Source organism: Peromyscus leucopus, chromosome 3 (assembly GCF_004664715.2).
Source record: "Peromyscus leucopus breed LL Stock chromosome 3, UCI_PerLeu_2.1, whole genome shotgun sequence".
Taxonomy (NCBI): domain Eukaryota; kingdom Metazoa; phylum Chordata; class Mammalia; order Rodentia; family Cricetidae; genus Peromyscus; species Peromyscus leucopus.
In genome coordinates, this window is record NC_051065.1 from 65688447 (window position 1) to 65976804 (window position 288358).

General features: G+C 43.4%; 4 protein-coding genes across 11 annotated transcripts; 2 read left to right on the top strand and 2 right to left on the bottom strand.

Annotated features, from left to right (window-relative positions):
* The first annotated feature begins 12144 nt into the window (after nt 1–12144).
* Rnf32 (ring finger protein 32) lies at nt 12145–47415 on the top strand. 3 transcript variants are annotated; one of them, XM_028864193.2, is made up of 9 exons: nt 12145–13007; nt 14918–15005; nt 15549–15813; nt 19437–19579; nt 22133–22165; nt 22668–22792; nt 23192–23300; nt 46006–46173; nt 46763–47415. In XM_028864193.2, exons 2-9 carry the CDS (start codon nt 14991–14993, stop codon nt 47009–47011), a joined length of 1107 nt encoding a protein of 368 aa, XP_028720026.1. In that variant the 5' UTR covers nt 12145–13007; nt 14918–14990; the 3' UTR covers nt 47012–47415. The 3 variants fall into 3 exon arrangements, with proteins under 3 accessions (XP_028720026.1, XP_037059638.1, XP_037059637.1); XM_037203743.1 differs by having other exon boundaries at nt 14921–15005; XM_037203742.1 differs by lacking the exon at nt 12145–13007 and adding an exon at nt 13011–13085.
* Nucleotides 47416–49824: 2409 nt separating this feature from the next.
* Lmbr1 (limb development membrane protein 1) lies at nt 49825–181588 on the bottom strand. 6 transcript variants are annotated; one of them, XR_003733965.2, is made up of 18 exons: nt 181348–181587; nt 159363–159435; nt 157067–157106; nt 151104–151243; nt 137711–137814; nt 114246–114372; nt 113562–113630; nt 112747–112811; nt 104552–104624; nt 84723–84803; nt 79542–79618; nt 78934–79011; nt 75957–76030; nt 75651–75741; nt 74355–74421; nt 58650–58811; nt 53454–55100; nt 49825–51231 (listed from the first exon to the last, which is right to left on the bottom strand). XR_003733965.2 is itself a non-coding variant. In XM_028864192.2 (17 exons), the coding sequence occupies exons 1-17, from the start codon at nt 181411–181413 to the stop codon at nt 55015–55017; spliced, it is 1473 nt and encodes a 490-aa protein (XP_028720025.1). In that variant the 5' UTR covers nt 181414–181587; the 3' UTR covers nt 53397–55014. The 6 variants fall into 6 exon arrangements, 4 of the variants coding, with proteins under 4 accessions (XP_028720025.1, XP_037059634.1, XP_037059636.1 ...); XR_005091087.1 differs by lacking the exon at nt 49825–51231 and having other exon boundaries at nt 53397–53557; nt 54464–55100; XM_028864192.2 differs by lacking the exon at nt 49825–51231 and having other exon boundaries at nt 53397–55100.
* A 47705-nt stretch (nt 181589–229293) lies between these two features.
* Nucleotides 229294–247043, top strand: Nom1 (nucleolar protein with MIF4G domain 1). Its single transcript, XM_028864190.2, has 11 exons — nt 229294–230292; nt 230581–230708; nt 232033–232228; nt 234406–234729; nt 235895–236005; nt 236549–236716; nt 237571–237692; nt 240957–241089; nt 241529–241660; nt 244504–244613; nt 245915–247043. The coding sequence occupies exons 1-11, from the start codon at nt 229324–229326 to the stop codon at nt 246087–246089; spliced, it is 2568 nt and encodes an 855-aa protein (XP_028720023.1). The 5' UTR covers nt 229294–229323; the 3' UTR covers nt 246090–247043.
* Nucleotides 247044–273488: 26445 nt separating this feature from the next.
* On the bottom strand, nt 273489–278520 carry Mnx1 (motor neuron and pancreas homeobox 1). Its single transcript, XM_028864230.2, has 3 exons — nt 277505–278520; nt 274612–274772; nt 273489–274030 (listed from the first exon to the last, which is right to left on the bottom strand). The coding sequence occupies exons 1-3, from the start codon at nt 278193–278195 to the stop codon at nt 273668–273670; spliced, it is 1215 nt and encodes a 404-aa protein (XP_028720063.1). The 5' UTR covers nt 278196–278520; the 3' UTR covers nt 273489–273667.
* Nucleotides 278521–288358: the final 9838 nt, after the last annotated feature.

The window sequence follows — 288358 nt, forward strand, 5'->3', positions numbered from 1 at the left end:
TCTACTAAAAGTAGGTAAGAAAAGACTAAAGAGAAGCTATTTGTTGGGTCTAATGATGCAACACTGGAGAGGCAACACAGGAGACAACCTTCCAGTAATATCACAAAACGAGCTGACCTGCCCAAGAAGGTGTGTTTGCAAATAAAGTCCTGGGTTTGTACCAATCATGGCAATGTCTCTTTTGCATGGGGCACAGCAGCCCCTCTTCCAAGTCACTAAAGGAAGTGCTTCTCCTTTGGTCTAGGTCACTAGTTCTCAACCTGTGGGTCACGACCCCTTTGGGGGTCAAATGACCCTTTCACAGGATTCACCTAAAACCATCAGAAAACACAGATATTTACATTACAATTCACAACAGTAACAAAATTACAGTTAGACGCAATGAAAATAATTCTATGGTTGGGGGTCACCACAACATGAGGAACTGTATTAAAGGGTTGCTGCATTTAGTAAGGTTGAGAACCACTGCTCTAGGTGAAGGTCCTTGTAGGTTTATCTAGAGTCTACCAGGGCTGTGACAGCAAATGTCCAATACATACTGAAATAGTCCTAGCCTTCAGGAGTCAACACACCCAACTACCATCGCAGTTCAGTTTCCTCAAGACATCCACAGAGTGTTCAAAATCAAAATGACCATACAAGTAAACCATATAGTTTTTGACCAACAATTCTTTTGTTCAAGAGACTCAGGGCATGTGGCTAGAAATGATCCAAGACTTTCCAAATAGGTAGTAGAAGTATCCAATCCCACCTCCATCCCTGCTTTTTTTTTTTTTTTTACAGGAATAGGAACATCAGAAAGAATGCTTACATTAAGTACTTAAAGAACTCAATCAGTAGGGTTACTGAGATTGCTCAGTGGGTAAAGGCATGTACTGCCAAGCCTGAGGACCTGAATTTTATTTCCAGATCCCAGATCCCATGTGGTAGAAGGAGAGAACCAACTCCTGATACAGGGTGTCTATGCGGGGTGTCCTCTGCCTCCACAAGCACACTGTGACAAACACAAAGTAATAAATAGATGTAAAATAAATTTTTAAATAATTATCATTAATACAAATACTAAAGCAACATATTTTAACAGTGTTTCAACATTACCTAATACCTGCCCAGTGCCCCAAAGAGAGGTGGGTCCCTCTCATCTTCTCATTCCCAAATCAGTCTGTGAATTTAATTCAATTCAACAAAAATCCCTCAGGAACTTTTATGTATACATTCAAGCTGCTCCCAAACGGATAATGGAAAGACAAAGGCGCTAAGGCTGTCAAACAACTGTGGGTTGTTTGATATGAAAGAGTTGAGGACAGAACTGAGAAAGAGTTGGAGGACACCCACAACACAGAGTGGGTAATTGCTCTCTAGCTGCAGCAAACAATTATCAGCTAGATAGCAGCAGCAAAGGGGGTGGGAGAAACACCTGCCAGTGGAGCAGGGCAGATTCAAAACCAGACCCTCACAGGCATAGCCATTTGAGCAAAGACACGGGGCAGTCCAAGGGAGAGGCTGGTTTCAACCAATACTGCTACAACTGGATGCTCACAGAAACTAACTTCAATCAAAACTGAAACCTGATGGAAAAATGAACTGAAATGTATTGTAACTATAAATGCAAAACGCTACTCTGAAAAACTTTTAAAAGTCATAAGGAGAAATCCTGACACCAAAATCAATCCATGAAAATAAAAATTGATTCACTGGACTTCTGTAGTGGGTAGCTGTTCCAGCTTTGACCTGGAAGTACTACCCCCACTGAGACTTTGGTAACTGTCACACCTACAAGGCGGGGCCGAGACAGGAGCCCTTAAGACCCAAGATCCAGATGTGCCGGCTTGGTTCCTGGATTCTGGACTCTGGAGGTAGATTGAGCAGAGTTCTCCAGAGAACACGCTGGACTGTGCTACACCTTTCCCGGACCCTTTAACCTATCCCTTTACTTATAAGTTGCCCCACAAAATAAACCTACCTCCCTTTTAACTACATGGAGTTGCCTTAATACTATAACCAATAGACTTCCTCAAGCTTATGTTACTCAGCAAAAGACAGTAAAGAAAACAAAAACATATTACCATAGACTGGAATAAAATATCACATAATCTCTTTACTGCAAAGGACTTGTATCCAGAAAATAAAATGAACTACAATAACTTTATTTTTCAAAAAATGGGCACAAGAATTGAACAAATATATCACCAATGAGAGTGTGTGGCTGACAAAGAAGCCTCAGCACCATTCCACATCTTAGAAAAACAAACCTGGATCAGCCTGCACATTATACATTATTAGAAAGAGGAAGAAGAGAGGAAAAACTAACAGTACTACATCCTAAGGAGTATGTGAAGCACCTAGAACTCATCCATTGAGCTCCAGGAAAGTAGTAGTAACTTATAAACCTGGCAAACAAAAACACATAAGTATACAACTCATATACTCATATACTTATCCAGCATAAATACAAACACATGCTCACACAGAAACCAGTACAGGAATGTTCATAGTGAACTGCTTATAGTTCCCCAAAACTGGAAAGTACCAGTTGTCCATCAACCAGCAAAGAAATAAACAAAGTGAGATGCCGTCTGTGATGGAATAAATCTTAGTAACAAAAAGCTGTGCATGCATGTAGCAACATGCAAGGATCTCTAATACATTCTGCCAAGGGAGAAGAGCCAGATTTCAAAAGTTACATACAGTAAATCTTCCTGAATGTAACAATGTGGAATAGGCAAAGCTACAGGCACTTCAAACAGGAGAGTAGCTGCCAGTTGCCACAAAGGGGAGGAACCATTACAAGTAACCTTAAGAGAGCATCTCTGTGGGAGAGGTTATGTTGTAAAGTTTGAATATAGTGGTAGTCATTGGCTGCATTTGTCACAGAACTGGGAATGTAAAAGAAATATGTAGTTTCCCCTCAATATATTTGACTTTAAAAACATAGATACATCAATGAATGTTAATAGGACCTCTCTTACTGTAGAGCATGAAACACAAGGAATGGTAGTGAGTACTTAAGCAGATTATGCTGCAGGTACTGCCCACTATTCCTGGTAATGTCGCAATAAACAAGCTCAAGTTCCTGCTATCTCTACAAATGCAGATGAGCGCAAAAGCAGCATCTGAGGCTCGCCATACAGGAGTCAGACTCACATACATGTAAAGGTTTCCATCCCAGTCTCTAACGCTTTCTTTTCACCAATTATTTGTTTAGAACTAGAAAAAAAGACAGAAGTAGAAGAGCAGTGCTGAGAAACAATCTTGCAGAATAATCAACTCCACTCAAAAAAAAAGAATCTGAGACCCAATGTTCAGATTGAGATTATATATCTTTGTTTTTCATCCAGTTTTTACAGTGTTTAAACAAGGATTTTTTTTTTAAACCCTGACTTTTAAAAGGTCACATTGTGCAACATTTTTCTAAATCTTTGTCTGGTATCACAACAAGGTAAGTTTCCTTAATGCTGCTACAAACCAGGTAAAAGGCATGCCGAGGTGAAAGTTAAATAAAAAGCTATCTCAAATAGCATTTTTAAAAGGCAAACATCAACCTCGTAAGTATTAAAAGCACGTTCTAAAATCCACTCTGATGACAGTTTAAGAAAGCCGCTTTTATGTGCTGGGAGCCTGGCTCTGCAAGATCTTTTAAATGCCAGTGTTTACCTAAAAATGCAGGCAAGGACCAGAATCTGGCCTTGAAGAGGCGCCTTTTCACTGCACACAGTGAACCCAATCTTTAACCAATAAATTGTTCCACACCTTTGTCTCTGCCAAGAGAGGCAGAGGTCTGCTCTCACAAGAACACACAAGCCTCTTTAAAGTCAGGTAGCCTTTTACTCTGCACCTCTGTACTTGTTGGTTTAGAGTCTCTGAGTGACAATGCACATCACTGGTGTTATGGGGGGTTTTGTGCTGTCATCTGTGCTACTGATTGTACTTTGACTTAGATCAAAGTCAAAACCTTCTAGAAAGACACACAGACCACAAAGTGACAAATAGCATGCCATGTTTGACACAGCAAACAATAAATTACTTTCATCAACCTGATTAAGAATCCCATGTTTTCAATGCTAATTCTGATGTCTGAAATGATAGAACTTTCTACATTCTCAAACAAGAAGTTTCAAATACGAAGGAAAAGACATAAATAGAGCTCACATACCACAAGTTCTGAAATCCCTACTGTTCAAAGAACTGCGGTTTCAACCTGCTATTGTACAAAGCTCATTGTAAAGCTTAAGTTGAATGGTACACATTCAAATCAAACATGCTAACGCACCACTATTTTCTTGGTTGGAAATAATTTGTGGTATATCTCTCCCAGACCAGACTACATCACCAGCCTTGGCAATGTTTAACAATGCTGCTACAACCAGTGTCTTTCCCTGTGAGCCTCAACTACAGGTGTTTTCCACAAGGAACAGCATCAGACAGAGCTGGAATGGAAGTAACTTCACCTGGACTGTCATACTCTGTCAAGAATGCCACCATCAGCACATACTTATCTCTTGCTGAATGCATTCCACATGATCTCACTCACTCCATACAAAATTCTGCAAGATGGAAATTATTTCTTCATTTTCTAAGTGAAGAAATTGAAACATAAAGGATAAACAACTTCCCCAAGATATCACACATCAAGTAAGTGATCCAGTCTAGATTTGAACCCCCTCCCCATCTCTCTTTTTCTTCTTTGTGGTACTAAAGATGGACACTAGGACCTTGCACATGCTAGACAAACTCTTTACTACTGAGCTATACCACCACCCCTTGTCTTTTTTCTGTATATGACTCAAACTCTATTACATTATGACAGCACCTTATTCTAATATATGTATTAGCATATACATTTATAACCATAGACCCAAAACAGGCAGGCAAATAGCAAACTAGGGTACCAGAGTTATTGGCCCATCTTTTTTTTACTGTGCTCATGAGTGACAAAGGAGAAAAATATGTTAGAAGCCCTGTGCAAATGGGAACCATGGAAATGAAAAGAATGGTTCTGAGCTGTGCAAAAGCAAAAACATGGTAACCTGGCTTTGCATACTCATGTTACAATGGTAGATTTTAAAGGTTATGATTGAACTTCCTTTCTATTAGGAATCTTAAATCCTCCTCCCCCTTCAAATGATTTTAAAATGTATCATAATAGTGTGTGTGATATATGTGACATGCATGTGGAGTCAGAGGGCACTTTTCAGGAGTTGACTCTCCCCTCCCACCTTTACATAGGTTCTGGGGATTGAACTCAGATGGCCAGCCTTGCACAGCAAGCACTTTCTCCACTGACCCATCTTGCCAGTTCTGAGTATTGTTTTATATTGGAGCCAGTGAAGGAAGACTCTGGCCCAATATGGCAGAACACATTTCCTCCTTCTAACTTCAAATATTCCAATTCCCAGGCCTCACCCTGAAGGCCCTACATCCAATGGGATGGAAATACACTTAGAGTCCAGACACCTGGGACCAATTCACCTGCAGCCCACACACTTGCACGCACACAGTTGAGGCCCACATACCTTGAGGTCTACATATCTGTAATGTATACAGTAGGGTCCACATACTCCAAGGTCTACACAATTGGATTTCACATATTTGTAGGTTACATACCAAGAGTCTTCACACAAGGAGTCCACATACCTAGGTCCACATTCCAGGTCTATATACCCAGACCCTACATATCTAGAGCTTACACACCTGGGGTCCACATACCTGAAGTCCTTATACCTGAAGTCCACACTCCCGGTGTCCACATTTCTGGGGTCTGTATACCTAGAGTCTACACATCTGTAGTCCACACTGCTGAGACACAGACCCCTAGGGTCTGTAAGTCTGGAATCTTCATATCTGAGGTCCATACTGCAGGTACCCATAACCCTGTGGTCTATATACCTGGGGCCCATACATCTGTAGTCTTCACAAATCTCACACTCTTAGGATGGCCCCCAACTGCTCTTTGCAAGCACATATCTCCCTTTCTCCCTCCTGTTCAACTATGTCCTCTGAAATCTTAGGACTCAGCTTCTCCACCTATATGCCTTGTTACTATTTCCAGATGCTTCCCCATTCCCTTACTTTGCCATATCTTGATCTTTGTTGATTCTTACGGCCATTATTCCTCCAAATATTATGATTCTAAAGTCTGGTCTCCAAATCTAGACAAAGGATTTCAGATAAGAAAGCATTTCTGGGCAATAACAAGAAGACACTGCCACAACTGAGGTACTGGACCCAGCTGCATTTAAATACAGATGTTGTCCTTAAACCCATAACTGTTTTATTTGAGAATAAATACCATTTCTTCATGACTCATTTTAAAGATAATAAAGGGATAGTGATGACTATTGTAATAAGAATTAATATGTGTATAGCATGAATCTTAAAGAGTCTTATTAATAAAACCAAACCCAAGGCCAGTTATTGGGGTGAATGCTGGAAGATCAGAGAAGCAGAACAAGCTACAGCTTCCTCACCTCACCAATTCCTCAGCTGATCCTGTTTCCTCAGACTGGAAGCCTCTGAGTCCTCATTCAGAATGGATCTCAGCTGAACTGCTGCTCAAAAGCCTAAAAACTTAATCAGGCTATAGTTCCTCATCCTCACGCCTTAAATACCTTTCTGCCTCCTGCCATTACTTCCTGGGATTAAAGGCATGAGTCACCATGCCTGGCTGTTTCCAGTATGGCCTTGAACTCACAGAGATCCAGGCGGATCTCTGCCTCTGAAATGCTAGGATTAAAGGTGTGTGCTACCACTGCCTGACCTTTATGTTTAATATTGTGGCTGTTCTGTTCTCTGACCCCAGATAAGTTTATTAGAGTGCACAATATTTTGGGGAACACAATACCACCACATTTGTGTGGAAATATAACCTATCAGCAAGATAGGTTACTACTGCTAAGAAATTGTCCAGACAAAAGAAATGGATTTTTCTCTATGGAAAGTCCTTAAAGTAGTAGTGCAAACAAATATTGTATAAATTAAAGAGCCATTAACAAATTTAAATTTTTCACAAAAAAAAAAAAAACATTTACTTCCAAACTCTTCATTTCGGATGTGTAAACTACAGAATAGCAGTTTCGTGGTCTCATTTGTAATACTAATCTGTGAATTCATAAATACTGAGCTCATGAACTGATCTTACTTGAAAAGTTAAGTAATAATATGTTTCAAATGTGATGATGCTTGAACCATTTTCAATTAAGCTGTCTCTTTATGTACTTATGTGCAACAATTTTTACTTACCTGGGCAAAGCTAATCACATGGCCACACTAGAAATGGGGGAAGGCCTCTTTAAACCTGGCTCGTATCTCTCCTGCCTATGCACATGCACAGTACCAAGCAACTCTAGTTCTGAGCCCAGCCATGGTCCTACTTTGACTAGTAATATATCTGCAGAAGCGAAGAACTGAAAAGGCTCCCAGCATCCTGCATACCAGGTATAGCCCTCTTAGCTTCATGAAGAACTTGCCTGAGCCAGCACAAAAGCCTTACAGAGTGTGGCTAGATTGGCTCATCATCCCAGGCATGGCCAGTTTAGGTGACCCAACAGCCCACTGGTGCCATCTGAATATTACCTCTTTTTGTTTTTTGTTGTTGTTGTTTTTTTTTTTTTAATTACCTTTCATCCCAGATGAGGCCAATACAACCTCCTACTTAACCTGAATATAATCACCAACCTATAGAGTGACTCATCAGACAAGTAAGTCTTGCTGCTTGACATCCCTGGCTGGCAGTAATGAGGGTGACACAGTCTTAAAGTAACAGTGGAAACTGATGCAATGAATGGAAGAATTTCGAGACTCATATACAAATGGACAACAGTCAGGTCCTATACCATGGAAGGATACTGGCCCACAAAAAATAGCACCCAGTCCAAGCAACCATAGCTTAGGAACAATGGGCAGAAGGCCAGGTAATGTGTAGCGGTTTCCTCCATGATAAACCTTCATGTTGGAGGGAAGCTTTTTAAGACACAGGATGTCAAACATTCCACCCTAAAGGGAAGTTGGCTAAGCTAAGGAAGTAAACAACTCAAAAGCTTCAGCAAGTCCCTGAAACTGACCAGGCACACTAGGCCCTTCCCTCCCCCAGCATACAGAAGCAATAAGGACTACAGAGAGAAGACTCTTAGAACAGCCAAGCCACTGGAAATAAGTAGAGACCAGCCAAGTTACCTAGAAGACTCTCAGACAAGCTGAGCTGTCTAAAGAGGCTCAGACAAGCACCTAAGCTTCCTGAAACAGTCTCTAACCTGTTGAACTCCTGCAGGAAGTATAGTGAGCTTATCCATGAGCTGTCAACCACGCTAGGATGGGCTTGTGGTGATACAACTGTCTGATTCCTTACTGCTCTGTAAGCAATCCCAATAAAACTCATCAGTTCACAAGTTGGACTTTAGGAGTATTCTTTCTTTAGTTTGTTGTCAGTTCCCTATCTGAGGTGAATAGATGTGTGTTCATGTCTCTCCAGGAAAAGTGTCACACAACATCGTGATACAGTGAGTATGGTGAGCTCCTGTACATCTTGCCCTGCTTCCCAATTAGGACCAAACAGAGAAAAAGTCAACTGTCTATCTCTGTACTACAGCTGAGGCACCAAAGGACACAGAATTCATTAAAACGTCCCAAATAAAACCCAAAGACACTGTGTGGGGTGAGCATGGGGAGCTAAAATAAGACTAGAGGATACTGAATACCTTGATCTCCTTCCTGCTCCAACAGTCAACAACACTATCCTAAGAAGCCTCAGATCTCATACTAACAACCTACTGGCTTCAGATCATATAACTCAATGCATCTATCCAGCTTTCAACAGGAAGACAGTGTATGCAGGAAGGCCAAAAAAAAAAAATGCACTTTCTGAAGCAAGAAGGCAGCAACAGACAAAACCATGGCAGAGAGTCTGAAGGTAACAAAGAGGAGATTTCAACTGTGAGTGATGAGATAATGGCTACTATGGTTAGGATGCTATCTGTTCTCCATGGTTATATTAAAGGCTTGATCTTCGCTGTGGCAGTGACGACATAGGGAGAGGCCTCTGGGCCCTGGAGGACAGGTTTCGGATTGTGGTCAAAGTCAAAGGACCCAAAGTTAGCTCTTTTGTTACAAAAAGCCTAAGACAGGTTCTGACTCACTAAGGCTCTGGTCAAGGCATACAGCCTTTTCCTCCCTCAGACACTCCTTCCATTGCACAGCATTCAGTATGAGGCTCTCTCCAGAGTCAAGCTGATGCTCGCACCATGCCTATGAAACCTGAACACAAAGCTGAATAATTCTTTTTTTCTTTATAAAGTAACCTGCTCTGCTCTGGTGAAACAAGTAAGCCACCTGCAAGGGCAGATGGAAAATATGAGGACAGAGAAGGAAGCAAGACAGAATCAAAAGGAAATGCAAGTTGAGAACACCACAACAGAAATGAAAATTGCCTTGGATAGCCCATCAGAAGAATGAGAATGCCCTACCAGAACCTATGAGTCAAATATTTGTCAGCAAGGCACCTCCCACCAAAGGGCTAGTCATGAAGACACACCACATCACCAGTAACTAGGGAGATACAAAACCATAATTCCATCTCTTAACTAAAAGAATTTTTAAGTAGAAGCCAGACATGGTAGCTCATATCCAAATTCTACAACATAGGAGGCTGAAGCAGAAATATCATGAGTTCATGAAAGCCTGTCTCAATATCAAGACAAAAGTAGAAAACAACAAGTGTTAGGAGAGATGTGAAAGTATTAAAGCCTCAGACCTTGCTTGAGAGAACAAAATGTGCACCAACTGCTGTGAAAAGCAGTCTGGTAGTCACATATACTGACCAGAGATTTCACATACACAAAAGTGATAAGAACAGACATGCAAACATGAGTCTGTCCACATATGATCATATAATCAACTGTGATATAAATGTATAGCACTGGTATGTTCTATGTGACATCAAGGGACCTCAAAAATGCCAAATAAAAGAAGCCAGACACTGAAGGCTATGAATTGTGTAAGTCTAAGCCTATGGATACAAAATACAAATTGGTAGCTGTTAGGGGCTGGGATGGGCAGACACTGTTGCATGGATGTGGGTATTATCTCTATTGTGCAGTACAGGGATGTCTTAGAACTAGAGAAAGGCAGTTATACAGCACCGCGAACATATCAATGCCACTGAGTTATTCACTCTATGATGATCAATGTTGTTCTACATGGATTTTTCCTCCAAGAATTTCTTTTAAAAATTAATGCTGAATGTTGGGCATGATGGTACACACCTGAATTCCTTGCAATCAGGAAGGAGACAGGAGGACTGATGTCCATACAAGGCCAGCCTAGGCTACACAACAAGTTACAGGCCACCCAGGAATACATAGTGAGACCCTGTCTAAAAATGTTTTTTTAACAAATTAAAAGTTCAGGAAACTGTCACCAGAAGACCTGACTTTCAGGAACTGTTCACTGAAGCCCTGAAGAAAAAAGGAAATAATTTAGGACAGAAACTTAGAGCTAGTCTGTTTTTCCACTTTCCAGACCCATCCATTGGTTCAGTGAGGAGTGAGGACTGAATGCTCACAACAGTAAGGGGAAGGAGTGACAGGGTGTTAGAAGTCACACGATGTTATTAAGAGCTACATAAAGGGACTGGGAATCCTTTTTGCAGGGATCTGCACTGTCCAGAACATAGTACCATGTTACCAGACTCAAAGAAAATTTTTTTAATATTTTGAACTAAATGAAAATAAAGCCACCAGTCTTCAAAATTTGTGGGATGCAACAAAAGCAATGTTTAAATAAAAACATGAGTCAGACATAGTGGTCCATGCATGTAGTCCCAGATACACATGCCACTGAGGCAGGAGAATAGGTTAACCTATGTCTTAGGTCCTAAGAGATCAAAAATCACACTGGACAATATAAGAGACCCCTCCTATGGGGGATAGAGGAGAAAATCTATAGCAAAGTAATAATGACATGTTAATTCTTCCAAATTAGTCAAAAGACTAAAGAAAAATCTTTATGACTAACTGAACAATGGTCAGCCTCTTTTAGATAGCAAAACATCATGAAATTTTAATCATTTGGATAAGGTGAGGAATTTTAAAATGGGACTTTTTTTTAGAACTTTATAAAGTTGGAGAGAAATACCTCAAAACAAAATGATTAGTAGGCACTGTCCAAAGCAATTCACATACAGTATCATGTTTTAACTTCATCACAGCCCTAAGGTGGTAACAGAATCCCTATTTTCATTGAAATCCTTCCTGCTTCAAGTAACAGGAAACCAGACCCTCGATAGATGAAGCAGGTAAGAGAAAAGACCAAGAGCCTGGAGCCCTGCGCTCAAACTCCACCACCCATCTTGGACCGTGTCCAAATCCCAGTTCTGCCATTTCCTGTGTAATCCTCCTTCTAAGGTTCACCTGGTGGCCCCACACCTTTAGGCTCTCGCCCCACGGTGCTAATGGAACAGATGCAGCTGCACTTTCGTGTCTTTTCTTGTTCCTACATTCAGTAGGAAGAATTAAAGGAATTTTTCAATCGCCCCTCCCCCCAACCCACTTGAGTTCCCCCCCTTGATGATGTCACCATCATCAAGGTACCAGAGTTTCTAACTAGTTTAACTTGGCCACATGTTCACTCACAGAATAACGTCCAGGACTACTGTTGGGGATAACTCATAGATGTCCAACGACAGGATTCAGCAAGGCCTCCTTTGTAAATAAGAAACCCATAGTTTAGGAAAATAAAGCGACTTGCCAAAGAACAGACCTCTAGAAAATGAGTGTAGGTTTAAACTCAGATCTAGCTAAGCTTTACCCACTTAGGCTTCAATAAAGACTGTCTTAAGACTGCAAAAAGGTGGTCTTACTGCTTTCAAAATCCATCACTCACTGTAACATAGCTGAAATTATACGTTTTCCTCAAAAATTCCTCAACTACCATGTGAAAAACTCAGAACTTAAAACTAATTGTGAATTTGACTTTTAAAATAGTCTAATCTGCTTTTACAAGCTTCAAACAGTAAGAGCCAGTTCAGGAAGTTCATTGCCAAGAAAACGTTGTAACTTTTAAATGAAGCTTAAAATTATATTGTTCCAGAGATATATCATGTACACCAGATTTATATCGACTTTGGGAACTTTAGTGACAAAAGACCAATCTTCAGGCTCCGTAACTGCTGTAGACTTTACTTTGTGGAGAACCTTGCATTCTTGTGTTTTCCTTGCACTTCCAGGTGAACTGTATTCCAATTAATGTACAACAAAACTGTCATTTGCGGCAGGAGAGAAATCAACACAGACTTCTGCTTGGGACCAAGAAGAGCCTTTTAAAAGACCCCAGGGGTTCGAGCTTGGTTCCGTGGACAGCGCGGGAGTGCAGATTTATAGGGGTAGGAGATGTCACGGAGAGCTAAGGGGTTAGGTACCCCCGGAGGCCAGCGGCCGCAGGGATAGCTCCATGAGAGACCCTGGGGCTAGGAAGGAGTCACTAGAGGAGGGGACGAACGTGAAAAGGCCAGCGCCCGGCGATACACAACAGGCCGGGATTATCAGGTCAGTTACCGGGAGCCCAGGCTGGACAATGCAGCCACCGTGAGAGGAACACGAGGAGGCCGGGTGGCGACAGCAAACCCCCTGCGGGAGGCCGCACGGGTTAGCGCACTCTCCGGACGCCCCGAGCAGACAGACTACAGTGCGCCGGGACGCGAAACAAACACAAGAGCGCCTCGGAAGAGTAGGAGTGACGGCGCGCGCCTACCATACACGCCCACGGCGCGCGCCTCGCGATGACGTAACCGGACCACGCTGACGACACGCGAGGGGCGGGGCCGTGACGCAAGCGCCCGCACCTCAAGCCGCTGGCAGCGGGTGTGGCGAAGAGGGTGTCTGTCAGGCCCAGCCTACGGGTCAGCCGGACTTGGCAAACCAGCGAGCGTGCGCAGTGAGTGCCAGGCGCCGGCGAGCATGCGCACTCCCAAGTGCGGCGGCTGCTGGTTGCCATGGTAACGAGAAGCAGTTACGAGGGTGCGTATGTCGGGGCCCCAATGTCTGGGGCCTAGATGAGCGCGGGTGTTGAGGGAAGCAGCGAGGCCCGGAGGCCGGGTAGTGTTGGGGAGGGAAGCATGGGTGTCGCGGGAGGTCTGGATCGCTGTGAGTGGCCCGCGGGTCCTGCCTGCTCTGAGCGTGGGACCTCATGGGACATGTCCAACGACATCACTAGCCTCTGCAGGAGTATTTAAAACAAATATGCCGTGTTTCGTATGCTTTTTTTTTAATTGACGTATCAGTTGCCTCTGTTCACTTAGAGCAATTGGTGACTAAATGCCATATCACCACGTGCTGTGTTTTCCTACCTGGCACAACCTCTTAACATGTGCAAGCTGAGATTTACAAACAGGCAGTTTTCTGTTGTGGCTGTTAGTGCCTGGCAGAGGTTAAGTTTACCGCTTTCCTGTTGCCAGACTAACGGGTCACCTCTTCTCCATGTATATTTTCTCATACAATTGGACTAAATCTGGCACGTTTTGAGTATCTTTTAAAATTATACAATTTGCTGATACTGTGGGACTTTAAAGAGGCAGTTTTGTTTTGTTTTTTAACACTCTTACCTTGGTATTAATCACAACGGCATAATAAAAACTAGTGAAATTGTAGACTAAATGGCTACCTGTGGTTAACGATAGTATGAATCTTGTTGAAAATGAAAGTTTTTGGTGTGATGCATACTTAATGATGGTAGTGACCTTTCAGTATTTTACATGCCTTGCTCCAGCCAAGGCCATGACAAGGAGCACTGACTACAGACTTCTTTCTTAGAGCCCCCTGCCAGAACTGAAAAGGAACAAGGAGGAGGACACAGTGAAAATTGTAGGGGCTGCTGAAGGATCTGAGAGCTGCCGGTTCTTTCCTTAGTCTTAAATCAGGTGTCTCGCACATGAGTTCCTGTGGAACTCACTTTCCTGTACCCTTTTAAATGTTGTAGTGCTGGGTTTAGAACAGAGGGCCTCTTCAGTACGTCTGGGAGACAGCTGCTCTGCCGGCACCCTTCTAAGAGTGAGTCCCCCATGCTCTCCCCTAGGTGGCTTTTTAAAAGGTGCTCTGTTTCTCTCCATTGTAGAATATTGTGGACTCTTGCCTTCATAAAAATAACACCATTAAATAAATTTATTAAATAAAAATGTTGTATGAAATTCTCAAGGTATTGATAAAAAATATTGCAAAAAGAAACGATATAACACCATGGTCCCCAAACTAAAAGAGGCAACACCAAATACTTCCCCCAGCTTTTGAGGGAATTGGAACAACAGTAAACATTTACAGGCTATCTTATGCAGAGCAGTCCTTTGTAAGCCCTTAAGGTGTTTTCTTCTTTTCTTTAATATTCCTGCAATGTCAGTGTTTTTGTGGTTTTTATAGATGTAAAAACTGAGCCAGAGATGTAGATAGCTTACCCCAAGAAGCAGAAAGCAGGTTGGGACTCATATTCTGTCCACTTGTGTGTTGGCCATAAATGAAGGTAGCCAGCATGCTCCTTACACCCATTTCTTGATTGTTTCCTTTCTCCCTGAAAAACAAACACACCATGCTGGTTTCCTGAGCATCTTTGCTCTTGCTCATGTTATCTAACATGCTCATTTCTCTCTTCAAGACTTGGCCTAAATGTTGTCTTTAAGGGTTTTTCACTTACTTAGTGACTGATTTTGGTCTGAGACTTCGCTCTAAAACTCTTGTTTTTGATGCTAGATTGTTCTTGGTATTCACATTCTTTCCAGCACAGTGGTAAGCTATTAGAGTACAGGGGTGGACTGGGTCATGACTGTGTAAATGGGAAGGCGTAGCTCCATGCTGCCCTGTAGCTGGCATTCCTGTTATCATCATCTCCATTGCCCTAGTAGATCTGAATGTTTACAAATACTCTCGCTTTCTGTTCACAGCAGAAGAATGGAAGGAACTGTAATGTGATGCTAGACTTTGTTGAAGCCACGACACAGTGTTTCCTTATTGAGCATGCTAAAAAATAAGGTATTCCACCCTCCTCAAAACCAACCCATTGTTTTACTCATGGGATGTAGTCTAACTGAGCCTTCTTCGATTATAAAAATAGTTTAGAAACCTTGTGTCCGTGAGGAGCTGTGAACAAGAGTGGGAGGTGTGTGTGGTGTGGGTAATAGTAAGTCACTAAGTGCTGCCTGCAGGCCTCTCCTGGCTCGAGGACCTTGTCCTGCAGGAAATACTTTAAGTTTTCACCAAAGAGCAGAGTGTTTGCCTGGAGTCTAATTTAGTTGCAGCAAAACAGCAGGGGTTTATTTAGGCATACACAGGTTTGAACTTATTGGTTTATAATTAAGGCTCCAGTAATTAAATAAGAAGGTTTCCTTTGTGTCTAACATAGATATTGGGCCTGGGGTTTACTCTGACTTCGGTACAATGGCTCTGGCATTCCTTCCCATTGGTTTGGTAATGTGCCATCAGTGGAGCATCAAGCCTCAGTTTTCTTCTAAAAGATGTTACATATGTTACACACTGTTCCAGTAACTAAGAAAACACCCACCTTCTACTTTTTAGGATCGCTCATCTAAAAAAGCTAACTTAGCAGTCACCGCAGTTGCCTTACAGGACCACATTTTACATGATCTTCAACTTGGACATCTTTCAGTAGCAGATCCTCTTAAGACAAAAGTGCAAAAGAATGAGAGCAAGTCAAAATCTCTCAAAAGAGACGCAACAGCCATAGTAGATACTGGGCTTAGGAAGACTACAGAGGGCCCCAAAGTGGAAGATCCCGAAAAGGAGTATGTTCTAGACCCCACACCACCACCGCTAACTCTAGGTAAGCTAATCTAGTCATTGGTTGGCTTGGTGCTAATTAACCCCAGGTACCCTCCTCAAGCTGGATGGGGCCCTATTTACAGGGCTGAAGCAATGGTGTATAGGGGTACAAATACAACTTAACGTTTTCATTGTATCGGCAGATGCTGACAGCCAAGTGTGTTGTTAACAAGGCTTTACATGCCAACTCTTCGTCTGCCAAGGTTGTTTTTTCACTTCTGAGATGGAGTATTTGTGGAAGTTTTCCATTATAACAAGATGGCTGTCAGCAATTCTCTTAAGTTGCAGCAACAGGGAGGTGACTTGCTTTTGTGAGTGAATTCCTGGTTGTGTACATTGTGCCTGGCTTTATCATGTGCCCTGTGGGCACCCCACGTAATGCCAGAGTTGGTTTGTACTTCTGTATTTTAAGCCCTTCTGCCTTCCTTTGCATATTTTTGTTGGCTTTGGGAATCTCCTTGGATAGCCCAAGCTGGCCTTCAACTCTCAATCTCCCTGCTTCACCCTCCTGAGTGCTTGGCTTATAGGCATGAGTCTGCATCTTTGTGTTTTGTGAACATAGTCTCCCTCTGGCATCTTCTAAAAGAGCTTTGTTACAGGGAATTGAAGGCTAACTTCATGTGGTGTCCTTCCTCCTTAAGCAGCTTCCTCCACTCCAGGTGAGGCATCAGTGTCCCCATAGCCCCAGCAGTGATGCTTATACTCTTCAGCCCAAACCTTCCCTTCAATCTGTGTAGGGATCCCTCACTTGAATTAGGTGCTTTCTGGTGAAACACTCTAACATCAGTTTAAGTACCACCCACAAATTTAGTGCCTTTTCCATCTTAATTGGACCCCTGTCATACACTGAGGCCATAACTTTTATTCCTTTGAGAGAAAGTCTCACTGTGTAGTTCAAGCTGCCTTAAACTCAACCTTCCTGCCTCTGCTCTCACCATAGCCCTATATGACTATTACAGGAGTAAAAACTGTAAAATCCTCATGAATCTATGTTTTTTATATTTATAGTTTGGCAGATAGAAGATTTGATCTTACCTTGGCAACTTCAGCATATAATTGTTTCCCGTTTTACTTCCTCTCTTGGGCACACCTGAGTGGCCAGAATCTCTGCTGTGTTGCTTGGGAGCCTCAGCAAACCCTAAGGCTGTAGTACTGCCACAGTCTGTCTGACCACCAAGACAACTACAGAGGGACGAAGGGTACATCACATATACAGCCTGATACACAAGACAGGAATGGAGCACAGGAGTGTGAGATTTCATTGTGCTGCTTAGATTGACCAAAAAAAAAAAAAAACCTGAAAACTTAATGAATTATTTCTGGAATTTCCCATTGAATATTTTCAGATAGTAGTTGGCTATGAATCACCAAAAGCCCAGAAAGTGCAACCATGGATAAGGGAGCATGACTTCAGTGGATAATTAGCTCAGCATTATTTCCCTGGTTTCTATCACAATAGTAGCACGTTAAGGCCACAGAACTCTTTATACCACTCTTGTAGTCTTTTGTAAGTCTGAGATCATTTTATACTGGGAAGCTAGAAATAAAAGGTTTCTAAATGATTAGGAATGGAAAATAGGTTTGGATAGGGCTGTTGTTGTGTAAGTGACAAAAGCAGGAGGAAGTAGGAGGCCTTCCCAGCACAGAAAGGAAACTCCCTCCTCCGACAGTTCATCTGTTTTGTACCCCTTTTGTTCCTTTAGTTGCTGGGGTAAAGAGCAGAAAGTTTCCACGTTTGGTTACAAGCACAGAATAGCCAGCCAAGAGTGACAGGCACCTTGAGAGAAAGCCTTATCACTGGTGTTCTCCAAGAAAGCCTGTTCTCAGCTCTGCTACTTTGAGGTGTTATTACAGATACAGGTTTGTGCAGTTCAGAGTCTGGCCCTTGACAGTAGGAGTCACTTCACCTATAGTAAGTCACAGGCCCATCAGTAGTCTAAGAATAAAGGCTGAGCTCATTGCCCAGGATGGTAGGTACTAATTCAGGACAGGAGAGGCCCAGAACCTAATGGCTCTCGGCTCAACTCTGCTTTCTGTTTCTTCTCCTGATGGTTTTAGTGTTGGTATATTTTTACCAGAAGTAAATCTAGTGAAGTGAGTTAATCTCACCTATATTATCAGGTGAGTTTGGAAAATAGGTGCTCTTAACAGAATTTTTGTTTGTGTATTTTTTCACAGGTGTAGGCATGTACATGTGGAGACCTAAGGTTGGTATCAGTTATCTTCCTCAGTCACTCTCTACTTTTTTTTTTTAGACAGAGTCTCTCAGTAACCTAGAACTCACCAGCTCACCTAGACTGGCTGGCCAGCAAGCTCTGAGGCTCTCCTGTCTCTGCCTTGCCTGCAGGAGGGTTATAGCACATACTGCTGTAGACATCTTTTACACAGATGCTGGTGATGGAGACCGTGTGTATGTGAAGGGCACTTTGCTGGCTGAGCTATTTCCCCTGTTTTGGGCATGCATTTTATGATTATTTCCCTTTCTTGTTCTGTATTTTCTCTTTGTGTTTTTTATTTTATCTAGATCAATTTCATTAGAAATGTCTCTCTGGGGGAAAAGACATTTTGGATTTATACCTGCTGTTGGTTCTGGTTTAATTTTGGCTCCTGTTTCCTTGGAATTTCTGCTGTTGTCCTTTTTGTTTCCTTCACTTGGTTGTAGTTCCTTTTTCTAGCATCTTAGGTAAACATCTGTTTGCAGACTGCTTCCTGGCAACTTTGTGCAGACAGACACATCCTTGTGAACTGCTACTTGCCTCCCAGGTTGACACAAATGCTCTCATAGCTACTTAGCTCTTAGCACTCTATCTCCTCATTGTCTTTTTGGTTTTCTCTACATCCCAAATTGTTGAGCCCCATGGGTTGAACATCTATTCTGTGACTTTTTCTGGGAAGACATAGAAGTCTATGTACCTAGAAAATATATCTACTTCCTGTGAGATTAGCATGTTCATACTTCTACCATGAATTTTTCTAGGACTAAGAGTGCTTTTCTGATGGCCCTCTGTGCTAGGCTGACTTTTTAAAAACGTACCTTTACTGTTATTTGACAGTTTGCAGATAGTGGTTTACATTTACAGTCCTATAGAAGTCAGCCCTATGCCCAGGAATGTTGCAGGTACTTTTCAAAGTGAGTCTCCCCATGGGATATAAGCTCATGTGATGAGTACTTATAAACCTCTTACTTAAGGAATGTATTCTTAGGTAGCACATGATTGATGTGCACTTTGTAAAGATCATTGGTGAGGGCAGCAAGGCTAAGTGGAAGAAGTCAGTGCTACAGGCTGACAGTTAAATTAGGTGAAAAACAAGAAGAAAAATGGCAAAAAAAAAAATTAATGTTCTTCAACTTCTATACAACTAAACGTCAATCCTGCCTGCTTGAGAATCACTCAACATTCAGAATGATGACAAAGTCTGTATAATAAAAACATAAATCACTATTGTGAACTCAAGTGTTATCACTGCCTTCATACCTCCATAGAAAAGCACCTTGCTATGTGTTGTAAAAGGTTGCTATAATGCTTCTCTAGAATATCTGCATGCAGATTATCTATTAAATATTATATGTGTCTATATATGCTAAAATACATGAGTTTACCTTGTGTCTTATCTTTCCTGTAGCCCAGAAACTGGGCCTCTTGCCACCTCCTCCATTGCCACTGTCATCAGATGAATGGGAGAGAGTGAAGCAGAGATCACTCCTGCAAGGGGACTCCATGCAGCCATGCCCAATATGTAAAGAAGAATTTGAGCTCCGTCCCCAGGTACATTACAGACAGAACTTGATCAGATCAGCCCAGCACTGCTTCCCCAGTATTAGCCAGTGAGCCACCCAATTCCATGGTCCTTTGTAACTTCCAAATATTTAACATTTTGTCCACTACCCCTGAAGTGTGTGTGTATGGCTGAACACCATCACTTGACAGTGTCCACTTAGTGGTGTGACACTAAGTCCAAGTATGCCATTTGCATGAAAGGATGCTTTGAATATCTTCAAAGACTTCATGGGAGAATCCTGATATAAAGTAAAATCTTTGTTCATACATCTCTTAATATAAGATGGGTGGTCATCCTGGTGTATAGAAAGCTCATGACCTGCCACACAGACCCATCGCTGTGCCTGACTAACCTGCCAGCTCCAAGGAGCCAAGGTCACTCATGCTTTTAGAATCTGGGGAGAAATATGGTTTTCCCCAAGGCTTTTGCATGGTGTGTTGCCTTAGCTTCTACATGGTAGGCACTGAGACAGCAGTTGAGAAAACCCAGCATTTAGCCAGGCTTGGGTCCCAGCTGAGGATCCAAAGCTTCATGGGCTATCCTGACCTCTTAGACTTAAAAAAATGCTTGTTTCACTACCAGCAAGGACGTTCACAGTCATTACATTTTTGGTCTTCAGTAATGTGAAGATGCTTGAAGTACACTTTCCTTCTAGTTCTCGAGAGGACCGAATCTTATGCAGGATTTGGATACTGGAAAGACTTGTCAGCCCTTGAATCACAGCACTGTCATATGTAGGGAAGTTTATAATTTAGTGCCAGAGTAAGATCATTAAAGCTGCAGGGAATCATCCAGCCTCAGCAACCTCATTTATTGTGCTGTACAAGTTTAACCTGGTTGTATGAAGAATGAAAACTTAAACATCTCAGTGTGTTATGTAAGCATTTCACTAAAAACTTTGTCATTTTGTTTGATTAAAGATACTATTGTGTTAATCTTGCATTTATTATTTCCTTATTAGATTTCTTCTTAGTTAAAAACAGTTTTTTTGGGTTAGACAGATGGCTCAATGGCTAAAAGTACTTACTGGCTGCTCTTCCAGAAGACCCAGGTTTGATTCCCGGAACCCATATGGTGGCTCACAACTCTAGTTCTGGGAGATCCTATGCCCTCTTCTGACCTCCATGGGCACCAGGCATGCAAATCAGACATACATTCAGGCAAAACACCCACACAAAAATAAATAAATAAAAACAATTTTCCCACCATAGGATAAGTTCAAGATACTTTCAAGTAACCTCTTATTCTTATGACACCATCTAACAGTGAGAACAAAACTCAGGTAATTCACAACAGGCCAACTCAGAAATTATGACAAAATGTAAATGGAGTTTGGTCCTCACTTGTGTAACTATCACCATAAACTGTTTGCCTATAACGAATATATGGCTATCTCAAAGATAATGTTCTAATTAGAATTATATATTAGAATTATATAAGAATTACATAATTTAGAGCAGATTGGTATCTGTTGATAAAAGACTTTGAAAAATTATATTTAAAAAGAATAACTGAGTCCAAAGATGATTTTAATACAATAGTTAATTAAATTTAAGCGTACAGTTGGCAGGGTCCAGAAAAGGTTTTAGGGAACTAGAGACGTGGCTCACAAGTTAAGAGCATTGGCTGCTCATTCAGAGTACTGGGGTTCAATTCCTAGCATCCATATGGTGCTTAAAACCACCTCTAACTCCAGTTTCAGGGGATCTAAGGCAATCTTCTGGCCTTTATGGGTACCCTATGGATGTGGTACACAGACATACATGCAAGCAAAACACCTCTACTCCTAGAATAAAATAAATATTTTTTAAGAAAAGGTTTTAGACATTTATGAGCTCTGTTCTCAGATTTCTTCCCTTAATCCCACTTGAGAAAAGTACAGAGTGAGCAATGGCACAGGGATGGTCACTGAAAACAGTAGGACATGCATCTGCCCACTCACCTTCTCCACAGTACCTGCCTGTGGCTAATGGTCTAAAATCCTTTCTCCTTACTGGGTTTAAGTAGTTTTATTTTTTGTTTTTCCAGGTTAAAACATCACTGTTGGGTGGGGATTTTGAGTCAGAAGGGTGAAGTTTTCTTACAAACATACTTGCTCTCCATTTAAAAAGAAAAATATAATTTATCTCCATGATGTCTTGCTATTTAAATGTAAAACTCTCACAATTATATCAGAGTAAGCTGTGATTTTAAGTTTAGGAGTGTAATTTAGCTAAACAAAGCCATATAAAAGGTGCTTGTTTGTCGTGTCTCTGCTCCTTCTACCAAGTCCACACCACATGGATGGGTTCCTTCCTGCCCCACCCTACCTACCTAGCAGTGTCTACCTTGGCACTCCTTTTACTGGCTTACTATCAAGCATGATGTGTTGTTTTATGGTATCAGGCCATTGGCTTTGTTTAGATGATATGCTTATACTATATTAAACTTAAAGATATAAGTGTGAACTGCTCAGCTGTCTGAATGTTACATTCAAGTATTCAGATGCTCTTCCAGAGGATACATTACTAACCTAGAACTCTGCTCTCTCCTGTGGACAGGTGCTGCTTTCCTGCTCACATGTATTCCACAAGGCAAGTAATCCCACTCTGGGCCTGGCCTCCTTCCCTCACTCATCGAAAGAGCCATTTGTGATCCCTGAGCATCATTCGTAGTTGGAATCGTGGCTTTAGGGTAGATTGCAGCTCATCCTGTTGTGAACATCATGGATTTTGTGTGACAGAAAGAAGCACAGATGTTTGTGTAGCAGATTGTTAGTACCACACATTAAGGCTGCTGATAGCTTACTTCCTGCCGGCTGTTTGCATGGCAGTCTGACACATAGCATTTTACCTTTACACCACTTGATTTTCAGAGGTTTTTGAAGTCTCTGCATGCATGTTCTTGTGGAAATCATTTTTGAACAGGTTTCATGAGGAAGGTGTCAACATCTGATGAAACTACTTCACTTCATAATCTAAATTGGACTGAGTCTCAATTATGAGAGAAAGAACACTGTAATTATTACATTAGAAGTAAAAAATGTTGTTTATAAGTAATTACTTGTAAAGTTTTAAGTGAAATCCTTTTCTTCAGGCATGCCTTCAGGCTTTTGAAAAGTTCACAAATAAAAAAACCTGTCCCCTCTGTAGAAAGAACCAATATCAAACCAGAGTGATACACGATGGGGCCCGCCTGTTCAGAGTAAAGAGTGCCACCAGGTAAGAGTGTCCTCAGTGCCTTGCAGAGGGGAGACAAATGTTTGCAGCTCAGGCTGTGATTACTAACCCAGGAGGTCACCAGAGCAGTCCAAGCTGGGAAGAGTACTGAAGTACTTGTTAAAAATAAGGCCATTAGGGGCTAGAGAGATGGCTCAGTGGTCAAGAGAACTAACTGCTCTAGAAGACCCAGGTTCAATTCCCAGTACCCACATGGTGTGACTCACAACTGTCTGTAACTCTAGTTCCAGGAATCGTATGTCCTCTCTGACCTCCAAGAGTACCAGGCACACAAGTGATATAGATATTCATGCAAACAAAACATTCATATGCATAATAAAATAATTTTTAATTTAAAAATAAGGCTATTAGGTGGTCATCATTTCTACATCTCTGTTTTAGAATCCAAGCCTACTGGAGAGGGTACATCGTTAGAAAATGGTACAGAAACCTAAGGAAAACAATCCCTCCTATGGATGCCAAGTTAAGGAGAAAGTTCTTTGAGGAAAAGGTGGGTGTGTATCACTACCTATCCACACACACATGGTCTATGTGGGTGAATATTAGGGACTGGTAAAGCCAATAGGCAGTGCAACTACTGCTGACTTCACTTTTAGAGCTTTTTGCTCAACTTAGTGGCCTTCAACCTTATTGCATGAAAAAATGACATTCAGATCAGCTTTGGTTTGACCATTGTATGCTGTTTGTTGGTACCGTCTTCTGATAAAATAAGACAAACTTGAGTTTTTCAACTCTAAGAGGCCCCAGTTATGCCTACAACATGAGTGAAAATAGAGACCTCACTAACATCTCCCAGTAACTGGCTGAACCTTGTAGGGGTCACCACAATACAGAAATAGACAACTCCTGTCCATGCTTGCTTATGCTTACTTTCCATGTTTTATGTTACGTGGGGTGTCTTAGTTAGGGCTTCTATTACTGTAAAGAGACACCATGACCACAGCACCTCTTATGAAGGAAAATATTTAATTGGGGTGGCTTACATTTCAGAGGTTCAGTCTATTATCATCATGGTGGGACATGGCAGCATGCAGACAGACATGGTGCTGGAGAGGTAACTGAGAGTTCTACATCTTGTGCAGGCAACAGGAAGTAGTCTGAGACACTGGGTGTGGCTTGAGCATTATAAGACCTCAAAGTTCACCCCCACAGTGACATACTTCCTCTAACAAAGCTATACCTACTCCAACAAAGCCACGCCTCCTAATAGTGCCACTCCCTTTAGGGGCCATTTTCTTTCAAACCACCACATGAGAGGTGCTTTTTTTTTTTTTTTTTTTTTTTTTAACAGTTTTCCATGTCTCCACTTGAACAGAAAGGACTGGTAGGTATTAGAAGTAACCGGCCCTGAGTGGAGAACTTTTCTCATGTCTGCTCCAGCATAGCAGGTCTAGCCACCATTAGTAGGTGCTTTGGGGCTCTTTCCCTTACCTAGGATGTGAGTGTCACTGCTGACCTAAGAATCAATTATAAAGAAACACATAGTAGGCACTGAAATTTTATATTTGTTGAAAACATTAGTATCTTTCCAAGTTAATTTTCATGTACCTTGTTTTAGGTTTGCTAATATTCTGTGTTTGCTTATGGTAACACTAGTATCCCAACATGCCAGACTCAGATCACTGAGATAAACTCCTCAGCCAGACATAATGATCCATGTCTGTAGTCAACACCTGGGAAATTAAGATAGAAAGACTGCTTGAATCTGGAGTTTGAGGCCAGCCTAGGTACCACAGCAAGGCCTCATCTCAAAAAAGAAAAGGATTGGGCTGGAGAGATGGCTTAGCAGTTGAGAGCACTGAAGCTCTTCCAGAGGACCTGTGTTCAATTCCCAGCACCCACATGGCAGCTCACAACTGTCTGTAACTTGTGTTACAAGGGATCCAGTGCCCTCATACAGACATGCCTGCAGGCAAAGCACCAATGTACATCAAATAAAACAAATAATTTTTTTAAAAAAAGTGAAAAGAGAGCTGAGATGTTAGCTTGGGGGGGGGGAGAGAAAGCAAAGGGTCATTTTCTCATAGTCACACTGTGCTGCCATCATTCCCTATCCAAGTGTCATTGACACTTGAGCTTTTTGTTCTTCCATTTAGGATGGTGAATATAACAGACAACCTTTAATGAAAAACACAGTTCCTTATTTTCTAACTATTTTCCTAGTTATTGCTGCTTTAGGCACAAGACCGAGTGAGTGATCACAACCACATACTTCCTAGTCTCATAAGAGACTCATTTACCTCAGAGAAAGAAATGGGAGTGTCTGTGACTTTGTGTGTGGCTTTGCCCTTACCTAGGTGAGCCAGCCCATTTCAGCTGTGCTAGAACTACATTGATTATAAAGCAATATAATTTTTTTCTAGTATCTTTCTTAGGCACTAAAGGGATTGGTATCAGCACAAGACACCCCAAGACCAAATTCTCAGCACAAAGAAGATTTATTTGCCCCAGAAGGACAAAGGGCAGGGAATAAGAGACAAAGACAAGAGAGAGAAGAAAAGGGAGAAGGGGAAGGGAACAAGGGAGAGGGGAGAAGGGGTATTTGTCCTGGAAGGACAAAGGACTGCCTCTGGATAGATAGGAGACAGACATGGCCCATAGGCAAATGGTAGTTTATGAATGTAAAGGGGGAAGCACCCTCCCCACCCCGTGTTAGAATGAGATGTTTAATTTTAATTGGGCATGTTGATTAGGTGAAATAGAGGGGCTTCTTTTGATTGCTGGATTTCAATATTCAGTAGGTTGACCTTGGTAGTCAGCCTCAAGAGGAAGTGGCCAAATAATGGAACAGACCTTGGTGGCTAGCTGTGGAATGTAATCTAATGGTTTTCAGCAAGGCAGAGGGAGTGGGGGAAGGGGCAAGGCCTGCCAGAGCCATGTTTGCCATGTTCTGACTGCCTAGAGCCCCTTCAGGCACTGAAGTATTTGTTCCAAGCAACATTGTTATGAGAATATGTAAATCAGAACATTTGACATGTTGTGGTTGTCACTGTTCCTCATATTTAACTAAGAAAAACACTGAGTTTCCTTGAAGAGTAGGGTGGCATTAAATGTGATACGGATGCTAAGCTAATGGCTTTGCACACTGCATTGTCAAGTCAGAATGGAGCAGTGGGTGGTGGCTAGAAGATAACTGGGTACTGGTTGGCTTGGCCTGAAAAAAGCTCATGCCTTTGGCTGTCAGAGGCAGCAGGAGACCCAAAGGCAAAAGGCACAGGGACTGCCTACCAAGTTGAATTTGACCAAGAAGAAAACAAAAGATCTCAAAAACCTTGATCTGTCCTAGCTGAAGAGGGAACCCAGAACATCTGGGGTAGAGATGAATTTCTAAAAAGAATCCCTCATTCCTGCTGACTGTTGGGTGAAAAGCTTCCTGTTTTCCCACACTGCCAGATTCTTTCTCAAACACTGCCATGTGCAGAAGCAATCAAATTGAGTAAAGTCCTGATCGTTAACTGGATGAAAGAGTGTGTCTGTCCCCACTTCCCAGGATGAGTTGTTCCTCTTTCTGACATAAAAGGCAACATGCCAGCCTGCCTTCTAGGCCGCATCTCTATCTCTGCTCATTAGTCAACATGACCCTGAATCAAACCGGGATAGGCTCTTTGGGCCAGTTTATCATATTTCAGACGTCTCTCTTTAGAGCTAGCTCACTTTCAGCTTTCATTCAGACTGATGTCTTCTGCAGTTGTTCTCTTCTTTCTGTGCTCTCCTGTGCATTATAGTCCGTGGTTTGTTTGGTCAGTGTTGTTCTCTGAGTATTCTTAGTGATTATTTTTTGTTTTTGTTTTTGTTTTTTCTTGAGATAGTCTTACTATGTTGCCTAAGCTGGTCCTGAATTTGTAAGTTGAAGTGTAAGCAGTGACTACAAGCAAACACCTCTGAGCCAGAAGCCCTTTATAATTTCTAATGTGTAATAATATATGGCTTATAAGTCAAAGTCGTTGTTTGTTTTGCAAAACTATGACTTGATAACTATTTACCATCTGTATGTGGATAGTTTGTTCAAGTTTATATATAATGGCTTTGGAAAGCCTATACTTTGCTGTCACATAAAGCAGTCATGACAATCAGTTGATAGTCCTCACTACACTCATATTTATCTATGAGGTTGTGACACAGCAGATTAACTCATGTGGTCTGAGAACATGTGGAAGACCCAATGCTGGTGGTTGTCTTCAGAGTCCAGTGATGTTGTGGAAGTTCGTGAGGCTGTATTCTGAAGCAAAGGGAGCCCCGGTAGTGTCTGAGGCCCAGCCCTGATGGCTGTTCCATGACTCAAAATGTTTTTCAGACACTGAAAACATTTGTTGTATCTTTACTTGCTACAAATGAGCCCCACTATCATTTTACTTAGAGCTTTTTAAAGTTTCCAAATAATTCCTTCCATGTAAGAAAACACATTTTCAGTTTCTCATAAGAGTGACAAGGAAAATTAGGACCAGCCATCAAATGAAGACAGGTCTCTCTGCTCAGCACTACCCTCCATCCTGCAGGGAAGAGCTGGGAACCACTGCAGGCCTACAAGGCCCCTCTGGCTTTTATGACTCTATTGCAGCATCAACACCACTTCTCTGGAAAGGGAGCACTTTTGCATTGTGTCCACTGTAGTCTGAGGCTCTTCATTAGCAACCAAGAACAAACTATTTGTTGTTCACAGGGGAAAAAATGTTAAAAGTGAAAGGTGGGAATCCATATACTAAGGAGGCAGAAGCTGGGAACAAGCTATGCTGACAGCTGAGAAGGCAGTTTGAAGGGTTGGAGAGATGGGTTAGTTGATAAAATGCTGCACAAGCATGAAGACCTGATACTCAGCACCCAGACAAAAGTAGCATACACCTGTAATCCCAGGTGGGTACAGGAGAATCTTGGGAGCCCAGTGACTAGCCAGCCTAGTTAAATGAGAGACTCTGTCACAAAAAAATTAAGGTGAAGAACAATTGAGAAAGATACCAGACATCACCCTCTGGCATACCCTTGGACCGGCATGCACGCACATACCCACATATATATGCTAAACACATTCACAAGAGAAAAAAGAAGACTTCAGTCAGAAATTTGAAGCAATAAATAAGGTGATTACAATTTTATAAAGTAAAAAGTCCACCAAGAATGTTCAGTGAATGTAGTATATAAGCACTGGACATTGGTATACCCTGCTTTGTAAATCATACACTCCTGGATATTAAGGGCCACAAAGGTCCAGATATAATAGTATGGGAGATTATTACTCTCACTCTGAAAACAGTCCCATTCACAATAGCCTCAGAAAAATAAAACACCCAGGAATAAACCTAACCAAAGTGTTGAAAAACAGTGAAAATTTAAAACACTGAAGAAATTGATGGAGACATTAAAATATGGAAAGACTTCCCATACACATGGAGTTACAGAATATTGTGAAAACTAGCCATTTGAGCAAAAGCAATTTACAGATTCTGTGTAATCTCCATCAAATTTCTGATAACATTCTTTAAAGGATTGGAAAAAAGCCTAAAATTAATATAGAAGCACTAAATAGCCAAATGATCCTGAGCAGAAAGAACAATGCTAGAGGTATAATACCTGATCTCAAAGCATACTACAGTCATAATAACAAAGTCAACATGGTGCTGACACAAAAACAGACAAGTGGACCAATGGGGTAGAATAGAGGAGCCAGAAAGAAACCCACAACCTACAGCCACCTAATTATTGACAAAGATGTCAAAAGCACCTTGAAAACAAATCTCAGTCATTGTGCTAGGAAACTGGATTTCACAAGAAGAATGACGCTAGGTCCCTCTCATCCTGTGGGAAATTCTATTCCAAATGGAACGTGTATCTTATTGTAATACCTGAAACTACTAAAAGAAAAATAAGGGTACCACTTCAGGATACAGACATAGGGAGGACTCTAACAGCTCTGGAAATAATACTGAGCATTAATAAATGGTGTTGCATGAAATTTAAAGTTTCTACACAGCTAAAAAAATAACTGAGTGAAGAGACAGTCTACAAAATGGGAGAAAAGTACTTCCCAGCTATTCATCTGAGAGTGTCTAGGCTATATAACAAAAAATAAATAAACTATACAAACAGTTTCCAAAATAAATTCAAAAGACTAATAAACATGAAAAATCAGCCACTGTTCTTAGCCAAAATTAGGGAAATGCAAATCAAAATTATAGTGATAGTCCATCTCACCCTGTTCACAATAGCTAGTATTAAGACAACCACAACACACTCGTAAGGATATGGGGAAAGAGGAACTCTTACTGCTGCTGCTGGGAATATTTATTGGTATACCCACTATGAAAATCAGTATGGATATTTCTCAAAAAAAATCTAAAAATTGAATCATCATGCACTACAGCTGTGCCACTCTTGGGCACATAGCTAAGTATCCTAAATCATAAAACAGACAAAACTGCATAGCTGTGTAGACTGCACCACTGTTGACAACAGACAAAGAACTAGCCTGCTTGTCTGCCATCAGGTGCATGAAGAAGATAGGAAATATGGTTGTCATACACAATCTAATTTTATTCTCACAAAAAAATGAAATTATCTCATATGAGATAAACCCTATTACAAACAAATATGTTTTCTCTGATACACAAGATCTAGAGTTATAAATATGTGTATGATATAAAAGCATAGTGGGGACCACTTGGAAGGAAAGTAACTTTCAGAGAGTGGGAATAGAGGGTTTGGGGGACAAACAAGCAGAGTATTTTATATATATACAATGTCATATTGAATCCCATTAGTTGATATGCTAATGTGTTACAAACTAATAAAAAACTAAAATGTTTAAGAGAAAAGGAAAAGTATCAAGTATATTTAATATATGTTATGTCTGGCTTTTTATTTTGGGGCTTCTGAAGATGATCCTAGAAAACGTTAGTGTGCAGAAGAAAATGAGGACTACTGTTATGTAAAGCAGTGGTCTGAAAGACACAATTTTTCTCAGCCACAATAAGAAACACATTGTTTAGAGAGCCCCAGCTCATGTGTACACATGACAGAAACAAAGCCTTTGTTCTTCATGCACCTGAAGGTGGACATGCAGGCTGGTTCCTCACCTTGTCTGTTGTGAACAGTGGTGCAGTAAACATGGCTGTGCAGCTATATTTGTTCTGCAATTTAGGATACTTAGCTATGTGCCCAAGCATGGCACAGCTGTAGTGCATTATGGTTCAATTTTTAGATTTTTTTAAACTTCCATACTGACTTTCACAGGCTTTTTTCAAAAAGCCTTTCAAGAGAGTAAACCTGCTGTTGTCACATGCACACTGTGATCATTTACAAAGGGCAGCCATACTCCATAAGTACTGGGAGTCACGTGGGGATGTTATGTGTAACAGCTCTTTACATATAAATAGCTGAACATTAACACAAGCAGCCTTCTTTTCCTCCAAAGACAGTCTTGCTTCATTTGAGTATGATATATGGGCAGGGAGGTACACAGATATATCATTCAAATGACCATGAGGTTGTACTCAAAAGTCATGCTACAAACAAGCATGTGTCAGTGCCTCTGATTTGGGAGTTTGATTCTGGAATTCAGAAATTCCCAGCTCTGCTGGTGTTCTAAGCCATATCTTAAATCGTCTCTCTTTAGGCCTCATCACTGCCTCCTTTCCCACTAGACATTTGAAATCCATAACCTCAAGCCCACTTTAAGCAAATTAAGATTATGGTATGACATAGTGCATTGGCAGTAGATATGTACCCTTCTCACTGCCCTTGGTTGTCTAGGCTGTGTGACAGTAATCAAATGACTATCAACGTGATGGCTTCTCCCTGTCTTAACAACTTGGTAGAACTCTGAGCTACAGAAATACTCTAGGAAACATCAGTCTGCAATTTGTCGATGTTAGGATGTTGTGGACTCTGGAGACTGGTGAGGTGAGTTATTACTGAATTTCACATGACCAGGGTGTCACCGTGATGGCTCTAAGGGCTTCTCAGGCTATCAGGCTGACATCATCCCTGGGTGTGCTGTGGGGTGTTTCCAGGTGAGAGGGGCATTAAATTCATGAGCTCAGCAAAGTACAGCACCCTCCCCAGGGTGGCTGGGCAACATCCAGGCCATATAACCCCCTTGGGAGCCCCAATAGAACAATTAAAGAGAATATGAGAACAGAAAGCACCATAAGCTAATATTATAATCTGGGATGGGAGCCACCTTTCTGAGTGTGGCTCACCCACAGTAAGGAAATAACTGATAACTACACAAAATTGTCAAAATGTCTTTATAGATAGAAAAAAAATACAGAGACTAATGACAAATCATGAAATGTATTTGTGATTTAAGGGACATTTAAAGGACATTCTAGAAGCACATTTTCTTAATGCATTATCACAGGTATACTCCATATATTTAAAGCTAAAACAAGAACCTATTTGACCTATAATATTGGCAAGAATTAGAAAGACTGACAGCATTCTCCAGTGCTAATGAAGGGGGAAATGGACTACAGCCACTAGTGGACCTGGCACTGGCTGACTGCCACTAAAATTTTATCCTATAGTAAATGCACAGATACTGGGCTGTGCCCACAGCAATAGTTATTTTAAAAAGGAAAAAAATATAATCAGAGTAAACTGCACAGCAGTTACAAAGCCCAAGGTAGATAAGCTGGAAAATGTTTTCATGATATATAATTCAGCTAAAAACAAAGTATGAAATATTACAAACATAGAATACAAATGAGAAATGGGTGGATCTGGGTATGCAATTGTTTAAGACAATAGAAATCTTTGTACTTTGTAGAGAAAGATACAGGGCTAGTGGAGATGAAAGCAAAAAGAGAAATTTTGTTTGGTTAGTTTTGTTTTTATGAGACAGTTTCTTCTAACCCTTTATGCCCAGGTGAGCCTTCAACTCCTGATCCTCCTGCCTCAGCCTCTAGAGTGCTATGAATTAGAAGTATACATCACCATAGAGTTACTTTTTGTATAAGAATTTGTGTTCTATGATTTTTGTTAAACTATTGCTATTATCAATTCTTACCCCAAACTGGGTCCTTTTGTTCTGTTTAAATTGTGTCTCCAATAACACAGAACACCAAGGAAACTTACTAAATTGTGTCTCCAATAACACAGAACACCAAGGAAACTTACGCAGTCAAGGCAGGAGAAGTGGGAGTGATGTGTGTAAATCTGCTCGGCCTGCTAGAATTGGGAGGTTACAGATGCTGAGCAGAGGAAATGAACAAATGAGAAGGATGATTCTTTGGGAGGCAGAGGCTTTCTGGGAATCCAGGCACACTCTTTTATAGTTCTTTCCAGTCTTCTCATGGCAGTTGTCAACAGTCATAGACTGCTCAGTAGGAGGGTAAGGTCGTTTAGTATAAGATGGGACAATAATAAAGTTCAGGATTGTCTCATAGTCACTCTGACAGATCCTCCCAATTTTGCCAGCTCATCTGAAGATGGACTTCTAACCTACAGGCATCCTGTCTTCCAAGATTCAAGCAGCTAGAAATTCTGCTAGGTCAGCAGTAGTGCAAAATTACAGAGTCACACATGAATTGATTTTTATTTCACTAAAATTAGAAAGAAATTTCTTCTTCATTGACTTTTCTGCTTTTAATAAAATAATTTAAAAATATTCCTGTTAGGCTGAGGAGATGATTCTGTGGGTAAAAGAGCTTACTGTACAAGTGTGAGGACTTGAGTTCAAACCCCCAGAACCAGTGTAAAAGCCAGAGAACATAGCAGGGAGCATTTATAACTCCAGAGCTCCAATGAGGAGACAGGAAGTAAAGACTGGAGACTCTGGGCAAGCTCTAGGGCCAGCTAATTTGGAGCACAAGGGGGAAGAGGGTGGGCGTGGAGAAACCCTGACTCAAACAAGCTAGAAAGCAAGGACTGACACCCAAGGTTGTCCTCTGACTATCACATGGATGCCCACACACATAAACATTCCTACAGAAGTTAGGAAAAGGGAGAAGGCAGCAACAAGAGAGGATAATGACTAGAAAAGGTGATGAGGGATTAAAGCATAGCAAGACATCAAATATAATGGGTAAATTTACCTGTTATATAACAAACTCTTGGATTTCATTGATGCAGAACACTTAAAATGAAACAAAATGTTCAAAGTAAATTCATATTAAAAAACAAATGAGAGCAGGCATGGTGGCCTATACTGGGAGGCTAACATAAAAGAAGCTTGCATTCAAAGGCCAGCCCAAGCCTACATAATAGCAGCACCTTGTCTCAGAATAGATAAACAAGCAAAAAAGGAAAAGTGGGGCTGGGAGATTGTTCAGTAGGTAAGGTGTTTGATGCCAGGCCCGAGGACTCACATTCAGATCCTCAGCAGGCAGTCTTCCAGTCCTGTGATCCCAGCTCCAGGAGAAAGAAATTGGAGGATATGGAGTTTGAGACCAGAGCTCGTCTGACAGACAGACAGATAGGAGAGAAATAACAAACCTAGCTAATGAAACCAGCATCTGATATGAAAAGTAATTTAAAAGTGGACATTGGAAGATAAAGTATCACCAGACTCAAAACACTGAGGAGGAGGCATCCACATACATGGAAATCAGGTTAAAATTTAAGAGGCTCGTATATACAGCCTGCTGCCATTAAAGACCAAAATGTAATTGAAATTAGTTTCCACAAAACTAGCAAACATAGGAAGAAATTTAAAGTATAAAATAACAGAAACTCACATGAGTATTTCAACTTCACTAAAAAGATACTCAAGTATAACTAATCCTAAATGTATTCCTAATCCTGACCACCAGTACCAGAACTCTAGGATGGAGTTTATTACAATAAAGGCCACTTATTGGGGCTGGGGATGGAGCTCAGCATGCAGACATTCCTGAGTTCAATCTCCAACACTACATAAACCAGGTATAGCAATGCATGCCTGTAATCCCAGCACTTGAAGTAGGCAAGAAGATTCAATTTTTCAAGATCATCCTCAGCTACATCCTAGGCAAGGATGGCAAGCTGTATCCTGGGCTGTAGAGGCCAGCCTGGGATGCAAGAGACCCTGTCTGTTTAGTTTGTTTTGTTTTGTTACTTTTGAGACAGATTTCTCTGTGTAGCCCTGGCTGTCCTGGAACTCACTCTGCAGAGGAGGCTGGCATAGAACTCAGAGATCCACCTGCCTCTGCCTCCTGAGTGCTGAGATTAAAGGTGTGTGCCACCACCGCCCGGCTGAGACCCTGTCTTTTAAAAAACAAAACAAAACAAAAAACCATTACAAATCAAACCATGACAATGTAACCCTGGCTTGCTCAGCACTAGAGCACTCTGGCCAGTCTCTGCCTAGCAATAGTGCAAGGAGACAGAATACAGCAGATGTGTGGTGCAAATGCAAATATGTTTGATACTGTACATTGATAAAATGCACAAAAATCACATAAAATTACCCAAACTAGATTACTGAGTATCCATAGTCAAGGTATATATGTGGTAACTATTTATTGTAGAGCCACAATAATCAGATGTAAATGTGGGAAACTGCCCCTTCATAATAGTTCATATCCTAAGCTTAACAAGGAAGCTTCAAAACACAGAAGGGCTTCTTCTGATAAAGTCAAAATATTGAATAAAATGACTAATATATATGGTGTATTTAAATATAAAAATCCATTTTCCACAGATAGGTTTAATGTGACTTTTAACTCTTAGAAAAGACTTCCTAAGCTTGCCTATGCACCTCAAACTGCACAAGTCAACTCTAACACCTACCTAGCAGAGTAGGAAGAGCCATCTTATAATTTAAAAGACAACAAACCTTTTGATATATAAAACATAAATTTGGTAGCTAAATCCCCATTAAATAATTGACAACTAGTGAACAGAAGAAAGCTATATGTATCAGTATATGAAATCTAAATTGAGAATTTTAGTCCATTCACATGGAGAGGGCAAGAGAATATTATTTAATACCATAATCTGCCAAAACTGTATGAGTTTTCAATATCTAAACACTAAATGAAACTAGGGTCCAAGACAACTTCCTGGGCACCATACCTTGTCAGATGGCATAAACCAATGAGTAGGACAGAAGCCACTGTATCAGAGGTTGCCAGGATCTGAGGCCCAGCACCTTGGGGTGCCTCCCAAGACCAGCAGGAAGGAAACCTGACAGAACACTGGACAGCAACTTGTTCTGGGCACAGCAAAGCAGCCATCTTTATTTCTAATAAAACTATAAGAAATAAAGTTTAGTAAAAGAATATTAACACACACACATATATAAATGTCTAGGGGTTCCCACCATTTTCTTGTGCTTTTTTAAAATTTTCATCATGGTAGTAAAATTAATATTTCATAGTGGGAACAGGAAAGCTGAGTAACAAGTGCTGCAGAAGTTAGGAGCATGGCCCAGCAGTGGATGTGCAAGACTCGGTCAGCCTGAGGCACTGCACACTAACTACTGCCTTATTAAGTTCAATGTGGCTTTATAATAGTCAAAACAGATTTTTTTGTTTTTTTGAGATAGTTTTCTGTGTGTCTGTTCTGGAACTCACTCTGTAGACCAGGCTGGCCTCAAACTCACAAAGATCCTCTTGCCTCTGCCTCCCAAGAGCTGGGATTGAAGATGTGTGCCACCACTGCCTGGCCAGAACAAAACCATTACCTGGCCAGAACAGAATTTTATTTTTTTAACAAGAAAAATGGTTTTAATTTTAAAAAAAAGTTTGGTGTTTTCCATTTAGAATGGCTGTAAAGTGTATGTGTGCATATGTGCAGGTGTGTTTGTACAGGTATGCATATGTGTGTGTGCACATATGTGTTTGTACAAGTGTGTATACAAGTGTATTCAAGTATGCAGGAATTCAGGCACAGCTGTGTTTGTGCAGGTATGTGTACAAGTATGTGAACACAGGTGTTTGTACAGGATTGTGTGCATGCAGGTGTTTGTGCAAGTGGTGTGAATGTGTGTGCAGGTGTGTGTGTGTGCCGCTGTGTGCTCAGCTTCTACCTTCTTTCTTTGAGACAGAGTCTCTCACTATACCAGACACTTGCTGTTTCAGCTAGACTGAATGATCAGCAAGTTCCAGGAATCTACCTGTCTCTGTTGGGGTTCCGGGCATAGGCATCCATGTTCAGCTTTTTACTTTGGTGTTGGGGATTGAACTCAGGCCCTCATGTGAAACTAAGTGCTCTTTACCCACTGGGCCATCCCCCAGCCCCAAAATATTGTAACATAAGGTTGTATATAAAGATTCTTTAAGAGTTAGACATCTTAGATTAGTGTCTAAAATAAAAATGTAACTGCTGGCCCTGCCTGACTCCTCATTATGTGAGGAGTCACTTTTTTTTTTATATAACTTTTTTTTTCTATCTAAGGTAATTAGTCCAACAAAGGCTCTGATTCCCTGAAGCTCCATCCCTTTCAAGTCAATTAGCCAGTCACATCAGATTATGAAGTCTAGCTCCCACCAGTGGGATGAGAGGTAGTCACTTCCTGTATGACTATTTCTGTGTTCATGAAAGATGGAGCTTGGGCCAGATGTGTTTACTAGTATGGTTTGGGTTCCAGAGAATCCCCCCCCCCTTTTTTTCCCAAAACAAATTGCTTTTCTAAACTTATTTTCACTTTCTTGGTGTTAGCCCAAGCTTATTCTTTTCCCATAATTACATTCGACCTTACTTGATACTTCTACAAGTTTTTTTTAAGTGACTCTGCCTGCAGCTTGAACCTATGAAAGTCTTCAAAGACAAAAATGCTTACTAAAATTCAAGTACAGTTTGAGATGAACCAGTGTGTCTAGAGGTTTCCTAGTAGTAACTCCATTAAGAATAAATTCCAAAGCCACAATGAACAATGGCTCTAGCAAGGTTCCTTTGGGTGAGAGACTAGCTTTGTGATACAGTTAGCAGCATTCCAGAAATACCAAGTTATTCCTGGGAGACAGGAGGCCCTATGCTTTTTCACGTGCCTTCTGGCCAATCTTAACTGCACAAAACTTCAGATCAGTATTATCAGAGACTGAAGGTTTGAGTGTCAGAAATTGGAGATTTTACTAAACATGCTGTAGTGAATAACAATGTGGAGGTGGCAAATTCTTTATCTGTGGAAGGCAACAATTCTTTTAACCTGGAAAATACCCACATATTTAAGATATAGCTCCCTTTTCACTATGATCAAAGAGTAATGTAAATTCACTTTTATTTTCTAGTCCTAACAGAAATTGCAAGTTACTAGGAGGAATAAATCTACTGGCTCACTGCAGTGAGATGGGTAAACACTGCTTTGGGGAGGCAGTAAAGCAGAAGTGGCAGCTGGCCCCTTCCGAGTGAGCGAGCAGCCACTGTGATCTGTGCCTCAGTGGAGACCAGAATTAGAGACTTTAAAAACAAAACACCGTTTGTCTTGGTATCATGTAATGGCAGTTAAAAACAACAACAAACAAACCCCAAAGACTTGCAGCACCAGGAGGAGGAAGGTGAGCTGCCGCTTTGCTTCACAGAGCTGCCCTCATCTGTGCACTGCCGCCTTAGCTTGTGTGTGGGCAAAGCCTCTGCTCTGCTGGGAAGCACTGGCCTAGATCCAACCTCAAGTCCCCGCAGAGAAAAAGAAGTCTAATGAATTGAAAAGAAAGAGGTAATCGCCCATTTAGGAGCTGTAAGTGTGAACAACTGGAGGTGCTAGTGTCCTTGAATACTTCATGTACGGAGATGAATGTTTTCAGTACTCTGGATCAGGTCAGCGCAGGCTGTTCTGATTTATAATCTCTCTTGCTTATACACAAACTGTGGTTCTGCATTTCCCCCTTCTCTTCCTGGGAGAGTTAATGAAGTCCTTTTCTTTATTTTTATCCATCTAAATTCTACAAACAAAATGTTCCCATACACTAAGAAGCTCTCTTCTCAAGGTGGCCTGGCTTTAAAGTGGCATCGGCACGCTGCTAGCAAAACAGAAGCAGAGCAGAGTGGTGTAATGTGACAAGCAGGTTCTATTAAGCATACTGAACTTTTGTGGTAAGAACTGCAAAGGTCAGGTGTTGGGTTTTGTATTGGTGAGTGTCAGGATTAAAATTCAGGGAGGGAGTGTTGGACCTGTCTGGCTGATACAGTAGTCCTGGTACACTTACTTGCTTGAGAACTCAGATCAAAGGACCTGGGAAGGTCGGGAAAGCCGATGTGCTAATTCCCCAGCAGTGTGTACAGAAAGCCTAGTGTGGCCCAAAGTGCAGTGACCACTCCTTGGATGCCTTTGATCCTTATCTGGAAACTCTGCTAGCATCTGTCATATAATTGAGGTACAGTCTTTTATTGCTGCAATTAAAACTTTCCAAATGCACTATGTTATCTTTGCCCCAGCTAAAGTCCAGACCATTGTTTGAAAGGTGAGGCTAACAATCTGTCAGATGCTGGACATGAGGGCCCAACTCTCACACACCCCCAACCTGTGACTTCTCTAGCTTTTTCATTTCCATCTCACCAAACAGCATAATGGTCCTGAAGTTTGTTCATTCCTTTGACTTCCTTTATCACATAGAGATGGCAAACATTCTGTTGCTAACTTGAAGTGGCTCCAAGCTGCAAGCCTGGGAGGATATTAAACCAGTAAAAGCTTATCAACTGATGCATTGATATGCTGTAAATTCCAGGCTTTTCATTTTGCTTTTGAGAGTGGCCCTAAGTCAACACATTAGTAAGCAATTTGCTGACATGAGATGGATCACTTAAGACTCTCCTGAGCAGACAGAGTTCACCTAAATGCTTTTGTTAGTGGGTTTTTTTTTTTTCTTAATGTTTAGCCAGTAATTGCAAATGACCAGTAACTGCTTTACATATCAATGACCCAGACTCCTGGTTATTAAATTTATCAAATATCCAAAGTAGGAGACTTAAAAGGAAAAATATGTTAAGGAACACATTTTTCCTAAATTGAATTTTTTATATATTTGATGTTTATGTGAAATTCACAGTATTAAGCATTAATGTTTAAAAACTAGAACTAAGTTGACACGTTTTCTTGTCATGCTTGTCCTTTGAATTATGAAGGTTATCAACTCACATAAGAAGTGAGGAGATAAGAATTTCTGAAAACAGGAATGTGACATTTCAGAAATATTGAGTAGTTGCTCTGAATTGATTACAATGAGCAGTCAGGAAATGTGTGTTGACTTTTTCAGTATTAAGCTAGAGCCTCACACATGCTAGCATGCACTATCCTACTGGCCATAGCTCTAGCCCTGAAAAGATTGCTGTTGCTAAGCTGAACACTAAGACTCTAAGGAGCAAGAACAGTTCTATGTGCTCCTTTCAGAAGCACACCCTGGCAGGCCTTGTTGACAACCTCACATCAGTGTTGGGGTTCTCAGCTAAATATGGTGTTTTACTGAACTTTGCCAACAGAGGTCACTTTAAAGTCTAGATAAGCATTGTTCTTTACCTCTTCCCTCCTCCAAGAAGGAATTTGTATTGTGCTTCTTCTAAATATGTACATTTAGGGCATATATTTGTTCTCATCTCTAATCTTTTGCAAACCTAAAGTCAACTTTTTTCAGTGCTAAGGACCTTACATAGATGAATCAGGTGCTTCCCTAGATCTATGGTACTCATCTGAAGAGATAAGAAATGTACACAAAATAGATAACTGGCCCTCAAGAGCCAGAAGTCCACTGGGTGAGCAGAGAACAGATCACTTTCAGCCCATGTCACCACAACACAAAGTGCAGGAAGAGGAAAAAGCAGCAGTTATTCACAGAACTGAGCAAACACATGGGCCAGACCACACAATTCCTTCCAGACAGCTTTTGCTGAAGTTAGTGGTGACAAATGACACAGACGTGGGAAAAGCTGGTGCGGCTTCAGCTCTGACCACCTGAGTTCTAAAACACAGTACAGTTGTCCTCTCCTCACCTCCTAGGAGCTTGTAGGTTCCTGAGTCACCAGCACTGTCAGTGGTGTTCCTACTACCTTAGGACTCTTCGCTGAAGAACACTGTCTGTGGTCTTTGATTCTCAGGAAGTACACTGCCTGGTAAATACTAGCTCAGTTTCCAAGCTGTTTTAATAACCAGCCCCACAGAAACGGTGTAAGGACTTTTCTACTTCATCATGTAATGCCTGTAAGTGATAAAGTGAATTGTTTAGATTGAATAAAAATGCATTTCATAGCTCTTAACTATCATTACATATGAAAGAAATTATTTTTGTTTAAAAACAATTTCTTTAAAACTAATAAAGTTTATAAAATTAAAAAGTAAGGAAGTGTAAAGGTGATATTACTCTGATTGGCAGTGAATTCCTCTCTGGGTTCCAGGCCAGCCAGAGCTAAAAATTGAGATTCTGTCTCAACAAAAAACAAATTTCAAGGAACAGTAAGTGCTATGAGGGCAGACATGGAGAAAGGGAGGGAGCAGAGAAGGGGTTATTCTGAGTAAGGGATGTGGGCAGATGAATGTTAACAGATACAGCAGTGGACCCATTGCCTTGGACCACCTCCATGACGGCAGGGCCCAATATGTCTCTGGGTGGTAGGCAGCCTCGTAGTGGGGTGGACTGGGAGCTGGCCTAAGAGGCTTCTGGAGGTAACAGCCCTGATACATAGGCAGTGACAGACCACAGGATTGCTCATGAATCATTGTAGGATCTTGTGGGGGAAAGGCCTACAGGTGTGGTCTTGTGACTTGGGCTCACATCCAAACTTAGCTCTATTCAGAGTTGGGGAGGACACCTTGGGCTTGCTGCTTGGGGATCTCAAAGTGGGATCTCAAAGTGAAGTGCTTCCTGGCAGCAAATGAGCAGCCTGAACTCGGGAACAGGTGGGATTCAGTACAGCAGTAAGCTGCAGAGTGCATCAATGAAAGGCCGGGAGAAAGAGTGGGACTCGGCAGCCAGCCGTTGGATAGATGTGAGAGAACACCACATCTGGGACACCCACTTACTCATGCTCCCAGAAGGGAGTGACCCGGTGTGGGTGTGGGAGGCCTCTTGCTCCCCAGCATGGTCTTGTCGAGAGCACCTACTAGAGGAGAGGTCTGGAGCTATGAGTGGGAATGGCTGTGGCTGATGACAGTTATGTGAGGAACACAAATACTGTATTCCAGGTGATAAGACAAGCCATGAAATGAAAACACAGAAATATTTTTAAATACATTTTTTTCTCTTTTCTCTGGACTTTTAAATTGTTGTGATTTGATATTTGGAGTAATATTCTAATTATTAGCATTAACTAATCACTTAGCTTTAAACTGTATGGTTATCTGTTTAAGTACAAATGTGAGGACTGAATTCGCATGCGGAAGCCCGGAGTTACTGTTTCTCGCCTATACACATGCCCATCGCTTCTCAGCAGAGCAGCTGCACTATTAAAGGAGCTGCCTGCCTGGCCTGCGGTCACACTACAATTCCAATATTCTGTTGTTTGTACCTCTAGTCTTTCTCCTCACGGCACATTCTGTTGAGTGTTGTATGACATTGCTCAGGGAAGATGTGAACAAGTGTCTCCTCATCCCAGAAAGGGAACCAACAGAGCAAAGTCACAGTACCACCAGAGGCCAACTTGGTGAACCACTGAGTTTACTCAGGTTACTTACAAGAAGATGGATGACTCAAAGGCAGTACCACAGCATGGAGATGTCCTCTACACAACATGTAGGTAGTTGGACAAGTCAGAGTGTCCTCTCCACAGCAGTCCTTACTACTTACGTAACCTTTGGGGGAGGGGCCTTGTGAGTGCTCAATTTCAGGGACTTCCAGAGACACTGAGTTGTTTACTTCCTGAGTCTTTATGAGCTTCCCTCCGGGATGGCATTTCTACATGGCACTGAGGTCACTGGTGAGCACTTTCTCCCACGGGAAGGGCCCTAGCTGCCCTGGCTGCTTTTTCCTTCTCCTTTCAGTGGGAGTGTCTCAGAGAAATCACTAGTGGAGAGGGTGCAGTAGGCTCCATCTTGTTATTACGACTGAGAAAGAAAAGTGAATACAGAGATCAAAGAGAACAGCTTGAAGTAGCAATGGAAAAGGATTTTTCCAGATCTGAAGCTAATCCAAACCAAACTTAAGTGATCAAAGGACCCTTAATATGACTTAAAGGGGAGGGGGTCAGTATTCCACCTCATAATGCTGAGGAAGACCTCAGGAGCAAAGAAACCCAAAAGGGTGTTCAAAGGAACACACAGATGCCTCAGAGGTTCAGTATAAGCTAGAACACTGGGCACCATCGGGGGAAATTAAACAGCCTAGAATTCTAGGTGATCTAAGTGAAAACTATGTGTAAGAAGAGTCAGAGAGAGACATGAGTTCAGATAGACAATGCTGTTATTCTAAATGTCTTCTTGGGAGGAGCACTGAAGATTGCATTCCCTAAAGAAAGAAAATTGCCCTAGATGGGAAGTTTGTGGTATAAGTAGTAAATAAAGGGAGGAGGTCTATCTCAGAGGCATTGAATCTGCCAAACAAGAATAACTATGTCCCCAACAAGTTAAGTCAGAGAGCCCTAGTGTTTGCAAAACTGGACCAGAAGAGGATATTGAGAGTGAGAGCGTTAAGACCCTCATGTTGGATCAGAGGATGAAGATCTAGTTAACTCTGGACTGTGATAATTGAAGCATGCATCTCTAGGGTGGAAGCTAAAAGAATAGAGTTTTCACCTTTAAGGTGAGAGAGAAAAAAGCTAAAAATACAAACTTTTTAGTGGCGAACAGGGGTTTATTTGTTTTGTTTTTTAAGGTGGGGACAGTGAGATGGCTCATCAGATAAAGACACTTGCTGTGGAGTGGGATGATTACAGTTAAAAACCCAGGACTTACATGGTAGAAAATGAGAACTGATTCCCAGTAGCCAACCTTTGACCTCCACAGTCATGCCATGATGTACACACCCACATAGAAAACAATAAACAGCAATATTTAAAGTGGCAGAACAAAAAGAATACACAAGAGAATACAGGTTGGACACAGCTGGACAGGAGTCAGTAATTACACACTGATCAGTTGTAAGGACAGTGTGCACACACCTATGTGCAGTCGCGCTCCGGTCTTATTCACAGGTACAGTAGGTGCTCTGGCCTGCAAGCAGCCAGCCTGTGGCTCTCCGGGCTCACAGGTGAGTGGGAAAATAGTTTCTAGATGAGATAACCAGCTGCTGTGGGTAGCAGATGAGCATGTGATGGTCATCTGTCACTGTTGTATGCCTCTAACTCCAGTCTCCTATAGTCTAATAAATCTTTCGGCTCTTAAGATGGGAGTTCTGTGCCTCATTTATGCTAGCCCCTAGATTTTCAAAAAGAACTGTGGGTAGCCCTGAATGAGCTCCTTCTCCTGCCTCAAATGGCACTAGTGACTGCTCTTCTTGGTCTCATCTCCTAAATTGCTTGTCTTCCTGAGGCATCAGAGTCCACCCAACACAGATGACCACAAGCCACTTGGCTTTGAGTTCTGGGAAAAAGACAAGTCTGACCTGAGATGGGGAACAGCATGCAAAATACCCCATTAAGTCATTCAAATGGAAGTGGTGAAATGGTATTTTGGATTTTGGGGTGGGGAAAAAAAGTAAATGTATAAGCCTTTTCAACATGACTACTAGAAATCTGAGCATTGCACATGTAGCTCCAACTGCATTTCTGTCACACAATGGTGTAGTGTAACTAATTCCTGGATCTTTCAGATCCTCGGAGCACCTATATTATAGAAAAAGACTTGTAAAGGTACATCATGTGCTGCTATACAATGACTACATACACCCATTTTTTCCAGTCTTTTCTCATATGATTCCCTAACAGCAAATGTTTTTCCTTTTGCTCTGAGAAACCAAATCTTTATAGCCTCATTAAAATCCAGAGAATGATTCTTTCCCAGCCCATCTGAAAGAGACTGGCTTCTGAACTCTGCAAATGCTCTGTGACTGCACTATTACTACTCACTTGAGCATTTATGCCAGTATAATATATATATACATACATATATATGTATGTATGTATATATGCCAATATGTATACATATGTGTGTGTGTGTGTGTGTGTGTGTGTATCCCTAAAAACTCAAACTGGAACTAAAGCAGAGCACAGTGCTAGAAGCTGGTGATGCAAAGCCATGGTGTCCAGGATCTAGGGCCTCACACCTAAACTGGACACCCAGAGTGAAAACGTGATCTCCTCTCTATGGAACATCCTAGTGGGAATCCCTCATCTTAACCTGGGCAGCATATGAAGATTGGGTGTCACATGTGAGTGCCTGGTCTAAAGAACCTGGTCAGAGGTTCTCTTCCTATCTGGGAAGGATGGGCCAAGGAAGGCAACAATGCTTGAAAAGACATATATATTCCACTTGTTAAGAACAAATAGAGCTAGGCTATCTGATCTAGTAAATTATAAAAGTATCTGTGAAATAAACTCAGTATGTTCTTGTGCCTGTCATGCCCAGCTTTCATGAATACTGGTATAATAGTAAATACTGTGAAATTTCATTTTCTAAACTTAATAATTATAATGAAATGCTGTGTGAAGTGGTACCATCCTATTAGTCATTTATATACATTTGAACTTCTGTCTAGAAGGTAATTGTGAAGAATTTCCTACAATTATGTTTTAAGTAAATAAGACCAGAATTACAATGACATTTAAGCACAGGAACAATAATTTACATTTTTAATACATGTTCTAATTAAGAAAAACAAGTCATGAAAACCTACAGAAAAAAATGAGTTGGTGCAGACCACTATACAACTTTGTAAGCAAAACACTAACAACAAAAACAAAATCATTTTGAGACAGGGTCTCATGTAGCTCAGGCTAGCTTCAAGCTTTTGATCCCTCACCCCCAAGTCTTCTGAATGCTGGGATTATAGGTGTGCACCACCATGCCTCCTTACTATCTTAATACAAACTCCACTAAAGTTTAAGGCATATTTCCAGTAAGTAATACAGTACTCATAAGACTTTGCTCTTTTCAGATAGGGTGTGACAGCGTCTTTGGAAAGGGCAGGCACAGTGTCAAGCCTTTGTCACTGTGAAGGGTACAACTCCACAGAGGTTAAAGAATCATAGCAGACATATCCAGATGAGTCAGGAAGCAAGCAGACAGACTGAGGTCTATTTAATGGCAGTAGGTAAAGGTAGTGGGGAACTTGCCCAGGAATGCCCGACCTTCCTAAGTGTGTATACAGTAGTTCACTCTAGTGTGTGCTGGAATGTTGGAGTCCTGTGGATCCAGCAGCTCCTGTTCATGCCATTATGAGATAACTGCATGCCCTGCCACAGCCAGCCAGCTTCTTATGCCCAAGTCATTTGTCCTAAGACCAGTTGTTTTCCTAAACCCGTTTTTGTGTGTTTTTATAATTGTGTGTGTGTGTGTGTGTGTGTAAACTTTATAGAAGAACTGGGTTTAGAGGAACACTAGAGACTTATTTAAGGTTCAAATGCCATGCATATGCTGCCTCCGCACTGACACTACTAGTGTAGAATTTAACCTAAGTCCCAAGGGATCTGTTCTGTGGTGGGGCATCTTAGTTATCCATGAACTGATTATCTGTGCTTGGAGAAGATTTTTAAACTCATTAGGCAAGGAGTGTTTCAAATTGTGACCTTAGAGCTTAATGAAAAAAAAGTAAAAAGACAACCATCCTTTGCTTGGATTTCCTCTTTTCTGCCTTATACTAAGATCACCTATAATTTGGAGCCGCAGCTTCTCAGGCTGATGGGCAAGCAAAGAGCTAGCTCCAGTCCCCACAAGCCTGGCAGCAGTGCCAAGAAGTTATATACTGTGCTGTGTGAGTCCTCTGTAAGTTTCTAATTCCTCCCTCCTGTCAGCTTTGGTCCCAGATACATGCCTTGCTAATTGCTGTAGAGAAAAAAAAAAGTGTCTTTTCCTTTTTACACTTCCCTTAATCGTTGAGCTGGAATCCTGTGAATTAGACCAACAAGAGACAGATTAGCAAGAGAAAAGTGCAAACACGTATTTAATAAAGTCTCCTGTGACATGGGCACCTTCTTACAGAAATAAAGACCTGAGTCAGCAGCTAAGCAGCAGTGAACTGGGCTCTGATGGAGAATGGAAAGTCCCAAAAAGGAGACAGCTGAGGACAGTGAGACAGGCAGCCTGGCCTGGTCTGTTCTAGGTTTCTCTCAGATGAGGGCACTCTCTGAGATGAGGGCACTCCTGCTACATGACAGTAGGGCGTCATGACGGCTTCTGGAGAGAAGGGAACCCGCCGAGTTCCTCCTCCAGGAATGACTCTGCCCTGCCATTCAGATGCTCCAGCCTCGGCCTCTGTTCTCAGTTCACAGAAATCAGCCACCGAATCCTGTGCTCATACAACACCAACATAGACGAACTCTTCTCAGAAATCGACCTCTGCTTGGCTGTAAATCGCAGCATCCTCCAGCAGCTAGATGAAAGGTGTGGCCATGAGATCTCTGAGGAGGATTGGGAGAAAATCCAAGTGCAGGTAGGCTTCAGACCAGCTTCCTTGCTGCCTCTGCTGAATGGACTGCAATCACAGGTCTGTAAAGGGTGGGGGCCTTCGTGAGGTCTGCCTTGGGTGGGGACACCCAGGCCTTTGTCATGAGCTCAGTGACCATCAGGGTCCTTCATTTTGAAACGTTCAAGTTCTAGTTCAATGGTGGGTATTATGAACAATGAAAACTCAAAAGGGCAAGCCTATGCTTCCTGCCCTCCTCCTCCATCTGTAGTAGCCTAAGGGAGGTAAACAGGGTTCTGCAGTGACTCAAAGCCAAAGGGAGGGAAAACTTAAAACATAAAATTGAGAATGTTTTAAAATTTTAACAGTATCAGCCAAATATTTTTCCATTTTTAATTAAAAGGCACTATATATATATATTATTAATGCTCAGCATTTTTATTTTTGTTTTAAAATGCTTATTATAATCTCTACACCTCACATCTTCAACATTTAAGATTTTCAATATACTGTCCATTTTCAGAGGACCCATGTTTTGAGATATAGTTCTCACTGTAGGTCTGAGTAACTGTGGCAGTCACTCCTATGACAAATCCATATCTGCCTTGTGCTGCAGGCTGCCCACCAGGAGATCTATGAGTGTTCCATCTGCCTGACCCCACTCTCCCTCCATGGTGACTGCCAGCAAGCAGCTGTAGGAAGCAGCAGCCAGCGGCCCCGTGAGACAGTCCTCCTGTCCTGTGCACACCTGTTCCACCATGCCTGCCTCCTGGCCTTGGAGGAGTTTTCCTTGGGAGACAATGCCCCTTTCCATGCCTGTCCTCTCTGCCGATCCTGCTACCAAAAGAAAATCCTTGAATGCTGAGTTCATGTTCATGAAGTTAAGACTAGAACAAGAAGGGGGGTAAAAAGCCTACCTTGTTTATGAGTTGTGTGAATTTTGGGGTGAGTACTACACTGCTGTCTGTTCTTTGTGATTATATAGAGGAAATAAAAGAACCTATCTAACTAGTCTTTATTACATAAAAAGCAGTTTGTGCATTTGTGAGTTTAGTCACTTGAAATAAATGAGGAATAGTGTTACTTAAAATATTGCTAGTGTCTGACCAACATCCAGGAAACTGACACACTTATCCAATGCTTAAGAATCTTTCCTTTGTTTTTATGTAATAGGTTAGTACTACAGTGAAGTACTTCTAACATGTAAACTGAAAAAAAAAAATTGTGGTACTCAACATCTAAACAAAGTAAACCAAATGTTAATGACTGTGGTACAGAATCCTGTGGTCATATATAAGATGGACAACTGAAAATCCCTGGAGCCCACAGAACTGGTGCCAGTTGCTCCAATGCCAGACCCCACAAATGCTCTCCCTGATATGAAATGGTGCAGTACTCCCTTGTAATCAGCATACATCTCTCCACATACTCTGAAGTCACCCCTAAATTATAATGCCTAATAGTGTAAGTGCCCTGTGAACAGTTGCTGCACTGTTTTACTTAGGGACTAAGGACAGGAAAAAGAAAAAGAAAAAAAAAAACAATGTGTGTGGTGTCAGCACAGATATAGTGATTTTTTTAACACTTTAAACCCCAGGTTGGAGACAGAGAATGGTGCTAAGATTGGTGTAACATAGTAGTCAATGAGCAGCTCTGCTCAGGTGGCCTCTGGCCACTGGAACAGGAAAAGACCCACCCAACAGTACTAGCAGTGTGGTAATCAATGCTGGGGTGTCTATCCTACAGACCCTTCAAGCTCCTTGGCTCTTTCTATCTCAGGGATTTAAGTGTCTTTTGCCTCAGCCTCCACCAGGAAATCTGTTCTCTTTGGGGTAAGAACATGTTGATAACTGTGCTGGGAGGCAGTGTCCATGTGAGACAGTATCCAGTGAAAAGACCAGGACTGGCTCAAGACCCCAAGACCAAGTTCTCAGCACAAAGGAGATTTACCTACCCCAGAGGGACAGAGGGCAGGGGCTAAGAGACAAAGCCAGGGAATAGAGGATGGGGAGAAGGGGAAGGGAACAAGGAAGAGGGGATAGAGAGGAGACAGACATGGCCCATAAGCAAATGGCAGTTCATGAACATAAAAGGGGAACCCCATGTTAGGATGAGGTGTTTAATTTTAATTGGGCATGTCAATTAGATGAACCAAAGGGGAGTTTTGATTGCTGGACTTCAATACTTTGGTAGCTGGACCTTGGTAGTCAGCCTCAGGAGGAGGAAGTGGCCAAATAAAAGAATACACCTTGGTGGCCAGGTTTAGGAATTCAATCTAATGGTTTTTAGCAAGGCAGAGGGAATGGAGAAGGGCAAGGCCTGCCAGAGCCATGTTTGCCATGCTCAAGCTGGCTAGAGAGTCTTCACCAAGCCTGGATGGGAACGCAGCGGAGAAGCAGGTAGCAAGCCAAGGTACATGCCAGGGTTCAGAACTGTCCCCTATACAATGTGAGAAGTGTTTAAAATCCATATTTATATTTTTATCCTTTTTAAATGGTTCTTTTTGGTTTATAATATATAGATATATAATTTATAAATTAATATGTATATGTTAGGCTATGCTCAAAAGGTTCTTAATGATTAGACATACTATTACATTTGAAGACACATTTGGAGAACACTTTAAACAAGTGACAGAGAGAAGCTACATCTCAGAGATCCACTTTTCCATTCAGAAAACTCAGCTGCAGGTCTGACTGCTCTGTCCTTGGAGGGAGGCCATGCACAAGCTGAAATGGCACTGCTGTCACTGGAACCTGTGAATGTCCACAGTATGCTCCTCTGCTGAAGTGGCAGAGTCCATTTCTACTGACACAGGAACAGATGCCAACTGTTGGTAACAGGTCCTTGGGTTGAAGTAAACATCCGGCATTAACTTCATTGGGGTTCTGAAGGCAGTGAAAATTCTAGTGTTGAAGGTAAGGGCTTGGGCATCTTGCAATAGTCAGTGATAACTCAGGTAAATTTCTTATGTGCAAACTTTTACCATTCCATCATGTATTTAGTCGGCTGTCACATGGAAATTAGTGCACTGATTGGGACACCTCATGCCAGTAAGAAGGTTCAGATGCCACAGAATTCAATGTGCCTAACTCTCAATGTGACTTCTTCCTCAGAGTAGTCTTTATTGTAATGAACTGATCTCTCCCTTAGCTTAGCAGATGTCTCATTCTTGCAAAGCCTTCTTCTCACTGCCCCCTCCCATTTTTACTTTACTCATACTTAGGACACTGGTATGCTCCAGGCTGAAGGCAATTATAAAGTCTTCCTTTCTCCCCACATGATGGACAGTCATGAATTCTTCCACACTTACAAATTTGTATGGTTGCTGCTTCATAGGACCTAACTCATCCCTAGGCACTCTCCTCACTAACTCATGAACTGAATAAGACACTGCCAAAGAAGCACGTTCTCAGGCCATTTTGGTCCAGAAGTGTCCATATGAGCCAACAACAGGTTTTCTGAGGCTTTTGCCAGGACCTCACAGAGCAGTGAGAGCTCTAGAAACCTATAACAAGCTAGGGTGGAGTCCAAGACACATTTGGAGAACATTATTAAGCTTTGTAGAACTCCTTTTCCTTTCAAAGCACAGGAAACAGCCACATCATTATAAAACTGCAATGTAACATGGTCCTCTATTAGCTATCCTTACCACTCAGGAGAGAGGTGATGATTTGGAAATGGGTTATAGATTTTTTTTTTTTTTTAAGTACCTTCAGTTCTTACAAAGGCTCAGTGTCTGGCCCTGGGAACTCTAGGGCCAAGGCTGGTACCAACTTTTCAGGCTGTAGCTGCTGAGTTTCCTCCTCTGCAGTATATCCAAGACCTACTTCAGGCTTCCTGAGTCTTAAATAAAATTATAGGTTTGAGTGGAGAGAAAAAGTAAGCAAGTGCTTCAGGCAATGTGTGACAAGGGCAGCACTCTTATTGTTTTTTCCAAGCTCTAAGTTCTTACAAGTGACATCCATATCATCTTAGACATCTGCATATTGATCTGCATTAAGTGTTGGCTGCATGTAAAGATCAGAGAAGGAGGTTCACTATGTACAAGGTGCACAGGCAGGCAAGCTAGGGTGGCTGCTCACACTCTCAAGCCCCATCAAAACATAGAAAGAGTGATGCCTCCAAGATTTGTCTGCTGACTGAGAACTCTGAACAAGCCAATGGGAGTCACTGGAATCAGGCTGTCCCGGACTGACCTACTTCACTCACTCAAGAATGGGGCAACCCCAAGCACCTTTAGTTTTCTTGGCTGTGTTCCAAAGCCATGAACTAGAGGTGTGCATTTCCTATTTGACAGGGCTCAGAGACACCCATGTGTTGGGAAGGAACACCCACTTCCTGTCCTCATGCTCCTGCACACCAGTGCCACTTCACAGTCTCTGGTGTGAGTTCACAACAACAAATAACAACTATAAGACCAAGTGACCCACCCTATAGCCTGAGCCAATACAGGGCTGTAAGAAAGGAAAGGCCAGACTCTGCACAAGTAGAGGTCTCAACAAATGACCCATGTCCTTTCAATTTCTGGGTATACTGTTCAGTCCCTATATAATCACAGATGGCCCAACATACCCCCCCACACACACACACACATTGCTGTAGGAACTCAAGTCCTTGGTGCCAAGGTGTCATGTTTGCAGCACAACTTTTCACAACAGCTTTTGAGAGGAAAAAGACAGTATTCAGAAAACCTCAGTGCCAACAAATTTACCCAAATATTCAAGCCAACAGTAACAACAAAAAGTGTATTAGTTATTTCAAACAAGACTCTAGTTATGTTTTTCAAATGGAAATTTACCTCCCATTTCATACTAATAGGTTAGGAAATATCTTAGTTTGTGTCTGGTATTTTAAAAAAATTATAATAAACACTAGAAAATGCCAGCATGGATCATAAGAAAAAATATCACTGTTTTGTTAAATTTTTCTATGTGTTTTGGTGTGTATGTAAACTCAGTTACAGAGGACATTTATTTCTTAATGTGGACTGTAGTGTGAAGCCATTGGTATTCACAGGCTATACACACTGCCAGAAAAATGAGCACTTACATTCTGCAGAACTCTGGATGAAGTTCAGTTCCTCTATGGAAGAAATCAAAAACGCGTCTAATGAGCTTGAATCATTAAATAATGTAAAGTGATGTTTTCAACTATTAATGTTACTTTTGGGTTGCAAAGAAATTTACCATAAATCCACAAATGAAAACATCTATCTCTTCCTCTAATATCCACTGGGATACTCACTATGCTCCAACACTGAACCAGAAGCAGCCTGTCAATACTCTTGAGTATTCATCATGATGAAATTGAAGAAATAAACATAAACTAAACATTGTTTATGTGCGAACTTATAAGCCAAGTATAAAATAAATTTTTGCAGAACTTTAATTTCTAAGAAATTTTAAGTCACACTAAGAGTACCTAATAGAAATAAGACTAACGGAAAATTTGACAACAATCTGTAACAAAAATTTACCAGTGTGTCTAGACATTTGAAAAGTATCACATACCAGTTTGCTGAAGTTTAAAATCAGTGCTGTATTTATGTTCACGTATTTAAAGATCCTTTAACAATTCTGCCTATATGCATTAAATACTGTGCCAACCACAAGAAAACACATAGACTGAAACAAACAGGAATCTGTGCTGCTGCCTACAAGAATCACCTACTGCACCTGGCCAAGGCAGAGGTGGCAGCAGCTGCCGCTGTCACCATGAGGAGAGGCACATAGCCCCAGAGGCTATGAGAAGTAGACCCAACAGGTTTCATTCTGACTTACCAGCCAGCCCCACAGAGGTCTGACTGAAGGAGCTAACAGTGGGTGTATAGACAACTTCACCCAGGGTCTCATATGTATGTCGAACTTTATTTTACATAGGATATACAGATGATAGATAGATAGACAGATAGATAGATAGATAGATAGATAGATAGATAGATAGATAGATAGAGATAGAGAGATCGATAGAAAGAGATAAAGAGATAGGCAGGCAGACAGGTAGGTTTATTAAAGGTCTAAAATATGCTAGAAAATCAGTAAAAAGCAATGTTACAATCTATAAAATTTTTAACTATAATTGATTTAAATATCACAGAACCAATTAACTGTAAGAATCTATTATATTCCATCAACAAGATCTACACAGTGCCTATTATTGCCCTTTTTGTTTAAATTGTATTATTTTTATGTGTAGGAGTGTTTTTCCTACACCGCATGCCTGCACTGCCCATGGAAGCCTGAAAAGGGTGTTGGATCCCCTGGGACTAGAGTCACTGATGACTGAGCCACCACGTGGATGATGGGAAGGAACCACATCTGAGTCCTAAAAGAACAGCCAGTGCTCTTCATGGCTGAGCCATTTCTCCAGCCACTCTACCCTCAACCCTTGTGCTTTTTTGTTTTGTTCTGTTTGCTTTTTGTTTTTGAGACACATCTCATTATGTAGCCCTGGTTTCCCTGGAACTCACTATGTAAACTAGGCTGGTTCAAATTCATAGGGCTCCTCCTGCCTCTGCCTCTTGAGTATTAGGATGAAGGCATCGCCATCATGCCCAGCTTCCTTTTAAAGAGGAAGGTCAAGGTGAAAGAATAAAAGGACTACATAACAGAGTCACTGGTGCAGCCCCATCCAGTCAAAAATAAGAAGCACCATGACTAGTGTGAATAAGAGCACTTGTTTGCAGAGCTTTCTGCATTCTCTGTAAAACATAACTTGCAATGCAAGACTCCTAAGTGTACCTGTCTTCATGAACTTAGAACGTGAAGCCTCTGCATGCTGCTGTCCATTTGTGAAGTTCTATACCAGCCAGCCTCCAGCACATGCCCAATGCAGTGACTGCACCAGATGAATCTCATGTGAGTGACCATTGACCCTGAAAGGGCGGTGACCATGCAGCAGATCACCATAGAGGGTCTGAGAGTCAAGGTGAGACAACTTGAAGCCTTGAAGCCCACATTACATCTCATCAGCAAATGTCTCCAGTCAGTGTTTTAAAATTCATCATATATTTGACTAAGCTTGGTCACACAAGCCTGGCTTCCATCTTCAGATTAAGAACTTCCAAATGAACAAGGAGTTGAGACTGGCCAGTGAGAGGGCTCATCAGGTAAAGGTTCCTGAATTCAAACACAGGTATACACATGGTAAAAGCAAAGAACCTGACTCCTGAAAGTTGTCCTTAGATCTTCACTCATGAATGGACAGACATACAGACCACATACATACACACAGTAATATTAAGAAAATTCAAGTTGACACATACTGAAAAGTTTAATATTTTATGAAATTTTCAGACACCTTACCTTACAGATTAGCCAGGAGCTCTGTGTTTGGATGTATCAGCAAATGGTGTGCACTGAAAGGGATTTCAGTGGAAAACTGCTCTCGGATCTCTCCTTCACTTGGTCTGCCCAAAGGATGAATTTCAAGTAAAAAGCAGAGCCTGGCATTAACTAACATAGGCATAATGATCATGGGAATTTGAAAGCAGCTGACTTGCATTGTGTTAGTGCAGGACCTCACACTCAGGAATCTACCAGTACTCACTGAAGTCGTACACTGAGTCACTCAGAGCCACAGTACCAAGGCTCCTTTTCTTTAAAACTAACCTGAGGAATCAGGGAATGCCATGATGTAAGTAAAGAAGTGTACTCAATGGCTTGTAAAAGTACAGCTAAAATTTTCATATTTTTCTAAGTAAAAAAAAAAAAGTCAGATACAGTCTGTTTTTCATAAATTTCTCCAAAAGAAACTAAATTCAATAATTTGAGAAAAAATGTTTTACTTTTCTGAACACAAACCATGTTTTGTCATCCACACAGTGCATATGAGCACCACCATATTTCTGTGAATTGTGTGCTACCTAGGGACAGCAACAGCATGCACTCATGTTTTTTAATCAGTAGACTCAGGAGTTGAGAAGCCATCCCAACAATTACTTACAACTAAACAACTGAATAACTATGAGCTCATATGACTCTGCACCTGCCCTTCCAAGATCTTTAAGTTCTGGGTATCACACTGGTAACTTTCCTGAGGTGGACACTTGAAGTGGTGTATATGAAGGTCACCAAAGCCTAAGAGACATGAAGAAGAAGCAGTTGCCGTCTAGGGGTTTCACAGGCACAACAAGCACAGGAAGTGAAGCAGTTTTGAAAAAAGGTTTTAAAAAGTGAATGTACATATGGCCTATAAGGCAAGGTCTAAGTTACAAGTGTGTATAACACTGGCACTGTGCTGTGAGAAGTATTATCAGGTGTATACACACAAATGTCCAAATCTATGATCACATATGCTTCCTACTGCAGCTTACCACAAAAAGATAGTCCTGGGGCTGCCAACCAAGGCTCAGGTTTGAAAAGAATCTAGTAGTTTTCCATTGGCTCAAAGTCTAATGAAGATTCTGTAACATGAATCAGAAACTCTGCTTTTGGTTTTTTAAGGAAATAAAAAATGTAGTTTGCTACTAGTACAGAAGTTTCCAGGACTTTCTGAAGATGTTTTGGGGTACCAGGCAACTTTCAGGCAGGCTTTTGCCTGCAGACCCAAATGTCTCATGGCATAAAGCAAAGCATAAGAAAGTCCAAGTCTGCCTCCTTGCACATCTTCACCTCTCATCCAGATGGCTCCCTGCTGGAGACACACAACTTTTCCTCCGTCTCTAAGACTCAGGGTTTAACCAAAAGCTCTGAGGTTGATCAGAAAATTCAAATGAGGAACTGATCAGCAATGCCAAGTTCTCCGTGCTGATGAGAAGATGGCACTGACAGGCAGGCCCAGACCCCAACAGAAGCTGATCAGTGTCTGTGGGAATGTCAGGAGTCGTCAGGACTTGCTGCAGAATGCTACTGAAGCAGCCAGGTCTCACAGTGCTTTCTGATGGCCGTTTGCAGAAGGCTTTGCAGTTTCTGAATCCCTTGAGGTATCTGACAAGTGAAGTTTGTGAAGTCCTGCAGAAAAAATAGGATACGGGTGAGAAAGGACTGGGCAGCCAGACAAAACCTGCTTAACAGCAGGACAGCTTTCCTGTGTAGGTTGTGATATGTTACCTAAAGCCTTCTGAGAATGAAAGCTTTCTCCTCCCTGAAGGCAGCTCTGTGGAGGTCATGCCTCTTTTTCCAGGACTGCTACCTCCAATGACTGGGTAACAGGTGGATAAGGCTCTTCTCAACACAGTGGGGTCCTACTTTTTTTTAATTTTGAGTATGTGTACGCATGTGTGTTCATTTGTGTGTGACTACAGGTAGAAGCCAGAGAACAATTTGGGTGTCATCTCAAGTGCCACCCACCTTGTTTTATGAAACAGGGTCTCCCACTAAGCCTGGAACTCACCAAGTAGGTGAAGGCTGGCTAGCTACCAAGCCCAGGGAGCCACCTGTCTCCAGTGCTGGGATTATGTCTAGCTTTTTTACTATGGGTTCTGAGGATCAAACTGAGACCCTCATACTTGTGTAACAAGTAGGTCACTGACTGAGCCATCCCCCAGCCTCTCAGTGTGGCTCTGATGAGGACTCCAAAGTATAATACTCCATAGGACCACAAGGCTTCAAAATACACTTCATCTCTGCACTGCCTCTTCTTGCTCCCCTCAAAAGCCTCTTCCCAGCAAGCAAGCTTGTTTGGATCCCAAAGTGCACTGCCTAGGCAGCTAACTTGATACAGACACATGACCTTTTTTGTTTTAAAACACATAAAGTATGGGAAGAATACCCCCAAATATTAAGCATGTAATTGTTTTAAAGCAGTGTAAACAACTGTCAATAGTAAGAACAAAAAATTACAAAAGAATAAACTAAATACACAAACACTCCACAGTTCCAAGGTACTTTATAGGATAAACAACCATCATGACCTTTTCCAGGACATTAATTTCCATTTTCTCACACAGCAGTTTCTTACAGAATACAGCTGACATGTGGATCATAGTGCATGCACCCTCACAGAAAGAAAAGTCAGACTTTAGACCATACTAAAGCTTCAAGCACATCAGCAAAAGTGAAACCCATGACATGTGAGAGTCCACAAGCAGTGCATCCACAGGGAAGACTGTGGAATAGCACCTACACTGCTCAGATTTTTAAATGCCTCAAAAACTAAGTTGAGGGGTGAGGTGGGTATTCATTCTAAATTTCCAGATAGTAATTTTCTCATATAACTCCTAAGCCAATACACTCCTCCCCCCAAATTTAAAGTCTTTATTACTTACATAATTGAATGAAAGAAAATTTGAACTTGAGCCTATCACTGAATTAGAAGGAAAAAGAAATTATAAATATACTTTATATCATAAATTTATCATTATAAATAGTAATATAAATTATACTATAAATTATAATTTTAAATTATAAATATAAATATTATATACTTATCATTATAATAGTTTAATCCCAGAAATGGCCAAACCACTGAGTGATCAGAGAACCTCCAAAAATTAAGACAAGACATGCACTGAAGAAAACCTATCAGAAAAAGGGTAAGAGGAGGGGTGGGGCACCGAGGGGCATACTTGCCACACTAACCTGGAACCATACTGTCTCCGTGTGAGGAATGTGTGCAGTGCTGAAGATCAACCCGAGACCTTCTACATGGTAGGCAAGCATTCTACCACTGAGCCACATTCCTGGCCCTGGAACTCCTCTTTTAAGACAGAAGACTTAAGTAGGTTCACTTCTTTTTTTTAATTTTTTTAATTTTTGTTTTTTTGAGACAGGGTTTCGCTGTGTAACAGCCCTGGCTGTTCTGGAACTCACTCTGTAGACCAGGCTGAACTCAGACTCACAGAGATTCTCCTGCCTCTGCCTCCTAAGTGTTGGAATAAAAGGCGTGCGCCACCACTGCACAGCTAGTTTCACTTCTTAAACTCAGGTGTGACACAGGATGTGTCACATAAGTCAAAGATAACAATATTGCAGTTTTATCAGAATGGATATCCTGTGTCATGAGGGAGGCCTTGGATTTTCTAAGTGTACAAACAACCTATAATCTAATGAGTCAAAGTCTGTTGGTCACCACCACCAACCATGGCTACTGTGCAGCAGACGTTCTCTGAAAATACCTGTTAGGAATGGGTTAATGAAGTCAGACTTAACATCTTAGGCCATTAAAACCTATATTTACAGAAGAGCTTTTCTATATGAAGAAGTGCTCCTAGAGACCATACTCAAGGATAACAGAAAATGTTTGGAAAAGGAAACAAACCTATCTCTTGGGAGTTTTATACAGGTCTTGAAAAGGCCACTGTGTCTTATGGTCAGACTGCTGACATGACACAGAGGCCTCTGGCCTCTGGCAGATTGACCTCTTGTCTTAGCGGAAGCTCCATGGAAAGACACCAACACTGATGCACTGCAGCCACCTCAACTGTAGCCAAATGGGAACTGATCTGAGGTCCTAGCTAAAAATGAAGTTTCAACTAGACATGTGACTGCCAATTTCTTGATTCCTAGGCATCTGGCTGTTTTTAATGTGACCAGTACTGTGAAACTCAGGCACAAAATTCATAAATTATCTGGTGTTTCAGCAGAGATGAGATGTAGCTTTTTCATTTTAGGGAAATATTTCAATCAGCTGTCCCCTCACAGTGCGTGTTACAAATAAAATACACATGGAGGAGTAACCTGGTGTTTTTTTCTTTAAAGGTCATCCTTTCAAACATCAAGGGCATAAAGGTTGGTGCTATGAAAAGCTTTATTGCTGCTCCTATAGTTTAAGCTTTCTGAAATTGGGACTTAATGAATCTATAAATATGCTGACTCTTAAAATATCAAAAACCACAGCATATATGGAGCATAAGTTTCAAGTGGTTTCAGGCAAATGAGTTAATGCCAGGATTTCCTACAGGAAATCACCGCCTTTCTTTTCTGCTATAGAGATAGATGCTACAAGCCTGAGAAGCTTCCAGAGTGCTTCTCGTCCTAAAGCACAAGCCCTGGGCTTAAGTTCATCATGAGTGTAGAAGTATACACAGCAAACATACATCACTTAGAGCAGACTTTGATGTCATCACAATACACATGACAGAGTCCATGACAACAAACCTCCTGTCCTGTCAGTACCAAGAATGCTAACATTGTTTTCCAGAGTTATTCAGCTTATTGAAGAGAACTATAGGTTGTTTGTACACTTAGAAAATCCAAGGTCTCCCTCAAAAGAAAAAAGCTACAAGTAAACAATAGTAAAAGCATCATTACCAGAAAGCAAACCTTCAACACCAACTTTTCTCATCATTATCGTGATAAGAACAAATGGGCGGACTGCCATTGCCAAGTGCTTAGGGTGTCCTAGTCACTGTACTAAGACCCCACAAGAACCACCACAATTCCTACCCATATACCTTATAGATGAGGCCTACAGTAAAATGACATGATTCCAATCCAATCACAACCAACACATCAGTCAAGTATGCAAACTGACAGCCATGCGTATTTAGAAACTAAATAGAGACTCAAATGTCAAAGTCATGATTAGTAGAAAGAAATGTCCATAAACCTCAAGATTACCTAGGGCCTTGAAAAGTTCTTCTCGTACAGCTGATGTGAATTTTCTGACCAAACACAATGTTGTCACAATGGCAAAGAGTAAATTGTAGGATAATACGATATAGAAATTTCCCAGCCAATTAAATCTTCCAAAGTCTCCAAGTAGATCGAATCTAGTGATTCCTGTTAAAAAATAAATAAAAGAGTCCTTAATAAAATGAGGTGCATTCATACCTGTAAGAAAATACAGTTGAAACCAGGTCAGATTCCACAGACTTTCTCAGATGCTATGGGCAGGCTCTGCTATGAAACATATGACTGTTTCCTAGCAGGACAACCCAAGCCAGCCAACCTTCATGCCTGTGCCAGTCACTGCATGTGACACCCAGGAGAGTGGCATGAGTGCCTACCACCTATCTAGGGTTCATGCCCGCAGTAAAGAGGAAGCTCCAGTGCCATCCACTAGAGCCTGTTTTCCCCACTAGTTACATAGGAATGATGTCTATTACAGTCCTGCAACCCCAATTCCAGGGGCAACGCCTTACACATTCTTAATGCCCACCACATAAGTGAGTAACAGGATTTCCTTACACTACATCATTGGCAGAAGTTAATGTTACCTATTTATAAAGAGAGGAAAGCTGGGAATGTGTAAGGATTGCATCACACGTGGGTTTAAGTTACTTAAATTCAGCCACATACACATTAAGTCTTTTTAACTGAAAGAATAGTTAAATGAGTATGTGTCCCAGGTCCAAAACTTATCAGAAAGAGGGCATGAGTGGTAGTATTTTCTGACCATGGATAGGTAAATAAATCCTACTCATCAGGTGGGTAAGTAGAGTGAGAAAGAAGGCCATGGCAGTCTTAAGGAAGACACTAAGAAACTACATGGAACTATATGGATTTATAACAAAGAGTTACAAGAAGCAATAGATACTTCCTATAGGACTATACAAACACAGTTATGTACTGCATATGCTATAGGCCATTTAAGGATTTTATGGGTGATTTCAAAAATACCTTTGACTCAATCTCACATCATCAACTGACTTTTGAATTTGGCTTTCAGCCCTGATCTAACACACTTCCATCACACACTACTGCAAGCCTCACAGAGAAGCTTATGGACAGCAGAAAATCTTCCTATGCAAACAGTGCAGTCAGAACAGGGCATTTCAAAAATAGCTTCGTAGTCACTCCCACCTGGAACCAATACATGTAATTTTGAAAGACATTGCTAAAGTGTTTTTAAAATAGATGAAGATTAATGAAGACATTAGATAATACCTTACAAAAAGAAGTTTAAAAACAAGTCACCAGAAAGCCTTTGGTGCCTGTCCTGTGTTGCTTTAAGATGATGACAACTTTGGCTTCAATCTCTCGGTGCTAAGCCTAAAAGAAAGGACTTTGTTTAAAGGAATGGATGCCTAATCTGACACCTTACTTTTCAAACCAAGTTATGTAAACAACTATGGTTCTACCAACACAAGTCTTAGGGCTTCAGCAAGACCCCAGACTGGCAACTGAATTCATCCCAAGAGCAAAGATCTTCTGAAGTGTCCAGTAACAGCCATAGTCACCTCATAAGAAAAGCACACTCAAGCTTTTGCATCTATAAGGCTCCCAAAGGAGAAGCTGAGTATGCCCTGGATGATGTCTACTACTATGGGAAAGAGGAAAAAGAGAGGACTGATGTGGATTTAACACATATATCATGTGTTTAATGTGTGCATTTGACTATCCATTACTGTATGTACCACTGACACTCCCTATGGACAAGTCACCTTAACAGTCATAACAGTGATACAAATACAAGGTCTAATATTTTCTTATTAGTGAACCAGTGTGGGTATGCAGACACCACTTTGGACCCCTGCTGTCTACAGGGCTGTAGATAGCTTTGCACTGGCCATGAAGAGCAGAGTTAGGAGGTCTAATCAGTCCCACTGAGCACAGAAATCCTAGAACAATGAGAAGAGCAGTCACAGACTCTAGAAATAAACCCCACTTGGCACCTGGGAAGTTAGGGTCCAGACCTAACAGGATACCTAGGTAAAGGACAATCTCTTGCTCGAAGGCTTTGTTTCAGAGTGTTTCAGGCAGACATACACAGACACCCAAGAGAAACAAAAACACTAGTTTACAGGGTTGAGTCTGAAGACATTATTGCTCCAGATGCACTTTAGGAAAAAAACCTTGTTGACCAACCAAAAGATTATTCTGGGTAGTACAATAACTACTTAGAAGCAAAAAGCAATCATTTCTCTGAAATTCTGGCTAGGTAGCTTTTGTTCCAGCAACAATTAAATAATAAAAATGTCTTTTTCAAATTGAAAGCACCAACACTTAAGAAAAAGTAACAATGCAGAGATTTTATTTTTGTTTATTATATAAGTGTACAATACTTCCAAACTTATACTTCTGGACAGAGGTAACATGGTATTAAGACAGTGAATTCTAAAATATAATATTAAACTATCAAATACCTTTGGTCAAGTATCTGAAGGTCTTCACCTATCACATTACTATTAAAAGACAAGCAACACACACACACACACACACACACACACACACACGCACATAAAAGAAGTTTCATTAGACAGCAATGAGGCACAGGGTCATGTGACCTGGGTACAACACTTTATGATAAGCAATGCATTGCCTCCCCCACAAGGACTCAACTGAGAATGTTTCATGAGTAATTCCTTCAAAAACAACCTTTTTTTCTATTCACAGTTTTAAAAGAACTGGTGCACAAAATACAATGACTTTAAGAAGGAGCAAGTTGCCCCACCCACATCGTAAGTCAATAGAACGCATGTTCTTTCGCCCACCTGAGTCAACTTCTACTCTGAGCAAGCATGTTCATGTTGGCGAAACTGCACAAGGCCATTCAGAGCATTTGTAAAGTGTGGGACACAAAGAGCCTGAAAGTGATGTTATCAGTAAATTATACAAGCTGGCCTAGTACACAAACATCTGACCCAAATACCCATGATTTTAATGTAAAGGTACCAAAACAACACATGTTCTTATCAAATTTATCAACTAATTTGTATTAAAAATTAATCTCTAAACTCAAATAATGATTAGTTTCAACATCATCCTCACTATGTTTCCAGATTTCCTCCCCTAATTAGACTTTTGAAATAATTTAGCTAAGATAGTGTCTAAAATAAGCATAACCTAGAGACAGTCTAAACTCTGCAATTATTCTAAACACCCATGCTTTCAGGATTGGTATAGCAGGGACACTGTGCCAGCTGTCCTCCTTATTTAAAAAAGAAAAAAGTCACTAAAAAACTAAGTTTCTACTCTGGGGGTAGAATGGAAATTGAAAATTAAAAATCAAAAACTAACTTCCTATGTCTTTAAATTTTTTATTTCATTAAAATCTTTAAACATGTATTTATCTTATGTCATGTCAGTTTGTGAGCATGTTACATGTATGTGCCACAGCAAGTGTGTGGGAGTCAGAGGACAGCTTGTTGAAGTCGGTTCTCTCTTTCCACCATGTATGTGTTCCAAGGATTGAACTCAGGTTGTCAGATTGCACAGCAAGTTCCTCTACCCATTGAGCTATCTTGCCAGCCTCCACTCTAAAAAAATATTTGTTTGTTTGTGGGTTGCATATACCAGCGCACTCCTATGGAAGTTAGACTGGCCAGTTTTACTGTGAAAGTATGTGTTTTTTAAATAACAGCAATAAGAAACCTGACTGCAGGCTTCAGGTGCTAGCCAAAAGGGAACAAAAAGGACAAGATTTTCTCACCTACCTGAATAAACTTCAAAACTGGATGTAATACCCGAATAATGGTTTTGAGGCCCTGGTCATCAAGTAATAAAGGACGGTGACTTCTGAGAAATAAGCAAGGTGGGCCCATGAGTGGTGCTGCCTCCTACCTAGAGAGGCCTTCCAGGAACAAACAGGGCCAGCAAGTCCCCAAGGAAAAAGGATGCAGCATTCAGCATGAGGAGGGCTTAGTGAGCTGAGGGCTGCCTGGAGTGGAGTCCAGCAGAGAACTGAGCAGGAAACCAAGAAATGACTGTTACCAGTGGCCACACCTTTCCTATAGTTCAGAAGCTAGAGCCAAGATTGAACTTATTAAGTAAGTACACAAAAGATTTTAAAAGTGTGAGTTGACCTATAAAGGAAAAGCACAATGTAAACTAGAAAAGCATACTTGATAGAATTAAGAGCTGGCTAGATACTATGGAGACTAGCAGACTCAAAGACAGCAAAAGAACACAAAACAGAACAAGGAAACTAACAATGTCAATGAACTACACTGAATCCCAGTGGATGATGATTCCCTTCCTATCCAGAGTCCCTGGGGAGAAGTTGCAGAGATGTTTGGCCAGTGAAGTTCTTGCTATATAAGAATGAGGACTTGAGTTCAATTCCAAGAGAATATATGAAAGTATAAAGTCAGCCCCTAGGTGTTGTGAGCCAGCCAGCCTGACTAGTCAACTCAGGTGAGCTCAAAGCCTGTAAGAAACCCTGTCTGAAAAATCAATGTGTACAGAGCCTGAGGAATGACACCTGAGATTGACCTCTAGACTATACTTACATGCACATATGCATGAACACCTATATGAGTGCATACACATACCACACACAATTGCACACATACCCCCCCCCACGAATGTACACATAGGGCACACACACAAACGGTCTCTATGAGATTAAAAAAAAGGATAAATTCCTTGAAGAAATATTGGCTTAGGGATTGCCAGCTGGAAATATTCCAAATTTGATGACACATATGCATAATGAATTCAAAGAACAAAAAAATCCAAGGAGAATCCTGCTTTAGCACACAAAATTCAAACTATTAAACCTTCCACAAGAAAAATAGAATAGAAATAATGATGAGAGAAAATTTCTTGTCAAAGTAATGCAAAGGGGAAAACAATGCAAACTATTTTTAAAGTACGTGTGGTGGTTTGAAAAAAATGGCCCCCAAAGGAAGTGGCACTATTAGAAGGTGTGGCCTTGTTGGAGGAAGTGTGTCACTGTGGGGTTGGCTTTGAAGTCTATTTTTCTCAAGCTTCCCTCTGTGTGATAGTCAGTCAACTTCCTGTTGCCTGCAAGATGTAGCACTCTCAGCTCCAGTACCATGTCTGCCTGCACGCTGCCATGCTCCCCTTCAAGATCATAATGGACTGAACCTCTGAAACTGTAAGTGAGCCACCCTTAATTAAATGTTCTCTTTATAAGAGTTGCAGTGGTCATGGTGTCTCTTCACAGCAAAGTAAACTTGAACTAAGACAGTATGAAAGAAAATAATCTAAAATCTCATGTCCAAAAATATCTACAAAAATAAGGCAAAGCAAAGACATTTTGCATATCCACACAGCACAGAATTTGCTACCAGAAGACTTGCATTGCAAGAACTGTTACACAAAGTCTTAAATTATACCACAGACTATAGTAACAAAAACAGCATAGTACTGGCACAAGAACAAACACGTACACAATGAAGTAGAACAGAAGACACAGAAGTAAGCCACCACCATCTGGTTCTTGACAAAGGAACCAAAAGCAATGGAGAGAAATGGCCTCTTTAGCAAGTGGTACCAGGAAGGCTGAGTGTCTTTACTAAGAACCGGAATTAGATCCTGCCTCCCCGCACGAACATCAACTCCCAATAGATTGAAGATTGTGACCTAAAACTCTGAAACTACTAGACTAAAAGAAAGAATGTTGTAAGATGCAGGCACAGGTTTTCTAGGCAGAACCACAACAGCTCAGGAAACAAAAGCAAGAGGAGACAAATGGGACTGCATCAGACTAGAGATCTGCATGATGAAAGAAACAGAATGAAAAAGCCTACAGAAAAGGAGAAGAAAAGCTTTGACATCTATTCATCTAACAGGAAATTAATATATAGAATAGATTTTAAAAACTTAAAAAATTAAACATCAAAAGAGCAAATAATTCAATAAATGAACAACTGAACTGAACAAACAGTTCTCAAAAGAAATTTTTAAAATGACAAACACACACAAAAAAACTAATATCTTTACCCATCAAAATGCCACCAAGATTCCACCTCACCCCAGCCAGAACTGCTTTTATCAAACAAATAAACAAAAACCAAAAGCAATAAATGCTGGTGAAGATATATAGAAAGGAAACCTATTCACTGCTGGTTAGAGTGTAAATTATTCTAGCCACTATGAAAATCAGTATGGAGGTTTCTCAAAAAATTAAAAATTGAACTTCCATATGATCCAACAGTATTCCTTCTACATATGTACTCAAAGGAATCTAGGCAGCTCATTACTGGTATACTATGAACATCACTACCCTATTCACAAATTGTAATACTGTGTAAGCCTTGAAGTAACTGGTCAAATAACTTCTCAGTGTTAAGTCAATAGACCAACAAAGGAGAAGTTTATCTGTAAGAATGCAGATGAAGAAGAAAGGGGAACAAGGGAGAGATGGTATGGACAGAAACAGGCAACAGATGGGATCACACCAAGAATCAAATTTGATATCAATACTCTAGCTATCCAAATCCAGACAGGCTTATACAACTATTTAACATAAAGACACAAGTTTAAAGCGTAAGAATGAAAAAGAAAGAAAGGGAAAACAGCTATTTTTAACATGACTAAAAGAAAACTTCAGAGAAGAGGTACCAGTTAAGCAATGAGCACCACTATCATAATTACAAAGGGTCAGTTCACCAGAATGCCACATTTATGCATCTGATACCAGAGCTTTAAAGTATGCGAAGCAAACTGACAGAAGTACACGAGGGAGAGAGGTCCACAATCAGAGCCAGTGCTTTCATGGTCCTTCTTTCAACAGCAGTCGAAACAAGTGGACCCAAGGATCCAGAGGGCATGAGGGCACCTGACAGCCAGTAGACCTGACACTGAAAAACATAGCACCCAGATGATGTCCTTTCCCTTCTACTGTGCCTTGCTCACAGGCTGTAAAGCCTACTTAATAAATTAAAATGATGCCACACACACAAAGTGCATTCCTTCACACTGACATCAACAAAGAAACTAAACTAAAAATTACTAACAAGCAAATCTCTTAAACATCCCCAAATGTTTGGGACAAAATACCATACTTCAAAATATCCCATGAGTCAAAGAAGAAATAAAGAAGAATAAGTATTCCTAAAATGAAAATGTAGATGCTCTGAAGGAAGGTTTGGAGTATACAAACAAGGGTGATGTAGCTGTGATGGGGGGGGGGGGGACAGCAGCAGGGAGCTGCAGCAAGGGGTGGGGGTGGAAGGGTAAAACAGGAGGAGACACAACAGAGGAGGCAGCACAGGGAGACAGCAGCTGGAGCATGGGGTGCAGCCAGGGGGAATGCAGAAAGGCGGGGGTGGCTGCAATGGGAAAGGGGTTGCAGCCAGCAATTCTCAGATCAGAAAAGGAAAAAGACCTCAAAACTCAGTGACCTCAGCTCCAATTTCAAGAAAGAAAATATCCTTCAAAGGACTAAATCATTGAACTAGAAAGTAAAGATAGAAAAAAAAAATGAAGTCAACACTGCTTCTCTGAAAGGGTCAATAAATCAATACATGTGTGTGCACACTGCTCAGGAAAAGGTAGAAAACACAAAAAAATTTGTGTCAGTGCTGAGTCTCTACTTCTACTAGTAGCTGAGGGAGCTACCCACAGACCTGACACTGTTGCTGACATTAACAAGCTTGTTCAAGCTGAGTAGGGCTCTTTCCATAAAAGAAATGGAACTGTTACTAAACCTATTGCAAAAAGTAAATTCCAAGCCAGATGGTATTATCAGTAAGCAATGGAACACTGAAGGAGGAGAAACAAGTCTATGAAAACCACCCAGAGAAACTCAAGTGTTTCTGAACACATGTAATGAGGAAAGCATTACATACACATCAAAAGCAGAAAGAAGCTTCAAACAAAAAGGGAGAACCACAGAACAATGTCATCAAAAAACAGTGAAGAAAACGTCCTCAGCCTATTTTCATCATATTCAGCCCAAAAAAAAAAAACGATAACCAAGAAACAGCAGGCTAATTAACAGTTGAGAATTGATATAATTCAACATACTTCAAGACTTTTAAAAAGCAAGTTGTTGTCTCAACAGATGCATAAAAGGCATTTAACAAAATCCACCATCCATCTTGGTAGGAATTCCAGCAAAGCAGGGAAAGAAAGGGACATACTGAACACGGTAGACAACAACTACAATAAATAAACAGACGACGGCCAAACCCTTTGTGCCAATGGATGTAGTGCTTGTCAGAAGATTGCTAGATTGTAGCTCAGTCAGTAGACCACTTGCCTTGTATGAGTACAGCTCTTAGAGCCAATCCCCAGTACTGCCAAGAACAGTGGGCTAGAAAAGGGAGAGGAAGGGGAGATGAACAGAGAAGGGTGGAGCTGGTGCCCTAGGGTGGGCACTATCTATACCACCTTGGCCAGCCACAGTGTCCTCCTTACCTTCTCCCTCCAACCCTACTAGGGTCACCTTATTGGAAGGCACCTGAAACACTCAAAGGGGACTGCATGGCCAAACAGTGAAGCTTCCACATTCACGACAGTGCCATGGCAGGGGATAGGCACAATACTTTCTGTACATATTAAGCAATGTGTTTTCCTTTTAAATAACTGAGGTGAAAGTCACATCACATATAATTAACCACTTCAGACAAACAATTCAAAGGCATTAAATACCTTCTCCCCAGTTCTAACATAAGTGCACCTCTCCAAAGGGAAATCCCACTTCCACAAGGCAGTTCCCCTTGAGACTCTCTCTTCACCCCTGCCCCTGTAAGTGGAATCATACAGCATTTGGACATTTGTGGATACGCTGTATCACATGATGTTTCCAAGTTCCATCCACCTTGTGCCATATGTCACAGACTTTCTTTTCCTTTGTTTTTAATTGTGGTAAAAGACATATAACATAAAATATAACAATATAAACATTTTAGTGTGCACTTGGTACTATTAATAATAGTCACATTATTTATAACCATCACCACCAAAATCCTTTATCTCGCACATTTGAAACTATTCCCAAACCACTCTCCATCAGGGCGTCCTAGGCCTTTGGTAAGCACCACTTGTCTCTGTCTCTACAGACTAGACTACTGCAATTCCTCTTGGAATCGGAAGTCCACCATGTTTGTCTCTTTTGACTGGCTTCCATGGGTAAGCAACATTTCATTTGATGTGCTGCACACCACAGTTTGCTTGTCCTCTCATCTGACAACAGGCTGTTTCCATCCTTTGGCTACTGTTGTAAGGGTCTTTTGAAATAATACTTGGGGGCCGGGCAGCACTCGGGAGACAGAGCCAGGCGGATCTCTGTGAGTTTGAGGCCAGCCTGATCTACAATGTGAGTTCCAGGAAAGGCACAAAGCTACACAGAGAAACCCTGTCTCGAAAAACCAAAAAAAAAAGGAAAGGAAAGGAAAAAGAAATAATACTTGGTCAAACAATGTCATGGAAGACTGAGGCAAGGCACGTGGAAATGACTTCATCTACACTGAGAACAGCCATCCTCAACAAGAAGCTTCCCAGATGTCATACAAGCTTACAAACTAAGGCTCTGGAAGCCAAGAAGATGTGGGCAGCAGACTCTTGTCCTTTAAGGAATATAAAGTTTCTTAAGAACATCAATTCAAATACGCAAGAACCTGAGACATTTTACCTATAATGTAGGATTTTTATTTCACCTCAAAGAACTAGGAATCTTTGGATAGTAAAGAAAGGTCAAAGGCAGAAGGCTTTGGGAGCATGCAAACTGAAGCTTAGAGATGGGGAAATGTATCTGAAATGATCATTTTTCATGACTGTTTACTTGCTACAAACTCACTTTGTTCTAATTGAAGGCAATTTAATGAAGTAGCCAGGTGAACATAAGTATGTGAACTCAAATATAAACTAAAATCCAATGATGGAGAATAACAAGGAGAGTCCAAGAAAGAACCAGTTTTCAAAGATGGAAACATCTTGCCCTTTCCTGAAGGAATTCTTCAGAGGAGGCCCAGCAGTCTCTCAGAGACACTTTCTCTCTTTCGGTCTGGTTTCAAATCTTCTTACCCTGCTCTCCTTAAAATCAAAAAGAACAAGAAGGCCCAGAACCCACTTCTCACGTGTGGATTCCTCTCAGTGTTCAGGAGGGAAGCAAGGTGGATGGGAAGGGGATGGATGCAGGATGACAGAAACACTGCCCTAACTCTCACATGGGCTGGCCTCTTGGATGGAAGTGTCCCAAAGACTCGGGTGAGCTCTGCTTTTGCAATGACCTTGCAGCATAAATTCAGACCCCAGGGCAGCCCAGAGTTAGGCTGATCTTTGCTTAACAAGGGGGAACGGTGGGTCAGAGATGTGGATATCTGAACAAATGATGAGTGGTATTAGGGAAGCAAGGAAAGAGACAGTTAAGGAGTTGACAAAGGAGAAGGAGAAAAATGGGAAAGCGAGTGATAATAATGAAGAAGAAATATGGGTGTGAGACCGCAAATGCCAAATGCCACAGCATGGGAGAACCCAGGAGGAGTCAGCAGCAGCCTGCACAGACAGACCTAACTGTTTTAGTTTGAAATTCATTTTCAGACATCTGGGTGCTGACAGAGGAAATGAGTTTAAAACATTTCCTTCTTAATTCCCCCCTGGGCAGCATAGAGTTAAGACTCTTCAGAAGAACAACAAAGGCAACGGAAGAATTTGAAACAAAGTAATACCCAGGTGACAATTACCATTTCCTATAGAGTACATACAGCTCCAGAAAAAAAAAAATCTGAAAAGCTGTAAAACAAAGTGGCTTCTGGAACTGAAAAGAGCGGACTAGGGTTGAAAGCCTGATCAGACCACAAACTGCCACAGAACATGGAGAAATAAGTTGGCACTCGACAGGAAGCTTCCTCTCTACTGGCTGCTGGGGTGGGAAGGGTCATCAACAATCTTACCCAGCTGTGAACCCTGGAAACTACAATAACAACTGCGAGATAAGCACCATATGAGTGCAACAATGGCATGAAAGTTATGAATGTAGCCGACCACTTTCTGACTGGATTTAAGGTCTACTCCAGAGAAGGAAATGTATGCCTGATACTACAAATCTGACCAAGAACCCATGGTTGGAGAGTTTGACAGGCCCCAGGGGTGAACATACTGCTGTTATTTTCCTAAATGGACATACTATCAATCTGCCCCCGGAAATTCATTATCTCTATATTCATAGATTAGTGCAGCTATCAGACCTCATCAAAGAAGTTTCTTTGTGCAATGGACAGTAGTTAACATAAAAAGTCACAACTGGTCAAAAATCTAAAAAAATAAGTATCTGTGGAGTGCTCAACCACAAACGGAACAGCTATATCATAGCTCCCAACCAAGGCTCAGAGCTCATCAAGGAAGAGAGAGCAGAAAGATTATACGAGCCAGAGGTTAGGGAGGACTTGAGTCAGTGTTTTCTGAACATGACCTCACAGCAGTTGTGGTTGCCTAAACAAGACCTGCACAATATGGAGTCAAGCAACATTCCAGCATGGAGTGGGGAGGGGCTCAAGAGCCCCACCGACCTTGGTTGGGAAGCTACTGACAGCTGGTCACTTCTGGGGAGGGAGAGTCAGTTTTCTTTAAGGATTTGATCCCGGGTAGGTTGACCATTCTCCAGTGGATGGCCTCACACTAATGAGTATATGGGCAACACAAATTGGCATCAATGGGCTTTTTTTAAAGGCCACCAAGTTGAAAGGGAATACAGAGGGTCAGGTGTGGATCTGGGAGGAGTTAAGGAGAGGAGAGGAGGATGAATATGATCAAAATACTTTGTATGTATGTATACATGACAGTCTCAAAAAATTAATGAAAATACTGTTTTAAATTTAAAAAAAAAATCATGGTCAGAAGCCTCTTTAGACCAATCTAAACACTTAATGCTCTTCATAAATGTAATCTTTTCATGCATTTAGTTACATTTTTTTTTAATTTTTAAACAGCTAAGATGGCCTGTCTACTGTCTCAAAGTTGACTGCATGTGTTCCACTGTAGATACTCACTCAGCTAGGCTAAGGCTCTCTGTTCTTAGTATAAATGAGGCCCTCACTTTAACTGCTGAGCTCTGACAACATCTTCACTTCACATTTTAAAGTGGACCCTTAAGGCTCCTTCTCACCAGATGACTACAACTGGAGTTACTTCCACACACGCTAAAGCTTAGGAACTATATCGACAGGCAGCTACGTTTTGACTGCCATGCCCAGCATGGCCTGTTCTATGCACAGCACTGGAAAGCATGGCCAGGACAGGCAGACATGAGCTAAGGGCCATCTTGGCTCTGACATATAATGTAGAATAGTTCTAACAATTCCCTATTCTTAGAAATCCTAACCAGATCTACAAATTTAATGCTCAAATTTAAAGGGGACACTAATAGTCAGACATAAGTTAATAAGAACTGCTTATTTGTTATTATCTTTAATTCAACTGGATATGACATTATATATAATTTTTCCTGAGAAATTTTCAGCGTGGATTTTGAAACTACTTTTACAAAGATACCATAATTGAAATATATAAATTACACTTCTGTTTCACATTTGTCACTGATGGATATCTGTGAAAGCATCGTTTACTTCCATCTTACATTGAGAAACAGGAAACAGGTGAACCCCAGAGTGAACAGTAACAGTTTACCCAAATAAAAGACTCTTCAAGAAACAGTAATTTCCAACAAAGTCCCTGAATCAAGATGCAACAAAAAGAGAATAATCCACCTTATCTTCTGCTAGATGACAGATTGCTGGACTTAGATAAGGAATAGGTAGAGATACCTAAAATATGTACAAGCTGATCTAAAGGGTATTTTTGTTTCAGTATCACAAATACTTTTTATAAGTTAGCATTTGGACCTTGCATAACTTGTAAGTTATAAAGTATAGAAAAGGGTTCTACGAGAAAAATAAAATTAATTTTGAAACATAATTAGCAAATGTATTTCAATGACAGCTGTCTACACCTTAAGGAAAACTTCTCTGGGACTTGAGATGAAAAATAATGAAAAACAACCTTCTATTACTTTCTCCACAGAGCATGATAAAGAGCATGCTGGCAACTATATGAGTGAGCTATGTATGTTCCTCAAAACGGAGAAGGCTGGGCATCTACAAATATTGCTTCACTGTACTCCTTTTACCTTTTTGCACCATCTCCTCTAGTCTCACTCAGACTGTATTAAACAGTAATCTATTACTTAAGAGCACCCACTATACCAAAATAGGGACTCTTCACAACCAAAGTCTGGCCACACAACAGAACAATGCATCAGATCATAGGCGGCACAACAATGCTCTTACAGGTTTTAAAGGGCTGAATGCAAAAATCTTACATTTGCTACATATAATAAACCACATTCATTTCATTGACTTAAAATGCCTGCTCAAAATAACCCTCACAACTTCTTTGTAGCAAGTGATAAGCTTATTAAGTTATTTAGTGGACATTTTTCAATGAATACATTTTCCCCATTCAAATGTAGCAAGCTATCTGAGAGTAATGCTTCAATGAGCATGTTATGTCACATTGTGCACTCAGACCTTGAGCTGTAGACTGCAGTACCCATAATGCATCAACAATAGCAGCTGATGATTTTTTAAAAGAAGACAGTTACAAGAAAATTTCCTACTCTTCCCCCCCCCCCCCGCAACTGTATCATCAAGTTAACTATGGTACTCTGGATTCAGTGTACTTTCGATTCATAACTGAAATCATCCCCTTCACCAAACCATCATTGAAACAGAAAAGTTGTATGTTAGGTTCTATATTTTGTTCTGCTGTGTCCCATTTCTCCTAATGGCAGATGCTGTGGGCTGATCTCACAGGAGCAAAGGAGACCACGCTGAGGTCAGATCTCCTTGTGAGAGGCGAGGAGAGAGGGAAATTTTCACAGCTAGGAATGTGGTTAATGCATCCTCTATTCTGGTCTCAAGCTTTTCAGCTGGTGCATCACAATCCTACTCTTCAGCAGGGGTACACTCACCACCGCTCTCTGTATCTCACCTTCTTAAAATCAAAGACTCAATCCTAAAGCGTTAACAGAAGAATTACAAAGTAACTCTCTAGTTTGCATTTCCCATAATACTAAAATAAGGCTTTATCTCTAGTCTAGAACTTTGCTTTTTTAATACTGCAGAAAGCCTCTGTGAATCTGTTTAACGTATTTACTCTTTTCATCTATTCAGTGCCACTGGGCATAACACGTATTGCAGTGCGTGCCGCTGTCTTACACGGCGCCACATGACTCACTGTACCGCAGCGCACTCCACTAATCCTGTTTGGACAGCTGGGTCCAAGAGCTTCTCAGCTGCATTTTAATTGTTCCATCTTTCTTTTTCCTTTTTATTTATCTCTATGGCAAACTACTCAGGAATTTAATTTGTCAGGCTTCAAAAAGTAAATTTTGCCATTAATTTGTTTTCTTTGTATTAAGTCTAAACTAGGCATGTGATTTTTCTCCCACAAAATCGAAATACATTAATGATTATCAACTAGTCTTAAATAACAAAGTACAATAAATAAGATTTGCAAAGGTTTAAAATGGAAAGATGGCTGATCGCTACCATTATCTGCTGGACTGTCCTAACAGATGCAGCATTTAGCTTCAAATGGTGGCACTAATGTGCATGTTTCAAGATTAGCACACCATAAGCAGATATGTCCTACCAATCAAACATGAAAGAGACATACCCACTAAATACATGGCCTGTGGAGTAGAGGTCTCTTTTACAATTATACTTTGATTCTACTTTTTATTAAAACATGGAAGACTTTGTAAAAATTGTGATGAAAACTACAAAGCGCCCACTTTCTGACACAGCTGCCACACTGATGGCATGAGCCTTGAATCGATAATGGAGGCAGCATCTGAGCAGAGCAACCCCAGGCCCACAACTGCTATTGAAACCAGGGCCAGAGCCCACAGGTAAAATCTGTCTGGTCATTTTCTAATCACTAATTTCCAAAATTAAAACCTAAATCTAGAGAATTATATAGAACTGCCTAAAAGAAACTTCTGCCTGAAATAATATTTAGCCAAGAACACACAGCCTAGACCAATGCTTTCTAAAAAAGGGCCAAATGACTGCAGACTCAACTCTTTCAGTGACGAAGTAGAATTCTCTCTTACTTGTAAAAGATGGTAAGAGCCTGTCTGCGCACTGACACTGTAAGGAAATGCTATGATTGGCAGGCAAGCGGAGACCACAAGACTAAAGTGTCCTTCAGTTGGCATGTGCCCCCAGGGGCTGCACATCATGCTCAGCTCTATTATCATGGACACAAAGCAGCTTAAATGGGTTTACAAATTTCTACTTTTTAAAAGCACACATTAGGCTATACATTTGGGAAAATATTTCATGTATAAAAATGGTTTAATATTTTCTAGGTATTAAACTGTTTTTAACAAGTCACAGTTTCCTTACTAGAAGATTCAGAAGCCCAATTTGTTAATGTAGTGAGAAAAAAAAGTCTATTGTTTAGGAAAGGAATGTTTCAAGTGCTTAAAAAATAAATGGCCTTTGTTTAAGAAAAGCATTTGCTTTGGTATGACCATATACACAAATGAAATACAGAATAATTTAAGAAATATTATATTTTAAAGGTGATTTTAAAAAACCATTTACAAAGCAAAAGTTAAAAAGATTTAGGAAAGCTATCTATAAAGATATCGATTTTTAATAAACACATCTCAGTCAAATTTACCCAGTGTTCTTGACATCACAGGCAGAGCAGAGCTCAAGACTAAGATTGACACACAATTCCCAATGATCTGTGGAGAGAAAGAAAGGATGGTGAGCAGCCAAGCAGCAGGTGGCAAAGAGCCCACTCACAGCATTCTGGGAAGCCACAGTGCAGGGCAGCTACCCAGAGCACTTGGCAACTTCGGAGTGATACTAAACGTTAGAGTAGAACTGAAACCTAATAAGCCTTCCATTTAAAGTTATTCCTATGAATTCCACAAAATACATATGATATAGGTGCAACTATAAAGTCATAGAATACTTAAATCATACACATTTTATATTATTGATGTGGTTGTTAATTTGAAAACTTTGACTATGAAATAAAAAGAACACCTTTGGACTTCTGACTAAATGTTAAAGGCTCATTGTTACCAAGTTCTTTTATATAATATCGACTCTGACATGTTTAACTATTATAAGATTCAGTCTAAGATTTGAAAACACTAGAAACCAAAATATCTATACTCAAGTATTCCGTTTTCTTCTGTTTACTCTTTTTTTAAAGAGGCACTGAAAACACCAATTAGTATTTACAATCACCTCAACTAGATACTGGATACTTATTGACATTAAAGAACCCGTAGCCTTATACATCTGGGTGGATGGATAGATAGCTATCCCATATATGTAATATATTATAGAGGAGGTTCTTTGCCATACATACATACACACACTTTAAATAGGCTGTAAATATGGACTACATAATAAAAAGGGAAACAGGCCAGCAACTTTTAACCATTCTTCTTGGGCTGCCTGTGAGAATATTTTACAGAGACCCATTTATTACGTAAGATAACAGCCTTTATTGTTCTGCAGCCATTGACATATTGTATAAAGTCAAATTAGCCTCAGACCACACTGTTTCTGAATAGAGCTCTTCCTTCTCACTTTAATTATTCAGTACTGAAATACTTTGTCTCTACTACTTGTAGCAACTAAGTTCTTCAGATTTCAAAAAAGCTCCTCAAGTACAGTTAGCACAGTCCAAGTTACTCATTAGCACTAAGTTTTCTTTAAGAAGAAAAAGAGTCCTTTCAGGAGAATTCCACAGCTAGTTACTGAGTTCTGTAGTTCTATGCATTTACAAGTGAATGGACGCAGTCCAAATTACACATCCTTTCCCATTCACTCGGCATTCTGAAAATCTTCCTTTGTGTGTCTGCTGCTTACAAATACCTAACAGCCCTGATGAACCACTCAGGGTGATGACTCACTAAAGCCAAAGAAGGGCCACCAGCACCTGAGGCTCCCTTACCTTTGTCATAGTTGTGTCATCCTTCTTGGGTGTAAAGTTTCCAAAAAATCTGAGGCTATAGAAACCAACAACAGAAGACACCATGAGATAGCTATGAGAATGAAGGAAAAAAACGCTCCAGGAGAATGCACATTTCCCAAAGCCTGAAGCCCACGGGGAAAACACAACACAAGAAAAAGCCACGGAGGCTTGAGAAGGACTGACTTGCTTTCCCTTCTAGACAAGTGTCTTACTAAATTGCCATTGTCCCAAGAACTAGACAGAAACTTTGTTAACAGACATAACATTCAACTGAAGAAAGGATACAAAATCAGAATGATTTCAAGTGCAGCTCCCACAAAGCCAAAAGTGGAGAGAGAGGCGCTTCCTATCCCAGGCCCCTGCAGGGAAGACACTCCTCAGAACCAGCGACACCATTACACAAGACAGTTCCAACTGGGAACATTCAACACCTTAGAATAACATGAATCTTCCAAAAGCTAACTGACTTCATAAACTCAGCAGCATGTTAATAATTTCAGTAGGTTCAAAAAGAACCTGATTGACCTCAAATGTACTTTTAAGTGGCTTACCAAAACGATGCCATTATGATCACTGCTATAAAATAGAACCAACTGCTATTTGAGGAAAATGTCTTGAATGTTCTACGGAGGTTTTTTAATAGAATAATATATAATAGTTTAGAGTAGAATATAGAGCTAAACCAAGGCAGAAGCAACATATAAAAATTATGCCATAAAGCCTGCCCAATTTAAGATATACTTACAAATGTTTATCCAATTTCTTTTTCTCAAATTTTCCTCAATAATTCAGTTACAAAGGTGTGACTGCTAGCACTTTTTAAAAAATTTAAAGTAACTTTAACACAATAAAAAGCAGCGCATAAATTTTTATAAATGTTATCCTAGTCACAAAACCTACCTTTACTTAGACAAAACAGAATAAATAATGTTCAAATACTGGTAACTGACAGCAAACATCATTCCCCACTAAAACAGGAACAATATTTTCAAAGTTTACTGATAGAGATTAAAAGATAATATCTGAATGCACATCACCATTCCCCTGGTCATTTTAAACTACAATAGCAGAATAAAGCAAAATGCAGTCACATCAATAAAATATCAAGCAACAGATAATATCACACATTATATATACACTCTAATTTGGACATAAAGGAATAAGAATAACCACAGCAATTCCATACATGAATAAAGTGATGGCATAGGACTTACCATCTTCTGTCATTCAAGAGAACATGAACAATGCCAAGAGCAAGTGGTCAAATTTTGGACACACTACCCCAACTTGGTACCCTAGAAAGGTCCCTTGTTGTAAGGACTGTGTTCCCTAATCCAGAGAAGAGGAGCTTCCTCCTCCCTGAAAGCAGGACCCAGAAGTAGTAGAGCCTATGATTTAAGGAGCCGCTCACCACACCCTCATGGTCCAGCATGCCCACCACTGTCCACTCCTCAGCAAATGGAAGCTAAGCTTTCATAAATTTTTATTAAATAAATTCATCCACTTTCTTCTCATTATGCTTTTTACTACTAAGACCTCCACCATGAACCCTATGCTGGATAAGAAAAAGATCCTACTTTCTTCTCCTACAAAGGTATATTGGCCAAGATGGAAAAATGCTCTGGAATATTCACTCTCTCAAGACAGACTAAGGGAAAATTAAAAAGTGCCCATACATTTACACAAGCATGCAGGGAGCCCTGGAGATACAAGTCACTACACTGTGCAATAAGGAGAAGACACAAAATACACCCTGTTCTTCTGTACATTAAAGTGGGGTGAGAGTCACCAGAAGGTGCAAAGCCCAGCTGCAGAAAAAGGTGCGTCCTTGGCAGAAGGCACTCCAGTGAGGACTGCTGTTGAAACAAGGGTGAAAAAAGGTAGCAGCAGGACCCAGACACACTGATGGTTGGGAAAATCAAGAAAATGGCTAAAGAAATTAAAAGCAGGATATCTTCATCTCAGATAAAAAGAAAGGAATTAAGACAGGAACTGACTTTTTTTCCTATGGGAAAAAAAATGGCAACATCTGGCTTAAAGAGAAATTTGACATAGTAAGGTCAGCAGGGTTTTAAAGTCACCACTATGGGGACTAGAAAAGCTGCTGACCTAGGAAAACAAAATGAACTTCAAAATATAAATCCACTTTATATGTTCAAAAGCTACCAGGTCTGATGGCCCATATCTGAAATCCCAGTACACAGGAGGTAGGAATAGGAGGATCATTCAGCCATCTGTGGCTCCAGAGGGAGTTTGAGGCCAGGCTGGGCTACATGAGATCCTGTACCAAAACATAAAACACATACATGTGTGTTTACATGCACAAGCCATATGTACATACACAGGCATGTGAGCATGCATGCAGATATGCACACACACACATACACACACCACCACCACCAGCAGCAGCAGCAGCAGCAGAAGAGGGGAATTTCCAAACTTTATAGACACCTAGAAAAGTGTTGCAAGCTAAATATAGTGGCATGCATCTGTAACCTCAGCACTTAGGAGGCGGGGCAAGAGCACTGCAAAAGGATGGCAAGGTTGACAGTTTGTCAACTATAAATATTTAATGATATATACTTTCCTAATAGAACATATATTCAAATATATGCCAGAATCTAACAAAATCATCAACTTTTTTATTTGGGATTATTTTTGAGACAGGGTCTTAATGTGTAGCCCAGGCTAGCCTTGAACTCAAACTCAGAACATTCAGTCTCTTAGGTGCTGGGATTGCATGCATGTGCCACCATGATTGGTGGAATCATCAGTCTTTAAATTGGATAAAAGTTAACTCATGAAAAAAGTCCATCTGGACTCTCCTCCAATAACCCACATTTTAAGCAAGTTTCCTAAATTTTGTGATACTCCTGACACACAATTCCCTTCACTTTTCCCAACATATAACAAATTTGGTAAATCTAGATGATCTGCTCTTTATACATCACTATTTTTTGAACATGCATTTTCTTTAAAGAATTACAAATAAAAATTACAGTAAAAATCAACATCAAGTCTGACATTGAAGTCTATAACCTTAATACTTGAAAATAATGCCCTAGAAACCAAAGTGTGTGTGTGTGTGTGTGTGTGCCTGTGTGTGTGTGTGCCTGTGTGTATGTGTGTTTATTGTGAAAGCCCTTTATTCAGAGAAATTCATAGGGTTTGGAAAGTTTACATCCAGAAAGGTGTTTTCAGGAACTTATACAAAATATTCAGACACACATCTAGAAAGACTTCTGAATGCATTTAACTTTACCCTTGTTCCCTTTGGCATTGCAGTCTCATCAACCAGCAGACAAAGAATGTTACACGCCACCAAGAGGACCGAAATGGACTGCAACAGAGAGGGAGCCGTCAGGTCTGTTTCCAACACTGCTTTTGACAATACACATCACATGTGTCTTTCAGAATGGGGGACGGTACAGTATATATAAAACTCCAAGACCAATTCCAAACATTCTATAAATTATCATTTCAACAGAAGGTAACAATATGGATGAATTTACTATGTAGACTTCTCAGTGAGAGGCCCACAGCCCCACAGACTCTACTGGGGTAAGCTTTACCACAGCTCACCTTAGAAAGGAACCCCACTCCTGCAGCTTTTGGAGCAGCAGGCATGCTTTATGTTTTCTTAATTCTCCTCAAGCAAAACCTGCAGTTCCTGCTGCATGATGAAGTGCAACCTTAAGGATCTACCTGACTGTCATTCATTTCTACTTTTGCTCTGCTGAATTTTTACAATCGATACAGACAGATTTTGATTCTGTTGACAGAAACCCAGTTTACTGGGAACAGCTCAGCTAAGGGAAACACTAAACAAAAGACAATGCACTTTATTTAAGGCAGCAAGTAACTTCTTACTGTTTCAAAAAGAAGTAGAACCATAACAGCAGGATACACCAAATTTCTCTCCCACGCTGAAGCCTTTTTTCTCCTCTCTATTAGAAAGAAAAACAAAATAAAATAAAAATTTCAGCAATTTCAAAAAATTCTCTCCAGGACCTATTTTCACCACACCTCATTATATTGTAACCAGTATACATTATTTTTTGTTTTCAGAAAAACATAAATTTTCAGATACATTGTTTTTTATTTTCCTCTATAAACTATAAAAATCCATTTAAAATCAGCATACTACATTAAAAGTTCAATCCCATGAATCTTAAATTTCAGCTTGGTAAAGACACTTTTTCTTTTAAGGAACTATATATTGTTAGTAAATAGTTCACTTTTAAGATGAAGAATATGTGTACTTGATACACATGCATATACTGATATAGGCAGACATTTGAGTGAATAAAGGAGTGTGAATGACAATTCCCTCTCGTCTCAGGTCCCAAGGCTGAACATCTGTTTTCTAAAGACTATAAGGGAACTTTCCCTTCTGGTTGAAACAAACTACTTTATACCACAGCCATCCCATACACTGGGAAGAAGAACTGAACTTGAAAACCATCTCGAGATGTATTAGAGCAACAAGAAAAGGGGAAAAAAGAGGCTGATATTGTGTGATGTAGAGGTGAGCATCCATTCCCAGCAAGGCATTTTTCAATATGGAGTTGGCATGAGCCCAAGAATCTGAGAACTCAAGGGAAGTCAAGAGACAATGAATGGCCTGAGTGACTCAGCAGTTCAGAGCACCTGCTCCTCATCCAGAGTGCCTAGATTTGGTCACAGACTCACATTGTATGGCTACCTGTGATCTGTGTTGATGTCTGTGGCTCCTGTTATCACCCAAGGCCATGAGGATGCCTGGGGTCTTGGCTGCCATATTTGCCATGTTGGTGCCCGACGACCGTGCCATCACAGAGGCTACCCCAAGCTGAATGGCCTGCACTGCCACCTGGGAAAATGGAAGCATGAGGGCCTGAGCTGCAGCCCAGGGCCATGTCTGTGTCCATGGCCTTATTATAGCCAGAGTCTGTGTTGACATCCATGTCATCTGTTACAATCAAGGGCCATTCAGATGCCTAGGAACTGGCCTGGCACCTGGGGCCATGTTGATGTCCAAGGGCTACCCTGCAGCTGGAGCAATACTGATCTGAGTGGTCTGTGCTACCACCAAGGGCCATGGAAACATCCAGGCCCCGGGTGCTGCTAGGGACCATGTCTGGGTCCATAGTCCCTCCATAGTCAGGTCTCTGTACTGATGTCCATGGCCCATGTTGCCACCAAAAACAACAAGGATGCCAGAGGTCTGTGCTGCCACCTGGGGCCATGCTGGAGTCTGGGGACCATGGTACTGCTAGGCCCATTCCTATCTGAGAGGCCTATGCTGCCATACTGAGCCATGGTGACAACCAAGCCCAAGCTGTTGCTGATGGCCATATCTAGGTCTGTGGTCTTGATGCAGCTGGGGTCTGTGTTGATGTCTGTTGCCCGTGTTACCACAGGGGCCCATATGAACCATGTGTTGAAGTACAAGGACTGAGCTGGCCCCACCTCTCACTAGTCCAGGAAAAGCCGCCCCCTCCTACCCTCTACCACCTCTCCCACCCGCTACCACTGGAGAGCTGACCCTTCCCTCTCCTCGTCCCGCCCCTCATAGAAGGCCCCCCTGTGCACTTGGGAAAGCTGGCCCCACTCCTCATCAAGGGCATGGGAGAGCTGGCTCTGCCCCTCAACTGACGTGGGGTGTTCCCAGCAGCCCAGATTGACCAACTCAGCTACCACCCAGTTACACAGCCAGTGCTTTGAGTTGGCACTCCCCAACATCTACCCCATCTATGACCTGCCGGAGTGCATGAGGGACTGGCCCTGCTCCATAGCCACAGGATCTCCATAACTCAGGGCAACAGCAGGATATCTGAGAGGAGATTCAGTGAGGGTCCAGCATTGATGGTGTACCAGATGTCAGAGGCCTTGAACCAGACTAATAACTCACTACACAACGAACATTTGCAAGTAAAGCTGATTAGACAAAAGAGCATACTGCATAATAGACTGCAGCTCCCAATGCCACTAAGATGAATGAAGAGGCAATAGAGAGGCAGGAAAAATGGAGAAGGGAAGTGCTTTTGTTTGTTTGTATGTTTAATTAATATTCTTACTTGTATTCTTTATTTTATTATTAATTTTAAGTTTTCCTTGTGGGGAGGAACTACAAGGGTGAAGGGCAGATATAGAGGGACTGGGATGAGTGGAACTGGGGTTCATGATGTGGAATTCCAAAAGAATCAATAAAAATTATATTTAAAAAAATGATAAGATAATGACCAGCAATTTTTCAAATAATGAAATCATCAAGCCACAGCCACAGAAAAAAGAAGAGGGAGAAAGGCAGGCAAGCAGGCATATACACATGTGCACAAGCACACACACACACACACACAAAATGTTCAGGACCCTGAACTTCTGATTATGGGAAGTACATTGGCTTTGAGGGACAGTGAATAATACAAACCTAAATGACCTCGCTTGCCATCTTGAAAGTTTCTAGAACAAGATGTGAGGCAAAGGAACCAAAAAAAAGCTCAGCTCATCCCTGCCCTGGAAACATAAAATGTGAGTCTGAGAAGACCAACTACCTGAAGTCTTAAGAGACAAGACTGCAGGACAAAGTAAGAACACCAAAAGTCTGCAAAGGGTCACCTCAGACATGACTTTAGTCCATGGCCAAAGATAAACATGAGGGACTAGTGCTTGACAGTTGCATGGGTCACAAGGAGAGATGCCCCACAGTGGAGCAGGTGTCGTGGAGCAGTACTGCTCTGGCCCAGTCTAATGAGATTTCAAAGCCAGTAACTGAGTCAGTTATCTGCATTTTAAACCCAAGTTCCTTCCTCACAGGGCTGAAAAAAAAAGTGCCAGCATCCCCAAATGTCTATTTTCCCATCAAAAATTGCCAAGCATGCAAAGAAGCACAAAAATAAAAACAATGAAACAAAACCAAACATTTTTAACTTATCAAGAGCTAACAAAGATGTCACAATTCACAGGTAAAGAGACTGGAAGTGTAGGGTTTCCACTGTTGTGATATACAACACTATGATCAAAAGAAACCTGGGGAGAGGGGTTTACTTCAGCTTACAGTTGTAGTCCATCATCTAAGAGATTCAGGACAATAACTCAAGGTAGGAGTGTAGAAGCAGAACTGATGCAGAGGCCACAGAGGAATGCTGCTTACTAGCTTGCTACTCATGGCATGTTCAGCCTGCTTTCTTACACAACTCAGGACCACCTCCCCAAGGGTGGTACCATCCACAATGGGCTGAGCCCTACCACTTCAACCATTAATTTAAAAAAAAAAACAAAAATGCCCACAGGCCAATTTTAGTAGAGCATTTTCTCAGTTGAGGTTCTCCTTTTCCCAATGACTCGAGATTTAGCTCAGCAGTTCTCAACCTGTGGGTCTCAACCCATTTGAGGGGCGCTAAGACCATCAGAAAACACAGATATTTACATTCCAATTCATAACAGTAGCAAAATTGCAGTTATGAAGTAGAGACAAAAATAATTTTACAGTTGGGGATCCCCACAACATGAGGAACTGTATTAAAGGGTCCCAGCATTAGGAAGGTTGAAAACACTGCTCTAGATTGACAAAATAACAGACAACCATCACAGCTCTCAGAGAGGCTACCATGATGGCTGAGTTGGCAAAATATCTGCTGTGCAAGCAGGAAAACCTGAGTTTGATCACCAGAATCTACATGAGAAAGCCTAGTATAATGCACATGCTTGTAATCCCAGGGCTGGGGAGACAGAAACAGGAAGATTTCTGGGACTTCTGGCCAGGCAGTGTAGCCAAATCAGTGAGCTACAGATTCAATAAAAAATAGATTAATTATTAAAAATTTCAAGAAACAAAGTAGAAAGCAATCAAGGAAGAAATCTGGTATCAACTTCTGGCACACAAAGGCACCCACAGGTGAGCACACACTCGAGTACATACACACACACACACACACACACACACACACACACACACACACACACACACACATACTTAGAGTGCTCTCATAACTATATTCCTTTTTTTTTCCAGCAGAGTTAGAGGAAACAGCAATTAGCAGCATGAAGATAACAGGCCCAAGCAAAACTGAAAACCAGTGTCTGGGAACAAAATAAAGCAGTAGGAGTAAAAAACAGACCAGACCTGCAAAGAAATGTTGAGATGAGTAAAACAGCAACAGAAACTATCCAAAACCAAATACAGAGAGAGTCAGCCTTGAGCTACAGCCAATCTGCAAATAACTGAAGTCCCTGAAAAGGGTAACAACATAAAGAAGGAAAGAAAAATATTTTAAATTAATAGCCAAATTTTCTCTAAGTTATATGAAAAGTATAAATTCTCACATCCAAGAAACTTGATGAACCAAAGATCAAGAAAACCACATTAAGGTAGATCATACTCAAACTACCTTACATCAGTTGTAAAAAAGACATCTTAAAAGCACATTTTCTAAATCACATTGACAGAGAGGTTTTTACATATTATTTCTCAAAAATAATGCAAGTGGGGCTAACAAGATGACTCAGTGACTAAGGGTCCCGCCACCAGTCTGACAACTCAAGTTCAATCCCCGAAGCCCACATGATGGAAAGAAAGAGCCTCGTCCTGCAAGTTGTTTGCCAACCTCCACACTCACTCTGGCATGTGCAGCTACACACTGGAAAAATCAACTCAAGTGAAGAGACAAAATCCCAACATCTTTGAATATTAACATATTAGAAAAGTAACTTTAGGGGCTGGAGAGATGGTTCGGTGGCTTAGAGCATTTGTTGTTCTTGAAGAGGACCAGTTCATTCCCCAGCTCCCACAAGGTGGTTCACAGTCGCTGGTAACTCCAGTTCTAGGGGATACACAGATAGACATGCAGGCAAAACATTCATACATATAAAAATAAATAAGCCTAAAAAAGTAATTTCAGAGAATATATACGTACCCTCTCCCATAAGAAATACCAGTCAATGACTCTGAACACAGAAAGTTTTTAACACAAACTAAACTTTCATATATTTTCATATGTTTTAAGACTATTTTACAGTCTTTTAATAACTAACCAAGATCAACAAATAAATCCAAAAAAAGTACAATACCTAATTTTGTCTTAAGGGTCTTTACATTTTCAAGTTCTTGCTCTAATTCCATTATGTTGTATTCCACTGATGAAGACAGCCCTAAAAAAGCAAAAGGATTTGTAAGTGTAGCAGTGGAAGCCTTACACTGGACAGCAGGTAGACCACTAGTTCAAATACTAAACATTTGGTAATCACTGACAGCTGGGAAGAACAAATATAGCTGTGAGTCACATAAAAGCTCACTAGTTAGAGCATCGGTTCTCAACCTATGGGTTGCAACCCCTCTGGAGATCAAACAACCCTTTTACAGGGGTTGCCTAAGACCATCAGAAAACATGTATATTTACATTATGATTCATAACAGTAGAAAAATTACAGTTATGAGTAGCAGTGAAAATATTTTTTTGGGTGGGGGTCACCACAACATGAGGACCTATATTAAAGGTCCATGGCATTAGGAAGGTTGAGAACCACTGATTTAGAGCATTCAAGCTCTTGATGACTGAAAACCACGTTTCTTGGAACAATGTCTTTCCTTGCTTGATCTATTATAATAATTTTGTTTTCATGTGCTTACTAGAGCAAGAACAAGGAGTCAAGACCTTCCGCTCTCTAGTTTGCTTCCCTAAGACAACAATTATCACCAGTGTGGCTGGTGCTTCCACAACTTTCTTCACATTCATATTTAACTTCTGTCTTACATATGGGTTTTCTTATTCATCCAATTTCTTAGACAGATGTCAAACCAGGCACATGAGTTGACTGTTTGCTGTTGCCTGTCAATAAACATTCCCAGCAGCTGAGTATGCAGACCACAATCTGGATGTGCTGCAACTTCACTCAACATTACTTCATTTGTCAGGATCTGGTGAACATTCACATGTCTAGTTCATTTGCTTCTATTATCTTTGTGAGACAGATTTCCAAACTTCAGAATGGTGGGCCATTTACAGTTTTAAAAGCTTTTTCAAGTTTATAGCTCTCAAATGTTTTTATGTACTATAATAATTCAAATTATTTAGCTTTTGAAAATCCCTATTTTCAAAATGCCTATATCCTCACTAGCACTGGATGTTCCAACTGTTGAACTTTTGCACATCTTCCTAAACGCATCCGATTCCATCTCATGTTTCTCACGTGGATTTGCTCCACTCCTACATTCTACTTGTCTCTCCAATGGTCTATGCACAGTATCTTTCTGTTCCTTCTGCTTGCTCTCTTAAATACTGAAACAGATAAATTTCAAATGTGCCAGGTTAGGTTTCCTCTACTGTTAAGGGACTGTTTTCATCATGAATGTGCATTTAGTTGCTGAGGGTCTATCTCCCTTATTATATCTCTAAGACTGTTACATTTTTCTTATAAAACATATTTTATCATTTCATAGTGATCATTTTCTTAAATGTTCTGCAACCTAAATTCTTTTTTGAGAACTTTTTTATTGTTGTTGTTGTTTCGAGACAGGGTTTCTCTGTGTAGTTTTGGTGCCTGTCCTGGATCTTGCTCTGTAGACCAGGCTCACCTCGAACTCACAGAGATCTACCTGGCTCTGCCTCCCAAGTCCTGGGATTAAAGGTGTGCACCACCATTGCCCAGCCTTTTTTGAGAACTTTTAAGTTTACTTCTTTTTTTGAATTTTACTTGCCTCGCATTTGTGCGCGTGTGTGTGTGTGTGTGTTTCCCTGTAGTCATTATCTAGCTAAATCTTATTTGAAGTTTAATCTCTATCAGTTTAGAATTCATTAGTAGCTGGTAGGTGGTGGCACATACCTTTAATCCCAGCACTTGGGAGGCAGAAGCAGGCGGATCTCTGTGAGCTCCAGGACAGCCAGAGCTGTTACACAGAGAAACCCTGTCTGGTAAAAAAAAAAATTCATTTGTGATAAGCAAATGAACTTGACTCCCTACTTAAAATAGCAAAGCAGTTCACAGGATAGGCCAACAGGAAACTTTCCAGTAAAGGTTAGCCCTGGATAATACATATATAAGCAAAACTAAATGGACTCAGAAGGTTATATATGCATTTGTGCATAAGTGTATGTATTTACATGCAATAATAATAATAAAGAAGATATCATAAATTTGGGAGGATGGAGGAGTTGGAGGGGGAGATAGAAAGGACCAGTAATGTAGATGCAATGCTCATGTATGACATTCTCAAAAATAAATAAAACTATTAATTTAAAAAAAAGAGCATATACAAGCAAGCAGAGAAACCAAGCAACTGGAAGCCCTAGTGTCAGGAATCCTGTTACAGCATTATGAGGAAGAGAGAAAGCCCTGAATGAATGAAGTCTTGAGTGACTGTGTATTGTTGATATGGGTGGGTATAGCCATGTCAAGGACCACAAAGCCTCAGAGCCATGGGAAAATGAATGGCAAGGCCTTCCTTCCTGATCCAAGTGCAAATGTCCATTATGAATGCAGAAAAATGTCCACCATAGCTTCCCCCCCCCCCTCAGCAGCCTGAAGACTGCTATCCTACAGAGACATTCCTACTCAGATTAACTAAACCTGCCAACCGGGCGGTGGTGGCACAAGCCTTTAATCCCAGCACTCGGGAGGCAGAGGCAGGTGGATCTTTGTGAGTTTGAGGGCAGCCTGGGCTACCAAGTGAGTTCCAGGAAAGGTGCAAAGCTACACAGAGAAACCCTGTCTCGAAAAACCAAAAAAAAAAAAAAAAAAAAAAAAAAAACTAAACCTGCCTCCTTGTTCAGCTATACGCAATAACCCTGCCTCCCTATTCAACTCAATATAATAAACACACTGAGTTTTTTACTTGCTTTGGTTTCCCCATCAGAGAGACCAGTTCAACAGAATCCAATTTCTTTCTGTGTCTGTCTTTTCTTCATTGAAACTTAGAAATAAGAAAACAGGCCAGTGTCAACAATAAGTAAATTATAAGAGGTAAGAATGTCAGAGACCCCTTCAGCCAGATCTGTCTCTGGAACCTTGATGAACACAGCACAACCTAAATCAACCTATGAAAAGTCAACCTAATCAGTCACTAGACTCCAGAATGAAAGCTTAGGAGTGCTTCCTTCCTCAGCTAGGAAAGGTGAGAGGGAAAAGGAAAACTGCAAAGCTTTGGCTTTATTGGAGAGAAGGCAAGCAGGACCTGTTCTTCCATAGCCAATTCACCTATTCTATTCAGTAAAATACAGTACTTACATTCAGAATACTCAGTACATCAGCTTTCCACACAAGCAGGACCTGTTCTTCCATAGCCAATTCACTTATTCTACTCAGTAAAATACAGTACACCTGCATTCAGAATACTCAGTACATCAGCTTTCCACACATTTGTCTTCGTTTTCAGTGAATTTTAAACATTTTATCCTTATCAGAATGAAGTGTGCACAGAGCTCAGTGTCAAGCATTTACTTGGACTTGTTTCAATGCCTGCTTCTTCATAATGCCCCCTCACTAAGGGGTGTTTTGCTGATTCTTCATACCTCATGGTGGCCAGGAAGCAGAGAGAGAGGAAGGAACCACAGACAGAATAACCTTTCAAGGACATGCCTCCAGCTTCTTGAAGCTAAGAGCTACCTTCTAATGTGGTGTTTCTCAACCTGTGGGTCACGACCCTTTTACAGGGGTCACCTAAGTCCATCTGAAAACACAGATATTTACATTATGATTCATAACCATAGCAAAATTACAGTTATGAAGTAGCAAGAAAAAATAATTGTATGGTTGGGGGTCACCACAACACGAGGAACTGTATTAAAGGGTCACAGCATTAGGAGGTTGAGAACCCTGCTCTAATGTTTGCAGCATCCTGCAAACTAGCACCACCAGCTGGAGCCTTTAATCATGCATCTACAGCTTCAGCACAGGTTTTGGGAAGTCTGCAGCAGTTCTCAGTCTTACCCATGAATATCTCCTTGTCAATGACACTGTAAACTATGCAGGATCCTTGTTCCTAGTGTTCTTGCTGTGAATACATGTCTGTGCAGTGTTGGAAACATGGTGAGCATTTTCAATACCAAAATTCACATGTCAGATCAGAACAATTTCTTAATCCTGTCATAGATTTTGTATATTTTTTCTCTTAGCCCTATCTGGAAGAATGTCTTGTTAACTAGAGGCTGGCTCTACTGAAGAGGTCTCTAAAATTCTTACCTCTTACACTTTACTTATTTTTGTCATTCCAGCTTTTTTTTTTTTTCTAAGTTTCAAGAACACCTGTCGCAGGTGATAGAGCCTTGGCCTTTCTCATGAAAACGGCCTTCTTGTCCATCTCAGGGTAGGAGGAGTGGTTCCTTCTTCCTCCATGCACCCCATATCCACATGCCCACGCCTGCTTGTGTTCACATGAAAGGCTTTCCTCAGTCACCAGTCTTGGTTGTTTGTGTTTTAAGAATGAAACTATGAGAAATAAATGCTGGTTTGAACTTCAGAAAAGATGAGTTTTGCTCATAAGAATCCAGTGATTCCCTATTGCTAGAGCTGCAGAGCTTTCCTCCTGGGCAGGTTCCTGAGAAGAACCCTCCTGACCTCCTTGTCAAATACAATTCAGCTGTACAAGTAGAGAAGGATGGAGCCTATGTATTTTGTCTATAAGCATTCCCACCCTTCTGAGATGGACAAGAGGCACATGCCTGGTACCTTGGATGGAAGCAAAGAATGTGGAGATGAAGTCACTACATGGCAGTTTTTCAACAAGCTCTCCCTTTCTTAGTTCATACTTCCTCACCTGGTGGTGCCACTTTGTGACTTTGGGGGATTCTAAGGTATAAATCAAGCATAGGTGACTTAGGAATGGGCTTCTTTTGTTATGTTAAACTGGCTAATTCCAACATTTTCATGCCTGCTAAATTCCAAATTTTTATTGTGGTTTTTCTCCTTGGAATTTTCTGTCCTCTTAGGTTTATGATTCTCTGAAACTTACTGTTCTCATTTGTGGATTTGCATATACCTATCAGGATGCTTTCCACTAGGTCACAAAACTCAAAGCAGCTTAAAGTAAGGAAGCAGTTTCACATAATCAGAATGTAGGAGACAGCAAGTCTCCATGGGTTTTCCAGAAGCTCAACAGAGACGTCAAGGGACTAAACTAGGCCTCCCACAAGCTAGACTGGGGTGTGAGGAGTGGGGCTTTTCCCTGTCGGCAGGACAAACCAATGTGTGGACTATTTATCCACCTGGCCTTTATTTCTTCTTTTCCTTCCTTCCCCAGCTACAAGGACTTTTGTTGATTCTTTCCTCGGGTTCATGGGTACTTTAGTGCTTACCTTCTCTTTTGTAGTTCTCCTCCTAAGATAGATTTTTTTCATTATAATATCAGTATAAACAGCCTTAGCCTACAGTCTGCTTTTATGTATAGAGTACTGTGTCAAGGTAAAATCTCTCACCACCATGTTAGCTAATCATTTCCTTACTGCTTCTCACCCTTTCCTCCAAATACTCGTCTTGCTGACATTTTATTTCAAGACGAATGCTACATTATTCATGTAATATATTCTGGTAATAATTTCCACTGCCCCAGCTCCTCCCCACCTACTTCACCCTCCTATTTTTTCTTTCCTTTATTTTTCTCTCTCTTTAGAAAACAAACAGGCAAACAAAAAACAAATCAGAATTTTGTTGTTTATTCACGACAGGGTTTCTCTTTGTAGCCCTGACTGTCCTGGAACTCACTCTGTAGACCAGGCTGGCCTCAAACTCAGAGATCCATCTGCCTCTGCCTCTCAAATGCTGGGACTAAAGATGTGAATCACCACTGCCTGGCCAGAATATTTTTTAAAGAAAGAGAAAAACACAAGAAACATATACACACAAACAAAACCCATACAAACAAAAAAATAAGAAACCATTATATACAAGCAAATAAGCAGTAAGACAAAAAAAATATCCAAACAAAGCAATATGAGACAAAAGTCTACAAAAATACCATTGAGTTCATTTTTGGTTTGGTTTGGTTTGGTTTGGTTTGGTTTGGTTTGGTTTGGTTTGGTTTGGTTTGATGGCCATTTACTACTGGGCCTGGGGCCTTTATAGCCTTAAGTGTGGTTAATATACCCAATGAGACTCCGTTGGAGAATACCAATTTTTCTTTGTAAGTGGTTTGTCAATTGGAGATAGTTCTTGGTTAGGGATGGGAGTTCGTTCTACTTTCCCCTCTCAGTGCTGGGACCCTGGCTGGCTTGAACCTGTGCAGGCCCTGTGTATACTGCTACAGTCTCTGTGGGTTCATATGTGCATCAATCCTGTTGTGTCTGGAAGACACTGTTTCCTTGGAGTCAGCCACCACATCTGGCTCTTACAATCTTTCCACCTCCTCTTTTACAGTTTCCTGGGCCCTGAGGGGAGGAGGAGTTTGATGAAGACATCCCACTTAGAACTAAGTATTCCAAAATCCCTCACTCTGCACATTGTTCAGTTGTGGGTTACCGTGGTAGTACCCATTTAACTTTCAATGGTGGCTGAGCAAGACACTAATGTATGAGTATAGCAGAATGTACACATAGGAGTCTTTTTATTGCGATGTTCCTTGAGCAGGACAATAGTATTTGGGTTTCCCCTAAGCCCATGGCCTATCTAGTCTTGTGTTCTTGGCTACCTGAGCAGTGTCAGGCATTGGTTATAACTCCTGGAGTGGGCCTTAAATCCAACCAGAGTGGTTGGTTACTCCCACAATGTTTGTGCCACTACTGCACTAACACAGTGTGCAGGTAGGTCACTGTTGTAGACTGCAGAGTTCATAGCTGGATTGGTGGTTACCATTTTCCTCTAGTAGCATGGTAAGTACCTTCTAGTATCATATACACTAGGGTGAAGGCTCTAGTTAGGCACCAGCTCAACTTCTCTGTTGCACTCTCTTCTGTAAATAATTTTTCACATCATTTCTGGAAGTCAATTTCTTACAGGATAAATTATCTTTTAAATCCCCGTTCAGGGTCAGAAGCATAGAGCACTGACATGACAGGTATGGATGTCCAGGTGGCAGTCTCTCCTATGACCCTCTCTGGCTTTGAATCTGCATTCAAGTCTCAGCTTGATAAATTTTTCCTGCTATTTACCATCTTTTCCCACTTGTTATTTTCTCTCCATCTAGATATGTGCTTGCATTATACCTCACCTGTAGTCAATATTTATTATTTCATGAATGATTTCCTTCTCCTATATTCTGACCTGTGATTCACAAGAGCTTTTCCACTACACTTGTGCTTCCATTGTCTTTTCCATTCTTTGGCCATCCTCCTTTAGTTTTACACTGAGTCCACCAGGTACCCTGATGCCTGTATAATATCAAGACCAACACATTCACAAGTTCTAGGGATTAGGACTGGGCATCTTTGGGGTAAGCATTATTCCATCTATCTCAAGGGATATTTTTTATTGGCTTTTATTTTCTTTAAGCCCTGGGTAGTTTTGTTTTCTAATACATCTCCTTGGCCCATCTTGTTACTTTTGGAAGTTAGGAAGAAATTCTGTCTTGACTCTCCAATTAAGTATTAAGTAGGTCTCACTTGTCAGGTGATCCTCTTCTTCACTGGCCCTACACAAGTGCCCCTGCTTCTGTTTTCTGTCTTCACTGTGGCTTCCTTTACACCTAATTAAGTCAGGTGGTCCTTCATAAAGCTGGAAAGTCACCAGCTCTTGGTCTTGGGGATTAAAGGGCAAGTAGCCAGAAGAAGAAGGCTAACCTGAGTAGTAGGACAAACAGTGACCATTCTCAAGCAAAGGTCCAAAGGAGTGCTGGGCCACATAGGTATCACTGTGGAGATTGAAAGGCCCTCTTTTGTAAGCCCCTAGAAAAGTCACAGATCCTCAGTCCCCCAGCTGTCCCCCTCTCATTTCTGCCCATCTCTAGAGACAGAGATCCAGTACCACATGTTAGTCAAAAGTTCCATGTTGTTTCCAGAGTGCCTTGGCATCATTACTTTATTCATTAATATCCAACTTACATTTTTACAAGAGTAGGGCTAAATATAGCACAGAGATACTCAGGCATTGTGAACTAGAGCTACTACAGCTTGACTACAAATTTAGTTTTGAGGTTCTGGCAACTAAAGCAAAAAGGAAACACTTAAGTTACAAAGTTAGTGGGCATCTCCACAGGAAAGAGGGCTTGCAGAGGACAGTACAACACTCTAAGATTGTCAAGTATCTTTAAATCAAAGTGCAAAATATCTAACAGTGATATTTTACTTCCAGTAGTCAGTTTGAGGCTTGGAGAATAACCGATGAACATTCTGAACTTTGAAAGAGAATAGCTACCAGGACAATGTTCCTGGTGTCTATTTGAAATTAAGTGAAGAGACTAGTAGCATACTTTGTGGTATTGTCTGCAGAGCTCAATACAAACGTCTATAACACAGAATGCATGCTTCTTCAAGAAAAATAGCTGAAGTGATATTTTTTTAAATTCTATTCTGTGTGTATGGGTGTTTTCCCTGCATGTATGTCTGTGCACCATGTGCATGCAGTGCCCTCAGAGGCCAGAAGAGGGTGTCAGACTCCCTGTAACTGGAGTTATGGATGGTTGTAAGCTGTTGTGTGAGTGCTGGGATTTAAACCCAGATCCTCTGGTAGAGCAATCAGTGAGCCATCTCTCCAACCCCTGGAAGTCACATTTCTGATATGTGCTACTATTTTAGGTGGCCCAACTACAAACACATAAGAGGTAATTGGTAAGCACTATCTTTCACATAAAAATCAAGAAAACATTCCTACTATCCTTAGATAAGTCACCTGAAATAATAGTTTTCCAGAACATTTCCCTTCCTTCATTACATGGTAATATATTAATAGCCAAGGAAAAAGTAAGCTTTGTGGGACAGAGTCCTTCACTATAAATGGCAACACTGACTAGTATGAGGACTTATGACATATTGTAAACAAACACTCGACTATTGTGTAAATTTAAGTTGCATCAAAAATGAAAATATTCTAAAAACTATATTATCATTATTTTATTTCAAAACAAACCTAAAATGTTCAGTGTCAGCATTGTCTAGTCAATAAGTCAAATTGTAGACAAAAACCTGTTTGGACAAGTCCTGAAAAATAAAAAGGGATTCTCCAAGAAAACCACAAAGCAGCTCATTTAAGGTCAATTTCACGGTATTATTCTGTTTTTCTTCCAGTCCCGACATAAGATTTCACTACCTCAAAGGAAATTGTAAGAGTATCTATTTGCATTCCCCCCAGGTGATTGGCAGTTCAACACCAATTAGTTCAAAATTACACTGTTACTAGCATGCAATAAAAACAACACCTTTCATCTTCCTTACACAGGTAAGAATACCTTCAGAGCCAATAACTTTGATCAAATGAGTATTTTTGATCCTGCCCCACCCATGTCTTTGGATTCAGGAAAACTAATAGCTGAAGGCATTCTTCCCAGCTTTATTCTTAAGCTGAAGAACTGGTGTGGTACTGAAAATATTTTGCTCCCAAGATAACAGAATTTCCCAAACTTCAGCATTTCTTCAGTAACTGAGCTGCCCTTATACTTTTTCCAATGCATAAAATAGTCTCAATATATAAGATAACTTCAGATGTTCAAGGGCAGATATTATTTAATTTAAAATATACAGTGTGTTTTAAAATACACATTTCAACTTTGGCATGTACATAATTCAAATAGCTTGATGAAATAAAATTATTTCCACAAATAATTCTGTACCTTAAATAGTTCAGGGTACTAAACTTGGTCTTCTGTGAATATTATTTGGAAGTAGCAATCTCCAGCATAAACAGATTTTCTTCTTTATTTTTTAATTTAGCAAAAAAAGTGGTAGATTAGAAAATCTGATCCAAGTAACTACAAAATTTTAATTGCTTACAACTTTAAATTTGACCAGCAATCCCATCTCCAAGAATGGGAGATTTTTCAAGTTCTGGTATTATTTCAAGTAACTTGGGCAGAAAAGCAACTGTTCAAGCCCAAGGCTCCTAATGGTTCACAGAGCAAAAGGACCATCCCCAGAGGCACCACACTCCACAAACCCAATGAATGAGGCACCTGGAAGCTGAAGCCTCACGTCCAAGTCTCCAGTCCATCTGTTTTTGTGTACTAACACTGAGGCTGTCTATAGAGGAAACACAGGGACACACATACAAGCTCCATTTCTATGTCTACTCCATTTGCCACATTCATATTTATTAACATTATAATTTCTATTGGCTTCTGACATCACCTGGCTATAACTATGAACCTGGTATTCTAAGACTTCTGATAACCAATACAACTATGGACATGCAAACAAACAAACTTTCACTATTAGTAACTACAGTCAAAGGCAAAAATATTAAAACAACCAGTTTTAGGAATATTATAGAATGTCAGGTATAATCAAAATAATGGCTTGGTCCTTTTCTATTTCAGATACAAGCACTACAGATCTTGAACTAGACAAGATGTTAAGACCACCCTTTACCCTTCATATTTGATGCTACCATTAGTAACACCATCATTCACACAGACTGTGGTTGAAAGGGAGCTGACACATACTAAATCCACATTCCATGTTTTAAAATGTGAATTTTATAATACAACTTTTTTTTATAAATTACATAGACTATGACACATGGCCCACACTCTTCTGATTTGTTTTCCAAAGCTGTCCTCCTTACTAGCATTTTAGTTTATATTTCCCATAGTCACTCATTTCATCTTGTAGCAAATAATTTGTTTGGACTACATTGTATTGTCATGAAAGTGACTAACGGGCCCAAGAAGCCAAATAAATTATGGTACCTGTCACTGTTTCATCCCTATGTATACAAATGCTTTTTACAGATATAAAATCAGGTCTATGCTGTCTGACTGTGCCCAGACACTTTGCATAGAAACCCAGAGTTGAAGTCCAAGATATTCCCTATAGTGGCATATGTGTATATGTGTCTATGTATACGCAGAGGCAAACAGATACAGTAATCTATACACATAGTCTACTATAGTACTCTACATATGATGTATATATCCTGTTCAAAGAAGGTATTCTTTATTCAATGATTGTGTGTGTGTGCGCATGCGTGTGTGCGTGCATGCATGCGTGCGTGCGTGTGTGTGTGTGTGTGTGTGTGTGTGTGTGTGTGTGTTTGTGTATGTGTGTGTATTCTACATGAATCAAGTATTCTTAGTGTGTGGAATGGTTCTGATTGTTCACATTCTGTGGCCACAACACTTGGGAAATCACCTCACTCCCACCACACACAATTCTTCAAATGATGACTGCTAGAGCCTCAAAGAATTCCCTAGGACAAAGCCAAGAAAGCTTTTGTGTTTGCCATATGAATGATGTTAGATAAGCAGCAGCACAACTGCCTGCAGTCCTGCTAGGAACACAGGGAAAGCCTGACAGAAAGCTCCATGGAAAAGCAGCCGCAGGTACATCCCAACTCAGTATCTTCACAAAACCCTGAAACCCAGTTTCTAAATAGCAAGAATCAAATACTGACAATGACACAGAGACTGGCTGAGAGGTCACCAAGGTCCAGGAAGAGGCTACACAGGCATGTCTTATTATTTTCAGTCCCTTTATTTTTCCATGTCCAAAGGTATTAAAACCCAGAAAAAGCTGCTACCTCTTCTGTGCCCTAAGAATAAAGAGCTAATGCAAGTTTCAATGAGAAAGGCTTTTTAAAAAAGATTAGAATCAAGAGGCTGGAGACAACTCAGTGGTAGAGTGTTTGCCTAGCATGTACAAGGAAGGCCCAGTGTTCAATTTCCAGCACTGAAAAAAAAAAAAATAGAATCAAGCAAGCAAGAAACTGCTACCAAAAAAATTACATACAAATTTTTATCATGAAGATGAAAATAGTACCTAACAGAATTGAATTATAGTTCAAAGGCTATAATATTTTAAAATAAATTACCTTAAAAGAACTGTGAAGGTTTTGAACTCAAACAACAAAAATAATTTCTTTTCATTATGGAACTTCTAAAGTTACCCAGTACACCCATGGGCTATATACATACAAAAGCTAATTATTTCAATTAATGCTGCTGCATTACTTAAACATTTAAGTATGTTAATGATATATGTATCCTCTTAACACTGGGGAAAAATTATAAAAGATTTTCTACCTGATTAGTGTAATGGACTTTCTGTCAGGCTCCTCTGCAGGAGTCCTGGGAGCAAACAATTCTGGCTGCTCAGAGTTTGCAGATGCAACGGCAGGGAAACCACCTCCTTTCCACCTGCCCAAACTCAGCCGTTTGCTGTGGCCCAGTGTCACCCTTCCTAAACCTGTTCACTGGAATTGTTTTCTGTCCTCTCACTGCATTCCACTTCCCTGGCCTGCCTTCTTAAAGCTCTGCCTTGTTCTTTGGTTTGGTTTGGTTTTGATCTACCCAGTGATACAAGGAACACCCACGGGATATATATGTTCTATGCACAGCAGAGACAGACACTTACAAAGCTCCCTGCCCTGACAGGCTCTGTCCAATGTGGAGAGACAGGCATGGTAGAGAGTGAAAGGACTGTAAAGAAATAAAGAAGGTGAGAGGAAGCAGTATGCAGTGGAGGTGGACTTGAGGGTGTATGACTGATACTGGCTGCATTCAGGGAAAACATGGCAAGTCCTGTAAGAGGAGCTTTGAGATAAGACCTAGGACACAGAAGGAAAGTCACTTCTGTGTCACAGCTGCATGTCTTGTCAGACCAGTTGTTACTGTAGCGACCAGGGTTCACAGCTGGGTAAGATCGATGATGACTTTTCTTTTCAGTGGCTTGCATAGTACCTCCCTGTACTACGAACACTAGCCAGTAGAGATGAAACTTGCAGGTCTGAACCAGTTTGGTTTCTGGATGTCTGCACTATCTTCAGCAACGGGGCCTTACTGTGCCGTTCAGGAGGGTAACCGAGAGACTTGACCACAGACCGTCATGTTTAGGGGTCTACAGGACTTCACCAGCCAACAACTAACTCACAAAGAGATAACCCAACCTGGCACTGGGTCTTTTGTTAGCCTATAGTACTTAGTAGGAGAATTATTGCCCATTACAGGATAGCCCCATTTAAACTTTTTATATATGGGTATGTATCACATGTTTTCTCTTATTTGCGAATGTTAGCTTTGAATCTTTAACATCCATAAATGAGAGAAAATGTGATATTTGTCTGAGTCTGGGTTACCTCACTCAGAATGACTGTTTGCAGCTCCACCTATTTATCTGTGAATGTCATAATTTCATTTTTCTTAACAACTCAACAGCATTCCATTGTGTAAATGAATCACATTTTCATTAGCCATTCATCAGTTGATGGGTGTCTAGGTAGTTTCTATTTCCTGGTTACTGCCAATAGAGCAGCAGTGAACACTGATGAGTAAGTATCTCTATAGTAAGATAGAGTCCTTTGGATATGTGTTCAAGGGTGATATAGCTGGATCATGTGGCAGATCTACTTCCATCTTTTTGAGGAATGTCCACACTGATTTATATCGTGGCTGCACCAGTTTGTATTCCCCCAGTAGTGAATAAGTGTTTCTCTCTCCCTGCATCTTTGCCAGCACTTGTCCCCATTATCAACCGTGGTCTTTATATAGTACACTGACTAGTAATAGTCCTCTAAGACTTTGTACCTCTGAGCGTCATCTATTCTTTCTCCCACTCCTCCTTTTCTAGCCTCTGATAGCCCCACTGAAATGTCAGCATCCAGCCTACAAGCTGGGTCTTATGCTATGTCAGTCAGAGTGGAGGACCTATAGTTTCTAGGAGCACCAAAGGCCTGAGAGAGGGTAGTCTGTTAGGTCAATGGAGGCAAAACTCAAAGAGATATGATCTGTGTCCCAGGGCATTCACCATGCATAGTGTTCCCTTGGGGAGCCAGACACAGGACTGGGGAAGGGTTGGTATCATAGATCCAGATACACATGATCTTGGTCATTACTACAATGGGCTTTTCAGAGCTGGTCCTGTCCTCCTATACAACTTTTATATAGATAATGTAAAAACAAAAATTTTTTAAATGTAAAGTTGACTCCATGCAGATGGAAAAGAGCCACCTTGGAGGAGAAGACAAAATGGTAGCAGCTAAGTCTCTGGGTCAGTAAATAACGACAAGTGCTGGCATCTGAACAAGGTGTACCTGAGCCAGAACACAGCCAAGACAGCCACAGGGCCAAGAGAAGAGGCTGCACAGTGAGGGTATAGGCAGGGACAAGTTTGGAGGAAGGAAGCAGCAGGTAAAATTTCTCCACGTTTGCTTCTGGTTCCTCAAGAAACAGGAAACAAGGTCAGCAGCTGAGGTAGTGAGAAATATCTGAGAAAAGAAATGTTATCCAGCTATTGTGAATAGGATAGCAATGAACATGGCTGAGCAAGTATCTGTGGAGTAGGAGGTCAAGTCCTTTGGGCATATGTCAATAAGTGGAGGAGCTGGGTCATACGATGTAGTAGTCTGAACGTAATTGGCCCCCATAAACTCATAGGGAGTGGCACTATTAGGAGGTGTGGCTTTGTTGGAGTAGGTATGGCCTTGTTGGAGGAAGTGTGTCATGTGGAGGTGGGCTTTGAGGTCTCATATATACTTAAGCCATGCCCCATGTCTTGGTTCACTTCCTGCTGCCTTGGGATCAAGATGCAGAATTCTCCAGCACCATGTCTGCCTGCACACCACCATATTCCCAGGCATGCTCCCCGCCATGATAAGGGACTCAGAAACTACAAGCCACTACCTCAATTAAATGTTTTCCTTTTTAAGAGCTGCTATGTCATGATATCTCTTCACAGAAATAGAAACCCTAAGACATACAGTAAATGTATTTTTAGCTTTTGAGAATTCTCTACATTGATTTTCATAACAACTGCACCAGTCTGCAATCTCACCAACAGCAAATGAGGGCTCCCTTCCCACCACACTGCATCCAGCATCTTTTGTCAATTGTTTTGTTGATCTTTGCTATTCTGACTTGTGTAAGATAAAATCTCAGTTGTTTTGATTTGCATTTCCCTAATTGCTAGGGACTATTAATATTTTTTTGAGTATTTCTAAATCCATTTTTATTCTTTTGAGAACTCTCTGTTCACGTACCAGGCCCTTTTTTGAATGGGTAATTCATTCTTTGGGTTTGTTTTTTGAGTTTTTTATATATTCTGAATATTAATCCTTTGTCAGATGTATAGCTGGCAAAGTTTCTATCCAGCTCTATGGGCTTCCTCTTTCACCTGGATGATAGTTTCTTTAGGTATGCAGCAGCTTTTTAGTTTTATGAAGTCATACTTGTCAATTGTTAGCTTTAATTATTCAGCAACTGGAGTCCGATTCAGGAAGTCATTTCCTACACCTATATCATGTAGGGCACTGCTTATGTTTTCTTCTAGCAGTTTCAGTATTTCAGCTTTCACCTTTAGTCCTTCACTCCATTTGGAGTTAGGTTTTGTGCAAGGTGACAGATACAGGTCTTCTTGCAGGTAGACATCCAGTTTTCCTGGCACCATTTATGCTTTCTTTTTCTCCAGCTTATCTTTTTGACATCTTTGTCAAATATTAAATGGCTAAAGTTATGTGTACTCATGTTTGGGTCTTGGATTTTGTTGCATAGGTCAATTTCTATTTCGATGCCTGTTTGTATTACTATGGCTCTGTAATTGATCTTGAAATTCGGAATGGTGATCCTGTAAACACTGTCCTTTTTTCTCAGGATTGTTTTGACTATTCTGGGTCTTTCATGGTTCCATATGAATTTTAAGATAATTATTTCTATTTCTGTGAAAAATGAGATAGTGATATTTAATGGGATTGCATTAAGTCTGTAAATAGCTTTTGGTAAAAATAGTCATTTTTACAATATTAATTCTACCAATTCATGAGCATGAGATGTTATTCCATTTTCTAGTGACTTTATCTCTTCAGAGATTTAAATTTTTCAGTGTAGAGGTCCTTTACTTCCTTGGTTAGGTTTATTCATAGGTATTTTTATCTTCTTTGAAGCTACTGTGAATAGAAGTGTGGTGGTTTGAATAAGAATGGCCCCCCAGGGGCTTATATACTTGGATACTTAGTCACCAGGGAGTAGAACTGTTTGAAAGGATTAGAAGGATTAGGAAGTGTGGCCTTGTTGGAGAAAGTGTGTCACTGGGGGTGGGTTTAGAGGTTTCAAAAGTCCACATAGGCCCAGGCACCCATATGCACTTGTTCTTTCTCTTTTTTCTCTTCTTCTTCTCTTCTTCTCTTCTCTTTTCTTCTCCTCTCCTCCCCTCCCGTCCCCTCCCCCTCCCCCCTCTTCTCTCTCTCTCTCTCTCTCTCTCTCTCTCTCTCTCTCTCTCTCTCTTCCTCCCTCCCTCCCTCCCTCCCTCCCTCCCTCCCTCCCTCCCTCCCCAAGCCCCTCTCTGTCTCTGCCTATGGATGTAGCTCTCAGCTACTGCTCCAGCTACTGCTCCAGCACCTGCCTGCATGCCACCATGCTCCACACCATGATGACACATATCAAGTCTCTCAAACCATAAGCAAATCCCCAATTAAATGTTATAAGAGCTTATAAGAGCTACCTTGGTCTTGGTGTCTCTTCACAGCAACAGAACAATGACTAAGACAGAGAGCATGTCTCTGTATGTTTGCTGGTGGTATATAAAAAAGCTATTGACTTATGCAAGCTGATTCTGTATCTTGCCACATTGCTGAATTTGTTTATTGTTTCTAGAAGTTTTCTTATACAATTTTTGGGATCTCTAATGTGTAGTATCACGTCATCTGCAAACAGGTATAGTTTGACTTCTTTCCACATTTGTATCCCTTTATTTTCTTTCTCTTTCCTTATTGCTCCATAGGCCTCAACCCTACACAAAGAACTAAAGGCAACTAAGTAATGCTGAGAATGGGAGAAACAGTCTTGTCCAGGGAAGAGCACACCAAGTTATTAGCCAACACCAAATGGTTAGCCCTGAAAACATACATACAAGTAATATTATACAGACTAAGTAGGTTGCATTTATGAATATATGCATATATATATACATACATGTATGTAACAGAAATTAATGGAAAAAAATAGCCATGAATTTGAAAGAGAGCAAGGAAGGGGGTTGTGTGGGGAAAGAGAAGGGGAAAATGATATAATAATATAACAATCTCAAAAAATAAAAGAATTTAAAAGAAAAGTCATCCAAAGATTCTAAAGTAAACTTAAGAAATGGTCACATACTGGAAGGAAGAGCAGGCAGCATAATCAGGAGTAAGCACAAAAACTAGAAAGAGCAGGAGGTAACAAGGCTTGAGCTTCACCCAACAGAGCACAGCCCTGGAATACAGGCAAGAGCCTGATAAAGCACACAGGCAGGATCCACTTCTAACCTTGGCTAGGCATATAGCCTGGGCAAGGAAGCTTTGGGTATGGTAGAGATGGGATCAAGGCTACTGAGAGAACAGCATGCTGGGTCTCTATTGAAGGACTGTGGGAAATGGAGGTTGACAGGAAAAGAGCTAGAAGAAATAGAGGAGGGTGGGCTTGGAGTGGAGATGCCTAATATGAGATGTGCAGGCATTAGATCACTGTGGAGGGCAATGCCAAGGTGTTACAGGCAGATAAAGCACCTGAACAGAGGACCAAGAAGCTTCCCAAAAGACTAGGAAAGCCATAACAAGCATGAAAAATCACAGATCAGAAAGTGCCATCAGAAAAGAGAGTTCTGAGGAATAAGGAGCTACTAGAACAGGAGAAGCAGGAATGGCCTGGTAGCAGAGATGGCAGGACCACAAGAGATCAAAGTGTTGAAAAGGAGGAAAGAGCAGGATATCTAGCAAAGCCTAGAGGGAAAGGATAGCATGTGAGGAAGCACACAACAGAACTGCACAATGCACCACCCACCCCCAGAGTGAAGGCAAGCTGTAGGAAGACAGTCCCCACACAAGGGTGATGGGGACACAACAGTGCTGGAGAGAGCAGAAAAAGGAGGGATGAGGACATAGGAGTCACAAGTGGAGTAATCTTCAGATATAAGCATCACATACAAAAGTTACAGGAGCTAGGGAACATGGAAACTCAGTCAGAAATAAGACACTTAGAGATACAGGGTCAGGAGTTCAGACACTGTGGACTCATCTACTGTGACCTGTTACAGAGAGTGAGGGCTAAGTACACCCTTTGCTTTAAGTCTCCAGGCAGCATGCAAGGGAGACTATGTGAGGAATAGGATAGAGTTCTGTCAGGATCCCAGGGGATTCAGAGGCTGTACCTCTACTCCTGCCAACAAAGAGGGGGCATCAGACAATGACTGCCTTGACCACATATGTAGAACTCTGTGGATCCCTTCTACTCTATGTGTTTGGGCACTAAAGCCTTATTCATTTTAATTCGTTATTTATTTATTCTCCATCAGTCAACTAGTCTACCATCTTGAGACAGTCTTAATTCATCTACACATCTGATGCAAAACCAGGAAGAGAAAAGGACCAGGCTGAGGACAGGATGGCTTCCTCGGGACATTGACACTGTAAACAAGCACAGCTTTGCTATTTCATTAACATGGTTTGTGAAAAAGAACAAAACCATTCAACAGTTTATACAATAGCACTATCAAGTGTCAGAGAACACTGGAGAAGCCAGCCAGGCATTCCATGTTTCAGCTATACTACTACATTTAAAGGGGCATGGGAACTCCATGCCACTATAGAGTGATGGCCACAACATGTCATGCTACCTTCAAGGTAAAACAAGTGTTAGCCTTACAGCAAAGTCCTTTCTTACCACCAGCCAAGTGTAGAGTCTCTCCAGAGGACTATAAGAATGCACTGGAAAGAACACATATCCCAAAGCTGCCTGTTATAACACCCTACAGCCCACACACTAAGGCACCATTAGTAAAAGCCACCATCAGTTCCACAAATTAGCATCATGAGCACATTTTTAGAGACTGATACTCTTGCTGTTCTATAATTCTTCCCAGAGCAAAGGTAGAACATACTTTTGCTTTATAATTTAAAATATAAAGTAACTGCTACAACCAAATACATTTAACATTATACCATATTTAATGAAATCCATGAGGATGACTTACCTTACTAAGGGCCTACTTCTACTCTTTCCTAAAAGTAGCAAATCACTGGGGCTGGAGAGATAGTTCAGTGGTTAAGAGTGCTGCTTGCTCTCCCAGAGGACCCAGGTTTGATTCTCAGCACCCAAATGACAGCTTACACCATCTGTAACTCTAGTTCCAAGGGATCCAGTGCTGCCTTCTGTCATCCATGGGCACTGCATGCACATGGTACACAGACATACATGCAGGCAAAACATCCATATGTATAAAATAATTTTTTTAAGTTTAAAACAGCAAATCATGAAATGTTCTTTTCTTCTTGCTTTTTCTCCTCTGCAGATGTTAACCAATAAACCACAGAAGCTTACAATTCTTACTACAGTCAAATATCAACTTGGCCCTACAGTCATATAATAAATAATCCAGCCTATTAGTTTCCACCTGAAACAGCCCCCAGTAGCCAATCACAGCAACACACTATTACGGAGTTTCCCTAAAATCATTTTAAAGGCAGCTTGCCAGTTAGACAGTTTCAGTGGTACAGGAGTAACCCAAGGCTGGTATAAAAAACCACCCGAGCTAACAGTATTCCTTAATATCTCCTAAAAAAGGCTACTCTTTCTTCCCTTCAACTCTCAACAGAAGGGAAAAAGCAGGCCTGAGTCACTGAGGCAGGGTGCAGTCCTGCAGCACCTTTCAAGTGTAGATGTCCAAGGAGCTGTTGTGGCCACTGCCTCCAGGAGAGCCAGCCATGTGGCCCTGGCCCTTCCCTCCCAAATTCTCTCACACACCCTTTGTCAGCAAGCACCTTTGTCACTTGTAAGACTCTGAGAGAGGATATATTTCCACTCTTCAACTGTCTGTCTCTGGTGGATGAATTTTCTACCTGATCTAACTATGTAACATACATACCATGTAGTCTTCTCTGGAGTGCTTCTTCCTCTAGGGTAATAATATAAATTTGTTCATCCAAGTCTTCAAGAATCTAAATGAAAAGATAAACTACTCAATAATGGCTCTCCCATTAGTTATCTAGTTGACCTCATCATAGAACACTCCTGCTTAGGACCCCATGCTTTCTAGCATGTGCTGCTTCTTAGCCTTGGTAAGGTCTCTGGAGAGGTTTCCTTCTGCTTCCTCCTCTTGTGTGATGGTTATTCTGTGTCATTATCTATTATCTACTTTTTCTTTCTTTCTTTTTTTAAAACTTTTTTTATTTATTCTTTATGTCTTTCATACCTTGCATCTCAGTCCCATTCATTTCCTGTCCCTGTGTATCTGCCCTCTGACCTTGCAGCACTCCCCCCCCACTCACACTTGAGGTGACACACTCAAGTATATGACACCCCATGTTCTGCAGCTTATTGTTTTAAGACCAAGTGTTATATTGACTCAAATAACTAAGACCCCAAAATTAAATGCCCAAACTATTTAATTTGTGAAAATTTAAGCATATTTTACATATTTTATTTAATGCATTTATGTTTTTCTATTTTAATACTAACCAAACACTTCAAAACTTGTTATAACAAAATCTACATGCATCTAAATTGGATATTTTAAGGCTTAAAGGATTACACGTTGTAGTATTCTCAAGGGCTAACAAGGGCATGAATTTTAAACAGAGAGTGAGACACAGCAAATACATCTTTATGAGCAAGCTGTTATTTTAGAGCTAAAAGGAAGAGATCATCTAGTACAGTATTTGTCTCCCATGTGTTTTTTACCTACTCTCTAAATTAAAAATCTATAAGCTGGGGGCTGGAGAGATGGCTCAGTGGTTATGAGCACTGACTGCTCTTCCAGAGGGCCTAAGTTGGATTCCCACCAGCCACATGCCAGCTCACAACCATATATAGACTAGCTTCATCTACATAGCAAGTTCTAGGCTAGCTGGAATTACACAATGAGATGCTGTCTCAATATTAAAAAAAAAATAAAAATAAAAATAAAAATAAAAATAAAATAAAACAAAACAAAAACCCTTTAAACTTTATCGGAGACACATAGGACATCCCATTTTTTTAACTTGATATAGTACTTCCCTGAGTACTGGAAGCTGAGATCATAAAATCCATCCAAGACAAAGCCTTAGAGAAGTACTGTTTACATACACACACTCAACAGCATGCCATACAACACTGGGGGGCAGGGGCACTCAACAATCACCAACTGTATGGGATAGTGTCTTTACTGTCTTCAAAACTAAGAAAACCTAAAACTTCAATTCTGGCTTTGTTATCATGGCTCTCCTATGAGAAGGTTCTGTCTTCCTGGCTCTGGAGGAAGTGTGAAAGCAGCAGAGCTGGTGGCACTGCATTCTATCACTCAAGCCCAAGCTCTTGATTCCAGCAAAGCAATAAAAAGGGAAGAGTTGCTGGAGTAAAGTAAGGAGAGGGATAACTCTTTCTGTGCACCTGCCAACCTTAAAGTTGCTCTAAAATCATGTGGCCCCCATCTAAAAACATTCATAAAGCAACTCACTGCTTTACAGTCCTTTCACAAGTATCTATGGTCTCCTTCAGCCTGGGACTAAGCTATCGTTGAACAGATGTACCACCAGATGCACCACGGGAGCAATAAAACAATAAAAACAAAATAAGCAAGAAAAAGTAGATTTGGGTCTGTAGGACTGGTACTTTCATGTGCTCCAGCAGATCACATCTGGGGTGGATACTGGGGTAGGCCAACCCATAACCTTGGCTCTGGGCCTGGGTAGTTGCAGGGTTGGTCAGCTTGCTAGCTCTCTCTTGTCCTTACCAGGAGGATGAGCTCTCATGCATTGCCTTGACAAGTTCACCCTTTGCAGAGATGAACAAGGGGTGGGGCTAGACTCTTTGCAATGAACATTTGCAAGTAAAGATATATGGACGGACGGGGGGGGGGATTTACTGTGTGACTGACTATGTCACATTACAGCTTCCATGAGATTTCTTTCCTTTTCTTTTTCGTTCTCTTAAAATTTTATTGGGGGGGGGGAGTGCTGCAAGGTCAGAGGGCAGATACACAGGGACAGGAAATGAATGGGACTGAGATGCAAGGTATGAAAGACATAAAGAATAAATAAAAAGAAAGTTTTAAAAAAAGAAAGAAAGAAAAAGTAGATAATAGATAATGACACAGAATAACCATCACACAAGAGGAGGAAGCAGAAGGAAACCTCTCCAGAGACCTTACCAAGGCTAAGAAGCAGCACATGCTAGAAAGCATGGGGTCCTAAGCAGGAGTGTTCTATGATGAGGTCAACTAGATAACTAATGGGAGAGTAACCCAAGACTGAGAGGGCAGAGAGAAGAACTCTCTTCTCAATCATTGTTTCCCATCACTTTCAGCTGTCAGAATTTAAATTGATCACGTTGATCTGTCCTAAGTCCTAATACTTTGAGGGTTTACAATAGTATAAACTATTGGTAATTCAGAACACAGCTGAATGGCAGCAGCAGAAGCAGCAGAAATGTACATCATGTGCATGCCTCTGAGCATCCCAGAACCTTCACTACTTCATACTCTAAGAAGCAAAGATTTACAGGGAAACTCCGAGTGTCTTCAGGGCCTTGGCTCATCACTACTGTGAACTAACAGGAACTCAGACATGAGCACCCGCATGGAGACAGCAACCAAGATAAAAATTTCAAACAGTAACTTTGAGATTAAAACAAACGTCAAAACTAAGGCTTAAATAAAATGTTAGCAAAGGTCACAGGGAAAAAGTACTTACAGCTGAAGAGAGAAAGAGCACTCAACCAGTGTTTCTGATGGCCAGAACACCTAACCTGACTGACAGCCTAAACTCCAAGACATGAACAGGCACGTTCAGGTAGAGAAAGCCATGTGTAAACACAGAAGTAGAGGAGGCAAGTTCATGAGGAGGAAATCCCTAATCTTGAGCTCTTAGAGGACCCTGGGCTCTGGGTTCAAACTTGCCCTTACACAGCTCTGTGACTAACAACTACTCAGCCTGTTGGGATTCCTGGCCACTCCTCCATTTACATGATTGCACATGCACAGTTCAGTAGCCAAGCAAGGGGCCTTATATCCTACGTAATCCATGTGCTGCGTGATCGCGTAATTTGCACGCAGCATGATCACACAATCTGCGCATGAGTGGTGGCGTAGCTCCGTAAGCCCATATGCGCATGTGCAGGGGAATCCATAAAAAGCGGAACACAGACTCCCCCACACACACACTACTTTCCTTCTCCTCCCCACCTTCTCTCTGCACGTGTCTTCCACAGGCCTGGTCACACTCTCTTTGGTCCCTCTCTTCTGCTCTCTCCTCCCCCGCCCCATCTCTCCCTCCTCACGTGTCCTTTCAACAGGCCTGACCACATTCTGTCCTCTCCCCTCTCTCCTCCTAATAGAACTCTGATAGTGAGTTTTGTCGTGCCTTGTGGCTTTTCTCGCACAGTAACAGTGCCTGCCGCTTAATGAATAACATTGTGCCACAGCGTCACTGAATTAAAACCAACATTGATGCCATGGCGAAGCAGGCTCTCTCGGCACTCTGTGTCCAGGACCCTGTGCCGAGGTTTTGCTCCATCTACAACTGCTCTCTTTTTTCATTTGCCCAGCTGGGACCGCTCCATACAACACTGGTGAATTTTCCCTTTCCAGTTCCTTGCCATTTCCCACAACTGTGGCCTGAAATATATTTCTCTCTGTTGAACCCCCAGGGGGTTCTTGGACCACGTACACCATGACTCATTCACTCTTGATGAAGCACTAAATGCTGTCGGACCCCTGGGGAGTCCTCCGGGTATGCACGCCCCTGCCCAGCCCTTGCCCCTCTCTTGACGAAGGGTGGGGTAACTTGTGTCAGTAGCATGTGCCAGTCTACAGATCTTTCCCTACTCGGGGTCACCTGAGATGGGGGAAGTCTTGGATCCCATTTGTTATTTTAGTTGTTTATTTTTTTTCTCTCAGCTGCAGTCATGGAACATAAAGACTTCCTCCTCTTGGTCCCACTCCTCCTCTGAGAAATGCCTTAAATATCCCTAGATACCAGTAAATATGGCCTTGTAATAGTTGCTTGGACTTCAATATTTCTCGGGAATTATCTAACTTCTGCCAGCATACGGGTAAATGAAAAGAGTTACCTTATCCCCTCGCTTTTACCTAAGCTCTGAGCCCTCCCTTTCTGAGTCTTTCTCTCCTGCCCACTTGGATTCCTGAACCTGGGGAATCTCTGACTCCAAAGAACCTCTGCCTATCTGACCTCCACTCTGTCCTCTGGTATCGGGAGGGCCATTCCTGCCCAACTCTGGCTCCCACCTCCACTCTTACTGTCACCCGTTCTCAAGCTGCCCTGAGTAGCACGGAGAGGTATGGAAGCAGGATAGGATGCATGCAAATGAGTTTACATCAGGATCCACACTGGGATTATAATAATTCAGAAGGCTCTCTAGCCAGAGATCAGTTTACAACCTGCCTCCTAGAGGGCCTCCATAAGGCTGCCCTAAAACCATCAAACTATCAAAAGAAAAAAAATTTTAATTCAAGATACAGAATAAAATCTGTCTCATGTCTCCCAGAGCTTCTCAACATCAGGGCTAGCTAACTTAAGCATCTGGAGAGAGGGCCCCCTGAACCCACAGGGAGAAGTCTCAGCTGTGGCATTTAAGATACCATGGGAGAGATGAGAAAGCCCATGAACAGAATTGCCAAATGCTGGCACACTCTATCCAAGCAGCTGCATAAAGGCTTCCAGGTCCCTGTTTTAAATGTGTGGTAGAAAAGACCACAGGGGCTAATGTGTGCCCTGCCCCACTTGGGTCATCAATTAAGCCTTGTCCAAAGTGCCACCGAGAGGGGTACTGGTCAGCTGACTGCCCTCGTGTACCTCGTGGCATGGGGACATCAAACAAAGACCTCCAGCAGACCTCCTAGGCTTGGCCATGGGCTGGCAGGGAACCCAGGATGCAGCATGGGGTGATCCATTTCCTTCCTGTTGGTCGCCGAGCCACTTATTCAATCCTAAGGGAGTTTTGGGGTCCCACCTCTTCTTGTTTCCCTATTATCGGGGTAGGGGAAGAGCCTTACTCACCTCACCAGATCCCACTACTTAATGGTACTTTCAGGGGTACCTAATGGGAAGAGATTTTCCAGCTAAGGTAGGAGCTTTTGTTTCATTGCTCCCCCCATGTGCCTCACTCCAGACTGGTCAGCAGTGTCTCTTCTCCTCCCCATGCACAGTGACACAGACAGGGCCCTGCTCTCTCTCAAGTTCCAGAGGACATCAGGATCCACTGCCTTGTCACCGACTCCAGGAGAATGAGGTCTCACCCCACAAGCTTTTCTCTTCCTGGTTCCCTCTCCTAATTACTCAGCTAATTGTCACAGGATCACCATAGAGCTGGAGTCCAAGGACCATCAAGTACATACCCAGGCAGTAAGGAACAGTAACAGTCCAAAGGTATTTACACCCCCAGACCCCAAAGGGTGTGGGCTCTGCAAAAAACAGACTTTAATATAACAATCTATTACTGTTAGCCCTCAGCAATTGATCACCTGTGTCTCCTGGATGCTAAACTAATAAAGGAAACGGGTGCCTTAAGATCTGTGTCAGATAAGGCTTATCACAGATAAAAATTAAAAGCATGAATACAGTAGAGTACTAAAACATTGCAATATCATGGTCATCAGCCCAAGATTTTAAATTTCCCATGGCTGCTTCTTAATATGTTTAAAATTTTTTCTAAGCTCCAGAACCAGCTTAAATCCATCTGCACAGGTTGGCTCTGCTTCAGAAAAGTACAATCCAAACTTTCCTGGTCCCAAGACCCCTCCCTCACCCTGGGCCCCCCCCCCCAGAAAAAAATAAAAAAAATAATAATTCTTTTTTCTAAGCTTTTCTCTGTATCACCAGCACCCTCTGAGACACAGGTGGCCAGAGTCCCAGGCCAAGAGGGATGATGCACAGCTCCAAGGCAACAGACAACAGTCCACCATCCCAGGACACCTGGCTACCTCAGAAGCCCCCTTCCCTCCCCCACCTAAGAGTTAACTGACACTCACCAAGTCAGCTGGAAATAGTTTTGGGAGACACAGCACCCCTCTTCCTGTTCACCTGCCTTTTTTATAATAAGCAAAAAGTCTGGAATGTTGGGATTCCTGGCCACTCCTCTATTTACATGACCACACATGCACAGTTCAGTAGCCAAGAAAGGGGTCTTACGTCCTATGTAATCCATGCGCTTCGTGATCATGTAATTTGCACACAGTGTGATCACACAATCTGCGCATGCTTGGTGTAGTTCCATAAGGCCATATGGGCATGTGCAGGGGAATCCATAAGAAGCGGGACACAGACCCCTCCCCCCTCTTCTTCTTCTCCTTCTCTCTCTGCACATGTCTTCCACAGGCCTGGTCATGCTCTCTTCTAATAAAGCTCTGATAGTGGGTTTTGTCGTGCCTCGTGGCCTTTCTTGCACAGTAACAGAGCTGCTTAATGAATAACACAGCACCGCTGCATTAAAACCAACACAGTCTCCCTGGACTGAAACCAATTTACCTACAAAATGAGACCACCAAAACCCAAGTTATGGCCTGTCATCAAGATGACATCAAACTGTGTGTCACATCCAGTACTTAGTACCAGCACGGTGCAGTAAATAGCATGGTCACTGGATATTAGGAACAGGGAAGAAAATGAAAACAACCCAGGCTGTGACACAGGAAGAGGTGACACAGAAGAACTTCGGGTTTATAAACAAGGAGGGGAAGCTGGCAGCTCTGCACTAGTCAACAGTGCTTAGCAGACTACCAGCAGCTTCCTTGTCTTCTCATTAGCAGCTGCAGATAAGGTTCGAATGAACGAGAAGGTCCAAGTACAGGGTAAAATAGTAACAGAACTTTAGACCAAGAGTGGGAATTGAACATGTCTACAGAAAGTAGAAAAAAAAAAAAAAAAAAAAAAAAAAACAGAAGAGTAGAAGAAACTAAATGAATTCCATATCACAAAACTTCTTTTAGAGGGAACTGAATGAGAGAATGTGACTTTCAAAATCAAATAAGAGTTTACTGAACGATCATCTACCATAATATTGCCTCAGTGTGTTTCCTTAAAGAAATACCACAAGGGGAGGACAGACCCATGGCCAAAATGGCTCAGCAGATATTCCTGGTTAGATACAAGCCACAGACACCGGTAAATGTGGAGCAGGTGGTAAAGCAGTGACCACAGTGATGTCTGAACTTCTCTCCAGGAGACTGCTGGGGGCTGTGGCAGTGAGCAGCAGTGCAGAGACAGAGCAAGCCTGGAACCAACAGCACAGAGCCCTGTGGACCTCAGCAAGGCAGCTTCAAACTGCTATGAGAGTCTGTGGAGGAGCAGAAGAGAGGGTGCAACACAGGACACTGGGAAAACCCTACATGTGTAGATATCTGAGACTTAAGTTTGCAGGCAATGAGGATCCAGGGGAGGAGCTTAAATGACAGATTTTTCTAGGACTAGCTAAGAAGTTATTGTCTGTAAAAAATAGTTCAAAGATCAGAAAACTAGCAACAAATCATTAGATTGCTACCCACAAAAAGTCATTTTAAAATAAATATGTAACATTTCTAAGAGTAAAAGTATAATTCAAGATACAATGTGCATATTTTCAGAAACTGGTTTATAAATCAAATCATGGATACAGTGAATTTGCTTTTTGTTACTGTTTTGTGTTCGTTTGGGGGCTTTGGTTGATTTATTTGTTTTATCTGTAGACAGCTCTTACTCTTGGCCCAATTAGTCTTGAGCTCACAATCCCCAAGCCTTTCATATCCTAGAATCAGGGACATTAACACCATGGTCAGCTGTGTGATCAATTTTGAAACAGATAAAATTACTGTTGGATTCAGGGTAATGAACACAAAAAAATACTTACAGACACCTGCAAAGTTTGTCTTGAAATTTTCTATACAAACTTTTATTTAAATGCATATAGTTAGTATTTTGAAAAGCAGAAACAGATTTTTGTGTCCAAAGATTTAAAAAGTTATTTAAAAAATTAAAAACATGAATGATAAACCTAAAAAAATTGTCCCAAATTTTTTTAAATCTTTGTTACATAATCAAGCATATAAACACAAGTATTTAGCAAACCCAAATAAAATAAAATACTTACCGCTGGCTTCACTAGTAACTGACCCATCACTGTGAACATACGGGAAAGGCCAACTGGGGTGCACACTGCAGAAATGAAATCACTAGTGAGAAAACAGGAAATCGGGCTAAAGAGAATTTTAGGTATATCCTCATCTCCAACCAAGTATTTTGTCAGAAGGCCTTCGACTCCACCAATGAAGAACTAGGGCACTGTGAAGAGGCCATGCATATCACATGAAATATAGTCAAGATTATAAAGGATCAACACTTTTTCTTTAAAAAAAAAAATTAAATAGACCCAGGAAAAACACACAACATTTCACTGCTAGAACTGAGAGCCAGAAAAGAGTATCTAAGAGTGACAACTACAGTCACAAGTCCTTTGAATTATGTTTGACTACTTATACTACTCCTGAGATAGAGTATGTCTTCAGTAAAACCAAACAAATTCTGAAATAAAGACTATAGGGTCATCAGATAGAATTTTACTCTTTCAATTTAAAGTAACTCCAGTGTTATACCTGGGCTAGAAGTGGGTGCAAAGAATACATGGTAACATGCAAAGGGTACATGTTAGTGCTGTGATGCGTGCCTGCGTGCATACATGTGTGCATGTGTCCAACACAGTGGAAAAGGCTTTCCTTAGTGAACAAAACACCCATTTATTTCAAGGTTCTGCTTATTAAAATTTATCTGGAATAATAAAAAAAAGTTCGGGACAACTCAAAAAAACAGTGTCCATTGTTAAGGAATCTTGTCAGGAAAAGAGCCACAATTTTCCGGGGTACAAGACAATTTCACTCTCCTGTCAGTGTCCCAGTGAAGAGTACTTACAGAGAAGTAGCAGGCATCCCATCAGTGAAATGCAGGAATATAAATAGGGCAAGTAGAACTCCCAGAGATCTGTGAAAATATCGATGCATTTTAATAAGTGAAAGTGTGCCAATTAAAATAATCTATATCTTAATAAATAGTAATATGTGATAAACATTTTAACTGCCTATCTGAGTGTATAAACCATCCAATTTCTAAATTAAGAATAAAAAGACCTAAAGTAAGAGAATAAGAAATAATCCTTTTGAGCCAGTGGTGGTGACACACACCTTTAATTGAAGCACTCAGGAGGCAGAAGCAGGTGGATCTCTGTGAGTTCAAGGCCAGCCTGATCTACAAAGTGAGTTTCAGGACAGCCAGGGCTACACAGGGAAACCCTATCTTGAAAAGAAAGAGATAGACAGACAGAACTCTTTTGAAAAAAATCTGTTTCAAAGGGAGAAAACACTCCATGGAATTTTAAAAACAGAAACCAATTAATCAAAAATATGTGGAAAACTGCTTAGTCTTCTAAAACAATGAATATTCACTGCTTTGCTTAAATACCTCTAAAGACATCTAAATTCTGTAAATTAACAGAGTTAACCACACAAAAAAATTATTTAAAAGTTTTTAAATCCTATATAATTGTATCCAAAACTGAGATGTCCATCATAGGAACTAGCTAAGGCAGTAATCAGGTACCATATAAAGACTCCATGCTGGCAGCATCACTGTCAATCAGGGCAGAAGCCACCCACACCATCCCAAGAATCAGCAATGCAAGAAGCAGCAGCATGACCAGAGTTTCCAAAACTCGGGCTCGGATTCCCTGAAAACACAAAAGCAACAGCATTTCAATACTTTATATCACCTCATGAACAACTAGGCTTCTATTTGAAAGCATAAAACCGTCCTTTGAGGGGGTGGAAATGTATATTATATTTAATACATTTACATTACGTTTTTCATACAAATCTATATTTATTAGAAAGCACTAAGTGTTTAAGGTTTATATTTAGAGTGACTTTTAAAAATTATATTTTAAAAAATAATAAACTTAGAATAAAGCACAAAAAAAAAAAATCAATCATACCAGCAATTTTGTAGAAGCATTTTTAATTATTACTTTCCTACCACTTCCCAGCAGAAAGGACATTTGTGGATTTCCATGTGTGGTTCTAATCAAGAAATGCCAGCTTTGACACACTGGAGATACCAGGCTAGGACACCAACATCCCCAGTAGATCAGGAGGGGCCCCCGGCAGCACCTTGCAGGCTCTGGCGTCCTCTAGCGACCAGCTGGAGAACTGCTTGCTGGACAGCAACACCAAAAAATCCACAGATAGTAGTACACCAAATATATTCCATTCATTTTCATATCCAATGGGAGATATACGAGTTTATGAGGCTTGATTATAATAAGGAATCATCATGCACATTTTTAAAGTAAGACAAACAGATTCTGACCTCAAAAAGTCAGACTGAAAGACCAGACTTGTCAACTTGGAAAATGCTAGACAAAACTAAGTTGAAATTTACTTACTCCTAAAGTCACCAACTAATTGTTCCTGTAAATAAGTTCAAAGATTTACATCCCTGTTTTATGTTTCTAACTTCTAACAACAAACTTGTAAGTGTACCTGTTTTCTCAATAATCTCACATTCCTCCATTTCATGCTGAAAATGGTTTGAAGATGTAAGTTACAAAACTCAGACACATCTCAGTTTGGCTGATCTTTGTTAATTCTGGAACTGCAGGAACAGGAACAAAGAACACTGACATCACATCTCCACAGTCCTGAACAAAGGACATAGAGAAGAAATGTCCCAGCCCAGTGTGTTGATATCAGGGGTAAAGTGGCTTTTTCCTACCTATCCTTCAACAGTGTCATGGTCCTGTGCAGGCTTTAAATACTTGCTCAAATGTGTCAACTCACCTAAAGTGTGTACAGCAAGGAAGGCCACCAAACCAAAAGGAATCAGGCTCATATCTTATAGCTCTAGTGAGAAGGAGCTATTTCAAGAAAGGAGAAATCAAAGGACAAGGTGAGCATGTCTGCCCAAGTCTGCTATCCCAGTACTCAGAAGCCTGAAACAAGAGGATTCAGATTCCCTAAAAACATACTGCAAGGCCAGTCTGGGGTATGTGGTAAGTTCAAGACCAGCCTGGGTTACAAAGTAAGATTATGTATCAAGAAAACTGATTTTAACTTTGGCCCCACCCATAACCAAGAAACTACCTGCAATTGATACCCTCTGACAAAGGGAAATCAGTTTTCTCCAATGAAGTCTCAATGGAAATATCAACCACCCTTCAGGGAAGGCCCCATGCTTAGGAGTAGCTGCCTAACACAAAAGAGAATCAATAGCATTTTTATAGACTTTTAGTTTCATTTTGCTTTGTTTGGGCATTTTTTGTCTTATTTATCTTTTGCTTTTTTGTTTTGATTTTCATTTTTGTGTTTTTGTGGGGAGATTTTGTTTCTTGGTTTTTTGTTTTTTTGTTTTGTTTCTTGTGGGATTTTTGTTGTTCATTTTTTGTTTTGTTTTTTTCAAGTACAGAGAGAACAAACATAAAGTTGGGTAGGTATGGAGGTGGAAAGGATCTCGAAGGAACTGGTAAAAGGATGAAACATCAAAATATAGGGTGTAATTTTTTTCCATAAAAAAGAAATAAAATTGTTTTTAATTTTTAATTATTTAATTATTACAGTTCAACTAAAAGGTTGAACTGAGGGCCTCATGCTCAACTCAAGGCCTCACACATACTGGGCAATCACTCACCACTGAGCCAAGGTGGGTATTTTTAAACTTCCAAATAAACAGACATTCCATGCTAACTTTATTTCAAAAATAATAAAATATGAAGAACCTTATAAACAAATGTCTCAAATCCTAACAGATAACCTCAATTCCCTGTCCCTTCCAATCATTCCAGGATGCCATTCTTACCTAGACTCTGAGGAGCCCCAGTGTATCATATGGTAACCCTGTATCAGTATTATGTGATGCCCTTTGTCCTTGACTTCCACTAGACTGACTTAAATACTCCCCACTGATGGGTTAGCCTTGCCTGCTCATCCTAAAGATTACTATATACTTTGATGTTTATGTCAACACCCGGAATATCAGTGTCACAACCTTTCCTACAACTCCTCTAGCCTCAGTCCCACACCCCGGGCCTTGGCACCAGTCTTCTGTGGATACCATGTGACTACAAATCACACTGGCCCCTCCTCTTGCCCTCTCCGTGTCTCTACCCATCAGGAAAAATCCACACATGTCCAAGAGCATACCTTTTCTATTACAGATCTACAAATACATCAAGAAAAAAAAATATCTAAGTTATAGGGACACACAAGCAAGCATCAGGCCTGAGAACACAAGAATGTTACAGAACCTAAAGAGCCCAGACACTGAGGCATATCACACAGGTGGCACTGGGCCAATGCAATTCTTCACATAAACTGAAAAACCAACCTTAGAACTCATACAGAAGCACAAGATATCCTGGATCGCAAACACAATCTTGAACAAGAAAAGCGGTGCTGGCAGTAAGCCCCTCTCAAGTTATACTGCAGAGCCACCATAGTAAAAACTGCACGGTACTGCCACAAAAGAAGAAAAACAGACCAATGAAATAGAACTGAGAATCTTGATATAAGTCCATGTACCTACAGGCACCTGATTTTTGACAAAGATACTAAAAATAAACAGTGAAGAAAAGACTGCATCTTTTACAAATGATGTTGGGAAAACTATTATCTACACACAAAAAGAATGAAAAAAGATCCTTCTTTCTCATCCAGCACACAAATCAACTCCCAATGGATCAAATTTTAGATCTGAAGCTTCTACAAGAGTAGGGAGTACACATTAAGATACAGGTTCATATAAGGACTTTGTAAATAGTACTCCAGTCACCCAAGAAGTAAGAACAATTTAAAAAGGGATTTAGTGAAATTAAAAGCCTTCTGTACTGCAAAGGAAACTGAATTAGTTGAAGAGGTAGCCTATAAAATAAGAAAACCCTTTGCCATCTGGCAGAGGACTGCTGCCTAGAATGTATAGGAACTAAAATAAATAAATAAATAAATAAATAAATAAATAAATAAATAAATAAATAAATAAATAAATAAACAAACCATAAGCACCAAGAAAACAAGCAACTCAATTAAAAAGAGTGCTATTAAACTGAACAGAGAGTTTCAGAAGAAAAACATGGAGCTAAGAAATACTTTTAAAAGTATTCACCATCCTTACCCATTAGGGAAATACAAATTAAAACTACTTTGAAATTTTATCCCAGTCAGAATGGCTAAGATCAAGAAAATGAGTCAGTCAGGCAGTGGTGGTGCACGCCTTTAATCCCAGCACTCAGGAGGCAGAGCCAGACGTATCTCTATGAGTTCGTGACCAGCCTAGGCTACAGAGTGAGTTCCAGGACAGGTAACAAAACTACACAGTGAAACCCTGTCTTGAAAAAAACAAAAAAAAAAAAACAAAAAAAAAAAAGAAAGAAAGAAAGAAAATGAAAGTCTAACCTGGCAGGCACACGCCTTTAATCCCAGCACTTGGGAGGCAAAGGCAGGTGGATCTCTGTGAGTTTGAGGACAGCCTGGTCTATAAAGCGAGTTCCAGGACAGCCATGACTGTTACACAGAGAAACCCTGTCTCAAAATAAAAGAAAAGAAAAAAAAATGAAAGTCAAAAAATGCTGGAACAGGGAATCCTCAAGCACTGTTCTTGTGAGTGCAAATTGGTACAGCCACTATGAAAGTCACTGTGGAAGTTCCTAAAAAAAAACCTGGGAACAGATATACCATACAGTCCTATATATGTGGTACCTATACACAATGGAATTTTATTTGGCTACAAAGAAAAATGTAATTATGAAAATTTCAGGTAAATGGATGGAGCCAGAAAACATACTGAGTGAAGAAACTCAGATCCAGAAAGACAAATATCACATGCTCTCTCTCCTATGTAGATCTTAGGTTTAGAATCATTAAATTTTGTATTTAATCTGGAGTACATGTAGAATCCAGGAATCTAGAAAGGGACCATTGGTGGGAGTGAAAAAAAAGTTCTTAAAGGAGTGGGGGTTGTAGAACATATGTGATATGAGGGGGAAAGAAAAAATGATGAGGAAAAAGGTTGAAGTAAGGAAAAAGGATAGAAGGGTGTGGTGGTTTGAAAGAAACTGTGCCCCCAAAGGGGGTGGCACTATTGGGAGGTATGGCTTTGTTGGAGTAGGTGTGGCCTTGTTGGAGGAAGTGTATTACCATGGAGGTGGGCTTTGAGGTCTCTTTTGCTTAAGCTTCACTCAGTGTCACAGTCCACTTCCTGTTGTCTTATGACGACATGACGACATCATGGCATGATGATAAAGTACTGAACCTCTGAACTGTAAGCGTCACCTCAATTAAGTGTGTCCTTTCTAAGAGCTGCATGGTCATGTGCCTCTTCACAGCAATAGAAAACTAACTAAGACAAAGTGTATGGCAGAGAATGGGGTGAGGGAGGGATAATTAAGCATGTTAAAAGGCAATATGGAAACCTACCATTTTATAAGCTTCATATATATTTCTGAGTTTAACTGGAGTTATCCAACACAAGGGGTTATACTCCTCCCAGAAGCTATAGGTAGCCAAACAGAAAGTCCAGTACCAGGTGTGGGATATCTCCCTTCTAGTTGTTGGTCAGAGATCCTGGAGACCTCCAACACAATATAGGTTACTGTCATTGCTCTTGGTTATCCCCCCAAAACTTGATAAGCCCTATTACTGAAAGCACCACACACATTGGTTACATGATGGAGAAATCAAGTTGGTACTAACTAGAGCTTTCTCCCTGCTGGTTAGCTTTCATAGTCTTAGAAGGTGCTGTGATGGCTGCTAGGAGGCAAAAGTCAACAACAGTCTTATCTTGCTGTTACCCTGTGAACTATAATAAAGATTAGCATGGCAAGATATGCCCATTAGTAAAACAATGGCATGAAAGTTATAGGGGTAACCAACAGTTTACTGATTGGATTTAAATCCCCCTCCATAGGAGGAAACACATGTCTAATACTTCAGATATTACCAACAACCCATGGTTGGGGAGCTCACAGACCCCAGAAGTGAATCTACTATATTATTTTGATAAGTGGACAAAGTATCAAATTGCTGTCTAAATTCACAGCTCTATACTCACAGATTAGTGCAGCACTCAGACCTCATCAGATGTTTCTTTGTGCAGTGGACAGCAGTTAACACAGAAACTCATGACTGGTCAAAGTAAAGAAAATTAGTATCTGGAGAGTACTGAGCCACAAATAGGACATTTGTTAACACTGTCCTCCTCTTGACCACAAGGCTTAAGGACCATCACAGAAGAGGAGGCAGATTATAAGAGCCAGAGGTGGTAGAAGATCTGAGTGAAACAGTATCTTCTGGACATGACAGAACCACTGCACTTCAAGAACTCACAGTAGCTCAGGTTCCTGCACAAGATCAAGCAAGTAACATTTCAGCATAAAGAGAAGAAAGGTTCACAAGCCCCCACCCTAGCTGAAGGGCTAACTGACAACTGATCACTTCTGAGTGAGGAAAAGTCAGTTTTCTTTAAGGGTATGGCTCCTGGTGGGTTAACCATGCTCTAGTAGATGCCTCCATGCCCAGGAATATATGGGAAGGAGATCCACCCGTGGGATATTAAAAGAAAAAAAAGGACACAAAGTCAGGAGGGTGGGGGAGGTAGGGGTAGATCTCAGAGGAGTTAGGTAGAGGAATGGAGTAAATATGATCAGAATGTGTTCAGTGAAATTCTCAAGAATTAATACTTAAAAGGTAACTAAGAAGTTAACATGTAAATAGAAGTACTGAATTACAAAAGTTCAATATAATTCAAATGTGTGAGATGCATCTCAGTATACAACATCACATCAAGATACTTTATTGGTTACTCGGAAAGGCCCCTTTCTTCTATTCCTATGCTAATAATTCCTTAGTTATAAATTTCACATAGAAAAAAAAATGATTGGGATCCCCAAATTGCCAGGCCTAGTTCTAGTCACCCATCTCCCATGCTGGCTTTCCCTGGTGAGTTCCTGATGAACCAAACCTGCCTGCACTCTCTACATTCTTGGGCCTAGATCCAGATATGTGGCTCATGAAAAGGCCTTGCCTAATGGTTTTCTCTCAAACATCACATGCCTGCCCAATCTCCGCACTCCAAGGTCAAGCTCCAAATGTACTCTTCACAAGCCAGCCTGGTATATTCCTCCCAACCCTACCCTATCTGTGCTCTCCCAATACTTCCAACCCTAGCTCCAGTTGGGCAGTCATCATAGCAATAGTAACCCCACCTAGGACTTCTACACCAGTCTGGAATCTCACTTCAGACATACAACCAATGAAAGAAGTCCACAGACACAGGTCACATCACAAAAACACAAACAATATGAAAGCCCAAGCCAGTATGTCCCCATCAAACTTGCTAAGTCCTATAGAAATGTTCTCCAATGAGAATTATCTAGAGGAACCCCAAGATAGAATTTTAAAGAAAAATCATAAAGTAGGAGAACTTCCATTAATAGAGTACTAAGGACTAGACATCCTTATTAGGTCCTTATCTCACAGATCATCTCAAATGCTAAATAAAACATTAAGTCTCTCTATGATCTCCTCTTTGTCTACTAACTCTGAGTAACCAACTGGTACCGCTTAGTGTCAGTGTCCTAGTTAGGGTTACTATTGCTATGATAAAACACCATGAGCAAAAGCAAGTTGATTTTCCACACCATAGTCCATCACTGAGGAAGTCAGAACAGGAACTCAAACAGAGCCAGACCTGGAGGCAGGAACTGATGCAGAGACAATGGAGGGGTGCTGCTTGTTGACTTGATCAACATGGCTTGTTCAGCCTTTCTTAAAGAACCCTGGAGCACCAGCCCAGGGATGCCACCTTCATCAATCACTAATTAAGAAAATGCGCTATAGCCAGATCTTATGGAGGCATTTTCTCAATTGAGGTTCCCTCCTTATGGATAACTCTTAACACAGTGGTTCTCAACTTTCTTAATGCTGCGACCCATTAATACAGTTCCTAATGTTGTGGTTGACACCCAACCATAAAATTATTTTTGTTGCTACTTCGTAACGGTAATTTTGCTACTGTTATGAACTGTAATGTAAATATTTGTGTTTTCTGATGGTCTTAGGTGACCCCTATGAAAATTTGACCCCCCTCAAAGGGTCATGACCCACAGGTTGAGAACTGCTGTTTTAACATAGGTCAAGGTGACATAAAACTAGCCAGCACAGTCTGTTTCTCTCAGATGTTTATTTTTATTCATTTGTCTTCATATTTATGAATTCTTATCCTGCTTGTTTTCATTTTTCTTGGTGTATATTCATTGTATGTAGTTATGGATTTCACAAAGACATTTTCATTTAAAGATTCAAGTATCAGGCTGGGCGGTGGTGGCGCATGCCTTTAATCCCAGCACTCGGGAGGCAGAGGCAGGCGGATCTCTGTGAGTTCGAGGCCAGCCTGGTCTACCAAGTGAGTTCCAGGAAAGGCGCAAAGCTACACAGAGAAACCCTGTCTCGAAAAACCAAAAAAAAAAAAAGATTCAAGTATCATGTACCCCCATACCTTGCCCTTTCTCCCCCACCCCTTCCCACTAATCTTCCTGATCCCAGATAGAGAGCATCCAGAAAGCTCCTGTTTTCACATCATTCATAGATATAGATAGATAGAATGATAGATAGATAGACAGACAGACAGACAGATTGATTGAAAGAATGAATCTAGTGTGTTCATGAAAGAGGAAAATATGGTATTTGTCTTGAATCTGCCTGACCTCAATGTGATGATTCTCCAATTCCATCCATTTCATGTCAACACCATTTCATTCTTCTTTGTGACTGAATGAAACTGCACTGTGCGTGCGTGCATGTGTGCGTGTGTGCGTGTGTGCGCACGTGCGCGTGCGTGCGTGTATATGTGTCTGTGTGTGTTCAGTCATTCACTAACAGATACCTGGGCTGATTCCATGAGTCAACATTGTGAACATTGACATAATAAACACAGACCTGCAGGTATCTCTGTGATGTGCTGACTCTATGAGTTATTTTTTTATTGCTGTAACCAAATACCTGACAAGAAGCATCTTAAAGGAGAAAAGGTTTATTTTGGCTTACACTTCAAGATGATACAGCAATCACAGTGCAGAAGGTAAGGCAGTAGGAGCATGTAGAAGCTGTCACATTATGTCTCAAGTCAGGAAGCTAATAGAGATGAACATTGCTGCTCAGCTCATTTTCTCCATTTTTATTCAGCCCATGAGATGATGCCATCCACACTCAACGTAGGTCTTCCCTTTTCAGTTAAACCTTTCTGCAAACAACCTCAAAGGCACACACACCTAGAGGTGGGTCTCCATGGTGATTCAAAATCCAGTCAACTTTACAACTAAAATTAAATGTCATAGTAGCCTAAAGCCTTTGGGTTCCCAATTATAGTCTGATAGTTCCTTTTTAGTTGTTTTAGGAAATTCCATATTAATTTTCAGAGTGGCTAGCCTGACCACATTCTTACCAGTAGTGTATAAGTATTCCCCTTTCCTCTCATTCTCAATAGCATTTGTTATTTTTTCTCTTGATGATATCTGTTCTGCTGTGGAATAATCCTTCTGTACACTGTGAAGATTTGTCACTCTGACTGGTTTGATTAAAAAGCTGACTGGCTGGTAACCAGGCAGGAATTACAGGCAGGACAACCAAACTAGGAGAAAGAAGGGAAGAAGGACAGAGTCAGGAGAGATGGCAGACAGCCACATGTACATGTAGAGTAGGACATGTAGAAAATGAGGTAACAAGCCATGAGCCACATAGCAAAGCACAGATATGAAATATGGGTTAATTAAAATATAAGAGTTAGGTAGTAACAAGCCTGAGCTACTAGTTGATCATTTATAATTTATATTAAGTCTCTGAGTCGGTTATTAGGGAAGCGGCTGCTGTTCATTTGGGAACAGGTGTTCGGGATTGGAAAACTCCACCTACAGTGTTTTGATCAGGGTAAGATAAAATCTCAATGAAGTTCTGATTTTCAAGTTTACTCTTTTTATTATCTCCTATCTCTGGTGGTGGTGGATTTGGTGAGCAGCATTTGGTTCTCTGTACAGGCTATCTTGCCATATTCTCACAAGAGTAGGGCCTATATCCCCTCCTGTATCCCTTGGTGGGTGTTACTGGTCAACACCCCCACCCCCACTTACCATTCCAGTCCTCATATCCTTCAGCCACATAGCCATTTGAGTTTAATTTTCACTAAAACAAGGTCAAAGGAAAATTTGAAGCAGTTACACACAGACATTCATCAGAAATCTACAGACAATGTGCTAACAGATAGAAACTGGGGGCGGGGGGGGGGGGGACCCAGAGGACAACAAAATGAAATGTTTAGGATTGTGCATCATACAGGGAAGCCATGTGCATTATTCTCAGTTAACTCTTCTCACCCATGTCCTTGTTCAATTTCACTTGCTCATTTCCAAGTCTTGAGCAATTTTTCATCTGGCACCAGAAAATTTGTGTATACAAAATAAATTATTAAAGTGGGTATCTCAGTCACTGTTCTATTACTGTGAAGAGACACCATGGCCAAGGCAACTCTTGCAAAAGAAAGCATTTAATACAGTTTTAGAGGTTTAATCCATTATCATCATGGCAGAGAGCATGGCAGCATACAAGTACACATGGTGCTGGAGAAATCGCTTGAGAGTTCTATATATGGAAACTCAGGCAGTAAGAAAAGAAGGACACCAGACCTGACTTGGGCTTTTGAAACCTCAAAGCCCATACCCAGTGACATACTTCCTCCAACAAGGCCACACCTCCTAGTCCTTCTCAAGTAGTGCCACTCCTTGATGACTAAGCATTCAAATATATGATCCTATGGGGACCATTCTTATTCAAACTACCATAGTGGGGAAGATTAATAATATAGTCTCACACTAATTACCAATGTACAGTAACACAAATGCAATGAATGACATGAAACACAGTTTAGAGTTATCTGGCTTTCAATAAAACATTTAAATTAAATATTGTCAGGTGCAGTGGCTCAAGCCTGTAATTCTAGCACTTGGAAGGCTGAAGCAGGAGAATTGTAAATTTGAGAAAGGCCAAGCCTATAGCAAGATTCTGTCAAAAAAAAAAAAAAAGAAATACTAATGAAAACAGACAGTTGTCAATACGCACAGGATAATTAGCCAAAACCATCTGCCTTGTGAGAGTGTCCAAGCAAGCCAAACACAGGGAAAGTAAAGAAGCCCGAGTATACTCAGGAAGGACTTGTACTATAGTGCCAGTCCCTCGAGTGGATTTAAAATTACCTTTCTTAGAGAGAGTAGTAAGGTCATGAGAGGTCAAAGCAGTAAAAAAGGTAAAGAGAAGGAAAAGCCCTGTGCCCATCTTTGGAGAAGAAATCTGAGCAGTTTCAAACAGGGGACATGAATCTTTTCTGAGCCAGAAACAAGGACAGAACACAAAAGTTAGCAAGGAATTATATGACTGCCTTGTCCTAGATAAAGGCCAATAGCATTCCAAGCAAGAACTAAAAAAGAATCAGATGCAGGTTCGGGATGACAAGACACACACACACACACTGAAAGGGAAGAAACACATAACATATAACCAATCAGTCTGCCTTTCTCAGCTCTGACCACAGCATCTGTGTGAGCAGTCAGAAGTATGAACTGCATCTCACTATGTCTGGAAACAAATGCCTGCTACCAACAGCCTGGAGAGCCCCTAAAAGACAAAGAGTAGATGGAAACAAATTTGTGGAGAAATGCTAGGAAACCACAGACTAAAATTAAAAAAAGAAAATAAGAGTTAGTGATGATTCCTGATGCTCTAAGTTCATGATCCAAAAATCCCAAAATATGTCTAACCATGAACAAGAGTTTAACATTAAGAAATAACAGGTAGGAGTGATACTGTTGTGTAAATTTTTCTAGGATAACTACATAGCAATATAGATAAAAATTTTAACTTTCTTTTTAATCACTCTACAAAATTATCTAAAATAAGTATAAACATTAGATCCTTACAAAAACTCACGGAAAAAGTGAGTAAATGAAGTAGAATACACACCTGCTTTGAAAGAATGATAGCACTTTAAGAGCTAAATCAACTATCAAATTACCAAGAAAGAAGCTGAAAATAAAGACAGAGAAAGTATCCTGTCTAGGCTGAGTACAGGCTGCTTATTGTCAAGTCCTGAGTTTTCTCACGCAGTTAATTTAAGGGACAGCAGACAGCACATGTCATTAAGCAGGACCAAGTTAAATGTGTTGTGTAGTATGAATTTTAAATTATATTAAGTAAACTTTCTAAAACCTGCCTTAAAACACGTATTATATAAACCACTGCTGACCAACACACACTTGTGCTGTGTCTGTTTCAGTTAGTATTATACATTAGATTAAATGATAACGTAATATTTAATACTTTTCAGTAACTTTTATTCTAGTTTCTTGATTTAGGGTTTTCTAATAACACAGATATAATACTGAACCCCAAATTCTTGGGAGATCAAAGTGGATGGATAAACTCCCAGGAGAGAGAACCTTCTTTCAGTGGTGAGGCATACACCAATCAGTTTGCCCTGTGGCTGAGAGCTTTTCACAAGGAGGCATTCTGCCCCTTCCTCCTTGCACAGTGGACGCCATCAGAGCTGACAGCCCCCATCATCTCCCTCCCCTGACCAGGAGGCAGTGGGATCACATGCTCATTTACTCTCTAGGTTTTGTTCTTCCTTTTTTTTTTCCTCCAACAAAAGAGTTCATTTTTTGTTTATTTGTTTTGGTTTTCTTTGTTTTGGTTTTTTGCTTTCTTGAGAACTATGCACTTAATAATACTCAATACTTGTTACAGAATTAAATTGTTTTACTTAGTCATATTTTATTATGGCATCAGCTAGTTAACCTTTTTAGTTAACCCTCCTTTAAACCAACCATGAAAGACACTCCACACATAGGGATGTATGGAGCACTCCTGGGTCTTCTCACAAATCCAGGGGACAAGACAGTACTCGGCTTTCATGCCCAATTTTCCTGCACGAGAACTCTGTCCACAGTGCCCCAAGTACTTGTGTCAAAAGCATATCAACAAACAACCACAATATTACCCTCCTGTGGGAGAACCTAATAGTTACAAGTACAGAAAGCCACTGCAGAACATTAGGAAAACCTAAAAGAATCAGTCAAAAACAGGATGTTGGAAGGTAAGGCAGAAAGGGACAATTTACAGACAAAGGCAACAACATGGTAAGGCAGAGAGGGACAACTTATAGACAGAGGCAACAACATAGACTTAGACTTACAATACACTTGGACTACAAGCTGGAAAAGGGAGCAGAGAGAAGGTTCCTGGCAGGGGCAAGTTCAACAAGAACAGCACAGGATGAGCAGGTATGCCTAATGGAAACAGTGGCTTAAAACACAGATGAAGGACTGGAAAGATGACTCAGCAGTTAAAAACACTTGCTGCCCTTGCTGAGGACCTAGGTTTGGTTCCTAGTTTCCATATAGAAGCTCACAATCTCTTGTAACTCTAGTTCAAAAGGATCCAATACCCTCTTCTGCTCTGTGTGGGTATCAAGCCCACACACATATATATAAAATAAAATATAAATAAATCTAATAAAAATTTTAAAAAATAGAGTCAAGCTTTCAGAGTACTCTGTGCATAATGCATGCAATGTAAGTTTCGACAAGTTTGTTAGCTATTAGAGGCCCTCAAAAATTTTATGTAAATTAGTTAGATAAGCAACTGTATCTTTAAGGAAACAAAACTGGAAGGCATTTTGTATGGGAAGGGAGACTAGATCCAGAAAAAGACAGATGGTAGTTGGACTCTCCAAGAGAGCAATCAGGAAGGTGAACCAACACAGCAGCAGAAGGAAAATTCCTCTCTGGAATCAAGGTATCATAAGTCATCTAATGCAAGACATTCTTACCACAACATAATAGTCTTTCATTAAACTTTTTCCTAAAAATAAATAAATAAATAAATTTATGTCAGGTATGGTGATATATGCCATTAATCCCAGCACTCGGGAGGTAGTGGCAGGCAGATCTCTGTGAGTTTGAGGCCAGTTTGGACTACAAAGCAAGTTCTAGAATAGCCAGGACTACATAGAGAGGCCCTATGTCCCCACCCCACCCCATCCCACCCCCCCAAAAAAATCTTATACAAGAAATATGACACAAATTACATGTGTTTTAAAAATAATAAAAAATTATTCAGGCAATAATTCTGATACCTCAAAAAAGTTTTTTAAATGTAAGCCTTAGGATCTGGAGAGATGGCTCAACTGTTAGGAGCAACTGCAGCTCTTCCAGGGGACCCTAATTTGGTTCCCAGCACATATATGGTTGCTCACAACCACCCATAACATCATTTTCAGGGAATCTGACACCCTCTTCTGGCTTCCTTGGGCACTGGGCACACATGTGGTAGAATAAATCTTTTTTAAATGTAAGCCTTTCATAAATCTATGATAAAATCAACTGCTTACAGAATTTAAGACTCATTATTATATAATGAAAACATCAGTAGATGATCCCAGTTAGAATAAAAAAGTATAAATATTTAAACCTACTGTTACAAAATAATTTGAAATTTCTTCTTTCACTGTATTCCAAGAAAAAAATGGGAACTGTTTCCAGAAAAGTGATCATTTTAATATATTTATTTTAATGTGTTGGTTATAAATGTACCCATCCTTTTTTCAGTCTTTTTCCTGTTGATATCATTTTTACCCACTAAAAGATACATTTACATGTGTAGTTTAACATGTCTGTTGTTTAAAATTCATCTCCCCTGTATTTATCTAAGACTAGAATTTTCTTTTCTTTAATTGAAGATGTGCACAGCAGTCTGTCTGAAGTAGTGTCCCTGTCAGTGACTAAAGTAGTTGCCCACAACTTGAAAACACCATTTCAACTAAGTGGTCAAACAAGTCTCTCTCTCACTTTTATTCCTAGTATACAAACTACATACACAGGCTGTCAGTTAATACACTCCACCACATTTCAGCCATACAGTTTCAGCTGTGTAGATTCAGAGAGACATTGCCAAACATTTCGTAGACATTGCAAATTGTTACCAGAGCAACATGCTGAAAAATTATTTTATAGGCAAGTAAATATGAGTTTAAATGCCAAACAGACACAGATCTACAACTTTAGCTGCACGATGCATGGTGAGCACTATCTGGTAGGCCTGGGATCCTATAACTAAGAAGTCTCCAGCAGCATTAAATCTGACATCTAATTTCACTATCAAATAAAATGCATTTTAACCCAAAAGTAGAGTTTTCAACGCCCACCCCCAATTGGGGAGAAAGTTTCTAATTAGCAATGATTATTCCTATAAAATTGTTTTCTGAATGTAAGGATTGGGACCGTGGTAATTAAAAACATATTACTTTCAAATGTGAAGCTGGTAGCTTTTTATTTCTTCCCTAACAAAGCTCTTCTCCTCATTTAATAGAGGGCTGAACTATGAGACATTCTGAGACATTGTTAATTTAATCATCCTATAAAATAAAGTGTGAGGTTTGGTTCCCTATGAAAGCAGCAGAGCCCATCTTTTACAGCCTGCACTTTTCTAAGTAAAACACATCTTATAACTCAAGAGATAGATAAACAAAAGTGCCCCAGGACAATACAATATAAGTTTTTTTAAACCTGGCCTCATATCCTATATGCCAAGCTAGCCCAGTACTTGCAATTCTCCTGGCTTTGGCTGCCCAAGTACTGCAATTACAGGTGTATGCCTCTCCCCGACTCAACACAATGCAACCTCATATTGTACTATGCTGTAAAAAGTAAACCCCATACACAACACTCCTGATGTCTCATTAGCAACTCCACATGCTAGACACATGTGAACACTGAGTATACCTGTGCTCCCAGCCCGTCTTGGGCAGGTTACCAACAAAGGTGAGAGCAGCAAGCTTCACAGAAAGACTGAGAAATATATCTCGGGCAAAGCAGGTAAGGAGAGTCTGGACTTGAGTCCAGAACTCATTATTATGCAAATAAAGAGAATCTACCCTTAAATGTAGAAATTCCTCATTTTCTATAGATGCAGGGAAAAATTAAAGTAATACTTAGCAGATCAAATCAAAGCACTATAATGCCTGAGAGCTGAGTGGTGTTAAGAAAATAATGTCATCAACAAAACCAGACACTGTAACTAAAGATGTAATTACCTCCGTCACACAAGCCAGGGTACTAAGAAGGGTGGAAATGCAAATGTTAGGAGCTAAATGAATTTTAAGTCAAAGTCTTCATAAATTTGAACAATTGTTAAATTAAATGCCACATATTATTTTCCTCACAATTACTTCCTCTAAGTTCCTGCATGCACCTTCAGATATGGAAAGCTCAAGAGACCCACACTGCCACCTTTCACAGAACAGTGCTCCTCTGTTTTGAAAACAGTCGATCCTATCCTTACTATTTCTGGGGAAAAAAAAAACAGTGCTCCCAAGTGGGGGAGGGCAAAGAGTTCTGACTAATACATGACTACATCTTTTTTTTTTTTTTTTTTTTTTTTTTTGCAGGTGTTGGGAGAATCAAATTAACACATAGCAACAGTTAGTGAGATATGACTTCATTTTCTGTAATAAACGCCAAGATCAAAACATGCCCAAGTCAAATTTCCTTGCAAGGTCCCCAGCAGGAGCCTTCCTCTTGTCTGTGATTTCCTCTCACCCAGCAGAACCAGGCTGAGTATGCGCATTTGCCACTAACACTAAGCAGCACTTCCTTAATCGCTCATTTCCAACAATTTATGGATCATCAGTGGCAAAAAACGAGCAAAAATAATGAAAGAATGCAATGAAAGCTCATGGAGTCCCAGGCTGGACTTCCTACTCACTTCTCTTTAAGATGGAGGCCTGAGACAAATTAGCCACTGAGGGGAAAAGTCATCTGGTCATAAAATACAGTACAAGGTCACTTTTATGTAAGTTTGCCAAAAGCGACATAAACCAGGGCAACCTCAAACTGTGACACAGGATAGAAACATATTAAAACGATCTTTGTTCCTCCTCTATTGTGCTGTCATGTTGCTTGGCTTTATGGACAGCCTGAGCCCAGCACAGAGCGCTTCGCCTCCACCTGGCCAGTGCAACTAATTAAGAGAGGAAGTGACCTCAGATTTTGTGCATTTTACTTTTATTATGAAAGCACTTTGTTTGAAGTTACAGGAGCTAACCTCTTAATCCTACAGATCATGTGCGAGGTTCTGGACACTCTAGGATGGCTGGATGGTTTGGATAATTGGTCAGGATGTTGCTGTCGTTATGTTAAGTTTTATGCCAGGACTTCAAATCAAAGATAGGCATTAAAGTAAAGGGCAATATAAATCTGCTACCAGAAAAGCCCTAGGCTTATGAATTAATCTGTCATTATATTTACATTATACTTACAAAACAACCATATGGTGAGATCTTTTCCCCACTTTAATTTTCTCTTTATACGGTTTTAATTCAAAATACGATGGTAACATACAAAATGAATCAGATATATTCCTCTCCTTTAAACACTAGTCAGTGGGTTAACCTCTGAAGTCATTATGAAATCAGAAAACATCACCTGGAGTTACTGCCAATAACCAAGAGGTCTTTTCTGAGCAGGAGAGGAAGAAAACACTGACCAAAGGCGATAGTCACAGCAGTGTGATCTGCACTAGCTGATTCCAACCCCTAAGAGCCACTGACTCTCTCACACCAACTGAATGTCTGAAGTCAAAACAAATTCAGCATGGGCATTTCCTATCAGAGTTGAATTAAGATCCAAGCACAGAATCAGTTCAAACACACATGACCCAATGCCTAAGATAGTGCAAGTGAGTGACTGCAAAATAGTCTACACCTAAGAAATCTTACCGCAGGAGGAAGTTAAAATCCCTAAGATAAATGCCAAGCTTCTTACAAAAGAAAGAAAGAAAAAAACCACTTTTCAAAACTATGTTCTCTTAGAGTTGAGAATTCATAAAAGAAACAGTAAGGAGATGGCCCTAATAAAATAGCAACTCACCCCAGTGTAAGAAGACAAAAGAAAGGCTACTTATGGCCCTTGGAGGATATGTCCAGCTCCCTGGACCTAAATGTCCTGTTTGAATTAACATAGCTGTTTAATTAAAAACTACGTAAAGAATTCTGCTTCACAGGATTTTCAACTCAAGCTCTGCATCCATCCTGTAGCCAGTGGCCAATTTCCGCATCTCTGTACAATATGCAAGAAGCTGTTTTAAAATCAATTGCCCAGGGGAATCCATGGATGCATGGGGGGCCATGTGCCACTTTGAGAATATACCAGATGTAGACTCAGTAAAGCAGCCCAGGAGGGTGGCCACAAGGGAAAGAGAACTAGCCAGACTGTAAGTTTGTCATGACTCAAATCACTAGGTACATTCACACTAAGAAAGCTTCTACCCTCTGTCCAGTACCAGTCAGAAACAGATATGCCCAATGAAGTCAATCAGCAAACAGTTGTACAGGAGCATACATAACTACATGTACTCATCAGCCAGCTTTGTAAACACTTTGATGACTGTGGTCAATGACAGCATGAATAGCAGCCTTACAGTGAAGTTCACTGTTCTGATGTAGCCTCATAAGCTATATAGATGGCTGCTGCTTGAGAAACACTGAGGACCTGTGCAGATAACCCCAGTAGTCAAATGTCACACTAGATTTCAAGCCATTACAGGGACATTCATTGCACAATGCCAACAGCCTTTGTAGCTTTTCTGTAACTGATTTTAACACTGAAAAAAAAAATACATAAGCACTTTAAAATAACATTACTCACTTAATCTGAAAACTTTCTAAAACACATTCTACTAGGCTCTGTGGTACAACTTATCTTCTAGTAGCTTTTTGTCAAAGGATGCTACTCCTAATGCTTTGCCTCCACCCTCTCTACTTCAAAGTGTAGAAAATAATTTGGACTGTTCGACCACCTGATAATGTGTTATTACTCAGGGCTGGCTGCTGCTTTCGACAAGCACACTCATTAGCTGAGTGCATTTACAGACTACATACTTCTTAATTAAATCACTGTGCTAAGTAAAACAGCCCATTGAAGGTCTAGAGGGCTGGCCGTGTCCTTTCAAGACCTTTCATCTCTCTTTTATTTTTAATTGAATTTATCTATTTGCTTGTTTGTCAGGGGGCACCTGTGCCACAGTGCACATGTAGGGTCAAAGGACAACTTGCAGAAGTCAGTTCTCTCCTTCTACCGTGTGGTCCTGGGGACTGAACTCAGGTCATCAGTCTTGGCAGCAGGCACCTTTGCTCACTGAATCATCTTGCCAGCCCCTTTATCTTCTTACTATGGTGTAAGTTGCTATTTTCTTAGGGCCATCTCCTCAGTATCCTCCTCATAAATATTCAGGTCTAAGAAAATACAAATGGTTTTGAGAAAGTAAAAAAGTAAGTCCTAGTATGTGTGCTTTTACATAAATTGCCTCATTTAGTCATCAAAATGATCCAGTAGAGAGCCAGATGTAGTGACACATGCCTTTAATCACAACATCAGAAGGTAGAGGCAGGTAGATCTCTCTGAGCTCCAGGCCAGCCAAAGTTACATAGTGAGACCTTGTTTCAAAAAACAAACAAACAAAATACTACAGCAGAGTAAATATCACTGCTGTGCCACACACACAGAAAGAGAATGTACAGTTCAGAGGAAGTAACTCAGCCAGCAGTCTGCCGTTAACCATCACACACCCTCAAATCCCCCTCTCCTTAGTGTCAGTTTAGCCAGGCCTTCCAGACACCATTAACCCTCCCCACTCTACCTCCAAGCCACAGAATCTCTTGCCATCCTTAGCATTAAGAAACAAATTCTTTATATTGGTTTCTACAATACCCTAGATTCCCAGGTGGACGATAGTCACCCTGGCCTCTACCTGCTGGCCTCTATCTCTTGGCCTCTACCTCCTGGCCTCTACCTCCTGGCTTCTATCTGCAGTGATATTTTTATCTGTGTCCCCCAATAAAATTTATCTGAGGATCAGAGGAAAAAGCTAGCCACTATATGTAAACATAGAAGTCAGGCAATGGTAGCACACGCCTTTAATCCTATCACTCGGGAGACAGGGATCTGTCTGGATCTCTGTGAATTCAAGGCCACACTGGGAACAGAGCCAGGTGTGGTGGCACATGCCTTAAACTCCAACACTAGTTAACCATGGAGGTCTGGAGGTCTGTACAAACAGGAAGTGACAGAGCTGGGCAGGAAGAGGAAGTGATGTAGCAGAACAGAGAGCAAATGAGACAGCAGAACAGAAAGGCATATATGTGTGGGTATACAGGAAGCAGGTCTCTTTGGAGACTGGGGTGTCGGTGAGGTGAGATTAGCTTGTGGCTTTTCCTAGTCCTCTGATCTCTCAGGTTTTCACCACTATATCTGGCTTCAGGTTTTTATTTAATAAGACCTTTTAGCAATCCGTCTACATCTACCTCCTGGCCTCTACCTGCTGGCCTCTTTTTAAATCCCTTGTGGCTGGGAATCAAATGACCCTTTCACAGGGGTCACCTAAGACCAACTGAAAACACAGATATTTATATTACAATCCATAACAGTAGCAAAATCATAGTTATGAAATAGCAAGGAAAATAACTTATGGTTGGGGGTCATCACAACATGAGGAACTTTCTTAAAAGGTTACAGCATTAGGAAAGTTGAGAACCACTGGTCTAATTGGAGCAGCACAAGAGGTGATGTTTCTGGGTTTTGCCAACAGGTCTTAATTCCAGAGGCTATTGTTAATTATGCCTCACAAGTTGTAGATGAGTCCCTTTCCTGGCTGGTCAGTGCAGACAGGGCAGAAGCAAGGACTGTCCAAATCACAGGCTACCTTAAGTCATGATCTATTTAGTTAACAACTACATCTTCATAAGGAGTGTGAAGTGAGCAGATATTCCTGGGACACCAAACAAGAATAACAGTGAAGCAACAGTTTACACCTGTTGCTTGCACTTAATTATTGCTAGTACACAGGCAGCGTTAGGAAGAGGAGGAACTATGCATACAGCAGACATTAGTGGGTGGTTTTAGTGAGTCTACACACCTATGCCTACACATTTGTGCTCTGCTGCCTGCATGACCCTCTCCCCAACAGTGCTTGGCACTGGGTGGCACATGTGCTTCACAGTCCTCCTTTCCTTGATGACAAATGAGAAACACTGAAATGCAGGCCACTCGCTACACTTAAATGAAATGGTAGGTGCAAAAACCCTCCAGAAAATCTCTTTTCAGCTCCCTATTGTCTGCAGCATAAAACCTAAACTACTTGCCACAGCTGAAGCCTCCAGGACCTTACCCTGATGATCCCTGTGCCCCTAACTGCTCCCCATCTTCTAGCACTCAACAATTCAATCAGAACTCAAGACCACAAGGCAAGCCTTGAAAGTCACTCTTACAAGCCATGCTCATCCTCAAGGCTCAGCCCCATCCCAGCTGGCTGCCTCCTCTGTACTTGCCCCAAGATCAACACACCACTTCTGTTAGTGGTTCCCACAGTTCCTCAGCACATGTCAAGCTATGGCTTATTTGTATGCATTGCTGATTACCCCCCACTGTCTGTCCCTTGAGTGCAGAGTCTAAGCTCTTCATGAGCGACCCCAGCAAGCTCCTTTAAGGGCAGTAACTCAGACTTAGAGCTGCCCTGTGGCCTCGGGTTTCAGGAGATGCCTCCCCTTTCTTCACATGCTCTAACAGCACAGCTCCTCTGCTGTCAGCATTTCTTGGCCCTTTTGTCTTCCCTTCCACAGTCTGTCCTTGGCCATCTCCTCTTTCTTGCTAGCTTCCTTGTGCTTTCCGGTGTGGGACTACAGAGAGAAGAGTGCCCTTTGGGAACATCAGGTATCATGCCACTGCTATTTTATACATGGGGCCTTTAGACAATTTAATAGTAGTCAATATCTTTGGGCCTCAGTTTTAGCCATATACAAGGAGAATTTGAACCAAATCAGTGATAAGACCTTGTATAATTCCCTCAAGAAACTATAAATAGTAAAGCAGCTTTCTTTTTTGTTTGGTTGGTTGGTTGGTTGGTTGGTTGGTTGGTTGGTTGGTTGGTTTTTTTCAAGGCAGGGTTTTTCTTTGTAGCCCTGACTGTCTCGGAACTTGCTCTGTAAACAAGGCTGGCCTGGTATTCCGAGATCCACCTGCCTCTTGCCTCCCAAGTGATGGAACTAAAGGTGTGTGCCACCACACCCAGCTATAGTAACCTTTTTAATTAAAACAAAGTAATTCTTTCCTATTTAACTGTCAATCTTAACACATAAGGATAAAAAATAATTCCAACATTAAAAAAGCCAGTTTCCACCTGGCAGTGATGGCACACACCTTTAATCCCAGCACTTGAGAGGCAGAGCCAGGTGGACTTCTGTGAGTTCAAGGCCAGCCTGGTCTACAGAATGAGATCCAGGACAGGCACCAAAACTACTCGGAGAAACCCTGTCTCAAAATACCAAAAAATAAAAAGCCAGTTTTCTCAATTTGGAGCTTGATAGCAAAACACAATCCATTCTCATCTCAGTACATTCACTAAATAGGAAGTCAGCTGCAGTGTTCACATCTGAAGTAACAAGGTCAGTCTACAAAAGCACCTGACTTTCAGTGGCCCTTCCCTGTGTCACTCAGACTATCAAGTGTTAAACAATCTCATTCCCAAGACCCCATATAAACGGCGCTCCTTTGACAGCATAACTAAACTGAAACAGCACAGTTAACAGCAGATCCCTAGACAACAATGACACACAGATTCATGAGGCATTCTATACTTTGTAAAGTTATGTGAGGGGGGCTGGAGATAGGTTTCAGTCAGCAAAGTATTTGCCATATAAGCATGAGGACTTAGTTCAAATCCCTAGCACTCATGTAAAACCTGGTACAGTGGTGTGTATTTGTAACTCCAGTGTAGAGACAGAGATAGGCAGATCCTTGGAGCTCACTGGCCAACCAGCTGAGTGAAGTTGATGAGTTCTAGATTCTCAAAAAAATAAGGTGAAAGGAAACTGTGAAAGACACCCAATTTTGATCTCTGTCCTCTACACATCGATGAACCTGCACAAACACACTGCAAACACACACACACACAAATGCACATATGTCACATACCAAAAAGAGGGGAAACAAGTTATGTGAAATAAAAAGCAATAATCCACATAGTTTATAACTTCCCATATCAAATTCATAAGATGGATAAGCACAATTCACTCCATATATTGCAACAGGAATAGAAGTAAAAATCAGAAAGGTGTAGGGTACCTCAACTCTAACACTAGCTCACTCTTTCAAGTATTTACCTAAATCTTTTCATTATATTCCAAAGTTTATGGTGGGACGCTCTGTATTCAAAGTCAGATCAGCCATCCCCTCCTATAAAGTCACAGCATGTTTCAGATGTTCTCAGAAAGCTTCCCAGGATGTTCACTTCCAGGTCTTCCATGTTCATGGAAGATGAACCACTCTCAGTACTTAGGCATCTGCCTACTGCAGAGGACTTGACTGTACGATATGCTACTGTCCTGAAAATACGACATTTGAAATAGCTTTCATACATCAAAAGATGTATGTTAGGGGCTGGAGAGATGGCTCAGTGGTTAAGAGTAGTGACTGCTCTTCCAGAGGACCCAGCTTCAAGTACCAGCACCCACATGGCAGCTAACAATTGTCTGTAACTACAAGATCTGACACCCTCACACAGACATACATGCAGGCAAAACACCAATGCACATAAAATACAAATAAATAAATTATTTTTAAAAAAAGATATACTTTCAGTGCATCCTATTGGGCTCTAAAGTATATGAGGCCTCCTAGAAAGGCCTAATACCTGTAATGTCAGGCTATCAGTTCCACAGGAAACACTCCTCCAGGGGGATGTGTACCATAAATGTACTTCCTGCTGTGTACACAGGTAATTCACTATGTAATATTATTAATATTATTAACAACAATGTGTTAATATTATTATATAGTAATTCAACTGCTTGTTTAAATCAAGTTCTAGTAATATGAGTGATGTTTAATTCGTCATTTAACAAATTTAATCCAAATTCAATTTACTTACCTTTTTCAGGCCCGCAAAACCTTCTGATTCCAGAAAGAAAAATGCAAAGGGCATCAACACAAATAAACAAAGGTTGGAAAACAAAGAAGCAAGATTCCACAAGCCTATAAAGATGACAATAAGAAAATCAGATTAGCTGTTGACACGTCATTTCAAAGTTCACTAAATTGTGATGCTCATCAAGATCTATATTTTTAATAGTAAAAACCAATACCTATTTGAAATGACTATCTAAACTTGGCACTTAGAAAATAATTATATATTTATTTTAAACATTTTTATCTGTGATTTGTACCTACTGGCAAAAGCCCATATAGAAACTAGCTACTTTTCCTTACTCCCCCAAGTAAATTAACCAAAAATCTCAAAAATACAGAGATCCAAAAACACAAATCTTTAGGTGTATCAGCACTGAAATATTTAAATTAGAGCCCCTGGCATCTGCTTATCATTCAGTAGATACAAGGTCCACACCAAGCATTTCATACAGGCAACCCATTTAAGCCAAACAAGACAGCCTAGAGGAAAGCAGCACCTCCTGAACCCCAGGAGCCCAGCACTGCTCGAAGTGTCCTGCAGACCTTCTACAAACTCAGTTCTAGGCACAGGAGTCCCTGAGCAGCAGCACTGCTGACCCACAAGACTGCAGTGGAGGCTGTCACCTGCCAAGCTGCAGGGCATCGAAGTATCAAGGCAGACTACCTGGAATCCTGAAAACCACATCACAGGAGTTCTAGCAAACCATTCCAAGTGGGAAAGAAAATGTGACCCAGGTGGGCAAGCTCACAGAGCCATTTCCCTTTTGGTCATGTTATACCACAAAAAAATGGCAATAAAAATAAGAATACATTCAGAAAGTGACACTTTCAGGTACATCATTGGCAGAGTGTTTGGCCCAACATCTATTATTTTTAATAGGAAAAATATTAAGATTCAAAATTAAGTTTCAAAATGATGGCTGTAATCTTTAAAATGGAGTCAAAGTTAAAAGTTATACAAATTCATTCAGAACACTACATTAATTAAAAGTACCAACTCAAACTCCCCACTGCCATAGCATAAGTTAACATGTGTGTGCACAGTCACCCTGCTCCTAGGACAGTGTGGAAGACAAGGAGTTAAACTCCTGAACACTTGTATCGCTTATCTAGAGATATTCATTTATTTTAGTAGATAAGATAATTAATAACATCAATTCATAGTTTCTTATCCAGAAATCTAGATTTAATGTACATATAATACACATTTAATCTTTTCAAGACCAAAAAAATAGTTAGAAATCAATGTTTTTCTTTTATTTTTTGAGACCACATCACATGTATCCCAAGCTGATCTTGAACTCTCTATATAACTCAAGATGACTCTTAATCCTCCTGCCTCCACTTCCTGAGTGCTGGGATCAAAGGCATGCACCACAACACCTGATTAAGGGTGCTGGGACTGGAACCCAGGGTCTCATGCATATCAAACAAGCACTCTACTAACTGAACAACATCCTCAGCTCCTGTCTTAACATCTTTTAGTGGAAAAACTAATTTGAACTTCTTAAAGTAAAAATTGCTTTTTAATACTTTTATATGTTCTGAGAGACCTTAAAGAAAAAGAAAAAAGTTAAGGCCAAACAAACACACTTCTAACCCATATACTAGGGAGGCCAACCAGGAAAGCCACTAGGGATCACAAGCTCAGGGTCAACCTGGAAAACTTAGGGGAAACTGCCTCAAAAAATAAAAAAAATAAATAAAAGCTTTGTTCTTTTCTTTACTGACGAGCTCTAATGACAGTCCCCAGGAAGAGCATGTAGAATGAGGAGAACGAAATGTACACACCTAAAGCAGACTTGATGGCGCAACCTTGCTAGGTTCCAGGCTCCTCACCTAAGGCTTTAATGACATATGTATGGCCATCATTAGCATTAAATGAAATAAGGCATGGCTGACAACTGGTCCAATGCCTCCAAGAACAAGAACTTCATGCTTTTCTGTTTTTATTAACCATCACTTCCCCAGAGGCAACTAATTTGCAGGACTGGTAGCTCCTAGCATGCTAGGCTCACCACTTTCTTGTTGGGGAATATTATTTTAAGGTGTGTTACTTTTGTTTATGTTGTATTTGTTTAACTCTGTGAAGCTGTGTTACTTTGCCTGCCTAAAACACCTGATGGTATAATAAAGAGCTGAACTGCCAATAGCGAGGCAGGAGAAAGGATAGGTGAGGCAGGCAGACAGAAATATAGAAGAGAAATCTGGGAGGAAGGAAAGGAGTAGCCAGAGAAGGAGGAGGACTCCAGGGACCAGCCACCCAGCTACACAGCAAGCCAAGGAGTAAGAGTAAGATTTGTAGAAGTAAGAGAACAGGAAAAGCCCAGAGGCAAAAGACAGAATAATTTAAGTTAAGGAAAGCTGGCAAGAAACAAGCCAAGCTAAGGCCAGACATTGGGAGTTGGGTGGCAGGCACCACAAAAGGGCAAAAACACCACCACTCTCTGCCTTTTCCTTTCCTTTCCTGTTTCTTTTCCCCTCACCCCACTGAGGTATATCAACTCCTGGTTTTCATTACTAGCAATCTACATGTGTCTGTCCACATTCTCCCCAGACCTAACCTACTCTGAGTAAAGAGTTCAAGACACAATTTTTCAGGAACTGTATCTAAAGAAAGAATAAATGGGCCTGGATCAAAGCTGGATGTCAGGTCCAATCCATAAACTTTTGTGTGTGATTTCTGGTTCCTATTTTGGCTGTACAACATTATTTTCTTTAAGGCTTTCCAGATATATGAGGTAGGGAAATGATTACTATTATATAAATTATTACATCTTTTAGACACATCTAGTGTTGATATGCAGCTTTAGGTATGGTGGAAAACAGAGAAACAGCAATTTTAAATAACCTGTGTTATTGAAGATGTCAGGTGTCAAGGATCATATTCAACTTAGAGGAAACAGTTTTTAATGCAATCAGAAAAGAAACTACCTGTATCTGTTAAGAACCTATGGTAGCAACACAGGGCAGCACTCAATCCTTCAACAAGTGCTCTTGTTCTACAATCAACCTCAGGTTCAGAAATGCCAGATCAGGGCTGAAAAGATGGCTCAGCAGTTAAGAGCACTTGCTACTCTTTCGGAAAACCCAGGTTCAATACCCATCACCCACATGGTGGCTCACAACCACCTCTAACTCCAGTTCCAAGGGACCCAATACCCTCTTCTGGCCTCCACTGGTACCTGCCTCTGTGGGCACAGGCACACACATGGTACAAAGACAAACATGCAGACAAAACAGTTATATATATATATATATATATATATATATATATATATATATTAAAATTGGTAAAAATAGTTCTTTTTTTAAATGCAAAACTGAAAGAAAAAAAGAAAAGCCAGAAAATAGCTATACTGCACTTCCTAATTTGTAGAATATATATATATACATATATATATATATATATAATTTAAATTTCCTAAACTTCTCATACTAATTCCACATTATCTGCAATTTTTCTTGTTAATGTGCAGGATGTATATGTGTGCCATATACATGCAGGAGCCCTCGGAGGACAAAAAAGGATGCGGGTCCCTAAGAACTTGAGTGACAAGTAATTGTGAGCCACCATGTAGATACTGGAAATCAAACCTGGCTCCTCTGACAGAATAGCAAGTGCTCTTAACCATTGAGTCATCTCTCCAGCTCCATGTCTGCAATTTTATAATGAGAAATTTCCACATCCAAGCTCCAATGCATCATATTGCTCTTCATCATTTAAGTCCCAAACTCTATCCTTGGACTTAAATTTAATTGTCAATGTAAAACGAAGAAAACCACAGTGTGTACAAAAAAAATAAAAAATAAAGCATGTTCATCTTAATAGTCCCACTGAGCCATAGAGTATACACAGTGCTCTGGTTCAGATGCAGTTTGAATGTACCTCCCCACGTGCCCAAGTCTGGGAAGTCTGGTGTCCAGGGTAGCAATTTTGAAGTGGTGGAATCTTTAAGAAGCAAGGCCTCCTGGGAGATGATTAGATTCTAAAGAGCAATATGAAGGGACTAACACTTTTCTCATGGGAGTACATCCTCCTTCTTACAGGAAGTCATTGTAAAGAGAGGCCACTCCATTAGCATAGTATATTCTGTGCACAGCTAACTACTTCTCTGGTAGGTGAGAATCAGGAACAGGACACTCATGAGGAGACTCATGTTCCTGAACTGCCAGAAATATAAAGCAAACACTTCTTTCTAAAGCACCACCCCAGATATTGTTACAGCCACATATATAAGTCTGACTAATCGACAAAGTGTACAGCTTGGCAAGTGTTGGCTCTATACCCACAAACAGATAACTGGATGCACCTATTGCCCCAGACATTTCCACAAACCCTTACAGATTCTGTGCCTTCCATCTTTTCTTTATCACCTTACTCACCCCAGCCAACCACTGGCTCTATACTTCGGGGGAAAAAAAAATAGGTTTTCTACAATTTTTGTGTATATGGATCATGTAGCTTTTGTTGTTTTCTTGTTCTGGCTTCTGTCACTATGATTTGTGTCCCCAGCACAGAGCATAGCAAGCCCTTACTGAACTGGCCCAGCTGTAGATGTCATCTGAGTTGCCCCCACCTTATGGTGATTACAAATGAAGCTGTCATTAACTCTGCATTCCACACTTTACAATGGACACAGACTTTCACTTTGGGTAAGTGTGCAGCAGAGGATGGAAGAGGATGGGAGCCGTGTGTTTGACATTTCAAGAAACTGAAAAAATGTTTTCCTAATTGGTTGTATTTACCATTTTCACCAGCAAAGGAAAGTTCTTCACATGCCCTGAAAACAAACCCTTTAACAGGTATGAGATCTGCAGGTACTCTTTCCCAGTCCATGAGTTGTTTTACAAATCAAAGAACAGTTTACCAAATTTAACAAAGCCAAATTCATGAATTTTTTTTGATCTAGATCTTGATCCTGATATTACCTGAGATATAGTGGTGCAGCCCAGAGTCAGAGACTCTCCTGTTTGCTTCTGTACTTTTTGTGGTTTTACAATTTACATTTAAGTCTATAATCCTTCAAGCCACTTCTTTATGTGATGCCAGGTACAGACTAAAGGTCAATTTTTGTCTATGAGTATCCAACTGTTGCAATTCTATTTGTTAAAAATATCCTTTACCCACTAATTTTTATCTCTGTACCTTTGTCAAAAGTCTGTCAGCAATACATGTGTATACACTCTTAGACTCTACCCTGCTGGGTTGACCACTGCTCTGTCTTTATGCTGCTACCACACTATCTTGATCATCACAGACTGAAAACTGTATTGAAGTAGGAAATCCTCCAATATTATTCAGGCCATTGAAAATTCATTGAATTCTCATCTAAACTTTAAATCAGTTTATCAGTTTCTACCTGCCTTAGTTAAGATTTCTATTGCTGTGAAGAGACACCATGACCACAGCAACTCTTTCTTACAAAGGAAACATTTAATTGGGGTGGCTCTCTTACAGTTTCAGAGTTCAGTCCATTATCACCATGGTGGGCAGTATGGAGGCATGCAGGCAGGTGTGGGGCTGAAGCTAAGAGTGCTACATCTTCCAGGCAACAGGAAGTCAACTGAGGGAAGCTTGAGCAAAAGAGACCTCAAAGTCCACCCCACCCCCAGTGACACACTTCCTCCAACAAGGCCACACCTCCTAATAGTGCCACTCCCTTTGGTGGCTATTTTCTTTCAAACCACCACACCACCCAAAATGCCTATTGGGATTTTGACAGGCATTGTGTTGAATCTATAGATTAATGAGAGGGAGGATTGGTCTCTTAACATTATTATGGACAAAATATAATCAAACTCACAAACTGGAACCCTTGTTCCCAGTGTAATGACATCTGGATGCAGAGCTTTGGAGAGGGTGTAACCCCTGCAAGAAAACAGGGGAACTAGACTATCTCAGACATAACAACGAATGGCTGCAGAGCCTCCCTTGTATGGGGTCCTACAACACTGTCCAATGCCTGCTGCCACTGGTATTCATTTTTGGGAAAAAGACCACTTAGAAAAGATTCATGTTTTCTATCTTCTCAAGACAAAGAAATGCTTTAAACTGAAACGACAGCTTCTCTAGCTTATAATGGACTAAACAAAGGCCACTCTCTCAATAAAATCCTTACACAAAATAGATAAATCACTTGCGAGAACCCAAAAGTCAGATATTTACATTAACTCCAAAAATAGCATAGAAACAGAAATTTGGAGACAAAAATTATCTCACTCAAAAGCAAATTTCTTTTTGTTTGAAGAGTTTCAATGAATTTCCCTCACACACAAATTCCCTAAGTCACAATGACACACCTGGAACTTGACTGCAGGTGTCTTTCTCTCTCCACGACTCTATGCCAAATGTACTATTGGGGGAGGGGGGGCATCATAAACTTAATTTCATTATTTTTATCTACCAAAAGAAGACATTAGTTTCATAACATTTTATTCAGGACATATTGAACAGGTTAGCCCATTAATTCTGTCCATTGGCATAAAACAAAGTGCTTAACTGAGCCCATGACTTAAGCCAATTAACCAGGACAAAGCAATACTACAGTTATCTTTTCAGTTATATATGTACGAGCACACACACATACACAAAGCCTCCCTAAAACACCTTTAAAATTTAAAGATGTTTTAAAATCCCATTTCAAGAGCCTGGGGAGACAGCTCACTTGGTAAAAGGCTTGTTCGGCAAGCAGGAAGACCTGAGTTCCAGCCCCAGCATCCATAGAAAAATCCAGGTGGTGTGAAATACACTTGTAATCCCAGAGCTGGAAGAGTGGAGATGAGTGGATCCCCAGGCTTACTGACTAGAAGCCTAGCCTACTCTAATTGGTGAGATTCAAGCCAATAAAGACTCTGTCTTTAAAAAAAAAAAAAAAAGGATGGCTCCTGAGTAATAACACCAGCTGAGGTTGACCTCTGACCTCCACATGTATGCATGTGCACACAGAGCACCTACACAAATACACAAGCACACACCAAAATACTTTTCAATTCAATTTTAAGAACACAACACACTAGATATATTCTATGTACCTAGAGCACTCAGTATCTTGGCCAAGAATAAGGTATTCACCCTATCTGCGATTTAAAGGACCTTACCAGTCTTTACAGCAGTAATCTGAGGGAAAAGCACTTTACATGTGACAACCAGAGTTTGGACCACTGAGTTGTCATGACCTTGAAAGGGCTTCAACTCTGTCCCTGGGCTTTCTCCTGTTAAATGGGTTACAACTCTGGCTCTTAGCAAGAATAGAAGAGAAACAGCACCCAAATTTTTAAATGAAGGTTAAAAAAAATGAAAAATTCTAATGTTCCAGCACTCAGATAAAGTAAGGACAAGAAAATGGTGTGAACTATAGCTAAAACTAGTTAACTCTTTCCTTACCATGCTCATTAATTTTACTCAAAAAGCCTTACACTACAAAAAAAAAAAACCACAACTATACATTATGACATTAAAAACACAAAAGTGACGGTGACAAAAAGCTAAGCGGGATTGGGAACTGATTCAGTGTGTTAAGTGCACTCACTGTGCAAACGTGATACCTGAGTTTGAATCCGAGCACCCACACAAGAAGCCAGGCATGGCTTTTCCTGCCTGTAACCCAGCAGTGGAGCACAGAGACAGGGCATCCCAGGGCCTTCCTGCCCAGCCGGCCCACTGAAACAACTGCACTTCCAATTCAGGGAGAAACCCTGTCCCAAGGAAATAAGGTGGAAGATGATAAAGGAAGACAGCTGGTCCAGCTCTGGCTGGTGCATACACACCACACACATGTACATCCACACATACATACAAACAAGCACGAAAACAACTAAGTATTTTAAACTAAGCATAAAAAACAATTGCCAAGAGCTACATAAGTTATTAACAACACAAACACAGCAGACTGGGGACTTTTCTTCCTTTCTATCTTCTACATAAATCTTCTAGAAGAGGCACAGAGTACTCCAAAATTCATGAGGTGTATATATTTCACCACCTTTGTGACACGCCCAAATCCCCATATCCCTGTATCACGTAAGTTTCCTCATACAGTGAAGTGAAAGGGCAGAAAACAACAAAAGTAAACGGAGCTAGAGACCCAGTCCAGGCTCTCTGCTGCTAGCTACACTGTCCACACCATTCAAACATCAGCCTCAGAAAAACTACCAAATATAAGTATGTGAATGCTAATGTCTACTATATTTTCATAAGCAGAAAAATTTGTCATTTGTAGCACAGAAAGAGGCCTTTTATTCTTATTATTGATCTATACACACACATATTTCCAGAACAAGAAATCGAAATTCTTCTATGCAGGTCAAAAGCCAAAAAAGTAAAATTTGCCTTAGGCAAAAACTCACAGATGAAAACTAATAATGATAAGTACTCTAGCCAATTCACTTACTTCAAACTCAGGACTAGCTTGGTCAATGAAGTGTTCACTGAATGAGTATGAGGACCTAAATTTAATCTCCAAAAACACTGCAAAAGTGCCAGAAGTGGTGGCACATGCTTGTAATCCCAGGGTCAGGGGGTAGAAACAGAAAGTTCATCAGAAGTTTGGCTTTCAGCATGGGCTATGCAGCAAATTCCAGGCCGCCCAGCCAGGCCTATGTGGTGAAACCCCATTTCAAAAAAGGAAAACAGTATCTTCTAGACAAGTGAAAAAAATCACAGGAGATTATCACATAGCTATACATATCAACTGATGAAATTAAATGTCTCTGTCATGCACTTTTAATTAACTCTATTAGGCAGAAGAAATAAAAGTGAACTGAATTATGGTGATCTAATTATAAAATACCATAATATAAGAAAGTCTAAATTCACCATTTGAAGTTTGTCAAGTATACAAACATAACAAGTGTATCCAAAGCCAGGTGTGCTGGCTCACCTGTAATCACAGCACTTGGAAGGTGGAGGCAAAGAGAACCCTGAGCACAAGGCTAGTACTTTCTAGAAAAAAAAATATGTGTATTCAATACGTATTGTGAAGCAGCTTACCAACTTTTCAAAACTCAATAAATTTACGATCTTTCTCTTAAAAACATTCTATAATTTTGATACAATTGAAAATTGTTACCAACATTACACATATTTTATTGCATATGTTTACACTAATTTATAAAATAAAAATTGTCAAATCTCTCTGCTTCAAAATGCTAAAATTATACAATTCAATCTATAGAATGCAAAACTTAAGAAAGGTGATTTGTCAAAGTCAGGATCCACAGCAAGCTACTGAAGGTAAGCAGTATGCCCATCCCCGGAAGACGTTTCAGTTGGAGGCAACAGTTTCAGAATACTCTGGTGTTTCAAACACAAGACCAAAATGCCAGATCACCATAGGGTTCTTTATCTTCTACCGCCACCTGCTGGTATCACAAAATATTTCAACTCGAGTTGAGAGAACATCAGGGTTAGAGCTTCTGTTAATCTGATAGATTTATGAGAGAAAACAGTGAGCAAAGGCCCTGGATTTGAGCCTTTGTACTACAAAATAAACAAGGTGAGGTAGGGGTACATCTGATTTTAAGTATCCTTTTTCTCAACATCTTTATCTAACATATTGTATTCATTGGCATCCTCATCCATAATGGACAACAAACCAATCCAATTTGGATCCACAGAAATTTAAGTCATTTTCCTACTCCAAACACCAAGACTCATTTTCAGTATGATAAATAGTATCTCAATGTCTAGCCACTGTGATAATGCAAACTGTAATTTATTATGCGCATTTAAGGATGATCAGTAAAATTTAAGGTTTATCTTTTCATAACTATTCATAAGCAAATATATCTTCCCATTAAGCTTGATCGCTGATAACCTAAAAGCTTGTTTGGCCTTCTCTGGAGCTTAAAAACAGATTCTGAGAGAAAAGATGAGTTTTGCACTGTTCCTTCATGATATCCCCAGTTCACTGTTCCTCATAAATCAAAATAAAGTTCAGTATTCACAGAGACCAGCCAGATCACTGAGGCTCATTTTAACAACTGAACCCAAGCTGGGCACTCAGTTATCAATGTGGATCTCTGCACCAGCAAATAAAGTAAAGCAAACACTGGGTACCATTGGAGAAAAATACCTCCAACACTGGAGAATTATTTCCAGACTTAAGACTAGAAGTTGCCAGGTGGTGGTGGCACATGCCTTTAATCCCAGCACTTGGGACTGTGAGTTCGAGGCTAGCCTGGTCTACACTGTGAGTTCCAGGACAGCCAGGACTATACAGAAAAACCCTATCTCAAAAAAACAAAAACAAACAAACAAAAAAAAAACCTAGAAGTTAATTCTATCACTCTCCTCTCTTTCAAAATGTTACCATTATTGGCTTTTAACTTTAAACACACAGGGCAAAAAAGCAGTCATTTTAAAGTAAGACCTTCAGTGGCATGTGGCATATTCTGAATGTTGTGTAACCACTGCCTTGTCCTACACTGTACCATTACTTATCCACATGTAGAACTAAAGCTCCACGTCTTCTTTTCACTAACTTGTTAACAGTGCACAAGACATAAAAAGGAAACATACAAATGGCTCTTTCTACCTACCATTTATCCTTTTATTTCTACTTGAGTTATGTCAATGATGCCACTCTGACACCTCAGCCTCCTCTGTTCCAGCTTAAAACGTAGGACATGCTGAATCAAAGAATCACAGTGGAGGTTACCCTCTTCAGATAACTACTTCCCTTTTGAGAAGCAGTTCTTGGCCGGATACTGGACTCTCACAAAGACCAAATGCTTGATCTTGGGGCTGTGATAGGCCTGGGCTGCCTATCATAAAAGAGTATCTTGGGATACTCCTCATCCAAAAAACTAGGCATGTGCAAAAGTACTGTATCATCAAATAGAAATGATATATGTGTGACCCAGCATAAGCAGACCCTAAAAGAACCAGTGATTTCATTTAGAAGTGGCTCAAATCCTCAAGGCTTCCTCCTGTCTGTGTATATTTTCTTAGCTAACAGATGAAGGGCCTTGGGCCTTGTTTAGTCTGTAGCACTTGGAATCTCTATAGGTATGTGGGTGGCTCCAGCTCTACAGCCCTCTCTGGACAAAAATCAAAACGTAAGATGCCTGTATCCCAGGTGAATACTCCCTGGATATAAAAGGTATTAACAATCAAGAGGATGAAGAAGACATGATAACCCAAAAAGATAGAGGGTAGCTAAATATAACAGTGGGCCTCTTTCTCCAGATACTGCTCATCACCCAGTGGGCTCATGAAAAAAGGCTGTTTACTTCCTCTTATTCTGGAGCAGGCATTAGACAAGGCAGTTACTTTATACTCTGTGTACAATCCACTCTCCACACAAAAATGCAATCAACTAGTCCTTGTTCTGCTCATTCTTCAGATAAAACACTAGGACTTGAAAAGCTTAAACAATTTGCTTGGGGTTACTAAGAGTAAAACCCAAAGCTGAAATTCAAAGCCAGATCTAGCTGACACCAAAGCCAAGAAACAGAACTTCATGGAATAACTTCCAAAAAAACCTGTCTCAAACAACAAAAACAAAAAAGTAAATACTTGTCACTGACTATTCTTCGAGATATGGTTTCATAAAGTGTCTTCGCTATTATAAAACATCTTCAGTGGGATAAGGGAAATGATTTGTGTCCACACAAAAACATCTCAGAGTGAAGTGGCCGAATTTTACCTGCCTTTGGTGTTCATAAACAATGTATCTAGCCTTCCATGTAACTATCAAATTATATAAACATAATAAAATAGCTTGACAATATTAATACCATCATTAACAATACTAGCCACAAAATTCAACACTAAGAAAATAGGAATGGTATGGATAGGAAGAGTAAGAAAGCTATATCCAAGCACCCAAGCACCATAATCCAGTCTAACAGACACTATAAAGAACTATCCTAGCATAGAATACATTCATACAACAGTTATCACATACAATAGTTATCACATGCCTTTAATAGGCACTAAGTGGCATACCCAGACACTAAGTGCCTATTAAAGGCAGGTATTTTCTACTAGATATATTCCTAAAAGCAAGCATGCAATGTGCATTTACTACTCTACTTAAGAGAGTAAAGACCTGAGGACAGGCAACACAGTGGCCTGCCCAAAGCTGCACTATAGATCTACCTCACTTCCAAGGAAGAGATCTTGTGATCTGCATTGTCTTGTGTGTGTGCGCACACGCGCGCACACATGCATATGCGTGCATGCACACATGCATGTATGTGTGTGTACATATGAGAGAGAGACATGATCTTACTATCTAGTCCTAGATGACCTGGAACTCACAGAGAGCTACATGCTTCTGCCTTCCAGTGGTGAAATTAAAGGTATGTGCCACCATACCCAGACACCATCATTACTTTTTAAATCAGATTAAAATTTTAACTTGACAGCGTTTTTATTCTATCAAGTTTTAAAATAAATAAAAAAATAAATAAAATTAAAAAAAAACACAACTGCAGTCTCAGTTCTATCAGGTCTTCAATGGAGAATGAGGTCCTCTGACCTAACCAGATGAACCAAAAAGTCTTTTCCTGCAATATTTAAATGAATCAAACTAAAGTAAATACACAGACTAGTAGCTCACATCTGTAATTGCAACATTTGAAAGGCTGAAACAAGAGAACTACCATGAGTTCAAGGCCTACAAGCAAATCCCAGGCCAGCTGAGGCTATAGTGTGAGACATATTTCAACACACACACACACACACACACACACACACACGGGAGTACCAAACTTATAGTAAATATAAGAACTGTTCCTTAGTTAAGTAAAGGATAATAGCCAACTGAAACTAGCAATATAAGAAGTAAAAGCTAGCTTCTGACTTCACAGAGGACTTTCAATAGTTGTACTGGTTAATTTTTTTGTCAACATGACATAAACCTAGACATATATAGGAAGAGGGAATATTAAGAAAATTCCTCCATAAGATTGGCCTGTAGACAGGTCTATGGGTAGACTTTTCTTGATTAGTGATTGATGTGGGTGGACCTAGTCCAATGGGCACAGTGACACCCCTAGGCAGCTGGTCCTGGAGTGTGTAAGAAAACAGACTGAGCACACCTTAGAGAAGCAGGCCAATAAGCAGAATTCTTCCATGGCCTCTGCATCAGCTCCTGCCTCCAGGTTCCTGTACTGACTTCCCTCAGTGATGGACTCTGATGTGGAAGTGTAATCTGAAATAAATCCTTTCCTCCCCAAGTTGTTTTTGGTCATGGTGTTTTATCACAGCAATAGAAACCCTAATAAGACAATAGTTTACTGGAAGAAGCTACAAATTTCAAAGGAAACTAAGAAAAACCTGTAACTTATAGTGTAGTTAAAAATTCAAGCATTAGTCATGACTGAATCAAGTAATATATACTAACCATGGATCAAGGAGCCATTTAGCCACTGAATATAGTAGTTTTGAGGAAAAGCAAGCAGGATTTCATTGCTGATGATTGAGAAGGGTAAAAGCAAAACAGCTCCAGCTGAAACCGCTAGAGTGAAGGTGCTCAGAAACAACCTGCAAGAGAGAAGAGGCATCATCACTGGGGGTCTGGGAAGTAGTGACTATGAAAGCAAGAGCCAGTGCATTCCATAAGAATCCCATTACAGATATGCAACTGAGAGACAAATGGCATGCGTAGGATCTGGAAAGTGCAACCAGGTTAAATCCATAACAAGATCTATATACTGAAGAGAGTGCCGCACAGTTTTAAGAAATTATTATTATTAGTGTGTGTGTGTGTGTGTGTGTGTGAGAGAGAGAGAGAGAGAGAGAGAGAGAGAGAGAGAGAGAGAGAGATATGGGGGGCAGGGGGGTGACATGGCATGCATGTAAGGTCAGAGGACAACTATATAGAGTCTGTTTTCTCCTTCTACCTTTACACAGACTCCAATATTGAATTCAGGTCTCCAGGCTTACAGAGCAAATTATCTTAATACACAGCCAACTCATCACCTCCTGGTATCTCATTAACAAGGTTAAATTATAGTAGTAAATACCAGAGAAGTAGTAAATAATACTAATCAATATTTCAAACACTACTTCAATACTTTTTTTTTTTTTTTTTTTTTTTGGTTTTTCGAGACAGGGTTTCTCTGTGTAACTTTGCGCCTTTCCTGGAGCTCACTTGGTAGCCCAGGCTGGCCTCGAACTCACAGAGATCCGCCTGGCTCTGCCTCCCGAGTGCTGGGATTAAAGGCGTGCGCCACCAACGCCCGGCCAATACTTCTTAAATAATACAGTTTCAATGTGTATAAAGGATCTAAAATAAATTAAGTCAACAAAACAAACTGAAGAAAAACATTGACAATAAATACAAAGCAGGGTCTCTATTCACACCAAGAAATGCTTATATATCATCAGGAAATCTGTTGTTCCAAAATCCATTATTATTTATAACAACCCACAGGACAGAATGCAATCATGAGGGACTTTCACTTCCCAGTTACATATTTCTGAAAAGCTTTAAATTTTTTATAACAAACACCTAATTTTGAAAAATATTTAAAAAAAATAAATAGCAAGACAGAGGAAGATGGATTTTTGTGAGTTCAAGCCAGGCTAGTCTACATAGAGAGTTCGAGGCCAGCCAGGGCAACATTAGTGATGCCCTGTTTCAGAAAAGAAAGGTGGGGGGGAAGGGAGGGGAAGGAGGAAAGGGTCAAGGAGAAGGGAGGGAAGGGAGGAGGGAAGGGAAGTGGAAGGGAAGAAGAAAGGAGGCAGGCAGGTAGCAGCACAGCAGGAGTACTGGCAAAGGAAATTCGATTAGCATTAAAGATAGAACTTGAGTATCCATAACAATGAAGTTAATATTGAAAGAATGTGAAAATAAAGTAAGAAAAAATTTTAAAAGTCACAGTAGTAAGGACAAGTGGTGGTGGCACACACCTTTAATCCCAGCATTTGGGAAGCAGAAGCAGGCAGATCTCTAAGTTTGAGGGCAGCCTGGTCTACAGAGAGAGTTCCAGGACAGCCAGGACTGCACAGAGAAACCCTATCTTGAAAACAACAAACAAACAAAAAGGCAGAGTAAATGTCCCACCACGAATTTAATCAAGTGACCTTGCACTCAATGCCATCCTGTGGCAAAAAGCAGAAATGCATGCCTACACAGGCACAAGTACCCTAGAAACCCGAGTTTGGTAAATAAAGGCCAACTATTTAATGCAGATCAATGGAACACTCCAAACAAAACTCAGCTCAGACAAAGCATCATCATGAATTTATCCAAAGAATGAAGAGCACATGTCCCGGAAAAGTACTCAGAAAAGCTGCTCACCTGAAGTGGATGGCCAGTTCCAGCCCAGAGAGGAGCATCACTCTCATTAGCATCATTCCTACCAATGTCAAAGCCAAAGTTGAATCCCAACACTCACCATCCCAAGGGCCTGCACAGCTCTCCCAACACTCTAGGCCCCTCAACAGAATACATTTCATCTTATACTCATTCCCCAACTGTTTCCTAACCCTCAACAGATTGTGTGGTTTTCAGGCCTCTGCCTACAGGCTGCTCTCTTTCTCTAGGGTGCCCTTACAACACTCCACGGTATCCCTACAACACTCCACATGGCAGATGTGCCTGAATAGCATGACAGACCTCAAATGCCACTTGCTTACCATGTGTCCCTCAATTCCTACCTTCTTGTTCCTCTCAGTAAAATCAGTTCCTCTTTCCTCTTATCTCCCATAACACTGACCACATACCAGGCCAACATATCCTCCGAATCCAATACTAGGACCCACGACCTGACAAAAGGAGTTCACTTAGGAGACAAAGAAATAAAACAGCAGGTCACAAGTGGCCCAGAAAATCCAATGCATATATCACCATTACTATAATGCTGCTTTTCAACAGCTATGGAGCCTCCACTCCACACCATTACTGTGTTAGACCTATCCAGAAAGCAGAAAACTGCTTTTGTTGCCTATAAAGTGCCACTCATAAAAGGTTCGTGTAGAGTTGATAATGACAAAGGGTCCTTAAAATAAGGCCCTGACCTGGAAAAGTATAGTAGAGACATTGCATGTACAATCATAAAACACACCCTTTCAGAAATGTCACCTTCTAAAATGGAGTAGTAAAAAATCCTACATCCAGAATATTGTGCCTTCTGTGATTGTAGTGGTAGTAAAACAAAAATATTTCCTTGAATATCTGCCATTGGTGATTACCTCCTTAAGCAGGAGGGTGTGAGAATCTACTTGAATGCTAAATGTTACCAGTGGCTCAGAAAGCTATCATCTACAGATCACATAAATTACTTCAACAAGCCTGCCACACACACTTCCATGAAGCCTTAGATATTTCAAGTGGATAAATACTTCCTTCTTGAAATCCTACAGCTTCTTCAGCATTCCCTCCTTTCTATCTGCATACTCTGTGAAATGTACCCACATGTTATCTTAAGTGTTTGGGTTTGAATCTGAAATGTCCCCACAGGCTTACATTTTGAGGACACATTCCACAATTTGTGAGACCATTTAAAAACTGCTGTATCTCCATGAAGTAGGGCTGCCTGGCAAAAATAGGTCACTAGGTTTCACCCACCTCTGGTTCCAGCCTGGATGCTTGCTCTATTTTCTGGTCCATCTGCAGGTAACAAAACACTGACACGCACTGCCAACACTGTGGACTGTGAAACTGCATAAAAATAAACCTTTCCTCCTTCATTAGCTTCTGCCTGGTGTTTTGTCCCAGTGATGAGAAGAGTAACTGTCACAGCCTTTATCTGGCTAATCAATAAAGGCATGCCTTGTGAATTCAACCCCCAAATGCTCACTCTGGCCAGTGGTTCTTAACCAGTGGGAACATCAGAATGTATTACCATCAGGATCACCCACAAGCAACCATCTGAAAAGGCTACTGCTAGTGCGCACACCACAGACTGACCCAGGAATCTATTAGTGATGCTCACTCACTAAACAGATATTTACAAACACTTGATTCTAAGCCAGCACTGTACCTGGCGTGTTAAAATAGTAAACAAGACATGTTTTGTCTCTCCACAGCTTCTAAGTGAAGCATCACTTAATGCTACAAAAGCATCAGATTAAAAAAAAACAATAAAGTATTAAATGGATAACTGCATAATATATTTTAAATGATAGGCACTACAGAAAATAAAACAAGTAAGGAAAACTGAAGTGGCAAAGGTAAGACAAGTCAGATTCTAAACACAAAGCCAACATGGCTCCTGGCAAAAAGCTGGAGAGGGGAGTCAAAGGAACGTGAGAGGCTGGGAGCCTAAACTAGAAGGATGGTGTCTTGTGATGTGCAGAAGGCAGGCTGGAGAGGGAAAGGAGGAAATCAGCCTTCGACAGGTGTCGTTTGGTGTCCATAAGGCATCTGCTCTGATTTTTCTCTGTGGGCCACAGGTGACTTGGGGTTGCTGTCTCTCCACTGACCCCATCTTCTTGGTCCCAGGTCAAGGCAGTAACTATGAGGATGCTCAACTCTGAGACACTCTTCCTTTCCATTAGTAGTCTATGGAAAGCTAAGTTTGAAACTACAAGAGAAACCTGTTCTTGCCAAACTTCTAGTCCATTCATCTACTGGTTTCTATAAAGATGGACTCAAGATTGCCCTACTCTATCCTTTTTCAAGAGTCCTGGTTCTACTTAGTGGAAACTTCTAGTTAAACATGGCCTGGGCATTATATCAAATCTCTGATACAGGGAGATACCCTCAGGAGGCAGACAAAGCTGAGGCATAGAGTGTGCACTCTGCATGTACAAACACATGGCCACACTCACTTTAATACTGCAGTTCTACTTCTTATAGGTGTTGAAAACCATGTGTTCACAATGACACAACCTCAACTCCAAACCAACAATTTGGTGGTCATTTTTGTTTTCTCCTTTTCCCTTAATTTTTGGTTCCTACTGACTTTAACCAAACCTCCCCACCATTACAAGGAACTAATTTCCTACCATACTGATCCCAGTTCTATACAGATACATACCTTCCTGTCTGGGTAGCTCCCCAATCTGGACTGAATGGTCCTGACACTCAAGACACCCTCCTTCCTCAACTCAGCTCACACCTCTGGCAGGCTCCCTTTGGCATGGACACCCTCTTCATCTGTAGTGACACTGACACTCTCATGGAGATCCTGCCACCCTTCGGGTTCCCTGAACCTGGAGTTAGGGATGGTGGTGAGCTACCATGAGGGTAGTAGGAATCAAACCCAGATCCTCTACAAGAGTAGCCAGTGCTCTTAACCACTAAGCCATTTCTTCAGCCCCAGATTTCACATTTAATAGGCAAAACCTAACAGAAAGAACTTAACTGTTTGCCATTCAGTTTGACACTTCAAAAATTAAAGTACACTTCCATCATGTCTCCTCCACAAACATTAGGAACCTACAAGGTGACCAGGTCTCTCTACTCTCAGCAGACAAATGTGTCACTCTGACCAGAAAGTCTACCTGCTGCTTGCTTCAGAGAGTCAGCACAGGACACAAAGCAAATGGCTGACAGATAGGCTGATTTCCCTTTTTCTCGGGGTCTTGCTGTTGGCCCAGGCTGTCCTCAAATTCTCAATCCTCATGCCTCCACCTCTAGAGTGCTGAGACTACAAGCCTGTGCCCACTATACCAAACTAGGTCTTTCTTAAACAACTCTTCCACCTTTAAGCTCTTTTCCTCATTAAATCTCCTGAAAATAAAATCTTCCATTTCTTTAAGTAAGCACTTATCAGGGGAAAGGAATATGGTCTCATGTAGCCTATGCTGGCCTTACTTACTATGTAGCTGAGGCTAGCCTTGAACTCCTGATCATACCACCTCCCCCTTACCATTAATAGGATTACATGTGCCACACTCAGTTGAATAAACACATTTTAGCAAGAGACAATCAGCTCTAAAGTAACCATGTGTATTTGCTTGCATGTGCTTTTTAAGAATATGATTAATAAGGATTAGTACTTTAGGCAATTATTTCCTTCAGACTCTAACTTCAAAACTATAAACAGAACAATTAAATTTTAAAATATTGTGGTGGTTTGAAAGAAAATGGCCCCCAAAGGAAGTGGCACTATTAGGAGGTGTGGTCTTGATAAAGAAAGTCACTGTGGGGGCGGGCTTTGAGGTCTCTTTTTCTCAAGCTTCGCTCAGTGTGAGTCAGTCAACTTCCTGTTGCCTGAGTCAAGCTGTAGGACTCTCAGCTCCAGCACCATATCTGCATGCTGGTATTTCCATGCTCCCCATCCTGATGATAATCAATTGAACCTCTGAAACTATAAGTAAGCCCCCTCAATTAAATGTTTTTATTTATAAGAGTTGCTGTGGTCATGGTGTCTCCTCACAGCAATAGTAAACCTAACTAAGACAAATACATACGATATTCTGTTGACTACAGCATCCTCATCTTCTTGTTCATCTGCAAAAATAAATGTTTATAGTGTTACTATTTTATCTCCAACAAAATGTTTCATTAATTTATCTAAAAAATGTAACAAAAATATAAAGTTTTAAAAATTCAATTACTAGATGAAAAAGACTTTCAAAGAGAATTTTGTAGACCTCAACAAAGACCCAAATATAAATTTCACTATAACATGTTAAGTGGTATATATATATTGTGATTTTTTTTAGTGTTGATTAACTGACACATGTAAATCAAAATTTTATAAACTCATAATCTCAAGAAAATAAAACTTAGAACCACAGGATGATTGTGAAATGCAGGTAGACAATGTCAGGATAAGCTGCTCGTGAATGAAATGTTCTGGCTGTTAATAGCCAACAGATATTTCTATTATAAAATGCCATACTCTTAGAACTTACCTGCTTTTCTTTAGTTTGAATTTTCATTAGTAAATGAAATGCTAATATTTTCTTAGACCACCCTAAACTATCTTGGATAGCATCACCTCAACAATTTGAAAGTACTCTCTAAGTTATAGACAGAAAAAAAAGTATCATTTTCTGAGTCTCTTTAGGTACCAGGCAGACTTCATTAGAATACCCCTCTTCCTTTCTCAGGCCTCTCAGCCACCATCTCTTTTGTCCTCGCCCATAAACTGACCAGCCAAAGAGACTGCCTAAGTACACAAGTATTGCAGAACCTTCCCAATCCTTCCAGCTCCTCATCTGTCTTATGTCCTGACAGGCTCTCCTTGGATCTCAGAACCTCTGGGAGCTCATCTGCCTCAGTGTCAGTAGTGAGTTTTGGCCATTCTTTGTAGTGTCTATCATGAATTACAGACTTCCCAAAACAACTTTACAGTCAAAGACACCACAAAATCACATTCACGATTAATTTTCATGCTGATATTCCCATACCTAATCCATCACCAAGTCTAGAGAAAAGGTTACAACTTCCTTATCCACAGCCATTCTATTCCACCATTGAGGTCTACAGTCTTTGTCACTCCCTGAAATTACTGGATTAACCTGAAGATCATCTAAGTCTACAGTTTGCCTGTGCATCATCCTTAACTCCCCTTAAACAATGTGTTTATATTTTTCACTCAAACCCTCTCCTTTCTCTTCATGTAATCTATGACCCATGTGACCAAATATCTTTAAAACAACTGAGGCACTGTCTTGAATCTGCAGATCTTCACATATTTGGCAGATTACATGATCCAGTGAACATTTCCAAACATTCACAGAGCCAGGTAACAGCTCTGAAACAACATAGTGCAACAAGAGCTATTTCTTTATTTCTCTTGAGTTTGATGAGCTGAAAATATATCAAAGAATCTTTAATACATGGAACCTTTAAGTATCATACAGCATCAGCCACCAGGCCAGCACCAGAGGTAGAAAATATTATTTCAAAAAAATAGTTGAGAATTACCAGAAGGCAGTAAGGCATCTGCTAGAGTACATATAAAACTCTAACCAAAAATGTGTGAATTAGAAAAATAATAAAGACATAAAAAACATGAAAATTATTAACTCAGGACAAAATGGAATAATACAAGGATACTATATAATTAAATACCAGTACAATCATGGATACTGTAAATTCTACATTGCTTTGGAGAAGGAAAATAGACTGAAGAGATGGCTCAGCAGTTGAGAGCACTTGCTGCTCTTGCAGAGGACCCAGATTTGATTCTCAGCAATTATATGGAGGCTCATAGCCATTTCTAACTCCAGTTCCTGGGGATCCAACACCTTCTTCTGGCCTCTGCAGACATGAGACACGTACACAGTGCACAAATACACACACAGGCAAAACACCCCTAGCACATAAAACAAAAGTAAGTAAATAAACCAATACATCTTTCTTAAAAAGAAAGAGAGAGAGAGACAGAAAGAGATAGCGAGACAGTTCTGTAGTGAAAAAATGAAGGAGGCTGGGGTGAATAGGATGCTCAGTTAGAACCAGCCACAAGGAACCAAACACCCTCATAAACTCTGGATGTCCCAGGTACTAAATAGCCAACACTATTCTTAGTTGGACATGAGAATTGTGATAATCAAGGACTCTGGTCTAGTAAGGTGACTCTGAGGATAGTCAGGTTCCCTAGGGGTTATTTTTAGTGTTCTTAGTACCAGGCAACTGTTTACTTCAGTCACCAGCATATTCAGCATGGCTGTACTGCAGTGTGTGGGTGGAGCCCACATAACACCTCACACAGGCAGCTCTGATGAAAGCTGTAACAAAACTGTTTCTACTTGCCTGATTTTCTCTTGTATCTTGTAATGATGAAGTAGGAAACGATGTAGAGAATGGCAAAAAGAAGAAAACATATCTGAAATGAAATTTAACAGGTCATTTACATTTTTGCCCAACATTTTTATAACTAACAAAAGAAAATGAAGGATCTAACTTATTGAAAAGTGAAATTTTTGGACATTTCACAAATATAACATTTTGATAAAAAAAATATTAATGTATGTGAACTGGTCAGTTCTAAAGATCTGCAGTATCCTAGTTTAATAATATTTTGGTGAGAAAGCCCACTGGAGAATTTCTCTTTTCATAACTTGATTAATGTTTTTCAAAGTCATGTGGAAGTGTGAAAAGTCAAACTATTACCAACAATTCTGAAGACTGAAATCAATGAGCACACATTGCCGTCCTGAAAAGCAAGGCATCCTAAGAGCTTCAATAATATGTAAAGGATGTGCCAGTAACACAACCTGACAGAGTCAATCACATGAAGCTTTAGCATAAAAGAAGCATCACAGATCAATGTGGATAAAAATAACTTCAATAAACACACCACACATCAAAGTTAAATTCTTTGTTCTGCTGTGGTTTAAGTCATATTACTTTGTCTAATAAAAACTGTATGGTATTACTATATATGATCTCAGATTCTGCTACCCATGCACAGCAGTGCCCTCCTCCACTGTGCTAATTAATGGAGGGAAGAGAGTCAGCTTATCATCTTTACTGATTAGAATTTACAATATACTCTCAGGTTTTTAACACACAGTACACTGTTCTTCACCACATCACTATTTCACACAGCAGGCCTACTAAACTCACACTCTAAGGAACTTTGGCATCCACTGGCCACACCTCAACCTGGAAGCTCTCTTTCTGATCCCTGAACTGTTATTCTACTCTCTAGCTCTATGAGCTCAAATTGTTTAGATCCCATGCACAAATGAGATTATTCGGTACCTATTTTTCTATATCTGCAGACTTTACTTAGCAGAATATCCCCAGATTATCCCTTGTTGTCCCAAATGGCACAATTTCCTTAAGGCTAAATGGTACATGTAAGGATTACCACATTTTCTTTACCCATTCATCTACTGACGCACACATCAGTTGTTTCTGTAACCTCACATGGTGAACCCTGAGCACAGTGTCTCTCATAAATCAATTCATTTTCTTTGAATGTGAATCCAGAATGGAAGAGGTGGACCACTTGGCATATTTGCTTTACATTCTGGAGGGCAAGCCAGCTGTTCTGATGCCAGTAGTATGCAAGGCTTCCTTTTTTCCATGTCCTCAATAGCACTTCTCTCTTGCTCTTTGGAAGCAGCCATTCCAACAGGTATGAAGTGAGTCTTCCTTTCCATTTCTCTATGACAAAGGATGCTAAGTACATTTTCATATACCTGTTGTCCATTGTCTGTCTTCTTTTGAGAAAGGTCCACTCAGGTCTTTTGCCCATTTTTATTTGAGTCATTATGCCTACAATGCACTCCTTTTGTCAGAGTTAGGGCAACAAATGGGTAAAAAGAGAAGGTCAAGAAACAGGATATCCATCAAAGACCAAATGCTAAAAATAAAGCTTCAGTCAAGCTTATGGAGCACGTGGAAAAAATATGAAGTCTTTCAGAAAGCTGATATCTATGGACCTCTCGGGATGAGTTGGTGGAATATGATAACAAAGACTTTAGGTGGTTGTCACCCCTGTAATGATACCACTTAGAAAACAACACTGAAAATGGAGAGGAGCACTACAAACTGAGTGTCAACATTCTCAATACATGTGGGAGAGTGGAAAAAGACAATCCAGCACTTGTCCTAAAGCCTGAAGACTGTTAGAACCCAGGCTAACAAGAGGATGTTAGTAGAGTTAGAACCTCCTCCTAAAATCCTCTGAAGCACAAAAAATGGGTCAAAAAGAAAACCAAATGGTGAAGAAACATAAAGAAATAATGGTCTCCTGGAGCTCCTCCTGGGGCTTGGCAGTAGATCTCTGCATCTGCTTCCATTAGTCCAATCGGCGAGAGAGAGGAGGGATTATATGAGCAAGAGATATTGAGACCATGATTGGAAAAAGCACAGGGACAAATAGCCAAACTAGTGGAAACACATGAACTGTGAACCAATAGCTGAGGAGCCCCCATGGAACTGGACCAGGCCCTCTGGATAAGTGAGACAGTTGAGACTGTTTAGGAGGCCCCCAGGTAGTGGAACCGGGACCTGTCCTTGGTGCATAAGCTGGCTTTTTGGAACCTAGGGCCTATGATGAGACACTTTGCTAAGCTTTGGTATAGGAAGGAGGGGAATGGACCTGCCTCAACTGAATCTACCAGGCTGGGCTGAATCCCCAGGGGAGACCTTGCCCTGGAGGAAGTGAGAATGGGGGGTGGGTTGGGGGGGAAGGCTGGGGGTTAGGAGGAGGGAGGACAGGGGAATCTGGCTGATATGTAAAATTAAATTAATTATAAAATAAAAATAATTTTAAAAAATTCAAAAAGAAGAAGAAATAATGGTCTACAATGCAATGGAAGTCAGGTTCTAAGAGCAAGGAAAGAAGAGTAACTTGACAGTAAAACAATGAGCCATAAGGTTAAAGTCTGACGTCAGGTAGCTGGCAGAGGCTGTCTGAGTTTATCTGTGGGGTTTACTACATCCAGGAACCCATTTTAATACTAGGGATACTAGTGCACCCTTGTGACACTCACATTCCAGGGAGAGAAATAGCAATACAAATAGATAACAGGCAACTAAATTTCAGTGTGTCTAAGGATGGTCAGTCTGGACCTAGGAAAATAGAAAGTACCATCAACAGTGGCGGCTCATCTCAGCAGGATGTCATCTGAGGATGAATGATGGGACAAGAGGAGCAAGACTAGCAGTGCGTGATGCAGAGACAATAATAATGTCAGAGTCCTGAGACAAGATGCCTCTGGTGTGTTCAAACAAAAGGGAAGAATAAGAGATGAGCCTAGGGCTTAACAGGAGTCCAGTGCACAGAGGACTTTGTTCCAGGTGCTGGTACTTACACATGGTAACTTCCAGGTTGGCTCTTTCCCTGAGGGAGACAAGAATCCATGTAAGATTGTGAACAGAGGGGTGACATGATCAGATTCAGTGAAGAAACTCACCCTAGTTGCAAGGACAGAAGCAGAGACCAGGAAAAAACTGAGCACAAAACAATGCAGAAGAGCCATCACTCAGACCTGCGGAGTGAGGCATTAAGAAATGATTGAGTTGTGAATGTTTTGAAAGCAGGCCTGCTAGGACTCGTAAAAATAAACACAAAGTTCTGAGAAACTGGAAAGACTGCGTTGCCAAGTCCTCAGCCGGGAAAGATTACAAAAGGAGTGGTCCGGAGGAGGGACGGGCTCTGCTGAGTTTGAAGTATACACTATGATGGTGGAAAGCGGAGTGAGCAGGTCTGTATACAGGTCTACACTGTTCAGAGGGAAAGGTTAGTTTCAAGTTAAAAAATAAAAAATAATCAGCAGACAACACACAATGTCCTAAGGCTGAGATGCAAAAGCAGGCAGAGAAGAGAAGTCTGAAAGCAAAGCGCAACTCTCAGATGTTCAGCATCGGTGTAGAGGCTGCCAAACAAGCAGGCACCAAGGCGGGGCACCAAGGGCCTGCACATCTCCAGACCCACATGAAGGAAAAGGGAATTTGCAACAGCGTCAAATACTGCTGACCCACCAAGCAAGATGAGGAAAGAGTATTGACAACTGGGTTTGGTGCCATGGAAGTCACTGCAACCTTGACAAGAGCTGTTTTTCTGGAGTACTGGTGACAAAGGCTTGGCTGAAGTGGATTCCAGGAAGAGCTTGGAAAGAGAAGTGCAAGCAAAAGAAATGCACTGGAGTCCTTCCCTAGTGCTACAACAAAACAAAGGGATTGTAAGGAGGAAGTCAAAGTCAGGAGGCTTTTGTAAAAGATGAGAAAAGTCACGGAAGATAGAATGAATAATCCAGCAGCCAAAACACAGAAGAGGGGAAGGGAATAATGCTGAACTAGCTGCGAAACTGAGGGACTGACAGACAATCTTTCTGAATGAAGAGGCGGGAAATGAGGAGGGAGTGGAGAAAAAGAGGAGAGGAGGAGGACCATAATAATGATGGTGGTGCAGTTGACAACTGGGAAGTCACTGCAACTTTGACAAGAGTTGTAGTGGAGACAAAAACCTGGCTGATGTAGATTCTGGGAAGAGTTAGAAAGAAAAAGGAGCAGGGCCTGAGAGGGGGACAGAGGAGGAAGAGGGCAGTTGAACTAATCTCCGCTCTCATCTCCTATTTTCCTCTTCATTTGAGCACCCCAGACCCATCCTACATCAGACTCTTGGGATCACTATTGTCTCTGCTTCTCAAGCCAACTCTCAGATGTCTGAATCTCTTATCCTTTGTCCCACAACCCTTCCTCAGATGACATCTGCCTCTGCTGCTAGTGCTTCCTAAGCATACCCCAAGCATCACTGGACATGCTGTAATTTAGTTATTGTCTATTGACAGCCCATTATGATGTCCTCAGTTTTAAAGAAGGGAAAGGGGGAAGGTGAGCACAAATATTTGAGTTCAGTTGCTAGGGTAAGGAGGTTTATCTAAATTACCTCTTGTGCTGCCTTTCATTCCCTTTGTGCAATTTATCAAATCAAAATTCTATATGGAAAGTTGGAGAATATAAATAAATAAAAATAGAAAAATATAACAAAAGCAAGGGACAACTTGAGATTAAATAGTCTTTAAAGTTCCAGGCAAACCCAGGCTAGAATTCCTGACACCTAAGGCCTGACAACGATGTCAAACATGATGCTTGATTCTAATACTGATGTAGCTCGAGTCCCCAAGAAACATCAACCACCTGATGCTCCTAACAGCCCAGATACTTTCCGACTTTCAGTTTCTCTCCCTTCTCCCTGATCTCACTTCTTTGCTTCTCTTCCTGCACCCCTCCAACCTGCCCTCTCTCTCTCTCCAGCCAAACTCTTCAAAATAATAGCTTGTACTTCCACAGCTTTCTACCTTTTCATCATTCATTCGTTCTTCTAGTCACTAATCTGACTTCATGTCCACTGGGTAGCTCAAAGGACCTAGGCAGTGGGAGTGAAGACCCACTAGCCAAACTACAGGTGCAAGTTCCTTGGTCTCCATCAGCAACCTCTATCAGTAGTGTCCTTCCTTCTCTAATGGCTTCCCTTTTCCTCAGCCTTTACCAGCTGCACTCCTCTGGCTCCTGGGCTGAGCACTCTTCCAGTTCCATTCTGCAAGTTCTTCACAGGCTCTATCATTTTCCCAGGTTTATCAGGCCCAGGAAGCCCGTGACCACACCTAGAGAAGCACTGGCTTATGAAAATGCAAAACAAAGTGAGACCCATGAAGACCGGAAAAAAGTGAAGCCAAGGAGGCTGAGGAACAGAAAAGCAGGAGCCAGAGCAGACATCTAGCTGCAATGAAAGAACCAAGGACAGTAGAAGAATAGATGTTCTGGTGGAAGAAGAAGAAACTAAAGTTCTACAAGAACCAAAGGATTGGGGAGGACCAGAGAAAACCTGTCTTCTGGACATGATAGGCTCACTGCACTCAAGAACTCATAGCAGTTTGGGTTACCTGAACAAGATCTGTGTAAGATCAAGTCGGTCAACTTGATTCCAGCACAAAGTGGGAGGGGCTCACAAGCCCTAACCTTAGCTACAGAGAGTTAAAGGTTTTGGGGGGAGGGACAGTCAGTTTTCTTTAAGGGCATGGCACTGGTAGGTCAACCACACTTCAGTGAATGGCCCCATACTCACAAGTATATGGGCAGCATAAACTGGGCTTGATGGAGGGGGGGGGGGGAAAGGAAACTAAGTTGGAAGCAGGTCAGAGGTGGATCTGGGAAAAGTCAGGGGGATGAGTGGAGGATGAACAAAATCAAAATACATTGTATGCATATATAAAATTCTCAAATAGAAAAATTGTAAACTAAAATAGATCTTCAATATTCCCCCAAAAATAAGAATAGAGGTTTTTACCAAAGATGTTTAGAATTTTTTAAATGACATTTAAAAGTGAAAGGAATTTCAGAAATTCCAGGGAGTTCATATAGAAGTGGATGATAAATAATGAAAGTTAATGAAGAAAAGGCCCTAGGAGCCACAATGCAGAGTAGGAAACCAAGGAGAAGCAATATATTTAAGAGTACAGGTAAAGCTATAAATTCTAAAAGTGCTGCTCACATGGAATAAAAGCTACTGGCCATAAATAGAAGAGACTGGGATGGAAACCAAAGAACTGACTGCAACTTTGTGTGGCTTCCCAAGGTGAACTGCACACAGGTTCTCCTCCAAATGAACACATCTTTTCTTGTGTGAGGTCTCAAGACCTCACTTATGGATGAGTGAACCGAAAGCAAGCTATGATGATGCCTTCTAATCTCCCTGCACTCCAGGAACCACAACAGCAAATCTCTAAGGAAAAAAAAAAGAGTAAAGTATTACAGCAACTCACCACTAAAGGTGAGATACAGCTGACAGGAGAAGATGGGCGAGCTCAGTGCTTGGCTGAGCTCCGAAGACAATGAGCTTTCTTCGGCTGCCAGAGAAGAACGGTCATGCTATCACCCCTCCCAGAGAAACCCACAGCACTTCTCAGTGACATCTAGCCTGTGGAGAAGGTGATCCAAGCCCTTGGGAGCCCCATGCCTTCAGACCTGATTTGAACTGAAGGACCTAGTCCCCAGTGACCTAAGTTTAATGTGTATTGTCAAAAGTTAATAGTCTGAAATTCCAGATGTAACACTGAACTTAAATACAAGCTGGTGCATTATAATGAAATTTTACTATTTATCTTATTTAAGATCTAAATTTGAAAGATACCAAGCAGGATCAGAAACATCTCTACCCAGCCTGAGAGCCAAGAGCTATTACTGAGAGGCTCATAAGTCTGTACCAGATTTATTTTAACATTATTAATCCAAAAGATAAGACATAAGTATTTAGAAAGTTTACAAACTAACCACCAATTAAAGTAAATTTAAATTGTACTTCTTTGAAATTACCAAATGACAAGGAAAACTTAAAAATGCAGATTAATCAAAGACACAAAGACTCAAACAGTTATTTTCAAAAAATATTGGAAAGATGAAACGGACCAGAGAGATGGCTCAGTGGGTGAAACGCTTGCTATACAAGCATGGGAACCTGAGTTCAGACCCCTGGCACACACGTACATCTGCAACCCACTGCACGGGGAACTGAAACAAGTGCATCTTGGGGCTTTACTGGGCAGCCATTCAAACCCAGGCAGTGAGCTCCAGGTATTAATGCACCACACATGTACAAATGGATGGACAGATGAATGGATAGATGGATAAATATACAGCTGCTTCCCTACTGTAGCCCTGGCTGTCCTGGAACTCGTTATGTAGACCAGGCTGGCCTCGAACTCAGAGATGCACCTGCCTCCGCCTCCAGAGTGCTGGAATTGAACTTCAATTTTGATGAACTAGAGTTAAGTTAAAAAGTATGAAATAAATTAAAAGGTAAACAAAGTAGATCCTTAAATTATTCCATAAAATAGAAAGGGAAGAGATACTTCCAAACTCATCCTACAAAGCCCATATTACCTTGCTACCAAAACCTTGTAAGATATAAAAACTATAAACCAATATATGGATACATATGCAAAAATCCTCAATAAAATAGGTATAAATGGAATTCAACAGCATATTAAAAGATCATATGACTGGCCAGTAAACCCTCAGGATCCATTTGTCTCAACTCTCCATGCACTGGGGTAACAGTCATATACAACTGAGACTGGCATGGGCTTTGAAACCCCTAGTGACATATCTCCTCCAACAAGGCCACACCTAATTCTTACCAAGCAGTTCCACCAACTGAGAACCAACTATTCAAATACATATAGGGCCATTCTCATTCAAACCACCACATTCCACTCCCTGGTACGTATAGGCTCCCCTGACCATATAATACAAAATGCATTTAGTTCAACTTCAAAAGTCGCCACAGTCTTTCACAGACAAGTCCCCATAGTCTTTCAGTCTCAAACACAGTTTAAAAGTCCAAAGTCTCTTCTGAGACTCAAGGCAATCTCCTAATTGTAAAACCTCCTGTAAAATAAAAAAGCAGATCTCACTTCCAACATACAGTAAAACAGAATATACATTACTGTTCCAAAACAAAAGAAAGGGATATAGTGAGGAAATACTGGACCAAAGCAAGACCAAAAATTAGCAGGGCAAACTCTAAATCCTGTAGCTCTATATCCAAAGTCAAAGGACTTACACAGCTCCCCCCACCCTACCCCAACCCCACCCGGCCTCTCAAGCTGGTTCCTTACCCTGTATACAGCTCTTCTTGGAAGTATTCCATGGCCCTAGCATCTCCAACATATTAGGGTCTCGAACACAATCCAGGTTCACTTTCAAAGTTCTGTACTATGGCCTCTCCAGGCCTCCATGCAAGGACTATACTGCCACAGGTTGGCCTCAGCAGCTTTCCTTAACTTTGAAAGAAGGTTCCGTAACGCTTTCACTCCTGTATCCTTCATGACTCTAAGGTCAAAACCACAAGGCCAATGCTGGCAGGCTCTGCTGCATGCTTAGGATGGAGCCTGGCCCCTCCTTGCATTACATTTGCATACTTTCCTTTGTTGCTTCTTTTCTAGGAACAGATAATTCCACAGGCCTTTTCCTTTCATGAGCTGCAGGATTGGCTAGGTAGGGTATCACAAGAAGGACATCAAGCTCTTTATTCGATTTCTCCTTATCTCTTTTCAGCATAAACCTTGGTTCCAACATTAAATTTCTCTTTTTCTCCTTAAACTATATGTTTTATATTTCTTTTTGCACTGCTTGCTCGTTTTCATTGCAGGCTTGCATAAGAGTAATCACTAATAACCATGTAGCAGAGTCAATATTAGTCTGTCTTGAAATCTCTGTCAATGAAATTAGTCCAAAGCTTTTCAATTTAGCCTCAAGAAGGTTCTTAAGACAAGGGCAAAAAGCAGTGATATTCTTTGCCAAAATATCATGAGAATGATCTCTAGCCCAGTTGCTAATATTGTTCCCCAATGAAACCTCTTGAGCTGGGTGGGATTCAATTGTCCACATAGCTCTCAGTAATAATATCTTCTAAGCTCCTACTATGGTGGTTCATTAAACACCACCTAGAGCATTCAACCATTTTCCTAGTCCAAAGTCCCAAGGTCTTACGTATTTCTTCCCAAAACAGTATGGTCAGCACTGTCACAACAATAGCCCACTCCCTGGTAACAACCTCTGTCTTGATTTTCTACTTCTGTGAAAATGACTTCTATAAGGCTACTTATAGAAGAAATGGTTTATTGGAGTTTATAGTTTCACGATCATCATGGCAGGGCTCATGGCAGCATTCAGGCATAGCACTGCATCAGAGCTTACATCCTGATCCACAAACAGCAGGCAGAGAGAGCTAACTGGAACCAGCATGGACTTATGAAACCTCAAAGAACTCCCCAGTGACACACCTGCTCCAATAAGACCACCTCTTAATTCTTCCCAAGCAGTTCCACCAACTGAGTACTAAGCATTCAAATTTACGAGCTTGTGGGGTCACTGTCATTCAAACCACCAAACAATTAATTAAAAAAAAAAAAAGAGAGAATATTAATTTGAAGGAAAGAAAGAAAGAGTATATTGGAACACTTGTAGGGAAGAAAGTTAAGAAATAATAATTTTCTTATTATTTTCTTAGTAATTATAATACTAAAAATAAAAGATATAAAACTAAAAATAAAGTTAAAAATAGGTAGGAACAAATGTAACCAAAACTATTAAAGATATCTATGATGAAAACTATATAGCACTCAAAAAACTGAAGAAGACACTAGAAGATGGAAAGACCTCCAAAGTTTCTAGATTAAGAGAATTAATACTATTAAAAATGGCATACTACCAAAAGCAATCTACAAATCCAGTGCATCCCAATCAAAATACTGACATTTTCCACAGAACTACAAAAAGTAACCAAAACATTATTGGAGTCATAAAGACCTCAAGTATCCAAACAATCCTGAGAGAGAGAAAAACAGAACAAAACAGTATGATCAATAAAGGTACCACAATTCTGACTTCAAAATACCCTACAGCACCATACTAACAAAATAAGCATGTATGCAGAATAAAAGCAAACATGTAAACCAATGGAATAATGGACCAAGAAATAAACTATGCATCTACAGCTATATGGTTCTTAACAAAGGTTCCAAAAATTAGACAGTGAAGAAAAGACATCCTCTTATACAAATGGTACTGGGAAATTGAATATCCACATTTGGAAGGTTGAAACTAGATCCCCAGCTCTCACTCTACACAAAAACCAACTGAAAAATAGGTTGAAGATCTTAAATGTAGGACTTGAAACTACAAGAGGGAAGCACACGGGAATCACTGCCTGGTAGAACTCCAATAGCTAAAGAAATAAATGCAAGAACTGACAAATGAAATTACATCAAATTAAAAGGCATCTAGGGAGCAAAGGAAACAACAGTGTGATGTGTCAATCCACAGAGTAGGAGAAAATCTGTCAGCTATTCACCTGAATGAGAATTAATAACTAGAATATTTTAACTCAAACCTTAATAGCAAAAGAACAAATAATCCAATAAATAAAACACATGATCTAAACAGATACTTCTCATTAAAAAAAAGAAACACAAATGGCCAAGGAATATATTTTTAAATGCTCAACATCCTTAGCTATCAGGGAAATGCAAATCAAGACTCCACTGAGGCTCCATTTCATCTCAACCAAAATGACAATCATCCAAAATGCTGATGAAAATGTAGGCAAAAAGGAATCTTTAGCAGCCGGCCAGCAGGTAAGAGCCCTGTGGGCAGGCTGCTCCACCACCACCGCCACCCACAGCCTCTGTAACCTACAAGACCCACTCTGCCGCCCAAACCCACCAAACCCATCATCCTCCCCTTAGCCAACCATCCCCTGAAACATCAACAGCCTCTAAAGGCACACGGTCCACCTTCACCAGTTAGAAGGACAGCAGCCCCTATAGGCACAAGCACCACCTACACCAGTTGGAAGAAGAGACCCACTCTGCTGCCCAATCCCACCTACCCCAGCATCCTGCCCATGAACAGCCCTCTCCAGCTACATCAGCAGATACTATAGACACAAGTACCACTCACACCAGTTGGAAGAACAGGCACAGGAAAAACCTACACCAGTTAGAGGAACAGACTCCATAGGCACAGGCACAGCTCACACCATTTGGAAGAACAGACCCCATAGATACAAGTAAAGTCCACACCAGCCAGAAGAACTGGATGATACACTGAATCTAGGCACCCAAACCCCCACAAACCTCAGCTGAGACAACTCTACTCAACCTGACAACCAGCCAACCACCAGAACCCTTGACCATTCAGGCCAAAAGACAATAAAGGAAACAGACAGTAAAGGAATAAAATACCCATTCAACAAAGACACCACAAGAATCAACACCTGTACCTATAATTATCCCAAACCCAGATGGGTAAATGGCAGGGTAAGAATACATTCAACAACCTAAAAAGCAATATGGCACCACCAGAACCTAGTGGTTCTACAACAAGAAGACCTGAACATCCCAACGCATATGAAGCAGAAGAAAACGACCTTAAAAATAATTTTATGAAGATTATAGAGGCCCTTAAAGAGGAAATGAAAAACTCCATTAAAGAAATTGAAGAAACAGCAAACAAAATTGCAAGAAATCAATAAATCCCTTCAAGAAAGCCAAAACAAACAAACAAACAAACAAACAGGTGAAGAAAACAGTTCAAGACTTGAAAATTGAAACAGAGGCAATAAGGAAAACACAAAACGAGGGAATTCTGGAAATGGAACTACAGAAGCAAGCATTAACCAACAGAATACAAGAGATATGCCAGGCGGTGGTGGCACACGCCTTTAATCCCAGCACTGGGGAGGCAGAGGCAGGCGGATCTCTGTGAGTTCGAGGCCAGCCTGGGCTACCAAGTGAGTTCCAGGAAAGGCGCAAAGCTACACAGAGAAACCCTGTCTCGAAAAAAAAAAAAAGAATACAAGAGATATAAGAGAGAATCTCAGGCGTTGAAGATATAGAGGAAATAGATTCATTCATCAAAGAAAATGTTAAATCCAACAAACTCTTAACACAAAAAAAATCCAAGAAATCTGGGACACCATGAAAAGATCAAACCTAAGAATAACAGGAACAGAAAAAGGAGAAGAATTCCAGCTCAAAGGCACAGAAAATATAGTCAACAAAATCATAGAAGAAAACTTTCCCAATCTAAAGAAGGACATGCATATGAAGGTACAAGAAGCTTACAGAACACCGAATAGACTGGACCAAAAAAAAATAGTTCCCTCACCACATCATAATCAAAACACTAAATATACAGAATAAAGAAAGAATATTAAGAGCTGAGAAGGAAAAAGGTCAAATAACATATAAAGGCAGACCTAGCAGAATCATGACTTCTCAATGGAAACACTGAAAGCCAGAAGGTCCTGAATAGATGTTTTGCAGACACTAAGAGACCACAGATGCCAGCCCAGACTACTATACCCAGCAAAACTTTTAGTTACCACAGACGGAGAAAATAAGATATTCCATGACAAAACCAGATTTAGTCAATACCAATCCATAAATCCAGCCCAAACAAAGTACTAGAAGGAAAACTCCAACCCAAGGAAGTTAGCTACACCCAAAAAAACACAGGCAATAGATAATCTCACACCTGCAAATCCCAAAAAAGGAAACACATTACCAACAACAACAACAAAACCAAACCAAAAAATAACAGGAATTAACAATCACTGGTCATGAATATCTCTTAATATCAATGGACTCAATTTGCCTATAAAAAGACACAGGCTAACAGAATGGATACGAAAACAGGATCCATCCTTCTGCTGCATACAAGAAACATACCTCAACTTCAAAAACAGACATTACCTCAGAGTAAAGGATTGGGAAAAGATTTTGCAATCAAATGCACCTAAGAAGCAAGCTGGTGTAGCTATCCTAATATCTAACAAAATAGACTTCAAACTAAAATTAATCAAAAGAAATGGAGAAGGATATTTCATATTCATCACAAAAAAAAATCCATCGAGATTAAGTTTCAATTCTGAACATTTAGGGTGCAAATACAAGGGCACCTACATTTGCAAAAGAAACATTACTAAAGCTTAAATCACACTTCAAAGCCCACAAATGAATACTGGGAAAACTTCAACACCTCACTCTCACTAATGGACAGATCTGCCAGGCAGAAACTTAACAGAGAAATAAGGGAACTAACAGAGGTTATGACTCAAATGGACTTAACAGGTATCTACAGAACATTTCACCCAAACACAAAATAATATACCTTCTTCTCAGCACCTCATGGAACCTTCTCTAAAACTGACCACATACTTGGTCACAAAGCAAATCTCAACAGATACAAAAAAAAAAAAACTGGAATAATTCCCTGTATCTTTTTTTTTTTTTTTTTTTTTTATTTTTTTATTTTTTGGTTTTTCGAGACAGGGTTTCTCTGTGTAGCTTTGCGCCTTTCCTGGGACTCACTTGGTAGACCAGGCTGGCCTCGAACTCACAGAGATCCGCCTGCCTCTGCCTCCCGAGTGCTGGGATTAAAGGCGTGTGCCACCACCGCCCGGCAATTCCCTGTATCTTAACGGATCACCATGGCTTAAAGTCAGAATTCAACAACACCACAAATTACAGAAAGCCTACAAACTCATGGAAACTGAATAATGCTCAACTGAATCACCACTGCATCAAGGAAGAAAGAAAGAAAGAAACTAAAGACTTCCTAGAATTCAATAAAAATGAATGCACAACATACCCAAACTTAAGGGACACTACAAAAGCAGTACTAAGAGGAAAGTTCAAAGCACTAAGTGCCTATATAAAGATTTTGGAGAAATCTTACACTAGTGACTTAATAGCACCTGAGGGCTCTAGAACAAAAAGAAGCGAACTCACCCAGGGAGAGTAGATGACAGGAAATAATCTAATTGAGGGCTGAAATCAATAAAATAGAAACAAAGAGAATATAAAGAATCATTGAAACAAAGAGTTGGTTCTTTGAGAAAATCAACAAGATAGACAAACCCCTACCCAAACTAACCAAAAGGCCGAGAGAATATACAAATTAACAAAATCAGAAATGCAAAGGAAGGCCAGGCAGTAGTGGCGCACATCTTTAATCCCAGCACTCGGGAGGCAGAGGTAAGCGGATCTCTGTGAGTTCGAGGCCAGCCTGGACCACAGAGTGAGTTCCAGGACAGGCTCCAAAGATACACAGAAAACCTTGTTTCGTAAAAACACAAAAAGGAAGGAAGGAAGGAAGGAAGGAAGGGAGGGAGGGAGGGAGGGAGGGAGGAGGGAGGAGGGAGGGAGGAGGAGGGAGGAGGAAGGAAGGAAGGAAGGAAGGAAGAAGGAAGGAAGGAAGGAAGGAAGGAAGGAAGGAAGGATGGATGTAACAACAGACAGTGAGGAAATCCAGAGAATCATCAGGTCATACTTAGAAAACTTGTACTCCACAAAATTGGAAAATGTAAAAGAAGTGGACAATTGTCTGGATAGGTACCGCATACCAAAATTAAATCAAGACCAGATAAACAATTTAAATAGACCTATAACCCCTAAGGAAATAGAAACAGTCATCAAAAGTCTCCCAACCAAAAAAAAGCTCAGAGCCAGATGGTTTCAGTGCAGAATTCTACCAGAATTTCAAAGACGAGCTAATACCAATACTCTCCAAGTTGGTCCAGACAATAGAAACAGAAGAAACATTGCCAAATTCTTTTTACAAGGCTACAGTTACACTGATACCCAAACCACACAAAGACAAAAATAAGAAAGAATTACAGACCAATCTCCCTCATGAACATTGATGCAAAAATACTCAGTATTAAGGTGGCACGCCTCTTTAATCTCAACACTCGAGAGGCAGAGCCAGGCAGATCTCTGTGAGTTCAAGGCCAGCCTGGTCTACAGAATGAGTGAGATCCAGGACAGGCACCAAAACTACACAGAGAAACCCTGTCTCAAAAAAAAAAAAAAAAAAAAAAAAAAAACTGGCAAACCGAATCCAAGAACAAATCAAAAAAAAATCATCTACCATGATCAAGTAGGTTTCATCCCAGAGATGCAGGGATGGTTCAACACATGAAAATCTGCCAATGTAATCCACCATATAAACAAACTGAAAGAAAAAAAACACATGATCATCTCACTAGATGCTGAAAAAGCCTTCAACAAAATCCAACACCCCTTCATGATAAAGGTCTTGGAGAGATCAGGGACACAAAGAACGTACCTAAACATAATAAAGGCAATATACAGCAAGCCAACAGCCAACATCAAAGTAAATGGAGAGAAACTCAAAGCGATTCCACTAAAATCAGGAACAAGACAAGGCTGTCCACTCTCCATATCTATTCAATATAGCATTCAAGGTTCTAGCTAGAGCAATAAGACAACAAAAGGAGATCAAGGGGATACAAATTGGAAAGAAAGAAGTCAAACTTTTGCTATTTGCAGATGATAAGATAGTATAAATAAGTGACCCCAAAAATTCTACCAGGGAACTCCTAAAGCTGATAAACACCTTCAATAAAGTGACAGGATACAAGATTAACTCAAAAAAATCAGTAGCCCTCCTATATACAAATGATATATGGGCTGAGAAAGAAATCAGAGAAACATCACCCTTTATAATAGGCACAAATAGCATAAAATATCTTGAGGTAAATCTAACCAAACAAGTGAAAGACCTGTATGACAAGAACTTTAAGTCTTTGAAGAAAGAAATTGAAGATATCAAAAAAATGAAAAGATCTCACATGCTCTTGGATAGGTAAGATCAACATAGTAAAAATGGCAATCTACAGATGCAATGCAATCCCCGTCAAAATCCCAATACAATTTTTCACAGAGCTCGAAAGAACAATACTCAACTTCACATGGAAAAACAAAACACCCAGGAAAGCCAAAACAATCCTGTACAATAAAGGAACTTCCAGGGGTATCACCATCTCTGACTTCAAGCTCTTCTACAGAGCTATAGTAATAAAAACATTTTGGTATTGGCATAAAAACAGACACATGGATCAATGGAATCAAATCAAAGACCCTGACATAAATCCACACACCTATAAGCACCTGATTTTTGACAAAGAAACCAAAAATGTGCAATGGAAAAAAGAAAGTATCTTCAATGAATGGTGCTGGCAAAACTGGATGGTGGCATGTAGAAGAATGCAAACAGATCCGTATCTACCACCCTGCACAAAACTCAAGTCCAAGTGGATCAAAGACCTCAACATAAATCCAGTTACATTGAATCTTACAGAAGAGAAAATGGGAAGTAGTCTTGAATGCATTGACACAGGCAACTACTTCCTGAATATAACACCATTAGCACAGACACTGAGATTGACAATTAATAAATGGGACCTCATGAAACTAAAAAGCTTCTGTAAAGCAAAGGACGCTGTCAATAAGACAAGACACCAGCCTATAAGAATGGGAAAAGATCTTCACCAACCCCACATCTGACAGAGGGCTGATCTCCAAAATATATAAAGAACTCAAGAAGCTAGACATAAAAATACCAAATAATCCAATTAAAAAATGGGGTACAGCCGGGTGGTGGTGGCACACGCCTTTAATCCCAGCACTGGGGAGGCAGAGCTAGGCGGATATCTGTGAGTTCAAGGCCAGCCTGGTCTACAGAGATCCAGGACAGGCACCAAAACTACACAGAGAAACCCTGCCTTGAAAAAAAAAATGGGGTACAGATTTAAACAAAGAATTCTCAACAGAAGAATCTCAAATGACTGAAATACACTTAAAGAATTGTGTATTACATCCTTAGCTATCAGTGAAATGCAAATCAAAATGACTCTGAGACACCATCTTACATCTGTCAGAATGGCTAAGATCAAACACTGAAGACAGTTTATGTTGGAGAGGATGTAGAGTAAGAGGAACACTCCTCCACTGTTGGTGGGAGTGCAAACTTGTACAGACACTTTGGAAATCAATATGGCAAATTTCTCAGAAAAATTTTGGGAATCAAACGACCTCAAGACCCAGCAATACCACTCTTGGGCATATACCCAAAGAATGCTCAATCATATCACAAAGATACTTGCTCAACTATGTTCATAGCAGCATTATTTGTAATAGCCAGAACCTGGAAACAACCTAGATGCCCCTCAACTGAAGAATGGATTAAGAAAATGTGGTACATATACACAATGGAGTACTACTCAGCAGAGAAAAACAATGACATCATGAAATGTGCAGGCAAATGGATGGAACTAGAAAAAGTCATCCTGAGCAAGGTAACCCAGACCCAGAAAGAGAAACATGATATGGACTCACTCATAAGAGGATATTAGATGTAAAGCAAAAGATAACCAGGCTACAATCCACAACCCCAGAGAAGTTGGTAAAAGGGAGGACCCTAAGAGGGATATGCAATGGAGCACCCCAGGAAGGGGAAATAGATAAGATCTCCTGGGTAAACTGGGAGGGGGCGGAGGAGGAGAGGGGAAGAGATAGGGGATGGGAACATGAGAGATCGAGATGGTCGAGTTAGGGGAGGGGTGGAGAGGGAGAGCAATGAAAGAGGTATCTTGATAGAGGGGGTCATTATGGGGTTAGGGAGAAACCTGGTGCCAGGGAAATTCCCAGGAATCCACAAGCTAAGACTCCTAACAATATTAGAGAGGGTGCCTGAACTGGCCTCTCCTATAACCAGATTGGTGACTGCTTTAATTGTCATCATAGAGCCTTCATCCAGTAACTGATGGGAGCAGATGCAGAGATCCACAGCCAAGCACTGGGCCAAACTCTAAGACTCCAGATGAAGAAAGGGAGGAGGGATTATATGAGCAAGGGGGGTCAAGATCATGACAGGGAAACCCACAGAGACAGATGAACTGAGCTCATGGGACTTCACAGACTCTAGACCAACAGCTAGGGAGCCTGCATGGGACCAACCTAGACCCTCTGCATGTGGGTGACAGTTGTGAAGCTCAGTCTGTTTGTGGGACCAGGACCTGTTCCTGGAGCATGAGCTGGCTTTTTGGATCCTATTCCCTATGGTGGGATGCCTCACTCAGCCTTGATGCAGTGGGTAGGAGCTTGATCCTGCCTCAACTTGATATGACTTGCTTTGTTGACTCCCATGGGAGACCTTACCCTTTCTGAATAGAAGAGGAAGAGTGGATGAGGTGGGGTGGAGTAGAAGGGAGGTGGGGAGAGGAAATAGGAGGAGAGGAGGGAGGGGAAATTGTGGTTGGTATGTAAAATAAATTAAAATTTTAAATAATAAAAAAGGAACCTTTATACACATTGGAAAGCATGTAAATCAGTACTGCCACTATGGAAATGGAGAGGGTTCCTTAAAAAACTAAAAACAAAATTACATATAACCTAGTTATAACGCTCCTGGATGTATACTCAAAGAAAGTGAAATCTACATTCCTGCATTTATTATAGTACCATTCACAATAGCCTACGATGCCTATTGACAGATGACTTAACCAAGACAATATGGTTACATATTATATATGTACATACAATATATACATAGTGGAGAATTACTCAGCTGTGAAGGAAAAGGTGTGTGCTACCAACCCAGAGACAAGTAAAATTTAAAGGTAAAACTACATACCATTTACATCAGCATGTATATATTTGTAAATCTAACAAAATACATTCAAAATATTCATAAGAAAAACCATGAAACTCTGATGAAAGACATCTAAAAATAGCTTTAATTAATGGGAGATAGGATAGCCTATGTTCATGAACAGAAAGATGTTAGTTCTTCCTATTTGATCTACAAACTGAATGCAATTCCAATCAAAATCCAAGCAAGTTACTTTGTAGATAGAAACAAACTGATTCTAAAGTTTATGTGGAGAGACCAAATATAGAATAATCAGCACAATTTGAAGAAAAATAAATAAAATCAAAGGACTTTGTAAAGTAAAAATAAAGCTTAAGTAATCAAAATTGTATAGTATTGATGAAGTATTGACTAATGGAACAGAATAAGAACACTAGAAATATAACCATATAATACAGTTAACTGATCTTTCACGAAGCACAAAGACAATACAATGAAGAAAACAATATATGTTGTTGAAACAGCTAGACATCCACTCACATGCAAAAACAAGGAGTAATACAGCAAGTACTTCAGCCTATTACTATGCATTATAACATATCCACCTGTGCTCACTGGGATTTCCCAAAGACAGCCCTCAGAAGTTGAGGTGCTGCTGTACCAGCCATGTCTCAGATTCATTAGTCTGCCAAGCAGATCCACCCTGACAGAACTTTCAGCAGCTAACAGATATCCATTACCAAGTGCACCAGACCCAGAGGAATGAGTGAACCTGCCACTTCTCTGGGCTGGCACTGTAGTTCAATGGTCCCATATTTGGTGCCCATAGCAATGGGACAACTCACAACTACTTGTAACTCCAATTCTAGGGGATCTGGTGCCCTCTACTAGCCTCCACAGGCAGCAGGTACATATATGATATACAGACATAAATGCAGACAAAACACTCATGCATATAAAATAAAATAAATGAATATTTTTAAATAAAGCAAATTAACCTATGGCATTAGAAGCCATAGGAGCAGTTACTCTTGGAGGAGACAAAAGTTACAGCTGTGGGGAAAAGGTAGGCCTCTACAACAGTAGTAAAACTCTGTTTCTGCATCTGAAACCATGATTAGTCAAGTATGTTTAGTAAGAAATGCATCTACGGCATACTTAGAATTATAGATTCCTTCTTAGTGGCATAAATGTTGTGGGAGTAACCAACCACTTTCTGATTGAATTTAAGGTCCACTCCACAAAAGGAAATCCATCCTACCTGGCACTGTTACTGGAGACATGAACCTGTGGCTAGAAAAGTCCTAGGCCCTAGGAGAGAACCTACCACTATTATGCTGCTAAATGCACATCCTATTAAACTGAATCCTAATGATTTATTGTCATATCCATAGATTAGTGAGTCTTTCAACCTTCATCAGAGATGCTTTCTGTGTATGTGACTGATAACAGAGGTCAAAGTGAGAGAATATGAAACTAAAGAATGAATGCTCAGCCCTAAGCAGGACTTCTATTATCACTCTCCCCCTTCTTGAGGCTTAAAATAACTGTGGAAGGGGGGACAGAAAAATTGTAAGAGCCAGAAGCAGTAAATGAACTGAGGGTGGTTTGGAAAAAACACATAAAACCTGGGTAAGCTCAATCCAGACAGAATCTCATCATGGAGAGGGGAGGTGGGCATGAAATCCCACCCCTCACTGAGTAGTTACTGGCAATTGACAACTGCTGGGAGAGGGAGAGTCAGTTTTCTTTAAGGGTATGGTACCTGATGGGTCAACCACACTCCAGTGAATTTCCACACGCCAGCCGGTTGTGGTGGTGCACACCGGTAGGATTTGCTTAAGAATGTCCACATGCCTAAGAGTGTAAGGGCAGCACAAATTTGATTCAAATGGGTTTTTTTTTTTAAGTCACAAACTTGAGTAGGTGGGGAGAGGTCTGGAAAAAGTTGGAGAGGGGGTAAATGTGATCAAAATACATTGTATGAAATACTCAAAGAATTAATAAAAAAATAAAAATTAAACCAAAGGCCCCATACCAAATTCTATCCACACAAATTTATGCATCTCCTTTTACTCCCGTATGATTTAGCAAGACAATTCTCAATTTTCAAAATCTGTAACTGCACAAATTGGACTACTCTGAACCAGAATTTGCTCACCTCAAACCAAGGGTGTGACTGAACAGGGAAAGTGAGCTAAAAGAGGGGTGGATGCAAATATGTAACTTGGGCATACTTTACAGAGTTATGGAGGCACAAACAAACCCGTTTATAAGACTGTAGGGTATCCTGAAAGGTGCTCATCAAAGGAGAACTTAGGGAGTCAAGTTGGCTTCCTGACCTGCTAGAAGCAGCAGGATGAAGCAGGCAGGCCCACCCTTTCCAGAGCAACTGCTTCTGAGCACTGCGGGCTTCTGCTCTCACCCTTCCCAGTTGAGACCTGTCTTCCGTCCTCTGGAAGTGTTTTAACTAACTGTCCTGGCTGGGGGGCTGGGTGGGGGACAGAGGGAGGGATGTGAGTGGGAGGCCAAAGTCACTGCCGGGCTGGAAGCTTGGGAAGCCAGGCAGTCTGCACCGCCTACACCTTAGGCACAGCCAGCTCAGCCCAGGTACCATATCAGGCAGGAGGAAAGGCGACAGCCACCCATCACCCTTCACCCGGAGAGTCAGCAGGAGATGCGGGATAAACTCGGGTGAGGAAGAAAGTGAAGATGGAGAAGCAGGTGATAAAGGAGCAGATGAGGTGCATGAACACATGGGGAGGGTAGAGGACAAATGAGCACGGATTAAGTGTAGGTGATTGGGACAAGTGACAGAAGGGGAGGACATGGGGGCTGGGAAGGGCTGCAAGTGATGGGAGGGGAGGGCAAGTGACAAGAGGTGGGCACCGGTGACTGGAGGACAGAGATGATAGGAGAGAGCACGCAGGTGACAGGCGGGGCTGCGGCGGAGGGGGGGGGGAACACAGGTGATAGGAGGGGGATAAAGGTGGCGGGAGGGGGCATGGGTGAAGCGAGGACAGAGAGGAGGGGCGGGAGCGCCGGTGGCGCGAGGGAGACCTACGAAAGGAGAGGGCAGCGGATGACAGGAGAGACATAGGTGAGGAGATGGGGAACAGGTGACCGGGTCGCAGGTGACCGAGGACGTAAGTGACGCGGGGCGTCGGAGTCGGTCTTCAGCCGACCCGGTGGGGGCGCCGGAAGGCCAGCGTGGGCGGGGGGTCGGGGGGGAAGCCAGGGGACCGCGCTGGTCTGCGCTGCGGTTCCCCGGGTCCGGCGCGCGGCGCAGGACCCGGGGAGCCGCCCGGCCACGCACCGTGGACTCTCGCACTTGGCTGTGGAAGTGCTGCTCCCGCGCCGACACCTCGTCCTGCCCTTCCATCCTCCTTCATGCCCGCCGCAGGCCCGCCCGCGTCCGCGCGCTCCGCCGCACCATTGCCCGCGGGCGCCGGGGCTGCACAGCCGCTCGGTGCCGGACAGGAACGCCACCTAGACCGCAACAGGCACGGAAAACGCCGCCTCAGCCGCCGTCTCAGCTCGGGGAGAAGCGGCTCAGGCTGCGGGAGGCGGGGAACGGCCACCGCCTGGGCGGGGCTTGAGGCCGGGGCGGGACTTGTGCGTCACTCGGAGGGCGCCGTACGTCAGAGACGCGCGCCTCGGAGCCTGGGGCGGTGGGTCGAGGGTCTCGAGGCGCCCGGGGGCGTGGCTGGAGGAGCGGGGGCGGAGTTTGTAGGACCCCGGACTGAATTGGGTATCTAGGGCGTGAGTGAGGCAGGGCTGAAATCTTGTAGCTGGGCCTGCAGTGTTGGCATCCATTCTTGTGGTCCATTGCCCAGGGCTGGGAATAAGGGCGGTGCCGAAGCTCCAGGCAGAGAGAGATCTAGAGGTGGAACCCTTGGTGGGGGCGGGATTCGGAGGCGTGGTGAGATCCAGGCACAGGTGCATCCCTCCCTCTTTAGCTTGCTGAAGCTTTTGGATGACCCTCTCTGGTTGATCAACCCTGTCCCTACCTTGCTCTCCGCATCTGAGCTCAGCACTGGGCTCGCCTAGCCTGAAGACCTGGGCAGAGGCGGACTGGGGTCTACTACAGAAATTCCCAAGCAGGTGCAAAGCTGGAAAGCGGTTGCACAGTAGCACTCTGGGCACAAGCCAGAAGCCCAGCCTCTCTGTAGAGATAAGAGAGCCACTGCCTTTCTGGAGGACAGAGATAGCATGGTCCCCAGCCCTGCAGATGAGCAGGGCAGCTCAGGTTCATGGCCCTCTGTAGGTCTTAACGCGCTAATTTGGAGCGCTGCTAAATATGCCAACACTGTAATTCCCCTTCACTCTTTGTTTTAAAATTGTAGTTTAAAGGAGTATTTGTTTGTTTGGCTTGGTTTTTCGAGACAGGCTTCTTTATGTAGTCCTGGCTGTCCTGGAACTCGCTCCGTAAGAATAGGCTGGCCTCGAACTCAGAGATCTGCCTGCCTCTGCATCTCAAGTGCTGGAATCAAAGGTGTGTGCCTCTGCCACCACCCAGCTTTTAAAGGAGTATTCGTAATTTTGTTTCTGGGTTCATTTGGTAGGAGATCTTGGAGTACCTGAGGCATGCTCCCAGCCTGTGTTCCAAATGCAACAGGCTGATCATCCAGTTAACAACTTCCAGCTGGTTGGATTCAAACCAGTTCATCTTTGATATGTCTTTAAATGTCTCAGCCCTAAAGAACTAGGAAAAGACTAGAATCCTGTTCTCTTTTTCTGGACACCCACATTCTGAGAACTAGGTTAAATATCCACCTGAACTGATCTAGATGATCTGTGGGGAAATCTATCCAAATGAAAGGATAAACATGCTTTTGAAGCGTGTGGCAGTTGGGCACCTATTCCAGAAAGTGAAAGCATACAGTATTTCACATCTTTCCAATCGGATTCTACAACCATTTAAAGCTTTACATTTCTGTTACAGAGCTATTCGTGGAGGCTCACCCACCTTTTATTTGGTTGTTTCACTGTCTTTGTCACTTTTGAAACTTAACCCAGGATCGTCAGCTTCAAAAATGGATGCAAACTCCCCACTCCTCTGCCAGGCACCTTGGCTCACCCCTCTGCTCTCTGGCGTTTGCCTCTCTTCCAGAGAGAAGCAGTCACCCTTGAATCTGGCCCTGATTGTGTGACATGCTCCAGTCAATAGGAAACTCAAAATTATGACATTACTGGGGAAAGGCCTGTGCCTTAGAGCTTGTCCTTCCTGTGGCCCCCAGCAACTCCTGCAGCTGGTGAAAAGAAGCCCCAGGCAGGCTGGAGCTGGGCAGCCCATTACTTCTGCTGCTCTGATGAATACCCTTTCCCCACATCCCTCTTCAAGATTAATCTTAGGAAAATAAGTCAGACATAGACAGATATGGCATATGTTTTACTCATTTGTGGATCATGGGTTTTATATTGATACCTAAAATAATATATACATACATGACATGTAAGTAAAAGCAAGACCATCTGGGAGAAGGAAGGGGACGAGCCAGAGAGAAAAGAGAAAGGATGAGAAGTGCATGGAAGTGCAAGTGATAAATGTATATTTGAAAGACATTTAAAGAAATCCTCAACATCCTTAATCATCAGAGAAGTGCAAATCAAAACAACTCTGAGATACCACCTTACACCTGTCAGAATGGCTACGATCAAAAACACTAATGACAGTCTATGTTGGAGAGAACGTGGAGCAAAGGGAACTCTCCTCCACTGTTGGTGGGAATGCAAACTTGTACAACCACTGTGGAAATCAGTATGGCAGTTTCTCAGAAAATTGGGAATTGATCTACCTCAAGACCCAGCCATACCACTCTTGGACATATACCCAAGGAATGCTCAATCATAACACAAAGATACACGCTCAACTATGTTCATAGCGGCATTATTTGTAATAGCCAGAACCTGGAAACAACCTAGATGCCCCTCAACTAAAGAATGGATTAAGAAAATGTGGCACATTGGGGCTGGAGAGATGGCTCAACAGTTAAGAGCACTAGCTGCTCTTCCAGAGGTCATGAGTTCAATTGCCAGCAACCACATGGTGGCTCACAACCATCTGTAATGATATCTGGCGCCCTCTTCTGGCATGCAGACAGAACACTGTATACATAAATAAACCTTTAAAAAAAAAGAAAGAAAATGTGGTACATATACACAATGGAGTACTACTCAGCAGAAAAAAAAAAAAAACAATGACATCATGAAATTTTCAGGCAAATGGATGGAACTAGAAAATATCATCCTGAGTGAGGTGACCCAATCCCAGAAGGACAAACATGGTATGTACTCACTCATAAGTGGATTCTAGATATAAAGCAAAGAACCATCAGACTGCAACCCACAGAACCAGGGAGGCTATATAGCATGGGGGACCCTAGATGACTGTGGCTTATAATAAGTTTAGGTTTTACTCCATTACTGGGCAAGCCTCAGTGAAACATTTCACTATTAAGATAAGAATTTATACTGTATTAAGCTGATAATAGAAGGATAAATAAATAAATAGATATGAAAAAAAGAAAATGCCATTATGATACCCACAATGATGTACAATGAACATACATCAGTTAAAAATGATTAATTGGGCCAGTGAGATGGCTCAGCCGATACAGGCATTTGTTGCTAAACCTGATGGCCTGAATTTCATCCTCAGGACTCATGTGGTAGAGGAGAGAACCAGCTCTCACAAATTGTCCTTTGACCTCCACATGTACCCTGTCCCATGAGCATACATGCATATAAATAAATAAATGTAATTCTAAATTTAAAAAAAAAAGTATTAGTATTCCTAATACTGTAAGACTTTTTAGACCACTATAAGGGCTTTGGATTTTATTCTGAAAAGTGTTAGCAAGCATCCTGGGATGTTTACAATTGTCCCATGATCTTACTGTGTTTGGAGATGGACAGCAGGTAAGGATGAACCCATGAGACTCATTGTGTTAATTTAGAGCCCATGTATTGGATCTAGGTGGAGGCAATCCAAATGATAAGAGGTGTGCAGACTAGATATGTGTTGAAAGTCTGTAGCAAGGATTCCTATCACACAGGATGGGAGTAGAGAGAGAGAAGGCTCAAGAGACTTCTAACACTTAGAGGGCCAGGACTGTATCACCTAAGAAGAGAGAGTTTTGGTAAAGCAAGTGAGGTGAGGTGTGAACCGAGCTTCCTAAAATGAGGGAGTGATACTCATTATCAAAGTGTACTGTATACTAAGCTTTGTATCAGAAGGGCATGACCAACAAGTGTTGTAAAAGATGTTTCATTTACTTAATACTTGGAACACATTACTCAAACCTAAATGATGCAACTCATCACACTCACCTGTTAGAAAAATATAAAAATGTCTGACAGTGTGGGATGCTGTCAAGAATGTATGGGTCCAAGAAATTCTCTTGGCCTCCAGGTGAACCAATACAGTGTCTTCAGAACATAATGTAGACTTGTCTTGTAAGTCTGGAAATGATTAGTCAGCAACTTCACTCCTGTCCACCAACATAGAAAAGCTCCTGTGCATGTGCACCAGGAGAGATGGACAGGAAGCTGCACCTGAAATTCCAGCCCAGCTGCCCGTCCACAGTGGAGTGGAGAAATGATATGTGCATGGAACTATTCTGTGCTGGGGCAAAAATACATGAACAAGAGCCACAAGTAACAATGCAGATGGATCTCTAAAACCAAGTGTTGAGCAAAAGAACATCACAGGAAAATAAGTATGAGTCCACTTACATAGCTCAGAACAATGTAAAACAAAAAATATATATCACTTGGTGAGGCAAATGGCAGTAGAATGAGAAGAAAAGCAAGGAATGATTAAACTCTGAAATGGGGGGAACGTCAGAGAAGGGACTGCTAAGAGGTATTTGTGGCTACAAAGACTTGATGGTGATACCGCATATTTTAAATTGGGGTTGGGTTTTTCACTACTGTTATACTATTACTCTTTACACCATATACATTATGTATAATGCACAGAATGTATCTGCTAAATATTTAATAAAGCGATTTCTTGTTTTCCTTTTATTGAAAATAGATTTTTTTACCCTCGCATAATATATCTTGATTGCAGTTCCCCGCCCTCTACTCCTCCCAGTCCTTCCCCACATCCCTCTCTGATCCATTCCCTTTCTCATTAGAAGACAAACAGGCGCCTGGCAGTGTTTGTGTTTTTTCCCCCACCTCATTATTTCCCAGTTTGTCTGTAATCCCAGCACTCAGGAAGCAGAGGCAAGTGGATCTCTGTGAGTTCGAGACCAGCCTGGGCTACAGAGTGAGTTCAAAGACAGCCAGGGCTACACAGAGAAACCCTGTCTTGAAAAACAAAACAAGGACTGGAGAGATGGCTCTGTGGTTAAGAGCACTGGCTAGTTTTCCAGAGGACCTGGGTTCAATTCCCACATGGCAGCTCAAAACTGTAAATCCAATTCCAGAGGTTCCAACATATGCACACAGATATATATGCAAGCAAAAGACCAATTTGCATAAAATAAAAATAAATAATTTTTTTTAAAAAGAAGTCCTTTTTTAAAAAAAGAAAAACAAAACCAAAAAACAGGCTTCTAAGGGATAATAATAAAATATAATAAAATAAAAACAAAAACTAACACATTGGAATTGGACAAAATAAACAAACAGAAGAAAAAGAGCCCAAGAGAAGGCACAAGAAACAGAGACCCATTCTTTCTCACACTCAGGAATTCCATAAAGACACTAAACTGGAAGCCATAACATATATGTAACGAACCAGTAGGGTAAAAAGAGATAAGGAATATATACATACACACACACACACACACACACACACACACACACATATATATATATATTCTGGGTTAGGGTTGGGGGCATATGTTCACTTCTCCTTTCAGCTATAGAATACTATCTGAGACAGGCGTGTGTATGCCCTGTACATGCTGCCTCAGTTTCTGAGTTCATATGTGCATTGATCTTATTGATTTAGGGGACCTTGTTTTCTTGGTGTCTTCCATCCCCTCTGGCTGTTACAATCTTTCTGCCTCTTCTTCCACAGGGCTCTCTGAACCCTGAGGAGAGGGTCCGAAGGAGACATCCCATTTAGGACTGAGTGTTCCAAGGTCTCTCACTCCCTGTATAATGTCTGACTATGGGTCTCTGTATTTGTTCCCAGCTGCTTCAGGAGGAAACTTCTCTGATAATGCCTGAGTAAAGCACTGATCTATGAGTATAGCAGAATGTCTTTAGGAATCATTTTATTGCTACTTTTTTTAAGATCAGTAGTATTTGGTTTTACCCTAGGTCCCTGGGCTATCTAGTCTCATGTTCTTGGTCACCCACGCAGCATCGGGTATGGGTTCCATCTCAAGGAGTAGGCATTAAGTCAAATCAGTTATTGGTTGGTCACTCCCACAGACTTTGTGCCACCATTACACTAGCACATGATGCAGGCAGGACACCTTTGCAGATCAAAGGGTTTGTGGCTGGGTTGGTGCTTACACTTCTTCTCTGGTAGCGTGCTAGGACCTTTCTGTACCAAAGACAGTAGAATGAGGGGTGAAGGCTCTATGTAGGTACCAGCTCAAATTCTCCATGTTCAATGACTTTTGTCGATGTTTCCAGCAATGGGACCCTGCCACCAATTTGTGGAGAGGAATCTATAGTCTCCGCAACAGCCTGTGTTGTTTGGGGGCTCCCATGAGACTCCTTTGACCCACATCTCATTCGATCCTGGTACTAGAAGCTTCATTTGGAGACAAGAGATAACCACTTGTGGCTCTGTCTCCATTATTTGGCAATTTCATTTAGATTACCTTCATATACGTATATATCTTAGGAAGCTTCTACTGTACTAGGCTTCCATACTACCCCTTAATGGCCCTTAATTTTAGTTGTCTTTCCCCATATCCTCTTCCTCATTCCCCTCTTCCCCCACCTCTCTCTACTTGTTCCTCTTGTTCCAGTCCCTGCCCCCATCCATTCATAACTGTATTAATCAGGGCTCTCCCAAGGAATAATATATCATTGTCTAAATGTTCCATATTTCCATTATCCATTCATCAGCTGATAAACATCTAGGATATTTCCAATTTCTATTTATTATGAATAGAGCAGCAATGAATATGGATGAGCAAATGTCTCTGTAATAGGATATTGTAGACAGAGAAATATCTCCCTCCGGCCTATTCCCAAATAACCGGTTAGAGGCTTAATGTTAATTGCAAAGTGTTTGGTCTATGGCTCAGGCTTATTGCTAGCTAGCTCTGATGTCTTAAATTAACCCATTTCTATTAATCTATAGTTTGCCTTGTGGGCATGGTGTTATGGGTCTGCTAACATCTTGTTCCTTGGGCAGCTGAATGGCATCTGCTCTGACTCCGCCCTTCTTTTCCCTGTCTCTCTGCTTGAATTTCCCACCTGGCTCTTATCCTGCCTTACCATAGGCCAAAGCAGCTTTATTTATTAACCAATAGGAGCAACATATATTCACAGCATACATAAAGACCATCCCACAGCAGGCTATAGAGTCCTTAGAGTATATTCCTGTGGCAATTTGAGTAATAATGGTCCCTATAGAATCATATGTTTAAATGCTTAGTCATCAGGGAGTGGTACTACTTGAGAAGGACTAGGAGGTGTGGCCTTGTTGGAGGAAGTGTGTCATTGGAGGTGGGCTTTCAGATTTCAAAAGACCAAGCAAGGCCCACTGTCTCTCTCTTCCTGCTGCCTGTGGATCCAGATGTAGAATTCTCAGCTCCTTCTCCAGCACCATGTCTGTCTGCATGCTGCCTTGCTCCCCACCACGAGGATAATGAACTAAACCTCTGAAACTGTAAGCAGGCCCCAATTAAATGCTTTCTTTTATAAGAGTTGCCATGGTCATAGTGTCTCTTCACAGCCATAGAACACTAAGACAGAAGGTGGTACCAGGTCACATACAGGCCTGACCATACTGCTTGTTGGCAGCACAAGCTTTCCTGCTTTCTGCAGGAGGGAAAGTTTCAATCCATAGGAAATGGCTACCCAGCCAAGAAAATGGTGCCAGAGAGAGTCTCATCTGGCTTCAAGTCATGTCAAAAAGCATAAGAACAAGTGGTACGTGCAGAAGAGAGTGAGAAAAAAAACTGAGAAAGCTGAGCTAGCTGTTATAACAGGCTAGTCTCATCTAAGTCAGACCCTCCCTCCCTCAAGAAATAGTCCATAACCTTGAAAAGGGCATTGAGGTACACACCAGAGCACTGCCCTGTGACCCTACCTCTTGCTACAAGGCCATCAAATTTCAACATGAGCCTCAGAGAGGACAAATCATATTCAAAGTGTACCATAGGTTAATTTGGAAGTGTTGTACTCACACGTGTTTCTCTCGGACAGAAAGAACATAACCGGCCTTGGTTGCTTGATGCCAAACGTGAGGGTCATCCTGATTTCCACACTTTCCCATAGGACTCTGGACTGTGTCATTTTAATTGCAACCACTGCTCCCCACCCCACCCCCCACCATGCCCTGTGTAGTCCAAGACACCTCATCCTAACCAATCTCTGGATCCTTTCTTTGTAGCCCCGCCCCATCCATTCTGACTGATAGATAAGTCGATCAGATGGGTCTTCCTAATGGCTTCGCATCTCAGCCTTACACTCTTAATCCCTAACCAACACCTACAGAGACCCTGCACCACTACCGCTCACCTCCCCAACCTTAGCAAGCTCCCCACCTTTACTCTGGCCATATCCCCTTCCTAGAGTGCACTCCATCCAAGGATGTGCTTCAAAGGGTTCATCAAGACTAGCACCCCAGAGAAGATGGCAGACCTAGTAGCTAATTCTGTGCCTGAGCCCAACCTGGTGTTTTATCCTCTGCAAAACAGTGCCGCCGAAGTTTCTGGCACATGAATCTGTTTCTGTTTGCACAGTGTAGTCATAACAGAGATTCATTTACTATTTTCAACACCAAACACAGTCCAGAGCCTGACACACAATAGCAGTTCAGTGAGTTTTTGTTGCATAAAGACAGAATTAATTATGCAAATGATGAGGCTAGCCTGGGTTACATAGTGAGACCTCCAATTGCATGTTGTGGGGCACACACACACACACACACACACACACACACACACACACACACACACAAAGAAATGTAGATAAAACAAAACCTTGCCTCACCATGCATGACAAGCAGCAAAACTACTAGGCCCCGCCCATTTTCTCCCCTCCTAAATTCTTAGGTAGCATTCCTGTGCTTAAGCTGGTATGTACTCTAGGGGAAAAACAAAAACAAAAACAAAAAAACAAGCAGGCACCCTCACTGTCCCACGAGTTTGAGGGGTAATGAGTGTATCAGGGCTCTCCAGAGAAGCAGGCCCAAAGGGGTTTGGGGGAGACAGACACAGAAGGAGACAGTCAGTGAGGATTTGAGTGCCAAGATCTCAGTGAGCAAACTGGAGACCCATAGGAGCCAATGGTGAAAGTTCTAGACTGAAAGCCAGCAGGTCACCCCTAGAACTGATATTGGAGTTTGAGGACAAAGTCAAGAAGAGAGCAGTGTCCCAGGTCAAGCAGAGGGCAGTTCTCCTTTACACCTGTAAACCCTGAAGGCCTTTAGCTGATTGGTTATTTGCTCTGCCCGTGACCTTGGGCTATATGGCCCAAAGGAGGTAGTGCTTCTTGTCGTCATACATGACTTCTTAAAAGGAAAAGGAGAGGGGTCACGAGATCCCTTCTTCCTGCTTCCTGGAGTGATCGGACTGCCAGGTGGATTCACTCCTGGTCAGGACGACTTCAGCTGTTTACTCAGTTCTATATTCATGAGTGTATCTCCTCAATTTAATCTTAATAAATCCCTATTATCTTTTAAATAGACTCCTGTGGTTGATCTTAACAGGAGAGGGCTACCCACATGAGGCAGAGCTGTCTACTTTGCTTCGTCCACCAATCAAATGTTCATTTTGTCCAGAAACATCCTCACAGACGCCCATACAATAGTGTCTGGCCAGCTGTCTGGACCTAGTCAAGTGAATACATCTGAAGAAAAGATGTCTCTTGTGACTCCACTCCATCACAATGGGGGCAATTAGCCTCTAATGCTGCTAGCCCCTTGGCTACTGCCTGTGGAAGGTTTCTGTACATTATCGCCTAAGATACCTGTGCTAGCCAGGCGTGGTGATGCATGCCTTTAATCCCAGAACCCAGGAGGCAGAGATGGGCAGATCTCTGAGTTTGAGACCAGCCTGGTCTACATAGAAAATCCCAGGACAGCCAGAGCTACACAATGAGACACTGTTTCAAAGCACCAAAGGAAGTTTGGTGGCAGATGGGAGGCAGAGGCAGGTGGATCTCTCTGAGTTTGAAACCAGCCTAGTCTACATATGACAGCCAGAGCTACATAATGAGTCACTATCTCAAAACACACACACACACACACACACACACACACACACACACACACACACCCTGCATTAAGCCCTCTGAATAGTTACAGAGGTGCAATTTGGGTTTAAGCTAACTGAGCAGTTTCTAAAGGAAATGTCGGAAACAGACACTAAGTATTGCAGATGACCTGAGTCATTCCTATCAAGTCATAATGAAATCACGCATATATCCTTTCCTTAATGCACCTTAGCTCTTTTTTTTTTTCCTTCCCACTTCAGCAAAACTACACAGAGAAACCCTGTCTGGAAAAACAAAACAAACAAACAAAAAAGCATAAAGCCAGCAAGACCTCCAAGTCTTGCTGCAGCCAGGATGCAGAGGAGTGTGCAGTCTTTCAGAGGGACTCCAGCTTCCATTCTTCCCGCCATATCCCATTCCCACAACAGAAAGGTTAGCAACCCCCACCCCCACCAGCCCACTCTCCCCAGGCTTCACCCTCCACTGCAGGCATGTCTAAACTGACCCTGTCCTCACAGGACAGCAGCGCTTCCCTTCAGAAGGAAGTGGCGTGGGCTACAGCGTCTGCATGCCGCATCCTGCCTGCAGTCATGCCCGCTTCTGTTACTCGGCTGTTTCAACACCCCCCCCCCCCCCCCCGTTTTCATTCTACCACCGTCTTCAAGGCCTCCCTGATTTCCCAGCTTGCACTTCTAGCACAAACAGCAAACATGCTCGGGCACTTGCAGGGCACCAGGTGCTGTTCCGTGCCCTGTCTGTCATCCAGGTCAGCGTGGCATGCAGCCATGCCGGGGTGCTTACGCTCTCTCTCAAGTGTAGAGATTGAACACAGAGGGGAAAAAAAAAAGACGCTCAATGAATAGATACAGAAGCCGTAAGTAAAACCCACTCCACTTGTTGCAACACTTCCTATCAGTAGACTATAAGACCTCTTAAAGCCAAGTGTCTACAGAGCAAAGGAGGTCTGGGCCACTAAGAATGTGAGCTGACTCGGCTGGCCACTTTCTTGGTGGAGACTGAAAGCATAGCTTCATTTTTTGGACAGTATTAGGGGTTAAACCCAGGGTCTTACACATGATAGACAAATACTCTCCCACCGGGCTATGTATCCTCGGCCCCTAATTTCATTTTAACCATGTATTTGAGGCAAACTATAGGTGAAAGTATAAATAATTTTAAAATGACAGGCGATTGATGACTGACAATGATAGACAAGTGGATATATAATAAAAGATACGTACATGGTAGATGATAGATGTCCTCGTTGGCTTTATACTGTTGTGATAAACTTCGTAACTAAAAACAACTTGAGGGGGAAAGGGTTTATTTCATCTTACAGCTTGTAGTCCATCATCCAGGGAAACTAAAACAGGAAGCTGCAGGCAGGAACTGAAGCAGAAATCATGGACGAACGCTGCTTTCTGACTTGGGCCCTATGGCTTGCTCAGCCTGCTTTCTGATACAACCCAGGACCACCTGCTCAGGGGTCACATCACCACAGTAAGGCTGGAAAATCTCAAGTTATGAAGACTATAGTTTGGATCCCAGCACCCATGTAATCCCCTGGGCATGGTCCTCCAATGCCTGCAACCCCAGCACTGACGAAGGGTGGAGACAGGAGGATTTCTGGAGCTTGTTGGTGACCAGCCTACTGTAAAAACAAAAATCACAAGCTCCAGGTTCAAGACAAGACCCCGCCACAAGGGAATCAAGCTGAGAATGATAGAGACGGATATCTGACGCCCTCCTCTGACCTCCACATGTATATACAGGCATTTACATGCACATACATGTACACTCACACAAAAGAAAAAAAAACTTTTAAGTCAAGGTAATTGTCTTAAAAATATTGAAAGAAAAGTCTGCAAGAATTTCTCAATCAGAAGTTTGGTTTGGTTTGGTTTTTGAAACAGAGTTTCTCTGTATATCCCTGGCTGTCCTGGAACTCACTCTGTAGAGCAGGCTGGCCTCAAGCTCAGAGATCTGCCTGTTTCTGCCTCCCAAGTGCTGGGATTAAAGGCGTGCAGCACCACCACTCAGCTCAGAAGTTTTTATTACAAGCAAAAGAAGTAGCCTTGTACCAACAGAAACAGAAAAGAGACATATTAAAAGAATATTGTGCTGGAGAGATGGCTCAGCAGTTAAGAGTGCTCACTGCTCTATTGGAGGACCCGAGTTCCAATCTCAGCAGCCACATCTGGAGGCTCACAAATGCCTGTAACTCCAGCTCCAAGGGATCTGACACCCTGCTTCTGACTGCCATGGACACCTGCACACACACAAATAAACAAATAAATAATAAAGTATAAACAAATCTCTTTTTTAAAGGAGTATTACCTCATTCCTCTACCCCACAATTAACTTAAAATGGTGTCTGCAAAAATGTCAGATTAAGGACTTCCAAACTCTCCTCCTCTGTTGAGGCAATGAGAACACAGGCCAAAGCTGTCAGAACCAATATTGTCAGCACTCTGGAAATTAGCCAGAGGTTTACAGCAGTCTGGAGAGCATGTATCCGAGAAAAGAAGCTGAACCTAGGTGTGAAGAGCAAGCTCTGTGGGAGATGGAAACCCTGTGTCTGTCTTCACTACCCTGGCTTAGGTGATGACTTCCGAAGTACCACACCTAACACACAAACAACAAATAGCAAAAGGTGAGCCAGGCTTCCCCGAAGCAAACACTTGCTCACTGAAGAGAGACAACAGAGAGGGTTCAATAAGAACTTACATTCATCTTGACACAGACACAGATGCATTGCTCTGGAAGCAACTATAGATTTGCACATGTGCACAGGTGCCTCTGGACTGATGATATACCTGCTTCTCTTCTGCCTGTCAGCTCAGAAGAGCCCAGAAGCAATGACGCCCCAGTAACAACGAGTAAACTCAGCACCAAGATCCTTGTTTCTAACAACAATAACAGGCACCAGGAACGTGGGGCATAGAGACAGTAGAAATGAGGCCTAGCCACATAGCCAAGCAACACAGGCACAGAGGCAAGGCTCCTTTGTTGGTCCTCAGCTTGGGCCAGCAGACTCAAGTCAGACGAGTCATCACTGACAGAAGGTAACCAACAGCTCGCTGGAGCAAAGGAGACAACAGGCTTATATAGACTTTTCTGAGGTTGTGTCTTAGTTAGGGTTTCTATTGCTGTGAAGAGACACCATAACCAAGGCAACTCCTAATCAAGAAAGCATTTAATTGGGGCTGGCTTACAGTTTCAGAGGCTTAGTCCATTATCATCATGGCAAGAAGCATGGCAGCATGCAGGCAGACAAGGTGCTGGAGAAGGAGCTGAGAGTTCTGCATCTGGATCAGCAGGCAGCAGGAAGACAGAGTGAGCCACTGGGCCTGGCTTGAGCGTCTGAACCTCAAAGCCCACCCCCAGTGACACACTTCCTTCAACAAGGCCACACCCACTCTGACAAGGTCACACCTCCTAATAGTGCCACTCCCTATGGGCCTATGTGGGCCATTTTCATTCAAACCACAATAGGTGGGCTCAAGGTTAGTCCATTAGTCGTGGTTTTTTTTGTTTTGTTTTGTCTTGTTTGGGCACAAATATGCTGGCCTTGTACTGGATGAACTAATGAACAGTCAATGTCATTCAGGAATTGTAACAATACATCTGCCATCACGTCTTGTGTTAATTCCCTGGCTGTGTGATGGGAGTACTTGAGCTGCTGAGAAAGCCCAAGGGAACAGGCCAAGTCCCCTGTGTTACCATATTGGATAAAACATTTCTCAGATGACTGACATTTCTGCATGCAGAGTTGGGTACAGTCTAAGTAAAAGGCTGAAGTCGGAAAGGAGGCAGACCACTGTCCATGAACGCATCTTCTACGAAATATCAGACCAAGACTTCCCAGCATTGTCAAGGTCATTGAAAAGAGAAGTCAGAGATACTGTCCCAGGGCAGAGGTGGCTCAGATTAAGGGTGTATCTGAATTGGCTCATTAGCTGTGACACTTATACCATAGTTGGATGTTGACAGTGAGGGGACTAGATGTGAAAAAAAATGGGAACTCTTTGTTCTATCTTTGCAATTTTTATACAAATCTGAAACCACTTTAAAGTTACAAGTTTTATTTAAAGAGGTGTCAGAATGCCACGTGGATAGCACGTGTCTGGGAAGATGAGTGAGAATAAAGGAGTACCACTACAAACCACACAACCAACTCTGCATCCAGTCCCACCACTCACTCCCACCTTCTCTGACACTGGTCACCTCTGCTCCTTTCTGGACCCAGAATGTAGCTGTTGCTTACATGAGGGGCTGGGGTGAGCATGTCTTAGCAGAGCCTGGGTCCTCTACTACAAAGAAAGTATTTGGTATTGTGAGCCACCATCGTGGGAGGGAGTCCTCACTGTGCCAGATGGGGAGTCTCATAATAGGGAGGGAAGTTTCAGACACTGTTCGGCCAGAAACAGTACAAAGCTCTCTGAAGATGCAGCATAGCCCAGATATAAAATCTAAACTGTGAAAGAATGGACGTTAGAACTCAGTAGGTGGTAAGTAGGCAGTAGGACCTCAAGTGGCCATTGGCACTGGCTCCTAAGAGCTAGTGGTTAATTTCCAGGAATTTTGCAAGCTGGTTGTTAAACACAACCTTTACTCTAAAATTAAATTCCATAAACTTATACACTTAAATTATGTATTCAAGTGATAATAAATATTTTAAAATCCATCAATTCCTAATTATCTTACTATGCTGTATTCAGTCCTTGCCTGATCATCCTCTGTATGTAAATGTGTTCTGACCTCCTCATCCCCCAAGGACACCCATTCCAATGGATTACTTTATTTAAACTTACCTCTGTAATGACTCTGTCTCCAACCAGGCATTGGTGGCACATGCCTTTAATCCCAACACTTGGGAGACAGAGGCAGGTGGATCTCTGAGTTCGAGGTCAGCCTGGTCTACAGAGTGAGTTCCAGGACAGCAGTGCTACACAGGAGGGGGGTGGGGGGGAGAACCCTGTCTTCAAATTCAGTCCCATTCTAATCTTCTGGGGCTTGGGGTACACAAGTCAGCCTGAACCAGTATGTAGGAGCTATCTTCTGCTGCACTCCTTCCTCGGGAAGTAGACAGCAAGTCCAGCCAGCCAAGGGGGGAGGCAAGTAGTGTGAGAGACTTTAGGAGCAAGGAGGTAAGAGGTAGAATACCAGGGAAAGATGAGGGATCACATCATCTGTGGTTTCTAGACACCACTGGGGTACCAACTCTTTAGTCATCCTCAATGACAACATGGGCACCTGCCCCAGCACTGATGCCCCATCTGCTCAGAGACTCCATTGGCTATACTATGTTGTATGCTGGGCAACACCTGGGTAAGGTTAGATGGATTGAGATGATTAGTTAAGATCCTGGTCTCAATAGCATGGGGTCTGAATGCTAGCTTCACTTTTGGGTGCCTGACCTTGGTCAAGTACTTATCTGTTCTATGCCTTTTGTTTCCTCATCAGTAAAATGGAGGGAGGGGGGAGTAGAGATATTCACCAGGTATGGTTGTCATAACTAAGTGACATAAGCCATCAGGTATAAGGACTTTTGTAAGACTCAGCTCTTGGTCATCATCTGAAACACTGAGATCGGAGGGGAGAGTGTACTGACATTTGTAATGTTGTGTACATCATAATGCTCACAGTTTTCCAGGAAAGAAAGGATGCGGAGTCTTGCATGATGGAGCATGTCTATGATCTTGTAACTCAGAAGGCTAATAAGAATAGAAGGTTTGAGAAATCTAGACTAGCATGGGTGATATATCAAGACTGTCTCAAAAACACAAATTAAAACTACTTAGACTGGAAGAAAGGAGCTTTAATTTGGGGCAGGGATTTGTGGCTGAGACAGTCACAAGAGCTGAAGTTGACAAGAAAGGATCAGAGGAAATGAATGGACCCAGAACTTGAGTTGGTTTAGAGAATCGTGGATAGGTAATGGGCACACACTGTAATCTTAGCCTCTACAACTTCCACATCTACCTCTGATGTCAGTCTCTGGTTTTTTTTTTTTTTTTTTTTTTTTTTTTTTTGTTTTTCGAGACAGGGTTTCTCTGTGTAGCTTTGCGCCTTTCCTGGAACTCACTTGGTAGCCCAGGCTGGCCTCGAACTCACAGAGATCCGCCTGGCTCTGCCTCCCGAGTGCTGGGATTAAAGGCGTGCGCCACCACCGCCCGGCCAGTCTCTGGTTTTAAAAGGGTTTTATGTTAAGGCTAATAGTGTAAATTTCAATGACTGACACTCATTGACAGATAATGAAGGATAAAGGCCACAGAGGGTGGGGTGTGTATAATCCTTGCAAAGCAGAGGCTGAGCCTAGAGGGTCACCTGGATGAAATAGCAAGTTCAAGACCAGCCAGGTATGGCAAGAACCTGTCTCCGAAAAAGGAAAGGAATGATGTATGATCAAGGTCTGCCAGCAGAAGAGGCAAAGAGGCGTGACCAGAACACATGTAATCCCATGTGTGGTTGCTTGGTTTAGTGTCTGAAGTGATGTTGGGTACAGGGCCTCTTGGAAAGCAAAACCTCACTGGGTCTAAGATGAAAGACTTGTTTGGACATCATATGATCCCTCTCTCAGCTCTGGACAGCACAGACGTTCAAAAGCCTGATCCAGTGAGATTCAGCCCAACCATGAGAGGGCTGACTGGGCTCCTGGGGCACACACTGAATGGTAGGAAGTCGACTAACAGGATGAGGAAAAGAACTGGGCAACTGGTGCATGATCTAGGAGAAAAACAGGATGCTTCAAGGCCAGCGGGTCGGAGTCAGGCAAAGGACAGGATGTTTTCCTGTGGTCCTTTAGACCCAGGTTGAGTTAGAAACACTGGAGGGGCCAGATTAACCCACCTCTGTCTGGAACCCACAGGACAGAGTGAGTTCAGGCATGCCCATCTGCAGAGTTCTCACAAAGCCAAGTTCTGAAACTCTCTGGCTGGAAAACACTCCAACTGGACAGTTGGCTCATAAATGCTCCAGGAAGGCGACCACGGCTGTGAGATGGGCGGGCAGCTCCTGCTTCACACTAACTTTTGAAGTGTACTTCCTGAGAAGAAAGGTGGAATTAGCAAGAAAGGCATGCTTGAGTTTTGTGCCTTTCCTTCCTCCTCCTGGGATCTGCCATTTCCGAACACTGAGCAGCATCTGAGGCTGAAGTTCCTCTGGAAATCCCTGCACGTGTATAAGCATTCTTTAGCTTGCCATTGTGATCGCAAGCTTGCTTCATGATACAGCTTAGTTGTTTTCCCATGCATGATGCTCAGATCTTATTCTTCTTCACGTTTGATTGGTAGTTCAATGGCTAGTGTGGCTGCATTTATTTAACGGGTCTCAGGTTACTCTCAGTTCTGGCTGGCTTTGGTCCCATAAAACAATGCCCAGGCATGCTTCACTCTGCTCTTCACACACTTGTGCAAAGTTTGCAGTCTCTTGGGGTGAGGCTGGGTATCCAGGTGGCTCCCAGAAAATGCTTCCCAAGGAAGCTTCCCCTGGGTTCCTCCCCAAGGAACATTCCAAAAGTAGACAGAAAGGGCCAGACCAGGCAGGACAGGAAACAGGATACGGATTTTTTTTTTCAGTCTCACTGGTCCCTGGCCAGGTGGAGTAAAACAGTACTTATAGGAACCTCAGAGAATTTTCCCAGACTGAACAGGCCTCATGCAGTTCCCCTGAGGCCGCCAGTCCAAAGCCCATCTAGCCCAGGAGCATCCACTAAGCATGGAGTCAGAGACCTGGGAAGGCTGGAATCACCTGGAGTTGGCCCTTAACCCAGACAGAGGAAGAAGTTCCTTCCCCAAGACATGGGAAAACACGGATTGAACCCCTGGGGTCCCAGGTCTGGTGCTGGGCTGCACAGGGGTTCCAGGCCTGAGGGCCCACTCAGAGGTGAACTGAGGGAGGTAGAGGAGTCAGCAGGCTGGGGCATAAACCGACTAGGATTCTCCCTGCTCCAGACTCAGGGTTTCCTGACTGTTCCCAAATGTTTACTCTCCAGGCAAACTTGATGTCATTTGTCTCTCCCTTAGCCCCTGCCCCAAGCCCTGATGGCACATGATTGGAAGTGAGCTGGAAAATGGCATGGTTGCAACATCTGAGCCTTCCTGGCCAAAGAGAAGGATGTCTTTAAACGAGTCGACATCTCTTTGTCAGCTCTCGGCTCTGAGGTTACAAGCCAAACCATCAAACAGAAACATGCGTTTCTGGGAACAGGCTTCTCCCCACGTGAAAGTCATCTCTACCACAGGGTCAGGACACACAAGGCACAACTTCTCTCCTCCCACAGTCCTGGTTCATGGTCGAGAGCCAGTTCCCAGCTGCTGGCTCTAACCTCAGCACCAAGCAAGCACCTTCGTGGAGCCTGGGAGAAGGGCCTGGAGGGTCTCACTGAGGCAGCATGCAAACCTTGATGGAAAGATCCATGTCAGCTTTGTGCCCACATGCTATGATATTCCAACACACCCTGCCACTCTCAGCCCTCCACCCCTGCATCTGTAAACCAAATCTCCAAGGAGTATACTATAGCCCCTGTGTTCAGGCAGTCCTGGACTGTGCCCATCACACAGACCTTTAAAAGGAAGATGTCAAATGCAGCCAGACTAGCCCTGCGTGCTTCACATTGCTTGCAAATGAACTACACAAACCCTACCAAGGGTGTACATATGCCATCAGAGAGCAGACATAAAGAACTACTTCCCAGCTGCAGGTGGGGACATGGTAAGGTTTTATGACTAGGAAAAACAGAGAAACGCCATTCACTCTGGACAGAGCTGGATCATTTTACAGGCGTTTGCTTTCTCGGATGCTGTTTGAGACATCAAGACAAACACACAAAACCAAACAGAACAGTAGATGAGAACCTTGTGTTGCTTTTTTATAGTTTAATGGGATGTATGACACAGTCCAAAGTGACTGTTGACGTTGCTTGTACTCCTGTGTATGTGCCTTGTCGTCTGTGGTGACCACTCTGGGTGGTCAACTTGACTACATCTGGAATTAACTAAAACCCAAGAAGCTGGGCACACCTGTGAAGAATTTTTTTCTTAATTAAATCATTTGAAGAGGGAAGACCCACTTTTAAAACAGATCTTCTGAAGTGGGAAGATCCACCTTTAATCTGGGCCACACCTTCTGCTGGAAGTCTATATAAAGGACATGAAAGAAGAAAGCTTGCTCTCTTTGCCTGCTTGCTCTCACTCTGGTTAGCAAATCCATTCCTTCACTGATGTTACAGCCCACTTCTTCAGGATTCTGGCATATACTGAAGACCAGCTGAGACATCAAGCCTCACAGACTAAGTAACCACTGGCTTCTTGGACCTTCCTTTGGCAGACAGCCATTGTTGAATTGGCTGGACCACAGCCTGTAAGCCATTCTAACATGTGTGTGTGTGTGTGTGTGTGTGTGTGTGTGTGTGTGTGTGTGATTTTATATATAATAAATATAACTTATATATGTATCTTCATTCTATCAGTTCTGTTCCTCTAGAGAACCCTGACTAATACATCTTCTAATATAGTTTTAGAAACTGAAGTTCCTGGGGGGAGGGTGGCAAACCTGTCTTGAAGACTCACTGATTAGAGATTCATGACTATCGAGAATCAAAATGTTACAGATTGAAATTATCTAGGGTTATTTCTATTCCCCTTAATAGTCATTCACTGCCCGTTCCTGTGTCTGACCTAACATCCTTGTGGTGAGCAAAACTTTTAAAGAGATACCCCTGATAAATGGAGAGACATCATGGGAATAGGGAGAAACAGGGTGCTAGGGAAGTTCCCAGAAATCCACAAGGATGACCCCACCTTAGACTACTAGCAATAGTGGAGAGGGTGCCTAGACTGACCTACTCCGGTAATCAGATTGGTGAATACCCTGTCATCATAGAGCCTCCATCCAGTAACTAATGGAAGAAGATGCAGAGATCCATAGCTGGGCACCAGGCTGAGCTCCAGGGGCCCAGTCAATGAGAGAGGAGGGATTCTATGAGCAAGGGACATCAAGATCATGAGGGGAAACCTACAGAGATGACCAGGCCAAACTAGTGGAAACTCATGAACTGTGGACCAATAGCTGTGGAGCCCCCATGGGACTGAACTTAGCCCTCTGGATAGGCAAGACAGTTGTTTAGCTTGAACTGTTTAGGGGGACCCCAGGCAGTGGGATCTGGATCCATCCCTGGTGCATGAGCTGGCTTTTTGGAGCCCAGTGCCTATGGTGGGACACTTTGTGCAACCTTGGTGCAGGGGAAGGGGTTTAGAGCTGCCTCAACTGAATGTACCAGGCTCTGCTGACTCCGCATGGGAGACCTTGCCTTGGAGGAGGTAGGAATGGAGAATGGGTTATGGGGGAAGGCTGGAGGGCAGGAAGAGGGAGGAGAGGGGGATCTGTGGTTGGTATGTAAAATGAATAGAAAGTTTCTTAATAATAAAAAAGGAAAAAAACTTTAAAATCCATCCTTAGCAACCCAAATACAAAGATTGCCATCAGAGAGCATCTGAAACCCGGAGCCAAGTCCCCTGCTTTGCTGCAGCCCACCTACCTGCATGCTCCCCACCCCCCAGTTTATTTGGTAAATGCCTTGATTCTGACTTCCCTTCTCTATACCTAATAAAATCTCATGTACACACTTCCTTAGTGGAGCTTGTCTCTCAGGGCAACCTGACTGTGTTCCCAGGCCACAGCCACTAAGATTTGGCTCCAGAATAAACTCTCTCCCCTTCCCTTTGAGTTGAGAGCTCTGCTTTGCACAGACATTTCCAAATCTTGCAAGGCAAGGACCACAGCCTGTAATTTCTTTGCAGCTCCTAACAGAGTTCTCACAGGGGCCCCTAGGAAACGCTTGCTGACGGTAGGTGCAAGATTTAAAACCTCTAATGGACTCAGCAGTAAGTGGTTCATCTGTACATTGCTGTAACGAGTCTTTGAGTGACGCAAGTACTTCGTATAATCTACACTTAAAAATTCAACACAGTGTGAGGAAGGACGCCTGCAAACCCAGCAACTTTGAATGTAAGCAACAGGACGATAGGGATTCAAGGCCAGCCTTGGATACCTTTCAGGTTCAACTTCAAGGCCAACCTGGACTACATAAGACCCTATCTAAAAAGATAAAAGAAAAAAATCTATGCAAAAGCCAGCCAAACAAGTACTTTGTATAACACTTGTGAAATTGCTTTTAGTAACCTGTGTCTGGGGTGACCCTGTGAACCCGCACACACGCAGCGTTAGGAAGCGGTAGCAGAAGATGGGGTCTCCGCCCCTGAACAAGAAGGCGCTCTGGCAGAAGTTTCTTACCAACACTCTGGAGAGGGAACAGCCTTTCTTGCGCAGACCTGCTTAGAGGCAGTGACAACACACTATAGGCTATGAGCAGCGCTAGGGGGCGCAAGCGCCACATGCAGCGCTGGGTATCCTCCAAGGCTCTATGCTGTCTTCCTGAGAGGGTTCCAAGCTTGCAGGCAGACGCCCAACGTGAATTAAGAATATTGGAAAATTTTGAAACAAAGCTAATGTTGCTTATCCTACTTATCTTTACATTTAATGCTTCCTAACCTGCCTTAGTTGAGACCAACCTGACCGGGGGGGGGGGGGGGGGGGGGGGGGGCTTTCTTCAGTGCAGTCAGCTGACCTTAACTCAGGGGATCTGTATCAGGAATAAATCACAGTGGTTTTCTGTGGAAGCAGCTTTAAAACAAAAACTCATCCTCTTATTTTACCTCCTAAACTAGATCCAGAAATTTTAGTCAATTATCATATTTAATTTTTATGTAGTTTCTTACAGATTTCCACAATGCACATATTTAGTTTCATAATAACCCAACAATTAAAGCAGGATTGTGATCAATATTTGCAAATGAGGAAACTGAAAAACAATGAAGTTAAATACAATACCCAGGGATGCACAGCCAGCAAATTGCAGAGCCAATTCTAAACTGCCCATCCCAGGCTGAGCCTGAAACTCTCTCATCTACCCTCACGACTCTAGCATGGAGGCAGACAGGCCAGTCTAACACCAGAACAACTCTGAACACTAATTGTGTGTGAGATGAGCTGGAGAGATGTCTCAGTGGTTTACAGCACTTGCTGCTATTGCAGAGGACCTGGGGTCCAGTTCCAGCATCCGTCTGTTACAATCATCTATGGTCCATTTCCAGCATCCATCTGTTACAATCATCTATAACTCCAGTTCCAAAAGATCTGTCCACCTCTTCTGGCCTCCTCAGGCACTGCATGCATTTGGTACACATACATACACGCAGGCAAACATTCATGAACATGAACTGTGTGTGAGAGAAGAAAGTTAATGATATTGTCATATCTATGGAGACATTTCTAAATATGGCTGTGTGTGTAGATATAAGCAAGCAAAGACATAATTATAATTTATGGCAATAGATACTATCTATACAGAGATATATAGTTACTGTTTTGGATGTAGATATAGTTATGTATTGGCAGATGTGTTAATACAGAGAAGGACGCAGATACAAATATCCCTTCATGCTGACCACACTAATCCACAGCTGGATCACACCTGTACATATAGCTGAGCCCCTGATACCTTCCTCAATGCATGGAAGTTCCAGCTTAGGGGACATAACAAATGACTTAACCCAGTGCTGTAGAATATTATTTTAAGTTGTGTTGCTTTCATTCATGTTGTATTTGTTCAACTTGGTGAAGCTGTGTTGCTTTGCCTGTCTAAAACACCTGATGGTCTAATAAAGAACTGAATGGCCAATAGCAAGGCAGGGGAAAGGATGGGTGGGGCTGGCAAGCAGAGAGAATATGGAAGGAGAAATCTGGGAAGGACAGAGATCAAGGAATGAGAGAAGAAGGAGGAGGGCATTTCAGGGGCCAGCCACCCAACTACTCAGCTACACAGGCAGCCACGGAGGAGGAGTAAGGGTAAGATTTACAGAAGTTAGAGAGCGGGAAAAGCCCAGAGGCCAAAGGTAGATGGGATAATTTAAGTTAAGGAAAGCTGGCAAGAAACAAGCCAAGTTAAGTCCAGGCATTTATAACTAAGAATAAGCTTCTATGTGTGGTTTATTTGGGAGCTGGGTGGTGGACCCCCAAAAAAGAGCAAAAACATCCAACAACCCAGAAATGGTGTCTGTGAAGTTAAGAGTGCTGACTGCTGAAGCCATTTTTTTTTAAGACAGGGGCTCACAATGTAGCCCTGGCTAGCCTAGAACTCAATATATAGACTAGGATGGCTTTGAACTCACAGAGATCCAACTGCCTCCTCCGCTCCCCAACAGAGTGATATAATTAAAGGTATGCACACAACAACTAGGCAAGCCAACATTTTATAAAGGAGATTCAAATATTTCATTTTCTTGTCATCAAAGTCTCCTTTTTCTATGAATGGAAAATGTAAAATAAATAAATGAATAAATAAATAAAATTTAAAAAAAATTTTAATAAAAAGGAAAATGTGAGGGCTTCCTAGATAATGTGGGATATTAATTTATAAATAGTCTTATGTGCCTTTCTATACATAAGAATAAAAGTTAAAACTCAAAAAAGCAAAAAATGTTATTGTATGTTTTTACTACTATAAAATGAATTCTAATTTGGAACTACAATACACTTCCAGCCATGGTAGATTTTAAGATAATCATGTGTTTGTCTCTTCAGTAATGTATCTGCTACCAATTTATTGCATTAAAGGTTTGCTTGTGAATTTGAGATTTTTTGCAGATTTATAGTCCTTTCAAATAAAAAGGGTTTTCTTTCTTCCTTTTTTTTTTATTTCAGAAGTACTTTCGATTTCCTCTGTCTGGAGATTCACTTGCCATCAATAACCCCTCCTTCCAAGACCCTCTCAGATAAATCCAGCCTGACGTTCCTATAATGCGCAGGGCAGAGGAGGGCTCTGCGGACAAGAATTAATCCCTGCATAAATTATATCGAGCCAGCATGTGAGAAAACATTCATCCCACAATTTATGAATTTTGAATGCTCCTAGGACGCACTTTGGTATTCTGAAGAGAGAGGTAGGTGTGTTCACTGAGCAGACAGCCTGGATAGATGTTTATTGAGCACTGAAAACTGCTGATCTGAAAAACCCATCTGTAATCATGATTTTGGTCTACCTGCAATGCTTACTACTCATATCTCCAAAGTGTATGACTCTGTCACCCAGGCAAAGGTGTTCTGTGTTTGGTTTCAGTGTAAAAATTTTGTTCTGGTGTCCACTATAACCTCAGATGTGGCCTAAGCCTATACCTGTGCCCAGCACCTTGGTGACACAGTGTCCCTGCTGAAGCCTGGCTTCATCTGTTTAGGGAGCTAGGGAAAGATGTGTGAGGAAGCCAGCTAGAGGTACTGGGTTGCATTCCAACATAGTTGTAACTGTTCTGTTACATTGCTACCTTACAATTGCTTTTTCACCAAGTCATCTGACAGTGCGGCCACATATAAGCAAGTAACAATTTGGTGTGAAAGATACGGTAGAGAATGAGAGGTGGAATCGGGGCCAATTGTTACACACTGGTTCCACTGCATTAGTTCAGGAGACAGCTTCATTTTCTGTCCTGTGACTCTATCAGTACCTATGGAGTTTGATTCTTTTCATTTGCTTGAGACAGAGGTAGCCCAGGCTGGCCAAGAACTCTCTCTATAGCCTCGAATTCCTAATCTTTCTGCCTTTCCCTCCTGAGTGCTGGGATTGCAGACATGTACCACCTCACCTTGTTTATGCGGGGCCTTTAAAATATATCATTATTTTGGGCTGCAGAGATGGCCTCAACAGTTAAGAGCATTTATTGTTTTTGCAGAGAACCTGAGTTCATTCCCAGTGCCCACATGGCAGCTCACAACCATCCAGATCCAATGCCCACTTCTGATCTTGGTGAGGACCAGGCATGCCCATGGTACACAGACATACATTCAAGCAAAACACTCATACACATAAAAATGAAATAAATAAATCCAAAAAATTATATATATACATAATTATTTCAATCTAATCTTTGAGAAGTTCATACATACATACATATAATGTATTTTGATCATATTTGCCCTTTACTCCCCTAGATCCACCCTCCATGTCTCTCAACATTGTGTCCTCTGTTTTTTTTAAACCCACCAAATCCAATTTGTGCTGCCCATATGTTATTTATTCATAGCTAAGGAAGGGGCTGAAGCATGAGCAACCTACCTGGGGCCATATCCTTAGGGAAAACTGACACTTCCTCCTCCAGAAGTCAGCTGCTCATAGCTCCTAAGCTGTGGATGGAAGTTCATAAGCCCCTCCCTACCCACGGTGGAATGTTGACTGACTCAATCTTATGCAGATCTGGGAGGCACACCTGCTGTGAGATCATGAGTGCAACAGTCCTGTCATGTCCACCAGACACCGTTTAGCTAGGTCCTCCTGACCTCTGGCTCTTACAACCTTTTTATTCTCTCTTCCAAGATGGTCATTGAGCCCTGGGGAGGAGGTGTGCTATAGATGTCCCATTTCTGGCTGGGCACTCTACAGACTCTTATTCTCTTCAGTTTGACCAGTTGTGAGTTTCTGCATCAGCCACCATCAACTACACAAAGATACTTCTCTGATCAGGTCTGAAAACTGCAATAATCTATGGGTAGAGAGAGATGATTTAGAGGAAGTTTGATGCTTTGTCTATTTAGCAGAATAATAGTTCACCACTAGGGCTTGTCAGCTCCCCTGGTTCTTAGCCAGTTCTATGGTACCAGGCATGCTCTTCCTCCTTTGGAGTGAACCTTAAATCCAATCAGAAGGTCATTGGTTACCTCCAGTGTTTGTGCCACTATTGCATCTATGAGCATATTTTGGTTGGCTGTAATTGTAGCTCTGAGGGTTCACAGGTAGGTAAGAGTGTTGACGACTTTTTCCTCCCTGAAGCCTGAATAACACCCTCAGGCATCATGAACATTATCCAGAAGGATAAAATCTTCTTAGTACCAACTTGATTTCTTCATAGCCTGTCATCAAAGTGTGTGGTGTCCCTATCAGTAGAGTCCTACCATCGAGTTTTGGTGGGCCTCCAAGAGCAATGGCAATAGACTGCATTATTTGGAATCTTTTGGGGCCCCCTGACCAACAGCTTGAGGGCAAGTATTTCATCCCTTAAACCCAGAGCTTGTACATACTGAGCAAGCACTCTACCATCTGAGCTCCGTCCCCAGGGCCTCTTTGCTAGTTTTAAGAGTTAAAGATTGAGGGCTGGGCATGGTGGTGCAAGCCTTTGACCCCAGAACAGGCAAAGGCAGGCAGATCTATGAGTTCAAAGCCAGCCTGTTCCACAGAGTGAGTTCTAGGACAGCCAGGGCTACACAGAGAAACTCTGTCTTGCACACAAAACAAACAAACAGACAGGGAGTTAAAGCCTGAGATCTCAAACCTGTCCTGCCATCAGCCTTCAGATTAGAGTGTGCCTGTGCGCATGTGTGGGTTCTTGAGGACCGCGGGAAGAGATCCCACTGCCAACCGTGGAAAAGGTAAGTGTCTTCAATCCCTGACCTGACCCCTCTTCAACAACTGCCTCTTTTTGTTTGCTTGTTTGTTTTTGTTTTTCGAGACAGGGTTTCTCTGTATAGCTTTGTGCCCTTCCTGGATCTCGCTCTGTAGACCAGGCTGGCCTTGAACTCACAGAGATCCACCTGCCTCTGCCTCCCAAGTGCTGGGATTAAAGGCGTGCACCACCACCGCCCGGCAACAACCGCCTCTTTTAACAACATCTGTGCACTTATCATCATGGAGTTCTGGTGGGTAAGGTGATAAAATTTAATTACCAACTTTAGTTGTGAAAAGCAGACAAATAAATATGTAACAATAAGTGAGGGGTGATGTCTTTTATAGCCACCATATCTGTCTCTATAGTTGGGACATAAAATAATAAAAAATTTTTAAAAATCACCATTCCTCTTTTGAGGGATTAGTTCCAGAAGCATTGCAATTCTCATGGGAATAAGTCAGGTTAATGTTCAGCATTAGATGGGACAAGCTTTGTTCTGAAAGGACGAATGTTCTAATCTAATGGAATTCAAGTGCAGATAATTCCTCCTAGGCATTTGATAATACTAGAGAGCAGACTGGCGCGGTGAACAGCCTTGGTCCTGGACAATAATTAAATGAGTTGGCTTAGAAACCATACTGTCTAACATTGTAAAAATTCCAATCTTCAGCTTCTGTCTCATTAGCAAAACTAAATAGTGTCAGGCTCAAAGACTAGTCCTGTGAAAGGTTCAGGGCCACTTGTGGCAGACCAGAGGAGGCCAAGGCTTGAATTCACAGGCAACTGCTACTTCAGACTTCACCTTCCTCTTCTCAAAAAGCGAGCGAGAAAAGGTGATCAGAAGATTCAGCAGTTACTGCGCAGGCAACCTGCTCTTTGTGGAGGGCCTGAACCGAGAAGCCATTCAGTGCTGCCAGGTCTGGACAAGAAGCTCCCTGCTTCATCCCTGAGGTGGCAGGAGGACCCAGGAGGTGGGTAGCCATAGCTGCAAGCCTGGGCTCCAGGCCCGGTTCACTTGTTTCTATATTTCTATGTTCTATGTTCTATGTTGTTCTATGTTCAGAGACAGAGAATGGCCCACAGAGGCACCAACCCCCACCAATCTCCCAGCTTTCTAATATTGTAGCCAAAATGACTAGGGTGCAATAAAAATATGACCTATCATGTCAAGAGTCAAGAGAATACAGAAGAGGGACTATGGACCAGATAGTGTCAATGTCAAGACCCATCAGGGGTCAGGTTTCCTGGGCAAAAAACTAAACTGGCCATGAATAAAAATACTCACTGGAGCCGGGCGTGGTGGCGCACGCCTTTAATCCCAGCACTCGGGAGGCAGAGGCAGGCTGATCTCTGTGAGTTCGAGGCCAGCCTGGGCTACCAAGTGAGCTCCAGGAAAGGCACAAAGCTACACAGAGAAACCCTGTCTTGAAAAAACCAAAAAAAAAAAAAAAAAAAAATACTCACTGGAGGTGAGTTCAGTGGTAGAATATATGCGTAGTCTATATATCCCCAGAACCAAAACATAAGTTAACAAACCAACAAAAAAGATTCTGTAAATAATTGAAAGTTCCCTGTAAACAGTTGAAAAACTAGAAACTCCAGTAAAGAAAATGAGATTATCATAGAAGGAGGAGGAGGAAGAAGAGGAAGAGGAGGAAGAAATAAACATCATAAAAACTGAAAATTCAATAACCAACACAGGAAACTTCCTAGACAGGATTGGTGTTGACAGCAGATGAGAGGTTTTGGGACTAGAATCCACACCTAACCAAGAGGCTCAGGACACTGGGGAAGGACAAATCTTCGGAACCAGTGAGACAATGACAAAAGACCCAGCATTAGGATTGTCAGAGTCCCAGCCACCAACCCAAGAAATCCACAGAGACGCAGTGCAGCCCAGCTCAGGAGACAAAGGCAGAGGCCTCTCAAGGTCAGAGCAGAGACAGCACCTTCTGTGGATGGGACGTGGTGAGAATGAAGCCTGTTTCCATGCGACATCACTCAGTGGAGGAAGCCGCCTCCCCAAGGCTCAGGAAAAGGGGCCATCTCAAAAGAGGATGTAGACGGAGGAGAACAGGTAAAACAGTGTTTGGAGGATATGACAGGGAGCGAGAGGACTGTGGCACTCGAGACTCACAGGAGCTGTGGTGCCTGTACTGAGGTCAAGCTAGTCAACATCCCAGCACAGAGTGCGGAGGAGTTATCAGTCCCCACCCCTAGCTGAGGAGCTATGGATAGTTGGTGATGCCTAGGGGAGTGAGAGTTACTTATCTCTAAGGTGTGGTCTCTTATTGGTCAACCACGCCAGAGTGGATGGCTTCACTCCCGAGAGTATATGGGCAGCACTAACTGGACTCAGTGGGTTATGGGAAAATAAAAATAGAAAGGAGGATGTGGAGTTGCAAAGAGGCTGTTGGGGGCTTGGGGAGGAGTTTAAGGAGGAAGTGGGAGGTAAGTATGATCACAGTAATTATATGCATGTATGAAATTCTCAAAAAATAAGCAAACAATTACACACCCACTCACACACCAAAGTGCATGCAGTGGCCCATGCATGCCATCCTAGTGGTCAGAAGACTGAGGCAGGAGGACTGCTTCAAGCTTTAGGCTAGCCAGGGCTAGGGGATAAGCCCCTCACATACAAAAAAATCAAAACAGCCTCCCTCCCCTCAAAATAGAGTGAAGTAAACTTGGTGTATACATGTAGTCCCAACATTCAAGAGTCAAGATGACAAATTCCCAAGCAGTCTGGGCTACGTAGTAAGGCCTTCTCTCAAAAGCTAATTAATTAATGATTAAAGATAAGAAGAAAAATGAAAGCATTTGTCTCAGAACTACCATTAAAGAACAGCAGAGGAAGTTCCCTAAACATCAGGGAAAGCTGAGAGGCTGCAGTCCTGGGTGGAAGCTGCTGCTGGTAGATTTGGACTCCATGGCCCCCACCAAGACCTGTATATCCTGAGCCTGCATCCCCTGGCCTGGTGTCTCCCAGCACACTGAGTCAGCCAACTCCTCACAGAATTCCTTCCCTGTAGCCTTTGGTGTTGCAGCCTTGAGGCCAGAGTCTTCGGGGCGTTTGCAGTTTCTGCGGGGACCTGCACCAGGCAGCTGGAAGCTAGTTGTAGCAGGGACCCAACTGCACTGGTTTTACAATCATTTCAGGCTGTAAACCTACCCATGACATCTTCATGGGTATGAAAGCCCTGAGACCAGCTTTGGGTCTTCCACCGCAGTGGTTTTCTGAGTCGGTGAAGCTAAGTACAGGGCCAGACCACAAAAAGGCTGAGACGCTAATGAATCTGGCCTTGTGAGGAATGTGTGGAGGAGCCGTACAGAGCCAGTGTGTTGGCTCTACCAGTAGGGAAGCAGGCAGCCCTGGAGGGAGCATCAGGCTTCAGGAGCGCTCAACCAGAAAGGTGGACTCTGGGAAGCAGGAGTAAGGGGGACTCCTCACTTGCCTCCCATGGGTAACTCTGAGCAGGACAACACATAGTCTGGCTATCACAGTGCCTGCTGCCCTCCAGGACCACTCCAGACCCCACCCACTTGCCCCTCCAGCTTGAAAGCTTATTGTCACACCTGCTCTGTTTGTGTCTGCACATCGAGGAAGTAATATCACAGGTGGAACTCTAAACAAGAGCAGTTTAGCAGGGAGATGGTGGCTCACACCTTTAGTCCCAGCACTTGGGAGGCAGAAGCAAGTGAATCTCTGAGTTTGAGGCTAGCCTGGTCTATGGAGCAAGCTCTAGAATAGCCAGAGCTACACAGAGAAACCTTGTCTTGAAAAAACAAAAACAAAAACAAAACGAGTGGTTTAGGAAGAATCTAGAACATTCCAAACCACTTAGGCTGTCCTGGAAAAGTGGAAAAGGCAATTGTAGAAGTGTCAATGCCAATATTGAAGTTAGACCATATTTCAAAATATCATCTGCATGTGATTGTGAGCTGCATATTAACTGAGGAATTATTATAATTCTACCATAATTTACTACTTTACCAAAATAAACTAGTAAGATAAATAAATACTGCTGTCTATGCCCAGTTGACTAATATGACCCGAACAGAAGTAAAATATTAGAGGAGGAGATGTCAAGATTAAGCTAGATTAGTGACAGAATCTCGGGGTCCTGTTTCGATATAATTAAATATATGATTTAATGTGGTTTTAGCTCCGAATCATCGTAAAAGGTTTTGTAAAATAATAACATAGAAATGAAGACACCCTCACCCAGGCTGCAGAGGAATAAAAGGTTGTCATATTTCTGCGCTCTCCTGGCAGGGCAATCCATTCCCATCAATCTCGCATGCTGCCGAGGGACACAGGGATGTTTTCCTTCCAGTCACTCATGGTCATTATTTAATGGAGGGTAGCAGCCACCGTCTTCATTAATATATTAACCTATGGCTCAAAGAGGCCTTGCAGTAAACCAACTGACAACTCCTCATGACAGGTTTATGTCACAGGGCTTGGGGACATTAACCATCAGAAACAATGGCCTCTGGGAGAAGTCCAGTGTTGTCACTCCAAGGAAGACAGCTAGCCAGTGGATAGAGAGGTATCCCAGCATCCCAGCTCACCATAATGACTTCAGGTCTAATCCAGAAGAGCTAGTTAAAAACAATCCTGATATGAGGCTGGAGAGACAGATCAGCAAAATTGATCACTGGCTGCCCCTGCAGAAGACCCAGGCTTGATTCCCAGCACCCACATAATGGCTCACAATGGGCTATAACTCCAGTTCCAGGGCATGCAATACTGTCTTCTGGCCTCCATGGGCCCAAGTGTACATGTCGTATATACCTACAGTCCCAGCACTTGGGAGGTGGTAGCCAAAGGACCAGGAGTTCAAGGCCAGTTTGATTACATATAAAGTTCAAGACCAGCCTGGGCTATGTGAAACCTTGTCTCAGAAAAAAATAAAACTGTGTAGTTGATTCTCTGCAGCTTCAAACATTATAGGTCTGTAGAGCCAAAGACCAGGGGCCAGTGGATAATGTTACGTGGGAAAAGGAAAATAAACTTGTTTGTCCAGCACTCAGGGATGAAGGGCTCCCCAGGCGGACTCCTGGCCTGCTCACCCCAAAGCACTAGACGCTAAAGCTTACTAAGCACTTCTTTAAAAAAATAAAATTATAAAGCATTTGCATATGTATGTGCATATGTGCATTCACAAGCATGCATATGCATGCATGTCTGCCACAGTTCATCTGTGGCCATCAGAGGACAACATACGGGAGTTGTTTCTCTACTTCCTCCATTTGGGACCTGGAGTCTAAGGTCAGTTTTCAGGCTTGGTGTGGATAGCACTAACCACTGAGCATTCTCACCAGTCCCAATGCAGTTCTGAATGTGCCCAGCTGTGTTGTATTGTGCCATTGACACAAAGAGATGTGCTGCCAGTGTGCAGAGCATGTCTGTGGATTCTGCTTCCTTTCCTCCTCCTCCTCCTCCTTCCTCCTTCCTCCTGCTCCTCCTGCTCCTCCTGCTCCTCCTGCCCCTCCTCCTCCTCCTCCTCCTCCTCCTCTTCTTCTTTTTTAAAGGGGAAGGAGTTTGAGGGACTGGTTCTTTATTTCAAAAAGGCACTGTCAATATTCAAAAATCAAGACAGTTGCACTGTAAGGTTCTCTTTTCCCAATTGCCTCCAAAATTGAGTTTTGGTTGTTTGTTTTGAGATAGAGCCTCATGTAGCCCAGGCTGATCACAAATTCCTTATGGAGCCAACAATGACATTGAACTCCTGACCTTCTTGCATCTACCCCCCAAGTGCTGGGATTATAGGTATTCACTACCATGCCCAGTTTATGCTAGAGGTGAACCCTGGGCTTCATGAGAGCTGGGCAAGCACCCTATCAACAGAGTTGTACCACCCCGCCCAGATTCTTCTTCTTTATCTCCAAAGAACTCACAGCACCAGGTCTTTCACATCATTGGCCCAGGAAGAATCCAACCATGGAAAGCCACTGGGTACAATCCTCTGCAACAAACATCCTGTACACAGAGCAGTCCCCAGAAAGGAACCCAAGTGGCCATTGTGAGTGGCCAAGAAGCCTGGCCACCCAGCTGATGCACATGAGACCCTACACTCATTTTTGTTTGTTTGTTCATTTGTTTGTTTTTTGGAGACAGGGTTTCTCTGTATAGTGCTGACTGTCCTGAAACTTTCTCTGTAGACCAGGCTGGTCTTGAACTCAGAGATCCACCTGCCTCTGCCTCCCAAATGCTGGAATTAAAGACGTGTGCCACCACTGTCCATCCACCCTACACTCTCAGCAGCCCTACCTCGGGTATTTCTGCAGGCCTCATTCATGGTAGTACTCTCAAGATCCAGCCAAGGTTGATGTCACTCAGGCCATGGCTGTATACAGATGGAAATGGCTGGGCTCTGGCTTCACACTGCATTGTGCTGATGCCACAAGCATCACAGTCAGGCTTTGCTCTTGTTTTTGAGGATGGTGGTGAGGTGGGAAATCATGAAGAAGAGCTTAGCAACTGAGACTCCACTTGGATTGGGCTATGCACGCTCCTCTTCTAAAACTCCACTTGGAAGCCTAGCTCTTTTACCTGACTGTGCTGTGCGCATGCACCCCTCTCCCACCTATGCACCTAGAAATCTGTTAGCAGCCTCAGACTCCCACCTGCATGGGCTATTCAAATGTATACTTTATATATACAGACCAATCTAGTCTGAGCTGGTTTTAGGTACATGTGTCCTTAAGTGAACTTTTAAGGAGCATTCCCTATTTATGACCTTATTCTTATGCATAACTGGGTGTGCATATGATTAAAATCAGATGCATTATGGGAAGGAGTGCAAGCAGTAGAAATATGACTATGTGACCTAATCTGTCAATCAAAACTGAACCATCCTCACTACATCAAACCCCTCCTTCTCTTCCAGGAAGAAGAAGGAAGCCTCAAACAGGAACCAGGGTTCTTGAGTGTCTTCACTATCATGGCCCATCGCTCTCCTGCAGGATAATCTGCCTGTTCTACACCATCACTCTCCTGCAGGATAATCTGCCTGTTCTACACCACTGCTCTCCTGCAGGATAATTGGCCTGTTCTACAACTTTGCTTTGGAAAGGTTTCTTGGCTACTTTTGCAAATCTGTGTGAGTCTTTATTTCCATTCTTTGCACGAGAGACAAAGAATCTGAACACACCTGGCCCAGACTCCAGCCATCAATAACAGCAGAACTAGACACTCCCACCCTTGTGTTCTCACTAGAACTATTGAGCATCCACTCTGGGCACAGGGCTGGGAGGAATGGAACCTGGCCTGGCTCCTCGTCCTGTGCTGAGAGTTCCACTCCACTGCATGGTTACAGTATGGTGTAGCCCATCTGTCTAAGGGCACACCGGTGCCTTCTCACATGAGTGGTGTCAGGAGCACATGAGAATGTTCTCTACTGCTGGGTACGTGGGAAAGTTTCAGTGAAACTTTCAATGGCCTTTGCCATCATTTGTGTCACTGTCCCAGAGGGAAGAAACTGCCAAAGCCCAGGACACACTACAAATCCCTCATCTGCTGTCCCCAGCTCCTTAGGGCTTTGGCAGTCTGTCCATCTACATGCTCATGCTCAACCTGGGAAGTCCCTTTTGCTTAGAGTTCAACATCTGTTGAAGATTTCCCAAGACACAGGTCTCACCTCCCATCCATGTGCCATATCTAGCCAGTTAATTCGTATGCAGTACCATGAAACACACACTCAACAGAGTCCTAGGAACACACTCTGGCTCCAAAACCCTAAGCAGTTGCAAGAGGCTGTGAGAAGTCTGCCCTCCAATACCCTAGCTCTTGATGATCAGAGGTCTGATCTCTTTTCCTTCAGGCTGGAGCCAGACCCTGAGAGCTCCTGGCTCAGCTTGCAGACAATTCCCCCGGAAAAGCCACCTCCTCCCCAGGCACTGCTGAGTGCTTGCTGGGGAGGGGCCGCGTGAGTCCTATAAGGGGCTCTGAGCTTCCTGATTCTAAGGAAGAGGGACTGTTTCCAAACAGAAGAGCTACACAACAGCTTGCATAGATAGAATTGTTGTGTTTTCTGTTTCTACACTGTCTAGTTTGCTTTCTGTTGTTGTGATAAACACCACAACCAAAAGCAATTTAGGGAGGAAAGGGCTTATTTCATGTTACAGCTTACAGTCCCTCATGAAGGAAAATCAAGACAGGAACTCATGGAAGGAACTGAGAGGCAGGAACTGAAATAGAAGTCATAGAGGGGTGCTGCTTATCAGCTCACTCCTCACGGCTTGCTCAGCCTGCTTTCTTCTACAACCCAGGACCTCATGCCCAGGAGAGGCACCACCCACAATGTGCTGGGCCCTCCCACACCAATCATTAATCAAGAAAAAGCCCCCACAGGTTGTCCACAGGCTAATCTGATGGAGGCAGCTCCTAATGACCTCTCTTATAGTTACTGTTGCTGTAAAGAAACATCATGACCAAAACAACTTGGGGAGGAAAGAGTTTATTTGGCTTATGCTTCCACATCACTGTTCAGCAGGAAAGAAATTCAGGACAGGAATTCAAACAGGGCTGGAACCTGGAGGCAGGAGCTGATACAGAGGTCACAGAGGAGTGCTGATTTCTGACTTGCTCAGCAAGGTTTTCTTAGCCTGCCTTCTTATAGAACCCAAGGCCACCAGCCCAGCAGTGGTGTTACCCACAATAGCCTGGGCTCTCTCTCTCATCAATCACTAATTAAGAAAATGCCCTTACATCCCTGCCTGCAGCCTCATCTTATGGAGACATTTTCTCAGTTGAGGTTCCCTCCTCTCAGATGACCCTAGCTTGTGTCAAGTTGATATTAAACAAACCATCACACCACTACACTTGAGGGGGGTTCTTAAAACTTTTTGAGCTTTCTTAGTCTTATGAGTCCCCTCCTCTGTCCAGAAAGAAACGTTTCAATGCATAACAGCTATACAATAGTGAACGTGATTAGGATTGCTGAGGTTTCTATAATATTACTGTTTCTATAATATTACTATGTAATGTTCCTCTCTGTCTTCTTTGCTCTGAAGCCTACTTTATTGGATATTAACCATGTATATTTTTCTTTAATAATCAGACATATCTTTGCACACTTTTTCTCTCAGACTACCCATTTCTGCTAGCTGAAGTGAGGTCCTTCAAGCACGTGTGGCCGGCTCACATTCTTTGAATCTCCTCTGCTAATTTCTGTCCTTGACAGTATTTAGTGAAACTATCAGTACACATGTTCCACACCTGCCATTTAATTCTTTGTTCTGTTTGCTACATTTGCATCTGTTTTATCCTTGCCTTCCTGGGGCTACCTGGGGGTGTTTTAGAATTCCTTTGTAGGGGCTGTACAAATGTCTCAGAAGGTAAACGTGCCTGCTGCCAAGCCTGATGACTTGAATTCTCATGGCGAAAGGAAAGAACTCACTCCCACGAGTTGTCCTCTGACCTTCATTAGTGCGCTGCGGCACAAGTGCCCCCACATAAATAAATAAATAAATGCAAGAAATAAAGAGTAGGAAATGCCCTTGTGAGCTTTCCATAGCGTCTGTGTCTATTCTTAGTGTAGCTTTGTTCGTGGCTGCTCTAGCCTCTTCCTGTCTCCTTTGGAGCTCCAGGGATGCGATGGTCGGAACTTCTGTTTCCTGAAGCTGTTCTTCCCAGCCCCCAGCCCACCTTCTCTGCCCCTCCCACCACTCTCTTCCAGTCCCTTGACTCTCCTCCATCCCCTTCACCCTGCAGGGGAGCTCATCCACTGAGCTTTGCATTCTGTTTATTTTGTTTTTCAGTTCTGAAACTTCCACTTGGTTTGTCTTTGTATTTTACATTTATTTGCTGGGATTTTTATTTCACTAGCTAAAGGTATTTCATCATAGCTGTGTCAAAATTTTTGTTGGACACTTTAACATCTCTGCAGATAGATGTGATGATGTCCAGGCTCTCTACATGCCCTCCTGGCACTGTGCAGCACAGACACTTGTTAGCTCCTGGTGGCCTCCCAGGGTGGGGGTGCCTGACTCTAGTCTTTGCTCACACTCGGGAAGTGGTTTTCCTGTGGAGCTTGTCTTGAATGGAGTGGTCTTCAGCGAAAAGCTTACTGTGGTGCTGGACATGGTGGTGGTACACACCTTTAATCCCAGCCCTCGGGAGGCAGAGGCAAGCAGGTCTCTGTGAGTTCAAGGCCACCTGGTCCACATGGTGAGTTCCAAGACAGCCAACACTGTAAAGTTTGTCTCAAAAATAAAATAAAACAAAATAAAATAAAAGCTTTCTGCCATGGAGGCTTCCTCTTTACTGGATCCCTGGCTAGAGAAAGCATTTTTTTGTCTGTGCAGACTGGTGTTTCTAGCTTCCTTAGTTCCAACTCTGAAATACACAGGCAGAAACCAAACCCAGGAAACTCAGTTCATGGGGCCATCAGGCTCCAGCACTTCTCTACTGGATCTCCCTTTTCCACACCACGATTCAGCTTTTCCTATGGTTGTTTTATATTTCCTGTCCAATAATTTTAGTTGTCTTTAGAAGGAGAAATAAGGAAATATTTCATCTGCCTTTCTAGAAGCAGAAAGAACAATATTAAAGTCACAATAATGTAAATGCTGAGTTTTAATTTTAGAGTCAACTTACAAATTAGACAGATTTCACCATGGCCCCACAAGGAATACACATGCTATTGTTGCTGAAACCAAGATGGTTATGTCGTGATGATGGGAGAATCAAGAAGGGAGCAGAGTGAAGCCATCTAGAAGATGCAAATGTTCTACTTGACAAAGCAGGGATCAAAGGCAACATTTCCAATCGTTAGAACCGAGAGTGAGGTGGAATGCATGTTGCTTAAGGTTACAAGAGTTACCAGTTAGACCAGCACACAATGTTATTTAATAAAAATTATGTACGTACATTCACAAGCATGCAGATATATGTAAAAGAATAAACGACCTCTGGGGACTAGGCAAATAGCTCAGTGGTACAGCACTGCAAGAAATAAATGTACAAACCACATTTATCATTAAAATTACTTCCATTCTGAAGAATTTATACACAGGCACATTTTTTAGACATGATCTTACTATATAGCCCTGCCTGGCTTGAAATTCTCTAGGTAGACCAGGCTAGACTCAAACTCAAGAGATTCAGCCTCTAGAGTGCTGAGACTAAAGATATGTGCCACCATGTCAAGCCCATAGGCATAAATTCTAACTTTTGATCATAGTTGCTATGTTTAAAATTTTTATCATTTTAACAATTCTATCTGTACCTTTGAAATTTTTTTTAATTTTTATCATTTTATCAAGTCTATACCTTTGAAAAGTTTTTTAAGAACCATTTAGTCAAAATGACTTTTTTAAAATATTTATTTATTTTCATTTTGTGTATAAGTGATTGTGAGGTCATAAGAGGACATCAGATCCCCTGGAACTGGGGTTACAGATGATTTCAAGCCACCATTTGGGTACTGGGAACCCAACCTGGATCCTCTATGAGAGCAACCAATGCTCTTAACCACTGAGCTCTCTCTCCAGCCTCAACGTTTTTTACAATAGTTGTATGAAATGTTAGGGTCTTTGAAACAAAGTTTTACTATGTAACCCAGGCCAGCCTTGAACTCCTGGTAATGCTCCTGCATCTGTCTTCCTAGGTTCTAGGATTACAGGTGTGCATCACTAGGATAACAACTTGTGTTATTTTTAACACATACACATGTGTGACTACCACCATGCTCCTGACAATACATTCCAGTATGGATCTACACTGTGCACTGAGGTATTCTTAGTCATCTAGCAGCAATTTAAAAGGAGTCAGGGATGATGTGCAGGTAAATGCAAACCTTGCATCACAGTAGCCAAGGGACTTGAGCATTGTATGTGTTGGAATTTCTGGGGGTCCTGGCGTCCACTCACTCAGAAACAGGGAGCGGGGGATGGCTGTGTCTCCATTCAGATGCCACAGTCAGCCTGATAAGAACGCCTTTCTAACATTAACTGAGCTGATACTTGGCTGCAGCTCCGGATGCTAGTTGGCCAAAGGCTTCATGGCTTCCTAGACTCCTGGAACAGTTCTGTGCCCTCAGCTGAGGGAGCCTCCTGCTTGTCTCATTTTGAAGATCATATGACCAGATTGACTAAGATGCTGAAACTTTTAGGTCCCTGGGATGTGTAAAAAGAGTCTTGTGAAAACATTTAAGCAAGGAATTTGATGTCAGAAGGCCATCCCCACTCTGCCTTTCTTGGTGAGGTTATATGAAGGTAAAAATTGCCCTAAGCCTTGAATCTGTCTATAAATTGTAAAAAATCCATTCATAGATAGTTTCTGTCTGGAGCTTCATATGCCAGACATTGGTTACTGAATGGGCTGGAAAGTTCTGGGGTAGAATAACCAACGGCTCTGTGAGATCCTAGTGAGCACTTGCCAACCACAGATGCATGCCTATTATTCCACCATTAAATATACCCTCTCACAGAATGAATTTGTTTGGGTGACTACTCATTAAAAAGTGCTATATACTGGACAACACAACCTACCTACTGAAGGTGTAGGTGTGGGAGAAACTGACCCCACCCCTTTGCTCATCCCTGCAAGGGGTGACCTAGCCAGGGCAATGCTGGATAATTCACCCTAAAGGTGAAGACAGGGGAGAGCTGGCGGGCTGACCAACCCTATAACTACCCAGGCCCAGAACCAGGGTTAAGTGTTGGCCCATCCCAGCATCTACCCCATCTGTGATCTGCTGGAGCATAGTGGGGGAGGGGTGGGCCTGTGGACCCAGAGCTACAGGATCTCCACAGCACAGGGCAGCAACAAGGATGTCCAGGAAGAGTCCCGGTGAGGGCCCAGTGTCCAGAGTGTAGCAGAGACCAGGGGCCTCGAGCCAAACCAATGATTCTTTTCAATGAACACCTGCACGTAAAGATGAATGGATAAGAGGTTGACTCACTGTGTCACCCTGCGGCTTCTATGACAAGATCTTCCCTTTCTTCCCTTTTTTTTTCTTCCCCCCCCTTTTTTATCTTAAATTTTATTTTGTTTTATTTGAAGGAGGCAAGGTTACAGAGACAGAGGACGGATGCTAGGGGACAAGAGATAGGTGGGATCGGGATTCATGATGTGAAAGACACAATAAATAAAAAAGAAAGTTAAAAAAAAAAGAAAAAGAAAGAAATCCAGGATGGAATTCTGAAGGCCACCAGTAGGCGGCCCCCTAGCACCAAAGATGCTGAGGACTTCTGCTCCAGAGCTGTAAGGGTTAAAATCTGATCCCTTACTTTGTGTCCCAGTTAGCTTTTATTGCTGTGATAAACAGTGACCAAGAGTAATTTGGGGATGAAAGGGTTTGTTTCAGTTTTTGGTTCATAGTTCATCATGAAGGGAATTCAGGACAAGAACTCAAGGCAGGAACTGAAGCAGAAGGCATGGAGGAGCATTGGTTATGGGCTTGCTCCTCACAGCTTGCTCAGTTTATTTTCTTATAGAACCCAGAACTGTCTGTCCAGAGATGGTGCTGCCCACAGTGGACTGGGTGTTCCCATAGCAACTGAGAAAATACAGACAGACTTGCCCACAGGCCAACATGATGGAGGCGAATCCTCAACCGAGATTCTTTCTTCTCAGATGACTTGGCTTGTGTCAAATTCTCACAGACAGAAGACAGACAGACAGACAGACAGACAGACAGACACACACACACACACACACACACACGAAGTTAGGATCATGCTTGACTCATGGTAAACACACAATAAGAATTTGCTATTCTTGCGTGTTTATGTTAGCGTGCATGCACGCGCACGTGTGTGTGTGTGTGTGTGTGTGTGTGTGTGTGTGTGTGTGTGTGTATGTGTCCGTCCCTGTGTAGGCCAGAGGGGTCAATGCCACATGTCTTCCTCAATTGCTTCCACCTTTTTAAAAAGTATTTTTCCTTTATTTGTATTTGATGCGTGTGTGTTTTGTGGGTTTGTACGTCATGTTTGTGCAGTGCCTGTGGAGCCCAAAAGGGGGCACCGAATCCCCTGGACTGGAGTGACAGCCAGGTGTGAGCCATCATATGGGTGCTGTAATCAAACGGGATCTTCAAGAAGAGCAGCCTGTGCCGTTAACCACTGGGCCATCTCTCCAGCCCCCACCTGATTACTTTTTACAAATTTCTTGGCATTTATTTATTTGTGGAGATGGGGCGTGCATGGGCCGTGGTGTTCATGTGGAGGTCAGAGGTCAACTGGAAAAATTGACTCTCTCCTTCTACCTGTGGATTCCAGAGACAGAAAACCCAGGGAATCAGACTTAGCAACAAGAGTTTTACCTGCTGAACAGTTTCATTGACCCTCTCCATCTTATTTTTGTTGTCGTTTTAATGCTTTGTTTTTTAATTATTTATTCTTTGAGAATTTAATGCATGTGTGCAATGTATTTTGATCTTATCTAGCCCCACCCACTCCTTCCCCCCAGTCCCTCCCAGACCCCATCACCATGTTCACTTCTTCATTTTTTTTTCTCTCTCTCTCTTTTGGTTTTTCAAGACAGGGTTTCTCAGTGTAGTTTTGGTACCTGTCCTGGGTCTCACTCTGTAGCCCAGGCTGGCCTCGAACTCACCAAGATCCTCCTGCCTCTGCCTCCTGAGTGCTGGGATTAAAGCCGTGCGCCACCACTGCCCAGTCTCCAAGTTCACTTCTTTTTTTTTTTTTTTTTTTTTTTTTGTTGTTGTTGTTGTTTTCGAGACAGGGTTTCTCTGTGTAGCTTTGTAGCTTTGCGCCTTTCCTGGGACTCACTTGGTAGCCCAGGCTGGCCTTGAACTCACAGAGATCCACCTGGCTCTGCCTCCCGAGTGCTGGGATTAAAGGCGTGCACCATCACTGCCCGGCCACTTCTTTTTTTTCTCTCTTTTTCTTCTTCTTATTTGTTCTTCTTTCTTCTTTTTTAATCCATTGAGGTTTTTTTCTGCCTTAAATTTTGAGTAAGTTATTCCTGAACCTGCAACCCACTTCATTGGGCTATACCGGCTAGCGTAGAGCCCAGGGACCCTCCGGTCTCGTCTCCCCAGTGCTGGGATCGCAGCCCATCCTGCTGCAGCCAACGCTTTTCATGTGGTTGCTGAGGCTCACGCTTAGTTCCCCTGCCTGCGGGGCGAGCACTTTACCACGTGAGCCATCCCGCAGCCCCAGTATTTGCTCTTTTAAGATTGACACAGAGAAGTTAGATTTTACACAAGTTCTTTATGTGCTAAATATTGTTGGTACAAGGTGATACACAAGCACAAGGCCTGGAAGTGGAAGAGGGGCTATAGGAAAGAAGAGGCCAGCGGGAGCTGAGAGGGAAGGGGTAATGGAGGGTAAATGTCATCAAAAGCCTTGGTATACATACCATTTTACATATACAAAATGAGAAGTATGTTCAGTGCTAGTTCAGAAATTGTTGGAAATCCTGTCCTAATCCCAAGCTAAAATTTATTGCATGATCTTTTAAATTCAGGTTTATTTATTATTTTATATGTATGAATGTGTTGCCTGTATGTATGTATGTATGTATGTATGTACACCATGTGTGTACCTGATGCCATTGAAGGTCAGAAGAAGTCTTCAGATCCCTTGGGACTAGAGTTACAGACAGTTGTGAGCCATTATGCATTATGTGGGTACTGGGAATTGAACCCAGGTCTCTGCAAGAAAAGTGCTCTTAACCACTGAGCCATCTTCCAGCCCTAGTGCATGACTTTAGGAAACTCAAATCATCAACTCTGATGGTTTATATTGTTAACTGACAGGACCTAAAATCACCCCACACATAAATCTCTGGGCAGGTCTGTTAGAGACAGACTATCTAGATCAAGTTAACTGAAGTGAGGAGCCCCACCCTAAATCTGGTTGCACCATTCTCCAGGGCTGTGGTCCTGGATTGCAAAAAAAAAAAGGACTCAGTAAACTGAGCACCAACATTTCTCTCCGAGTGTTCTTGTGGACGCAGGGTGACCAGCCGCACACCCCTGCAACCATCTCAATCCCTTTCTCTCAAGGTGCTTTTGTTAGGGTAGTTTCTATTTTGCCACAGCAATAGGACAGGTAGCTAATACAGCCACTCAAACAACATTTCAAATCTTTTCCCAACTCTTCTTTGACTGCTGTATAGTTTCCGTCTTTCTTTTTACATGTTAAACATTTATTTTATTTTTACTTATGCATATGTGTGGGTGTTGTGTGTGCTGGTGTCAGCAGAGGCCAGAAGCTGATATCAGAACCCCTGGAGCTGGAGTTACAGATGCTCATGAGCCACCCAGCGTGGGTGCTGGGAACTGAACTCTAGTCAACTTGAGTCCTCTGCATGGGCAGAAAGTGCATTTAACCACTGAGCCATCTCTCCAGCCTCATCGAACCGCAGTTTTTTAAACCAAACATTCTAACATAATCCAGAGATTTACACACTTGATTCTTCTGTGTGGAGGAATGATAGTAGGAAAACACAAAGTCCTTGTGTTCTGTAGTTAAACCATTAATTCTGTAAGAGCAGAAGGCTTTGCATGTGCAGTAAAAACACTATAATTCATTACGTGTGATTCAGTGTTTGTTGGCATTGTGTGGCATGATGGCATGTGTAATGCTGAGTGTGTCTGTTACATGTTCAGAACTAGGGCTACAATTGGTGTGGTGGCTCATCCCTGTGATCAGTCCTAACACTCAGGAGTCAGGGGCAGGAAGATCTCTATGAGTTCAAGCCCAGCTTAGTCTACACAGCACAGTTCAGACCAGCCAGGACTACATAGTGAGACCCCTGTCTCACAAGACAGAACAGAACTGGGGCTGCAGACCAGGACTGCGGTGAAGTCACATGATACGACACAGGTAAGCACCGCCAGAGACCCTGGCTTCATGGAGCGCATTCAGAAACCTTTTTACAGTTGCCAAGAGTTTCACAACGCCTGTGTTTGGTTATGTAATCCAGTACGGACTTGTGACCCACAGTTTAGGAAGCTGTGTGCTTGATATTATCAAAAAACAGAGACAATGGGGGGAAGTAAAGGAAAAATTAAAGCACTAACAGGAAAGGGCTATGCTTCTGAAATCTCATCAGAATCAGAGGCAACCTTCTGCTGCCCAGACGGGTAAGGACCAGTCCACGGGGACTGCACTGGGAACAAAGGTTTCTCAAGGACCCTGGTAATTGGGTGAGATTGATAACTACAACAGAAGCCACGACATTAATAATAAAGGGATCAGTGACACAAACAAATATATTTACAAGTCACTGACTCAAGTTGAGGTCTGCGAAGACCCAGATGTATCACCGCTTTCAAATTTATTTATGGATCCATGTCCTAATGTGATAAACAGTTGGCTTGTAAACTAAAGCTACTGAAAACTACCACATAGAACTCCGGCTGTTTTTCCTCGTATTCACTATGTGAGAGATGTCAGCAAGGCCACTGGTCCAGGACAACTCCTTACTCATCTGATGAATGGATGAGTGTGTCAAAGGAGGAGCAGCCTACAGCTAACTCTTAATAAACAACAGCTCAGTCCCCTGTGGACAAACTTGGTGAGAACACCAAAGTTCTACCACAGGGCCAGCAATGTCCCTCTTTAAGACCAATGTGGCCACACTGTGCAGGCAAGTGCTACCCAAGGCTCAAGAAGGGAAATTGAACCCCTAGACTTTCAGTTGAGCCCACAATGAACTCCGAGAGGAGCCTCTGAGACCTCATCGCCGCCCACCCTGCCTGAAAGCCCCAAGGAGCATAGAAAGACTGTCTTCCCTTTCTCCCCCCCCCTTCCTGTCTTAGCTGTGGTCACTATTGCTGTGATGAAACACCATGACCAAAAGCAAATTGCGGGGGTGAGGGTGTGTTGCAGGGGTATTATTTCTCTCACAGTTCCATATCATCAAAAGCAGTGAGGGAAGGAACTCATGCAGGACAGGAACCTGGAGGCAGGAGCTGATGCAGAGGCCATGGAGGGGTGCTGCCTACTGGCCTGCTCCTCACAGCTTGCTCAGCCTGCTTTCTTATAGAACCCAGGACCACCTGCCCAGGGCTGGCACAACCCACAATGGGCTGATTAGACACTGATTAAGAAAATGCCCTAGAGCTGGATCTTTTGGCAGTGGGGGGGGGCTGGGGGGGGAGGGTTTCAAGACAGGGTTTCTCTGTGTAACAGCCTTGGCTGTTGTGGAACTCTCTTTGCAGACCAAGCTGGCCTCGAACTCACAGAGATCCACCTGCTTCTGCCTCCCGAGTGCTGGGATTAAAGGTCTGTACCATCATGCCCTGCTAGAGCCGGATCTTATGGAGGCATTTTCCCAGTTGAGGTTCCCTCCTTTCAGATGACTCTAGCTTGTGTCAAGTTGACACAAAACTAGCCAGGATACCCTTCCTTCAGACAGACCCTCCATCTGTCTCTCCATGGGCTCTATTCCTTGTTTTTTTGTCTGTGTGGCACTGACCGAAACAAGTTATAGAAAGACACACTTATTTTGGGTCTCTGTCCAACAGACCTGGAAGAGCAGTTCGGATGATGTCAACAGCAACATGTGTTATAGACTGTGCACATGGCAACTGCCCAGACAGCAGAGAGAGGACAATTCCAGAGCTTACTGGCTTTCTCCTTTTCCTTTTCGTTTCATCTGGAGGCTGCCCATCAGATAATGAAACCACATCTGGGATGGGTCTTTTCCTCTCGGTTAGCCCTCCGGATATGCCCCCATAGACTAACTACAATGAGCCTCAGTGTCTCAGGTGCCTGTGAATGCAATCAAATTGACAATGAACCATCATTGCGACCAAAAAGCACCTGGGAGGAAGGGCTTATTTGGCTTCCACTTTCACACCAGCCCACCTTTGAGGAAGTCAGAGCAAGAACTCAAAGCAGGCGCCCGGAGGCAGGAACTAACACAGAAACAACAGAGGAACACTGCTTGTTGGCTCTCCCCTAGGCTCTGCTCAGCCACCATTCCATGTGATGGGCAAAGAAACTCTGTTTTATGCCAAGCATCAACTTGGTGCCCACAAGCTGCTTGTCTCTGACTCCAGTTCCTGGAAGATAAGTCCCTAGCAACCCTGACTCAGTGACCCCCACCCAAAAATGTACAGCCGTGACATTCTATCTACTTGTTATGACTAACTGCATTTTTTGCTTCTGTGACTTGCTTATGCAGACACCCGAAGATGTTTTGAAGTTGCCTTACCCTCTTAATTTAGCAGAACAGACCAGTTTTTGCTTCCTTGCTTGCATAGATATTGAAGGTTTTCTTGTGGTTTTCACCTTTAAGAAAAATCCTTCCCTGGCTGGGCGGTGGTGGCGAACACCTTTGATCCCAGCACTCGGGAGGCAGAGGCAGGCGGATCTCTGTGAGTTCAAGGCCAGCCTGGTCTATAAAGCAAGATCCAGGACAGGCACCAAAACTACACTGAGAAACCCTGTCTTGAAAAACAAAACAAAATAAAACAAAACAAAATAATAATAATAAATAAATAAATAGAAGAAAACTCCTTTCCCATCGATACCCCTCCTTCATGACAATCTCAACAAATTTGGCTCAGAGATTGTTTGTCCTGGTGGCAGCTAATCAGTAAATCTTTTAATTATAATTTGATTGAATTTATGGTCTTTTCCCAGGGATCACAAACTCCATAACACCTAGACATCCTATACCTCCCCTGATCACTTGGGCAGGAATGACACCCCCCCCCCAGTGGGCTGAACCCTCCTACACCAACAATTAACCAAGAAAATGCCTCAAAGACTTGCCTACAGAGCAATCTGATGAAGGCATTTTCTCAGTTGAGATTTCCCTCTACCCAGATGACCCTAGTTTACGTCAAGTTTACAAAAAAAAAAGCTAACCATCACAGCAACCATGGCACAGATACTCCACCTTCCTCCAGACAGGCTCTATCCTCCTGCTCTAACTAGCACCTTTCCCCCATATTCCTTCAGGTAATTCTCTTGGGATCCCATAGGACTCTACAGCATCCACTCTCGTCCCTCGACATCATTGGTGAAACCACTGTGGCTGTATCTTCCCTGTATTCACAAATTGTGTAACTCAAACAGGAGCTGGTCATTGCTAATGGTGACAGCAGTAACCCTGTGGACTCATAACTCTGGGTATGTATTCAGCATGGGTCAGGCTTTGCTCTAAGCTCTATGCACCTATTACCTCACCTAATCTTCATTCACCCTATGAAGCCAGCAGTATTTTCACACTCATTTTACAAACTCTCTTCTGGGGGGCGGGGGGTTCAAGACAGGGTTTCTCTGTGTAGTTTTGGTGCCTGTCCTGGATCTCACTCTATAGCCCAGGCTGGCCTTGAACTCACAAAGATCCGCCTAGCTCTGCCTCTCAAGTGCTGGGATTAAAGGCATGCGCCACCGCCACCTGGCTCATTTTACAAACTCTTAACTTCAGAAATCATCCTTCTTAGGATGTGGCCTTCAGGCTCTGCTCCTGAAAATATAAGATGCTATATATTCAAAGATATTTATTATAGTGTCACTTCTAATGTACAAATGTTGGAAATAACTAGTCAGGTGCAATACTGTGGGCCTGGAGTTCTAGCTACTCCAGAGACTCAGCTAGGGAGTGTTTGAGCCCAAGAGTTCAAGGTCAGCCTGGGCCACTGACTTAGACACTGTCTCAAAAGAAGAAAGAAAAAAGATATATGGACAAATGGTATCGAGTGCCTTCCCTTGGGTACACATGCATGCATGCATAGAAATGCAAGGATGTATGGAAGTTATGCTATGTGTGGAGTTTAAAGCTAGGGTGAGTTCTGCTGTGCACCCCAAAACAAAATGCTGGGGCTTCAGTGTCTTTCTTTTCTTTTCTTTTCTTTCTTTCTTTCTTTTTTTTTTTTTTTTTTTTTTTTTTTTTTTTTTTTTTTTTTGGTTTTTCGAGACAGGGTTTCTCTGTGTAGCTTTGCACCTTTCCTGGGACTCACTTTGTAGCCCAGGCTGGCCTCGAACTCACAGAGATCCACCTGGCTCTGCCTCCCGAGTGCTGGGATTAAAGGCGTGCGCCACCACCGCCCGGCCTTTCTTTTCTTTCTTTCTTTCCTTCCTTCCTTCCTTTCTTTCTTTCTTTCTTACTTTCTCTCTGTCTCTGTCTCTCTGTCTCTGCCTCTGCCTCTCTGTCTCTGTCTCTGTCTCTCTGTCTCTCTGTCTCTGTCTCTCTCTGTCTCTCTGTCTCTGTCTCTGTCTCTCTTTCTTTTTTTTTTTTTTTTTTTTTTTTTTCAAGACAGGAATTTCTCTGTCCCTGGCTGTCCTGGAACTCGCTTTGAATGCGAAGATCTATCTGCCTGGGCTTCAGTTTTCAGACTCTGTTAGTGTCTGTGACTGCTGCCCTCCGACCAGCAGAGGGCACCGTCCTCCCATCCCAACTTTTCCGTCTAGCAGAAGCGCTCGTCCAGAAGTTCCGCCCCCGGCGGAAGTCGTGCCGCTGGGCATCCCGGAAGTTAGCCGTATCTGCAGGCATGGGTGCTGCGGGCCGGGGTGGAGCGCACCGGCGCATGGCGCGTCCGAAACGTAACGGCGGCTGCCGTGGTCCGGGCGGCGGGGAGGGGGCCCTGAAGCGGCTGCGGCTGGCCGTGGAGGACTTCGTGCGAGCTACCTCCGAGAGCGAGACCCGCGAGGGCCGCGAGGGCCAGGGCGCCGTGGCGCGCTCCCGGCCCAGCGGGCGAAAGAGCCGCAAGGAGCTTCGTAAGGAGAAGCGACACCTGAGGAAAGCGCGGCGCCTGCAGAGGACGGTGGGCTCCGGGTCCGGGGACCAAGAGGCTAGTGTCGGCCTTACCGGAGGCCGGGAGGCTCCGCCGCCCTCCGAGACGCGACCGACCCCAGCCTCGGCCACAGCGCACCCCGCCAAGGCCAAGGCTTCCTCCGCTAACACTAAGGCCACGGCGACCCAGGCTAAGGCTAAGACTTCCTCTCCCAGGGCCACGGCGATCTCAACTAAGACCAAGGCTCAAAGTGCCCCTGGAAAACCCGCCACCGCCACCGCCGCCGCCCGGAAACGGGCTCTTCTAGCGGCCAACGAGGAGGAGGACCGAGAGATCCGAAAGCTGGAGCGATGCCTCGGCCTGAACAAGCGCAAGAAGAAGGGCGACGGCAGCTCGGTGCCGCTCAGCTTCGCGCGCGACGGGCTGGATTACATTCTGGGGGCCCTGGAATGTGGGAGAGGCGGCGGCCTGTACGAAAGCAGCGAGGAGGAGGAGGAGGAAGAAAAGGCGGAGGCTGGACAGACACTCTTGGAGAGTGACCTAGAGGACAGTTCCGAGGCAAGTGAGGAGGACTCGGACTCGCAAGCGGAACAGGAGGATGTAAACTCGCAAAGGGAGAGAGCAGCAGAAGTTGAGACGCTAAAGAGTAAAGGGAATAAGAGAGTCCGTTTTGCAGAGGCGGTAGAAAAGAGCGAAAGTTCTTCGGAAGATGACGCAGAACATCAGGTATGACACCAACAACCTTTGGGCTGTCATTCCAAAGGGGGTGAGGGAGAGGGGCAGGGTACAGAACAGTACCGGCGGTGACACACAGTGGCAGCCACGGCCTGCTGAAGGGAAGGCCGACCCAGGCCATTGCAGGCATTCACTCAGTAGAACTTCGCTTGGTCAAACAACCGTGGCCTGTAATGATAGCTGCTCCGAATCCTCATGAGGTTAGGATTTAGAGTAAATAACGTGGAAGAATACTAAATTTGTCCACTCTAAATTTGCAATTTTATTCCTATCTTCAAGGAAAGTCACTGTATTGAAAGTGGTGAAAAATACATCCCGCCTCGGTTGAGGGGCGAGGAGACAGTGGATGCCCGCAAGAAAGAAGAGCTGGAAAGGCTGAAGAAGCAGGTTAAAGGCCTAATTAACAGGTAACCTGACAGAATTATTATTATTTAACTATAGAAACCATCTAAAGAGCAAACAGCAGGGCTAGGACTAGACAGTGTTCTGGATCCTTGTTCTTGGTGTGAGATAACTGGACCTAACCTTGAAGAGGTAGGATGCTCAGCTTTTGGTATTGCCCTTTCCACGTTTGAAGACCTCTCACCGGTTGTTCTTAGAAGCAAGAAGGAACAGGGAGGGCAGGGTTCTGTGTTATCCCAGGAATGACCCAGATGAAGTCACCTCTCCCTGCAAAAGTGAATCCATCTGGTGGTGAACAGGGTCTCAGCTACCATTTGTTTTTTTTGTTTTTTTATTCTTCATTTTAAGAATAAGACATCAGAAGGTTCAATGGAAGCCACGTGGGTGGGAATTTGTCACCTTTCCCTGTTGGCTGTCTTGATTTAACAGATGAATCGGAGTCACTTGTCTAAAGAAAGCCCTTCTCCACTTCTTCATGTCCCTCACTCAGCCTCATTCAGGTCTCTCTTCCAAGCCCTCTAAAGATGACCACTGTCCTAGCCTCTAGCCCCTCGTCTAAGTTTGTCAGTTTCAAATATATGTTGTCCTTTGTTGCTTAACTTATTATTATATAATTTATAATATAACTAATTATTATAGATCACTGGGAGTTGCAAAGACTGTAGGGAGGTCCTTAGAGGAATCACTCCCAGCCTCTCCTACAGTTAGAGAGAGAGAGGGAGGGAGTTAGGAGGGAGGGAGAGAAGGAGGGAGAGGAGAGGAGAGACTGGGGGTGTGGCTAAGTCAGGAGAGTCCCCATCTAACATGCACAAAGCCTGAAGCCCTAGCTCACCAAACCACATAAACCAAGCATGGTGGTACATGCCTGTAATGCTGTAATCACAGGACTCTGTGGGTACATGGAGGAGGATCAGAAGTTCAAGATCACCCTTGGATATGTAGGAAGTTTGAGACCAGTTTTGGACACATGAGACCCTGTCTCAAATGAAACTGACACACAGTTTTTTCAGGTCTCATCCTTTTTACAAGAGAGAGGTTGAGACTGATTCTGTGCAGTTTTGTCAAATGAAGATTTGGGTGACTGCCACCAATATCAAGATGCATGGCTGTTCTATCACTGAAGACTCTCGTGCCAGCCTTTGTCAAGCTTCCTCTTCCCTCCTCTGTGCTTTTTATTTCTTTTTCATTAAAACTCATGCTGTTTCCATAACATCCTGTAATTCCACCATTACCTGTTGTTTTGACAGCAGGTTCATTATTAAGCACAGGTACACAGTGTATATAGGAAACAGAATGTATCAGTAACACTTTGCTCACACTCCACTGCAGGTTGAGTGAGCCAAACATGGCATCTATAAGTGGGCAGCTGGAGGAGCTGTACATGGCCCACAGTAGGAAGCACATGACCGACACCCTGACCTCTGCCCTCATGGATGCCTGTGTCACCGCCTCAGCTATGCCCAGCAGACTGATGATGGAGCATGTCCTCTTAGTCAGCATCCTTCACCACACGGTTGGAATAGAGGTACCGCTGTGCCCTTTCTCCATACACTGACGGTGTCGTGTGGAATAGTGTTCTAGCACGGAGTCGGGGAGTTTGAGAAGTTAAGGCATTGGGAAGCTCAGGGCAGAGGAGAGAGGGCCTAACTACCTCAAAAGCCCTGCTGTGCAAGATCTGCATTGACGGTCTCAGGAACTGTGCTTCTGTAGTGCGTCCCCCCACCCCAAGGGCTATGCTTATTTTCATGTGTGAATGCCTGAGTCCATTTTCTTGCCATTACAAAGTGTAATGGACGCCCTGGACAGCTTTCCTGGTGCCCCATAATCACAGTAATTGACGCTGTTCTATGGCTGTTGTGGTGCCTCCCCCATCCTGTACCACACTGGGACAGTTTAGCAGACTTAATCAAAGTGATTTGAGTGCAGACAGCATTTCAGTGAGTTATTTTAAAAGTCATAGATACGACCACCACAGAACCTCAGGAATTTACTTGATTCGAAAACCTGAAATTATTGGTCCTACTTCCCATTTAAACCTTTGCTAATAGCATGAAGGACAATGAGATGACTTGTTCAAGGGGAAGTCATTAGAGTACTTTAGCTAATGGCATCCACTAAAGCTTGTGCCAGATAGGCTGCGTTCTCAGGATGCTGGTTCCCATTAAACTGCACTGAGAAAAACCTCCCAGGCACTCATGGAAGAAAAAGAATGTTACAGCTGTTCTCAGCTACTGTGTGCCTTTTTCAATCACTTAACATTCAGGCCTTTGCAGATTTATGCTAAAATTCACATACCAGAATCAGTGTTGGCAACATGAGTTTTTTTTTCCTATCTCTAAGTTATACTAGTATGTTTAATTTTAAACACTAATATTAACACTAATAGAATTTAAATTTTAGCCTGTTACATAATTGCACCTATTTGTGTGCTGAAAACATACTTGAATTAGTGTCTCAGTGTTTCTTGCTCTCGGAAGCATCTGACTCTGTTAACATTTTCCAAGATGGTGGTGCTACTAGGAGAGGGTGTGCTTGGGTTTCTCTCCAGGGAATCAAGCCTCAGGCCTTTAGTTTGGGCCTCCAGAAATCAATATTGCCAGTCTTTCTAGCTTCATGGTTTTGCAGTCTAGCAATCCTGTGTGTACTTGCCCATTACACTCTGGGCTGAATGTGGATCATCTGCCCTTGTACGTCTACATGTCTTATCTTATGTGAATTTTAGCATAAATATGCACAGGTCCAACTGACAATAAAACAGATTTTGACTAGCAGACCACAACCTGCTCACCCCTGCCTAGTTCCTGGAGATCCAGACCAAATGCTGGGGCTCACAGCCAGTGATGCCTACCCTGCCAGTCTCTCCTCAGTCACTCTCATGAGCAGCCCTTTCTTTCCCGTCTGTCACAGCTGCCTTACTCATCTCCCAGCTGGGTATCCTGCAGGAGGAAGTAGTCACAAGATGATGCTACCAGCAGGAGTGACTGCCATTTCTACCTTCAGGTTTCACTGCCTTTGTTCAGATCCACCACAGGTTGATCTGGCCGCCTTCTTCCCCAGCATACACTTAGGAATTGTAAATCAAATGTTCTAGAACAGCAAAAGGACACACCATAGTGACCTTGCCCAGCTTCATCAGGCATCAGGTGGGAAGCAAGCTCCTTTATGCGGAGCCATTTTGCCGTCACTTTTTTTAAAGAAAATTTTTTTAAACATTTATTTATTTATTATGTATACAATGTTCTGCCCACACGTGTCCTTCCTTGCAGGCCAGAAGAGCGCACCAGATCCCATTACAGATGGTTGTGAGCCACCATGTGGGTGCTGGGAATTGAACCCAGGTCCTCTGGAAGAGAGGTCAGTGCTCTTAACCACTGAGCTATCTCTCCAGCCAGCCCTAAAGAAATTTTTCTAGGGAGCCACAATGACATCTGGCTAAAACCCACTTTGTTGTTGATTCTAAAGAAATGGGAGTATTTTTACAGAAAAGGTTTGTATGCTGAGGCAGGCGCTCAGTACTGTGTTGATTATTAGAATCTTCTCATCAGTATGTGAAGCCTGAGTTCCTGGAATCTGCATTCTTGGTTACCAGCTCCCTGCTGGAACCCTTACCCCACCTGCACTCATGTTGTGCTTTACAGGTGTTTGTGCAGTTTGACAGGCAGGTCCCAGGATGACATGATGACATTTCTTCATCTCCTTCAGGTTGGTGCTTGCTTCCTTGAGGCCGTGGTGAAGAAGTTTGATGATGTCTATAAAGATGGAGGTGAGGGGAAAGAACTGGACAACCTGTTTACCATGATTGCCCATTTGTACAACTTCCACGTGGTACAGTCTCTCCTCATCTTTGACATTTTGAAGAAGCTTGTTGGAACTTTTACGGAAAAAGACATTGAGCTGATCCTGCTGATGCTGAAAAATGTGGGCTTTGCATTGAGAAAAGATGATGCCTTGTCACTTAAGGAGCTGATCACAGAAGCCCAGGCCAAGGCCAGTGGGGCAGGCAGCAAGTTTCAGGACCAGAACAGGGTAGGAGTGCCACTCGCCCTGCTGAGTACCCGTGAAGCACATAGAGTGACGGCATCAATGAGTGGCTGGCTGGACGCTCGTTCGCACCCTAATGCTCTTGTTCTCTTCTGCCTTTCCTAGCACTGTCCTTTGTCTTTAGTCTGCAAACTGACCTTGGTTTTGAGGGGTTTGTTTTTGTTTCCTTGCATTTTTGAGATAAAGTCTCACTATGTAGCCCAGGCTGGCCTCAAGCTCATGATCCTCCTCTGAGTGCTGGGGTTACAGGTATGTACCACCATATGATGCCTGAACCTTGTTTCTTCATTAAGAACCCATACATATTTTATGATTATAACGGATTTGTTTGCCCTCTCAGAAGCTGTTTCCCAGACCTCGGTGTCAGCCTGGGTCGGATGTGTGGCACTGTGTCTGAGCAGCAGAGACTTAGTCTTGCCAGCCAATTTCCTCTGTAACATGGGCTCACAGCGCCCACCCCATCTGAGGGCTTAGGACAGTACCCGAGAAACCCCCAGGAAGGAAGGAGACTGTGACCTGTCAAATAGCACCAGTGTGGGAACCTGGGGGGTTGACCAGAGGAGAGGGGAGGGCCAGGAGCCAGGTTTTTTTTTTTTTTCTTGGGTGGAGGAAGATCTGAGCAGAGAGTTATTGGCAGATGGTCTTCTTTGGGGGCCACTTTGACCCCACTGTAGAAAAGATGGGAGGTGGCCAGAGCGGGAATCTGGAAACAAAAGTAGCGTGTGTGAGTGTGGTGGCAGTGGATGCGGCCTTGGTGGTCAGAAGTAAGTGACTTGGAGGAGCAGGAACATGGGATGGGAATTCGGGGTCATCCTGAAGGATATACAGGAAGAGATCCGAGAAGATTATTCCCTTCTGGATATTCAACTTGGCATCTAGATAAGTCTTGAAGAAGGATTTGCCAGAAAGGATTCTGAGTCACCCTCATACTAGGGCTAGGATTGTGGGAGTGGAGGAGAGAAGTCCTCTGGATAGTGAACCTTGTCTGTTTTAAAATACTCTGCTAAATGAGGTGTTAAAGGTATCACAGACCACCTCCAGGCTATCGGGGTTCTCATCAGTGGGGACCATGTGCTTCAGCCAAGATATGTCTTGCCCATGGCATCTCCAGTAACTGTTAAATGATGAGTTTGGTTACCTCTCCTTTAAGGTGCGGTTCATGTTGGAGACAATGCTGGCTCTGAAAAACAATGACATGCGTAAAATCCCTGGCTATGATCCGGAGCCTATAGAGAGACTAAGGAAGTTACAGAGGACTCTGGTGAGTGACACCCTATTCTGGTTTGTCCTGAGTCGCCATGCCATCATGGACCCATTGTGACTGTGGTCACACTATGTGCAGCTCAAGTCTTAGAAACTATGTATCTGTAGTGAGACCGTGGAACCTCCATGCACAGGAGTCATCAAGTTGGTCGGATGCCCAGTATGAGTCTGCCAAGGTGCTAAGCTAAGGCTGTATGATAGGATCCTCTGTTGATACTCAGAAGGCCAGGCCCCACCTGGGACCTGGAAGCTCCTGCCGTACAGTGTGAAATGGTTACCAAGGTTGTTCTTGTCTTTAGTCACATAGTCATTGTTGTAGAGCCCAGGTCACACACATGTGGATAAGGAACCCATAGACTTCACAAACAGCGCGAGAGTTGATGGCTCTTTCTGGCCTTTTTCCAAACAGGCTAACTGTTCCAGTTGTCCATGATTCATTGCCATAATCCTACGCCCACACTGCCGTTTTCAAACAAAGCATGACAGAAGTGCGGAGTGTGAGCCAGCCGAAGCACTTCATGACGCCTTTTCTTTTCCTCAGGTACGCAATGCTGGCTCAGGTTCTGAGACTCAGCTTCGAATCTCCTGGGATGGCATCTTAAACGCAGAGCAGACTGGTCGCTGGTGGATTGTGGGGTCTGCGTGGAGTGGGACCCCCATGATCAACAACAGTCATCAAACACCCTTACAGAAGCCACTTGCAGGAACGGTATGAGGACCCCAGTTGGCTGCCTGGCCTGCTCTGTCAGTAGTCTGCTCTGCCTCCACCAGCTCCCGTTATTCCCGAGTGTTCTTGGGGTGTACCGCACAGGCTTGTCAGGAGGCTTCATAGAAGTGGCTCCTGTCAACATAGGATTCAGTCCGTTTCTCTGCTGCTTAAGAATTTTTAAAAGTTCCAAAACCTGCTGGGTGGTGGTGGCAGAGCCTGGTGGATCTCTGTGAGTTCAAGAACAGCCTGGTCTATAGAGTGAGTTCCAGGGCAGCCAGGGCTACACAGTGAAACCTGTTTCAAAAAACCAAAAATGAACAAAAAAGTTCAAAAACCCAATTCAAACAAAATCTAGAAATGGAGTGCAGTGAGAAAAGGGTGAAAATGAAACTCATTTGAGGAGCTGTTGTTGGAACTCGGGCACATGCTGTTCCGGGAGGCGTATGTTCCATCTCCTACTGTGGATTCAGGTTGTGACTCCAATTTCCTTTTTGACTTTCTTCCTGGGGACTATGGTCTCACTTACTAATTCTGGCTCCCAGGCACTGGCAGCTGCTTGTATCTGAACTTGATCTTTATTTGATGCACAAATCTGACCCACAGAGCAGATCCACCTCCTGAGAAGGCTCCCACTGAGCTTTTCTCCCTGTAGGAGTTGCCTAAGAATACAGACATGGCATTTACGTGCATACATGTACATATGGTTTACAGTCACATTGTGCTCAAATGTGTATGTTACGCTTCAGAAATTCAAGTTCAGAAACATGCTATGCTAAGGAACAGTGTCCTGTTTCTAAGGAGACTGCTTGCATCTGGATGATGGGAGGGTCTGGACACTGTTCTCTTTCTTTCAGGTTAGCTCCAAGATGCTGGAGCTTGCAAGGAAGCAGAGAATGAACACTGATGTCAGGAGGAACATATTCTGCACTATAATGACAAGTGAGGACTTCTTGGATGCTTTTGAAAAGCTGCTGAAGTAAGTATTGCTGTGAACATTTTGGTCTGTTATTTAATAGACGTAACGAAGTACGTTAATCTAGCTTTTAACTTCGGGGTAATTTGATCCACTTTTCCATTACTTTCCTCTCACCTGGGTTTCTGGGTCCCATGTGAACCTCATAAGACATTGATCCCTACTAGTATGCCCTTGGTAAGTAGCATATGTGTCATGAGGTGAGAGCTTGGCTGGCAGTGTTGGTAACCAGCCACCTGATAGTCTGTCAGGGCTGTTGATTGTTGGGATTGTTGTCTCTTTCTGACTTAATTAGTTGTAAATTTTACAAAGTGTCTAACCATTTGGATCTTAAATCCTTCCTTTATCTGCTTCAAACTTAGAAATAAGTGCAAGTTTGATAACTGGTTTCTGAACTGGGCCTTGTTGATATGGAAACCTTGAGCTTGCTCATGTTTCTGAGCTGTTTCCTGAATGTCAGTAGCACTGAGTCTCCCTGTCAGTGTCTGTCTCTGAGGACTTTGTTAAAGGAAGATTATCCTGTCCAGTCAAACTTTGTATCACTGTGACAGAGAAAATCAACCAGAAGGAGGAAGAGTTATTTGGACCTATAGTTTTAGTCCAGTCACTTGGCCCTGTTGCTCTGGTAGTGGTGGGATAATACATCATTGCAGAAATGTGTGGTAGAAGAGACCTGCTTATTTCATGGAAGCTGGCAAGCAGAAAGAAGACTAGCTTCCCTGTATCCCCTTGAAGGGCATGTCCCCAGTGACCTGACTTCCCTTCCACTTGGCCTCCTCAAGGTTTCTTCACCTCCAGTAGCACCATGGGCTAGGGACCGAGCCCTCAACACATGACCTTTGGGAAATGTTCCAGTTCTGACTAATGTCCTTGATGTCAAAATGGATTTCTTTCACCATTCTTATGGCTTAGTTAGTGTTAACTTGACAGGGCCTAGAGTCACCTGAAAAGAATCTCAGTAGAGTAATTGTGCATATTAAGGGACTGTCTTAACTGATGCAAGACTCGGCCACTGTGGGCAGCATCATCCCAATCAAATAAGAACTAGCCTAGCATGAGTGAGCCAGAGGGTAAGCCAGTAAACAGCATTCCTCTGTGCTTCCTGCCCTGACTTGGCTCAGTGGTAGATTGCGACCTGAAAGTGTCAGTCAGATAAACCCTTTCCTCCTCGCGTCCCTCTTCACCACAGTGTTTTTATCAGGAAAACATAAGGAGACTGGGACGTCCTAGTTAATTTCAGTGTTTTCAAACCTTTAACATTGCTGGGCATGGTGGTGCAACCTGTCCTAGCACTTGCCAGGCTGAAGCTGGAGAATCTTACTTCCCGGGTCAGCTAGGATACAAAAGAAAATGCATCTCAGACTTAACAGTGACTCCCTGCCCGCCCCACTTTTATTCATGAACATCATTAGCCAGGCCAGGATCGTCAGTCAACTGTGTGAGGCCCTTGACCCCAGCATTGCAGCACTGCAGAATTTTTTTTGTCATTGTCTGTTCTTGTAGCCATGGAACCCCATGGGAGGTGCAGCACAGCTGAAATGAAACTGGCTCTTTGGGGCCCACGCCCACCTTGAACGGCTCCTGTGTGTGCTGGGGAAAGTGTGGGTAACGTGGCAGAAGAGTTGCTGTTTGTTTCCTAAGTCACAGAGCATCTGCCTTTGTCTACAGCTACTGGATTCAGAGGAGAGTCGGCTGGGGCTAGGGACATGGCTCAGTGCTAGAGGGTTTGCTTGGCGTGAACAGGGCTGTGGGTTCAACTCCTGATGACCTCCAAAAGAAAAAAGACAATCGGTTGTGTTTAATCACCAAAAACTCAAGGCTGTGTGTTCTTCCACTCATGGGTAGACTGGCTGTGGGTCCTCTAGGTGCACAGTTCCTTGTCAGTCAGCTTGCAGAAGACTAAGCAGCGAGGCCCACACCAGCACGGGTGCTTCTAAAATAGTCTTACCCTGGACAAGGAGCTAGACTTGGACAGCTACTTCCGGGCTGTTGACGCAGCAGAAGTAGAGGCACACAAAACATGTCTGTGTTGTCCTATGTTTCAGGAGAGTGCCCTGCTGCAAAGGAAGGAAGGGGGCGTAGGGGCTGTAGAACTTCCATGATCCCACTGTGGTGGTTACTGCCTGGCCCTATAGGCCTAGCCACACTCACAGGATTGTACACGGGAAAGAATGCATTTTGATGTGAGTTTTACCTGGGGGAAGGGTGTTTTGGGGGTTTGAGACAGGTCTCCCTGTGTAGGTCAAGCTGGTATTGAGCTCACAAGTCTCCCACCTCAGTTTCCTGAGTATTAGGTTATTGCTGCGCAGCACCACAGCTGTCACATTAAGTCAGAAAAGTCAGAAAGTGTCGAGTACGGTGGCGCACGCCTTTAATCCCAACACTCAGGAGGCTGAGGCAGATGGATCTCGGAGTTCAAGGCCAGCTTGGTCTACAAAGCAAGTCCCAGGACAACCGGGGCTACACAGAGAAACCCTGTCTTGAAACAAAACAAAAAAAAGTCAGAAATTAAGTGTCTGGTGAGATGGTTCAGCATTTAAGAGCACTTGCTACTACTCTTCCACAGAACCCAGGTTTGATTACTAGCACCCACGTGGCAGCTCACAAACACTATCTGTACTCCAGTACAGTAGGGCCTCAGATGCCTGCTTTTAGTCCCCATGGGCAGTAGACATACAGGTGATGCACAGACATGCATGCAAGCAAAACACCCATACACATAAAAATAAACATTTCAAAACATAGCCGGGCGGTGGTGGCGCACGCCTTTAATCCCAGCACTCGGGAGGCAGAGCCAGGCGGATCTCTGTGAGTTCGAGGCCAGCCTGGGCTACCAAGTGAGTCCCAGGAAAGGCACAAAGCTACACAGAGAAACCCTGTCTCGAAAAACAAAAACAAAAAAAAAAAAAAAAAAAAATTTCAAAACATAATTTAAAAAACCAAAAAGTAAAGTCATTACCTTAACCACACCCAGCTTCATGGCATCACAGGAGAGTCGTCTGTATTGTCTTCAAGAACCAGTCCTTGGCTTTGTAGCTCTACACTACAACTCTACAACTTGGAGTTGTATTGTGCCTCACACATTTCGCCACGTTATTAGGAAAACTGAGACCCATAGAAGCTAGGAACAAGACTGTGGCCCAATATATGACTTCAACGCCGTCTTTAACAACTCATTTTCCACTGGACCCCTCAGCCAGAGAGGGGCTGATTTTGCCATAAACATTGAAATTAGATTACATTCTTAGTCTGACTGTTTGTCTGCAGACTTGGGCTGAAGGACCAGCAGGAGAGAGAGATTGTTCACATCCTCATGGATTGCTGCCTGCAGGAAAAAACCTACAACCCTTTCTACGCTTTCCTGGCTAGCAAGTTCTGCAGCTATGAAAGGAGATTCCAGGTAACTTAGAAGACCACCAGAACATCTAGATGGCTCATTACAGGAGTTCCATGTCCCATCATTGATCTTGTCCATGCTAGGCAGCCAGGCCTTCCTGCATTGGAGAGAAGATGGAACTTACATCCCAAGGCAGCTTGTCTGTCACAGCTGGAAGGATTGTGACCAGGCTTCCTGGACACCTCTATAGTGTTTCAGGGTACTGGTCTCTAATAACTGGTTATTGCTACCAACCTTTCTTGAAAGCCGTTGATGAGTAGGACAAAACTACAACCAAAGGGACATCTATGATGGTGTCAGGAAGGGACAGGGAAGTTGCTCTTAGTCCTGACTTGGGTTGTTGACGAGGACTAAGAAATAGAGTACCTTTAGCGTATGTTCTTCATGAATTGTTCCACTGGTTTGCCGCATTTTAACTTTTTTCTTCTTTACTATTGACTAGATGACTTTCCAGTTCAGCATATGGGACAAATTTCGGGACTTAGAAAATTTGCCAGCCACTAAGTTCTCAAATCTGGTTCATCTGGTAGCACACTTGTTGAAGACAAAATCACTTCCACTTTCTATCCTAAAGGTTTGTATAATGCAAGAAATTAGTAAAATCCTTTTATTTGGTGTATTTTAAAAATTGCATTTTTTGAACTTCTGAATTGTTTTTTGATTTTTTGAGACAGGGTTTCTCTGTGTAGCCCTATCTGTCCTGGAACTCACTCTGTAGACCAGGCTGGCCTCAAACTCAGAGATCCTCCTGCCTTTGTCTCCCCAATGCTGGGATTAAAATAGGTGAGTGCTGCCACCACCATCACCACCTCTAGCTATGAAAATGTTTTCATTATCATAGCCATCATAGAAAATATCTAGTCAATACATAATGTAAATTGACTTAGAGAATTAGTGTCTGGTTACAGGGTTTGCATTGTTTTGCTTTACATTACTTTGTGTGTGTTTATGTGCATGAGCTTGAGTGTGCTGAGGTCAGAAGGCAGCTTTCAGAAGTTGGTTCTCTCTTTCCACCACATGGATTCTGAGAATCAACTCAGGTCATTGGGCTTGTCAACCAGTGACTTGAGCTGCTGAGCCATCTCTTCAGCCCAGGTTCTTTGATAGTCAAGTCCTAGTTATACAATGCTGCACTGGTCATAGCTCAGCTGGGAGCATAAAGTGAAGTAGGCCTTTGTCTTCAGGGTTATTACTACTGCTGTGATAAACACAGTGACCAGAAGCAGCTTGGGGAGGAAGAGGTTTAGTTCACTTACACTTCCAGGTAACAGTCCACCACTGAGGGAAGTCAGGACGGGAACCTGGGGCAGGAGCTGATGCAGAGGTCCTGGAGGACCCACAATGGGTGGGTCCTCCTGAATCAATCTCTACAGCTCATTTTATGGAGATATTTTCTTAACTGAGGCTCCTTCCTCTCAGATGACCCTAGCTTATGTCAACTTGACATAAAACTAGCTAGGACAGACTTTCTTCCTTTTAAATATATAGTTGTGGATCTTCACTGCAAAATACCGTAAGGCTGTAAGTTCCCCACCTAAAGCGCCAGTACGGAAGACAGTAAAGCCTAGCACAGTAGCTGGGATTCAGCGTGGGCTGCCAGTATCCTAAGAAATCCAGAAGGAGGTAAAGAGCAGAGACAAGTCAGGGTGCTGAGTTCAGTGTCCTGTGGCATTACTGGTCTGCAGGGCAGCCTCCTGTGTCCTGTGTGCATTTGTCCTTCCTGCCTTTTATCCAAGTGTCTGCTGGTAATTCCTTGTGACTGTGAGAAGTGGGCAGGAGCCAATTGTGGGGGGTAGGGCTGTATTAGTCAGGGTTCTCTAAAATAACAACATATGGAATAAATCTCTTGATACATATATAGAAAGGAGATTTATTAGAACAACTTACAGTCTGCAGTCCAGCTAATCCAACAATGGTTGGCTGTGAGCATAAAATCCAAGAATCTAATAGTCGCTGAGTCCATGACATTGGATGCCTCAGCTGGTCTACAGTACACACTGGAATCCTGAAGAAGTAGGCTCCAATGCTAGTGAAGGAATGGACTTGCTAGCAAGGCAGGGCAAGCAGGCAAAGAGCAAAAGCTTCCTTCTTCCATGTCCTATATGGCTTCCAGCAGAAGGCATGGCCCAGATTAAAGATGTCTTCCCATCTCAAGCTCTGGATTAGAAGTGGATCTTCCTTTTTCTTTTCTTTTCTTTTTTTTTTTTTTTTTTTTTTTTTTGTTTGTTTGTTTGTTTTTCGAGACAAGGTTTTCTCTGTGTAGCTTTGTGCCTTTCCTGGAACTCACTTGATAGCCTAGGCTGGCCTCAAACTCACAGACATCCTCCTGGCTCTGCCTCGAGTGCTGGGATTAAAGGCGTGCGCCACCACCGCCTGGCTGGATCTTCCTATTTCAAATTAAGCAGAAAATCCCTCACAAGTAGAGTTTTAGTTCTAAAACTAAGTTGACAACCAAGAACAGCCAGCACAGAGCTCCAGACACCCCCCTGACCCTGTTCCTAGTCTCTTGTCTGTGCCCTTGGCTCTTCTCAGGGGAGCCACTCTAACACGCGTTCCTTGTTCTTAGGCATGCCTTTGTGCTGTCCTGTGCCTGTGTCTGAGCAGAGTGTGTGGGCATAGCTCAAGCCTCTCTAGGCAGAACCTTGTTACCAGACCCTGTACCTGGGCAGCTGTTCTTTGTTTTTGTTTTTGTTTTTGTTTTTTTAAGAGTATGGGCAATTTTATTAACATTTTAAAGAGGAAAAACTACTACAGGCAAGCTGTAAAACCTCAGCAGCTGCCTAGAAGAGAGAAGGAAAGTGACCATGCCATTTAAGCTGGCCTGGAGGTCAGTCACAAAACAAAATAGGCTGCTGTGGGATGAGATTGGATGCTTTAGAGAAAGAATAAAGAAGCCCAAGATTTTGGGAGGAAAAGCCCAAAGTGTTAAGAAACATGTTTGGAAGAGATGTGAAGCTCTATTTGAATTCAACTTGAGTTTGTGTTTTCTCCATGTTCATGTCTGTGGTTCTCTACGTAGTGATTTCTGCATGGAAGTCCATGGTGTACATATAGTTTGCTTATCCCACTGCTAAAATTGAGTGAGATGCTTTTCTGGGAAACACATACCTGTATGTGTGCTAATTGGCCTCTCCTCTAACCTACACTCTCTGTGTAGGGTTGTCACTCAAGAGTGGCTACTTCAGAGGACAGGGGCAGTACCTGTTTGCCCTCACTAAGTAAACCTCAGGTTTGGAGTGTATATCCCTGTAGCTATGATTGCCGTTGCCCTGTGGCTCTCAGCCTAGGAGCCAGCCCACCCTACCAGCAGTATTCTGTGTGCATGCCAGCAGTTGCTGTTGCAGTGAGCAAGAAGGGTCCCAAATCATGGCAACACTGAATCAGCAGGATGATGTTTTCCTATCTCCTGACCCTTAGGTAGTTGAATTCAGTGAATTGGATAAACCCAGAGTCCACTTCCTCCGGAGAGTATTGACTGAGCTGTTGATGGAAACAGAAGAAGACGACCTGGGTTTAATTTTCTCAAGGTACGTGCCCAGTATTTCCTGATAAGACATGGGAAAAGAGCAGATTGTCATTTGAGCAAGCACGGAGGTTATTCCTGTTTCACTGCTGTTAGTTTATAAAGCCAGGGTTGTGCCTAGTGCATGATTTTAGACCTAATTCTAAGCTCTAATATCTATGCAGTGGATTGAAGAATTGCAAGACTTGCCTAATAGAGAGCAGTGGTTTGTAACAGTACATGTGTTAAGCTGTTCTTTGGGTTTCTTTTCATTTTCTTCTTATGAGGCCTCTGTGCTAAGCTTATGCTTCTACCACTGAGCCTCATCCCTAGCCCTCAAGAAGATCTTAAGTGAAAGCTGGACATCTTGGTTCATACCTGTAATCCCAGAATTTAAGAAGCTGAGGGAGAAGAACTGCTATAAACTCAAGGCAACCTGGTGAATTTGAGGCCAGACTAGGATACAGAGTAAGGCCCTGTCTCAGAAAAAAAAAGAAAGAAAAAAAGAATTTTTATTTTGCTTTTTGGATTTGTTTGTTTGTTCATTTTATTTTGTTTTTGAGACAGGATCCCACTAGATATCCCTGGCTGGCCTAGAGCTTGCCATGAAGACCAAACTGACCTCGATCTCACAGGTCCACACCTGCCTCTGCCTCACCAGTGCTGGGATTAAAGACATGCACCACCACACCCAGTAAAAAGAGGTTCTTTTGTGTGTGTGTGGGGGGGGGGTTCGAAACAGGGTTTCTCTGTGTAGTTTTTGGTGCCTGTCCTGGATCTCACTCTGTAGACCAGGCTGGCCTTAAACTCACAGAGCTCCATCTGGCTCTGCCTCCCAAGTGCTGGGATTAAAGGCGTGCACCATCACTACCCAGCCAAAAAGAGGTTCTTAACAAAGAATCCTACTTTAGAAGATACTGGGTACAACCAGTTATGGCAGTATCTGCCAGTAGTCCTAGCACCTCGGAGACTGAGGCAGGAGAGTTCCAAATTTGAAGCCACCCTAGGCTGCTTTGTCCCTAAAAAAAAAAAAAGAAGAAGCCAGGTAAAGTGACACTCTTATGGTCACAGCTTTTCTAGAGGCTGAGCAAAGGAGGATCCAGTCCAGCTTAAACAGCATAGCAAGGTTCTGCTAAAAATTGATTTCCTTAAATAAGGGCCAGTGTGGGAGTGTCTCAATAGCAGAGCTATTCAGATGATGGGTCTGATCCCATCATTCAAAAAACAAATGTCTAAAAGTAGATTGTGCCTTGCCGCTCGAGCTAGCAGGCACTGAGATCTGGAAGAGCAGCTCCTCCCTGACCCGTGTCTCCAATTCCCTTTCAGAGTTTCTGACAACCCGAAGCTGGGAATGTTGCAAGAAGGCCTGAAGCTCTTCATCAGCCACTTCTTACTGAAGCACACACAGACTCTCCAGAATGCTGAGGAAGCCAGTCTGCTGAGAGAGAGGGCAGGCCTGGCATCCAAGTCTTTACAGGGCAAAGCCATCCTGAGGATGTAGCCAAAAGATAGGGAGCATTTGACCAAGAGGTGTCACTTGTGAATTCAAAGGCCTGTCCTGCCTCTCTAAGAGCAGGGGAGTTATGCCATGGTCTGTCATGGTTTAAATACTATAGTTTCAGATTTTTTTGAACCCAGGGTTGTACTGTGTATTTCAAATGTATATGTATGTATATAATAGATGAAAGGGGAAGGGGAGAGAAGATGGGGCATTAAGCCATGAGGAGAGGGGGAGATCATAAATTGATGGCTTTTTTAATCTTTTGAAACGCTTGTTAAAAGTTCAGAAACTGAGCCTAGCATGGTGGGCATGCCTCCAATCCCAGACTCGTCAAGCACAAGCAGGCAGATCTGTGAGTTTGAGGCCAGCTTGGTCTATATAATGAGTTCCAGGACAGCCAGAGCAAATCTGATTCTTCCCATTCATTAATCCCACCTTGGGGACTATTTGATAAGGCTATTTCAGATAGATACTGGGTACTTGGTGAGAACAGAGAGAGAGATGAACATGACTGTAAGTGATTATGGTGGGTAAGGAATTAGCATGGGCTCACTGCTCGCTGGGGTGCTACAGTCTGAGGAAGAAGGAATGGCCTTGGATGCATACTTCTGTGAATGCATAAATACTCTTTATTTTTCAGCCTTAAAGTTTGCTTCTCTTTCAAGTGCTGTAGACTTGACTAACCCTGACCTTCAGGGTTGAAAAGCAACTAAATAGAAGTAAAAAAGGTCCTAAATCAGAGCCCTTCTGCCCAGCAGTGTCCCATGTAGAGTGCACATTCCCGGGAGGTAGGCACAGACCAGGGATGCTGCTCCTATATAAGTCATCTCTTCTGTTTGAGTTTGAACAGCATGTCCCTGTAGTGGTGTGTTTGAGTTGACCATGTATAGTCAGGAGGTCTGTAGCAGGAATCTTAAAAGTTCTTATTAATAAAATCAAACCTGAGGCCAGTTATTGGGGTCAATGCTGGTAGATCAGAGAGACAGAACAAACCACAGCTAACCTCACCTGGTCAACTTCTCAGCTGGTCTTGTTTCCTCAGACTGGAAGCTTCTGTGTCCTCATCCCAATGGCTCTCAGCTGAACTGCTGCTGGAAAGCCTGAAGCTTAACCAGCCACATGCTTAACCAGGCAAATGCTTAACCAGCCAAATGCCTCTAGTTTCTGGTCCTCACACCTTATATATCTTTCTGCTTTCTACCACCACTCTCTGGGATTAAAGGCTGGCTTTCTGGGATTAAAGGTGTGTGTCACCATGCTTGGCTTTTTCCAATGTGGCCTTGAACTCACAGAGATCCAGAGGGATTTCTATCTCTGGAATGCTAGGATTAAAGGTGTGTGCTATCACTGCCTAACTAGTGGCTTTTCTGTTCTCTGACCCCAGATAAGTTTATTAAGGTACACGATATTTTGGGGAACACAGTATCACCACAGAGGTCTCTGTGCACGCCCCTGAGGATTGAGCCCTGAGGTGAACCAGTAATGTCTGCTGCTGTTCTTGTTGCTATGACAAACACCTGGCAAGAAGAGCGAGGGGAAGGGTTGCCTGGGGGTTGTACTGTGTAGGCGCAGTCTGTCCTTAGAGGGTCGTGCAGCAAGAGCTCAGGGCAGCAGGCCCCATCACATCTGCGGTCAGGAAGCAGAGAGATGGACACAGGTGCTCAGCTCACTTTCTCCTTTTTATTAAGTCCAAGGTCCTGGGCCATGGGAAGGTGCCGCCATGTTCAAGTTGGAGCTGCACCTAAATTAGCCCGATCAGGAAACTCCCTTTCAGCCACTCCCAGAGCTTTGCCTCCTGGGGATTCTGGGTCCTGGCAAGTGGACAGTGTGTATAGAGTTGGGGGCTGAGAGTAAAGCTCCGTGGGAGAGCGCTTGCTTGAGCCCTGGCTCACTCCTCAGCTTACACAGAAAAGAAAAGTCTATTTTCTATGTTTTCTAAATGTTATCTGTGTGTGAGTGTGTGGACAAGTGTGTGAGTGCCTTTGGAGGCCGAAAAAAGGGTCCCTGGAGCTGGAGTCCCGGGTAGTTGTGAGCTGCCAGTGTAGGTCCTGGGAGTCAGACTCAGGTCCTCTTAGAATAGCAAGCACTCAGCCACTAAGCCAGATCTCCAGCCCCAAATATGACTTCTTTGCTATTGCTGGGGGTTTTTGTTGTTTGAGACAGAGTATCTCCATGTAACCCTAGCTGTCCTGGGACTCAATATGTAAAATAGGCTAGCCTCTAACTCACAACTGCCACCCCTTTCCCTCCCCAAGTGATAGAATTAAAGGTGTGTATCACCATACCAAGCCTCCAGATATGTACTTTTAAAAAGTGTTATACCTATATTTGAAAAGTACTGCAAGGTGCTAAGACAGCAATTCTCTCTCACTCTCTCTCTCTCTGTCTTTTCCCTCTGTGGTGTGTGTGTGTGTGTGTGTGTGTGTGTGTGTGTGTGTGTGTAGTTTTCACAATAAAGGTTAAGAATTAATACATAAACTAGGTGTGGTGGCACACACCTTTAATCCCAGCACTTGGGATGCAGAGGCAGGGAGACCATTGAGTTCAAAGCCAGCCTCATCTACAGAGCCAGTTCCAGGATGCCAAGACTACATAAAGAAACCTTGTCTCAAACAACAAACATATGTATAGAATCACTTTTTAAAATTACAGAGTTTCATCTATAAAATAAAGATGTAAACTTTATTTAAAAATAGACCTTTTAAGCTGTTTTCTGTAGTACATTACCACTGAGTTCTGAGATTGGCTTGAGTCCAACAGGAGAGAGATGGCTTCCGCAATCTCAGAAACTGCTGATACAGGATTATGTGAGATTCTTCATACCTGATTCATCATCAGACTCTTCCCTTTATCATGCAACTTTTCCTGGGTGGGGGGAAAAGTTAGATTCAAGATGGCCATGGTCATATCCAAATGGAGAAAACAGCTGCACATTACAGGGTTAGCCTTCTTGAACGGACAGTGTCTGAGGTGATTTTTCCATTTCTTCTGTGTTTATTCTTACTCTGCTATAATAAACAGCACCCTTTCCTCCACTTGATATCACTATGGACTCCTAGATCCCCACTGTTACTCAGTGTAAGGCAAAGAACTGTGGCCTGTTTTATGTGTACAGTGTTTTGCTTAATGTATTGTTGTAAGTTGCCAATTTTCATCCCATCCATACAGTACAAGGACTCCCTTTTATCCACACCCTTCTGTCACTTGTTACGTTCTATTTTAGCAGTAACCATACTGACCGGTGTGAGGCGATGTCTCAATATGGTTTTGATTTGCATTCGCCTTGTAATTAGTGATAAGCAGCCTTCCCATAGTCCTGTTGGCCATTTTATATCTACTTTGGAGAAAAACTTATTCAGATCCTTTGTCCGGGTTTGTTTGTTTAATCAAGTTTTGAGGTTCTTTGTTTTTTCTGTTTAGTTGTATGAGTTCCTTATGTATTTTGCGTATTAACCCCATGTAAGATACAGAATTTACAAATGCCTTCACCCATCCTAAAAGCTGCCTTCCTACATTTTTTTTTTCAAGACAGGGTTTCTCTGTGTAGTTTTGCGCCTTTCCTGGAACTCACTTGGTAGCCCAGGGTGGCCTCAAACTCACAGAGATCTGCCTGGCTCTGCCTCCCGAGTCCTGGGATTAAAGGCTTGCGCCACCACCGCCCGGCGCCTTCCTACATTTTATTATTTGATGTGTGCATGTGGTGGTCAGAGGAAAACTCAAAGGAATCAGTTCCTCCTCCCTTGTAGGTAGGTACGGAGGACTGGCCTCAGTCACCTTGGAGTGAGCATCCTTACCCACTAAGCTATCTTGCCAGCCCCTGAAGGCTGCCTTATTATGCTGTTGTTTCCTTGTAGAATTGGCTCCATGCTGTCCCACTCATTTACTGTTTCATTTGCTCTCTTTGCTTGGGATTCATATCCAAGGTCATTGCCAAGACCAGAGTCACACAGCCTTTCCCCATGTTTTCCTCCAGACCCACAGTGTCAGGCTTACTAAGTCTGATCAGTTGGGAGTTGGTTTTTATGTGTGTCTAATTTTTGCCTTTCAGCATGTGGTTATCCAGTTTCCCCAGCACAGCTTATTGAAGACACAATGATTTCCCCATTGTCTGTTCTTTGCACCCTGTGGAAGTCTTGTGCTACGACCCTTCTGCTCAGATGACTGCCACTGTGATGGACTCTCAGATGGGGGGGGGGTGTGAAACCCTGGCTTTGTTTTTCTCAAGGTCACTTGGTTCTTTGTGGTCTTCTGTGCCTTTAATGAGTTCTTGGTTCTTGTTTTGTTTTTCCCTGTTTCTGTGGGAAGGAAATACCATTGGTAGAGATTGCATTGGGGATGGTAGGAATGTGGCACTTGAGACAGTTTAGGACATAGTCTTTTGTCTGGTGTACGTGTGTCTACCCCATTCCCCTTCCATTATCATTATGTGGACTGACTTTCCATTCCTTCACTTCCCACTTCTGCTTGTGTGTGTGTATAACTGTAAAGTGAGTCCTTGGTGAGCGACAGTTGGATCTTGGGGAGGTAAGGAGGGTTGTTCCCATCTACCCACCTATGTCTTTTTCTCCCCCCCTCCCAGCTGAGGAATGAACCCAGGGCCTTGTGCTTGCTAGGCAAGCACTCTAGCACTAAGCTAAATCCCCAACGCCCCACCTATGTCTTTTGATGGAGAAGTTAAGTTTTTTATATTATTGTGGCTAGGAATATGGCATCTTGAGGGTTTTCTAGATAACAACTCACTTGCATGCATCTCAGGTTTCAGTTCCCAGAACTATAAAAATAATGAAAGGTCAAGTTGATTTTTGCCAAGGAAGGCCATTACTGTTTTGCTGTCTTCTGCTTCAGGGTCCCTGGTTCTTTCTTCCTCTGTTGCTGTTTTTTTATGAGTGTTTTGTACTAGTGTGCTTTGATTCCTTTCTCTTTACTTTTCTGTATCCATTAAGGGTTTTTCCTTTGAAATTACCACGAGGCTTGTGTAAAGGTCTCGTAATTATAATAGTGTATTTTAAGCTGACAGAGACTTAATTGACTCACATACGGAAACGACACTATTGCTTCTCCACAGCATACACACCCCTTGTGTTTGGTTGTGTCACAATTCCCATCCCCCCCCTTGATATATCCACTAACATTGATGTAGTTGTTAGTTAATGTAGGTGTAGTATTTTTAATTCTTCTGTCTCTTTTATATTAGAGATAAAAATAATTTTAATACCCCCTCTACAGTACACTCTTATATTTTGGGTTTAAGGATGCCCATTAGCAATTTCTTCAAGGCAGGTCTAATAGTGATGAGCTACTGTGGTGATATATTGTGTACCCTAATAAACTTGCCTGAGGATCAGAAGACAGAGCCAGCCACTAGATTAGACATAGAGGTCAGGCAGTGGTGGCACACATCTTTAATCCTAGCACTTGAGATCTCATGCCTTTGCTTGGGAAGCACACACGCCTTTAATCCCAGGAAGTAATATGACAGGGCAGAGAAAGGTATATAAGGAGAGAGGAAACAGGAACTCACTCTTTAGGCTGAGGATTTCGTAGAGGTGAGAACTAGTGGCTGGCTGTTCTGCTTCTCTGATCTATCAGCTTTCACCCTGATATCTAGCTCTGGGTTTTTTTTTTGTTGTTGTTTGTTTGTTTGTTTGTTTTGGTTTTTCGAGACAGGGTTTCTCTGTGTAGCTTTGCGCCTTTCCTGGAACTCACTTGGTAGCCCAGGCTGGCCTTGAACTCACAGAGATCCGCCTGGCTCTGCCTCCCCCAGTGCTGGGATTAAAGGCATGCGCCACCACCGCCCGCCTAGCTCTCTCTTTTTTTTTTTTTTTTTTTTTTTTTTTGTTTGTTTGTTTGTTTGTTTATTAAAAGACCATCTAAGATTTGAACAACATCTGGAACTAGTTCTGTAGACCAAACTGGCCTTGAACTCAGAGATTCACCTGCCTCTGCCTTCAGAGTGCTAGATTGAAGGTGTGTGCCACCACTGCTTGACCTCTATATCTAATCTTGTGGCTGGCTCTGTCTCTGATCCTCAGGCAAGTTTATTAGGGTACACAATATATCACCACAAGCTACCTCAGCTTTTGTTTTGGGAAGTCTTTACTTCCCTTCTTCTTTGAAGCACAGCCTTGCTGGAACAGTATGTTGAGTTGGCAGGGTGGGGTTATTTGGGATATTAATGTGACAGGTAGTTTTAATTGTCAAATTGCCAGAATGGAGATTCACATAGGAAGAGACTCTCAATGAGGAACTGTCTAGATCAGATTGGCCTGTGGCTATGTCTATAGGGGATTGTCTTGATTACTCATTAATCGATGTGGAAGGACCCAGACTACTATGGGTAGCATCTAGGGAAGTAGGCAAGAAATCCTAGATTATATAAGGGTAAGTAAAGCTAGCTGCATTCCAGGTATGGATGCATTCATTCTCTCTGACCTTGACTGGTTATGAAGTGACTCATAACCTCAAGTTCCTGCCCTGATGCCCCTGCTATGATGGACTATAACCTGGAATTGTTAGTTAAAATAAAGCCCTTGTCTTAGTCAGTGTTTCTATTGCTGTGAAGAGACACCATGACCACAGCAACTCTTATAAAGGAAACATTTAATTGGGGTGGATTACGGTTTCAGAGGTTCCGTCCATTATCCTGACAGGGAGAATGGTGACATGCAGGCAGACATGGAGCTGGAGAAGGAGCTGAGAGTGCTACATCTTGCAGGCAATGAGTAGTTACTGTGTCACTTCAGTGAAGCTTAAGCAAAAGACCTCACTGCCCACCTCCACAGTGACACACTTCCTTGAACAAGGCCACACCCACTCCAATAAGGCCACACCTCTTTATAGTGCCACTCCCTTTGGGGGGCCATTTTCCTTCAAACCACCAGAGCCCCTCTCCCCTTTTTGTCAGGGTCTTATATCACAACAGAAATGAAATTAGAGCCAAGAGCCAGTGTTTGGGTTTGGTTGTTGTTTTGTTCTATTTTTAGTACTTTGAGCATATCATCCCACTGTCCTCTGGCCTGCAGGGTTTCTGCAAGGAGCTTGCCCACAGCCTTATAGAGGGAAAGGTTGTCCTTACGATGTATTCTCTTTCCTCCTGGTGCTTCCCGAATTCTCTCTTTGACATTTAATGGTTTGTTTAGAAGGTGTCTCGGTTAAGACCTTCACTATCTGTTGGAGTTCTTTGTCATTATGATCTGGAAACTCGCTTTGAGGTTTCAGTTACTTCTCTGTATAGCTCTCTCCTGCACTCTCTGGGATCCCACACTGCGTGTTTTGATGTGTGTTCTGCCCGGAATCCTGTAGATCCTGTAGGATTCTTTGCTCTCTGCATTCTCTTGGCTTTTGGTTCCGAATGTAGCTAGTTTCTGTATCTGCTGAGAGCTCACTGGGTCTTGTGTCTGACTGCATACACTGTTGAAGCTCTCTGGAATTCCACAGTTCCGGTATTGGCGTTCTTTTGTTTGTTTGTTTGTTTTTTTTAAGATTTATTTATTTATTATGAATACAGTGTTCTGTCTACATGTATCCTCGCAGACTAGAAGAGGGCACCAGATCTCATTACAGATGGTTGTGATTGTGGATGCTGGGAATTGAACTCAGGACCTCTGAAAGAGCACCCGGTGCTCTTAACCTTTGAGCCATCTCTCCAGAGCCCCCCTCACACACACACACACCATTGCCTTCTTTAGCTCTGAATTTCCAAGAAGCTTCTCCTCGGGGTTTCTTTCTCTTTATACTGCCTTGCTCAGGTGTTGCTTTCCTGGCTGCTCGGTTGTCCTGCAGTGTTACCTTGCAGCTTGTCTGGCTGTCCTCTGCAGCTCCTGTGTCTCAAGTTGTCTCTGGGGTCAGCCTCACCTCTGTTCCTCCAGGGCTTGCTGTCAGTGTCCTCTCAAGTGGTCACGAGGCACACAGCTGCTGACATCTGGCACTTGTGCTCTACGCTCCTCTCCTCAGCAGTCTGTGTGGTCTTGAGTCTCAGTGTTCTGGGGTGGGGCAGAATGGCATCCCCTGGGCAAAGCCCTACAGTATTGGGGACCCACCCACCCACTTCCTTTTGAGTGAAATCACGACAGAGGGGCTCTTTGAGGAGGCATGACACTTGTCAAATGTCCTTAGCCCCTGTATGTCCCTGGAGGTTTCCTCCACTGTGTTTTCCTCCCTGGGTCCTGGCACCTCCCACAGAGTATTCTTGTCAGTGAGTAGCTGCAGGAATCGGTGTCCTGTTGGGGGTTAGGGCTGGACCCCCTGTTCCGCCATCTTAACTCTTCCTGTGAATACCTCTGTGCTTATGTTGTTGGTTTGGGTCAGAGGAAACCTTTCACTCAACTTCTCCAGCTTTCCACACATCTGCAGTGCTGTTTGGCTTTTGCGTGTTTTCTGGCAGTAAATTTTGTGGGTTCCCATACATTCTCAGCCATTTCTCCAGTGAACCTTGTTCCCTCTGATCCTTGTCCCCTTGGGTGGGGAATGGTGTTTATAAATCAAGAAAAAGCATTCTGCAGAAGTGGCCGAGCAGTTAAGAGTACTTGCTACTCTTGCAGGAAACCTGGGTTCAGTTCCCAGCACCCACATTGTGCAGCTCACCTGTAACTCCACTTCCAGGGAATTTGATGCCCTCTCCTGGCTTCAATAGGCACATGCACACATATGGTGCATACACAATACACTCCAGAACACACATATATAAAGTAAAATAAATCTTTAGAACTGGTATAAGAGAAGATAATGATGTCAAAAACAAAAAAAGCAGCTGGGCGGTGGTGGCGCATGCCTTTAATCCCAGCACTCGGGAGGCAGAGGCAGGGGGATCTCTGTGTGCTCCAGACCAGTGTAGTCAACACAGTGAATTCCAGACCATCCAGGGCTACCTAGTGAGACCCTGTCTTAGTTAATGTTCTATTGCTGTGATGACACACCATGATCAAGGCAACTCTTAAAAAAGAAAGCATTTGACTGTGGGCTTCCTTACAGCTTTAGAAGGGCAGCCTGTCATCCTGGCGGGAAACTTGGCGGCAGGCAGCCTTGGTGCTAGAATCATAGCTACATCCTGACCCACAGGCAGCAGGCAGAAAGAGACTGGGCCTGCCATGGGCTTTTGAAACCTCAAAGCCCACCCACAGCAACACACCTCCTAACCCTTCTATGGTGATATTTTATTTGTGCTGAAATGTGATTTTATTTGTATGTTAATAAAGTTGCCCGGGAGGTCAGAGCTAATAGAGCCATAGCAAAAGCTGGGTGGTGGTGGTGCACACCTTTAATCCCAGCACTTGGTAGGCAGAGCTAGGTAGATCTCTGTGTGGTCAAGGATACAGCCAGCATTGGAGACACATGCCTTTATCTCAATACCAACCATAGAAGACCTGGAGGTCTGTACAGACAGGCAGTGATGAGGCAGTCATGTGGTTGGGTTTACAGCCAATGAGAAGGCAGAACAGAAAGTCTATATAAAGACAAACAGACAGGAAGTAGCTCTCTTTTGGAGAGGTCTCTTGGCTGAAGAGGCTAGCTGCAGGGTAAGGCTCTTAGCTCTGACCTCTTGGCTTTCTTCTTTGCATTGGTTCTGTGTTTCTTATTTAATAAGACGGTTGGTTACATATACACCCTTCCAAACAGTTCAACTGAGGACTAAGCATGCAAATATATTTGAACCTCCAGGAGGCATTCACATTCGAACCGTCACCGCTTGTGGGTATGTAAGTGTGCCACTCACTTCTGAGATGAACTGTGTGTGTCTTACGGTTCCTATGGCTGTGATGAAACAAAATGATCAGAAGCAACTTGGGGAGGAAATATTTTATTTGGGCTTACATATCCTGAATTACAGTCCATTGAGGGAAGCCAAGGCAAGAACTCAAACAGGATGGGGACCTAGAAGCAGGTGATGCAGAGGCCGTGAAGGAGGGCTGCTTACTGGCTTGCTCAGCCTGCTTTCTTACAGCACCCAGGACTACCAGCCCAGGGGTGGCACCATCCACAGTGAACGGGGCTCTCCCACTTCAGTCACTACTTAAGAGAGTGCCCTGCAGGCTTGCCTACAGTACCATCTTTGGGAGACACTTTCTCAGTTGAGGTTTCCTCCTCTCAGATGACCCTAGCTTGTGTAAGCTGATATAAACTAGCTAGCCAGCACAGTGTGCTACTCATTTCTGAGATACCAGGCTTCCTTCTTATCCCCTTTAAAGAACAAGGAGCGAATCCTGTGAATGTGTCTCCCGTGTTAGGGATGCATTAAGCCTGCCTTCACACAGTGACTCAGGTGCCCACCCCGGGGACACTCCAGCAGTCACCACCCTTCCCATTCCGTATCCGCAGCTCCCGTCCTCTGTGTGGCAAACGTGCACTTAGTCACAAAGCGCACAGAGTGGTCTTAGGCTGGCTGACTGAAAGACTGTAGAGAGCTCTGTGATTAGTTCAAGATGTGCTTCTGAGTCCTCCAGGATTGGTGCTGGGGGGCGGGGAGCCAAAGCACCTGATGTTGAGTTGGGAGGATTGGTTCTCATTTCCATGGTCTGAAATGTAGATAACACCATTATTTCTGTTTGTATTCCACTTGAGCCCGCCCTCCATCCTTCTGATTTATGGATTGTAAATTACTTTTAACAAACCATTATATTCATGAAGTTTTACTGTGTGCTGTGTCCTTCTGACATATTCCAGAACAAGGAACCTTTGAAATTCCAGATATTCCTGTTTATCAGTAAACCAGATGTGGGTCTCTGGTGTGCCACAGCTGTGAAAGTATGGCTTATTGCCAGTGGCAGCAGCCATGTGCCTTTTTGTGGTTCTGATTACATGGAGATACATGTGCCAGGAACTGTAGTTGAAGCCAGCTGGCTGTGGCTCTCAGAGGGGCCCTCACCTCATCTTGCATACAGACCTGCCTCTGCCATCCATCTCAGTGGGCTGCTGAGATGGAGTGAGGTGCCTATGCTCTAGGGCCTCCTGGTTTTCTTTGTTGTTCTCATGGCTTATCATGAGAAATCAAATTAAGACTCTGCCTGGTAGCTGGGCGGTGGTGGTGCAAGCCTTTAATCCCAGCACGTGGGAGGCAGAGGCAGGCGTATCTCTGTGAGTTCGAAACCAGCCTAGTCTACAGAGCTAGTTTTAGGATAGCCAAAACTATATGAAGAAACCCTGTCTCAGGGGAAAACAAAAAACAAAAAACCACTGCCTGGCTTGACTGGGACGCAGGACCTAGTCCTTCCAGTTTCCCTTTCTCCTGATACCACCATTATGCACCATTATGCACTCCGCAAGCGTCCCCTGAGGCCATTGCCCACTCCCACAACCTTGGAGCTGTCTACTTTCACCATAAGGCAGCTTGCTTCCTTTCTCTGGCCTGCCTATGGCTAACTGGGCTGATTCCAGATGGACCCCAAGGCACCAGCCAGGTGTGTCCAGTGGGGCCAAGTCTCATAGAGTCAGTCAAGGATTCTGGAGGATGAGTGGAAGGGAGGGGGCTTCACGGCAGAACTGTGCGAAGAGAAATTGCCCAAAATGGTGACCAGAGCCATGAGACAGGGTGACAAGGCAGAATGTGGAACTCATCGGCCAGCGGCGGCGGCAGCTGTTAAGTCACTCTGGAAGCTGTGGATGCCTGGCTGTGCTCCTCCACCTCACCCTTCAGGCTCTCCTGCTCACTAGGGGCTCCAGATGTGATGAGAGCTGCAAGCTGGGACACCTGCATGAGCACAGCTGGAAGGTGGGGCAGACATGCTCACTCGCCATTGCCCCACCTGGCATCCAGATCAGAGACACCCCGAGTTCTTCTATGACAGGTCCCAAGTCTGGCTCAAACCTGCTCTGGAGGTAGACAGATATGGGAACTTCCCAAGGTCATCCTGCAAGTCAGTCCTGAGGCCAGATGTGGAGATGCTTCCAGCCTCCCCTGCTGCATCTTGCTCTCCAGCTGGATACCTGTGCCAAAATCACAAGAGCCCCTGAAGAGATAGGATGGTGAGAGGGGGGCTGTTAGGGTGATGTGGCATCTGCTGAGCGTCCACATTCCTAGGAGGTTGCTGAAGTGATCTCTGCTCAGACCTTAGACTAGTTTTCCTCCACTGACTGTATCACAACATAGCAGTGGATTAGAAAAGCACAGAGTGCTGGGTGATGATGGTGCACACCTTTGATTCCAGAACTGGGGAGGTGGAGGCAGGCAGATCTCTGTGAGTTTGAGGCCAGCCTGGGCTACAAAGCAGGTTCCAAGACAGCTACGACTGTTGCACAGAGAAACCTTGTCTCAAAATACAATCAACAAAACGAAATTGCTTAGAAAAGTGCGGAGTGGATGAGTTAGAGTTACAGTCACCTAGCATCTCACTCAGAATATCACTGCAGGAGACCATCGCCAGTACCTTCCCAGGGCAGCACCTGTGACTTGATAACCTCCCACGAGGCCCTCTTTTGAAATGTTCCATGGGCCCCATACTGCCACCCTGTGACTCAGCTCCCAACACACAAACAAACCTTTGGAAACAAACCACACTACTGCAGTACTGGACACTGCTCAGAATTTGGAAGCGGAGAAAGAGAGGGGATGTGAAGAAAGGCTATTTAGGTGTGAGGCACACTGCATTTTCTAAGACCTGAGGAATCTGAGGCAGTCAGGGCCAGGCAGACCTCACCACTCTACATCTGGGAGGAGCCTGTGTCCAGCAGCTGGACACAGACCGTCAGACACATGGTGGGAGTGCAGAGTCTGGGACGGGAGGGTTCTGCTGTGTGCTCTCCGGAGCCTCGTTAACAACCTGCCCAGCAAAGATGGCATGGCTGTTGGAATGCTTGGGTCCCTGAGTCCAGGAGACCGCAGAGGAATCAAAGGTCCATGTAAAGGCAGCCCTGGCAGGGCAGGGGTACGTCGCCTTTCCTCACCTTCATGTCTGGGTCATGGGCTGAACTGTGTGTGCAGTGGTAGGGGGGGACTTGACTGTTGGGATGTAGCGCTCATGGGAAAGGGATTTTATCTTGAGTAGAGCAGGATGATGGTGAAAAATTACGTTTGCCTGAGATGATGAGAGGGGACACTGGGTCCAGTGACGAGGTCCAGATCGAAGGGTGACCTCAGGCCTGTGGCTCTAGTGCATGTTAAAGACAACACAACATGTGCCCCACCGGAAGGCAGCTTTGCCCATGCTGAGCGATTTTGACCTTGACACGTCCAGACGAGGCTGTGACTGCTGCCAACCTTCCCTGGGTCCCCAGCTCATTTTGCAACCATAATGGGCATAGTTTCTGAAGGCAACTGACTACTTCAGAGTAGGCTGTGGCCCTGACTCCTGCCCTGGGAACAGGCTGTCAGGCACTCCTTGATGGCCTCCCTATTGGTGGCAATTAACCCAGCACCTGTGAGGGAGAAGGGTAAAGACAGCAAGCTGGCTGGCAGGGTGTCGGAGGGAGGAAAAGCAACTGGACAGTTTTTGAAGGTGTTCTTGATTCTTGATAATGGGCTGTTAGATTCATTTTACTTTCTCAGAAGTGTTTCCAAGAAAAGAACAGTTCGTTGCCTTTGTTTAGTCATTATTTTCGGTTCTCCAGTTGCTCACAGCCTACGGCGCTAACCATATTCCCTTTTACACGTGCTTGCATATACAGTTACACATGCAAGTTTATATGCATTTGTGATGCTATTGCCTGAATGAGCGGCTGTCACCCTTCTTCACTCCTGCCCTTGAGCCTGCCCCTTCCAGGGATGCAGACATTTCTTCCACACCCTCAGCACCATCACAGCACCGAGGCTACCCACCTACTGGTGCATGCGTGCCATGAGGACTGCCAAGCATGCTGCTCCTGCCTGGGCTATTTCTATAGCCCCTTTCCCTGAAGGAGCAAATGGGGTTCAAATGTCATGCCTACCTTTTATTTTCCTTTTATATAGAACACCCCTGGCCCACATATTAATTCTCCTACCAACCTGGGAATCCTATTTGAAGAGATATATTTATGTGTATGAATGTTTTTCATGTATGTATGTATGTATGTATGTATGTATGTATTGCACTACATGTATGTCTGGTGCCTGCAGAGGTCAGAATAGGGCATTGGGTCCCCTGGAATCGGAGTTACAGACAGTTATGAGCCACCATGTGGGTACTGGGAATCAAATCCAGGTCCCATGCAGGTGCTCAGCCACTGATCCATGTCTCCAGCCCTCACACTGGGAATCTTTTAAGAACCCCAACCACTTGTGATTCAAATGTCCCTCTTCCTGGATGTCTGGCTGGCTTTGGATAATTACGCATGTTGGGAAAGGCTGCTGCCTAGAACTCCTGGGCTCTTCCCAAAGGCTGACAATCTCCAGCACTACCCTGAAGCTGCAGCAGTTACCTTCTGCAGCCCAAGACGCTGGTTGGGGCGTGGTCTTGCACACTATCAGTAAATTGGCATTCCATTATCCGTGGACCATTTAACAGTAACTAGAAAGGAAAAGCCTCACCCAGTGTGGTGCCTATGCTGTCAGATGCCAGTCTGTGGACCACAGAACAGGGGTAGGGCCAGGAGGGACCAATCACATCAGACCCATTCTGCACTGATCAGGCCAGTTCAAGGCCACAGAGTCCCTGAACTGCATTGGCCTGTGAGGTCAGTCATCCCTGCGTGCTCCCTAGTGTTCATTCAGCAGGACTGAGGTCTCCAGGGATGCCACCCATCACCGTAAAACCAGCTGAGGTCCTGTTCCTAGTTGTTCCTGCTGACCTCCACTGTCCCCGCTCCTGCTGACAGAGGTGCCGGTAAGGTGACCACCAGTCCTGGTTTGCTCATGGCTGGGTGGGGTTGACCCAGAACGTGAAAAAGTTCCACCGACCAGGTGGATTGGTCATCCTGCCACAGCAGACAGCACTTGGGAGAGCAAGTGACATCTGTGTGGACAAGATGGCGGATGGGAACCACAGCAGAAGAAGGGCAAGCTGTGCTGCTCACAGCTCCTGGGACTGCGTGTGTCTCTGTCCTCAGTGGCTCCTCTTCCCGTCACTGCCCTACTGAGAGCCGACTGCCTGGCACCTGACAGCCTGTAGGCCCCCGGCACTTCAGTTGGGGCTTCGCTGCCCCTAGCAGGTTTGTCTTTCCAAAGACCTGGTGCTCTATTGACCCCCAGGTAGCTTCCGACCCATAGGAAGGCAACGGCTATGGTTGGAGAACAGAGCCTGGTTCTCTCACTGAAGGCAACTAGGAGTCTCTGTAGCTATTCTTTATCTCTTCTCGGTACGCGCGCGCGCTGGGTGTCAGGAGCTATCTACTTAGTTTTTGAGACAGGGTCACTCACTGATTCACCTAGGCTGGCTGGCCATCAAGCCCCAGACCCTGTCTCTGCCTCCTTAGTCGGACCTGGCTTTTTACGCGGATGCTGAGGACTGGACTCAGAGCCTCATGCTTGCATGGTAAACATGTCACCGGCTAAGCCACCTCAGCTCTTCGACCTGATTTGTCGTGAATATCATTGTAAGAGTCTATGTTAGTATCCATTGACTTTTTCTTTTTGGAGATGGGAAAATGAAGATGATCTTGAACTTCTGAACCTCCTGCCTCCAGCTTCCATGTGCTGGATTCCAGGCATATACCGCCATGCCAGGTTTATACAGTGCCAAAGATTAAATCCAGTGTCGCATGGGAGCACTCTACCAAACAAGCTACAGCCACAGACCTAGTATCTGTTTTATAATCCTTAAAAGCCGATGGGTAATCCAGAACACTTTTTCTCACTCCAGGAAAGTAAATCCTAATAAGACTGAGGCAAAGACCAGGATGCTTTTAAACATTTATGTCGAGACCCAAGCACCCAGGCAAGCCTGGCTTCCAGCATCTCAGCAAGCAGGAGCTGGGACAGCATGTCACAAAACTAGGACCCAAACCACCAATAAATACTATTGTTTAATTTTGCATAGCCTTGGCGAAAACACCGAATTCCTAGAAAGAACCAACGCCGAGCAGCTGTGCTCAAAGGTGTAATTATCAGACAGGACACAGAAGCCAAAAAGACTTCCTGTATCTACCTACTTATCCAGAGCTTGAGGCTATGGAAAAGCAATTGGTTTACATTTGGGGCATAAAACACTCAATTAACTCATCAAAACACAACGTGATTATTTGAGACTTATTTTTGTCCTTGCCCTCCACCATTTGATTAGTGGGTCTGGCCCCAGTGGATGAAACCCTGCGCTGGTCGCCAGGACTCTGTGCATGGTGAGGGTGGGGCTGGGACCCCTCTGTCTTCTGGTTAGGCTAGCAAGTGACAGCCAGCCTGCACGTCCACGTTAGCAGCGGCAGGACTCGCTGATAAACTAAGTTGCGGATAGGTGCTGGCCTCACCCTAGCACAGGAGACTGGGCCTGGGGAAGATACGGGGACCTGCCACCCCGTGCCTTACCTTGTAGTCGTACTTTGCTTTGGACCGCCAGCTCACAAACAATGACATGGAGACTTATTATTACTTATGAAAACTCGGCCTTAGCTTAGGCTGGTCCCGCTAGCTCTTATAACTTCAATTAAGCCATTGTGACTCGTCACCCAATGTCTCTGTACTGCTCCTGCGGCTTCCTCCGTGTCTGGCTGGCAACTCTGCCTTCTTCTTCCCAGAGTTCTCTCTCTGCCTGGAAGTCCCTCCTATACCCCCTGCCTAGCTATTGGCCATTCAGCTTTTTATTGCACCAATCACAGCAATGCATTTTCACACCATGTACAAATAATGCCACATTACCTGGGGAATATGGCACCGTGGTTCACGTGCCCCAAACACAAGACCCAATGCAGATGTAACTGGGACGTGCCACCCCACAGGCGTCTCTCATGCATGGGCATTTGAGGACCTTCTGCTCCCTCAGAGAGACACTGATAAAATAGTCCACCAGGACATCAGAAGTGTCCCTCCAGAACAGTGGTTCTCAGCCTGTGGGTTCTGACCCCTTCAAGGGGTCAAATGACCCTTTCACAGGGGTCTGTCGCCTAAGACCGTTGGAAAACACAGAGATTTACCATATTATTTGTAACAGGAGCAAAACTACAGTTATGAAGTAGCAACAAAAATAATTCTATGGTTGGGGGTCACCACCACATGAGGAACTGTATTAAAGGGTCGCAGCATTAAGCAGGTTGAGAACCACTGCTCCAGAACGTTCTGTCCAGGTCTGTGCTGCCTTAGAACCCAGACACATCCTTAGAGTGTCCTGGTGTTATGATGCCATCTGTCACCGTTTGGAGCCTCTCAGCAGAGCCATGTACCACCTCCAGGCCTTCTGGGAGCTGTTTTACCCAGAAACAAGGGGCCCAGTGGCCTCCCAGGACTCTGCCCTCCAGAATTCCAGAGCCTTCCTGGGCTAGCTCCCCTGAGGCACGAAAGGACCAGAGCCTACAAGAGCAGTCTCATGGACGGCTTCCTGTCCCCAGTCGGTGACTCAGCTCAGCCAAAGGGGTCTGGGATGTAGCAGGAGTTGGCCCTGGCACCAGTGTTCAGCGTGGAGCCCAGGAGGCCGACTTCCCCCCTAGTTCCTCTTCCTTTCAAGTCCAAATCCATGTCACCCAGTTCTGAAGGCCTTCTGTCTCACATGGCCTGGACAGAGGGTAAGGAGCTCCGCTCGCCCTCTTCCTGGCACCACCGTGGGAGAGTCCCAGGGTCGGAAGTCCGAGTGTCACTGGAGCCACAGTGGGAACCGCCGGCTGAGGCCCTCCCCCCTCTTAATGGCATAATAAAGTGCTTTGTTACCTGCGAGGGAGAGGCCTGATAAAAGCAAAACACTATCACACCGTCTGCGATTAGGAGGCAGCCAGGCCCTGAGTCGGAGTGACATATATGAGCAAATATAATTTATTTCTGTTCTCTGATTATGAAGGTCATGGTAGTTTAACCTGCGGGGAAGGCTGCAGACATTATCTGCTCCAATAGAACTGGGAAAGAAAACACCAGCAGTCATTAAAAGCAAATTACTTTGTTTTATGAAGATAGAGAGGAGAAGGCCTCCAAAACTCTAGATGAGGACTATGGGGACACCGTAGAACGGAGGCAACTGGGGACCCAGGTGCTGAGCTAGGATTTGGTAATGACCCCAGCCACCTGCAGCTGGAGGGCAGGGAGAGGCTCCCCTAGGGCTTCTGGGACCCCTTGTCTCAAGGTTTTTCTGAAAGTTCAAAGACACCAAAAGCATGCCGCTTGAGGATGTAATAATGTTTTCTGTGCCTGCAGAAACAAAGAGGAGGCTTTCAGAAGCCTGCTTTTCTGGTCTTAAGAGTACTTTTAAAAGAAAGAAGTGTGGGGCCAGTGAGATGGGCCGTGGAGTTCAAAGATGCTTACTTGTGCAAGTCTGACGGCCTCAGTTCAATCCCCAGAACCCACATGAAAGCTGAAGGAGGGCCAGGTGTGGTGGCGCACACCTGTGAGACAGAGGCAGGCAGATCTCTGCGAGTTCGAGGTCAGTCTGGTCTATATATGAGTTCCAAGTCAACCAGGACTACACAGTAGACCCTTTTAAAAAAAAATTAAATTAAAAAAAAATTCAGAAGCAAAAAAAAAAAAAAAAAAGATAGAAGGAGAAAATTGACTCTACAAATTGTCCTCTGACCTCTACATGTGTGCTATGGCAGAAATACTTCACACACACACACACACACACACACACACACACACACACAAATAATAAATGAAACATTAAAAAACAAAACAAAGGCTGGGCATGGTGGCACATGCCTTTAATCCCAGCACTCAGGAAGCAGAGGCAGGAATTTCTGAGCTCCGAGACCAACATGGTCTACAGAGCAAGTCCCAGAACAGCTGAGGCCACACAGGGAAACCCTGTCTAGAAAAAAAAAAAAAAAGTTTAAATTTAAAAAGAACCAAGCTCAGCCTGGAGAGATAGCTCAGTGGTTAAGAGCACAGGCTGCTCTTCCAGAGAACCTGGGTTCAGTTCCCAGCACCCACATAGCAGGTCACAACTGTCTGTAAACTGGAGTTCCAGGGGAGCTGACACCCTCATTCATACATGCAGGCAACACACCAATGTACACAAAATAAAAATAAATGAAGAAGAAGAAGAAGAAGAAGAGGAGGAGGAGGAGGAGGAGGAGGAAGAGGAAGAAGAAGAAGAAGAAGAAGAGGAGGAGGAGGAGGAGGAGGAGGAAGAGGAAGAAGAAGAAGAAGAAGAAGAAGAAGAAGAAGAAGAAGAAGAAGAAGAAGAAGAAGAAGAAGAAGAAGAAGAAGAACCAAGCTCCTGAAACAGGCGGCACCACAGAATAGGGCAGAGGGTACTTGGCTGTGAGCTCAGAGCATGGATTGCAGACCCCACATATGATGTTTAGATGGTGGAAATTGAGGTACAGAGAGGGGAGGTGCCATATGGCACCACTTACAGTGGTTAAGACAAACACATGCAAATTTTTTACCACAATAACACAAGATCCACATCAATTTCCTGTGACAGAATTTGTTTCTCAATCTCCTCTTATCCCACCATGCCAACTGCACAGTTCAGCCAGGTCCATGGTGAATCAGAAGTGGAAGTCCCCCCTCCCCTCCCCAGAGGTTCTGTGTGTTGTGTGATGGGTTCCAGCCAGTGGGGTGGGGAAAATATCCATTGCTGAAGTCTTAAGGAGTCACACTCCTTAGTCCTTACCTCCTGTGATGGCTAACTGTATCGTCACTGTCAACTAGACTAGATTTAGATCACCTAGGAGATACACTTCTGGGTATGTCTGTGTGGTCATTTCCCAAGAGGTCTAACTAAGGAGGAGCCACGCCCTGACTAGAGGAAGTAACAGCCCATGGGTCCCAGGCCGAACAGAAAGGAAAGAGCAAGCTGAGCAGCAGCGTTCATATCTCTCTGCTTTCTGACCACAAGCCACCAGCCCACCATGCCTTCCTGTCAGGAAGCCCAAATTAACCCTTCCTCCTGGAAGCCACTTTTGGTCAGGTATTTGGTTCCAGCCAGGGGAAAAGTAACTTAACAACACCCCCCTCCTGATGGCGGGGATACAGAGCCAGCGAGGGAAAGTCACCAGATAGAGAGTCTGGTCATAACAGTATATGAGGTCACCAGCCCAGACCATGACAGCCTGTTATTTTTAGAAATAAACTTCTGTCTGTTACCAGTTACCTGGAATCCCTGTCATCTGAGCCACCTTGAACTCAAGCACAGTAAGAGTGCAAGGCAGTACCCTCACATGTCTAGAGGATGGCTTTGCAGTCCTCTCCTTTAGGGGCCGAGGCTCGCCCTGCCTCTTGGGAGGGTCCAGACTGCTGGACACAGAGTGTAGGTATTCTGTCCAGCACCTTCAGGTAGGTACCTGGGTAAATACTGCTCCATTCGAAGGCAGCAGTCTGAGTACCTGTAGACAAACCCAAGCTCGGTGACACACACCATGAAGGCTTGGCTAGAAAATGTGAGCTGTGCCAGCAAGGCCCTCCCTGTATTACAGAGCTTCTGAGTGGTATGCAGCCCAAGGAGGGACTTCAAATCTCTCCGTGACAGTTATTCATTTAGATGGGAGTTGGCCAGACTAATGGCAATGGCTGCTGTCACTTGCTGACATCTTGGGAGGGTTATGTCTGGCCAGCCTCTCCACGTGCCCACTGGCTATCAAGAGCAGTAAGCAGAGTAGCAGCCATGTTTTAAGGCTCTGGTTGTTTTGTGTGTGCAAGTAAGTGTCCCATTGGTCAGTCACAGCCTCATCTAAGGTGCAATTAGGCCAAGTCAGGGCCTATGCAGGGACTGGCTAACTGGGCCAGCAACTGAGTCAGTGTTCAAAGGCTGGAAGGGGGTCAGGAGACGGCTCAACAGTTAAGAGCCCTGGCTGCTCTTGCTGAGGACCTGAGGCTGGTCCTCACCCACCTGGCGGCTCACGACCTTCTGAAACTCCAGTTCCGGGGGATTCTATGCTCTCTTCTGGGCTCTAAGAACACCTGGCATATAAGTAGTGCCCATATATGCAGGCAAATACACATAAAATAAATTAATTAGAAAGAAAGAAAAAGGCTTACACTCACCGTGATGGTGAGTTGCCTGGAAAGCAAGAGATACATGTTGCACCGTGAGGAAGACACGATTTATATTCCCTTTCTAAATTATTAGTGTCGTTTTAAAACCCTGAAAGTTTCCTGTCTGCGTTGGCCCTGACTTGAAGAGCTAGAGCTAGCCAGACCTGAGAGCTGCGCCTCTGTTTGCAGGAAAGGGCCCCTGGCACTGGCTGAGGGACAGTTTGCAAGAGGCAGCTAAGCCTGGGCTTAACCCAAGCAGCCTGTGACCACCTGGGAGTCCCAAGCCGAGGAAGCTGAACAAACCAAGGCTCACAACAGCCCGGACGCTCCCTGCCCCCTTTCTAGTTTTTTTTTTTTCTTCTTATTTTGTTGCTTTCTTCCTTTTCTCTCTTTTATTGAATTCCAGCATAAAAACAAATATTATGGTTGAAAGAACTAGTTTAATCAGGACAATTAAAATATAACAAATATAAAATCTGCCGGCATCTTGGTGAAACTAGGTAGGCTTTCAACACTAACCAGTCGCGGATCCCACTCGTCCACTTCCACGGTCTGCCTTCTTGTTTTTCATGAAGACACCCAGAACTCTTCCTGGGGTATTACAGGAGTCTATGGAAGGAAGGGAGCCCGCTAGGGGTGAGCTGAACCAGGATCGGAGCACGCCCTGCTAGTGCAGCCCTAGCTCCTGGGGCCTGTTCTAGCACCCTGCTGAACAAAGTCCTGGAGACTGGATTGGAGCAGCCCTGACTCCCCCGGGGTCGCCGCTGCGTGGAGCCCATGGGCAGGTACTTCCCTTTCGCGGTCCCAGCCTAGGGTCCCGCCCCGCGCCCCAGGCCTGACCCCGCGCGGCTCTGCCCGGGTCGGTTGCGCGGGCCGGGGAGATAAGCGCGCGCCTTTGTTCCTCCCCAGCTGGGTAAACCGCGCGCCCGCCCTTGCCGCGCCCGCGGGGGGGTGTCACCCTGCGTCCCGCCCCTGCGCCGCCCGGGACAATGGGTCGGAGCCGCGCATTGTCAGGCACCGTGTGTACCCGGGGCGGGGCGGCAGGTGCGCGGGCGGCGGAATGCGGGGTCGGCGCGGGGCCGAGCGGCTGGGAAGCCCGCGGGCAGGTGACCCCGGGCCGCTCCATCTCCTGCTGGACGCAGACTCCAGGAGGTGGGAGCCGCGCGCGCCATGGCGGTGCGGGGCGCGGACCCGAGTCGCTACCGCCGTCCCCGCGAGCCCGCGCCGCACACCTGGCGCTCCCTATAGTGATTTACGAAGTGAAAGTGTTAAACGAGGCCACCAGCTGGAGCCCGGGCCGGCTTTATGCGTTTTATTAGGTGTCCTATTATGGAAAATAAACTTTAATCCGACCATAAAACCCAAATCTGAAAAACATATTCGCCCTTGTAGTCTGAACACTGCGGCATTCTTGGCGCAGGTCACACCTCCGAAGGATTAGTTTTATTGAGGGAGACACAGAGTACGGCGGAACTTTGATACTGGGGGGCAGGGAGCATTCTTCTTGGTACCCACACCTTGCGACGCTTCACGGAAGGCTCCCAGCTCCTTCCGTAGGATCCCCAACATCTCCAAGCCACCTCTCGGGGGGCCACTTTCCTCCCAGGGGTTCTCACCTAGCTAGCCCTGGGGCTCTAGTGACTGATCAGAGGACTCTCTCCGACTGTCCCTGCAACCCTAAAAATAGGGGAAGACTCCAGGGCTTCTTTAACTGGTAACCCTGAGAGGTGTACAGGTGGAACCACCCTGAAGCACAGGGCCGGGCATCGAGCCACACTCAGAGCCACACAGTTCTGCGAGGCAAATGGACAGAGCGACCTGCTTAGCGCTTAATTTGTAAGAGAAAGGAGAAAAGGGCGGGCGGCGGGGTGGGGTGGGGTGGGTGGGTGGGATGTAGAATGCCATGGCTAGGTGTGAAAACGTAAAAAAAAAAAAAAAATCCTCATCTCCTTTTTTTTAGATGGCGGTCTTGCTAAGCAACCCTCACGGTCCCCTGGCAGTTTTTCTGCCCGAGGCTCCAGAATGGTGGGATTATAGGCTTCTGATACGACCGCCATCACCAGCTTCATCATTTAGACATGGTTCCCCTATGTAGACCCTGGCTCGTATCGGCTGTCCTCTGCAGAGCTGTGGCGATAGGCATGTGCCCCCCTCTCTCTCACCACCGTTTCTAAGTGTACAGTACAGTAATGTTAACTAAACGCCTCTTGCAGGCACCAGATCTCTAGAACTTTCTCATTTTCCCAAACTGAAGTTGTGTTCCTGTAAACAACTCCACAGACCCTCTCTTTCCACTTCCTGGCAACCACCAGATGACTAAGTCTGAGGGTCTAAAATGATGCCATTGGTGGGGAAAGATTGCCCAGTGGTTAAGAGTACTTTCTGCTCTTGCAGAGGACCTGAGCTTGGTGCCCATACCCACTTAAGGCCTGTAACTCCCACTCCAGGGGATCTGGACAGCTTGCCTCTACCCTCCAGGGGTACCTGCACTCACATGAACATACACAGAGATATTTATACACATTTAAAAAAATTAAATGGTGCCTATATGTGTGGCTGGTTTACTTCCTCAGGGCAGTAGTCTCCTGGATTCATCCATGCTGAGGCATGTGGCAGAGCCTCCCTCCCTCCCTCTCTCCCTCCCTCCCTCCCTCCCTCCCTTCCTCCATAGTGTGAACATTTTGCTCATAGACTCACCTGCACTCGAAGACCTAGCTTGCCCTCAGCTCTTGCCTCTTTTGAATAATAATGCTGTAAAATACGAGCGTGCTTATTTCTCCTCCAGAGCTTGCTGTCAGCTCCTCTGGATATTCAGAACTAGCACTACTGGCCCATGCATGGTCTGGTTTAATTTTGCTGCTCTTTGGGTAACAACGGGACTTGAACTCAGGGCCTCATACATACTAGGCAAGCACTGTACTGCTGGCCTGTGTTCTCGGCCCGGTTTTGATTTTTTTTTGAGACACTTCTATATGGTTTTCCATGATGACTGCACCACTTTACACTTCCATCTAGTCGGTACATAAGGGATCAGATTTCTCCACATCCTCACACCAACAGTTGTAGTCTTCTGTGTTTGTAATGAGTCCATCATCCTAAAGGTTTTGACTGGTGTTTCTCCTCCTAGCCATTGGTGTGACTGTTCGAGTCCTTTGTGAGTCTTCAGTTGTGTTATTTTCATTTTTGCTGTGGTTGAATTGTTGTTCTTTATTCTCTATGTTAACTCATTGGTTTGCTGTGTTTCCTGTCTTTTCTAGGTGGACCTTTCTGTTAACTGTGTCCTTCCGTGGCACTGAAGTTCATTGATGAACTCCAGCTGCCTATTTTTTGTTTCTCTTGTCCGTGCTATGAGGGGGTCATAAAGTTATGTTTCCCTCTGGGCTGGGGAGGGCTAACATGAAAAGAGCAGGCGTATCTCCTCAACTTCGAGTTGCTTTGGGCTTCCAGACCCTGTATTATCAACCTGTCTCACCGGCCTCAAGGGCGGTAAAGGGTGTAGATTATTTTGGATCTCTAAAGAAATCAGCCATCAGAGTCAGACCTTTAGGTTAGTACAGCTGGGGTTCCTGGGAGTCCAGGTCAGCTTTGGGTGGGAGCTCTCTAATCGGATCCAGACCTTACATCACAGCGCAGGGCTGCAGAATCACTCTACAGAAGCACCTTTAGATAGAAGAGGGACACACCGTAGGGATCAGGCATGAACAGCTGCGGGCTGGGCCACCCGAGGATATCTGAGTATGATACTTGGAATTCGAACTCCGGACATCAGGACGCCCACTGTGTTGACCTGGCTGGCTCTGATTCTGGGAACCCAATCCTTGGGACTGCAAAGCCATTTTTCCATTTTCTAGCCCCACCACCCTGGCACAGAGGCTTGAGTGAGGACGGAGGAGAGGCCCAAGGCGGTTCTTGCGGGTGGCGCAGCCAAGTCGGTGACCCTGAGTGGGGGCGCGGCCCTCCCTGAGCGCCAGGAGGCCTCCTGGCAGTTCTTTAGGCGGAATGAATGTGCGCAGTGCCCGGAGTAAGCTAGGATGAGGCAGTGATTATATTTAAATTTGCTATAATTGATTTGGGGAAGAGCTACTGTGACAAGAACGAATTGATCATTAAATTTATTAGCGAGATAAATTCCGCTGCGATTAAGCTGCTGGCTTGAGACACTGAGGCCGCCGGCGGATCTGCGCGCCAAACTCGAGTCTTGCTGCCCTGCTGTACCCGAGTGCGGAGAAACGGAAGGGGGTGGTCTTTGTGGTTGTTTCTTCCTCCAGCGTTCCGCTGGCCTTTGTTCCAGGGGAGCGTCTCTCCCTTGGAGTGGGGGCACTCAGAGTTCCCAGGTCGGTTGTTACCCTTCCATCCCAGGTCCAGGCCTCCCTTTTCTGTTTACCCAGTGTTTAGGGCTGCGAGGCTCTGAGACTGGGATGGCCATCCTCACAGGGAAAATAACCCCCAGATGTGGAGCAAACCTGCGAAGAGATTGCTTCGGGCTGAACCTCGCCAATGTGTTAGAAATTAAAAAGAGATACATACATCCTTTTTAAAAGGTGGAAAGAAAAAGCATCTGCCTTCTCTCTCTCTCTCTTTCATTCGCTCCTCTCAGATTTTCCTATTCCCTTTCCTCCAGCCCTTTACTTCCCCCGCCCTGCAAACCCAGTGTCGCCCCCAAAGAGCCTTTGGATCTGAAGGCTGCTGGGATTCCGGTCGATCGCGTGCACGGCGCTCAGCAGCTGCCCTGCCTGGCTTCCATCCCCACGCCGCCCCGCTTGGGCCGGCTTGGATTTTACGGAAGGAGCCCGGGGTGATAATGAGCTGCCAGGAGGATATTAATCTGGCTCGGCTCTGAGATGGAGGAGTGCCCCGCTGGCCCCGCTGTAATCACCCAAATGAAACTCCAGGCCCCTCTGAACTCTCATCAGCTGGGAGGGAGGGCGGGCGGGCAGAAGCAAGGGGAGGGGGCTGCTCGCCCTTACCCAGGTGTGGGAGAGAAAGTGACCGGCAGGCGGCAGACACAAGAAAGGGTGACTACAAGGCGTCCCTCTACATCTGGTCTTAGTAGAAAACTGACCGCCAAGACAGCCAAGCGGGAATAGGGAGCGGGGCACGAACCAGACCCGGTGGACCCAGTATTCCCAGGCCAGAGTCAGAATGCAAAGGCCCAGTGCGCCTAGGGCTGGGCCCGCCCGGCATGTGTGCCGCCCGGCATGTGTGCCGCACATGGTCTAGGGGTGGAATGATTGATGGCGTTCGCTGCGGAGGTTTATTAACCCAGAGCCATTGCAGCCCTGGCATAGAGCATTCTTGCTGCCCGCCGCTTCCACTCAGAAGACATTTGCACAGATCCAACAAAATCGTTCCTGGCTAGCACAAGGGATATTGTGCTGGCGGAGGGGCCCTGGTCAAAAGGAGAATGCGCTGCATGGCGCCATTAAGCGCTTTTCCGGGAAATGTGCTTGCTTAGCCCCTGCGGTCTCTAGGACCCCAAATGCCACTAACACCTAGTTGTTGGCAGCTTATTCTCCGAAACATTTAAATACTATATTCCCATGCCAATGAAGCTAAAAGATCCAGCTAAGAGTCACTCGGCTAACAGCTCAGGGTTGAAGCCAGGCACTCGGGTTTACTCTGACACCTGGCCTCTGATATTTTTAGCCACACTTCACACCTGCGCCCCCACCCCCTCCTGCACCTTCAGCCTTCGGAGTCAGGTTCGGTCTTGGGGGCCCAGGCATGGAGGTGGTCCTGACACCCATTCGTCATTCCGACTTTCACCCTTTTCTGATAATCACGAAGTAGAGACCCGAACCATCCCGACAACAAAAACAGCCAGACCCCACGAGATTTGCACTTCCTGGGGTGGTGATGTGGACCAGTAGCAGAGTACTTGCTTAGCTTGCCCAAGGTCCTGGGTTCAATCCTCCTCCTTCCAAAATTAAAGTTCTTTTTTTCACTCGCATCCAGTACAAAACCAATTTATTTTACATTCCATCTCCACCCTGGGGAACGGGGAAGCTAAATAATAATTTAGCATGCATAAGTAGACGTTTCTTTCTTTATATATAAATACAATATACAAAAATACACTACCATTCTGAGATTTTTCAGCAGTCTGAATGCTCATAACATCCACCCCCCCATACATAGGCATAAGACCTTTTTTCTGTTTTCAGTTCTCAGCAGAATGGTGTCTCCAAAGGAGGTTTCAAGTTTCTAGGTCACTTAACACTGTAGTTTTCCCTTCTCCGATGAGGGAAGAGGCAGGCAGAAGCCACTCCTAGAAGGGGGTCAGTTCTTCTCACAAACACCTCCGGCCAACACAACCCGAAATTAAATTTAAAAGAACGAAAGTTCACCTTGGAGCTCTTCTCTCTCTCTCTCTCTCTCTCTCTCTCTCTCTCTCTCTCTCTCTCTCTCTCTCTCTCTCTCTCTCTCTCTCTCTCTCTCTCTCTCTCTCTCTCCTCTCTCGCTGTTCTTCGAGGGCCCAAATAGGATCCCCCACCCCAGCCTGCACCTGGATGCATGGTCCGGGGACAGGCTGACAGACTGGCTGCTGGCCACAGGATGGGGTTGGAAACCCGCAACCGGGTGGCCATCGTGCGCGTCCCTGCTGCCGAGCTTGAGGCAACTACTGGGGCGGAGGTTGGTGCCCCGGGCCGCCCGGCCTTGGGGGAGGCGAGTCGTCCTCGGATGAGCAGTCAGACGAGGCAGCGTGGGCACCCGCGCCATTGCTGTAGGGGAAGTGGTCGTCCTCATCCTCATCCTCATCCTCATCCAGGTCACTGTCTCGTAAGTCCCGCAGGCGACGGCCGCTGGCCTTGTCCCCGGACACCGGCGGCCCCAGCAGCTCTTCCTCCGCCTTCTCCTCAGCGCATCCTTTGCCGGCGCCCCCGCCGCCGCCCTTTTGCTTCTCTGCCTCCTGAGCAGCCTGTTCTTTGGCCTTTTTGCTGCGTTTCCATTTCATTCGGCGGTTCTGGAACCAAATCTTCACCTGCAGGCACAAGTGTGCGTGAGAAACCCGCCACCTGCATTTCCCCACGAATCCAGAGGGTGTGAGCCCTAGAGACCCCTGCCCCCTCGGCCCACCTTAACCCCAGAAGGGGCTTCGCTAGAGGACTGAGAAGCTGGTTGGGCAGCGGCTTCTCAATTCCCTAGCCCCTATATCCACTCTACTCATCAGTAACCCCATAGCTGGGCGTGGTACCCCCAGCTCCCCAACTGGGAGTGTTTTACTCCATGCCCTTGGTCTTCCGAAGCACCAAGGCAGCTGGCAGGCCTCTAAACTCTCAAATCCGCACCTTTCTAGAGAAAGAACCTCCTAGAATGTGGCCGGAGGGACACCTTCTCCAGAATGGAGAATACAGATTGTTAAATACAGATTCTCAGTCTGTACCCCAACCTATTGAGTCAAACCTCCAGCGTGGAAACGCTCTGGGTCTTCCTAGAACCTCGCCCACTGAGAATTAAAACCCAACCTAAAGGTCAAGAGGCTGGGACCCAGTTCCCCAAATCAGTACCCGCCTGGGCGGTTTCGAGGGACTGGCTGACCCGGGGCGGGGTATCGGTGCGTACCTGGGTCTCTGTGAGCATGAGCGAGGTGGCCACCTCAAAACGCTTGGGCCTCGACAGGTACTTGTTGAGCTTGAACTGGTGTTCCAGCTCCAACAGCTGCTGGCTGGTGAAGGCGGTCCGGGGCCTTCGGCACTTCCCCAAGAGGTTCGACTGCGCCTGGGCTGTGGACCGAAAGGGCGAGAGGCCTTTGTAGGTTTGTCCACTGCCCCTGTTCCAGCCATTGCTGCCCTCCCCCCACCCCGCTCCCCCAAGGTCCAGTCTCCAGCGCCCACCCTTCAGACGTGGGTTTCTTTTCAACATCAGTGCCTACTCCCCACGGACCGGAGAACCCACATCTCAGACACCAAGCAGAAGGGGAGGACTTGTCTCAATAGACAATCTTTTCATTTGAGGGTCGCGATTAAATAGGGTCTGTTGCCTGCTCTCAGGGGCCACCTGTATGAACACTGGTAGGAAGAGGGTTGATCTAAAAGCTTGGGAAGCCGGGCTGGATCAGCAAGAGACCAAAGCGGCCGCCCCTGTTCTTGTGGAGGGCCTTCCTCCACCTCCACCTAGAAAAGCACCCATGCTCTTGGTTCCGCCACCATCTTAAAGCGGAAGAGCAGAAAAGCCGCGTGGGGCCAGAGAGAGAGAGAGAGAGAGAGAGAGAGAGAGAGAGAGAGAGAGAACAGAAGCTGGAGTCTAAATAAGCATATTCATCAGAGTGTCTCCGAGTCTGTCTTGACAAGCTCCCTCCTCCTCCTGGAGCAGAGAGCACAGGACTGGAAGCTTGTTCCGACGATTCTCATTACTCAAATGAAAGGCCGAGCTGTGAGTGGATCTGGCTTTCTGTATGTTCCAGGAGATCTGTCCTTTATTTACATAATTTCGCACGGTTACATCACAGAGAATTTTATGACCTCAAAACGAGACTTCCCTTGATTTCCCAGGAGTCCAAAGAGTGTTAGACAATAAAAGAAAGAAAGCAAAGGAAAGAAAGAGGCCAGCCCCTGGCTGGGATGAGCTCAGGCTCCCCTGGGATGGGCAATTTGCTTTATAGGAAGGTCCACGCCCCCTGCTTTAGTTAAACAAGGCTACGAATTCCCAACTTGACAATACATTAGAACTCTAATTAAAACACTGGCTCGGAAGGGATCATTGGGAAATGCCATCCAATGGGTAGAAACAACCAATTAAAGAAAATCAAGTCTGTTTTCCCAGGTGAGAGGGTAGTCCCAGAAATAGAACACTCAGCCACCCTCTGTTGCATTCCTTAGTGCCGGGCAGGGTCTAGGGTTTGGATTCTTTTCTCGATGTGGAACAGGCCATACTTTTAATGCAGCCACCATGAGACACTATGGGCTGGTTGTGCTGGCAAAGGGGTCCCACTTGCAGGGATTTGGAGTGATCATGGGGGCCACAAAAACCTCCTTTCCCCCCCCCAGAGAGCACTTGGGTCATCAGGAAACCCAAAGCCATAGAGGTCTGTTGGTGGTGTGACCAGTGATCAGCTCCTCTCTGGGCACCTATGCATCCCAAGCCTAGGAGGTGCGGCCATAATGGACATATATGGGTAGGTTTCCATCTGAAGGGGTTTGCTGAGCTCCTCACCCAGGCTTAGGTCCTGCCCAGGACTTACTGGATAGGGGGGGCAAAGTCAGAGACTGAGCTGCAGCCCCCCACCTGAGGTTAGTGGAAGCCTTTCCTCTTTGCCGAGATCAACAAGGCTGGCCTTCTTGGAGCCAAGCTGGGAAAAGCCTGGGTGGCTGTGAGCAAACAAGTGTTGCTGGCTGGGATTCTCTCACCACCTTGCTACTTCGGCAGTCCTCTGGGGTCCTCGCTTTCTCTGTTTAGTCACAACCACTGCTGCTAGCAGAGGAATCTGAATTCTGGCAAGTGTTTATTTCTGTTTTCTTTTTTGCTTTTTTCCCTCCAGTGCCTGCATCTCCGCAGTCTAAACAAACCCACTCAGACGGAAACAATGGGGTCTCTTTGTTTGGGTGTTGGGTGGCTGACAGGGGAAAGTCATATACATCTTCTGTTCTGGCCAGAATGGAAAGGCAGTTTGCCCCGACCCATGTGGGGCACAGGGTAAGAGTCAGAGCCAGGGTGCCCTACACAGATGCAAATGTAGCGTGTGCCAGGGAAGTCTGAAAGGTTGTCCTTCTTGGATGGCAGAGAAGATGCAGCAGGCTGGGCCTTCTTTGCTCCCACCTTGGACAGGAGCTCCTAAAGGTGCTGGGAACCTGGAATTCCAGGAGGACACTTGCTATGTAGAGTCCCCGCGACCTTCTGTTCAAAACAGACCTCTTGGACATTGTATACAGGAACCCCCGCCACACACACACACACACACACACACACACACACACACACACACACACCTTGGCCGTTCAGAGGAAGGCAGAGTCCTGACAAGGGCCAGAAAAGAGCTTGGGCCCTGGCCTTGTAGCCCTGATACTTTAGGAGTCCATGTTCTCCTTAGCTACTTCTGGACCCGGTGATGTGTCTCTTCGTAGCCCATCATGGAGCCCCTGGCCAAGTTCATGTTCCCCGTGCTAAGCCCCAGGTATCAGTGATCCTAAAACCTGCCCCATTCGAGGCCCTCTTTGGCTAGCCTTCCCACGCACTTCCTTCTCCAACCTGCAAGTTAATCATTAGGTTTCAGCCTCACACCTCTAACCTCCCTGGTCCATTAAGAGAGAAAGAGAAAGCAAGGCCTGAGCGTGGCCATTTTAATAATTCTCTGCTCCTCTCACGCCGCGCGGCCCACGCGAGGCCTCACAGGCCCGGGGATGAGCTGTGGCGCCTTCGCTGCGCTTGCACAGCTCACTGAGAGCCGAGGGAGAAAGGACAGGGGTGCGGGAGAGGAAGATGCGCGAGAGAACTGCCCCGGTGCTGCGCAGGTACTCACAGCTGAAGTCCGGCATCTTGGGCAGGATCATGCCTGCGGTGGACGCGCGCAGCCACTGGTCCAGCTGGAAGGTGCCGGCACCCAGCTTGATGGGGTCGGCAGGGTGAGCGGGGTGCGCGCCCTGCACCTGAGGGTAGGAGTAGGAAAGCGCAGGGTGCTGGCCCGCCAGCGCAGCCGCTGCTGCCGCCGCCGAGTAACCGTAGACCGGGTGACCGTAAAGAGCCGCTTGTGCTGGGAGGCCAGCGCCGCCCTGCGCGCCCCCCGGGTGCAGCCCCAGTGCCAGGCCGCCGGCAGCGGCAGCAGCGGCGGCGGCAGCGGCGGCGGCGGCGGCACCCGGGTGCGCGTGGTGGTGGGGAGTGCCCGGCCCACCCGCCGCGCCGCCGCCTCCTCCGGCGCCCAGGAATCCGGGCTTGGGCAGCAGAGCGCAGTGCGCAGCCAGCAAGCGCGGGGGTGACGGGCTCTCAGCTCGCAGGCGGTCTCCCGGCGCTGCAGTGGCCTCCGAGGACACTGGGCTGCAGCTGCGGCTTGCCCCGCTACTGGTCCCCCCGCCACCGCTGCCGCCTCGACCAGGGCCAGATGCTGTGGCCGCGAGCGAAGTGACCAAGGCCAGCGGCGCGCTTTGAGTGGAAGCGGCTCGCGGGGGATCCACCGCCAGCAGGGCGTCGATGCGGAAATTTTTGGATTTTTCCATCGGCTCGTTTGGGACTGACGATCAGTGTCCAGGGGTGGGCGCCGCGCGGTCGTGTGCGGGCTTGCAGAGACTGAATGTGGCGGTGGCCAGCCCGAGGGCTCGGTATTGTTACTGCGATTATTTGCCAATAATCAAAGTCGCAGCCGTAAACTCAGCCGAGAGCGACCATGATCCAGACGCCTCCTCCTTGTGGTCCTCCGGGCGACTGCGCTCCACTCGCTGGTACAAACTCCCACGCGAGCGCTCCTGCGAGTTTGGATTGGGGAGGCCGGCTCTCTGCTCTCAAGCGCTCAAGCGACCGCGCCGAGGCCGCTGGCGCCTTGGTGGGGACCCGCGCCCCTCCGCACACTTGAAGCTCAGCGCGGTCTGGGATTGGCGCGCGCAGCGGGGGCCCGGGGAGGGGTGTCCGTCCGGCGATTGGCCGAGGGGCGCACCTGTCACGGTCCAGTTTGCCTGCCGCCCCGCCCCTGCGCCCCCAGGTCCTAAGTAGCGGGTGGTGAGCTGCAGTGGTGGGGAAGAGAAGATGGGTGATAGAGTTTGGAGGCTGAATAGAGGCCTGCCGCTCTGTTGGTGCTGAGTAGGTGGCGGGCGCTGGTAACCTTGGGTCTCTCTGAGTGCCCCTGAGTCCCCTAGACACCTAGTTCCACTAGAAGCCGATACCTTATCTTCCTCCAGCTACTCGTGCGCTCTTGCCGGAGTTGTGGACTGTTCTGCACTGGGGAACTAGGTGGTTCCTCACCCTTGATGACCAGTGGGGGCCCACACCGGGACCCGGAGCTTAGCATGCTGAAGACCAGAATCTCCCCCCACCTCCCCCACGCCTGCTCCTGAATCTTGGGCGTCTCAAGGTGGCTTGAGTCCCATTCACCAATCCTCTGATGGTCGAGCCTTCGAATCTGCCCCCGCCCCCAAAGTCTCCTGCGCCGCAGATGTTTGTTGAAGGTTTCCGGTGTGTATAAATATGGTGAGTGAGAGTTTGACACCCACAAATCTTTGTCAGGAGCTCCTCCACCCACCCACCCCCACCAGGGTGGAGAGAGAGCAGACTCACATTGGCTTGAAGGTCGTTCATTCAGGTGCCAGTGAGCCGGACCTAGGTGACAAAGTTCTCTTGGCGGAGCTTTGCCTCGTGGGCATTCAGGGGAAAGGCTTTGCGGGGTTCTGCCTAGGGCTGCACCTTCAGACTGCGCCCTCCCCAAGGATAAGGGAGCCACAATCAGGCTCTCGCCTCCTCCTGCCGGCTGTGTCCAGGAAAATCAGGAGAGGGCTTCCAACTGAGCAAGTTATTAGAGTGTGAATCCAGACCTCATCCTATACACACATCAAATATTTACAGTAAAAGAGCTTCCTTCTAGGTTTTGTTTTGTTTTTAAGTTTAACCAATCAATAAGTAGGTTGGGAAACTCACAGGGCTTTGTCGTTAGCTCCATCCTCAGGTATCTTCCCCAAACAGGAGAGGAAGGTGGAAGGGATTTCCAGGTTCCTGAAGCTTGGCTTCCTAAGCAGGTGAGAAGTTCACAAAGGGGCGGAAGTGGGTCAGGAAGCGGCAAGGGATCCCTAAGACAATCCATGCTGGATGAACTTAAAAGTAGTAGGCAAGGGCCAGATAGTGATGGCACATGCTTTTAATTCCAGTGCTGGGGAGGCAAAGGCGGGTGAATCTCTGTAAGTTCGAGGCCAGCCTGGTCTTACAGGACCAGGACAGCCATGACTGAGAATCCCTGCTGGAAGGAAGGAAGGAAGGAAGGAAGGGAGGGAGGGAGGGAGGGAGGGAGGGAGGGAAGGAGGGAGGGAGGGAGGGAGGAAGAGAAATAAAGGAAGAAAGAAAAACGTAACAGATAAGGCTGTTTTAAGAGGGTTTTTTGTTTGTTTGTTTGTTTTGGAAAGATAAATATAAGGACAACACTTTTCGCCTCAAGAGTTTTTATTCAGGAGAAATTTGACACAATGGTTCTATTCTGGGTGAGTGGGACTCCTTTTTCATTATGACAGGGTGGTCCTGAGGTGCATAGTCCTGCCTGGGAAGCCGGGAATAGAGCAGGAGCAACTTGGAGTAAATGCTACACAGCTTTGCAAAGTCCGACCGCCAGACACAAAAAGCACCATGTCTACATAGGTGCTCTCTTTAGGTGCTATCCCTTTGGGGTGATTAAAATGCAGCCCTGCCTCTAAGGAGGAACACTTCTGCTCCACAAATACCTGCTAAGTTCCATGTGCTTTCTGTATCATCTTTAATCTTCGTTATGATGCTACAAGGAGGGTTTGCCATCTTTGTCTTTTAGAGCATAGGTTCAAAGAAACTGTCTGATTTTGGGGGGCCACACCTGCTGCCCATGAAGCTTCTCATCTATATTTGTCCTGGTTCCTCATCTCATCTGATGCTGTGAGCAAGATGCGTTAAAGGAGAACGGAGATTCCTGACACTTCTCCCGCGGAGGAAGGCCAACTCAGGCAAGCAAGGATGCTGGGCTACTCCCTCCTCCCCAGATGCAGCTTCTTCTAGGTGAGAGTAAGTTGACTGGTCCCAAAAGGAATTATTCAAGATGGAAGAGGATGACTGCAGATGAGATTCCCCTGAGGTGGACCTCAGTGGACCCGCATCCTCTCCGGCCTGCAGCACCAGAGTTGTTTTTGTTGATGAGGGGGTGTTAGGTCTGTTGAGTTTAGGCACAGGTTTCCTCCGTTAAATCATCCTAATAGAAGAATTCATTGCCTGTTTGTTGCGTAAGTGATGTGCTCCAAAAGCCTGTAAACCCTTTCCCCTGCCCACTGTCTGGAGTTTGAGAACCCATAAGGCCATAACCCTACCAGTCCCCCACCACCTGTGGGCTGAGTGAGACACTACCAAGAGCCTCTTTGGTGAAGGGGGGAACTTCGAGTGCCAGACTTGATGGATTTATTTCTTTGTCTGGCAAAGTGGGGGTCGGGCCAAACAGACTCTCTGAAGTCAACGGGCTTGAACGTGATCATATCTTCTGCTTCGGTTTGAGATTAAGTTAATGCACAGTGGCAGTGCCCGGTAAGTTGTTCGCTGAGAGGCAGAAGGGAGGAGAACGACTGGCAGTTATCTGGAACTGGGATCTTTGTGTGTTTTACAATGTGTGAAGTGAGCATGCTGGGTCTCTTCCTGTTCCCAGTGTCTATTGACCCAGCCCAGCTGGCTTTGGGGCAGCCTGGGACTGAGCTGGCAGCTTACTAGAGGCTGGAGGAGAGATCAAAGGTCTGGCCCCAGCAGCGTTCCCAGCCCTGTGCCTCTAGGTAGCCCCCTTCTCCAGCGTCCCCAGGGACCTAAGGAGGCTTTAGGGGAGCAGGGAGGAAGAACTCTCTTGCCTAAAGGAGGCTGGGATTAAAGTCCCAGAGTACCTTTAATCCGTTGGCTCCCAGTCATTTTCTCTCCTTGCCCAGCCAGGATCTCTTTCTTGGGTCTTGTAGTAAGTTACTGAATATAGCCTTCACTTAAGCCGCTTCTCATTACTGAAAAAGGAGAGTGTTGATTTATATAAACAGCCATGAAAGAATAAGATGTTGGGGGGCTGAATGATGGTTGCAGTGGTTCCACAGTACAGAGCTTTAGAGTGGGTACAGCACCTGCAGGGGACCCCGGTTGGGTTCTCAGCATCCACTCACACTCACAACCACCTGCAACTCCCGCCCCAGGAGATTGCACTCCCTCGTATGGCCTCCTCAGGTACCTGTACTCATGTATGCATACCCACAAATAGACACAAACATGCACACAATTAACACATAAAAAGAAAACCTTTAAAGAAAGATGTTATAATCTATGTCTTTTACACCTGAAATTATACAAGAACTCAGGACAAAATGTACATGTGCCCAAGTTCACAGGAGTCAGGCCAGCACGGATTCTTTCACAAGTCACTTACTCATTTGGGTCCCTCCCTGTGGAATGCAGCAGGTACAATATACAATAGCCATTAACAAGAAGACTAGGAGCATGGAGGCCTGGCTGGGAGAGTGGATAGAAGGCAGCCCTCCCTGACCTCCCTCCTCACACCTGCCACCTTTCTGGCTGTTTGCAGAAATGAAACAAGTGACCCCCTACCCTTAGCCTCATGGAGAAAGACCCATGAAGATTGACTTCTCAGTCCTATTGAACCTTCATGAGAGTTAACTCAGTTCAATTTCAGATCAACATTTTAAGGCTTCCTTTCAGGAAAAGGCTGGAGGATGTGGTGTGGTCACCCAGAGCCAGGACTCAAGCCCATGGTGGTGGTGGTGGTGGTGGTGGTGGTGGTGGTGTTTTCCCAGGCTATATAAGCTCAGGAGGACATCAAGCAAGCAGGGAGAGAGCTGGACCTGGAGGGAGAAAGACCAACCTCCTTCGGACCTGGCTGACATCAGTGTTTAGAATTTCCCTGGTGACATACCCCCTGGCTGAGGGACTCACAGACTCCAGTGGAGAGCCTGGGGTCACTGGAAGGTGAGATCAGGAAAAGGGAAGTCTAGTGAGTTCTCCGCACTCATCACACCCCTGCAGAGCCTAAGGACCAAAGGTATCATCAATTCCTTTATCACCATCCTTTGATCTACCGACCTCTTCTCTGACTCCTCTCCTCCTCAGCCCCCATCCCCAGTTCAGCTTTTAAAGGAGTGATTTTTCAAAAGTGGCTCAGAAGACAGGGATGTTCCAACCTGAGGTGAACTGCTCTTGCCAAGGACACTAGCCAGTCCTTTTCTTTGCCAGCCCCTCCTCTGCCTCTCCCAGCACACCTGGATTTCCTTCCACCCTCTTTGGAAGGCATCCTCCACCCTCTCCTTCCCTATGTTGAAGCATACACTGCCTGGACCAGCTGGAACCTAAGCCTACCCCCAGGCCATCCAGTCTCACTGGCTGTCCTTCTCTACCAGCCCCATTCCCCACCAAAAAAAAAAAAAAAAAAAAAAAAAAAAAAAAAAAAAAAAAGAAAGAAAGAAAAGAAAAGAGAAAAATAAAAATAAAAGACAAAGAAAGAAATACAGTCCAAACCTGGGCCATAAGGGGTATGGGGAGAAAGACGGTGGGGTGGAAACTCACAAAATCCCAGCAACATATTGGTATTCTGTGTTTGGAAATTGACTCCAGATACCAAGTTTTGTTTTGTTGTTTGGATGTTTGTTTCTCAATGCCCTAGAACATGAAGAAGAGCCTGAGCTCAGCCCTGCACCGGGTTCTTTCTGACCCAGGAAGTCAAAACCATTTTCAATTTCCCTTACACATCCTAGAAGCCACGGGTCTGGGTAATAAAGAAAAACAGGGCTAAGAGGGGTTACCTCGGTTCTTTTCATCAGCTAGGGGCGGGGACAGCATCCTTAGAAGAAATGAAATACTTCCCAGGAAACCTGTGGTTTTGCTCCAGGATCTCATCTCATTTTAGTGCGGATTGATTATGGAGGAACTTTATACCAAGTGGACTGTGCAGCCTTGACCCCGTCTCCGCTACCACCCACCTGCAGGGCTGGGTGAGGATCTGTTCTGGGGTGCAGAGCAATGCACTTCATGATAACCCAGCTTCCCATCACCGGTGTGAAACATGTTTAGGAGAGGAAACTTGGCTCGGTTAAGGCTCCAGGTACTGTTCCTAAGGGCACTCCCACACCTTTCTAAGCCACCTGTCTGCTCCTGGTCAGGCAGAGGAGAAAGTTACACTGCTAGATGCTAGCAACACTGAGGTCCCAGAAACAAAGTTTACAAACACTGGCAAGCAATTCTATGCATGCTTTAAAAGCATTTTTTAAAAAAAAAGCAACAAAAAAACTGTCTCTGCCTGGCCTGGGCTGTCATCACCGACCTATGTGATGCTGGCGTGGATCAAACACCCAGGGAAGAAACCCAGATACACAAACACAGATGTTGCCTGGGAACATTTTAATGCCTCGGTGAGTGAATTTTTTAGTGTGTTCTGACTTGAAATTATGGTGAATCAGGGCGTACTAATGCCCAAGTCTACAGCAGATAATGGCAGGAAGTCCTGGCTAATTGGTCTATTCACTACTTGCTGAGGTGGCGGATGCTGAGGCTGCAGGAGGCAGAGTGAGGACAAGGAGGAGGGGCAGGGATGCTGAGCCTCCTCCTGAGCTGCATCTCCGAGCTGGGGAGGGACAGGTGGGAGTGGGGGCTGTTTGCCAGCACAGGCAGCTACGGCCAGGATCAGGTTCACCTCAACCCTACCAATGCCTTCCAGACACAGAGACCCCAGAAGGGGTCCCCTGCCAGAAGGACCCAGCTGGGTTACCCCAGAAGCTCTTCCCAAATGTTGCCTTTCTTAGGGCAGTGGTCTCACAAACCTGTGGAAGGAATGCACCTGTGCCCCCATTCTGCAGATGGACAAACCAAGCTCCATCTTGTTCTGTGTTCTTTGCTTAAGCAACCCAGAATAAAGTCCCCAGGCTCTGGCTTTGAGGTCTGCACTAGGTTTGGTCCACAATGTGGGTCAGTGCATTTGGTTGTTGGAATCTCCTTGTTTCCTAATTATTATAATTCCTCCTCCGCCACTCCACCACCCTGCCTTTGCTGGTCTGGTTTATACCTGTGGAGTAGAGCCACATCAGAGATGCCGGATTGCCTTTGCTGGTCCTATTCCCCTTTGGGTAGGGTGTCCTTTCTTTCCTCTGCTCACAACTGTTCTTGCAGAGACCAGCAGGGAGGGAGAAAGACCCACCCTCTCCCCGGCTCTCTCCAGTGTCTCTGGGGCCCTGTGCTGCGGGCAAGATAATTTGGCTAATGAACTCGTTAAAGGGCCCCTGGTGACCCGCCCTGGCCTCCCCTTGGCCCATCTGGGAAATTCCGCTGAAAGGCTGAGAGCGCTCTGCAGTTTCGCTGCCGTCTGTCACTGCAGGAGGCGCGAAGTGGCGACTCTAGGCCCCTTACATTAAAATAATTACCCAACGGAACAGGTGGCCCACTCCCGGAGCCCAGACGCATCTGGGCCTGGAACTGAGGCTGCCAGGGAGAGAGAACGGCCCGCCCAGGGGAGGGCAGGTCAGACTGGAGCCAGGGAGGGCGGAGAAGGGCCTTCGTAGGCCTGTGGATCCCTGGACACCCGGCAGCTGGGTGGCCAAGGCCTTGGGAGAGGGAGGCAGCTTGCGCAGCCACCCACTGTCACTGTTTGCTGGTGCCAGAATGGAACCTCTTGCTCTCATCTGACTCCGAGGCTGGTGTGCATTTCTGCGCTGAGTCTTACACCCGGGAGGTGCGCGCGCGCGGGGGGGGGGTCCGCAGTAGAGGGCACCCGCTACCCCAGCATCCCAGCGGGAAACTGGGGACCCGCAGCTCAGGTAGCATGGCTGAGCGTGTGTCCATGTGCACTGAGTGAGCATGCACTGAAAGCCTGGGCGCATGTGTGCAAGGTGGCGCCCTGTTCTGGAGTTCACGCAGAGACTGCAAAGGGAGTTGAAGAGGTTCCCCTGCAGTGTAGCTAAAGGAGCGGCGCAGCCCCGGCGAGAGGCCAAGCCTATTGCCAAAAACACGTATTACACTGCGACATTCTGTAAATGAGATAATGATACATAAACCCGATGATCGATGTGACGGGCCTGGATGTCTTCTCTAAATTAGCTGCTCACATCGACTGCTAATAATGTGAGTTTATGAAAGCAATTTCGGTTCAAACGGCGAGAGGGTCTTCTTACTCTAATCAGCCTGCCTGGCTAATGGACGAGGGGGTCAGGCTGAGCGTTATTGACACGCCCGTGCCCTTAACCTGTTTCCCAATAAAGCTGATTAGTTTTTGTCAATTCATCAGCTAACCACTCTGGCTGGAACCGCATCAAAGCCGTATTTGTTCAACGGAATCAACAAGTCACAGATCAGCACCATTCAGGGGCCGAGCTGGTCAGGACCTGCCTTAGGGAAGAATGTCCATGAGGCATTCCTCTTGAGCTGGAGAACCCTAAAATGAGTAGGGCAGAAATGCAGTCTGGAGGCTTCCTTCCATTCTTTGCCTTGGACTTGCCCGGGACTACACTGGACGATCTGAAAAGAGAGTACTCTAAATTCAAGTTGGGCCAGGCCACCTTCTGGCCGGGTAGAGCCTGGAGGGGATGTGTGAAGTGGAAAACAGAGGAGGTGTGGTTCTGGGGATGCTATAGGATGTCAGGTCTCTTAGGCAGGTGGAAGACCCGCCTGTCTGCAGCACGCTGACCTCCTCACTTCTGCTCCAGGACAAGGGAGGACCCCTGTGACTGAATTTTCGGGGAGAAGGAGCCAGACTAGTGGAGGCTTCAGCCAGATGAGAACGCCCCTGGCAGGGTGTGAAGTGCCCCCTCAGCCGGTGCTGCTGGTGTGCTGGGCAGGGAGGAGGGCATGGCTCCCAGGCTCCCTCAGCTCTCTCCACAACTTGACTGAGTCCAGGGAGGTGACCTCTAGCTCTGCCCCTTGGATGAAAAAAGGAAAATGTGCACTGTCCCTTTAAGCCCCCAGCCAGGGCTGCCTCCAGGGCCCCATCCCCCTTCAATTTAATTTCATTAAAACAGAGCATGAATATTTCTATTAAACCTAAAATGAAATATGAAGCCATTTAGACTCTGCCTGCACCAATCACCCAGATTTATGACTTTTATTCATCACATCAAGAGCTTGGAAAAATGAATTTTCTTCACCCAGGAAGGAAATAAAACCTCAGGCTTGGTCATTTCCAGAAAGCTGTTAATTTGACCATGTGGTAATTACTTTCACAATTAACTAAAATACAAATCAACTTGACAAATTGGGCTAGTTTATATATTAATTAGCCCGCTTAAATTTATTCATTATGAAAAGACAATTTAAGGGGACCTGCAGTGTCTGTTTTATTGCAATAAATTATTGTAAGGAAATGGGACTAATAAAACATCATAATATTTAAGGATATAGTACACGCGTGGGGGTGTGCTTTATTGACAATTTCATTTTCCAATTAGTAATTTTGTTGTAATATATCTGCGAACCCGGGACTCCTGGGCAGGGAGACAGGATCCCCCAGGTCCGGGGCGGTCAGAGTGGCGGGTCGAAGCCGCGGGAGCGAAGGCTAGGTCCAGCGGCTGCGGGGCGGGCAAGTTGGTTCCCAAGCAGGCGCTGGGGTGCAGCGAGCAAATCTTGGATGCAGCGGACCCAGGCCGGGATGCGGCGCCGCGCCCCGCGGGGTCCTCCCCCCCACAGGTCGCGGGTCTGATTTAATAGAATGTCGATAGAATCATTCGATGCCTTTTAGCTTGTGATCTTTATAAATGTCCCTCTATTAAATTAGAAAATGATTCTCTTCTCGTTTAATTGTATTCTTTCGTTTCTTATTTCCAATTAATTAGTCCTATCGACGTTGCAATATTTTAAGCGACTTGAGTCCGTTTCCAGTTAGAATATATGGGTCAACGCATTCAGTTTTATACTCGACAGAACTATATAATGTGGGTTTTAACTACTCGTCCCCATCTGTCTTAACCACCTGGCCGCCTTGGGTCTCCTTCCTGGGGTCGGTGGGCCCTTGTGGCCCCTGCGTGCTCCCCTGCTCCTCCGGCAGGCACTCTTCAGTCCCAAAGACCAGTTGGCAGGGCCTTTGTTTGAGATTATTTGTTTTAAACGCGTCCAGCCCAGTGGGTCCCGGACAAGCAGACCTGTAGAGAGTACCAGCAAGGGTGTGGTTCAATATCTGAGGGGTTACGTTCACCCAAAGAGAGGAAAGATGAGGATTCTGGGCGGTGGTGGTACTTGTCTACTCAGCCCTTTCTTTACACAGGGTCGCACTTTATGACCCTGGCTAGCCTGCAACTCCAGGCTACATAGTCCAGGCTCACCTCGAACGTTGTACCTGTCTTTCTGCCTCTGCTTTGGGGTTACAAGCATGTGCCACCACTTCCGCTCATAAAGCTACTTTTAAGTATATGGCGTTGGACCACCCCATCCCCCCTTTTTTCTCTGTCCTGTCCCTTTACCTTTGCTGTGGTGGGGCATACATACTTAAGACCCTCAACAGCGCCGGGACCCACAGACACCAGCCGCCTACAATTAATGATTCCTCCTAGTCCAATCGCACAGGTTCCTCCAACTTCTTTTGAGCTGGCGCCGTTTCCTCAGCACTCCACACACCACGCACACGCGTGACAGCGGGGTAATTTAGGATGCGGGTCTCTGAGGACTGCCTACCCGCAGCCGGCAGCCCAGCAGTCCCACAGCCCTGCTGTATGTC

Excerpts from the sequence above, each read along its gene's own strand:
- Rnf32 (XM_028864193.2), top strand. Across the intron at positions 15,814-19,436 it reads ACCACCACCGCTAACTCTAG|CCCAGAAACTGGGCCTCTTG; the intron begins GTAAGCTAATCT and ends TCTTTCCTGTAG. Across the intron at positions 22,166-22,667 it reads GCTCACATGTATTCCACAAG|GCATGCCTTCAGGCTTTTGA; the intron begins GCAAGTAATCCC and ends CCTTTTCTTCAG.
- Nom1 (XM_028864190.2), top strand. The coding sequence starts at position 229,324 with ATGGGTGCTGCGGGCCGGGGTGGAGCGCACCGGCGCATGGCGCGTCCG. Across the intron at positions 230,709-232,032 it reads GTTAAAGGCCTAATTAACAG|GTTGAGTGAGCCAAACATGG; the intron begins GTAACCTGACAG and ends ACTCCACTGCAG. Across the intron at positions 236,717-237,570 it reads AGAAGCCACTTGCAGGAACG|GTTAGCTCCAAGATGCTGGA; the intron begins GTATGAGGACCC and ends TCTTTCTTTCAG.
- Lmbr1 (XM_028864192.2), bottom strand. The coding sequence starts at position 181,413 with ATGGAAGGGCAGGACGAGGTGTCGGCGCGGGAGCAGCACTTCCACAGC. Across the intron at positions 76,031-78,933 it reads CAATGCCAAAGGGAACAAGG|GGGCCTGGGATAGGAAGCGC; the intron begins GTAAAGTTAAAT and ends TCTTCCCTGCAG. Across the intron at positions 74,422-75,650 it reads ATGACACAACTATGACAAAG|ATCATTGGGAATTGTGTGTC; the intron begins GTAAGGGAGCCT and ends TTCTCTCCACAG.
- Mnx1 (XM_028864230.2), bottom strand. The coding sequence starts at position 278,195 with ATGGAAAAATCCAAAAATTTCCGCATCGACGCCCTGCTGGCGGTGGAT. Across the intron at positions 274,773-277,504 it reads CAAGATGCCGGACTTCAGCT|CCCAGGCGCAGTCGAACCTC; the intron begins GTGAGTACCTGC and ends TTCGGTCCACAG. Across the intron at positions 274,031-274,611 it reads TCATGCTCACAGAGACCCAG|GTGAAGATTTGGTTCCAGAA; the intron begins GTACGCACCGAT and ends TTGTGCCTGCAG.